The 233842-nt window shown below is 38.6% G+C and overlaps 4 protein-coding genes across 10 annotated transcripts; 3 read left to right on the top strand and 1 right to left on the bottom strand.

Annotated features, from left to right (window-relative positions):
• The first annotated feature begins 21754 nt into the window (after nucleotides 1-21754).
• Nucleotides 21755-138532, top strand: ANO3 (anoctamin 3). Of its 7 annotated transcripts, XM_030948781.1 has the most exons (28): nucleotides 39780-39827; nucleotides 41112-41215; nucleotides 62586-62798; nucleotides 63687-63758; nucleotides 71076-71212; nucleotides 83555-83707; nucleotides 85372-85472; nucleotides 89153-89197; nucleotides 94478-94609; nucleotides 95918-96024; nucleotides 97419-97474; nucleotides 100877-100998; nucleotides 102162-102296; nucleotides 106493-106589; nucleotides 107460-107520; nucleotides 117241-117323; nucleotides 118220-118360; nucleotides 118717-118881; nucleotides 119876-119912; nucleotides 121904-122015; nucleotides 123192-123249; nucleotides 124740-124837; nucleotides 126296-126441; nucleotides 126548-126700; nucleotides 127354-127501; nucleotides 128715-128795; nucleotides 129648-129753; nucleotides 130519-138531. In XM_030948781.1, exons 3-28 carry the CDS (start codon nucleotides 62588-62590, stop codon nucleotides 130699-130701), a joined length of 2940 nt encoding a protein of 979 aa, XP_030804641.1. In that variant the 5' UTR covers nucleotides 39780-39827; nucleotides 41112-41215; nucleotides 62586-62587; the 3' UTR covers nucleotides 130702-138531. The 7 variants fall into 7 exon arrangements, with proteins under 7 accessions (XP_030804635.1, XP_030804641.1, XP_030804640.1 ...); XM_030948775.1 differs by lacking the exons at nucleotides 39780-39827; nucleotides 41112-41215 and adding an exon at nucleotides 21755-21911; XM_030948780.1 differs by lacking the exons at nucleotides 39780-39827; nucleotides 41112-41215 and adding an exon at nucleotides 44905-45241.
• A 2285-nt stretch (nucleotides 138533-140817) lies between these two features.
• SLC5A12 (solute carrier family 5 member 12) lies at nucleotides 140818-155513 on the bottom strand. Its single transcript, XM_030949566.1, has 15 exons — nucleotides 155157-155513; nucleotides 153139-153204; nucleotides 151999-152050; nucleotides 150653-150720; nucleotides 149511-149665; nucleotides 148157-148297; nucleotides 146651-146780; nucleotides 146234-146322; nucleotides 145216-145328; nucleotides 144061-144128; nucleotides 143621-143707; nucleotides 142852-143030; nucleotides 142528-142631; nucleotides 142142-142263; nucleotides 140818-140976 (listed from the first exon to the last, which is right to left on the bottom strand). The coding sequence occupies exons 1-15, from the start codon at nucleotides 155511-155513 to the stop codon at nucleotides 140818-140820; spliced, it is 1890 nt and encodes a 629-aa protein (XP_030805426.1).
• A 45405-nt stretch (nucleotides 155514-200918) lies between these two features.
• On the top strand, nucleotides 200919-231697 carry BBOX1 (gamma-butyrobetaine hydroxylase 1). The gene is made up of 9 exons (XM_030949274.1): nucleotides 200919-201222; nucleotides 201350-201427; nucleotides 213531-213934; nucleotides 215590-215704; nucleotides 222263-222461; nucleotides 225852-225957; nucleotides 226850-227046; nucleotides 227752-227918; nucleotides 229043-231697. The coding sequence occupies exons 3-9, from the start codon at nucleotides 213713-213715 to the stop codon at nucleotides 229201-229203; spliced, it is 1167 nt and encodes a 388-aa protein (XP_030805134.1). The 5' UTR covers nucleotides 200919-201222; nucleotides 201350-201427; nucleotides 213531-213712; the 3' UTR covers nucleotides 229204-231697.
• On the top strand, nucleotides 204042-209013 carry FIBIN (fin bud initiation factor homolog). Its single transcript, XM_030949275.1, has one exon. The coding sequence runs from the start codon at nucleotides 204232-204234 to the stop codon at nucleotides 204856-204858; it is 627 nt and encodes a 208-aa protein (XP_030805135.1). The 5' UTR covers nucleotides 204042-204231; the 3' UTR covers nucleotides 204859-209013.
• Nucleotides 231698-233842: the final 2145 nt, after the last annotated feature.

The raw sequence follows: 233842 nt of genomic DNA, 5'->3' as shown, positions 1-233842 counted from the left end.
GATGATATGATCTACAAAGCCTGTCTGGGGATTGGTTTGTTTTCTCATTTTTGCTTAATACTGTGAGGCATTTTTGTTCTGTTTTATCTTGGGACTTTTTCATGAGTAGAAACATATATGAAATTATTTTTTTATTTGCATAAACATTTCATACATACTTCCCTCATAGTCTTAATACATGTGTATCCTTAAATGTATGAAAAATGTTTGGCTAAGTTTTAGTATTACTTCAGTTTCTTAACACAAAAGGAAAGTAAATTCAATTATCATGTTCTCAAAAAAGTATTCTTGTCTAGGTGTGTATAGTTAATAGAATTACACAGTGTGCTCTTTAATTAACATTAAGACAATATATAATGGGCGAAAAATGCTGCCTTGTAATGAAATCAAAGAACTTGATTTAAAATTCACGAGTTATATATCTGAATCTTTGCTAGATCAAGGACATGTTAAGTAGCTTCTCTCTGCCAAAGTTATGGCATGTCTGAAAGGTGCTGGCTTTCATAAATGGCCCTTTGGCTTGCCAGGTGCAAAGCACATGTGGGCTTTTCCAGGGTGTGGGAGGATTGGGTTGCCCTGCACAGCCAAGTGAGGGGAGATTTCTTTGTTTTCCATTTATTTCCATTGTTTTCAAACAATTGTTTCAGTTGTCTGAAACAATCTGGCTTTTTGGTAGTGGCTGGCCTGTGAAGGAGTGCTTGACTACTCCAGTGACGCATCTCTGTGAAAGGCACTGTCTGGAGTAAATGCAATTAAATACTATCTAGGAACCAGATCATGACATGTTTTCCATGACTTTGGTTTAATTTTATTTCTTACTTTGCTGCCATGTTGTTGTTGAGTATGATAAAAGGCATGCTCTGCTAGGCAACTAAATCCAATTGGAAATGTGAACTTTTAAAAATAATATACTAAGGACTTACTGGTAGAGCATAAACCAAGTTCAAACAATGTCTGGAACTACCATTAAAAGCCAGAAGGGATTGCGCTTTGAAAAACAAAGCCTTAGAAAAACCTTGGCAGTAAAGTAAAGTATAACTAATTATGTGTGTGCAGTACCACATAAATAAATGCTATGTACAGAAAAGTTATTACTTAGTTAAAGTTTTCCTTTCTATTCCCAGTTACAAAAGATAACTTGTGGATTACTTTTCTGCACTTAAAGTCCACCCAAAATTCCCTCAATAGTTTCTTAGGGGAATCAAAAGCAAAATCCATAAGACAAAAAAAACAACAGCAGCTCAACCAATCTAATATGAAAGCTTGACTCACAGCAGCTTGAGGCAGAGTTTGTAATCCAGTTTTCTGGATAAACAAGTTCTCCCTGTTGCTAGAGAAGGAAAGGTAGGGATGAGGGCCTCTCACAGATTTCAAATGTAGCTTGATTTGTAACATCACTGGTTGCCGTGCTCTGTGCTTTCAAGAGTCCCTTTAAAGGTTGGTGTTTTCTCAGATAATAAGTTATGGTATGTGTCAAAGTGGGTGGATTTTTGAGAAGTCGCTCAGCAGTGATAAACCTTTCCTAAAATTTTTCTCAAGTAATTGGAGGCAAAGGGAAAATGAAAGTTACTTGGATTGGCTTTCATCTCACCTAACTTCAGCCCTGATTGGCATGCTCAGGGTGCAGCAGTGCTCTTTGAGAAAGGCAGGTTATTCCAGAGGTGTGTGGATTTTCCAGGGTGTTCCACTGCTCTTCTGGGGGCATTGTGTGTGGGGTCTGCATCTTCACAGAGCCGTGTGTCCAACCTGCGCCTCTGCAGCCCAAGGCTCCTGTAGCAGCTGCTGTGTCTGAGAGAAGCTGTGTCTGGTATAGTCACTGTCGCAACTTCATTCTGAGCCTTACCTTTGGTATTCTTTCCTTACAATCCTGGATTGAATCCCACTTTGATTAAAAACAAGCAAAGAACTCTAAAGCTGCTGTGAAAATCAAGGAGGTTTATTGTTGTGATTTGTAAACTAATGCTCCAGCAGTCTACTGAGAACCAACTAATGCATGTTGTGCTTTTTGGTAAACAATGTTACTGGCCAATCAAAATTCAATTTCTATTTGTTTGGGTTCCAGTTCCTCCCAGATTTAAGTTGTCCCTGTCTGTCAGATTTCAGTTGTTGGTGTCTCATAGTGAATTTAAATCTCAGTCAGACGGAGAAAACTGAGAAGCAGTCTTAGAAGTTAGAAAGACAAATTTTTTTTATGTGGCTATGTATGTTTTGGGTAGGATAAAGTATCCTGAGTCCTTGGGGAGTTTCCAGTGTCACTTGAGCAGGACCAAAATGGGTCACAGAACAATGGTCAGTGTGGGTCGTGCATTTGGTCCCCTGTGGTATTTTTGGGGTCCCCTGTGGCAGGAAGGAAATGATGAATCTGACTCCATGTTCTTTGGAGTCTGATTTATTATTTTATGATATTATATTATATTAAAGAATGCTATACTAAACTATACTAAAGAATACAGAAAGGATACAGACAGAAGGCTTAACAAGATACTAATGAAAAACTCGTGACTCTCTCCTCAGAGTCTGACACAGCCAGACTGTGATTGGTCATTAAGTTAAAACAATTCACATGTTGGGTAAACAATCTCCAACCACATTCCAAAGCAGCAAAACACAGGAGAAGCAATCAGATAATTATTGTTTTCCTTTTTTTCTGAGGCTTCTCAGCTTCCCAGGAGAAGAAATCCTGGCAAAGTGATTTTTCCAGAAAATATGACAGTGACAGTCCCCAGCATCATTGCCTGCTGCAACAAAACAAACAAAAGCAAAAAATGATACTCCTAAAATTTTACTCTGTTAAATTAAACTCCCTGCAAATTGTCTGGAAGATGATTTTGGTGAAGAAACTTGTAGGAGACTTCTGGAGCCTGTGCAGTTGAGACAGTGGTGAGGTAGGGAGTTGAGGATATGCATAAATTTTTGGAGTGCAGGGTAATAATGATATTGCAGTATTGGAGATTGTGGTATGTGAAAAAAACAGGATCTTCTAAATTAAATCTGATTAGTGTACTTTAAAATATGTTCTTTCATGAGAGTGAAATATCCAGTATACAACCTTTGATTTTGTGTTCACTGTCACTAGGCCTGTGACTCACTCATGCTCCTAGCTTACCTAACTCTCTTTTCTCCTGCTTTCCAGAAGCTGTGCAAACACCTTTTTAAATACAGACGTGTTGCAACTAGTGGAATGTTTAGAAATTTCTGAGAAATTCTGGCTGAGAAGTTTCTAGCTGGACTGCAATACAAGAGATTTGTAAAAAAGTAATTTGGTACATGAAAATAACTAATGATGGAATCTTAATCAATGGGAGGCAGAAAACTCTCTTAGATAACTGAAGTCAGTCTGAACTCAAGATTTATGGGATTCCCATGCTTTTCAATCCAAAATTTTCTCACAACATCACAAAAAGCAAAGTTTAAATACCAAGAAATCTGAAAATACCAGGTCAAACATAAGTAATTAAAACCTAAGCAGAGTCCTAATCCAAGAATGTCTGCCCAGTAAAACATCCAGCCAGTGGATAGTGCAAGATCTGCCTACATGTCAGCAGAGAGGTGAAATAGCTATCTTTCCCCTGAAGTTGTTGAAGGAAAAAAATAAATCCTTGTACTATTGCTCCTATTGTAAAGAATATATTTTTCTTAGTGAAGGATAAGGAAAGAAATACAGATGTGGTGTATAAACAGTATATGCTCTTTATTGTGTACAAAGGTGAATACCATTTATTTTAGGTAGAAAAAAGAGAAATTGATAAAGAAAATTACATCAATCAGGGAAACTGACCTAAATTTTCAATTTCAAGGTGTTTGAACATTTCTTATAATTTCCAAAACTTGCAACTTATAGTAAACCCATTACAATACCTTGATCAGTTTCTTTTTACCCTCCACTTTTTTTGTTGTGATCATTTAATAATTTCAGCTTCAGTTTGCAGGAGTAGGTTTCTGTTTCTCGAGCGTTATTCATGTGTTGGTGTTATATCTTTCCTACGTCATTTTCCATACACATTTTCCTGGAAGAACATGAAGGGATCTGCTCTGAACTAATGTTCTTTGTTTTGTGACCCCCAAGAAGCAGTTCTGATGTATTTGAAGCTGACAATGGCAATTGTTTTTTGAACTGTATTTGCCAGGGCCATAGGGAAAATAATTAGTTTGATCTTTTTATTGAATCAGGAATTAAATCATTCCAGGTTTTTGTTATACTCTATGTCAACAAAGTTGTGGAAAGCTTGTGTTTCCTTTCGAAAGGATGGTTTAGACATCCTGTGCCATGGGATTCATGCCAGTTTCTGAATCGTAATTTAAATGCAATTTAAATTATATTTAAATTACAATTTAAATACAATTTAAATAATAAGTGTGCCAGGTGTGTGTTTAATGGGTAGGACTCACTGCCAGACCTGCACATTGGCAAAAGCAGTGACATGATTTCTCTGAGCTGGTGTGACACGAGCTCTTTACTAAAGCAAGGACCTGATAAAAGCCCAGAGCACTGCAGGGAGATCCTGCACCAGGTGGGTTTTGCTGCAGTCATTTCTTTCCCTGAGAGCTGTAAGAACTTTAAATGTACAGTGAAAAATCATGAGGCAATAATTGACCTGCAGCAGGGATCCCACAGACTGCCTACATCTCATAACTGAACCAACTCTGCTTAGTTTACATAACATTCAGTAATTCTACTTGCAGTATGTTTTTCCCTCACTAGATGTCTTAGTGATCTGTAAAATCCTGGACATGGTGTGATCCTTGGTAAACTCAGTCTTGGAAGTGAGCTGGAGGCGTGACATTACTGGCTTCTTCAATATTTTGGAAATCATAATTGGCAAACCTCCCGTTCCCCCACCCCTGCATTTGTGAACCTTCTCTGGATTTAGGTACCTAAAATGTACATTCCTTGTAATATATAATTGTACCCTATAGCACTAATTTTGCCTTTTGAGAAGGGATGGGCTTTTTTGGATCTGAAAACAATTCTGTCAAACAAAACAATCCTAGCATCAATTAAAGGTCTGTGATGTTTGTCCAGTTATTGACTCAGTAGAAAATAATGTTACTGTTCCCCTTAGACTTAGTTTCATACAATATGGAATTGTTCAACTTGATTTAAGTAATAAAAAGATTGTGATGCAAATAATTAAAAGAAAATATCACTTAATCAGTGCATTAGGCAAATGGCAAGGAGCTTGGCTCCAAAGACATTTTCAATCTATTCTGTTTAGATGAAAATTATGATAGCAATGAATGGGATTTTTCTTTTGTTTAGTTGAATTCTGGGCCCTGATATATCTCTAGGTTCTCTTATTGCTGGAAGCTCATTCTCCTCAAGTGCTCTGGAATGCAAATGTTTCATCTTTGGCACACCTCATATCTTCCAGGCCTTCCCTCCTGGAGTTCTTCTGAACCCCCTAATAATATTTTGTTTATCTCCTGTTTATCCCCTTACGGGTAGGCCTTGATAGCACAAGCAGGGTACAGGAAGGCAGGGGAATAAAAGGACTTTTCTCCTTTTGTCACAAGGCCAGTGTAAAGGAGGGGTGCAACAATTAATGTGCAGTCAGTTCTGAGGCATCAGCTGGTTTGGCATGGTCTTAACTGCACACACAGCCCGTGCTGCTGTGGGCTTCTGTCACTGTCATATTTTCTGAAAAATCCCTTGGCCCAGGATTTTCTCCTGGGAAGCTGAGAAGCCTCAGAGAAAAAGGAAAACAATAATTATCTGATTTGCTTCTCCTGTGTTTTGCTCACATGTGGAATGTGTTTGGAGATTGTTTACCAACAGGTGATTGTTTCATTTGTTTCATGTGAATCGTTTTCACTCTTTGGCCAATCAGTGCTAAGCTGTGTTGGGGCTCTGGAAAGAGTCACGAAGTTTTCATTATTACCTTTTTAGCTTTCTGTCTGTATCCTTTCTGTATTCTTTAGTATAGTTTTAATATAGCATTCTTTAATATATTCTAGTATCGTAAAATAATAAATTAGCCTTCTAAGAACACGGAGTCAGATTCACCATTCATTCCTTCATCTGGGAACCCCACAAATACAAGAGACTTCCTCTGGATTCCTATTTCAAGGAAGTGGTGTGCTTCCTGTAGATATTACCTATAAACTTTTGTGTTGGTGTATGTGCTTTAAAAAGCTTCTCCAAGTTTCTTCAGATTAAGGAGGCAACTTCTAAACACTGCAGAGAGTTCCTTTCACCAGTTGCTTAAATCTTAATCTGTATGTTTTCATCTGATAAAGCAGAAAAGAGCTTATATTTAATTACATTTTTAGAGGCTTGATTTTCACAAAATATTGCATAAAGTATTGTGGGAAGACTCAACTGCTGTGGAAAGCAAAAATATGACCTTACTCTTCTTTCTATTGCTGAATATTTGTGACTGGCGAAAATATTTACAAAAGAGCTGATCTGCACATCTAAAGAGGGTCCAATGGTAAAAGCAGCTGAGGAGAGCAGTTCAATGTCTGGCAAAGGATCTGGCTGTATTTTCCCTATGGATATATACGTGAAATACAGGAAATTATATTCCATGCGTTAAGTCTGTGTGGTGAAGATGAAATGTCAAATTCATTCTAAATTTTTGTGTGTCTCATTAGGCTGCAAACATTCAGACTCTGTTTGTTTTTGAGGTGGAACACAAGAGTGCAGGCATTAGCTGCTGTCCTGGGGAGGTTTTGTGTTCCCTGCCCCATGCCCAGGGATGGTTGATGTTGGGTTGAGCTGGGTCTGGGGCGGGAGGGAGCCCTGGGACTCTTCCACAGCCTCACTCTGGGGTGTCTGTCCTGCTGTGTGCTCTGGGCTTTTGGGGGATTTTTGCTTTGCTAGTGAGAGAAATAGCGGCTTGTCTTTACAAACAAGTTGTGGGTCTGCTGGTGGATAAAACTAGCACTGGGAGATAAAAGAAACAATGGGAAGGATTCCACTGATTGATGAATGGAAAAAGATATTTGCTTTTACAAATAAACTTTAGGTTGGCTGATAAATGAAATTGGACATTGAAAGATGAAAGAAACAACGGGGAAGAAAAGACCAAATTCAGTAAGAATTAAAAATTAAAAGGGAGGGTTATACATTAGAGGGAAATCTTTGGGATCAGGCTTATCAGGAAGTCTGAACCTCTTAAGTACCTCAGCCAATGGGGAGAGAAGGGAAATGTGGCCAGGAAATTGGGATAAAAGGAGGCTGCGTCCTCCAAAAATTTGAGAGATCCCAGGGAAATGCCCCATGGCCTCTCCCTTTATTCGAATAAAGCCAGAAAGGACTCCTCTGTCTCTTTTTTGGACATAAATCTCTGGTGTTTGTGGATTAATGTGATGGTGTTCACAGGGGGTCCCAGGACGAGGGAAGAGATGAGAATCTTGCCCCCATGTTTCAGAAGGCTGATTTATTATTTTATGATATATATTATATTAAAAGAAATTTATATACTAAAACTCTACTAAAAGAATAGAAGAAAGGATTTCATCAGAAGGCTTGAAAGGAAGGAATGGAATGATGATAAAATCTTGTGACTGACCAGAGAGTCTGAGCCAGCTGACTGTGATTGACCATTAATTAGGAACAACCAACATGGAGCAATCACAGATGCACCTGTTGCATTCCACAGCAGCAGATAATTATTGTTTTTCTTTTCCTCTGAGGCTTCTCAGCTTCTCAGGAGAAAAAATCCTAAAGAAAGGATTCTTCAGAAAATATCATGGCTACAGATTAATTTTTCTAACACTAGCTAGGGTTTGTTGTTAGCTTAGGCAAGGAGGGTGCGTTTTTTCCTTTGCCTGGCCTCGGAGGCTGGGATAGTGATCCTCGGGTGGCTTTTGTGCCGAACTGGACACTTTGGTTTTGGTCCGAGGGCACAGAGATCCGGCAGGACAGCCAGGGCTGCTCCAGAGCTGGCAAAGCCAGGCAGGAGCAAAGAATCCCAAATGCCCCTGTTCACCTGCTGCTGTTGAGCTGATTTATGGCGATGCTCTGTTCCCTGATCCCTGCTGAGTGCCCAGGATTGGCTGTTGTGGCTCAATGGGAGCTGGGGACCCGCCTGGGTTTGTTCAGGCTGCCCCTGCCCAGCCCGGCTGTGCCTGCCCTGCCTTCACTGGCCTCCACTTTGTGGTTTGGGCAAGGAGCTTCTGCTTCTTCCTTCCCCTGCTCTGGAGGCTTTTCACTAGCAAATCCTTTTGGTGTTTTTTTGGTTTTTTGTTTTTGTGTTTTTTTTTTTTAATTTGTTTAGGTTTTATTGGGTTGTTGGGTTTTTTTGGTTTTTTTTTTCTTCCCTGAACTGTTTCGGCTTGACCTTCCTTGCAGTGTCCGGGGAGCAACCCAAGAGCTTGGAAAGCAGGAAAGCAGAGTCAATTACAACACAAAAAAGAATAATTTTAATGTGGTTTTTATTTGTTTGGTTGGTTGTTGTTTGTTTGTGGGGTTTTTGTTTGTTTCTTCTTTTTAGTTAATCAGCAGTTCTCTTTTTTTGCCCTTTCACTCACTGGTATCCATTTCTGTCATTGGCAGAAGAAGAGACAGTTATTGAAACTCTTTCTCTTTAGATGAAACGTGTATTCCAGGACATTTTCTCCTGAAATTTGTCTCGGAACTGAGACAGCTGTTAAGAGGGGACCAACACCAGCAATTCCACAGGTTCCCATCTGTTTTGCCCAAGCTGCAACATGAATGTTTTGTTTTGGTTTCTTTTTCCCTTGAGACAGGGGCCAGCACCTTTTTTTTTCTCCCCACCATGTTGCCTCTTTCCCTGGAACTTTGGTTTTTTTCTTCTATTGTGTGTGTGTATGTGGGGGGTAAAGTCTGACAATTCAATATCTAGCATTTATTCAGCATTAATTCACTTATTCCAGAGTGTTTTTCTCCTAAACTTGTCTCTAAACCAAGACAATTGTTCATTCTGGTTTTAAGCTGTAAATCCCCATTTTGTCCTGGCTTGGCTTGGGTGGATGCCCCTCAGCCCTAAGAATTAAAACAATGCTCTGGAGTTGGTAACCTGACCTTTGGCAGGCACATCCAGGAGCAGAGGGCAGGAGGCTCTGGCACCATTCAGCATTTTAGGGATAACTAAACGTATGAACAGGGGATGCTCTGCGACATCCCCTGCTAACATCTGTGCACATCTGCATGCTGTGTATGTGGGCATAGATCTTGTGACCTCCTGCAAGAGGCCAATGGTAGCAAAGCTCTGGAAACCCAAGTTAATGGAAAAACATTTAAAAAATGTTCTTTGGGTTCTTGTTTACATGATGGAACAAGCAGGAAGAAACTACAAACAGGCAGCCCTTCATTCTGCTCCCCAGATTGTTGGGATACTGCCAGCCCACAGCATTTCTTGTGGCTTGCCTTTGTGCTTGTTTCACTCTGTTTTCTAGCTGTTGTCATGTAGTAGGCACAGAAATCCATGAAAAGAACTTGTTGCTAAAAAGATGAATGGTCAGAGTGAGAGGAAGGTGTGCTGCCTTTGACATCTGTGCTGGCAGCACGTTTTATAGCTGGTGTCTGTAGGAAGGCTTGAAGTGCAGGTACCTCAGCAAAAGAGAGATTCATGGTAAAGATTTTGGGAGTCTGCTCTGACATTTTGCCTTTTAGGGGAGCTGTACATCTGCATGGACTCCTGAGCTGCACGTTCCCCCTTCCTGAGAAGCTGATTTTTCCCACAGACTTTCTGCAAGGGCATACAGTGACAGAACCAGTGCAAATGGCTTTAAATGAAAGGTGGTGGATATAGCTTTGATATTTGGAAGAATTCTTTACTCAGAGGATTATGAGGCACTGGACCAGGCTGCCTGGAAAAGCTGTGGCTGCCCCTGGATCCCTGGAAGTGTCCAAGGGCAGGTTGGATGGGGCTCTAAGCAGCCTGGGATGGTGGAAGGTGTTCCTGGTCATGGCAGGGGGATTGCAACAAAACTCTTCCAATTCAAACCCTTTTGGGATTGTAATTAAGGCGCTACAGGCAGAAAAGGGCTCATTTCAGGTGATTTGGGAGCAGCCAGACAGTTCTACCAATGCACAGAAACCAGGCACAGCCAGGGCAGGGGAAAGTTGTGACAGGGGAGGACTAAGCTGCTGTTAAGTATGTAAGCCAGAATTATTCCAAGATAGTTTCTATAATCACAAAACTGTCTTCAAATGCAGTCAATAAAGCCAAATGTTAACACATTACCATGAATTTCTGATCTGGGGAGTGCTGTATCTTTTAGGAAAAAGTATAACTGTGACAATTTTCAGTGTTTCTTGATGAGGCTAAACCTGAGTGGTTTTTCTTTCCCTTAATCATCTTGTCCAGGATAGGACATTGCTAAACATGTATAAAGGTGTGTATATTTTGTTTGTTAATAGAGTCATTGTGTGACTGATCTGCATTTTTTTTTTTACTTCATAGGCTATAGCTGTCATCAGAATTATTATGAAGAGTAGCACTGTTGTTTGCTGCCCTCTAGCACTTGTTGAATGATCAGATGACTGGAGGAGAAATTTTCTGCATTGAGCTATTTCAGTGTCTGAAGCCAGACCAATTTTTGAGATAGGAAGCTCAAGCTGTTTTTAGAAAGAGGGCACAGTGTACAGAGGAGTTACAATATTTTGTTGAAATCAGAAATGACAGCATTTAAAATCTTGTGTAGGTAAAAATTCCTGGGTGTTATGGGTTAGAGGGTGCAGTGATGCTGGAAGGTTGACAGTCAGACTTGATCTTCAAGGACTTCTCCAACCTTGGTGATTCTAAAATTCACTGTTCTGAAGTAAGGCCCTTGAGCTCAAGCCCTGAATTAAGCCTGAGTGCTAAAAAACTGAGGCTAAGCAAAGCTCATGCATGTTGTTCTGTTTTGTACTTGCTCAGGATTCAAAAGGCAGCAAGTGATACAGCACAAGGGAACAAGATAATTTTTGAAGCTGAGGATGTTGAAATTGGCTCAATTTCCTCTTCCAGTTATACAAGTGTTGGTGAATAACTTGGTGCTTTGAAAGGGTGGGAGAGGAGGCAGATGAAGAGAGATTTTTTTGGAAGATCAGGATCATCCTTTGTGTCATAGGAGTGGGCAGATGTCAGAGCTGAAGGATTTCTGTCCTGATCATATTAAATTATTGGCCTTTTCATTACCATTTAATACTTTAGAAGAAAGACTTTGCAGCAACTGTACTTTTTCTGCCTGCAGAGTTACATTTCTGCAAAATGCCATTTTGCAGTGTTGTGATGAGAGCATTATGGATGCTGCCAACAGCAGAGAGAGCACAGGATGGTGAAACAGTGTATTGGTACAAGCCAAATTCACCTGGGGTCAGCCCTGTGCCTTGTTGTGTGAACCACTCTCAGCTCCCTGTGTTCATCTTCTCTCTTGTGGTTGTAACAAACAGAGAAGGAAAAAAAAAATCAGTGTTCTTGATGGATGATAATAAAAAACCCCGAACAGCATAAATAGAAATATCCCTGCTTACAGTTAGAAACATCCACTTTACTGACTTCCATGCAAAGGGAGTATCCCTTTATGTGGTTCTGTTTGTGGGGCCTGAAAGAAGTGATGATTCAGGTTTTTAATCTGCTCCTTTCCACCTCAGTGTGAGTGGTCTCTGCTGGTGCTCAGTGAGCTGGGCAGAGGGAGGGCTGGGCTCTGGCCAGCAGGGTTTCTGGCAGAAGGGGACCTGCAGGAAGTAGCACAGAGGAGTAGCATCCCTTGCCAAAATCAGCTGCTGTAGCAGTTCATCCTCTGGGCTTTCTGTCCTGTCTCCTGCAGGAGTTTCCTTTATTTTCATGTTTGACATTTTCTCTTCTCTGTGGTCTGGCTGCCGCATCTCACTTTGTTGTCAAAACTGGTTTTTTTTTCCAAAAAAATGCCAATTTCAGGTAAATATTTATCCAGTAGAGAATGGCAAATTGCACAGTTTTGGTATTTTTTACCTCTTGATTTGGCCACCTGTGCCAAATTTGGTAGCTTCTGCTGCAGGAGGCCTGTGAGGATGGGCATACCAGTGTGTCTGTACTCGTAGGAGGAGTGAGAGAGGAAACTACTGAGCATAGTTCTTGTAAGGCTCCTCTCTGTACTCCAATGAAACTCTTTAATTAAGTAAAGGTCTGTTCATGAAGAAAATCTGGTCTGGGCTGCTGCCAGCTGTAGAAGAACTTTCAGCTACAAGGGGATCAGGATTTTCCTCCCCTGTTTTTTCCTTTCCTGGTGTCACAGTTGCACAGCCTGTTAAAAATCCTTCCCAGGAAACATCTCTATTAATTCCTGGGAAAACCTGAATATACTTACTTTGGAGTGAAGGTGGCATGTCTGCAGTTTGATTTTGTGTCTTGTATCTCAGATATTTAGGCTGGATTGAGGGTAGCACTTACACTTTTGCACAGCATTGATGGTTTGCACCAAGTTTTAGCTCAGCTTATAGCAGCAACAGCTACTGAACATCCTGAGTGCCTGTACATGTAAATTGGATAATTATGCAGGGGGCTGTTACCCAGCAAAACTGCCAAAGCTTTGTTGCCTGAAGTTACAGTTTATTGACCTTCACAAAAATCTCTATTTCTTGTCAGTAAGGATACTGGTGGCAATAATGCCCTGCATATATGGATCTAAATGAAGGGCTCTGATATCTTTGTCAGCAGCAACATAATCTGTGTGTTTGGTTAGTAGTTATAGTAGTTATTTGTAGTCCTATTTGTAGGACTACAAGTGCTGAGTTTGTACAGGGATGATCAGAGTGTAACTGATTGACATTATTATTATTTTAGTTAAGGGCTGGATGCAGATCTGAGCAGGCTGGTAACACCTCTGTAAGAAACTTCTTGTTGAATTTGTGTTGCCAGTATATTTTAAATAAAAATTTGTGACCTGGTACTTTCAGGTTAGCCTGAGTAACTCCATGTTTAAAGAGGTTTAGAACAGAAAATCCACCCATGAACCTTCCTTTTTGAGGTGGAAACGTGGTAGGAGATAGAGGGAATGTCTGCAGCCATTGAAACCGCCTGCTTAATTCATTTTGATCGTATAAGTGAATGAAGTTCAACTGTGACCTTTTTTAAGCTTATTCCAAATGTAAAGGAGTTTCTGGCATCTGAAGCAAGTCCATGAAGTTTTAAAATCCTGGTCCTGTAAATGGAGATCTGAACTGCAAATGAAGGAGCAGTATGCAGCAGGTGAGATGTGACTATGAGCTGTTTAACTCCAAATACAGGAGCAGTATGCACCATGTAAAATGAGATTCTGAGCTGTTTGCTGCAGGCCATGTGCAGGTTCAGAGGGTCAGATGTGGCCACAGCCTCTCCTGTTGTTTTTGGGCTCTCATGTGTTGTGGTTGCTTGATCACATGGATTTTGGTTTCAGTTCTTTTTCCATGGCTTTGGCTTTTGAAAACAGACCCATTTCAAGAAAAATCCGACAAGTTGTAAAGTTCACAAAGGCTGAGGATAGTGATTGCTTTTAGTCTGGAGTAATTGAAAAGACTGGGATTGTTTAATGTAAATATAGTGTGTCCAAGTTATGGGTAATGGAAAGAGCAGAGCTTGGTGTTGGTGGTTGGGTAAAAGAGCCACAAAGAAAATAGAGGCATTTAGGGTCATAACAGCCCTTAGTAACTTCTTTGCTTAGACCAGCTGTTGCTAAACTACTCAGAATTTAGAGGCAAACAAAACCAAAAGTGGAGAAATGGTGCTCTTGTTTAAGTGAAGTCCAGGAATTAGTTGGATAAATAATGAAAGGAGTGGAAGAGGGATTCCTTTCTGCTAGAGGTGCTCACCCTTTGGATGCTAGCTGTGGCTCAAAATTTAAACTGGTGTTTTCCTTGTTTCTGTGGTTTTCACCGTAAGAAGTTTTTCCTATCATCTTTCCACTCAGTAAATGTAGGGACCATTTGTTTAAAGAGTGCCTGGGGATAGAGCAAAAATTTCAAGGACTTAATTTCAAAATGTACAAGGCTGTTAAACAATCAGATACTGATGGTGCTGAAAGGAGTGTGTCTCCTTTGTTTCACAGTACTGAAAATTTGCCTAGGGGCTCATAGATGGCCATCTTAATAATGTGCTAAGATTTTCAAAATCAGAAACTGCTCAATACTTGAGAAAATTTATTTATCTTGGACCCGTTCCTAAAAATGTTTTTGAAAACAGGACTAAATGCCAGAATGAAAGAAGTACATTTTGTGTAGCTGTGGATTGGTAGAAGCTCAGGCTGCTGATGTCAAAATACAAAAGGCAAGGGAGACCTGAGGCAATGTGTGCTGAAGTCACAGAGAATGGTGTTACATAATGCACATGGATGCAGAGAATGTGCAGTTGTTCAAGGAACTGTGGGTGTGGAGGCCTGAAACCCTGGTGGATGTGGCAGGATTTAATCAAACTTTTCAGACTCTGCAAATAAACTGCTCAACACCAGTTTGATGCTGCAGTCCCAACACTTGTGGCTGGTTTGGGTTTGGATCTCACAGGGATGCACCTCAAGGCCGATGGAAGACTGAAATACTCAGTGAGAAGGTACAAAATCAGACTTTGGGGAGGGGCCCTGTCTACTGTCTCCTGCATGTCCTTGTCTACTTGTTCCTCATGCAGTAGGAAAGGTGTGCTCCTCACTTTGTTTACTCTTTTGGTGCAACTGATTTTGTTTAATTATACATGAAAATACAAAGGGCTGAAATTTGGCCATCTTTTTTCATAAAACTTGTCTCTTTTGTCACGGTTACTCTAATTCAAACTAAAATTTGATTAAAGAATGCATTAATTTGGTGAGGTGGATTTATCATATTTGCAGGAGTTTGGATGTGTGACGATTGATGTTTACAATAAAAATAACATAAGTTTTTTAAGACATCGCACTTCTTTGGTATTTTTTCTGTGCACTAGTCTTAAAATTTCTAGAGTACAATTAAACATAATGCACTTCTGCTCCAGGGAAAAGCACAACAGAGGTAATGCAATACATCTCCTGTTACAGCTCTGGCTTCTCTCATTACAGTACAGATTGGAAAAAAGAGATTAAAACATTGATGTTCTGGTGGAATACAGGCACATTCTTACTTTTCTTTTTACCCAACTTGGATGTGTTCCTTTGCAATTCTCAGTTCTGTTCCTTGCTGGAACGTATCATCACCAGAGGGTGACATCACTACTGAGTTTGTGGAAGTCAGAAGCACTGACTTTACTTTCAGCACGTATTTCCCTGAGCACTTATTTCCCTGAGCTGTTCCCAGTGTGGAGTGGCCCAGAGGAGGAGCAGGCACTGAGCAGTGCTGCCAAAATGAGCCAAAATGGACCACAGGGACATGGCCAGTGTTTGGGTAGAGCTGATGAGCTTGACAGTGAAGCAAGAGATTACAACAGAAAACATCCTCTAGCCTTGCTTTCTAGGTCTGTCAACAGAAACCGGAATGTATTTTTCATTGGGTTTGGGGTTGTTGGGTTTTTTGTTTTGGTTTTCGTTGGTTTTTGGATGTATTTCTGCATAGGGTTGCCTCGCCCACCAAGGACCCATTAAAATGGGTTTCACTCTGCTCTGGGTCACCTTGTGACTGGAGTTTCGGAAGTTCAGGAGAAGCACAGAGGAAATATTTTGGTGTGTGCTTTGAGCACACCTCCTGCAGGGCTCTGCAGCCAGCCAGCCCTGGCGTGTGCAGGGCCAGGTACCTTGGGCAGAGCCAGATGAGCTGGGAAGGGACAGGAACCTTCTTGTTAGTGGCAGGAAACCTGCTATTATCAGTCAAAACCAAAATACAGGTGTCCAGAGAACAGGGACATAAAAGCAGCATCACACTCATTAAAAAGCATCCACCCTCTGCTTGTTTCTGCTTAAAAGTGTGGAAGTGTGAAGATCCTTTCTCTCGTTTTCTACAGTGTATTTTGCTAACTCGAGCAGATTCAAAATTTTTTTTCCTATCTTTTGCTATATTTCTTTACCTTCAGAAATTCCACCAAAAATCAAACACAAAAAGACCAAGGGAGAAGATAAATACCAGCTTTCTTCAATTTCTGGAAGAAGATGTGCCTATGTAATGAGTTTCCTTAAAGTGAAGGGAACTCTTATTTCCTTAGTATATATTGGTAGTGGATGGAGAAGAGGATTACAGGAGCTGTTTGTGGGTACAAGTGCCCAGAATATAAAAAAAATGAACAGAATAAAAGCAACTTAACTTAAATTCATAGAAATCACTGAGTTTTAGACTTCATTCTTAACTTGGATCCACTAAACTGAGAATTTGTCCCTTTTTAATTTGGTTGAGGCATGAGGTTGTTTTGCTGGAGTTTTTACTTTTGCCTCAGTAAGGCAGCGAAATTATTCAGGCTGGAATAAGCATTGTCCACAACTGCACAGCACCTGCTCTCACAGTGCAGCTCACTTACCTTAGGAAATGTGGAATTTGGATAATCAATAGATACTTGCAGTTCTGATTTCCTTCAAGACACTGGTTGTAGGTATTGCTATAGAGACAATGTTTGAAATATTTCAGTAGTGGGGATTTTAAAGATCAATTTTGCTGTAGATATTCAATCTCTGTCTAAAGATTTGGGGTCTTAAGTACATAAGGTAGGAGCTACTTGAAGATTTAATGTGAGATGTTCTGCAGTCAAAATCATCTTTTCATTTGTGTTCAGATAATAAGAGAAATATCTTTTTTCTTGGTGTAAAAGAGCTATTAATAGGGCTAAACAGAATTGACCAGATTATGACTTAAATCGCAGCTTCTGGTGTCTTGGCAATCCTGGGTTGACAGGGATCCAGCAGGCACCAGTGCACCTCAGAGCAACCTTCACCTGCCTCAGAAACAGGCAGTGTCAGTGTTTGGAATAACTCCTTTCATTTCTGTGATTGTGCTGCAGGGCTGCGCAGGTTGGGTAGCACCCAGGATTTGTCCCAGATTCCACTTGGCTGTCAGGGATCTCCTTCTGTGGCTCAGGCTTGGTTGGGGTCTGGCGTGGCAGGAGGTGCAGCAGTGCCCCTGCAGAGCCTGGTGCCCTCCCTGCCAGACCTGAGCAGTCCTGGCTGCTGGAAAAAAAAGTCATGGCAATGTCCCTGCTGTGTCATTCCTTTGTTTTGTGTGAACCATGGGCTGTGTCTGCTCACAATTCCACTGACAAAGTGAGTATAAATTCACTGAAATGGAATTGTTGCCAAGAAAGATTCAGCTAGCTGAGGCTCCTGCTATATGGACTTGGGGTCAAGAAAAAAGAAGTCCTTTGACATTCCAATTTTTATACTTTCTCTTTGTTCCATTCCACTGCTGAAACGCTGCTTTCACTTGGATGAAGGAGATTAAAATCCAAAAGGAACATTTCAGAAGGATGGAAAGCAAAACTGCTCTCCCCAGCCACTCTGTTCTGCTGCACACACACACTCTTCTCTCCAGATTTCAACTCCTTTTGTGGCGAGGAAAAATGTTTGTGCTGTTAAATGCTGCCAGGTCAGGAAAACTGTTTCCCTTGCTGCTCCCCCATGACTGTGCACCCTTGTTGGAGCATGGCTGGTGCTGGGATGGCAGCCAGCACTGAAGAATTCAGAGGGGCTCTGAGCTGCCTTTGTCTGGCTGCCCTCAATGTGCCACTGTTTGCCAGGATAACTGCCCACTCCATACTAACTGGGGGGATCATTATATAAAGCTCATGTCCAGTGTAAACAGGAAACAATATGCTTTATTTATCTTTGCTAGCCATCCAGTTCCCTTCTGTCAACCTGCTAGGAATGGCTGGTAATTGTTTGCTGGCAGAGAATATGGGGTGACAAGTTAACATAAGGGGCTTGGCATCAAAACCCAATCTCCCTTATTATTCCAGTGAAATCTCTGGTTTTAGGGCCTAATTGAAAGGCTGAGAGAAGTGGGTTTTTTTCAGCCTGTTTTAGGGAAGGCTCTGGGGTAACCTATTTGCAGCCTCCCAGTACCTGAGGGGAGCCTGCAGGAAAGGTGGGATGTTTTAAAGGGCATGAAGTGACAGAACAAGGGTGAGGGGCTTCCAGCTGAGAGAGAGTAGCTTTAGGTGAGATATATGGGAGGAATTCTTTACTCAGAGGGTGCTGAGACACTAGATCAGGTTACCCAGAGAATTTGAGGATGTCCCATCCATGGAAGTGTTGAAGGCCAGGTTTGGATGGAGCTCTGAGCAACCTGGTCTGGTGAAAGAATCCCTGTGCATGGCAGGGGTGTTGGAACTGGGTGATCTTTATGGCTCCCTTCCAACCTAGGCTATTCTAGGATTTTATGATTACTCCAAAGTAGATCATGTCCTATCTCTACAACTCTTCAGCTGTTTTTTCTCACTTGGAAACAAATAGTTCCAGAAGTTCATACTTTTAAAAGGCTTTTCTCAGTTCTTATAGTAGTTCTGCAATTCTGAAAAGGTAAAGTGTAATTTTTTTTTTTTTACACTCAGTAGTAATACAGCTCACTGTAAAAAAATCTTAGTGTTACTATTGCAAATTCTTGATTGTTTGGTTTAATAAACATTTTAAAACAGTTACTATTATGAGAAACAGTTATAGCTGAAAAGTGTCTCATACTTAGTGAAAAATCATAGTTTATTTTCTTCTCTTTTAACCTTTGAAGTTTAGGAGCAGTTTTCCTTTTCATTCTCATGTTGGCTGTCAGCATGAGGGAGACTGTTTCCTTCAGTGTCACTGTACTGGTGAGCACATTAACCTGTGACTCATAATAACAACTGACTCAACAGTTACTGTGTGCAAACTGCTTAAATAATGGTGAAAAATCAGACTGGCAAGTCAGAACAGTCTCAGTTTTTGTTTCCAAGCGGTGAATAGCACAGGACTGTGTGAGTTACCTGTGCAGTCTGACATTGCCCTGATGTGAGGGGATGCAGGGGGCACTGCCTGGTGCCTTTCCTGCTGCCCCACAAAACCTCCTGTGTTTCCAAACTCCAGGTGTCCATGCTGGAAGTGCAAGTGGTGCTTCAGGCGCTGAATGACAGCATCTCCCCCTGAGCAGCAGCAGAGCCTTGCACACCCTGGTTTAGGTTCTTGTCATGTGCACGAGTTCCCTAACACTCTTTATCCAGCTCTCCTACTCCAGCTTTTGTGCTGGGTGGAGCTGAGCCTGTGGCAGGAACATTCCCTGTGCAGCCCAAGGGGAGGATTTAATTTGCCTGCATTTCCTACTCAGGTTAATGGAAAAAGTATGTCAAAATTAGCTGCAAGAATAATTCCCGCCTTTCTGGTTTTCTCCCTTTGTTTTTCTTCTAGCCCTCTTCTCAGGGAACACAACATCAAATGAGTTTAAAGGTTTTCTGTGTTCAGTGGGCTGAAGTCTGTGCTCTGATAAATGATGTTGTGTTGTATTTGCTCTTTTGCCAATGTTCCTTAATTTTCTATAGTTTGCCAGTAAAATTTTGTGTAACTTTTTGAGAATATTTGGGTGATATTTTCTCCTTTGCACCCACCCAGAGCAAAACACCCTTGGTTTAGCCCTGGGTCTGAGTGACCTGGGTGTGACACAGTCAGGGACTGCTCTTGACTGATTTACATATTCAGAGTTTAAACAGCAGCATGATAATGGGAGAAAAAAATTCAATCACATTGACATTAATGTTACTGGAGAAACACAAACGCTTCAGACAAAGATTTGTACAGGAAGTGAAATTGCTTACATGTCCAGGAAAATTACAAGAATCCAGCAAAAGCTAAGATAAAGTTCTTGGGACACTGAATACTGAAGAAATTATCCAGCCTCTGGGCATTTGAGGCATTCTGCCTTTAGAGGATTAAGCTGCTTCTTTCTTTACTAGTTTTACTACACTGGACTCATTTATGTAGCACCTCCATGTAAAATACATGTTTTAAATTTTTATGAGCAGGGAAGTGCAATTTAAGCTATGGATTTTTTGAATAAAATTTTTTGAATAAACAGATAGGGCTGTTACCTCCTGTAAAATTTCTGAAAAATTTGGCAGCCAACAGTTTTATTTGGGCAACTTTCTTTTAAAGACCATGTAAGATTACTTCAGCCAGCATGAATGACACCAGTAGACTTTACATATTTAAGAGGGACTGGAATGGAGGGCTATTTTAAAAAAAAGATGCAATGTTTTTTGGCTGATATTTTTGCCTTTTCCCTTTCTTAGTGTAAGCCATGCTGGGTTTGCCTTCCAAAAACCACACTTGTTTTTCCTGTTATATAACCCTTTCTAAAGTTTTGTTTAGTGTTGTGACACTTGCATCAAGCTTTTCCTGCCCCTGATGTGCATTAATTGAGGGGAAATGAAAGCAAAACTGTCAGATATTTCTGGTCTCCTTGGAAAGCTTCCCCTCTGACTGATTTTTACAGTCCCATTTCCATGTTTTTATACTTATTAGTATTAGCCTTTTTACCTCAGTTGGGTTCCTAGCTGCAGTCATGTCCCATTATCTCATAGAAATTCCCTTAACCTAAATATTTAAAGAAGTATCCTACTGATAAATAGATCTATTTATTTCTTTTTAAATATAACTGGGTCCTGTTTGAAGATATGTTTCTACTGCAAGCACATGGAACCTGCACCTGCTCCCTGCTTGCATTGAGATTATTTAGGATAGCACCACCAGCAGCTCAGTTTAAAACCTGACTTAGGTTTAAACCTAACCTTGCAATGTTTTTGAAGTTGAGTTTAAGATTTTGGATTTGTCCTGCTTTTGCAAGACAAGGGAATGTTTTGTAAAAGCTGCATAGCTGCATAGATCTTTTGTTTTTCTTGGCATTATTTTCTTCTCTTCCTCACTGTGCAAAGAGAAAAGAAGAAAGGGATAGCAAACTGATGGCTGCCAACTGCACATCCCCTTTCCTGGAGCTCAGGGCTGGCAATGTTTCTCGTGTGGTCTGTTTTAATAACTGACTCAAGATTTGTGTCCTCTGCTATTCTGGAGGGGTTCAGGAGTTGGCAGTGTGCTTCCAGGTGCCCTGGAGCAGCTCCCTGCCCCTGCCTGCTGCTCTGCCAGCTCCCAGCTTCTCCAGGCGGGCGACTCTGGCTCTTCAGAGTGCTCAGACTCTGCTGGGACAGGTTAGAAAGTGATTGATCATTTTCATGCCTTGAGTTGTGTTGAGATTTAGTTGCATTTAAGGAAACAAAAGTAATAATTAAAAAGTTTGAAAGATTAAACCACTTTCCTTAATATTACTCTTACTTAATATTTGCTTAGAAAGACACGTTTTTATACTCAGGGTTCTAAAATAATAAGCAGAGAAAGCGTGATGCATTTCTTACTCATTTTCAAGGAATTACACAGCTTTTGGTAATTTATCCTCCTACACACATGCCATACAATGACTTGCGTGTTGACTTGTGGCACAAGGGACAAGGCACAGGTACCAGCATGGGCTGGGCTGGGATGCACTCACTCCCATTGGTGTTGGCCCCTCCCAGGAACAAAATCAGAGTTGGACTCTCAAAGTTAGGAAGTCCCCAACTTAGCAGGCATACAAATGTCTCTGCTTATCCTTGCTGTTTTTCTGGCAGCTATCCACAATGTGGTTCTCACTGCAAGGACAGAGGAACTTTTTAAAGTAGTAGTTTTCTATGTTAGAAATGAGCTGCAATGTTTATCAGATGCTCCAGAGCTGGAAGAAGAGCTTCATGGAAATAGAGTTTAGAATTTCTCTGTCATTGATTTAAAAAAAAAAAAAAACAACAAAAGAATAACCTGAACTTTCTGCACTGTTATAGTCTGGTTTTTTGTGCTTTTTTCTTTATGATAGGAAGTTATTTTTGGACTGCAAGTTTGGGCAAACTGAACTAAAACTCACTTCTCCTTTTATTCAGTTTTGGGTTTTTTTTTTTTTAATTTGATGTCTACTAAAGCTATCAAAATGTCAGCTGTTACAATTGAACTGGATAAGATTTTGTCAGATGAGACTGAGAGCAAAAGAGATTCCAAGCCAGATTTGAAGCAAGGAAAATCCAGTCAATCACGTGTTGATCATCATAATGGATTTCAGCTTCACTGCTCACATTCTGCACCAGCTGGTAAGGATGCATTTCTATGACTTATTTCCTCAAATCTGTGTCTATTTACTCATGTAACATGGCAATTAAACTTATAGTTGTAAGACCCAACAAAGAAAACTCAGGAATTGCTGCTGTCATGCAAGCATTATAGGAATTAATTTTTAGTTCAGATCAAGGGTGGAAACAAATGGTTGTTTAAAAAGAATCTGTGTCTCCTGAACTCTCTAGAACATGGCAGGGGTGGTCCAGGAGCCTGTAACCTTGGCATTACAAAAAGATGAGCTTTCCATAGGAGATGATACAGCTTTTGTGTAAGTTAGAGCAGCCTGAGCTGCTGCTCTGAGAGGAGACTTGGCCAAGTGTGTAGCTGTGCTCTCCAGTGCCCAGCACTCTGGCTCATTCACTGCTTTTTTCTGGGTTTTTTGTCATATGTAAAGAGGGAAATGCATTTTGCTTGTTTTTGTATTGGACAGGTGTTATGTACAGGTAGAATAGGTCCACAAAAATGTCAATTTTTGTGAGCATTGTGAAACCTAAATGTTTCCAAAAATTCATAGTCGTGAAAAATACAGACTGTAGCTGCCTTGGATAATCTAATATAACCAAGGGGAAACATCTGTAGTTAATTAATGGAATCTCAGTTAATCCCTACATGTCTTCTTAAGTATTGGATAGCTCTTCACATGGGAAACCCCTTCTGAGAGTGGCTACTCTGATTTCTCTTGGACTACATCTGCATTATGGCTTTCACAACTCCCAAAGAGTAATTTTATTTTCATAATGTTTTCACTTGCCCAGAAGAAAACACAGACTTGGCAAGTGGAGAATATCTGAATGTAATTGACACTCTATACCCTGTAATAGGACAACTGAAGTGCAGTGCAAGTCTGCACCTTTCAGACTGGCCGAAGTAGGTGAAGATTTGAATCAAATAAATCAAAATGATATTTTCAACTTTGCAACACATGTTTGGAACATTTTCTAGTTGTAAATTCAGTTCTTGCACATTAAAATGGTCAAATGGTTGGGATCTTTCCTTTGCAAGAAAAGCAGATGGCTTTTGCTTTCCGTAATAGAAATTTTCTAATTTCTCTTTCTCTAAAGCCTTCAGTAACTTTTGTAAAACAGAATTTTCATAGCCGATGCACTTGTGAAACTTTCTTTTCTATGACAGCGGGGTTTGTAAGGTCAGGAATTAGGTGTCTCTCTGCTCCTCTGGGATCCTACTACATAATTTTCAAAATACCTCTCCTGTCCCTACAAGTGTCACTAAAGAACTTGTGTGTGTGCTAGATGATTTGCTGAGCTATATTCCTTAAATGACAAAGTAACCTTCTTAGCCTGTCTTGTTGATAAAGAATTAAATGAACTTTCAATAGAAGCAACATACTTTTGCTCAGAATTCTGCACAAAGGAGGTAATAAAAAAAGACGCTTCCTTGTTTGATTCTTCCGTTCAGAAAAAAATATTTTCTTTTAAAAAGGATTTTGTCTTGTGAGTATTTGTTGGAAACACTGTTTAATATTCCTGAAGCAGAATAACAAACATCTAATCACAGTGCTAACAAACATCTCTGACAAATGTTTTGTCTGAGTATGGAGATTTTCTTGGATTATATTTTTGCATTGTGAGCAGAACCAAATGAATACTGATGCATTGTCCTAGTGTTTTGGGGCGTTATAAATGATCACTTAAAGGAAATGCCATCTCATTTTTTTGCTTTGTAAAGTTTTCCTTGATATATTTATTTTACCAGTCTTTAGGCAAGCCCTTTGTAGTTTCTAGTGTCGTGCTGTGTTGGTTGAAGTCTGCATGGAGAAGTGTAAACAAGTCCTATTCGCCTTCCACATGTCTTTTCCTAAAAGTTCCTAAAAGGAACTTCTGCTTGCTCAGCCATGGCTATTGATAAAATTAAGGAGATCTTGGTTATACTAAAATGATGGACCCTCTTTCTTTGAGTAGACTATTTACCAACAATGCTGTTTTTCAGGCAGAAAAAAATTCAAGCTATGGTAATTGACAGAAATTTTAATCTTAGAATTTAGGTTTAGGTTGGTGTGGTTTGTTTGTTTGGGTTTTTTTTTCAAATGGTAATATGAAAACCTCCAGGGAAATGGACATCCTACATCTGAGTGCTGCCCTGAGGTTTGGCTTCTCTGCCCCAGGGGACTGCACTTCCACAGCTGCAGCCTTGGGAATCTCTATATTTAGTGTCAATGGACTTTAGATTTTAAACTGGTTTTTTTAAAATAATTTTTCAAGGACTCACATAAAATTGTTCATATCACAGGAAGTGGTAGGAAGAGGTGTGTAAGCTATGAAAACATGAAGTACTCAGTGTTAACCTACAGAAAAGCAGTGACAGAGAACACCTCCTTGTTCTTCTGTTCAATTTGCTGTTCACAATATTGTTTCTTTTGAGAGGTTATAGTTTAAAATTTATTATGCCGTGCTTGTCATAAAATTCTTTTGGTATATAAAGCAGAGGATTCAATCTAGAGAGATTTCACTTAAGAAAAGCTTTCCATGTAGTACTGATGTGTTGCTACTTTTAAACATAAGACTTACAAAAAATGAACACTGACAAAATAAAGTGGTATCCTGAAATACACTCTGATGTTCAGGAAATGTTACTGTGACAGAAAAATATTAACCATATTTTTTTTCTTTTATTTTCAATTCTGATGCAAGTAACAATCCTGAGTCTTTTTTTTTATTGTGATCTGCATGTACATCAAAATAGACTGCAGATTAATAACAAAAGAAGAAAAAGAACTCAAGTACTGATAAGTTCTGAGTACAGAGTACAGAAATTTTTTTCCATGTAGAGCCTTATTGAAATGTTTAGGTGTTTTTCACTTGCAGAAAAATATTGAGACCTTGGTTCAAGGAATGAAATGCATAGCCAAGATCAGTTGGTGAATGCCCCAAGAACAGATCAGAGACTTCCATGGTGCTCAGATTACCTGGACTCTGGGGGAGAGCCTGAATGGAGCAGTGATACTTTAGACATGGCAGATAATGTGGGGTTGGTAGGGATTGACATCTTACAGATGTCGAGCAATCTTTAAAAAATCAAACCCATCTTGATTTTTGAGATACTTACTCTGCAAAGAAGAGTCTTTAATACAATATATAATATGAATGGAAGTGTCACAGCCACAGCACTTTGTCTGCAATGGAAAACAGGCTGTTCCTAATACAGAGATACAGAACCATTTCTCTGTTGTACCGGTGAGAGTAGAATTTTCTTCAAGGCCTGGTCTGTTTTCTCATCAGACTTCTCACAGCCAACAAAGCTTATCTGAATATTGCAGATGTAAATATTTGTGCAGATTTAAACCCTATTATCCCTGATTGCTTTTCCACTTCATCTCTTGTTAGTCTGGAAGAGACTGAAAACACTTGACCTAAATCTTCATTGGCCAAGTCAGAGTGCAGCACTTGAGCTGTCCTGAAATTAGAAATGCAGGAAACCACCCGGGTTTGACTCTGTGACTTTTACTAGAATGGTACAAGGCTAGAAGAACACCTACCTGGTTTTGCCTTTAATGTGGTTCTTTCACTGATGAGTTTTTTGAGGCATCTTCTATGGTGAATGCAAGTGAAGAGAAAGGGGGAGGAAAAGAATATTAGCTCATACAGGCATGGAGTAAAGATGTATCATGAGCTCCAGCTGGAAGGTCTATCACTCTTCCGCACTACGCTCTGAACTAGAATTTAATTAATAATACACAAAATGAGCCTATATCTAAAGAATAATTCAGAGGTAGCAGAGAGGCCTAACACACTGAGGCATTCACCTCTGCCCGAGGAGTCATGACTTCTGTCCTTACAGGGTGTGGATAAATAGAAACTAAACTGAACACAAAAATTTAACTTTTCCCAGAGGCATAACTTATCTTCTTCATTTACTTCATTTACATGCACTTCCTTCATTTCATTTCCTTCAAATGGGCTATTTACTTTCAATGGATAATGGGGCTTTTAGCAGACTCCAAGAAAAGACACTAATGACTTGTAATAGTGGATTTTGTTTCCCAAATTATCTCAGTAGAAATAGAAGTATGTCTATGTAAAGGATATGCTGACCTCACAGATCAAACTTGCCTTGATTTGAAATGTGAGGTCAATAGCTGCAAAACAGATGAGTTCAGGGTTAGTAACAACAGTGGAAAAATGGGACCCAGAGTGAAGTCTGAGCACTCTTCCTGTAGCACAGTGTGTCTTACACTTGCAAAGCCTGAATACAGCAGTGAAATACTTGTATCTTATCTGTGTGCTTAAGACCTTTTTACTTGAATAATGACCATAAATTGATAAGCAGGCCTCTAGTATGTTAGAAGATGCCAAATGACAGTGTAGATGGGGAGATCACTGAGGAATTTCAGGTTTCTTACAAGTTAAAGTCTTCAGTTATGTGTCCGTATGCAATTGTAACAACCTGTTTTAAAAAACCAAGTCTGAAGTCTGTGAGCATCATAAGTAGAATGGACTGATGGCCATGAATCAAGAACTTTGGTAAGTAAAGGATGCTCCTCTGGTGATGCAGAATACAGTCGTGTTTCATGTTTGAACACTGAATGAACTGTAAATGCTGATGACTGTGTCTAGACAATATGCAGTCAGGAAACAAATGTCACTTAGTACATTGTATATAAATTACTGCTTGCAGTGTTAGAGACCCCAAATATGGGTTCTTTCATTATTACACTACCAAAAATATATAGAAACTCTGGCAGACCTTAGAAACCCTTGTGATTTTTGTACCAGCATTGTAATATTATCTACATTAGTCTGATTTTAAAAACCAAAATAATAAGCAAAGAAAAAAAACCCCTATTTTTATTTTTCTTCCTGAAAACACAGGTTTAGTAAAATTTAGAAAGGAAATCATGGGAGAGAGAGAATTATATGGAATTATCTGTGCAGGAGCTGAATGTTATAAATAGAAAGTTCTGAGTGGTACTGGAAGACTCAAGTGTCTTTTTCCAAAAGTATATAGTGAGAAAGGATTTGGCTGCCTATTAACCTCAGTCCTAAAGCGTGATGTTTTGCTGGTAAAAGAAATTGGGAATGGTATCTTGAGGAATTATGCATCTATATATGCAAAAGTATTTGTAATCATTTAGATCTCTCTCATTTTGTGCTCCTGCCTTTGGGGCAGAAGAGAGAGGGCATGTTGGAGTCACTCAGATCCAAATACATCCACCTTTTGTGTCAGGACAGCTATGTCAAAACTATCTGGCTGTATAGTTTTTGGTATTGGGTAGCCTCAGGCTTCTGTTCTGAAGATTTGACTGTTTAGGATTATTATTTCTAAAATGCATATATTCTTTTGTTTATGAAAAGAAAATAGAGAGCACTTCAAAATAGCAACCTAAACATGATGTATCATAAATCTTTTAAGTAAGCAATAGCCCTCCTTGTTCTGCTGCTATACTTTTGTGTTTTAATGCAACAGGCTTTCTGTAAACTCAGATTGTAGTCAGATGCCAAAATTAATTTTTTTAATGTGTTGTTAACAAAAATGGTAGTAAATTGTTTACCAAATTTGATTTAAAAGTACTTAATGATGTATGTTGAAGATTAACTGTTTGTCCTACCTGAGTACTGAAATACACGCTATTTTCTACAGTGCCCTCTTGAACATCTTGAAAAAACTTTTTTCTGGGGCTTCCTTGTAGAAAATAAATTCTCTTGTTAGCAAAGTCTTCTTCTGGTAGGTACATTAACTGTTATTTTCCTTAATTTGTTTTTCTCCCATTCTTTTTCTGACCTAATAAGGAATTACAGGCCAGTGATAATCGGCATGGCACTGAGACCATGAGTAGGAGGTCAAAACTGATTTTTGCTTTCCCTACCTAGGCATTGAGAAAGAACTAAATATCAGAAATTCATGAAATCAGTAAATTAACTTGAGTCAGCCCACATTTAAGATTATTCTCATCTTATTTTTTTGGTACACCTTTACCTTTTATATTCTAAAGGTTTTCATTTTGACACTCAAAAAACATCCAAGGAAAACACCCTTGTAGAAGTATTAGTTTACTCAATCTTTACTTCACCAAAATCATTGTGCTGAACCTAAGTGAACTAATGAATTATTTAACTGAACCACCATCAAAATCTGATATTGCCATACTCTGTTCCTCCTGCCTGATTCTCTTTTGTCCAAGGTCTGCATGCTTTCCCTTCCAGGATCCCAGCTAGGGCAAGCTCTGTTAGTGTGGCTTTAAAGAGAAAAAAAATAATGAAAAGAGGTTCTTACCTTGTCAGTTTTGGCAAGGCAAAATGTCTTTTTTTTTAAACTCACTTTGACAGAATAAAGACTGGATTTAATAAAGCCAGTCTTTCAGAAAGGCAGTTCCTGGAGTGTATCAATCAAAGTGCAATTATATTGACCTGTGTGTTTCTTAGAAATGTCTGTCTTGAAAAATCCATTAACTCTGTTTTATGGGAGAAAACTCTGAAAGTTTTCTGTCATAAAATAAGGAACAATGGAAATAGAATATGAATTTACTAGGATGGTTGGGTTTCCTGCTCTTTGAGACTCTATAGAACACTTAGTATGAGTTGCCAATTGTTGCTGCTCACTTCAATTGACTAAAAGTTCCGTCAAAACTAGGCAGAAATTGGAGTAATTCAATACTCCAGTTAGGAATAATGGACTCTCTATGTTTATGCACTCTTTTTATTTCTCTTAATAAAAACCTAAGGAGAACATAAGTCTTCTCAATTCATAGGTAATCAAAATAAGCTGAATGAACTTTATTCCAAATGCTGGCATCTTATTCTCCTTGAGAGTGATTTGCCTTGTTCTCTGGCTAATTTAACTAAATGATGTAACAAATGCTCAGGGATTTCACCTTTTTTCTTCATTTCTGGAAGAATGCAGTTTGTACATAGTTTTCACACAGGATATGACTGGCTTCATCACCTACCTCAGGAAGGAAATTGTGAGGGCCATTCAAACAACTACAAATAGTTTTTCTTAATTTATTTATAGACATCTTGTCGTCCTCAAAATTCACAGAGTTCAATACAACACATTTTTGGCATGTTCTCTTTCTGTTAATAGTATTTGTTACCGTATAATTAAATGTGGTGCCTATTACTTTAATTTTTATAAAATTTTTTCTGCTGTTCTGATTTCCATATGCTTTCCTTCTGAACTCCTTTGCTGTGCTGGGAAAAGCAAAGCACAGATAATGGGGAGGTCTGGGAGGGAACCGTTATCTTCTTCTGTCCTTCATAACCCAAAGGAATTCATATACAGACTCAGGTCAAAATCACTTGTTTGATATCCTGTTGCAGCAACAATCAATATCCACTATTTCAGAGGAAAGGAGAACAGGAAAGCATCTTGGTCAGGTTTCCAGGTTTCTGTCTTCAAAGATATCCTACCACTTGTTCCAAATTAGCAGCAGTGAAGCACCGCAAGAGTTATGGCACTCAGCTTGGAGAAAATGCAGAGTTCAGTCACGTGAGGTAGATGCTCCCACACCACTGCCTTCACCTAGTTCCAGCCTGGGGTGAAGGGTGCAAAATGAGTCTGGGAGGAAAAAAAGGCTCTCTAGAACTGATCATCTTATGATTATCCCTGAAAACACTAATAACTAACCCTAGGAATTTGACTCATAATCTTGTTTTCCCATTTTGTCGCCAGTGTTGATCCCTTTCTTTCTGTATATCTCATTTTTTTCAAAGTTCAACGAGGTCTGTTGCTCTCATTTTTCTTCACAACAAGAAAATATTATGGTGTTCCTTTTGTTTTAGTTATTACAGAGCTCTAGAAACAATCCTCCTCTCTGCTCAAATTCTTAATTTTTTCCTGGCCTTTGCACAAAAGTAACTTGCCTCATCTGCCCATCAACATTTTTGGTTTCATCTCATTTGGGAATTTCACTTTTCATTACATGGTGGTTTGGTGTTTGTTTGTTTGTTTGTGGTTTTGTTTGTTTGTTTTTGTTTTATTTGTTGGGTTTTTTTAATCAGTTTTCTCATTCCTTTCCACTTTCAAAGTGATAATTACTTGTAAGTATAATATATTTTAAACATGAATCTTTGGTTTCTTCCTTAAAACCAGCAGTTTACCTTTCGGTTGCTTTCAGTACCTTAAGATCTATTTAATCACTTTTTTAGTACTCTGATTTATTTCTCATTTTGAGACTGCAACTTTTTCTTGTGGTGCCAAATGGATGAGTTTCCACAGAAACTATAAGGCTTTGTGTTGATTTGAGCTAGAAAACAATGGGACCTTAAGTTTTGACTTCCTTGTTTACTCTTCAGCCTTTCCCATTTGGCCCCTTTCATGGTGTTTCAAGGCTACCAATAAGCTCAATATTTGTTACTGTTTTCACATTTAAAAGAGGAAAAACATAATTGTGGAGGCACTGTATTCAGTTTGCAATCATCTGTCAACATTTGTCATTTTGCAATTCCTTTTAGACCATCTTGATATCCTAAAGGTTTAGTTCTTGTACTTCTTGCAGTACGTACTGATATATTACAAGATGCCTTTTCACTGCATGTTCTTTGGCATGATTTTGGGTACTAGAATCAGAGGCAGAGTAATTGGAAGTGTTTGGGAGGGTATACATGTGGTATTTTCAGGGTCCCCTGGACAAAGGGAGGAAAATGATTAATCTGACTCCATGTTCTTAGAAGGCTAATTTATTATTTTATGATATTATATAAAAGAATACTATGCTAAAACTATACTAATGAATGGAGAAAGAATACAGACAGAAGGCTGAAGGATAATAATGAAAAACTAGTGACTCTTTCCTCAGAATCTGACACAGCTGGACAGTAATTGGTCATTAAAACAATTCACATGAAACCACCACCTGTTGGATAAACCATCTCCAAATCACATTCCAAAGCAGCAAAACACAGGAGAAGCAAATGAGATAATATTGTTTTCCTTTTTCCTCTGAGCCTTCTCAGCTTCCCAGAAGAAGAATCCTGGGCAAGGGATTTTTCAGAAAATATGACAGTGACATATACAAACATTTACAAGGATTGCTTGTAAAATTTCTACTAATCAAAAAGTCAGATGTGACCAGTATTGAGACTGGAGTTTCCAGTATTTTCTTAACACAGAAATCGTAGTCTTACAGTTGCACTACCGATGAAGTCATAGAGGTGGTCTCTGTCTCAACTTTTGCTCCAAGTCTTACTTCTAAATAAAGCACACTTTTTAATATTTTCTTTTTCTTTTTGTTGTGATTTAACCTCTGCAGGCAACTAAGTACCATGAAGCCACCAGTGGGATGGGGGAGAAAATCCAGAGGATGAAAATGAGAAAATATGAGGGTTGGGATAAAGGCAATTCAATAGGCAAAGCAAAAGCAGTGAATGCAAGAAAAGCAAAAAAAGGAATTCATTCCCCACTTCCCATGGGCAGGTGGTCAGCCATCTCTTGGAAATTGGGGCAGCATCAAATGTAATCATCACTCCAAATGTTCCCCATTTCTTCTCCCCCCTGCTTTATATACTGAGAGTGACACCATGTGGTGTGGGATGTCTCTGGGTCATTTGGGGTGAGCAGCCCTCACTGTGTGCCTTCCCAGCTCCTTGTGTGCCCCCAGCCTACTCTGCTGGGGCAGAGGGAGCAGCAGAAAAGTCATTTACACTGTTTGAGCATTGCTCAGCAGTAATGAGAACATCTCCACATTATCAATCCTCTTTTCAGAGCAAATCCAAAACACAGCTCCACATTAAGCAACACACTTAGAAAACTGTAGTGAATTTACTCAGGAAGAATGCAGAATTTTGCCCTGGCTGAACTTGGCAGGTCCATGTGGAATTTTTAAGACAAAAGCTGGAGAGTGGTGGAAAAGCTACTGTCTGTTGATGGTGAGGAAACCCATCTCCAACACTGAAAACATGATCCAACAGTTTCTTTAAAGACATGATCCTGGCATGTGCATGTCACTGATGGACTCTGGAATCAATCTACTAGAAATAGATTAGCATTGTGTTACTTAGATAATGAAATATATCAGATATTTTTTTTGTTTGCTTTTTTAGGTGTTGGAATCCCTCTTTGATTTACTTTGCCAGAAATTACTGTGTTAACATGGTGGTCCGGAGAACTTTGTCTCTGTTCTTATCATGCAATCTTTCTGCAGAACATAAAATTGATTGTTAGGCATAGCTTCATGGCTAATTTATTTTTGTCTTGTGTATCCTCCTATCAATAACCTTTCTGACTCCCTTTCTACTTAACTACCATGATGGGGGATTTGTGCCTGGATGTGGGACTGTACAGATCAATAGATAAAATGTGCTTTGTTTTTTTTTGCATTTGTGTTCACAGAATCATTGAATCACTTCTTTGTATGAATGTTGTTAGAAACAAAAAGCTCAGCCTGTGCTTTCTTGAAATCTTTGGACAATGAGTTTCAAGTTTGGACTATGTGATATCCAAGCCAAGTAGAATCTAATAGAGGTGGTTTTATTGGGCTAAAAATATGAACAAGTGCTAGACTTAGCAAGGTAAGTTCAGGCCACAGTTCTGGTATTCCTTGACTAAATGGTAATTTAAGTCAGTGTTAAACTCAATGGTGGTTTATAAGGACATGGCAAAAGGCAATTCTTTGCTGGCTGAAATTTTTCTGGGATTGAGGAGTTTGTTTTCTAAAAGGAGAAAGATGTGCTTTATTAAGTAACTGATTTATTGCAATAATTGGTTTCCTGGTTCATGTAACTTGATTAAATAATCAATTGATAAAATGTTATCTTTTACCTTTTATGCTATCTTTTGTCTTTTGAATGTTGTCTTAGTGGCAAGAATGGTATTTTAAGGTGCCCAGTCATCAAGAGGACTCAGTTCTGTTTTTCAGAACAAGTTTCAATTTTGAAACTTGGCCTTTAGGTTACACTTAAGTGTACAGTTCTGGAACTTTTAATATTCCATTTGTTACATGAAAGCAAATTCCACTGTTCTTTTCTGTGTAACAGTCTTCCTATATAAAAGCTATAATTCCACAAACATCTTTGCAACTAAATTGAACTGCACACAAGTGTGTCTCATGAAGCATTAGGCAGGTATTTTCAAAATTTTAAAGGCATTTGAGAACTTCTGGTGGTGCATGATTGATTTTCTTGATTGAAAACTAAATTATCTTTGGAAATATTTTTGGTGTCAGAAAAGCATTTTTCATTATTTTTACTAACACAAACTTTTTTTTCCTGTCCAGTAAGGCACAAGGCAGTTAAAGCTTATTCTATTGCATTTAAGCTCTATGTCTTTAAGTTCTGTATTTGCTTCATATAGTGTGAATTAAGACGTATTTCTGCTTGCTGCCGTGTGGTTTTGGTGGCTTTTTTTTTTTTTGTTGGTTTTTTTTTTTGTTTTGTTTGTTTGTTTGTTTTTTAAATAGAGTTCAAGTTTTGAAAGAGGAATTAGGTTGAAGGCTGTTACTTTATTTATAGACTACCTTGAGATTGTTCTTTTGTCTTTCTCTCTTCTCTTGCTTTGGAAACATGCAAGTGGCATAAGGAAGGCTGGCTGAATGACACCCCAGCTACTGCTCTAGTCCTTATCCCAGGAGAGACCTTGAGCAGATGTCACCAACTATTTTCAGGTTTCTGGAGTCAATGGGGTAGTAGCCCAAAGGAACAAATAGTGGAACTAGTTGAAAAAGTGTCTTCCTCAAGTTCTTCCTGGCCCAGATGCCAGAATGGAACAAAGAATTGTTCTTGCTGGGGTGTAGCTTGACTTGGCTTGATAGATGTCGTATTTCAAAGAGCAGGCATGTCAACACTTGAGAAAATGCTGTCCCTACTTTTCAAATAAACAGAAACTCCTCTGTGTTTAGCTCTTGAAGGGAAGAATTGAATACAATTAACAGTTTATATAATATGTAAACCCCATGTTAGCCTTTCAAACCTGAGGTTACAAACTGTCTAGAAAATTAGTCAGAAAAATTACATGCTTTCTTTCGCAGCATGTAGAATGCACAGATAATTTTATAAGGGCACCATTTTCTTCTTGCCTGCTTGAAGCCCGAGCTTACAAACCAACTTTTGCTGTGGCTGCAAACACACAGGACCTTGCCTGTCCAAGCCACTGTCCCAGTGTCACTTGGTGCTCCAGCAGCACTGTGTCCCAAGGACAAAGTCCTCTGCTGGGCTGGAACTTCCCTTCTGAGGAGGTATGCTACCTCAGTGGCGTAAGAGTACTTGGGGTGAAAAGATGGCTTGCTACAAACAATGCCCAAATGTATTTAAACCCTTCATTGGATTTTAGATGAGACTTAACATACGTGTGTTATGCAGCAGGGAATGACTGGTGGTGGAATGGAAAGCATTAAAGAAATCTCCTGCCATCTGTTATTGTTGATAGTTTGCTGGCACGATGACTTGCAGATTCAAAGGCAACTTGTACATGTTGCCTTTGAAAAGATGAGTAAATATTTCTCTCTGCCATTATCATTAAAAGCTGTAAATATGTTTGGGAGGAAGAGTACAACCCAGATCAGTTGTGTGCAGAGAAAAAAAAAAAAAAAAAAAAAGCAAGTCAAGATCTACTACAAAATAACCTGTTGTTATCTCCTAACAATTACAGCTTTGACAGTTTTTTGCTGACAATACTTGGTGTGTAGTACTTGCTTAACACAATTTTACAAATGAGATCACAGGAACTTCAGTTTATATTATTACACTTTCAGCAAGTGCTGTTCTGAGTTAATAAAAATGTCTGTAGTGTCTCTGGCTAAACCAAACATAGCTGTTTACACCATGGAGCAAGGCGATGTAAGAGATGGGGTTTCATAGTCCATGGTGAAGATCTGCTTTTGATTGTGTGAGCCATTATGATGATTTTACTAATTAATCACAAATAAACAGGAAAATCGTCTGGTTCAGACAGAAAACATATTTCTGAATTCCAGCTTTATGACCTTGCTGGCCTTTTGTCTCAGTGTACAGGTGCGCTTGGGGCTGGCATGGGGTGATGCTGCTCCCATGGGTCCCAGGTCTCTGCTCTTGAACTAGCAAGTGGGCTTCAGTTCACCTCAAAGCAGCTGAAAGATTACTGCTGCAGCTCCTTCGAGCCAGAGAGGGGAAAAGCTTTGTTGTGGTTTGACACTGGCCAAACACCAGGCACCATGGAAGCCGCTCGCTCACCCAACCCTGCCACAGCTGGGCAGAGGAGAGAAAATTGAACTAAGGGTCCATGAGTTGAGATAAGGACCTGAAGAAAACACTCCAGGGGCAAAACAGGCTCCTCTTAGAGGTACAAAGTGAATTTATTACTAACAAAATCAGAGCAGGATAATGACAGAAACTTCTTATGTACCTCTCATTTATATATTTATATATGTATATATATATATAAGCTTCCCAACCTGTTTTCTTAAGTATTTAGCTTCTTTTTCATGCTTTTCAATATTTAATGTCCTATAGTTTTCACACGTTTTTTCTTACCCTTTGTAAACTACAGCCTGTGTATTTGGATCTTAATTCTTCAGCCTTACAAGATGTAACTAGCTTGCATGTCATGAGTGCATAATCAACTTTTTCTTGTAACTACAATTGACATTCATGTAGCTTAATTTTATTTTGCTCTCCAAACGTGTCTTTCTTTTGGTAGATACTTACAGGAAAAATGGCTTTGGAGAGATGCAAGGCAGGTTTTTGCCAAGATATTGCAGAAAACTTGAAAATTGGAAGTTAACTTCCTTTCTGATCTTCCAGCATCACATATGGTATCAATCCAGCCAAAATTTCTTCTGTGAGCAGACTTACCCAGATGAACCCCAGCCATACCAGTGGGCATCCTCTTGCCTGTTTGGCTGCTGGAACCTGGTCCTGTCAGAATGCTGACTCAACCCCTCAGCTGAGTGTAACTCACACAGAGCACAACTCCTCAGGAAAATTTCTTCATGCCTTTGGCATGTAAACATCAATGTTTTTGCTTTAGCAAAGCAGCTGGGCAGGTCCTGGCCATGAAATGAAGGATGTAGAAGCTGCCATAGCTGTCTGTGATAGTGGCAGTGCTATGTCTCATACAGAGTAGACTAAACCTCTCAAATTCCAGGTGTCTCCTGTCTACCAGATGTTTCTTTTCTTTCTCCTATAGAAGTTATTATGGGAACCACTGCTTTGTATAAATTATTAAATGTTTATCACAGCAACGATTTTCAGTCAGCTGGAATGACATGACATCAAATACCTTCCCTGTGGTCACATAAATATTCAATTGGTGTGAAATGAGCTTTGGGAGAGCAGAGATTTGAATTATTTCTTATACTTCCCAGAACCTTCACCAGGATACTTTGGTACTAGTAGATGCAGTTCCATTAACAACCAAGGAAAAGCGGAGGAAAACCTGGGACTGAATGCCCAGGTGTGTATAGGGTGCAGACAGATAAACCCAAGGCCAGGAAGGCTCAGAAAAGAAACATTTGAGGTTTTTTTTTAAATGTTAATATCCCTAATATCTTCTCTCTCCCTTACTCCTCTGATGGTTAAAATAGGGCCTTGTTGATTCCTAGAGGACAAAATTCATGGATGAAAACAGTATGCAGTTTTAAATTTGTTCTTTGCAATTACTTGTAACTGGATTATTTTCTAGTTTCAACAGCTTCTGTTAAAAAAAAAAAAAAGGAAAAAAGCTGGAGTAGCTCCTGCCAGCCACTGCCTTCTGCAAGCAATAGTCTGCTTCCTAGCAATTGTAAAATCTACATCCATATTATTGTTACATTACTTCTGTGGCATCTCTGTTGTTCTCTCTATCCAGGCCTGTAAGGGAAGCTACATCAATACTCTTCATGGGTACTTCAAGTCTCTTACCTCTTCTGAGAAAAAATCTATCTCTGTGCATAAGAGGCTCTAGGTTCCAGGCTGATAGCGCTCCACAAGCATAGAGTTAGTGTGAGCAATCCCCTGGGAAGGAGGAAGAACAGTACCTGTGAGCTGTTCTGTGAGCATTTATTTTTTTTTTATTTTTATCAGTCATCCTTGAGTATTCTTACAGTGAAAGAAATACCCCATGGCATAAATAACTCAGATAAATAATTAACTGATTTATCTGAAATAAACAGAAAGCTCTGCAGGCAGTTGCAGCATGCTTCCTTTTCCTGATGCCTCTCCCAAAATCTGCTTCTCAAAGCATCAACATCAAACTGACAAGTGCCTCATATTCAAACAGTTATTGCACAGAGATATCAGTGAGCATTTTCCTCCCATCATCCTTGAGCACTGTTTCACACATTTTATTTCTCCAGTAGTGACAGAATGACAGAAATAAAAGACAGAAAAAGGTTCAGCCATCCAAGGCCACATTCCTTGTTTACCTCAGGTTCTCACCTGCGGCTCTGTTCTGCAAACACAAGGTCCTTTTCGCAATATAAGTGCTTTCCCCATCACGTCTCCTTTCCTGCAGAACAGTTCCCCAGGTGAAGATGAACTAATATTGTTTACTGTAATTTTTAACATTTTAATATTGTAAATAATGTGTGTTATTGCCATTTTCCCTGCCAGACACCACCAGGGTCTGGGTACATAATGCTTGTAGTAATAGGGATTTTTGTCTTTTTTTGTATGTCTTTGTGTACATTCCTAACAGGAGAGTCAGTTTACAGCGTGTATGATGTGTGTTTTCTTTAGGGATATGGAGAAAAAAAAAGTGATGGCAGAGCTATATAACTTTTAAAGGAACAGTGAAAAACTTTAACTCTGTGCAATTGTCAAACTAGATTTGTTGTCTTAGGGTTAGTCAGCCTTCGCAACGTTGTCTTATATATTAGAACAGTCACGGCAACAGTTCTATTATCATTAAGCTGCAAGGATCCCATAGCTTCTAAGCTTCATACCTTCTTAATGCTTCTCGTGGAGCAGCTCCTCTGAGCAGTGGCTCCTCTGGACCCCTCCTGCAGCCATCTGACTCCTCTTTTTGCTACACCCTTTTATGGCGCTTGTTCTCATTAGTTACAGGTGTTCTTAGTCTCTAGTAATTGATCCCAGCTGCAACTCATGGAGGGGTAAGATTAATAGTTACTAAAGATTAAGATGGAGATAATATGTTACTTGAGCCTTTGTATAACCAATAGCTCTATATGAAATCTATAAATATGACATAATATTAATATATACTTCTGGAAAAGCTGCAACTCTGTGGTTAAAAGAAAAGGGGGAATTGTAGGGGGGCAGTAGAATGTAATCTTACTCCTCCATGAGTTGCAGCTGGGATCAATTACTAGAGACTAAGAACACCTGTAACTAATGAGAACAAGCGCCATAAAAGGGTGTAGCAAAAAGAGGAGTCAGATGGCTGCAGCAGGGATCCAGAGGAGTCACTGCTCAGAGGAGCTGCTCCACGAGAAGCATTAAGAAGGTATGAAGCTTAGAAGCTATGGGATCCTTGCAGCTTAATGATAATAGAACTGTTGCCGTGCACTGTTCTAATATATAGAAGCAACATTGCAACATTTTGCTCTGAATGTGAATATACTTTGTATGGTTTTATGAGTAATTTTTCTTTTTTCTTTTCTCCTTTTGCATTGAATTTTTCCATGAGCCATCAGCAAATAGGAAATGGATTTATATCCATTATAAATAATAAGAACTAAGAGGTTTTCTACACAGAACTAGCTTGAAGGTGATGACAGACGTGGCTGTTGAAACTGCACTAAGCAGCAATAGAGGGTTAATCTCTAAACCAAAGAGCTGACTACCCAGGAGACCAGATCTTCTTAGAGACAAGACAAGAAATTTTTCCTAAATCTAGGAAGAAATGCCTAAATGGCCATTTATTTTAAAAACTAAATTTAGACTATGCAGTTAAGGACTATGTCAACGTCTTGTTTCTAAAAGTATCTAGCACTGTAATTCTTGAAGCTCCTTGTACTAAGAACACGACACTCAAGAAACAATGGGCACATTTCTAGTATAGGTCTACACTGTTGCTGGGGTGCAATCCCAAAGCCCGGCTGGCCAAACAGCATGACCAGCAGTCGGTGGGGCAGCAGTCCAGGTGCAGGAGCTTTGGCTCGGTAGATGAGGCTGGCTTACACTGACTGCCGCCTAGGATGACCTCTCACGGCTGGTGGTGGAGAGGCTTCACCCCTGGACGAGGCTGAAGGAGTCCCAACTGGCCAACAAAGACAGGAGGCAATGGCAGATGTCTGCAGCAGAGTCTTGGATTTATTGAACCAAGGGGAAGGCAAACAGACAAATCCCCTGAGGGACGGGTGCACGGAGATTTTAAGGGACACAGAAAAGAGGGTGGCACCCTTCCTCAGACAAATCATAGTACAGAAGCAAATGAATGACATACAGAGTAAACTAGTAGAAACCAAGTTGGGGAGGGACCCAGGCTCCTAAACCTATCACTCCGTGCCCCAGAGAGAAGAGTCTGGAAAAATGGGACGGAGTATGGAGTGACGGACAGGGTGCCTGGGAGGAGACAACCAAATGGATACATAAAGATCCGCCTGGTAACAGGGAAGGGGTGAACTGGACGGGGGGAGAAACCATAGAAACAGGGGAGGGGACAAATGATTGGCATAAAACAGTGACTGTGAGGGTGGGAAGGGGAGCCCTGGGCAGAACCATTACAACTTAGGATGGGGGGAATGGAACAGACCACCTTGAATTAATACAAACCATCAAAATACAAAGAACAGGTAAACAAACGCACCACAACACACTGTGAAAACAAATTAGATAAGGGATAGTTTCATTACTGACAGTGATTTTTATTACTCTAGCTGATTATTTTCTTCCTTACTTGAAAAATGAGGCTGTGAATCAGAAATATATTGTAGCAGTTTGATAGCTAGTACTGCAGTTAGAGGAGAATAATCTTTCTTGCTGTTTGCTTCAGATGATAAAATGTGAAATATGAAAACTGAGATGTGTAATAGAAGAGAAAAATATCACAATGTAGAAGTTTTCCTACCTGAAAAATGTGGATAGGTACGTAAATTGGATGCTGCTATTAGAATTCAGTTGTTCCTCTACACCTTTTAATGTTTCTTGACATTAGTATTTTCTTTATAATCTTTTTGCATTATGATATAAGGGTTTTTAGCAATGGACAGTTCGCTCATGTTTTCTTCAATATAGGTGTGTTCCAAGGATTCCAGTGTATACTGGCACAAGAATGAGGAACTCTTTAGAATTCTAGTTTAGCGTTTGGCCCAAATATTTAACAACAAAATTGAGTTTCTTTGCTGAGGAAAATGAAATTTTACTAAAAATATGGACTGTAAAGTTCCTTTCTTTGGTTCTCTTTCATGTTAGCTTGATAAATTAATCTCATACTGCAAAAGTAACTCCATTCAGAGAGATGATCAGGATGCAAATATGAATGTATAAAAGCAAACGACATCTTTAAAGTAAGCATGCAATTGCAGTGAGCAACAGAATTGAATCCCAAACACTTTATATCAGTCAGAAAACACAGTCCCATGGATATAACAGAATTCTGTCTATACTAGGAGAAAATATCTCTTAAATTACCATAGAAATGAAATATTAAAATATGGAAATCAGTGACATTTCAAGACTTTGTGTCTTAGCAACACAAGGTAAAATCTTTATCAATATGTTATTCAGTTTTTTAATTAATCTGCTACATACTTTAGCAAATCTGCTTTCTAGACCTTCTCCATAGTGACTGACCGCTTCATGAGAGAGTCATTGTGTTACCCTCTACGGCAAAATTCTCACTGTTTTCAATAAGATCAAAAAATTTGGGAACAACATTACTGCAAATATTTGAACAAGATGATTTTTGCATTGCAGAACTTTTAGTACGGAACTGCTCTTCTTGAGAGGTGGACTCAACAATTCTGTAAACACTGATTTTTCATACTATTTAAATGTATTAGATAAAAATTGATAACAAAATGAGTAAATTTGGGTGATGCTGTAAATATTTAATGGTCTTATTCAGACATTTTACACTAAAGAATCACTCTGTCTCAAAACCTCTCTTGAAAATTTATAAGAAACTGTACTCCACAAGAATTTTAGAAATTAGTATGTTTGAGAAAGGACATTTAATATCATCTTGCTATTTTGTCCTTTGAAAAGCTGCATAAGCATACAGTCAACAAAATCCTTCACTGTAGATATGAAAAATTAACTTTACGATTTATTTTAATTACAATTTGAAATTGTGTGTCTACTTCCTGTTTTGAATCGATCTGGCTCCAACTCCCTTGGATTTTATTTTTATTACATCCTTTATTATAGCCCTTGCAGATCCAACCTCCTGTTCTGCAGCTTTACCATTGCCATCACCAGACTGGGTCAGACACAGCTTTGTCAAGGCATATTTTGAAGACCTTCAAGGACAGGTATTTCACCTCTTTTTGGGTTATATGCTCTGATAATGTATCACCAATGTGTAAAAACTCGTTACTACGGCTCAGTCTGAGCCTCCTATGCCATGATGTGTGGCTATTGTCACTAAGCAGATCATTTAGGACTACAAAGGGTTTATTACTGTAAACTTTGCAAGTGGTTTCCCAGTAGTGGTAGGCTCCTGGAACTCAGTTTCTATTTTTCATATTAAATTAGCCTAGTTTATTCAACTTCTCACAGTTTATTAACTGTAGACCCCTGACCTTCTTGAGTAGCATTTTATGGACCTTTTCCAATTTTCTATCACCTTTCCTGAAGTGGGCGTGAAGTGGGAAAGCTAGACACAAAATTGCAGGTACAGCTGCAGTCATGCCAAGTAAAGGGGATTAATACCAGTTTCATCTGCTGGCTCCATTTCTCCTTTATTTATTTATTTATCATTAAGTTTCTTTATTTATGATGCAAGTGCACAGCTGGCTGGTGTTCAAGGTAGTGCTTCCCATAACGTTCAGGTCCTTTCTGCTAGAGCTGCTGCTCAGCATGAATTGATGGATTTTTCAGGGAAGGATTTTGCACTTGCTGAATCTCATGAGTTTCTTTGGAAGTTCCATTTTCTTTCTGGGCAATACTTAACACTGGCTATAGTCAACTTTTGAGGTGGCTTAAGGAAATAATTGGCATAAGACATGACACAGGTGAATTAGACTTTAATTTAGGGTTCTATTTCATCTGACTTTCTGAAAAGCACTGTGGAAGTACAAAAATTAATTTAAAGCATGTCTTTCTCACAGCCTGTTCTAGTGGCAAAACAACTCAGTCCTCCTGTTCTTATAATTTCCAAGTTTTACAGATCTCAAATAATACAGATTTTCACAAGGCTAGATGTATTATGATAAAGCAAGACCAAAACTTAGTTTTTGTCAGAAGATATAAGGAAATATCTCATGAAAAATGATATTTATCATAGATAGAGAATTAATCTCACTGTCAAAACTAAAAACCTAAAACTTAGTTAAAAAATTCAATGTGATCAACCTTAAGCTTTTAAGTCATGATTTTGGTTTTGTTGACTTCAAGGAAGAAGATTTTAATCTAGTTCTGTTTGATCCTGATCTCTCCATCTTTCATTGGTTTTAGAAATTATTTATAAAAATTTACACAGACGTAAATGTGAGACATAGCATAATAGAACTAAATATTTCATTAGACAGGGCTTATGAGGGTAGATTTTTATTTCAATGGCCTTCAAAGCCCATGTACCCAATGCATACATACCCTAAGAATGCATTTCTTACATATCTTAGCCATCAATTCTTAATTGTTCTGTTATCTGGACTCTAAAAAGATCTTCAAACTCTCCTTACTGACCAAAGAACTATATTTCAAGATCCTCATATGATCATATTTTACAATTATTAAGTTTAGTTAGTTGACAGCATGAGGGATTTAATTTAAAAATTAAATTAATTACCTTTGTGGAGGTAGTTTTTCTTCTCTTTTGCAGACCTTAGCCTCAAATGTCTTATCTGTAGTTTCATGCATACATACCACCTACTGTTAGAAATAGAGCTTTATAATTATAATGTATATTATTTATAATTTTCTAGTCTCAGCATTCAATCCAGTACAGGGTTTCGGAGCACTGCCTTACCCTGGCTTTCTCTTCTCATCATTTTGTGTATTACGTCAGTGAAATAAATATATTTGAAATCCACTAATGTCACTGAAATCTACTAGTGTCACTGAAATCTGCTTGAATTCAGGAGTTATGTAAATTGTTGTGGAGGATTGTGGACCAGAAATTAGAAGGATGGCCCTGAGTACCAGGCAGCTGACAGCCTCTTTCCCAAGACTGAGTGTGATAATCTCTTTCCTCTGTAATTTTACTTGTGAGCCGCTCTCCTTCCCCTCTGCATTTTGTAATTGCTATCATCGGAGAGCCAGTAATGGCCCTCTTTTGTTTTGTGCTGCTAAGAGAAGGAGCACAATGTACACTGCTCTTCTACTTCATAGGCAACTCAAAAGGTGTCAGCCAAGGTTTCCCAAAGAATAGATCTGCCCTAGAACCTGACAAAGGTTTAGACCCTTACAGTGTAAGAACTACATTTGCTTGTTACAGATTGCATATGTTTATTAAGTTCATAGTTTTTATTGTACGCTGTTTTTTCTGGCTGACTTTCAGGGTATAGATTTGGTTTTAATCTCTATGAATCCACTCTGATGTCTACATTAAAGCTTGAAAGTAAACAACAAAGATTTTATTCTACCTCTTTTTTTAGCTTGCTTTTAGTTTGCCAGAACTTGTTGATCAGCAAGTCAGCTGGCTGACTTATTCTGCCATGCACCATTTATAGTGCTGTATCTCAGCAGGAAAAAGCTGTTCTGAGGAGCTTTTCTAAAATTGCAGGAGTGCAGAGGAATGCCTCATCTGTTACCTTCACTGTGCAGACTGCCACTGGAGACCAAAAAATGAGTAAGATGCATACTATAGCACTATAGCTTCTGCATCTTTACTTAAACTAACAACAAACCTTCTGCAAATGTCGCAAAGCAAACCAAAATGTAGTCAGCTATCTTGAGGAGGTAAGTTTATTTTTTCCCCTTATGGATGTGTCAGCTGCATGTTATGTAAGAGTAATATCTGTTGTACCCTAAAAAAAGTGCTGGGGAATACCTCACCAGTTAGGATGCAATTTTTATTTTGCCTGCCTTTCTACATGCATGGATGTATTGGTTTATATACGGTTGTTTAATATGTTTTCATAGTGGAAAAACATTCTCACACACACAAAAAAGTGTGTATCCATCTTGTTTGCTTAACTACACCGATATAGACAAAGTAGTACAATTTATAGTACAGACTGTAGTATGGGGTGGCATTTATGTAATTTTTTTAGCAGACTGTACATGACAAGCCCCAGTCAGCTATGGGGAAGTTCTGCCTTTACTGTCACAGGAAATCTGACAGGACACAAGTGGACCCACAGACTTTGAAGGAATACTGTGCTAGTTAGGCGATTGAATTAACTTCTGATGAGTAAATAATGTCTGTATCCCTAAATGGAGAAGAGGATATAGATACTCCTAGATGCAGGCTAGAATATTTGACTGAATTAATTTAGGAGGACCAAATCCTCCCGATTATTGTGGTAGAAAAAAAAATTTAAAAAGAAACCCAAAACATTCTACAGGAATTGAAGGATGCTATCATAAAACTTATTCAGAATCCAGAGAGAATAATGTGAGCAGAGACCAACAAGGAAAGAAATGAAACCCTTTTTAGTTTGAATCTTCTGTTTTCTAGAATGAGCTACTGGCACGCACTGTAGAGAAAGGGGAAATTATGATACAAATAGCACAGAAATGGGCCACGTCAGGCTTGAATTTGTAATTTAGTATCTTGTAAATAATTATCTGCAGTAAGGCTGAGACTCTTAAGTTTTATGAAATACATAGAAATAAAGACCTGTGATGCAACTTAGGGATGAGGTATGAGGACGGGGATGGAAGCGATGTAACACCGACTTAACTCACAACGCTGAGATTTAAACGCAGCCGTTACCGCGTAAAGGAGATGCAGTTTTTACTTCGCTGCCCTTCACCTCAATAGGAACACCTGATGTCTTCTTAAAAGGGAGACGAGGGCACGGCCGGGCAATAGGGATAACGGGGGCTGCGGCCAGCGCTCCCCCTCAGACGGGGGCGCGCAGCCTTTCCCACCGATTCCCGCTGGCACCATTCACGGCCCGGGCTGCGGGCGGAGGCCCAGCCCCGGCTCCGCTCCCGCCCCTCGCCCCTCGGGCCCGGCGTGACCGCCTCCCCCGCGGCCGCTACCGGCGCCATTCCCCGGGCCGTTCGTTCCCCCGGCCTCCGCTGCGCGGCGGGCCGCGCCAGGCCGAGCCGCGCCGCTGGGTGCCCGCCCCCCGCCGCCGCAGCCGGCGGGCTGGCAGCTGCGAGGCTGCGCTCCGCCAGTATGGTTCACCACTCGGGCTCCATCCAGTCCTTTCGGCAGCAGAAAGGTCAGTACGAGCCCCGCCGTGCGCACCCATCGGGAGGCCACTGCCCCTGCCCGCCCTGCGGGAGCGGCGGCGCAGGGAGGGCAACCTCAGGGGGGGCAGCCGCGGTGAGGGCAGCCTCGGGCGGTGGCAGCCTGAGGGATGTCAGCCTCAGGGGAGGGCAGCCTCGGGGGGGGCACGCCGGTCTGGCCGCGATGTCCGTGCGGGATCGCCCGCGGGTGCTGGAGCGTTCTGTGTGCGAGCCCGCACCGTGCCCGGGGTGCCGGCATGCGGCCGTGCCCCGGGGTGCCGGCATGCGGCCGTGCCCGCTCCTGCTCTGGAGGCGTACCGGTGCTCTCTGCTCTCGGATGCTTTGCTGGGCGTCAGTGCGGCTGCGGCGGAGGGGACGAGCCCGGAGCTGTCCGCGCCCCGGGACTGGGGGCCGAAGGGCCCGGCCCGGCCCCGCCCAAGTGTTTCTTCTCGAAGGGCGGTGCTGCTTTGGTTCTCTCTGTACAGGTGAGTCTAAAGATGCCTATATGCGTGGTACGGACAGGTCGTTCAGCCTCTAGAGTTCACTGCGATTGTTAGTAAGTTTGTTTTTAGGTTTTAGTCTTCGTGTCATCCTGTTACCCAAGTACAAAAGTAGAGGAAGAATATTAGCTGTAATTGTGAGCAGGGATCTGGTGTTGTAGGTGGAGATACAACTTAGGTTCACTCTATGTATTGTTTTTTTGTCTGGGATTTTAATTGCCAAACAGAAGCACTTTGCTGGTCAGCAAATATAAAGGTGAATTTCCAGTTGTGATTACCATCACCATAAAACCTGTATTGTGTTCATGTTAGAAAAAAAGGTAATTCTCTCAATGAACTTTTTAAATTTATTTCTTGATCATGGAACCAATATTTTTCTATACTTTTTCTGTCTAATTCTACTTCAGTGGATCAGATGAACCAAGATTTCTCGCACTTTGTTCTCTTTAAGTTATTGACAACCTTTTTTTTTGTTTTTATTCTTATAGTGCAGTATTGGTGTAAATTATGATAGGAAGTGGTATTCTTTATACACCAATCATGAGGTCACTTACTGGATTTTGCCTCATTCAAGTTCTTCTCTTTGACTGGTTAGTTAAAAATAAATAATTCAAAGTGCTTTTTCCATTCTGCTAATCCCATAATAAATTTACTTCCTTGCTGTAGAGGTTTTGCATTTAATGCCAGTCTTGTGTGCAGTAATGAGTGGTGCTGTCTCAGACTGTAAAAAGTCTAGTTTAGTCAGGCTCAAAGGTAATTAATTAGTATAAAAATGTATTTTTTCAACTGTCAAGTCTACATTTATAAAAGCATTAGAAGCCTTGAAGCCACAGTGTTAGTTAGTCCTTTTTCATAAGACAACATTTCTTACATTACAGCAATGATTAGCAAGCTCCAGAATCTTTGTCAAGGCTCTCCAGAAAAAATGCAGCTATTGTGTAATAATCTTTAAAAAAACCCAGAACTAACTTTCATTTGTCAGATTACGCCCTTTTCTGACCCAGAGATGGGGCAACTGAGAGGCATTTTAAAAATGTTTATTCCATTTTCAGTCTCTCATGAAAGGTGAGAGTACAGCTGTTATAATTGACACCATCACAATTAGAAGCCAACTATTTCTTAATTAAAAGACATTTTAAGTGTTTCTTGGCCTGTCAGCTTTAGCTACACCATGCCTTAATGCCAGTCGTCTAAAACTGCCCCTCGTGGGTCCCACTACAATGCATCTTTCATAGGTCTGTTTCTCCAAAGTATCTGGTCTTATTTGGCAAAATCTTATTTGGCAAGGCCATCCTTTGAAACTTGTTTTGTGTTCAATTTCTCTCTCAACAATGTCTGTCAACTTTAACTATATTCAGGTTATTTGACTTGTGATTTATGAAACTCTCTGTTTGCACAAGTCATAAGACTTTGTAGAAACTGAGTTTTGCCAGTTACTTTTTGAGAAGATTATTGTTCTCATCTCCTTGTTCCTGAGAAATCCTGATTGAGGTACCTTGCCAGTCATCAGGCTTTGGAGAAGAGATGATGCTTTTATGGAGCTGGGTAACCTGTACAACATTGACTAAGATGACTGTGGCTTTCCCAAAATACAGTGTGCTTTTTACAAAATGTACCTGAGCTCAGTCTACCTTTCTCAGCCTAAAGCTTTTAGGAATGGGGAAGGATAGCATGAAATCTTGAGCACAAGGCTGTAGCAAAATTAAGCAAACGTAAATGGTAATCAAGAATTCATCATCTTACCGTGAGGTATTGAGAAGAAGCTGAGCATCTGGTACTCTGAAGTTCATGGACACTGATCTCAGCAGCAAAAAATGTTGTATTTTTTCCTTTTAATTTAGTATTTTATATCAGTCTTTATTTAAAATTTAATAATTTGCTTACTGCAATTTCTAGCTTGTTCAACCTTGAACTTGTTGCTGAGATTTTGACTAAATGCGTTGTTTGTTTTTGAGATGCTCACTAAATTGTGCCCTAAATTCCCTTTCTTTACAGAATCAGTGGTAATCTTCATGAAATGGCCAAATGCCCATCACAGCTGTGCCTTGTATGCTTCACTTGCTTTAAGACCAAGCTTCATTTTTTGCGGGGAGGCATCGAAAGGACATTATTTTTATGTGGATTCTCAATCATGTAGGAGAAATACACATCAGCAAGTCTCATAGTTCCTGAAAACAAATAGAAATAACTTAAACTCTTCAGAAACAGAGCTTACCTATTGCTAGGTAACATAATATTCAAACTCAATCGCTAAAGAGGACTAACTTTTAAAATGGGAGACAGAATTGGGTAGAGAGAATTTTTTTCTTTTACTTACTCTGAGCACTTTGTTCTAGCTGAGAAGTTGTGGTTTCAGTACCAAAGCTGTTTTTACAAGGTTTGGAGGAATAAGAAGATTAAGTTCTCCAGTCTCGTGGGTATCTAGGAGCCTTCAACTGGAAGGAGAAAATAAAGAAGGAATGAAATTACGTCTTGAGGATTTGTTACCGTTTAGAATTTAGGTATTGTTTTTCTTTGATTTATCTTTCCCTTCTTGACAAAGTGAGGAGGTGTTCAGAGTAGGAGGCTGCTGTCATCTTTTTGTCTTGCTCTTTGTTCAAATTGTGTATGCAGAGTGAAGCCCTCAATTTCAAAACCTGCAGCAGAACTCAGTGTAGTGTTATAAAAAGACACAGAAAGAGTTGAAAAAAATAATCTCATTCTTCTTCACCCCCGCAATTCTTGTTCTTCTACTTGTATCCAAAGATAACGTCTGTGGAGAAGAGCAGTGTCCTAGAGGTAGACTAATCTGTGTCTCTGCACAGCAGTGTGTTAGATCTGTTTAGCCATCTGTATAGTATTTTCTGGCTATTTTTAACCTCTGCTTTGGCAGAAACTGGTTTTTCTGACATTATTTTCCTCAGTAATAATCTCAGATAAAAACCATATTAGTGAATATAGACCTATACTTCTTACTTTTTAAAAAGGTGATGCAACCTATGGCCTCTGAAGAATTATGTCAGAGGAAAGGGAAAGGAATTTTTATTATTTACTGGTTTTCTTCCCAATCATCCTTTACAAAAGAATAATTTTCTTCTTTAAAGATTAATGTACAGGTAATATATACTGTACATGACTGTATATACTTCTTTAACATACAGGTTTGTTTGAAACTAGTAAGTAATTTATAGTTATTCATAAAGGAGAAATCAGAAAATGTTCATAAGAGCAAAGATAATACCTACAGTAATTTGTAGTTTCATAATTCCAGGGAAGGATAGCTAGTTAGGAATCATAATCTTTTACATGCAGGACATAAAAAAATGCTGCAGCCTTAGGGTAGATTTTTGTGGATTCCATAATAGGTATGGGACAGGTACCAAGCGATTGCTTGTTTTATTAGGGGACTCTACTGAAAACTTGTGTTCTTCAGAAGGAAAGGCAACATGATTTGCGATGGGCTGTTGTAACAGATACTTGGTAGGTGGGTTTGAATAAACCTGTGTTTAAGGTGTAGGTCACGGCAATTGCTATGCTTAAAATTTTAGATGTCTAGGGCTTTTATCCCAATATACAGACCACACTTTCCTGCATACTTTGCTGGGTGCTCTTACTGAATAGTGTTGTTTTTTTAATACCTCTATCAAAGCTTTTTAATGAAGGAGTTCAATGCCGGGAAAAAGAAAAGGGGTTTTGTGCTTTAGAAAGAAGTTGCTTTCATCTTGATGTATGAGATTTACGAACATGAACTGCAGATTGAAATCTGGTGGCTTCTCATGTGTCTGGTCAAGGAGTTCAGTGTTTCCTGGTTCAATGAGGCTGGAAGATGTTCATCAATTTCAATACTCATTAAGTTTTTGAGAGCGCTGATTTAGCCTCTCAAGGGAGTTATCTTGGAATAACTTGAATTGAGACTTCTGAAGAAATCAGTGATCTTCATAGAAGATGTGTTTCTAGATGTATTCCAATTCTCATCTCTGCCAAATATTTTGTTTCATTTTATATTTTGCCACTTGAAGTTGTAGTGTGATTTAGAGGGATTGAGGATTGGCTTGAGAATCTCAAATAGCTCTGCCTTCACTGGGAAGCTTGTTGCTTCATTGCCTTTTTTGTTAAATTCACTTGGAGCTACTTTGAGAAGCACTGTTGTTGTGGAGTAAAGCTTTCCCTTATGGTTTCTTTACTCAGATTTTAGGCTCTTAGTGACCTGCATTCTTTGTATAACAGCACGTGAAACTGACTTTCATTTCTTGTGAATTTCAATGAGAATTTGTAAACATCACATTTTATATTGCTCCAGAGTTTTCAGTATTCAGGAACTTGGACTTGTGATAAAGAATCTCATGGAGACTTATCCAAGGATGCTTGGTGCTTCTACGGCATGAGAAAACCTAGTGAACTTAATAATCTGAAGAGACTGCTGAAATTACTAGAAGATGTAATTCTGTCACACAAAAATTTATGACAGACTGTGACCCTTTGCCACTGTTCTCCAGAGCAGAAAGGCCAAGTTTTCATGTCAGTGTGAATGAAAGCAATTTTTTGGCCTCAGCTCTTCAGTTTTCATTCCAAGGAGCACTAACACACTCAGAAAATTTCAGTGCCATACTCATCTTGACTCTGAAAGCTGAGAGCAATGCAGCTATTAGTACAATCCCTTAAAACAATATTATATTTAAACAGTGTTACTTAAAATGTTTTGTCAGGGCACAGAAGGGCAAGGTCCAATGTTTAATAAGACTATATTTGTTCTTACTTCTTTTACCTGATACAACTGCTCAGCCTAGATCCACTCCATCTTTTTCACTAAGACACCTTTGAAGGGCCCGTAATAGGTCTTTTATTTCAGATTATACTGTTGTGGGTTGTAACTTGAAAAAATACAGAGTTTTTGAAAACAATCACTAAATATGACATGTTAAAGCTTACATTATGCAGGTGTATGAGTGCTGTAGAAAAAAGTAACTTCTTATTTTTTTCACTGAATGGATATTTGAAATGAGAAACCTAAGGATATCAGAAAATTTTGGGATGTTGCATAACTCTCTCTAGCTAAAGATGCTGCTGCTGCTGTGGTTAGATGTCTGGGCATTAACTTCCTACATTCTGTTTTAAGTATAGCTTGAAATAGTTGTCTCTGGACAAACCTTGTACCTATTCCACAGCTTTTCAAAATTTCCTGAATAAGGACCTGTGAAAATAGGCGACCCTAACCACCACTGATTTTCTTTAGAACCCTCATCAGTTGTATTTAATTTGGTATACCACAAAGTTGCAAGTTTCTGATCTGCCTCCATATTTTGCTTTATTTATTGTGCTTTTTGTCATTTTTGAAATCTGCTAAATGAGTAGAAATGAAAAAGCCCTTTCAGTTTGTATTCTGTTGTAGTGGCATTTTGAATATATCAGTTTTGGTTTCAAAATCAGGACTAGTCAGCATAATTTATGATTAGAGGTATTTTGAAGTTCCTGTAACTATGAGAAATTGAAACACTGTCTTAGCTAGCAGTACCAAGAGCCTTGCATTACAGTTAATGCAGATGGCTAAGTAGAAACTGGGAAAGTAATAAAAAAAACCCCGAGCCATCCATATTTTAGACATAGCATGATAGCAGAAAGTGGATGTGCTAAATTCACAAGTTTGCTGAGCAACATGAAGATTACTTGTTTTCTGCTTTGGCCTGTCTAAACTGAAGAGAGTGTTTATGTTGTCTTGAGTCAAACAGGCAATGACATTTGCAGGAAGCATTGTATGTGTTATACATCTATATGTATATATATTACCCAGATTACAGATCTTTACCAGACTTGTTCTGGAGTTAGGTCAGTTCTGTATATTCTACAGCCTATGTTACAGTAGATTATTTATTAGAGACAGGTGAACTCAAAACATATTGCAGTGTATAGCAATATGTTTTAACAACAACTGAGCTACAGTAAATGCAAATTCATCACTGTTTTCTCAGAAAGAGAGTTTGTGTCTGCCTCAATTTGGGTTATCATCTGTCTCATGAGGGCTTTTAGCCAGTGCAGTTACTTAAGGAAGGAATTGTTCATTTTTCTGACTGTTGAGGTCACAGTTTAATTCATAGTGTATTTGAGTATTTAAGTGAGGTTTTGAAGAAACTGGTACATTAGGTTTTCCCTTTGGGTCATGTCTAATATTCATACATCAGGCAAATAGCCTTACTATTATGTAACTGTTTGCTCTGCTTAAAGGTAGGATCTTGTGAGTGGGAAAAAAGATACTGTGAAAGCCTGCTGAGTTAGAATCCATCAGTAACTCAGGAGAAGGAAGTGTGCTTTGAAGAGTATCTGCAGAAATCCCTTTTGAACAACAAATTGCCAGTGTTTATACAGTTTTCATTGATCATGTTAGTAAAAACATGGCACAAAGCCACTTGTGTTTTGTTGCACCTTGTCTGTTGCTCTTACTGGATTCCTGTGTGATACCCTGTCACACACATATTTTCTGAAAAATCCTTTCCACTAGCATCTTTTCTCCTGAGAAGCTGGGAAGCTTCAGCTTCTCCATGTTTTGCTACTTTGGAATGTGATTTGGAGAATTGTTTACCCAGCATGTGAAATTGTTTTTACTTGATGACCAATGACGGCCAGCTGTGTTGAGGCTGTGAGCAGTCACAAGATTTTATTATTAATTCTTTTCTAGCCTTCTGATGTATGCTTTCTCTTTCTTTAGTATAGTTTTAGTATATAATTTTCTTTTAATATAATATAATAAAATAATAAATCAGGCTTCTGAAACATGGAGTCAAGATTCTCATCCCTTCCCTTGTCAGGGTTGCCTGCAAGTTCCACAGCACCCTAGCACAAGAAGGATGCGCAAACAAAGGAATTCAGAGCTCCCTCCAATCTGCATTGAAAACTTTTTAAGTACATCACAGTTACACAAGCATTGTAGCTAGTCACGTATGCTCCAGAGAGCTCCTGCGGTGATGGCAAGCTCTGGAGTTAAAATATGTTTGAGATGTCATATTCTGTTCTCTGCCTGTCTGCTTCAGTAGAATTACTCTTGTTCAAAAATTTCTGTACTCCTTACTATTTGTTTAGTAGCTTTATCAATATTATGTCTTTATAATCCAGAAGGTCGCTAACTTATATAATCTTTGTATTCTCTTATCTTTCTGATGCATTAAACTAATGGAGTTAGTGCTTTTAATGAATTAGTTTTCCTGAAGCATTAGGGTTTTTTTTTTGGTTTTTTTTTGTATTTTTGTTTGTTTTGGTTTTGTTGTTGTTTGTTTTTTGGGGGTTTGTTTTTGGTGTGTTTTTTTTTGTTTTGTTTTGTTGTTGTTTTGTTTTTTTTGTTTTTTTGAGAAGTCCATTTTTCATTATGGGCTATTTTGTTGTCTGGTTTAAAGGACAGGTGTCTTCTAAGGAAGGTGAGAACCTCCCTTGGAATGGAAACCCTTCCCTCTAAACTATTATAACTTTGAAATTACAGGGTTTTCAGGCAAAGGTATGGGGAAGGGACTAACAGTTCTTTATTGTAAATTTATGTGTAACAAGAAAAACAACCCCAGCAGCAACACCAACCAGAACCACAGGCAAACACCTTTTAGGATATTACTTTGAATGAAATATAATGTGTTGGTAGAGACCAATCAAAATTTTCTATTCTTCTGTGGTGTTGGAAGGGAGCATCTACAACTTTTTATTACTTTATATTGTAGGAAATCTCAAAATAAACCTGACTTGTATTCAAGCTGAGGCATAAAAAAAAATATTTTTGAAATATGCATTCATAAATGCTTGTACTTTAATGGAAGGAGTTTCTTTAGAGAGAAGAGTGATTTTTTTTTTTTTTTTACATCATGGTGACAGTGATCTGTTTGTCAGTCTGACTGGGCTCTTTTCCCTCTTGGTTGCCACTTGTAGCTGTTCAGTTTTGGCATGTTGGTTCTGGAGTGTTATCTTAGGGGCCTACTAGTGCCATCATCCAGTTTATGTATAGTCTATTAGATGTTATTAATTTCATACCTGTGGCCATCACAGGTATTTGCTGTCAGTCTTTTCTGCCCAGGCAGAAGGAATTCAAATTTCTTGCAGCCTGGAATGGAAAGAAGGCAAAGCAAGGCACCAAGTAATGGATTAAACTCGGTTTTCAGTATTTTTTCCCTTTAACAAGGGAAAAAAATAGAGAAATGCTTTCAAAACAACTACCCCTTTAACTTTGAAAAGCATTTATACCAGTGCTAAGCTCTGACACTTTCAAATTTCCTTTTCAAATTTTTTGTTTAGGAGACTAATTATGTGAACCGTAATATTCAAAAAGAAATTATAACAGCTGAATTTAAATCAGAAGCTTTGTCCAGAACATTTCATAGATTTCTTTAAGAATATCCTCCAAGCATATACCTTCATGAAAAGTACATTTTGTTGGACTTTTAGTTTACTTCAGCCTCTTTTATCTTCATTAGGGTAATTTCCTCTTTTTCTTTTCTCTCTTCGTTTGTATTACACTGTTTTGCAGAGGTGAAGGGGTGGAGGGGAGAGGGGCACCACAATTTTGTTGCTACTATTGTCATTATTTTTTACTGATTGTTAGGTGATTATTGAGTACAGTTTCCACTAGTTATGTGTATTAATGTGGTTTTGGCTATGTGGTGTCTTTTCTATGCTGTTTTGCTTTTATCTGGAAAACTAATCCATGATGTCAGAGGTTTATGTCCAAAAAGGAGACAAGAGGAGTTCTGTAACTTTATTTGAATAAAGGGAGAGGCATCTATGTTGCTCTCCTTTCTCTCTGTAATTTCCTTTTTAAGGTGGTGGAGTTATATTCAGAGTGGCCTGGATGTGCAGATAAGTTGTTTCTTAGACTGTGCTGGTTAAGTGCTGCTTCGCCAGCTGCTCTTCCTATTCCATGCCCTCTGGCTTCTGAACCATCTTTGTAACCCTCCATGGCCCTGCCTTCGGTATGTTGAGTTGTCCTGTACAGAACTGATACTGAAAGGGGCTGGAAAATAAACTTTGGAAGCGTTATGAAGCAGGCATTCTTTATCAGTGCTGGACATGTTAGTAGGCTTGTCGCCTTCAATCCAGTGTGTGTGACAAGACTTCACCACTAGGTATTTATCCATCATAATTACGCACATTCATTACAATGTGCTTCCTACCTAATACATAAACATCATTTTCCTATAACTAATTTGCACGCATCTTTCTCCTACTGGAGATCCTTTTATGACCCTGGAGGGTCCTTTTAAGGTGGTTGTATTCACTGAATACTTTGATATTACAGGCAGCCTTTCCTTGAACTTTTTCTTTGGGCATGTGCTGTTGCTGCTTGTCACATAAGTTTCCCCAAATCTCCCTGTAGTTCTCCTTATCTTTTCTCCCCTGGTTCCAGCTATATTTATCATCCTGTGCACTTACCTTTGCGTCCTTTTATCTTTTTTGCACATAAGTTTTGAAGCTCTGTTCAGCAACTTCAGGGAGACTGAAAATTTATATTCTCCATGTTATTTACCAGGAGCACCCCAAAGCTGGATGTTGTTTGAGATGTGGCTGCAGGAGAGTCAACTAGAGAGGAGTCGTCTCTTCCCTTGACCTCCTAGCTTCACACTTGTCAAAGTAGCTCAACAAGGAATCAGCCTTTGTTTCTGCAAGGGCCTTGCTGCTGACACCACTGGGAGTCAACCTGTGGAGAAGTGCAGTGGCAGTTATTACAGCAAATAGTCAGTGCCACGAATTCCTAAATTAAATTGTTTGTTGGTTTCACAGCAAAGTGAGGAGGCAGTTGTTCAAAAGAAGTAGGCATGGCTTTGTCAGTTGGTATGAATGATGGATGGTTTTGCTGCTGGAGAGGTTTACAGTTTGTCCTGATAAGCAAAAGCTTGTAAAGTACTGAATAGGTAACAGGTCATCATCAAACTTTGGTCTCAAGGCTCCAAATACCAAATGCCTGCTGATTTGGAATTCTAGCTGTTATTAGAAGATCTTATAGGCACAGATGACTTAAAGAAGGGCAGATCACCAGCTGTAGATGAGCTGTGCTATTTTAATTTACTTTAAACCAAACACACTGAATTAATTTGCCCTAAAAAGCTGCCAGCAATAAAAGCACTGTATCAAGTCGTGTCCTACTGGTAGCAAAACAAAGATCCTTACTCTTCCTAAAGCAGCCTTTCAAAGGTTGGTCACTAGGCCCACACACTCTGCTTGGTGTTTAGATTGGGCTTTTTAGTCAGGTTTTACTGTTCTGAGTTGTGCTTCAGGAAACTATGAAAAAAATTAATAGGTATGTGAGTCTTCATGTTAAATGAAATGAGTTAATTGCAAATTACAATTTTTGGAGTCTCTTTAGTGCCAGCTCTTCTTAATATAATATTTACTTTTGTTTTTAATCCTTAAAAAATGAAAGTATTTACTTTTTCCCCCTTTTATGCATTAACATATATAGACATGGTTTTCAAATCCTGAAATGGAAGAAGTAATTTTAAAAAGGTCAATAATCACTTCCAGAAGAACTTTTTGTGGATTTAACTTAGACTCTGATTTTGTGTTGGATATGCTTCCTTTGTATTTAATTCCATAGAATTTTTTATAATGTTAATAATTTTATGGACAGTGCTCTAAGAAAGAAAGTGAGGCAAGTTTTGCAGTGCTAGAGAAAGTATCTTTTAATTGCTGCTTTAACTAGAAAAGTCAGATAAGCTTCTTAGCATGTAAGAACTATTTGCAAATCTGAAATGAAAGCTGCAAATTTCAAATGTAAATTAATAAGTTGGTATGAGTTTAATAACATCTGTTAAACACAATTCCCTGTCTTTTCTTTCAGATGATCTAATTGATTTAACTGAATTTTAGTTAATCAGGATCATCTTGGTATTTCATAACTCCTACTAAAATGTTTTAATATGCTTGATAGGTTCAGTAGGATGCTTCATTTGTAAAAGATGAGATCAATCTGAATGCATTTATGATGGGGGCGTGTGTTCAGCGAAGGGCATTGTCAGGAAAGACCTTTTGTCACTCCTAATTTCTTGGTGTATCTATCCTGCAGGATGTATTGTTCTGCAGCCTCTCATGAACCTGTTGCAAATTAAATCTTTTTCCACCAAAGGTCAGTTTGGTGGAAGGATGTTCCATGTCTTTATGAAAGGAGATGCAGTGTATATTTTAAAAAGTGACAAAATAATGGTTGAAATGCATTTGCATCTAGTTTTGAAACAGAGATAAGAATTACGTTCTATATGAGCAATTCCGTAACTTCATTAAGTTATAGAACATTAATGAAATGCATTATGCATACAAAAAAAAATCTTCCAGTAGTATTGAAATCTTAATCAGGTGTAAAGATGAACATAGAAGAGTTACATAGTTCTGTACATTTTGCTTAATTGTGTTTGTTGAAAGGATATAATTTTCTCTTTAAATAATAAGCTTTTAAAGAGCATGGGTAACTTTTTTTTCCAGGTATTTAACCTTTATAATTTTTAAGTACTTCAATAATAATCTCAACTTTCTCCCTGTAATTCAGGAAAAGTGTAAAATTACAGATTTTTAAAATAGCTCTGTACACCTCCACAGCATTGAGCTACCCATGTGGGCCTAATGTTCAAGTAGCTGAGTTGAGTTTGGTACAAAGGTTGCTTAAGGAGGTGAAAAAAAAGCTGTCTTTTTAACAAGCTTTCCATTGTATCCTGCTCCTTCCTCCAAGCAGCCTTTGTCACAGTGCAGTTTCCTGGTAGCTTTAAGTCACACGCTGACTCTCAGCAGTCACTTAAAGCTACCAGGAAACTGCACTGTAGTTCAAACACCAAAAAAAAAATGCTCAGCTCTTCAGGATTGAGAGCTCTAAGGATGTGCAGAGGAGTTCTCAGGTGAGCAATAGTTGTGCAGCCACAAACTGCCAAAATCAATGTGACTTTCATACCTGGCTGTGGGCAACAAAATCACATCTTGGTTTGTTTGTGGGAGCAAATAAATGTGTGAGAACAAAACCTGGCTGTCCCAGAGCAAACTGGCAGCTGGGATTCAGAAACATCCTCTGTTCTTCTGGGTATCCCAACTCATCAGTTCTTCTGGATCTCACATCATCATCCCCTGTGCCTCTTCCTCACCTTGTCTGTAAGATGTGAAGTCATCCCGATCTGTGTCTCACCCAAATGCGTATAGGAGAGAAATGGGTCATAGCTCTGCTTCTAGATCATGTTACTTTGGTTTGATCTTGGTACTGGTTGACTTTATGGGGCAAAGGGATCAATTTTAAAACTTCCATTTTAAAAAGCTTGGGAGTTACACTGGAGTTTCACAGTGAAAAGTAGACCTGTTAAATAAGGAAATTTCAAGATACTGGTCTTAGACTATTCTAAATCTTCACATGACGAAGCAAGCTCAGAATCCTAAGTTTTTATCTTGGTCCAGATGGAGCTACAGTCTATGGGATGGAACATAAACACAGTGTGTTTTGCAGTATTTGAAGGAATTGCTGTTCCTTGTTTTGTTCAAAGCCATTCCCACACAACAAAAGTAGTGTTCCTCATACTGAATAGAGGATACCAACATCTCTGGTTGAGAAAAACTGAAGTCTTACATGACTGAGACTCCTTAGGATAGCTTGTTTGTTCAGTAAACATTTTTAACGATCTGGTGTGCTGTGTTTTTCAGTAATGAGATGACTGTAAAAAATATAGACTTTTAAATTGGTGAAATTAATAATTAGGAGAAATAAATATTTTAAGGAGATACCTGATTGGTGTAGCTATTATTAATGCCAGAGGTTATGATCCCTTTCAGGCTTCAGATGCTTGAAACGCTATAGGCAGTGTTTTGAAAGTAGTAGTAAATTGCATGCACCTTTTCTGCAGAAGTTTTTCAAGACTTAAAAGTATAAGTGACAGGGAAAAGAATACCCTCCCCACCCCCCAAAAAATATCTTCTGGCACAAATTCAGTTTTTTATTCATTTTTACTGCAGCACTTTTCCCATGGAAATACTGTAAGCCTTAGCCAGGTCATTGTCCTGAGTACCTTTTTTCTACCTGCAATTCTCCACTGAAGTTTTGCTAGCGTCAGGTTTTCAGCTGAGTGTAATCAACCTTACTGGAATTGAATAATAGGACCAAGAGCTTGGCATTTGTTCTAAACCACAAGTAGGTCTGTCTCTGTAAATGAAATCTGGGGATAGGGTTGGAGGGGAGGGAGGAGGGTTAGGAGTGTTTTTTCGCATCTAACTGGGAATATATAGAGCAGTATCGGTTATGACTGAAAATGCCGTGACCAAAATGAGCAATTTCTGTTTCTGTCAGTAGATCAGTGCCTAAGCATTGTTCAGGGCAAGGCCTCAAGCAGCACAGCACACATGATGTGTACCTCATTAACTGGCCAAAAGGTGGTGTTAAGATTTGGCTTCTATAGAAGCTACTCCTTTTTGATGCTAATATTTATGCTGGATTAAATGGGGAATAGTTACTGGGCTGCTCTTTATGAGGTTAGCACTGATGCAGCCTTGCTTCCAGCATTGAGTTAACAATTAATAGGGACTAGCCAAACTTTCCTCATCTAAAATAAGGAGCAAATGAAAGACCAGTTTTTTTCTTAACAGTACCAAAATGATCATCTGAGTTTGTATTTCACAGAATGAGGCATAGCAAAATTTTTCTTTGTTTCTAGTGATCAAAACCTGAAGGCCTCTGAGAGGTTGCTTTTTTTACAGTCTTTCTAGATTGGCATAATATTGAGCATGCAAATAAATTTTGCATACTAACTTAAAAACCAGAAAAGCTTATCATATTCTAGCTCCATCTTTCCTGCCTGACCTATCAGAAAGCTCTGAGTAGTTCAGCTCTCTGCAGCTGTAGTATAGCTCTCTTTTCTGGCTTTGAGTCATGTAGAGATTTGCCTCTGTAACAGGAATCCCCAGCATTCCCTTGGAAAGAAGACTTTCCAAGGCAGAAGTGCTAAAACAAAAAAGGCAGCATCTAATTAAACCGTAAACATTATTTACCTTTTTTGCCAACATGAGGAATTTCTACACTGTGCTATAATTGTTTCCATGCTCATGCTAGCTGCCAGAGGAATATTATTTAGGAAATGAAGGAATAAATCAAACTGTTATAGGAAAACAAGTCTGTTGGGCTTTTTCTGCTAAGTATATAGATGTCTACTATTGGAGATGAAAAGATCCCTGACAAGCAAGGACTGTGTAACAAAGTTCTAGCTGGAAATATATAGTCTAGAAAACTACTCTATGGAAAAGAGAGGAAGAAATGAAAATAACTTCAGTAACTCAATTTAGTGATCCAATTCATGATGTCAGCCACATGCTATTCGTGCTGGGTAAGCATTTGCATGCAGCAGCAAGTGCCATCAAAACTAGCATATCACAGAACTGGACTCTGGCACATACTCAGCACAGTAGTAGAGTATGAATTAACTTTTCCAAATTTAAGGTGGTTCATACCAATAACATAAGAGCAAATCTGCTGTGAGACTACTTTGCTGTGATTCTTCAAGCAGAAGCAGCATGATACTAAGGAATGTTTGAAATGGCACAGGGGAATATAGAATAAGAGGGAGAAAAAGGGAGTAATTTTCTTTTGAATTGAGGCATTATGTCATAAAATAATTACATTCTGTTTTTTTATATGTATCGCTTAAATTTGGGTTAAAATTGAATGTCAGTATGCGTTATTTGCATTATCATAAATTTCTTTGGTAACAGTGATTTAACTTGCCGCATATACTGACTCCAGTGCAGATGAAAGAACCATTTCTCTTTGGCAGCTCTAATAATTATGCAGTGGGGTCCATAGTTACTGGCAGCCTATCCCTGCTTAAGAAATCGATCACTGAAACTATCCAGAACAATTACAAAGTATATGTCTTTATATATTATTCTATATTACCCATTGCTGTGTCTAACCACTGCAGATTTTTGTCTAATAAATATCCATTTAGGAAGAACTATAAAGGAGACTCCCTGGAAACCTTCCAGGTAGCACAACAGACAATGTGTGGCATTGCTCTGCTCTGAACAAGGCACTGTCAAGGCCCAGTGCCTGCTGCGTTCTCTGCTGGCACACAGCAGCCTGTTTATTAAGAAGCAGAGTTCTTTCTGCACATACTTATTTAAAGACCTATGGTATCTTCTGAGGAAACAGAAGTTTACCTGTCTATAAAGTAAATTGTTCTGTCGAGCAGAGAAACAGTACAGTGAAAGAGACTAGCTACACTACTGGACTTTGGTTTTCCTCAGTGTTGAATTAACTTCTGCAAGGATTGTGTGTGTCATTGCTCTGTATTGAATCAGGAGGTATGTAATAATGAGTTTTTCTTCCTTGTAAACTTAGGAAAGCTACTTAATTTCTGGGTCTCTCAGAAATGTTATGTTTGCCCAATTATCCCTTCATTAAAAAACCAAACAATATTTGAAATAGCAGAAATTTTAATTGAATAGTTTAGAAAATATATATTGACAATATAATTTGATTAAAATAAGGGATAATTTGGTTCAGATAATAGTGCATAAGCAAAAGATAACCGCGGGGTATGGAGTGCAGGGTTCTGGACCCCGGCCACCTCACGTACGAGCTTGCCAAGGGAAGATTCACCCCTTATAAGCCAGGTGTCAATATCATCTCCTCCCGTTTTTGGTTCATCACACTGCTTCCTCCGCCCTCATCACCACCTTCACCGCGCATGCTCCATCCCTCGTTTTGGTGGTCGTGCCAGTCTTTGGGGGTCATCGTGATAAAGGCCTCTCCTCTTCCTCTTTTGTCCTTTAATTCACCTTTGGGTTACGCATGCGCACCAAGCCAGTATAATGTAAGCCAAAACTAACGTTCTATTACATTTTAGAATCAAAGCAATAAATCTCTTATAATCAGCATTTTCCTGGGACCCAGTCAGATTTTCCCTTCTTTTTGTTAATTTTGGTAACTATCATCTCTTGCTTTTTCCTGCTTTGAACATCTGTAGGGAAGGAGGGCAATAGAGCCCCTCCTCTCCCTTTCCTTTTTGGTACTTCAACTTTTTTAAACTGTTTTATTATTTCCAAGTATTGATTACTCTATCCGTCTTAATAACTGTTTCAATTTTATAAGCATGAATCATACCTATTTACCACAGAAACAACTCTTAAGAGACAAATCATTGGTACAGCTGCTTTGTTCCAACTGACCCTGGAATGTTTGGGGTCTTTTTTGCTGCATTTGTTTGTTCTATGTCATAGACATATTTTCTGAAAAATCCCTTCCACTAGGATCTTTTCTCCTGAGAAGCTGGGAAGCTTCAGCTTCTCCATGTTTTGCTACTTTGGAATGTGATTTGGCGAATTGTTTATCCAGCATGTGAATTGTTTTTACTTGATGACCAATGACAGCCAGCTGTGTCGAGGCTGTGAGCAGTCACAAGATTTTATTATTAATTCTTTTCTAGCCTTCTGATGTATGCTTTCTCTTTCTTTAGTATAGTTTTAGTATATAATTTTCTTTTAATATAATAAAATAATAAATCAGGCTTCTGAAACATGGAGTCAAGATTCTCATCTCTTCCCTCATCCTGGGGACCCTCAAACACCACCACAGTTCCACAGTGTTTTTTCACAAGGGTTAACCAACAGGTCAAAGGATTAGGAACATTAGTTTATTTCCATAATGGTGAAGGGGAAATTTTTGTAGCTTTGAAAGGAAAATGTAAATAATTTACAGAATGGAATACTATTAGAATCTGTATTTTAGTTCATTACGTTGTTTTTTTTTAATAACTTCAAACCTTTTAGCACAGCATTTTTGTTGAGGAGTGGCTTAAGTGGATCCATAATTAGCCATCTTTCTTTGTCATGTCCCAAGATGCTAGAGCTTATTATGTTATTTTTCTTTTGGCTACTTAAGGTATGAATACAAGCAAGAGTGAGACAGTGAAAGAGCACCCATTAAAACCTTCTAGAAGATCTATGCCATGCCTTGCCCAGAGCCAAACACATCCTCAGAGCCTGAGCAAGCATTCATCATTTCTGCAGCCAAACCGTGTGCAGCCACAGCTCCAGCCCCAGCCTTTGAGTGCAGGGACATCAGCAGCTGCAGTGGATGTAGCGTCAGAACGAGGTAGGAGGTTTTTCTCTTTCAGGGGTTTGCTCCAGCTCTGATAAACTCTGATTTATTTAGATATCTGTGGTTTGTTGAAGAAACGTTTTTGCAGAAAACACCTACACATATTATATTAACAGGTTCTTAAGTGGATCTTTACAATGTTTGAAGTGAGTTTTAAACTAATTTTTATTTTTCTCAATGATGACATTATTTCCTTCTCACTGGTAATAAGACAAGAAAATCTTGCTCATTTATGCTGGAGAAAAGTATGGAGGTTTCTGTAGTCTGTCCTAGAGGAGAAAGAAAGAATAAATGTTAGGCAAAAAAAGTCTTTATATATTAACATGTAGGAAGAGATGCATTCATTCACGAACAGTAGAATCAGGGAAGAGTGGTATGGAAAGAATGAAAAGGAACCAAGAAAATCTCTCCAAATTTTAGCTCATGTGGGGTAAGGGACTACTTTTATTTTAGGATTTCTAATTTAACAGATACATGCCTTATCAGAGAAACTAGTGTAGTTGGAATCCCAGTCACTGTATGTCACCTGTTGCAAACTCTTGCCATCCTCTATTGCCAGATGTGTGTGAAGCTTTGTATAATAAATTAACTCATCTGGTAGTAGATTTTGATAAGTCTTTCCTTAATGTGGATAGACACTAGGCACTAATTATTGTTCTAGTGAGTTATTTTATTGTGTTAAACTTCTCTTAGTAATAGACAGAAAGTCTTCATTAAAGTGATCTTGCTCTTTTTTCTATTGATAGAAAGTGCTCTTCAAAATTTCAGTCCAAAATTTTTTATTTGAGTTACTGACAGCTTTGAAAAGTGTTTTTTACAGTAAAGAATTTTTTACTTAGGAAATACGTGTCAATGCTGATACAGATACTGCATTTATTTCAGCTAAAGTGATGGAGACTTTGGAAAGCAACTTGCTTAAGCTGTCTAATACAGAATATGGTGATCCATTTTTAGGTAAGTTGTTGTCTGAACTGAAATAATGACAGATTACTGATTCTTTGATTACTCTCGCAGTATTTATGTGTGGAAAGGCCATACTTACCCTGAATTTCCATGTTTTTGGAAGAGGAGACTAAGTGTGACTAAAGAAATGTGTCTGTCATAAATTTCCCGATACTGTCTCACCTTTTAGACTAAAAGTAGGGACTGAAGACAGAGAAGTGTCATATATTGAATGTATCCTTTTCCCATAACAATTCTTCATAAAACAGTAATTTTGAACAAATGTATTTGAAATTCCTTTAAAGTTGTTATTATTCACTTATTTTTCCTATATAGTCATGTCATTCACTATTCTTGTGGCTGTGGTTCTATTGTGGGACTTTTTTTAGATATTCTGTGTATTTGTTTTAGACGTTTACATACAAAAAGCATTACAATTTGGGAAGCAAAAAGAAAAGTAATAGAGAAAATAGCCATGTTTGTACTGCTTTGCTACCATTTTGATATTGTAATTAAGTCAGAGTAAGTGGGAAAAAAGTTATTCTTAGAATAATCTCATAACTGCAAATTGAATCTGTAAATACACACATGGGTAGTTATTTACAAGTTCCAGGATGAGGTAGTTGCCATCTATTTTACCCATACAGACACAAAGATACTTCTTTGCACCTTGCACAACAACTATGAAAGATATTTTTGCTCACAGTTGATGAAAATCAATCTAGAAATCATATCTTCATGCTGAATGGAAGATATCTGCTTTCAGAAAGCTAGGTCTGCTCACCTCTCGCATAATTTAACATTGACTCTTCTTGATGCCTAAAATATATGATAGATAAGAGGGCTTCTCAAGGTTTCCTGAGTAGGTACCTACTGGAAATAGTGAAATTGATACTTGTTCAAAACCAGATATTCCAAAATCATGGCACAGACCAGAAATTTGGCATGAAGATTATATAAGAAAATCAAGTCTTCATAAGGTTCCATTAAAACTGCTGCCCTTTCCTATTGTAATTGGTTGGCAAGCATGGATACTAGGAGACTTTACTGTTGTAATTTCCTTCTTTTTTTTAAAGCCCTGCTCTATTTTTAATATCCTGCTCTATTTTATTATGTATGTGAATTGCTTGCACATACACATGCTGATCTTGTTGTGTATTTATATATGTCAGCAGTAATTTTTTCTTGTAATAAATGATGCTGGTTTTCAGTCCCATTACTTAGTTTTAACCTGAAAAGATACATGGAGGGCTCAGCAACTCAGGAGAAGATAGATTGATTCTTTCAGTTCAAAATTGTGTTAAATTTTGGTTTGGATGCTTTTTCTCTTCTGGCTACAGCTATGCTCGTGGAAGAAAAAATATTTAAATAGTTGCCCTTTACTAACTTGATTAATAAATTTGCCCATGTTGAGTCAATCCCAAATTAGATAAGTGAAATCTGTTAAGATATTCACAGTTATGGAAGTTATAGAAATGTAACTGATTAGGTTAGTCTGCAAGAAAGAAAACAAGAAAATCAGGTTACAAGCAAGAAAGAAAACAGTATTTAAAACAGTACTGCCAGAGGTCAGTAATAAGAATTGCCTTATTTTTATACAGCATTATCTGTTAGGTTCATGAAGAGAAATAAGGGACAGTTAAAAGGTGCATGTAACAAAATGGCCCATATGCCTTCAAAATACAGTTTGTTGGTCCTTAAGTATTGTGTTTATGTGGGTAAGAATTTGTCTCTAACTCTAAAATTTTCAGTTTAATCCTGAGTCTGGATGTAGATGGGGAGGGGAAGTAAAAAATAAACCTGAAAAAGGAATATTGCAGCTTCAGCTTTGATCGCCAGATAGGTTAAAACAGTGCTTTTGTAGGTACTCCTGCAGTTTCATGGAGTTTGAAAAGAAGACTGTTTAATGGGTATCATCATCTTAGTGAGTGAATATTTTCAAACTGCTCTCCAGAGAACATGAAAGAAAGCGGAATTAAGTGAATGTGGTGAATTTTTAATTAGGTAGTGTTGTAGAAATGTAGGCCAAATGGCTTTCTCCTCTTCCTGAGTTGTTTGTAGACAAAATTATCTTGAGCGAAGGAGATTAACAGGCATCAAATAAAGGACCTAAGTGGAAAGCTTCACTTTTATTTCAGTTGGCTATAGCTGAGGCCATAAATCTGTCGGACAAGCTTAGTTAATGGTGTTAATGGATTTATGAAGTAAAAAGTCAATGTATTACAACTTTGTGAATTACACATAAATAAATGGGATAAATGGGATCAAGGACATTATGGATTTGTGTTATTTTTCCTCTACCAGTTTTAGGTGGTAAGTAGTGTTTTTAGTTTGAGGAAGTGGTACATTCAATCCAAATGATAAATGTTGAGCTTCTGTAACATATAACATGAACTTTGAGGTTTCAGGCATGATGGAATGCCCCTCTTTCTGACTCACTCAATCCCCTCCCACCTCTGGTGGGAGACACAGAAGGTGGAAATTACTGGGTTGAAATAAGAACAAAAGTAACACTCGGTAGCAAGTAAAACATCACAAACTAATTTATTCTTTTTTCAATTCTGTTTTTTTTCCCCTTAGATTAATTATGAGGATTTGTGCATAATAACTCATCTTTCTTAGCAGGACATGAAAGCTTTCCTAGATAATTAACAATTTTGCTGTGACAGATATCTTGTATTCTGAATGTATGCTGAATCCAATTACTACAGAGTTTATATATAAAAACCAATGTATTTATATGCTATGCTGCAATACAGTGAAGTGACAAATGAAGAGCTGAACCAAAACTAACAATCCAACAAAGAATCATAATAACTGCATGATAAAAACTACTTTTCAATGCTCAATTATTGACGTGTTTGTAAGTCAATTTTGTGATGTTATGATAAATTGAAATGGGCATATATATATATGCATAACCTGTGCAGTACATACGATGTTTATATAAAAAGAGGGACTGAAAGATCACAGAAGATATGATTCAAGGAAACCAGGTTCAGTTTCTGCTTCAACAGAAATGTAGTGTTTCCATTATGCCTTCTGGAATAACTTTATCCTAAGTTTGTGGTCAGTGCCTACATAAATGAGGGTGTCACATCTGTTCTGGTTGTGTAGTGAGGTGGCTGAAAAGCTGCGTGAGAACAGTTTGTCCTATACCCAGAGCTGTCCAGCTCCCATGTTGGAGCTGGTTCATGCCTGGAGAGCTGGCAGTGTGGATGAAGTTATGTAATCTGTTCAGTGCTTCTGGGGACATAATAAGGATTAGTCTTCGGACTTAATATGCAGTTCGAAATATTGATGTGCTTTAGGCATTTAATCTGCCTCTAGCAGTTTTATAAACCATTTCAACTCATCTAAAGAGGAATAATATATGACTGGCTCCCTTTTTAAAAAATTAGAAATATTCTGTGTAACAGTTACCACTGTCTGAAAGTTCATAAGAAATTGTACATTGAGAGAAGTCTTCATCTGTTATGTGTAGGCACAGGGTGTGTGGTGATTGGAAATGGGGCTGTGGCTGATCCCTGATTGGCTCCAGCTGTGCAGGACAGGTGAATGCTGTTGAAGGTGAGGAGCCATGGAGTGCCCAGGGGTGCTGGGCAATCACACAGGGAGCAGAGGGCACACAGGGGCAGTGCGTCAACAGAAGGGCATAAAAAGCTGGGCTGAAGAGCAATAAGCAGTAGATGCTTGAAGCTGTATTTGGTGTAGTAGCTCCAACGTTGTTCTGGTAGTTATGATGGCTTTTCATATCTAAATATACGTACACAGGTAGGTGAAAACCTTTCTATGTTATCTGTATAATATAGCGTTCCAGGTGCACAGCAAAATAAAATAAGACTTAAATCCATCACAATGTCATTTATCTAGGTGTCTAGTGATGTTCTTCTCCATGCTTTTCCTAGGATTTAAATTAGGACAAAAGGGGATTATTTACTTGACCAATAATCTCTTTCTTACTAAAGCTTTCCAAAGTCTATCCTTAAATGTGTAAAGGCTCAAAGGATTGAGTAGAGTTGTTGTGTCAAAGTTTATGAAACAGAAATTATTTAGGAATTTTTTTATTAAATTTTCTTTCCATAACTGTGCCAAATTTCAATTGAAAAACATTTGCTATCAGACACTACTGTGTATGTATAAAATATATCACTGGATTTCAGGATACAGAGAGATCAGAACAGCTGCTTTTTATCCCCTGTCGTAAAATTGAAATGCAGTTTTGACCCTTCAGAAAAGTATGATAGCAAGAAAGATAGCCAAGCAGTTAAGACCCAAAAAGAAAGATTCAAAATGTGGACTTAGGTATCTATTTCTGAACTAAATGCTTCTGCATTATTGTGTAAAGGATTACCAGAAATGAAATTGTCTTCAATGTTTTATCATGTAAGTGACGTTATAGGGCAAATCTTACTGTTATGCATTAAGTGTTGCCAAATTATATGTCAGGAAGCGTTGATTAGTTTTCATGATTGTTGGAGGTTAAGTTTCTTTCCTTTTGTTCCTTTTTACTTACAGAATTTTTTCCATAAGTTGCTAGGACACATTAGCAACTGAGTACTTAGAAAAACTAAAGAAGTGGCCAAGCTTCAGGAGAGAAGGGCATCTGGTTGCACTTGTCTTTTCCCACAGTCTCTTTCTGAGGGGGGAGATAGCGCAGGAGTTGGGCAGGTAAAGGATGGGGCTGGGGTGGCTGCTGGGTAGGGAATTGGCTGCTCCAGAGCCCAGCCCAGAGCTGCTTCTGCTGCCCTAGGGTGGGTGAGCCTCTGTGTGTGAGAACAGCCCCTGGTCTTTGAGATGTAAGACTTGATAAAAAGATGGATGCTTAAATCTTTCTGCTGTTAGTAGGTACTCTGGAAACTCACACAGAGAGGTCTTGTAAAGGGTCACGTGCGTTGTGCTTTTGTCGGTGAGACTCTTGTAGCTAAGCAGCTGTGTTGGGTCCTTTGGGCAGTGGAGCTGCAGGGCTGGCTTCTCTGAGGAGCTGCTGGAAGCTTCCCCTATGTCTGCTGGAGCCTATGGCAGCAGCTCCAAGGCAGACCACCTGCTTGGCAAGGCTGAGCTCATCAGTGCCTGTGGAAGTGCCTTTGGAGTAACAGATTTGAGAAGGGAGAAAAAAATACACAAGGGCAACTTCAGCTGGAACAGAGATTCTCTTGCAGCCTGTGATGAAGACCATGGTGAGGCAGGCTGTGCCCTCGCTGGAGCCTGTGGAGATCCATGGTGGAGCAGGGACCAGCAGCTTACAGCCTCAAGGGGCTTGTTCAAGTGCTAAATAATATTCCCCTTTTTACTGTATTAATAGCATTACATAGTGGGAGAGTACTTTTATGTATAAAATAAGTCATCAACTGCTGAAAGCAAGAATAGGAAGTATCTTTGAATTTTAGAAAATGGTTCTTTATAAATTTCTTTAATTTTAAGGGTTGTTTTGGGTTTTTGTTTTGCTAAAACAAATTTTGACTACATTTCAGGCAACATAGCAGATGTCTCTAGGTGAAAGATTTTTTTATAGAAGGGAGATGCTGCAATTTGAAATATGTGTCCTTGAAAGCATAAAAATGTTTAGCAGGTAAAGTGTGTTGAGCACAGAGGGAAAACTTATTCATAACTTCAAATTACTTAAATCTAAAAAGTTACAAAAGTTTTGCCAACATTTTCTGGTTTTTAGTACTAGGTGAACTCATAATGTCTAATTGTCTAAAGCTTCCCTCATTGAAATAGACTTTTTAATATAAGTATAGTCTTTCTTTCAGCTTAAATGACCTAGTTTAGGTTTCATAGGCCTGCCTCTTCATTTTACTAGCTCCTAAAACTAAGAGCTCAAACCTAGGCATTAGCCAAATATGCAGAGTTGCTAAGTACCGTTTCCTACTTTATGTACCTACCTGAAGCCTTCTTTTAACTACATTCATTTTTTGTTGAGCAGAGAGTAAGTTGTATATGAAGTTACATAATTGTTTAAAATAAATAAAACCCCTGAATTAGGCACATTGACAATTAAAATGAGCTGTTTTGTACATTAAGAAATCCCATCACAGATTTAGCATGGTTAATATCAGTGTTAGAAATTATCAAGGGTACATTTTGTATAATCATTTTGTAGTAACTAAATTGAGGAAAAAATAGTGCTCAGTAAATGTTCTGGTTTTTAATATTTTAATATGCAAAATGTTTAGGGTGCATGAGGTAATTGTGATTGTTTTTTTAATTTTTGTAGTACTTAGTGTAGAGATTTTAACTGAACAACTTAATGAAAAATACTTAAATGTTGCAGATGAACATTTATGAATTTAAAATCCATGAAATCCAAGATTGTGGTTCCCACAGCAACCACGACTTTTTTCTTGGCTTCTATTTAGGGTTTCGAATTACTGAGCTAAATGCTGTTCCTAGTCTACCTGACTTTTCACATGTTGATGTGAAAGCTGAGATGGGAACTTGACTCAGGATTTGTGGGTAAATTTTGTCTGAATGTGTTTCTTTTTCCGATTTGTCCAAGATAAAATTATGTGGCAGTGATTATTCCATCTTTTTAATCTTTAATATATTTTTTTCAAGAGTAGCCATTTTCCAACATTGATTAAAACTTTACAGTCCAACACTGCACAGGAATTGCCCTTCATTTTACTTCTGCTGGGTGTGTAGGACGAGAATTGTCATAATTCTTTGCTGAACAATATGGATGATCTCTGAGGGAGGTCCTCAGTTTCCTGCAGCTCTCTTATGGTACTCAACTAAGTTTTCATGAAAACGTCAGCTGAGCAATTAAAACCAAATCCAGTGAGAAAGCAAACATTTCCCCCATGAAGACCTCCTACCACCATCAGGTACACCTGCTAAAATGTGTTCTGAGGCACTTACTGCAATATCTGACTCTGCAAATTTTCAAATGGAATGTCTGGGTGTGTGTAGGGGAACTGGACATTTCAGTTGCTTGTTTAGATTTAAAACATGAGATGTTACTCTGGTCTGCAGGCTGTGCTGCGTGTTTGCTGAAACATCCTGAGCCTCAACAACTGTGAGTCAAGTAGTTGAATATTCATGTTACTTTGTTTTTTAGAACTACTGTAAAGGAGTAGTTAGCCTTTTTATTTGAAGGCTAATTAAAAAACCGTTTCTATTGACCTTCTACTAAAAATAGCAGTCACTTCTAATTTAAGATGAACATTGTAACATTTCAAGTATAAAGCTTTAACAGGAAAATAAGTGCGTTATTAAAATGTGTACGCATAAAATGAATATTCAACTGTGGTTGTAATAATGCTGTTTGTTTCTATCCATTATAATCTAAAATGAGCCCATTGTTTTCTTCTGATTTTCCTTCAGATGTAGGCAAGGACAAAGATACATACACAGATGATTCAGAACATGGGAATTATGATGCTCGTACAGATCAGTCATTGCTTATTCAAAATAAGCTCACCAGGCAGAAAACAGAACCTCGAACTAAATCTTCTTTAAAGGTAATGGACACAAAATTCTATTAAATTGTATCAACTGTCAGAATCTGCTTAAATATTTTTAAAATGCAATTTCTAAAGCAGCATATGTTGCAGCCTAAGTAAATAGGCGTCTCATTTAAGAAATTTAGGTGGCTCCCAAATTGTTGAAAATGATAAAACTTCTAAAATAATTTTAGTTAAAGGTTTTAAATAACTTTTAATTAATTGTTTTAATTAATCATAGGCAGTGTGTTGTTGCGGTGCACAACGCGACCGCTTTTCAGTTGCTGTTACATGTTTTTTAAGTTTGCATTTTAAGTTTAAAGTTTATTCTGTATTAAGTCAAATTGTGTTAAGATGGCACCTGCCTCAGGTTCCCTCCCCCGTTTCTCCCCCTCTGTGACATGTCAATCCTCTGGTTGCCTAGGGAACTCCCGCCATTTTGTATGTCAGTCTTTAGTCCCCTCCTCAGTTGCCATGGCTTCTTTGTAAGCCCCTCCCATGTTTCCCCGGTAACCTCCCTGTCCATCACTTTCTGCCCACACCCTGTACCTAGAATCTTCTACCGTGGGTGGAAGGTGATTGGAGCAGAAGTTGCTGTCCCTCCCCAACAAGCCTCCTATTTGTTAGTATGTTAAATCAATCACTCAGTGCGGTTTTGTTACTGGCCAGGAGGTGGGTCGCTCCTCCCTTCTGGAAGCCTTTATCACTCTGTGCAGTTTCCTCCCCCCTGGGGGCAGATCCCTGCAGCCATCACCTGAGTATGTACCCTTCCTCTCCCTCAATAAAACTCACCCTGCTGCAGAGACCTGCCTAGCCTTCTTTCCATGATTCGTGCAACCTCATTTAGCTGGAGCGCAAGCTTTGCCAGATCTTCGGGCACGGCCGAGGCCATCTCCCCCTCTGCCGGGGAGAGCTCGGTCCCAAGAAGCTGCTGGCGTGCTGTGGAGCTAGCCAGGCAATTCTTACGCACCCCGGCAGTGTGTTACGTCTTAAATCACTTTTAGTTAGCATTTAGCAAAATTGTCATGAGCTGCTATTATGGGAACACAACTGCATAAAATTACTGAAATTACTTTTGTTAAACTGAACTTGATCTGCTTCAATGAAGAAAGGCTGGGAGAAGAGAGATATATTGTTGAAATTGGATACAAAGTGTGCAAGATTTTTGGATCGCAAGGTCATTTTGCAGAAACCAGAACATAAAGAAGAGACTATGTGTGTTGCAGGAAAGAGATATTAAAAATATGGACTAATTAGGATATTCCAAGAGAGCTAAATAAGCAATTGAGGATAGAATATTAGTTAATGAAAGAGAATGATAAATTTAGAACTAATGAACACAAATTTCTTTGTTTGCTAAAAATGTATAAATAGGTTAAAAAGTTTTGTACAAATTCTTATTTGGAAGCTGGAATTTTGCCTTGCTTGCCAACGTTAAGAAGACAGTGTTAGAGGATTTTATTCATTCTGATGATTTTGGAAGGTGTTAGTAACAATATTATAGTTTCAGTGACAGAATCAATGAATGGAATTCTCTGTACTAAAATCAAGCAAAATTACATAAAATCAAAGAGTCTTATGTGTTTTATTGACTCATCTAAGTGGTAGTACCCTTCTTTCAATAAATTTATAGTGCACAGAATTTAGGATATAGGATTCTGAACATGGAGTGGAATTCATGTTGGCTGGGAGGCCTCAGAAATTCTGAGAGTGTAGAAGTATGTTCATGTAGCAATTGGTCAGTCAAGAGTGATCTAGATAGAGTATAAGATCCTTCTTCTAAGCAGTATCAAAATGATATCTAGACCTATTGAATGAGAGATAAAACTCACTTATGTATAGGTGAGTATAGGCGCATTGTCAGGAACCTTAACTCAAGCACTGGAAAAGCCATCTCATCTCACCAGATAAATCTGGCATGCTATCTTGCTTAGTAGTTGCGTAATTATACTATTCATCACAATGCATTTTCTCCAGCAGTTAATCAAATATAATGTCAGAGAATTATGATGGATTTTCTGTTCACAAAATGTATATTTTTTTAGTCATACTTTCAACTAGGAGACCCTTAATTCTCCTTTCCATTAAGCCTAACTGCTTGCATATATATAACAAATGACTTAACCTCAAGAAGTTCTGAATAATTTCTTCTTCATGCTGTGGAAATAGTGAATTCTGCAGCACAGGCTTTTTTTACTGTAGGCATCAGTAATCCTGTATTACAAATCTCTAGTAATGCTTGAATTACTGTAAGCTTCTCTGCTGCACTCACAGCATATGTGCTATCCTCTTCAGGAGACCATTCCAGAGTTGTTTCATGGATGGTACCTGTGGCACTTTGTGATTTTGGCATTGAATTCATTCTTGACGAGTCCTACAACATCTCTAATGCTTGTCACGCTCATCATCATTACTGCAGTATTCTGGAACGCAGGTAGATGTGTCCTCTGAGGCTTCATTTCATAGGATGCTTTTAGAAAGATCTTTTATAGTAGTAGCTACGTAATAATTTTTTAAAAGGCTTACAGGAAATTGTATTTACAGAATGGAAATCTGTGACATGAAAATGAAACTTCAGGGATGATATATTATATATATATATGTATGTCATATAGGTAACCTTTACTGGTTACATTTTAATCTAAACTGTTGCAATGAGAACTTCTTGTTTCTGAAGATTTTTTTGTCTGTTTCTGCAAAACTGGCTGAACAAAGACAAATAATAATGGATGTTCTTGTTTGATTTTGTTGATTAAACAGACAAAGCCTTTTATGTTAATTGTGGCTGAAAAGGCAGAAAAGCAATGTGGAGTCTGTAGAATTTAGATCCTGTTACTGAGCACTAAACAGTTTTAATAATAGGTAAGGCTGCTGCCAAAACAATCTAGTAACAGATGCTATACTGTCTGTCTAATAACAGGGATTTCACTGTGCTAAAGCAAAATACTTTTTTTCTATTTCCATGTGAAATAGAAAATAATCGCTAGTTGCATTTTTTCCAAGCCCTGCATTCAGGATAGTTATGAAGTTCATAGTCAACTAGTAAGCCAACTTTCTTTCAAAGTTTAAAGAGGAGTTTTATATTTGTATTAAGTTTAAACAAAAATACACTTTTTATGTTACAGTCTTTGTATGTACCAACCTACTGAGCAAATTGGTTCAGAGTTTAAAAACAGTCTTCTCACAGTGCCTCCGGCTTTTAACTGTGACAATTCCTTTTATCACAACAACTACTCTGGAAACTTCCTTCTGCATTTAGAAGGACTGTTTTTGCAAATGAGGTGTCTTGGTTTTTAACCCTAGCTGGGTTAAACCCAAAATTCAAAACCCAGCCCTGTACCAGTTACTGTGAAGTAAATGAACTCTATCCCAGCAAAAGCCACACCTGAAGCAACCAAGCAGGATTCTCCTTCCCTTTATCTTTGCCTGCTTCCACAGGAAAAAGACAAGGGGAATTTAGATTAGTCTTAGAAAGGAATTTAGTCTTAGAAAGGTTTTGCCTTTGGATTATTATAGAAGTCCTGGTGGCAATTAGTTTTAAAAGCTTTAGGGAAATTTCTTCCCCAAATTGTTACAAAACTAGCAAAAGAAGGCATCCAATTCTTTCTGAGACTGCTGAAAACAGAATACTACAGTACAGCTTTACAGTAAGTAAAGTACTCTCACATATTTGAAGTGTAAACTGATCTGTCACAATAAAAAGTCTTGCTCAGTCTGACCAGATAATGAGAATGTGAAACACTGCATTTACCCGGAGTACAAGGATAAAAACATATTCTTCTTCTCTTCTTTTTAATGTTTCTAATTTTTGCTTGTTTTAGAAGGGTTGTTGTATTCTTTAGAGATTATGGTGAAAATTGCAAAAAAATCTATTTGCAATTACTTCTTGGTGCCATTATCTTTCTCAGCAATAAGATGCCTGGATACTTCAGCAGTAGTGAACATGTCTTGCTGACATGATGAAAGACAATACACATTTTTTTTTCAGGAATTGTTTAGTTTTCAGCTTATATGCATGATACCTCCATAAATCTGATTCTTGCTGTTACATCTTAAAGCTTTGAAAAATCAGAGCATTTTCTTATAGCAACCAGATGCCAGTGTATTCGTCTACTGTTCTTGTTTGCATGATTATGATTTATAACTGATAGTTTTCTATAGTGTAGGTTGGTATATTTCAGAATCCACAGATTTCATACTGAAAAATTGTGAGTTGCTCAGACCCATGAAAAAGCTGTCATCATTATCCATCTCTGCCAACTTCTCATCACCAGCTGCTCTTGAAATTGCACAGAAAGTACCACTTTATGTGTATGGTTCTGCCAAGGGGTCTGACAAGGAAAAATGAGGCCAACAAGTGTCTGTTGAGCAAAAATGAGTAGTATCTGCTTTGCAAGGGAAATGTAGAAAATGTGAAGGTCCCTGGGTGGAAGGCTGGTACTTGAAATGCTCTAGTTTCCTTAGGAAGGGGAAGCAGGCTAAAACAGACTTTTATCTTGAGTGGAAGGCAACATTTTCCGAGAGAAGTGGCAAAATCAGTAGCAACCAATTCTTTACTTATTGCCATTGCATGTATAGTAGCAAGATAGGAATGTTTGAGAAATTGCTCTTCATTTCCTTTCATTCACTACATCACTGTTGCGCTCTTTGATCCTGTAAATATTTTATCTAGGTAATGCATTTTGCTGTCTGGGAAGTTAAAGAAATAATTTTTGGAACAAGATTTGCATTATTGTCACTGTGGATTCAGGAACTATGAAGAAATGCTACCTATACAATAGCCTAATTTACTGCCTTTTTCTGGTAGTCCAGAAATGCAGTCTAATAACACAGAAGTGAATAAAGCCTAAAAGCAATGATAACAGATAAAATCATTATCCCAGAATGGAAGGATGTGGTAAAGTGCAACAAAAGTTGACTTCATGCTTGTGCTTTTAGTGCTTGACTCTCATCTCCTGTGAGGTTTTATTAAAGAAAAAAAGCCAAAAAAAGCTCAGAAAATATTTCAGGAAATTTGGGGTAAGTAGCAAGTAATTTCAACTTAAAGACAAAAATGTTTGAAAAGAAACATGTAAAGAAAAATTTTCAGTGGTTATGTTAGTGTGCTTCTTGAGACATCCCTATTAGACCTCAAGAGCATATTAGAAGAGGTTAAATATAAAAAAGCCTCCTCTTGTCTCCAAACATCCTCCATTGCTGCTCCCTCATATGGTAATATTGAACAGACTTCCTGTAAAAATTTTGCATATCACCTAACCCACTCCTTTCCTGAAGTCAGATATGTTTTTCATAATGTATACAAATGTATTTTTCATGCTTCCTCTGTAAGTCTGAGTAGACTATAAATGGAAAAAAAATCCTCTGTGAAGAAGCTAAAGTAATTGCTAAATTATTAAATCCTAAAAGGTTAAACTGCAGTTTAATTAGCAAGGTCAGATATTTCTGGAAGTCTTTGTCTCCACAGAAAAAAGCTTTGTTCTGCCTGGCAGTGTAGTCTTACAGAAATGCAATAGCGTGGGTCATTATGGCAGCCTGTCATGTTGTCTTTGATGCCCAGGATAGTTTGGATGTCTTTGCATATGCAAATATGTCCCCAATTTTCTTTCCTAGGTTATTTGCACAAGAAGAACGCTAAAGCAATATACATTTAAAATCATCAATCTGTTTTTGAAATTAAGTAATTGAAAGGATGATTCTAGTAAATCTGTTTATAGTTTATCTGTTCCTACAAACACAAAATGATGAAGTCTAACTTAGATGTGTGCTTAGAAAATTTCACATAAAGCACACCTTAGATTATTCTTAATCAGAGTAGGTTTTTAGAATCTAAAAAATGGGCCTAGTGCTGTTTAAAAACACTTCACAGCTAATTCCAGGTAACTTAAGAAGTCTATAAACTTATTGAAGTCCCAGCTTTGATTTTTAAACATCCTGAAATAAAGCAAGCATTATTTAGGTATCCTACTTTTGTTCATGGGAATATCCACTGTAGTTAGCATCAGAGATATGTTTATTGCAAGAAAATACTTAAGGTGTAAGATGAAGCATAAGCTGTGGATATGAACGCTCACCACTTAAATGGTGACATCCTTTGGTGTGAGTATTACTGAAGATGTTAATGCCAAGATCATGGTAACAGTGTTTTGGAGTATTAGTAATCTAAACAAATGGGGTGGTTTTCCTCAATCAGCCAGTAATTTTTCAACCTGTTAGCATCTTATGAAGATGATCAATCAATCTAGATCATCAATAAATTATATTGAAAGAAAGTTTTCTTTTATTAGAGAGAGCCATTCTTCTCAGAGATAGAACAGAAAAGCTGTTCATGTAGATTTTTCATTTTAAGGTAGTTGCCATGCTGAAGAAGTTAACAGATCAGACTTGACTTCTGTTAAAATTCTAAGCCCTAGTTCTTCAAATTGTTTCCATGGCTGCCTTTTCTTACTTCATTATATAATAGCCCTGAATTAACCCATTATTATCTCAGAAAATTGTCTTAAAAGCATGAAGAGGTACAGAAAACTGCTTTTCCTTGACACACCTCTGGCAGCTAGTGTGGTTTTGCATTTTAAGTGTCTTTCTGCTCTTCTTACTCTGTTCCTAGCTGATTTTTCTTACAAGTGTAGAGATTCATAGTGTATATGCATGTATACGTATCTGTGTGTTTGACAGTGTATATATGTACATATATACACACAAATACACATAAATATATGTGTGTATATATATGTATATGACAATCCATACCGGGCTTTTTGGGCTCTAAGATGCCATATGAATGTATGAAACATAATTTTTTGTGGTTTTTACAAAAAACCAAATTTGTCCTGAATTCAGAACAAGAAATAGCAAGCAGTTCTCCCAAAATGAGCTGTGGACGTCCTTATCAGAGATCTTGTGGGTTTTTTGTGATTATATGGATTTGAGGGCTGCTGGACAATGTTATAGGAAGTTACTGAATACATAGAAATCCGAGCTGACACTGGCTGAACCCTGAGCAGGTGGTAGAGGGACTTAATTAATTACATTTCTTAGTTACATGCGCTCTCCTAGGCAGTGCCTTTAATATATAAACAACTTAGAGCCTTTCATAGTGGTTTGAATGTACTTGTATTTAGCTGTTGCACAGTTTAAGCTGCAAATATTTGAACAAGTGAATGGGAATTTTCTTAAAATCCATTGAAATGTAAACACCTATTTTGTCAGGCTTTAAGCCTTGCGGTTACGTTAGTTTTGGGGAGAGTTGTCAGTGGTGGGCTGAAGGTGAAACAAGTGGTTACAACATATATGTTGTACCTATGTGTGGTTCTCATTAACCTCTAAATTCACCTAGGTAGAGTGTATTATTCACTGTCTTAAACTTTTTACCTGTATAAGGTGGAAAACAAAGAAATATACTACTAAATTAGGATACAGTGACTATATGAATCTAAAATTTGCTCCTGTTTTGAGAAGGGTTTCAATTCCCCCTTTAGAAAGATTTGTTTCTGTGTATGGGGTGAAAAAATGATAAAAGTTTAATTTACAGGTCAGAACAGTAGTGAGACATAAATGAAGTTGAAATAGTTACAATTATTGTGAATTATGCTACTTAAATTAACTGGGGAGAGAAAGATCCAGTAAACCAGATGTTCCCACTTTGTAAAAAGGGCATTTCTAACTAATTAGAATCTGAAAAATAGTGTATTGAAAAATTCCTCCATGTTGGCTAAATCCAAGGAAGTTCTTTTTATACGTTTGAATGAAAATACAAGCTTTTTATTTTATAGCTTTGCTAAATATTTGCATTGTACTTCCACCTTTTTTTTTGATTGAGCCAAAACTCCTTTTTCTAGGCTAAATTGATCAATGTGTTTTGCCTTGTGTAAACTTCAGTTGAATGATAGTGGCAGTATTTTGAATTTTACGCTTCCAAACTTTCAAAGCAGCGTGTCATGTGATTTGTTATACTAACCACAAACTATGAAGCAACCAAAATTGTTGACACATAATAAAACTAAGAAACTGCAGCAGATCTATGGTATCAAAGCCTCTGATGCAAGCCCGTGTATTATGATTCTGCATAATGGACAAGCTTGAGTGAAGTGGTGCCTCAAAGTTGAAGTTCTTCTATTTAAAGACTTTGAAAGAACAAGGTTAAGTTAAATTGTTGCGTTTACTATCTGAACTATGTAGCAATACTCTGAAAGGAGCTTTCTTAAACAAATGAGTTTTCATATATGTTTAAGTGTAAGAAAGCTTGACAGATAGATACTGTTTCAGAAAATCTGGAGGAGTAAGGTGATGGAGAGGATGAGAGAATTTTGATTAGTCCTTTTATACACATTTTTCAGGTGAAACAGGAACTCTTAGGGAGTAAGGTCTTTGCACAAAATATTTCTTCTGATGCTTTTCTCCTTTTCTGATCCTCTTCTCTCTTGAAAAAGGTGAAAGAATGAATTAATGTATTGGTCTAAACCAGCAGATAAATAATAAATGACCTGTTTGAATAGCCACTGTACTAACAGCTGATTCCTTGTGCTAGGTATAGATAATATACCCTGACTTATATGTTTAATTGAAATTACTGCTCCCTGTTACCTTTTCATGTTATGGAGCTCCTTCAGATCAACTGAAAAAACTCAACTAAATCATCCATACAAATAGACCCTATAAATTCTTTTACTGGTACTTAATTACTTAAGTAATTATTATATTACTGCTAATATAGATGGTCAGCGTTGCTTGTGAATAGCACGAAAGTGAAACTAATGGTGCCAGTAGCATTGAAGCGAATCAGTCATGAAATCAGTGTAATATAGGCCAGGTTCACTGCATGACAGTGGTAAGTGGCTTCACTATTGCTCTTCTAAATCTGTGGGGGTTGTTCTCTGAAAGAGGTCTGGGATAAACTGGGATAGAAGATTTCTTTCTACTGTCTTCACTGATCATTATGTCTTTAACATTGACCCCGAATAATTCTGTTTGATGTTAATGAATACGAGGTCATATTTAATCTGAGAAACAAAGCATGTTTTTCTAAGACTGAAGAAAATCAGATGTTTCAGAAATGAGGAAAGAAGGACTAGAAATAATAATCCAAAGAAAGGCAGTAGAATTGTATTACAAAAGGTGGGTGTAATTTGCAGCATGCCTGTACAGAAATTGCATGAGCAAAAAGTGTTTTAGAGAAGTTCCAGATCTCCCCTTTGGGGGAGTTTTAGCCAGGCTTTTGGTATCTTATTGTGCCTGCTTCATGAACCATAAAAGCAGCCCTGGTCTGATTTTGTAAAATACTTATGCAGGAATCTTTCATTGTTCAATAGTAGATTCATTGTTCATGTCTTGAACCTGAAAAAGTTTGTGTTTTAAAAACTTGCAAAATTAAATTCGTGCTTTTGAACCTTCAGTCTACTACCTCACCCTCAAACCTCTGGGTCTTATAGATTTAGATCATTAAATCTATTACATTATTAAAAAAAAAAATAAAAGACAATGATTTTACTACCAGTCCCATTCAGAATTCTTAGAAGGGGTGACAGACCCTATATTCAGTGCACTAACAGTCTTGGTTGACACTCTTTACTACCTTAATTTGGACTTATTTATCTGAATATGAAGAAAGATATTGAGGTGATGGAGTGTGTTCTAAGAAGGATCCAGGCTGCAAGTCTTACATGGAGTGGTTGAGGCAGCTGGAGGTGTTAGTCTGGAGAAAAAGAAGCTCAGGCTGGGTGTTACTACTCTCTACAAGTACCTGAAAGGAGGTTTAGCCACATGGGGCTTAGCCTCTTCCAATAACAAGTGACAGGACAAGATAAAACATCCTCAAGTTAAATCAGGATGTGTTTAGATCTGCTGCTAGGGCAAATTTCTTCACTGGAAGGGTGGTCAAGCATTGGAACAGGCTGCACAGGGAAGTGGAATCACCATCCCTGGAGGTAACTAAAAGGTGTGTAATGTGACCCTTGCGGACAGGTGTAGTGCTGGGTTAATGGTTGGACTCAATGATCTTAGAGGTCTAGGATTCTAAATTGAATCTTAATGCACTTAAATAATGTTCTCAGGTGTAAGATGGTGTACTTTGGAAGGGTAGATGGTCTGAGACAGACTGTGGTTGTTTTTTATTTTGGGAGTTAAAAAAGCAAAGACAGAGAAAGAATCTTGTTAGAATGCTTTAGGTTTTGCAGACTGAGGAGTTCTCAGAAGCACTAAATGTGTAGAAAGCTGGCAGTGAGAGATGTGGGCATAAGAAAAGAATTTCACATAGAAACATGTGAGCTGGTATCCAGTATTTATAATGCTGATATCGTGCACGGATACATGGTTCTAGTTTTGAATAGAGAATATCCCTGTTGGGTATAACTGAGTATTGTAAATTGTATACCTAAATAATCCAAATAGGATTAATTTCTAAGACCAGCATCATCCCATTGTTCAGAAGATGCAGCAATCATAAACATTTGGACACATTTATGATGGGTGTCATGCATACTTCTTGAAACTAACATTCTTCTGGATGGTTCATGTTTAAATGAGTGCTGCATTCTCCAGAGGATGATTATGATAGTGTTAGTGTTCAGAAACACATAATCACAAGAATGATTATATGCAGGTGCTTTTATTGAAGAGCTTTGGGTGTCAGGAGTACAAACCCAATCTGACTCCGACATGGGTTTCGGGATGAACATGTTTTTATATACTGTCATTATATAACTTCCATGTTAATAATTAAACTTATATTTTTCTATTGTATACATAGATTTCATCCAAGCATGGGCTCCTTGTGACCCCCCTCAAACTTCTAACATAGGTTCTCATAATTCTTCTTACGATTAAACAATAATTATATTTAATTACTAAACAATCATCACATCTACAATTATATCATTTATCATATACTGCTTACGCAAGTGCAATTTCATATGATGTGGCAAACACAAAACGTAACATTTTCAGAATCTATTTTTAACATTTTTCCAGGGCCCCACTATCAATAGTTTCTCAGTTTACCTTTTCAGATTTTAAAATTTTCAGGACCAGGGGGTGCTGATCAGCAGCTGACTGAATATGTGTGCCCAGTTGGCCAGGAAGGCCAATGGCACCTGGCCTGTATCAGAAATAGAGCAGGGCTGTGATTGTCCCTCTGCTGTCTGCACGGGTGAGAGCACACATTGAGTATTTCATCCAGTTCTGGGCCCCTCATTGCAAGAGAGACATTGAAGTGCTGGAGTGTGTCCAGAGAAGGGCAGTGGAGCTGGTGAGGGGTCTAGAGAGATTAAGTCTTACGAGGCACTCCTTGCAAGAGGAGGTGGCGCACCTTGTAAGGTGGGGGGTACTGGAGTTGTTCAGTCAGAAGAGGAGCTTTGGAGGAGTCCTTCTCTCTAAAGCTACCTGAAATGAGATTGTAGCAAGATGGGGATCAGCCTCTTCTGCCAGTCAACAGGACAAGAGGAAATGGCCTCAAATTGCACCAGGAGACACTCAGATTGGACATCAGGAGCAATTTTTTCACTGCAAGGATGGTTAAGCATTGGAAGAGGCTGCCCTGGGAGGTGGTAGGGTCATTATCTGTGGAAGTGTTCAAGACATGACTGGATGAGGCACTTAGTTCTATGATTCAATTGTCACAAGGTGGTGTTTGATTGGACTCAATGATCTTGGAGGTCCATCCTAGCCTAATGATTCTATCATTCTGTACTCTGTCACCAGTTAGTTTGGTCTCTGTTCTGAAGCATGCAAACCACAGAATGCAAAAATAGCTCCTTAGCAGCAGTAGCATGTAAAGCAGGGTTTTCCATATCAAGATCGGGTAAGTCCTTGTGTTTGCAAGCATGGTGGGAAGGAACTAGTCAAGATTGAAACATGGCTAACATGGCATTGAAAAAGCACTTCAACTAGACTGTCCATGCAAACATTCCAATCAATAGCATTCTTTTTTAATTTTTTAGATTTATTTCTGTCTTGGAGAAAATACAGGTATGTTTGTTTTATAAAATTTGCACAGGTACAAAGCTGAGAAAATTGCTTTAATTGACTTCTTTATTTTTTTCTTTTTAATTCCCAATTGAAAGTAGGGATAAACAAAAGTTTATATCAATACACACCATTCAAGAATTTTAAGGTTTTTGCACAGCTGAAATAACTGGAATATGGGCTCTGCAAAGCTATTTTATTTTGTTTTGTTCTAATTAATTTGAAATCCTGAGCAACTAATGCATATCACTTTTTTGTTCTTCTGAATTTGTTGCATATTCATCATCCTTTAGATATGTGGCTGTTTCCATGGTTTAGGAAGTGCTGTGTTACATACAATTCACAATGGGGCTCTTCATCTTTATAGATGTCATATTTAGAGTATTTTTCTTTTATGTTTGCTAGAGTGATGCCATGGCATCATCAGGACTCTTCTTCAAAGATGGCAAAAAGCGCATTGACTACATCTTGGTCTACAAGAAATCAAGCCCACAGGTAGAAAAAAGAAGCACATTTGAGAAGAATTTGAGAGCAGAAGGGCTGATGTTAGAGCGGGAGGTGAGTCCTGTAGCTTATGTGACATAAAAAAAACCCCTTTATAATACTACCCTACTTTACTGAACTAATAAAAGATTACGGACAAAATTACAAGCCTTTCCAGTCAGGCTGTTCTCATAATCTGCTTAACTGTATTAAACTAATAAGAAGAGTAGTTTGATAGTGTGTGTTTAAAATTATTTGGAGATACGTGCTTGTACACAGAAGTGTAGTGCAGTACAGAGGGAAAAGTTTCAGCTTCTCATGCTTGCAGAACAGAAGCAGCTTCAGTAACCCATGTTGTTGCTTTAATATATAACCTCTGTCTTTCAGCAGAATGTTTGATATTAAATGTCTCACTGTTTCTCAAGGGGTTAAGGTTGTTGCTATTCTGGTTAATCTGTGGCAAGTAATAGTAGTATTAATAAAAAATGAAAGAAAATTGAGCCAGGGAAACATTGCCTTGGATTTTTGCTGTCTCATGAATGACCTGCAGAACAGGTATATATTTAGTCTATTCTGATGTAAGCTTCTATTCTTCATGTGTCTTTTGTCTTGATTTTTCATCTCAGTAGAATTGTAATACGTGTTCTGGGTTTAAGCAATGAGCTTGCAAGATGTAGCTCACAATATAGCATGTTGAATAATCATAAATAGCTAACCGGACTAAAATTTGGTTTTAAGACTTTTAAGAATTGTTACAGTATGGTAATAAAAATAGCTGATTTTGTTCCAGTTTAAATAAATAGAGCTTTTGTCAGTTCAGAATTACTGACATTCAGAAACAAATGGTTTTATAAGTTCTGAACTATTTTGTTTTCCACAAGCATTGTATTTTATCCACGTCTTTCAAGAAAGTAAAATATCTGAGGTAGTAGTATGGAGCTATGATAGGATTTATGGAACGGGTAGGTAAAATTGGAAACATTTTAAGTTTAACTGCATTTTCTTTTACCTTTACTTACCAAACCTTACCAAGTCAGACTTTTGGAGCCTTTAACCAGACTCAACTCAAATATCAAAATAAAATCTCAAGCAAATACATCTGGGAAAATAGGCTGGGGAACTGAAGTGTTCAAAGATAAGGTGAATATAGAAATCTGTAAGGCTGAAACTTTTTTTATGCATAAATAAATTAGTGATGAAAAACATTTATGTAGAGTACACATTGTAATTTGAACAAAAAACCATCCCAGTTCATACACATTTAAAAATTCCCAGCAGGTAACTCAATTACTGAACCACTCCCTTGAGTTACCATTTTGGCAACCTGGAGCCTTCTCTCATCTGATCTCATGTCTCTGGCACTGTCCACACTTCTCCTTTAATGGGAGACACAGAAGGCCTTCAATCTACTTATCTAAGGTGATTTTTTTGAGATTTAAAATTAATTCTGTGTAAAATTTATTCCATGTAAAAAGGTGCTGCATAAAGTCTTTACTTATGTTCATGACTACAGACCTTTCCCTACAGATTCCTTTTGTCCCACTTGTCTACACATACTACAGAGTTTGTAAGGGAGAAAGGTTACTGATTTTCCTTTGTCTTGAAGAGCACTTATTTTCAGAGTAGCATGCCCAATTTGGGTCTAGAATCAGAATTTGGCCTTGAAGAATGCTTCTAGAAGGGCGGTTGCTGTAGGTTTAAATTATTAATATGTATTTGCATATTACTGCTCTTTACAGCCAGCTGTTACCAACAGTGATATCATGTTTGTTAAAATTCACTGTCCGTGGGAGACATTGTGCAAATATGCAGAGAGAATGAACATCAGGATGCCTTTCAGGTATTGTGGAACCTATTTTAAGAAACCTATGATTTAGTGCTTAATATTGAAAGTTCATAACTTACTCAAGTCTAAAAGTGCAGTCTTTACTGCTCTGTAGCCAGGAGTGCTCATATTTATTTTAGTGATGTGATAGATTGAGAGGAGAAACAAATAATATGTCCTGTTCTTTTCTCATTGTTACACAATACTATGTGTTACTTGTTTTCAAACTTGCCTTCTACATCAAATTGAACATATGTCTTTTAGAAAACAGTAGTTCACCCATTGTTTTGGATGTTCTTGGCAGAGTTTCAGATATTCTCCATCTAAGCTTGAGTATCCTCCATGATTTTAGGGTTTTTCTGGAGTCTTACTGAAAGGCAGGTGAAATGACAGAAAGTGTCTTCCATGTCTCCAATATAGCACATATTGTCACAATTTGAGTAAACTGAGGTCCAGTAGCTTTCTTTAGGCAGAATAATGGCCTGAACTGACTTCCTTGTCTGAATGCAAAACAAGTTCTATCGTATTAGCAAATTAATATTTGTTATTAATTTGTGGGACGGGTTAATATTTTCTGCAACGACACCTAAGTCTTTAAAGAAGAAAATGTGCCTTTTCAAGTTGATTAATAATGTTCTTAGAGAGAGAGAGAAGAGCATATAGTGTGCATGAATTAAAGTGATAACTAGGTGCCAAAGTTGTGTGACCCATTGAAAATGCCCTTGCCAAGTGCTCAGTCTTTTATGCTATGGCGCTGTGGTCTCCTGCATTGGTCCTAAGACAGAAACAGTGATTATGAATCATCATTGCTCACATCTTGCTCCACATACCCAGTTCTGTGGTGAGTTTTCGCATCATCCCATTAAGCCTTCAAAGGCCTTTCCATAAAAAAATGCTTTCTGTAATAGTCATCTTCCATATGTTTAAAAACAGTATTATAATGCTATTTGAGTTTATCTAGTACAAAAAATACTTGCCAGTATATTAAATATAGAAGTGTTTATCTATGGGTATACGCACATAAATAATCAAAATTGCAATTAAAAATTATTTTTTCCTCCTTTTGATACATTACTTCACAAAATTGTGTTTTAGCAATGGTTTGAATTCTTCATCATTTTAGTTACTTCATAGATCTATAGTGCTCTCAGGACAAAAAAGGCTGGCTTTTGCAGTCCTGATTTATTTGGAAGGCATTCTAAGTCATGTTTGTTTGTTATATTATTAAATGCCATGTAAATGTATTCTCTTAGTGTTTCCCCAAAGTGTACTTATTGCAGGACTGTTGCTTTTGCTTCTTTTTACCCAATTCATTTCAGTAAACCAAAAGTAGATGAAATACTAAATTTTGCAATTTCATCTTTTTTGGTAGTTTTGCTCTACAATGAAATACATATATTTGGGAAGAATTTTTTCCACCTCTACCTCCACAATAGAACTGTGAGAAATAGTAAATTGGTCAGCATTTATGTTATCTTTAAAAAGATTTTACTAGGAATGCAAATAAAATTGCAGCCTAGAACTTGTGTGACTATTTCAGTATATTTCTTGAATTTCTGTACCTTTTAAAACAGAAAACACAATTCTGTTACAAACACAAGCTGGATGTAGCAGAATTCAGGAATGGTCTGCTCTGCTTTGCCAGCAGCCTTTCTAAAGTGTCCCCTACAGGAGATGAGCAGTTCATGATAGCTTCCTTCTGTCTTTATAGAAGGCTGTACTTTAGAAACTTGCTGAGACAGAGTTCAAGTCTTCATCTTTGTTCATATTTGCCCAGATGGCTTTTTCATGGGTGCAGAAATATAAACCTGCACTCCTGTAACAACATTCTGTGACCGCACATTTTACAATTTAATTACATATTCTGTTAAGAACAATTGTGTTTGAAGTGTTGAACTTGCTTTTTTTAATGAAATGTTTCCTACCTGGATGGTGTATATTGTTTTCCTGAGGTAACCATTCAATGCACAAAGGAACCTCAAATGCTACCTTTCTCCCACAATTAGTGATTACTCAGTGAACTAGAGCATCTTCCTCCCAAAAAGTTTTAGGTCATCCTTAGGTAGATTTAAGTAGGCCTAAGGGGAGAAGAGACTTGGACTCGATGATCTTTGTGCATCCCTTCTTACTTGAGATATTCTGTAATTCTAAAAAGCAAATTATTTCTCGTAGGCTTTATCTGTTTCATCAGTGATTTCTGACTGGTTCTAGTACAAAGTTAAAGATGACAGATAACCTTCCATGCAGTACTTCAATGCAGTATACCTGTTTGCTCTTGCAGAGTCTTGCAAAATTTTGACTTTTAGTTGTGGTCACTAAAATATACCATATGTCAATATCATATATGAATAACGCATGAAGAATTAAATTCAAACTTTTTTGTTTCATTTTGCTCAATCCAGGAATTTAAACAAAATCAACACAATCAAGAATTATTATCACACAGGTTACTTCTCTCTGTTTTTGAAAAGTAAAAATACTTTTGAGATTCACCCACACCCCAAAAATGTTTTAGCATGGTACCAAAATGTGTTGACAGATATGTAATATGTATCATATATGTAATATAGATGAAATCTCAGTGTTTCAATTGCAGAATGAAATTTTTCTAAAATTTCAATAGACAGTGTGTAGTAATCATTACTGTCTTATATATATGGCTGACTTTGCCATGCTGCTTTATTTGGAAGCATATGTACATGGTTTCAAACAGGGTTTGTGTATGCATCAAAGCTAGGTCATGACTGAGTTATGATTTTTTAACTTTCATGGGTATTTTTGTTAAGTATATGGTCTGTTAGTACAAATACAACTATTATCTGTTTCTAGAACTGAGGCAAAGCTTTAATTTTGTCTGCAAGTATCTTGCAAAGCATAATTATTATTGTTTGTATTAAATAAGTTATTTGTATCTGCAACAGCTGAACTCCATCTGGGCAAAACAGCTAAGGGTAAATAAGGGTTTTGTTAAAAAAAAGTCTGAAAACCCTTTAATGCCCTTCATTGCTTCATTTACAGTCCTGCCTAGCAGTGCTAAGTGTCAGGCTGCCAACAGTCTGCAGATTGGTGGATACATAATTTTTAGGTGGCCGCATATTTTCCAGGCAAGGAGTCTTTCACCCTCTTTTTAAGGTATTAATTTCAGTGGATCTTCAATGTAAGTAATGTAATTTAATAAATCTCACATACTGCCCAGATGTGCAGTTGCAGATCTTATTAACTCCCGAGGAATCTGCAATATCAAGGCTTTTTTGTGGTTGAAATGTGATGTGAAATTAAAGGAGGAGGCCAGAAAAAAAGCCTGAAACTAGGTGTGGGAAATATAACCATGTAGCAAATATGTCTCCATTTGGTTTCAAAATAACTGTTCTCAGCAGACTCTACTGGGAATTTCTGGTCTTGTTTCTCTCATTGGTGAAGGGTGGAGAGAAAAGAACTGTTAAGTGACTTATTGATCAGTTATTGTTATTGTCAGTAGCTACAAATATGTTATTTTAGAACAAACTTGAAAAAATGTGAAACTATGTTATTGTAATGACATATTCTATTTCACTTGCCTTTTTAAAGTGTTTTTTCATGTTTTTGTCTATGAAAATGCATGTTTTAAAATGTCTAGCATTCTTTTGTAACATATATGTCCCTTTAAACTGTCTCCTACTTGATTAATCTCAGCTGATTTTTTGCTGTTCTTTCAGGAAAAAATGTTATTACACTGACTGGAGGAGCAAAACCATGGGCAGGTTGGTGGGTGATGTGTAGCTTCTAATTTTGTCAGATAGTCACCCTGCTAAAGAAAACCCATTTGCAGTTGTAAATTTATCTGTGAAACTTGGAAAATTAGATTATTTTCCTGAAAACTCAAAATATGTCAGCTCAAAATGCTAAAATACTCATCTGCAACAAGGTGCAGTTCTTTAAAGCCTTGCCGGTTGTCATTTTAGAAATGTAAAAATGTTTATGCCAGGGAAACAAACAAAAAGGAGACCTTATCTTTTCAGTGAGGATTTAATACTGGATCTATTTTTGCCCTTATATCTGCTGACACCAAGGCATACCTCTTTAGCATGAAGGATGCTTTTGAGTGTGTGTCTCAGATTCTGGCAGTCAGCTACTTCCTTAGGTACGCAAACATGCTTTTTCTCCTGTATGTCCTCATGATCAGGAACAAATTAATGCCGCATGCTGAAGGCTACTTTGAATTTTTGTTTGCTAGCTGAGAGAGTAACTTGCAAAATTCACTTGTAGCTAGCTGCTGTTGCTTTTGGTGTTTTTGTCAACCAGAAGGAGGGTACAAGAGGCCGTAGGGGCAGGGGAAAGGAGCCTGGGAGTGCTAGGGTGTGAGAATGGGGGACACTGAGCTGTAGTTACTCCCCATTCCTTTAGTCAGACACAATGATGTCTTGTAAATCCTAATCCCCAGCAGAAAAGATACCTGGAAATATTTCATGTGAGGGAAGTCTCCTGAAAGAGTTCCCTGTCACAGGTTTTCTTGAGCTAGATCTTGAAATGAGATCACTTTTGATTTAGGTTCTCTTATTGTCGCTTTAGATGGTAAAGAGCTCTCATTTCTCTGGAGCAATTTAGGGAGTCTCATGATAACAGTTTCCAAGGCGATCACCTAACAACAGCAGAATGTTGAATGGTAAAGTGAGAAAACTTTAAACATATGAGCTGATAACATATGTTGAAGTAAACCAATTTAAGCATAGATTTACAACTGTGTTTTGTCCTCTTCCCAGTTCCCATGCTTGGTCCATTTTGGCATGCAATATGAAAAGTCTAAGTGAAATGCTTGCAATAAAAGGCAGAATCAACAAGCTTTACTTCAAAATTGTCTTGTTTCATCTATAATCCATCTGGTGGGTCCTGGATATTACATAAATTTTGTTTTCCTTATTTAGAAGGACAGACGTCTGAAAGATGCAACTGAAATTGCACAGTACCTGTGAATTGAGTAATAAGTAATTTCCATGCCAGATTGATTTTGTATTTGAGATAAATGCTTTTACTTGTGATTTACTTCGTGAGAATTTGGATATGAATATTTTATGCATATATTTTCTTTATAAAATTCACTTTATAAAATTCAGTGCATGGAGGAATTGTGTGGAACAAAAGAAATACAGAAAGAAGCTATATTTAAAGTTGAAAGCTAACTCTAAAATTGCTGACATACACATCACATGCATACTTTTACTTTTTTTTATTGTTTTACAATAACAACTGTCATTGTTACCTTGCATCTTGCAACTTTTCAAACTTTCCTGCTTCTCTGTAATTTATTTAACTCTTGTTAAAATTTCTAAGTTAAATAGAGTTTATATGAGCTACAGTGAAGAACTATATTAAAATTCTTGTATATCAAAATATTAAGTTTATAAAGTTTCTATGATTCAAGAATACAAAGTATTCTAGTATAATTCTAGTATATTAGACCTGCTGTGACATGTACACTTCTCTAACTTTATTGACATGGTTATATGATAGGTAGATATGTATCTATAAATGCTCTTTAAAAGGCCTGCAAAAGATTATTAGGTGCATTAATGAAAGGAAAAGAAAAATTTAATACTTAATTTCTTTTATGTGGTATCTATGTGGTCTCTCTATTTATTTACACACCTTTAAAAAGCCCTTAACATTGTATTTAATTCTATGAAGCTTGATTTCTGTCCATAGAATCACACTTACAAATCTATCATATTAATTATGAGCAATATTTGGAAAGCCTTGTTCTTTTCAAAGGAAAGAAATATACCTATAAATAGGGTAGGTATCAAAAATTGTCTGAACTCTCAGATTGAAGACTGAATAATCTAATAAAACTGTCTTGTAATTGCCACGTTGGACCTGCTGATTCCATGCTGGTAAAGGATGGCATCAAGGAAAAGAAAATGCAGATATAGTTGTCTTAGTATGCAGCTGCACTCTGCTCACTGAAATGTTAAAATCACTTAATATTTCTAAAGATAGAGAACTAAAAATGACTTTGTCCAGCACCTGACCCGCAGTTAGTTTGCTTTGCGAAAGGACTTAAAATCTTTGGGATTTCAGTCTGCACACTGAAGTGAAATTGTTGATATCATTCCAGTAAACAAAGGTGTGATAATTTTCTTTTTTTAGTGATGATTGTGTCTTTATGTTGAATCTGTCAACCCTGATGTGTTTCCCATTACATGGAAACACACCAAGCCCAGCTAACTTGGTGGCATGTAGCTGACACTTGTGGCCAGTCTCAAGAGACACAAACACCAAGCAAACTACTAGGTGATTGTTGCTGTCAAAGCTGCCTAACGTGGCTGCTGAAGCTGCTTAATTCTGGTATCTCATTCCATGAGTTTAATCAGAGAATGCTAAAATCATCTATATACTGTGTTCCTTTGCATTGCAGTCTATCGAGAAAACATAATCTGCAAGGATTTTTGGGTGAACTTGTTCTGTAAAAAAACTAACCAACCAAATAAATCAGAAGGGTAGAACTGAGAATGGGAGTTGAGCAAAACTGAAATTACAAGTGTCTTCATAAAAAATTAAGTTGTATAGCTAAGGATGAAATGCACGTGCATTTCAGAGTGCTGTCCCTTGGTCTGAGGTGTTCCTGTAGCACCAGCTGGAGTGGTTTCAGTGAAAGCATACCTGAAGCAGTATCCCATAACATTGCAGCACCATTCCACTGGGACATTTTTTATCTCCTTGCCTGAGCTACTGACTTCCCCAGAGCAGCTCTCTCTGCTTTTGCTGTAGCTAAATAGGCTACATTGAACAGATTAAGTCAGGAATCTGTTTAAACTGCTGCTTTAAACCTAGAAAGCCACTCTGAGTAAAAATGCTAATACTTAGTCCTATGATTTAGGCAAAAATTTGTATTTAAAGGCAAGCTCCATGGAAATTCAGCTTCTTCTTCAACAGTAAAATAGCATAAGAAAAATGTCTCTCTTGGATCATTTTTATATATTTCTCAGTTGCAATATCCTATGCTATCTAGTACTAAAGGCATTACATTTTTTTTCTCAGAAGAGAAACTGCAACTGCAATGGGGACACAAGGATTAATTTATTCCAATGCTGCTTTTCATGTTAAAAGAAGCAGTCATAAATTTTAAACAAGAGCTGTCTTTTTTAACATAATATTTATGAACTTTTTTCTAGATTTTTGTATGGGAGAAGTGATCAAGACTTTTCCCATAACCAATTTTAAAATACTTCCATAATGAAAAAATCTGAAACTAGATGCATTGTTTTTATCTTCTTCCTGATGCATCTGCATATTTTCCTCATTAAAAAAGAATTCTGGATTTTGACTAAAAAGTCAGCAAGTGTACAACAGAAAAAAGGGTTCAGGAGAGTAAAGGGGCAACTGCACTTATGTAAACTGAGCTAAGAAAGCTTCTGCTGGAACTAATAAAGATAATCAACTCACTAAGGTATTATTAAGGAGACACTTAAAGAATCCACCTGCCTGTGAACTGTGTCCTGTGTTCCAATTTCATGAACATACTCTGTTCTTTGGCTTATAGTGGTTGGTGTTGAAACAAGTGGTGTCCCTCAAGTGCAGTATCAGTTCTAACACAATGTGCACCAATGTCTTGCAATACATAGCAAGAAGAAAATTTTGAGAATTTTAAATATAACTGTAAAATCCTTCTCCCACATTTGGCTGAAATTTCTATCTGATACTGTGTGAAATAGGGGTTTTCTGGTTTTGCCAATATTGATAATAAGAAGTATATTTTCATAAGGATTACTTTGTTGCATGAGAGCAATTTTTACCACATCATCACTTATTAGTGTTTACTAGGAACATTATGAAAATAGGTGCATTCACATTATGAAGTATTATTAACATTATGAAATGTAACTTTTTATTATGGGCATGATGAAATGTGTAGCTGTGCTTCTGCTTAGCACAGGCAATGAAGTATTCACCTCGGAGAAAAAAAATTATTGCTTAGCTTTACACTTCTTGTGGATGTAAAATATATATGCTTTATATATCATGAATACATATTCATTGAGTAGAACCTGAATTCCACCGAAAAAATACTATTTGGGGAATGTTTTTCTCAAATTTAGCCTTTTTCTGAATTTCTGATGTGCTTATTGTGTCATGATATAGCACATTTATTTTGAGATCTACTTCTTAAATAACCATGTTGCATTGCAATTGAGTATGAAAAGGTATAGGTGAGCAAAGACAGAAAAATTAAAGTGAGCATTTGCTCACTTAAAAAATTACCCCCACTTGACTGGATTTACACATGTATGAACGATGTCCTGAGACATCATTAAGGCAACGTGCCAGTAGAGAAAAAAAACATTTATGTTGCCAGTATGTAATTTAATTGAAGATACAGCATTGATGTTTTGTTTGTGTTTTGTACTATCAATTTTTAGGAATTTGGAGGAAGCCATATTTAGGGGTTTTCTTGTCTAAATACTGTATAACCATTTTAGTGTAACATGTCCTTTATTTTATTTGATATTTAGGTATACTGTTTCATAAAGCAATATCAGCTCTTGGATTTTTAAGAAAATTTTGCAGGGGAAAACTTTTTTGCAATCAGAAGACCATAATCTGATCCTTAGCACTCTCAAATATACTTAAAAATTTTATTAATTTTAGTGTCCACATTGCCAGGCAAGAGTGTGGGGAGGAGTTTCACTTGCTTTGTTCAGTGCAGCTAGGTATGTTCTTGGCTAAAGCATGAGCATTTACAGTTCTGCCAGATGAACTATTTTGGAAAATTAATTTCTGCAGACTCAATACCACAGTCCCATTTTGAGCCATAATCCCACTAATTTTTAGGATGAGTTTTACTCAAGTAAAGTGTTCAAGATGGATTCCAAATAAATATTGTTCATTTTGCTTTTTGACTCTTTATTTTCTTTTGTTTGCTTAACATGGAAGTTTCCTGCTTTCATTTAATTTCATTTCTAGTACGATGTCAATAAATATGCAGTGCTGGTGATAGAAATGACAAGGAATTGAGAGCATGTCAATCTGACTTCTTCTTGTCTCAGTTTGCAGAGGAATATTAGAGAGCTGAAAAGCTGGTTGCCCAGAAATCCTATGAAGCTGGATAAGGAGGCCCTGCCTGATCTGGAGGAGACAGATTGCTACACAGCCCCCTTCAGCCACGCTCGCATCCACCAGTGAGTGCTGGGGTGGGCAGGCAGTGCCATGCACTGCAAGGGTTTCTGTTCCTCACTTCTGAGCAAAGGCCAGAGAGGGAGCTGCTGACAGATGGTCACTGGCAATACCAAGTATCATATTTGATTTTATTCTCTTCAAGTGAAAATCTGCTCTTTGTTGCTTGCTACTTGATGGTCACTCAGTAACATAATCTGAAATTTGATGGAAAGATGAATGTTGCTATTTTAGTTTAGAAGTTGTTTGGTTTTTTGTTCCTTTACATTGCAAAATGCAAATACTTGCTCAAGTTTTCTGTGCTTATTACTTTACATAGGCAAAAACCTGTTGAGATTTGAAACACCAGAAGCAAGCTAAGACCAGTGATGATTTTCTTTTTCTCTCTTACCAGATCTGCATTTAGAAAGATCTATTGCCTCTGAAAATACAAATATATATAAAATGAAACTATATGTTCAAATCAGCATGTGTTCAAATCAGCATGCTGACAATGCTGTATTTAAAATGTGACATAAGTTTTTTTCAGTACCTAAAAAGTTAGGTTTTAAAATTCAGTTTGTTAATTTTAAAGTTATTTTGTGATAACTATTTTAGGAGAGAAAAATTAATTTAAGGTAGAAATATGAATTAGGATAAACAGAATTTTTCCACTCAGTAAAGAACCTAAATGGTAGTGAACTGACTTTACCCCAGAAAAACAGAGTAATTGCATTATAGTCTCAATTTTTTTTCCCCAGTAATTTACCATACTGCACTGGATCAATCCCCTGGTTTTGGTGTTTTTTTCTCAATCAGCTCAGCTGATGTAATGAATTGTAGTAGCATCACTTTTGGCACAGCTGAGCAGGAAGAAGCCCCTGCATATCAGATGTCTCATGTCCAGAATGGAGCCATCTGGCCAAGACTGCTTTACTTGGCTCCATCCTGGGATCCTCTAAGGTAAATTGGTTGTGGAGTTGCTTCCCAAGTCTCCAGTGCGTGGATTTTTTTCTTTTTTCAATAGTAATTTTGGTGGTTCCACTGCACAGACAGCTGTCAATTCATAAGTAATTTGAATTTAAGCCCACCGCTGTTACTCAAGATCTTTATTTAATTAATTATATCCAGAACAGAAATTAACTAGATAGTAGGATATTTTTGGTTTAATCTCTGATAAGGATAACTTCATTGGACCTGCTGTAACGGTGTATAACCTTATGTCTGAGGAATGTAAACATCCACTAAATCATTGTAAAAAGAAAACACTTGAACAACTATGTTTCAGCATGTGTGCATTGTTATGAATATTAAGACATTCATTATTTTAATAGCTTTACGATAAACAACAAAGACAGCTTCTTCAGCAATTCCACAAGAAGTAGAATTGTGCATCATGTGCTACAGAGAACCAAGTATGAAGATGGAAAATCCAAAATGGGTGAGAATGCTGTATTTTTTACCTAACCCAAAGCTATAAAATTGTTAATCTTTTATTGCCTGGAAAAATACTATTTGAATAAACTCAATTTTTTTCCTATTCTTGAAATCTTTTCTTTCACACAGTAACAGAGTTGAAACAATGTCCCATCATTTTCTACCTAAATATCTCTGAAAATTTGCAATATTTTTCACTTAATTACTCATTCATTAAAATAAAATAGAGAGATTATTGTAACTTTACATTATTGAGAACCACGCTGAGGTTTACACCTACCTCAGAAAGCTGGCAGTGTTTTCAGGGACTGATTGTAGTATTTCAGCTACTGTCCATCAGTTTCAGTCCAGTAGAATCAATCTGTGCTGCACTTGATTTATTTGAGGTGTCTGTGTAGCTCAGAGACAGCTGATCTAAGATTGAATTTGCTTTATATCAGCACTCATAATAAAGCGTTAGTTTTAGAAGGTCTAACTACACATTTTCATTTTCAATGACCAGGGAATGTATGCATGATTTTCTATATTTTCTGCAGGACTTAAATTAAAATTTAATATGCAGAGGCTTGGATGACTCCAATTACAGAAAACTGTTGCTTGAGTTTCTGAGCAAAAGCAGTAGTAAGAAAACCAGGAAGAATAACTGTTCATATCTAGCACCTTTGAATTTGTTGGTGGGAAATTTCATTATAAGATTAGTGTTTAGTATAATTTGTATATGTGAAGAGGCAAATCTGTATTCCACCATACCTGTTTCTTGGGGAAACTTTTGGCTACAGATTTGCACTTAAAGGCTATTGAATCTTTTTGTTGTACCTGTTAATGGTTATTTTTTTCAAATTTTATAATGGGCTGTGCCTAGTACAACAAATCTGGTTTTAGGAAGACTCTAGGAACTGATCCAAAATGCGGTAGTCAGTCTGGCACAGAGCACTGCTCTGATTTGAAATTGTCAGCTGGCTTATATTTAAAAATACCAGGTTTTAGCTGGTAGCTAAATAGCTACCTGATAGCTTTTAACCCTGCAGGAGTTTCACTACCTCAGGGATTGTCTATCCATACCACTCTATCCGATCATCTGGTCACCCATAAAATGTGAATTATATGCTCTGATGAATACAGTGTGAATGGAACTATTTTCTCACAATCAATCTAGTACAAGCACTCAACCCTGAGAGAAGGTTTTCAGGCTTTGGTACTTTGGCAAGTTGCTCTCTAGTTTGACAGAGCCAGAAATCTGAAAGCATCAGCAGTACCTGCTGAAGTAGTTGGTGGGGTTATTGATTGTCATCTTCAGCAGCATTCTTATCATTTAATACTCAGTTACATTCTCCAAATGTGACTTGAAAAATGTGTATGAAAAATTTATCAGAACTAATGCTTTTTTGGTTTTTTTAGGTATTAATAGGTTATTAAATAATGGAACATATGAAGCAGCATTTCCACCACATGAGGTAACCTGGTTAATTTGATTCTTAGTTTCATATTTAGATTGAAGCTTCCTCTAGTGGTTTGGGATCTTACTTTAATTCTGTCCTGCAAACTTTTAATTTCATATTGTAATTTGTTGATGCTTCTTTTATTTATAGCTTTTACTTTGATATTGGCTTTTAAAATTTTCTGTATTTGGATAGTTTGGATATTATAATGACATCCTGGAACATTTTCTGGTTTGACTAGGATATTATAATTATTTTCTGATTTTTATGAACTGTACATTGCCTGTTGAGTTCTTAAGGAGAGTATCAGTTGTTCCAAATTGTTCCAATTAGTTTTATTAAATTATTTTTCTTGCCATCTACAAAAGGATTTGTTTTTCTAATAGCTTGGCCACTTAATCACAGTTAGGGAGACTGCTTAATTATTTCCTGTTTAGTATTTTCAGAATACTTCTGGATAATTTCTAATATGCACTGAGACTGACTGTTATTTAGAGATGGTTCTCAAAAAGACTATTCAGGCTGTTGAAGGAGCTGGATTTGGTTTTTATTGTTTTACTCGTGTTTCCCTGTTTAGTTAAGTGTCTGCAGATGTCCATTGGGGAAGTCTTCATAGTAAGAAAAAACAGGGGAGTTGTGGAATCCTCAGGATCTTTCCCCCTCAGGGAAATCCCCAGGGCTCTCTCCTGGAGAGACTTACCGTAGAGTCTCTCTACACCTGGGCGGAGGGAAAAGACTTCCCCATGGAGTCTTGCACAACATTGATCCATGCCAGTTCCTTTCCCCATTTGTCCCAACTTCCCCTGGTTTCTTCTTTCCCTGTTTCCTCACTGGCTGTGGTACCCCTGTGGCCACCCCCTTCTTCCCTTGGTACCACCCCCATAAAAGCCTTGTGCAGAGCACATGGTTGGTCTTTTGTCCCTGGTTCCCCTTCGGCGTGCTGAAATAAACCTCACTGGAACTGACCCTACAGAAGGCCCTCCTGCCTCTCTTGGCTGGGCCAGCTGTGGTGAGTGTGGGATGTGGACTTGGCTGCCTTGCCTGAATGCTCACCCAAGCAGCTTTTCCACAGGAGATGCTCTTTGGGAAATGAGATAGAAGTAGCAGCAACCACCATCTAAACCTCGTGCTGCTTCACTTGACAGTGCTTTTTCCAGTAGTTTAAAACTTTACTGAAGACTGGAAACCCACCAAATGAGCTAAAAACCTGTGTTTGACTTAGAGGGTTTTGAGAAAACCCTCTTATGTTGAAAAGAAGAAGCAAGCCACATATCTTCAGTCTCTGAAATGCTCTCAGGTGTCACAGACATATTTTCTGAAAAGTCTTTTCACTGGGATCTTTTCTCCTGAGAAGCAGGGAAGCTTCAGCTTCTCCATGTTTTGCTACTTTGGAATGTGATTTGGAGAATTGTTTACCCAGCATGTGAATTGTTTTTACTTGATGACTAATGACAGCCAGCTGTGTTGAGGCTGTGAGCAGTCACAAGATTTTATTATTAATTCTTTTCTAGCCTTCTGATGTATGCTTTCTCTTTCTTTAGTATAGTTTTAGTATATAATTTTCTTTTAATATAATATAATAAAATAATAAATCAGGCTTCTGAAACATGGAGTTAAGATTCTCATCTCTTCCCTTGTTGGGGTTTTCTGCAAATTCCACACTCAGGAACATGGTGGTTGCAGCTCTGAACTCTGGGTGTTTCAGCTGAATATTGTGACTTGGTTTAGTGTTTCAAAGACTTTACAAATGGCTGAGAGTAATTTTTTAATTATTAAATACTTTAGTTTTAATAATTAATTACTAGGAATTCAGGGAAGGAGTATTTTAGATAAATAATGTAGCATCATTGTTAATGCTTCAGCTGTGCTTTACTGACTTCAGGGAAAAGCTGGCTGTACTACCATAAAAGCCTGTGAAGCTTTCTCTGGCATCAAAGCCATACTGTCATATCCGTTTTACATGTTCCTTTGTTAGGGCATAAGCTACTGTTTCCACATCTCAGTTAAAATTTGTGAAATCATATTTTAAAGCCACTCTTACCTTAATTGCTCCTTGGATGATGCTAAGGACTAGTGGTGGAATACTCTATTTTTTTTTCTTGTCCACATGAACAAATAAGACTGAAAATTCACTCCCAGTGGGAATGCTGAGTTTAACTCTTTTATGGATAACAGTGCAGAAAGAATCAGGAAAAAAAAAAAGAAGACATCTAATTCTGGGTAATGCTTTGCAGTCATTTATCCAGCCTGCTGTGAGAATAAGTTGATGTGCTCTTCCTGGATGTTCCTAGATGCTGCTAAGGTCACACTAAATGTTGGAATCTTTGGTATGCTGCTCTGCTGACTGTAAGGAGAAGGGAGTAGACTTGGACTTTTTGCTATGTTTAGCTTTGGTTTTAACTCATTCTTAAGTCAGAGAATCAGCAGATTACAACAAGTTGATGTGTTCTTTGAACTTCGAGGAGTGCTCAAGATTTCAAATACCTGATAAAAATCTAAATGGCTTAGTTACTTGCATCTGCCAGGGTCAAGAATCTGTCTGATCGCTAACTGAGGTGGGCGCTGGAGAACTCTGCTCTCCTCACAAGAGAATTACTTGGCTCACTTGCAGTCAACAATTGATGAAATATTTTATTTTCCACTGCTGAGTGATGGAAGTTTTTTGGGGAAAAAGTTCAGCTAAGGGATATGTCCTGCCTCAGAATTGGAGCAAAATTACAAATGCCAGAGATTGTGCTCGAGATTATTCCAGCAAATGTGTGTGATACCTTTTGACTGCCAAGCATGAGGCTATTCTTTTAGTCTGTTAAGTGTTCTGTAAATGTCAGACATGGCCTGGAAGGACTCCTTTTGGATCAGACTGACTGTTTTGCTTTTAATGCCTTGAGAGTCCTATGTAGCTTCAAAATAATGCCAATTCTGTTTCCTTCATCTTAGAAAGTATGTACCACAGAAAGAATATATTTTTCTATACCTTCAACAAGAGTGAAAGAAAGTGATAGAAAATGTCTAGGAGAAGAGAGCTGACATACTAGAAAATTCCTAGAATTTTATAGAAGAAATAAAAATACACCACAAGCATTTCTTGAAAAATTTAAATAGGCAGAAGCATACAAGTAGGCATCTATTAGTAAAATAAAACCAGAGCTGAGTACTTACTTAAAGTGTTGTATTAATATGTTTCAGTCATTAATTATTAGAGAAACTGGCCATTTCAGGAGTGCATGTAACCCTGCCTCTTATGTCAGGCTTACCTTAGCTCCTGATGACAAGTTCCAGATATGCCCACAATAAGAGACCTATTTATTAAATATAAAGAACATTTCTATTAAAATTATAATCAAAAATACCTAAGAAATGTATACATTTTCCATAGTGCCTGGTAATGTACTTACATTTCTTTGTGGTTTTTTTCAGGGAAGCCACAAAAGCAGGCATCCCATCAAAACACATGGAGCACAGAACCACAGACACCTCTTGTATGAGCGCTGGGCACGATGGGGAATGTGGTACAAATACCAACCTCTTGATTTAATCAGGTATTAGTACTTTGAAGATTTTCTCTGGTACAAAAAGCCTGGCAACAGTGTGCTAACTATATTCATAAATTCCTTGTGCTTTCCTATAACATTTAGATATTCCCTATTATTGGGTAAGGCTGGAGTTCTTGAAGTTGCTTATTTTGGGTGGTCTTTTGGAGGTTAATTTCAAATGAGTCTGGTTAAAGAACATGTAGTTCCAACTGCTCAAGATTTTCAGTGTGAAACTTAAAAATACAAACCCATAATGTGGTCTGCTGATGAGACACACTTGCCCCTTTTGAGAGCACCTTTGAAAGCAGACTCTTATCCACATGGACAGTCAGAGTTACCAGATGCAGAGGACTTAAAATGCAATCCAATTTTACCTTTTCCATGTGCGTTTAAATAACTCTTATTTATGTGTCTTAGACTCAGTGTCATAGGTTACCAAACGTAAAATAGAGAAATACATATAATTTAAGTTAAATAATGATGATGTTTGGGTTTCACAGTTTCCTCCTCTGACATTGAATACCAGTAATTAATTTTCCTTGCTGTAAGTTTTTATTCCTGATCTGAGTCATAACTGGTTATTGGTGGAGCTAAGCATGTGCCATGGGACAACTTTGTGCTGTGTCATCCTTCATTGACTTTCTGATCACTGCTATTTCATGTGTTCTGGCAGTTGATACCCAAGTTTTGAAGAATTAAAGTTGAGTCTTCAGCTTGTGTTTTTAGAGCATTGTTTTCACTAATAGTAATTGGAAATATGTCATATTATCTATGTATGATTATCTATCATAAATGCTTTTTAAAATGGAATACTTAGGTCATACTAAGTTACTTTAGCCCTTTCCAGATTTTTTGTGTCAGTGTACATCCATCTCTCTGTCTGTCCTGCATTTAATAATGTTGCTACTAGTCCATCTACTTAGTCATTGCAAGAACATGACAATTACAGAGGCACTACAGTTATATCCTTGTTCTCATAAATCTGCAGTTAGTGTCAGTAAAATATTATGCTCGCCTGAAAAAAACCTGTTTGGTAAAGTGACAATTTTGCCAGAAACTTGTAATGATAGTTCCTTGTTAGAATTATTCTACTACTGTGACAGTAGAGATAGATAGAGGTCACCATAAAATTTAGTTTTAAACAATATATGTGTTTCCTTTTCATGTAGGCGATACTTTGGTGAAAAAATTGGACTGTATTTTGCCTGGCTGGGATGGTATACTGGAATGCTTATTCCTGCTGCCCTGGTTGGGCTCTTTGTTTTCCTCTATGGATTATTTACAATGGATTCCAGCCAAGTAAGGTAAAATTTTATTTAATAATATGTAACAGCCTATTGTTAATTAAGAAGAGTCTGGCACAACTTAGATTGCTGTGCTTTTAAATGTTTTGCCGATATGGTAATAATGTAAGAATAGCCTAAATAGAATATTGGGTCTTTGAGTCAAGTATTTACACTTTGTACATTTGTTTTGCATCAAGGCAAATGCGGCACATGTGTACTGCTGGCAGTGGCCATTCTTATCACTGCATTGCAGTGATTCCCACTAAGGAAAAACAGACCAGTCTGTAAGGACCAATGCTCATGTTGCAGATACCGCAGTAGTTGTTGATCTAATTAAGGCGAATGGGTGAAAAACTAGCCGTATTCCCTCATTACCTCCATCTTCATGTAACTTCCAGAGTGTAGTACAGTTACTAAACTTCAACTTTTGCCTATGTTTTTTTTTCTTCTCCATTAATAGTGGCAAACTTGGACTCTAACAAAGTTCTTATCGGTGTCAATGTAACTTGCAGCCAGGAGACTCAGCTTCAGGGAGATTGCAACCACATAAAATGAACCAAGTTTTCAAGTTTCCCACTTTTGTGATTTTGCTCTGGGAAGGGTTCTATGTCAATTTAGATGTTGTGATGAGGGTGCTCAAGTGCTGACTGTACTTCTGGGAACTCTCTGAGGATCCACTGTACTGCAAAGTATTCCATTAGCTGTTATCAGACAGTATCAGTGTCTGTTCGTACAATTGCAGCTGTTGCTCCAAGCAGTTTGGGTGCTTAGGCTCTATATATACTTGGAGTCCGATTTCGTAGAAAATGTTGTTTCTCTGGCTTTGAGGAAGACCATATTCAAGTTTTATCTAAGGAGTTTTCTTTAACTTCTATTTCACAGTGAGTTATTATATTCTACAGTGCTGTAATGAACACTTTTTTTAAGCTTGCTTTGTACAGCAAAATCCTGAGAAATGGTACTAGTTCAAGCCACGTTAAATACAGTTAAATGCAATAAACTTAACAGCCAGGAAATGATGCTATCTTTAAGATACTGTATTAGAATCGTTTTTCATCATAAGTGTCTTCAAAATGCAGTGGATCTAAAGTCTAGGATCAGCCTGTTCTTAGAGCACAGGGACCACAGTTGTTGAACTGTCAGTCTTGTATTTGTCACATGTACAATGGCACAGTTCCAACAAAGGGGGAACAAGGGGCCATAATCTACTATTATCAAGGTATAGCTTAGTATTTCTTCCGTGTGGAAGAGAAAGGTGTGTCATTGGCAACTCCCTGAGAGAAAGAACAAAATTTCTAATAATTTAATTCTTTCAAACTGTAAGCTATTATGTGCTTTTATATCATAGAATATCCTGGGTTTGAAGGGATTCACAAGGATCATTGAAGTTCAGCTCCTGGGGCTGCGTAGGACTGCCCCAACAATCCCAATCTCACCATGTGCCTGAGATCATTCTTTTTGACCTCTGTCAATCTTGGTATTGTGACCACTTTCCTGGGGAATCTGTTCCAGTTCCCAGCTGCCCTGTGATTGAAAAGCCTTTTTCTAACATCTAACCTACAGCTCCTCTGACGCAGCTTCATGCGTTCTCTCTGGTCCTGTCACTGGTCACCAGAAGGAGAGGAAGCTGTTAGATTCCAGCTGCCAGACTGCTGTGAGATTTCCCCTCAGTCTCCTATTTACCAGGCTGAACAAGCCAAGTGATTTCAGGTGCTCCTCATATGGCTTCCCCTTTAGGCCCTTCACCATCTTTGTGGCCCTCTTTTGGACACTCTCTTAAGAGCTTTATATCTTTGTTATATTGTGGCTCCCAAAACTGCACACCATATTCGAGGTGAGGCTGCACCAGCACAGAATAGAACAGGACAATCATCTCCTGTGTGTCATATGCTTCTCACAGGAAGACTTGCAGGTATGGCTCAATTTTAACAGAAAAATGCAGCTATCTTCCTTGCTGAAGGTTGCAGGGCGTTGTAAATGAGCACAGAGGTAGCCTAGCTTTTGAGGGTTTCTGTCCTTAGTTTTTTCCCATGGCTGCTGCTTAGTAGCTGCAGAGAAAACACAAAGCACATTTGAGTGTGTTCCTGTGGGGCTGGTTCTGTTGGGTCTCATCCTGAGGTACCTCAGTGTCATGCTGCGCTACACAGAGTGCCAGTGTACCCCAGGCCTCTGTGCTCTGTGTGAGAAACAAGAGACTCGAAGTTAGGTAAACCCTCATATAAGCCCTGTATGTCTACAAGGGAAAGTGAATATTCATATATTTATTGTAGCTATTGTAGCCAGTGTTAATTTCACAATGCTGTCAGAGGATGGATTATGGCAGAAGTCCTAAACATGTGCTCTGTGGCAGCCCCACATCTGTAATCTGGATGTGTTAATTCTGTGGAGAAGGTGCTGCCTGCCTTTGATTGTGTGAATTTGTGCAGTCCCTCTGGTCAGTCATGGCACAGCACTCTCCTGTCAGTGCATTGCTACAACTGTGTTAGTAAGAGCAGCTGTGAAATGTGTGACTCAAGCTGTTTATGCCTGGCATGATAAAATATATGTAGATGTTTTCTGCATCATCTTGTGTACTTAGGCAATTCTAAAAGCCACTGTTACCAGATATTGTTGTCATATCCTTGCCGTATTTTTTTTTACTTAGCCTGGAAGATGTAAGTAAGAATTAGAGAGAAATTTTGTACCTAGAGCAGACAGGAGTCATCCATTAGCAGGTAGATGGACTGCACACCTGTTCTTATTCTTGCTGTAGTCTGGGATTGAGAGATTATTTATCTGGTGTTTCTGCATTCTTTTAAAGAAAATTCTAGATAAGCATCTGTAAGAGTATTAAAATCTATCATTTGATTTTAAGCACTTCAGCTGCCACCATACACAAATGCAGTGTTCAACAGCAATCCGGAAGAAACAGAATTGCGTATGTTACCTTAAAAAATCTGAACACAGGAAACCCAATGGAAATTAGAAATTGAAACACAGTGTTAGGGCATTATGGCAATGTCAGAACTGGCATGTTGCCTCAGATTCAATATTTTCTGCTGAACACTGTTTTGTGTGAAACAGGTTTATAATGCCTGATATGAGGAATCCATGGCTGTTAGGAAGTGTTGATTGAAGTATGATAAATTCATTCAAAAGCCCCATTTTTTTATCTGTCCTGTGTACTACAAAATCTGAACTTAACAGATGATAAAATCAGTTTTGCAGAAGGATACTTTCCTCGGTGATGTGCCTTCACCTCTCAGGTGAAGGAAGCTGCCATCAGCCTACCTCTAGTGGCTGCAGAGGAAATGATCATTTTCTTTTTTTTTCCAGATAGCCAGCACAGTTTCAGTAGAGAAGTAATAAGCAAATACAGGAGTACGTACTGCCATAGAACGAAACATTGCTTACCATGCCATCCACAGGTTTTATGCAGCAGTTATTTAAAGATGATGCAGAATGATGTGACATCTAAGAATTAGTTTGTCTTGTTTATGACTTGTCCAAGTGCCTGCCTCTGCTCCATGCTCAGGGTCTGCTAGCAGTTGGCTCTATATATCTATATCTAAACATGATATAAATATATGCTGCATATGAGATATATATATGTATTTATCAGCCTATGTCAGGAGCCCATCTCAGCACAGGGCCATGAGTCTCTGCCCCCTGTGTATAAGAAGATTCTCTCTATAGTTCATCTCTCTGGCTGCCACGGGCAAGTTGGAAATGGAGAAGAAGGAAGGGTACCACCAAAAGGGAGCAAATATCCCCCTCTCATACTGACTTTTGCCTCTTGTCATGGTGTCTCTCTTCTTTGCTCAATTACATACAAATGATGTAATTTGATTGAGATCAGTGTAGATGTACGACTGTTGTTTCTCCTCTGAATGTTTGGTATCTTACAATAATTTAGAAAAATAGGCTGTAAATGCATTTGAAGGGTATTGAGCAATTTTTTGTTTCTCTGTTTGAGATATTTGGGAGAGAGCTTGCTAGGGTGAGAAGTGTAACATGATGCCCAGAAATATTGTATGCTGCTCTATGGCCCATAGTGTTCAGGTTCCTGATATGGGATTAGGCATTCCAGGCCAAATATTCACTTTTATTTTATTTGCCCAGGTTTGTGGTACACGCACTGTTGACAAACAGAGAATATAAATGGCATAAGTCAGAAAACCTTGTGAATGCTAGAACTGTTTTTATAACCTTTATTTTCCTCTCTCATACTAAAGCAAAGAGATCTGCGAGGCAAATGAAACCATTATGTGCCCTATGTGTGAACGCAACTGCACGCTACAAAAACTCAACGAAAGCTGCATATATGCCAAGGTAATTATTGTGTTATTGCAATCAAGATGATTGTGGTTGTAAAATGGCTGCCCTTCTTTCTGCCAAGCATCCTAAAAAGCATGTTGTTTACAGATGTTGTTTTCAGCCTTTGTAATACATCTTTCTAATAAGGGAGTGCTCTGAAGTTATCTGAGGTTTTTCTAAAATTCCTTTCTGTGAGCATTTTCTTATTAATAAATTCGTATTATTTTCATCAACTTATTAATTACTCTGTGAGGACTTCATAATTAAATGACTTTTTGTAAGGTTTTTCCTGCTTTCCTCTGTAACTATCTTGTTACTCTGTCTCTTTTGCTTACTTTTTATTTGAATTTTTGCTCCTAATTTGCTCTGTCAAACTAATGCAAAGATTTTATACAATTAAATATTTTGCTACAAGAAGCTATTCTTCAAACTTAAATAATCACGCCAGAAATTGCAAAATACCTAGGTAGAAGAACAAAATGGAATCAAGAGACAGTAAGTATGTAGACGGAGAAAAATGAAGAGGTTTTTTAGCTCATAAAAACCTTAAAATAGAAATGGTTGAGATTAAGTTTGACCTACCATATGACAAGAATTCTGGATGAAATGTTAGTCTGTCTGGACATAGACAAAACAGCTCAGGGTCTGTGAAACAAAATGACTGGTGATGCATGAAGTAGTAGTCTGGAACAGCAGATTTCAAATTATACTGGAAGTCAGAGTGTGACACTGACAAACCTTGGTAGAAGAAACATGCTAGTAGAACTACTTACGAGAAAGCTTAGCTTTTGGCTTCTGATGCCAGTTATGTACTCTGGGACTATTTGGGGCAAAAGATGAGGTGGCAGTATTATTTTTTCCTCATGTGCTTATTTTTCAATTCAGGTTACACATTTGTTTGATAATGGAGGGACTGTCTTCTTTGCAATTTTCATGGCAATTTGGGGTAAGTACATTTTTTCCTGTTTTTTTTTTTTTTTTTAATTTTTAGTTCACCTGACCCTTTTATATGATTACTTGACAAAGGAGATTATAGCTCTGGATAAAAGTTAAAGAAGGATTATGATTTTGCCACACAAACTAATTTATTTTCATTAACTTATATTTCTATGCTAGTAGTGGCTAACACCTTTTATGTAAATGTATGTATATAAACACCTAATGTAATGATTTTCTTTAGGGTCCTAAATGTCTTTAAGCCTGAATTTTATATTATTTAGGCCAAAGTCCTTTTAGAGGAAGACATGTGGGTTGTGTTACTGATTTTGAGCCAATATCAAAATCACATCTTGTAGAGGATTCTTACAGGATAAACAAGAATGGTTTTATGGGAGCTAATCAGAGGAAAGTATAGGAAAGGTTTGAGGTTAAATACTTAGTGCAGTTAAGGTATTTCCATTTCCATTCTCAGTCTGAATCTCTTGTTATGTTCCCACTGCCATCGCACACATTGTGTTGTGCAGCTCAAAGCCAAGCAGGGGCACATCCACAGAGGATACTGCTGAGCAGGAGTTACCAAAAACAGTCCTACCTCTCAGTGTAATAGTGCCATAAAAGACAGATTTAATGGGCCCAGCATTAAATCCTCAGTAGAATTACCTTTCACTGCAGCTAAGAGGATTTTGCTGCTGGGAAATAGGGAAGAACAACAGAACCAGAGATAATTGGTTCTACCAATGAACATGTTTGTCTGTGTAAACACTGAGAAAATGACACTAGTTCACATACACAGAGCTGTCTACATTCGAGCCAGAGTTTCACAGTTTTGAATGCAATGGTACACAACAGCTTTATTTATGTAATGTGCAGGTGTTAATGACTCTAACTTAAAGTAAGAACAAATGTCACAAATTTTGAGGCTGGCACGGTGAAAGCAAGTAACAACGTACAAACAACAGCAAGACATCACATAGTTACGTGTAGAACAGAAGCGCATCCCCATACATGCAAAAATTATGATTAGGTTGTTAAAAATCAGCATGCTATAACTAAAGGGCACCCTTCAATTAATTTCTTCATTCATACTTCTTCACTTACTGCTAATCTTGCTATTACTGTCTTCCAATTAATAATTATTACTTTGAAAAATTCCTAAAATACAGTGCATTTAATTATATAGTTAGCAGTGCAGACAACAGAGGTAGCTTCTTAGCATCTCTTCATCTCTAAGTTCTCCTTCGAGAGAGCTCTTTCCATTTTCCTCTGAGGCCAAGATTCAAGTGTGAGGAGGAATTTGCTTGTATGACACTGCTTTACCACAGGAAAGATGGTATTATATTGGCTAAGGAAGGTGAAAGCTGAGCATTACATATTTTTTCATTTCAAGCAGAGTGATATTCTCATGTAATATAGGTGAATCTGTCTCAGATTTTCAGTCTGCTACCAAACATGCTGCATACTATGTTAGAAATCAGGTCCTGGTATTGATGGGACATAATGCTGTTTTTATGACTGAACTCAAAAAAAAAGGCAAAATTGCATATATGGGCTGAAATCTTTTATATTTAAAATAAATACCTGTTTTGCTCATATTCAGTTTGACTGACATAGTTTTTCTCTGGGGTGTATGGGCATGTAATTTACTCACATATTGAATAAAACCTCATGGCATCATTCACAGACAGTGGGATAATTCCATTCCTTCAGTGTGATCCACAGTCTCCACACTAATTAAAGTGTTTTAACAGAGCATAATAACCAAAACATATCCCTCATGGGTAGTTTTCTCTGCACTTTTTGTTCATTCTGTGCCTCTACAATTATTTCTTTTACATATTGTTTCTTTCTATTTAGACACGTCTGGCAACTGCAAGCAGATAATTGCTTTATGTTGCCATAATTTTACTCTGTAGCTGAACTGGACCATACTTTTTGGGATACCTATATATGTATCAGAGATAATTCCTTTCCTCTCTTGTTAAGTATTTCTTCTATCTAATCTGTACTGACACATTTTAAATAATTTCTACAGATCTAGCCTGCAATTCAAACAACAGATCTGTTTGACAGAGGAATAGAAGCTTGTCATCTTTTTCCCATTGATACTGATAGTAAATCAGTGTAATCTAGTATAGGTTAGGTGTAGCTCATTTTACTCAGTAATTCCATTCTCCCCAGCAAACTTCAAGTAATCCAAGTAAACCTAATCAATCTTGGCATATTTATTCACTGAAGAAGGTACAGATGTAAATTTGGGAAAATAATGACCTGAGTAATTTTTCAGATAGAAATTATGTTAGGATGGAATAGATTAACTTCAAAGTAGTGAAGTTGAGGATGTTTTTTTGTATTGATACTAAAATATCATTGTAATCCTAGTCAAATTTTTCTGTTACATTGTTGACCAAAGTTACAGAGAGCAGACTCTTACTTGGGTGCTATTTTTCTGTGTTATTTCTAAGAAAGCAAGTATAATATCCTTCCAGGAAAAACAGAGGCTGATCATTTAATTACAAATTAGAGGAGTGATGCTCTGCTACTGAACCCTGCCTGATGTGTATTGGTGTGTCTTCTGATTTTCCCTTACTTTTCAAGACATTGTTTGCACAGTAATGGCTGTAAGGTAGCAATGGCCAGGTTGTTTTGGGAAAAATGAAAGGGGTGTAGATAACAGGCAAGAATATCATCTGAAGCAAGCATTGCAGTGAAGGGTGGGATGGTGTGATGTCAGCCATTGGAATGCCATCAGATGGGCACCCTGCATTGTCTTCCTCTGTCTTGTCTGCTGTGAGGCACCTCTGACTCTTATCATATGGTTCAAGAGAGTTGTCTTAGTGAAGAACTGAAGGAATAACATAATAATTTTTCTTATATATGGCTTGGAAGACTTGAATCACTATCTGTTGGGTTTATCACTATCTGCTGAATCACTACCTCATGGTTTAATTCAGCAGTCCCTCACATGTATCACATGTAAGTCCAGTTAACTGCTTTTTGACACAGGGGAGAAAAAGAGATGAGGGCCCTGATTCATTATTTCTGAAGATGACTCATATCCTTCTAGCAACACCCATTCAGCACTCCCATGGGTGGTCAGCTTTCAAAGCTGCTTCCTAATCTGATGTTCTGGCAGCTTTCAGCTCTTGCTTTTAAGCTGGAAAGGGCATATTGCCAAAATTTATATTGATTTTATTTTCTATGAGAAAAAAGGTGTGTTTGGCCTCTCAGTAATTGTTTAAATATTTAAAAATAAGATACAGATGTTTGGACTGTGATTACACTTCAATACACATTTTTACGTACTCATGGAGAAGACAAAAGCAGTCATCTTTTTAAACCTCTTAAAAATGTTTTTACTTCTGAAAACAGGTGTAGCTTCATCCCTAATTTTGTAACTGACATTGGCTGACTAAAGAGTCAAGTTTTTTTCAGTTAATCAGGGTTTGGGAGAGCTTTTGAGCTATAGTTTTAAACTTGCCCACAATTCTTTGAACTGGTTCACTGATACTAGATACGATTTTCCTGATATTTCAGAACTTAAAGAAATAACTTGTAAGGAGGAGATACAGAGTTAAGAGGCATATTGGTTAAGCTAAAATTTTTAAATAATAAATTATGTCAGTTGAAAGCTAGTTTGGCTGGAGTCAATGATATCCTAATAATTCAGTAAGATGAGGCAATTTAAGCAGCCCTGTGCAGAAATAAAAAACACTTATGCAAAACACTTGTACTGGTCCTTACCTGGGTCACTCCTTGTGTCAGCATAGGAGGTTTTCTGTGGGAAATAGGAATTTTCTGTGGGAAAATGACTCAGGCCTCTTTGTAGCACATATAAAATATCCAACCAGGCCAATTAATACAGATCCCAAAATGCCTCCTGCAGAGATGCCAGCTATTAATACTTCTTTGTTGTTTTTGTCTGTGAGAAAAAGAAACAAAGATGAAACAGTTGAATGGGAATAATAAATCTATAAAACCAGTGAGTGAGACTTTTCAGCAAGGGTCTGAAACACCTTGCAAGCTATAAGTAAACCACTCTTTCTGCAGAAACTTTCTGCCTTTGTAAATGAAAAACAGACATCTCCATCCTTGAAGTTTGGGGGAATAATGGGGATTTAGGAAAAATAAAAAAGCAGCTAAATGAGTTTTTAATAAAATAAAAAAGTTTCGGGTTTAATTACTGAATCCACAACTATTCTTTAATTAAAGAAAAAAACCAGTAACCATTCTTTGACTGCAATTATTTGTAAATGTTTAGGACAGCAGTTAAAATTGCAGCCTCTGAATTTCAGTTTCTATATGTGCAAAGTTAAAAATTCAGTAATGCTTCATGCACCTGTTCAATTAGCAGAATAAATGCATTTCTTCAAGATTTTCCCTCAAATTTCATAAAATTTTTCTTCAAGATACTCAGTTTTTCTTGGAAGTGAACGTGCTCTCCAACTCTCATTCCTTTTCAATTGCTGTTAGCTAAAAATCAGGTGCCTTGTAATTGTTAGCTATGTATTAACGATGATGGGAAACATGAAAGTCTGATGATCCTTCAGTTCTTAGTACAAACTGTACTTTCAGTCCTGTGTTAAAAGCTTGAAAGCTAATTAATGCAAAAAATTACTGTGCCTTCTGATCTTTTCTTTTCCTGAAGACTTGATTCAGAATAGCAGGATAGAAGTGTGCAATGACAATTTCATGTTCCATTGTTTTCCCACGCATACTTAACTTGGTAATTAAATGCACAATGAGTAATTCCTTTGGAACTGTTTTTAAGAAGTCATCTTTAGTGACAAAAATTTCTGAAGTTGATGTGCTGTATATTTTAAGTCTAATTTCTACACATCTGCTTTGGAGGTCCATTTCAGTGAAAACAGGCAATATCTGTCACTAAGTTCTCCCACTCTGGGAAGTGTTAAATAATTAATTAAAGTGTAAATAATTTGAAAAGTACATGCTTTATTTTGGGTGAGCTTTAATTTTAGTTTGTACTAGGTGACTTGTAAGTTCACATGTCTCATAAAACCTCCAGTTCAATTAAAACAGAAGGTTTTATTTCAGCGTTATAATTTTATTAAACCACTTGGATTTTAGTTAGATGCTTACCTTCATTGGCATCTTTTGCTGATGCAGTAGGATGGTTGCTGGAATTATGATTTAGCTTTGTTGTCTTCTGAATGGGGTTGAAATTTGGGATAGGACTGTCCTACTTCACCATGGGTAATGTGAGAATGACACTGACGGGGAATAACATGGTGGGTTTGACTGAAGAGTTATCACTGGGAACACTAAAGCCCCAGGGGTGGCATGGATGACTGTGGAATGACTCAGTGTCACTGTGGAAGGAGATGTAGCTCAGCACTTCTGGTCATTTCAGAAAAGTCACCTGTTGTTCTAAATGTTGCTAAAGACATTCTGTGGATATTTGTGGCTGAGTTATTCCATGTTTTTGACATATTTGAAGAGAAGGTGGTGCCATCAGAGGGCCTCAGGGTTCTGCTTTTTACCTCACTGATAATTTCTGTTCTTTTCACTACATTCTCTTTGACATTGGCAGCTACTGGTGGAGCATGACTTGTGGTAGAAGAACTTACTGTGGTAGTCATATGCAGAACAAATCTCTGTGAAGTTAGTTGCACTGGAGACTGATGGGTTTTTGTAATGGAACTATTTCCTTTACTTGTTTCTTTTACTTCTCCAGCCTCAGTATTGCTTCTTTTCCATTGCAGTCTTACAAGCAGAAAAATGAGAGTCATTCCACAGGAGGGTTGCATGGTGTTGAGTTCAAAGTTTATTTTACAGAGAACCAGCAAGAAATTAACTTTTTAAATAGTTTTATTTAACCAAACCAAGTTACTCAGTGAAGACCCAAATAAGTTGGTAAAATAAGTTAGTGTTATACAATAGAAATCTCACTGGTTTATCACATGTTGATGCTGGAAATGTTATGTCCCTAAGTGCTAATGACATAAGAATCACCTAAAATAATACTGATGATCAACAAAATTGATCTCATCTTGATCAATATCAATTGCAATATTGATCTCAGTGTGCTGATGGCGATGTTGTAGGATAGCTCATATGGCTGGAATGCAGCAAGTAAAATTACAACCATGGTATTCAGGTGAGGTCACATTAGCCTCTTTAGGGATCTCTTGGAAAAGTCCCATGGGAACTCGCCCTGCAGGGAAGAGGCGTCTAAGAAGGCTGGTTGATATTCAAGGAACACTTTCTCCAGGCTCAAGAATGATGAATCCCATTGAGAAAGGAATCAGGCAAAGCAGTCAAAAGACCTGTGTGAATAAATAAAGAATTCCTGTCAAGCATGAGCAGGAAATACACAGGAGATTGAAGCAGGGTCAGGTCACTTGGAACACATATAAAGGTGATCAGAGCAAGTAGAAATGAAACAAGGAAGGCCAAGGCCCATCTGGAATTGAATCTGGGCAAGGATTTAATTGTGAAGGACAACAAGAAAGGCTTATCCATAACAAAAGGAAAACTAAGGATCATGTGGCCCATTACTAAGTGGAGGGAGGCCCTTGTAGCTGAAGACACAGAAGAAGCAGAGCTACTGAGCATCTTCTTTGCATTGGTCTTCCCTGACATGACCAGCCCCAGGAATCTCTGTCCCAGCTGCCCAGGGTAAATGAAGGTCAGTTTCCTTGCTCAAGCATGATTGGGTGAGACAACACTTAGACAAACTTGACATCCACAAGTACATGGGCCTTGACGGGATGCATCCACAAGTGCTGAAAGAGTTGGCAAACACATAGCTAGGCTGTTCACAAACATCTTTGAAAGGTCTTGGTGATCAGGAGAGGTGCCCAAATGCTGAAAGGAAGCAAATGTCATCCCAATCTTCAAGTGAAGGAAGGAGGAGCCAGGAAACTACTTAACAATCAGCCTCACCTCAATCCCAGAGAACTGTAATCATTGGCACAGGGTCTGGCTGGAGGCCTGTCACTGCTGGTGTACCCCAAGGTTCAATACTGGTCCCAGTATTGTATAACTTACTCATCAATGACTTGGATCAAGGGGCAGATGCCCCCTCAGCATGCTTGCTGATGACATAAAGATGGGAGAAATGGCCCCAGAGTGCTGTGCATCCCTTCAGAGGGACCTCGAGAGGCTGGAGAGATGGACAGAGAAGAACTGTGTCAAATTCAACAAAGGCAAGTGCAGGATCCTGCACCTGGGGAGGAACAAGCCCATGCACCAGCACAAGCTGACCTGCTGGGCAGCAGCTCTGTGGAAAAGGAGCAGGAGGTCCTGGTGGATGACAAATTGTCCATGGGCCAGCAGTGTGCCCTGTGGGCAAGGAGGCCAGTGGGATCCTGGAGTGCATTAGGGAGAACAGTAGGTCGAGGGGGGTGATCTGCCCCTCTGCTCAGCCCTGGTGAGGCACATCTGGAGTGCCTGGTGAGGCACATCTGGAGCGCTGTATCCTGCTCAGTGCTCCTCGTGTCAAGAAAGACAAGGAGCTCCTGGAGTTGTTGAAAGGCTGAGGGAGCTGGGCCTGTTCAGCCTTGAGGAGAGATGACAGAGGGGATCTAATCAATATATCTGGGTATCTGAAGGGAGCATGTTAAGAGGATGGAGCCAGTATCTGCTCAGTGCCAAACAACAGGACAAGATGCAATGAGCAGAACCTAATGCAAATTTTCACCAGAATGTGAGGAAGAACTTCTCTCCTGCTTGCTCTGGAAGAGGTTGCTCAGAGAGGTTGTGGAGTCTCCCTCATTGGAGATATTCAAGAACTGCCTGGATGCAGTCATGTGCCATATGCTCTTGGATGACCCTCCTTGAGCAGGAAGGTTAGACTAGATGATCCACTCCCTTCCAGTCTTACCCATTTCACATTTAGTGATTCTGGAACAAAAGCTTCATTTCATAAGAAAATTCCACGGTTCTATAAATAGACCTCATACTCAGAAGGGAATAAATCAAAACCACGTTGATAATTCAAATCCACGTTGCTATGGAGTGAGGTCATGAAACATATATGGATGGTGTTCACAAGGCAATGTTTTCAGGGCAGACAGCAATTCTAAGAGCATGCTAAAGATTTATGCTGCCTCGTGAAGAATTAGAATTTTTACAATTAACCTGGAAAGTTGGTGGATAATGTTTTGTGGCCTTGAGCAGTCTTACAAGCAGAGTGAGTGTCATATGAACACTGCCAGGAGCAAATTGAAAACTAAATCAGTCCAGAGGTTATGAATGAGGCTGAATTTGTGTGCAAACTTCTTTTGCAGTACAAAACTGGAAACTGTGTATTAGGCATTAATTTTTCAAATGTTAAATTGAGAAGAATGAGAAAACCGCACCTTGAAGTCACACGATTGTAGTAGATCTGCTGTTCAGCATATGTTGTTCAGTGAGATTTTGGTGAGGGGTATTTTCTCTGTATATGAAACAGACTGGGATGATCCAGTTTTTAACTCCCACACATGAGCTCTCATATGACAGCACAGTAAATTCTATAATTAGTTATTCTTCAGCATCATTAATTATTTGGATGTCCATGTATGTGGGTATTTCACCACCTGAATGAAGGAGATTTATACCTGAAAAAAGTAACTTATTTCTTTTGTCTTCAAGCCTCTGCTACTTTCTTATGCTTTTTCCTATGCGTGATTTTTTTAGAGGGTTTGTGTTTTGTTGTTTTTCTTTTTTTTTTTTTTTTTTTTTTTTTTTGTTTGTTTTGTTTTGGGCAGGGGGCAGAGAGAATAAGGGCTGGTTTTCTGGTTTTATTAATTTGTTCATTTGGGTTTTTTTGTTGAGTGTGTATTATCCCCAGCTTAGCTTCTTTGTATGCAAGACTGGTAAGAGCACTGTGAAGAGTATATATTATATAAATTATACGTAATAATGTGGATATAGGTATAATATATATAATGCGATAACTAATTATGTATCAGATATGTATAGAAACCCAGAAATATATTAAACATGGTACAGAAATATAGATAAAGGTAGGAATATGTGATCATCCTGTTTATTTTGAGTTAGAAATCCTTCTTCTGAGCAGTTGGCTTTCAAGAAGGAAGCAAATTTTCTTACTTCCTATTTGAGTTCATTGGTTTTCAAGGAACAATTGGACAATTCTGTGTGTTGTCAGGAGTCACACCCTAAACAAGGTGTCTTATCCTCAGTGGCAGACTACAGTGTTTTGGAAATTTGGAGTTATTTATTAGGTGTAATTATCTTATCCAAACCCCTAAGTACATGGAAAATCTGATTATGATCTCACACCTAGATTAGAAATAATTGTTGCTAAAAAATTATTCTAGTAGCAAGACTCCTACAGTATAAAACTGGTATAGCTGGGAAAGAAGTGAGGTTCTTATTTGAACTGAATAAAAGGAGATAGTTCTTGGCTTTTTATTAATAGATATTATTGTGTATGTGTTTCCCTGTTTCTTCAAGAGAAGATTCTATGTGTTGAATAAAATGAAAAGCAAAATGATGAATTTAAAGGGATGGCAGTGTCTCATGTTGACAGGTACCTATTTTTGTACAGCTACTGCGGACAGCAAAATATGTTTCTTAGATAGACATTGTTAAGTACTGTTTTAAATTTAACAGGGATTATCCTGAAGCTACTTAGAGTTTTCAGATTCTATGAGGAAAACTGCCAGAAGCTGGCTAGTGATATGTTACATTGCTGATTTTCTTAAGATCTGCATGGCCCTTTTTCCCCCCATAGTTAAAGTACAGTTGTTTTCCACAGCAACAGTCTTTCTGGAGTTTTGGAAAAGACGGAGAGCTGTATTGACTTATGATTGGGACCTCATAGACTGGGAAGATGAAGAGGTAAGAAGAAACAGAAGTTTACGTGTAAACCATGCTATCAGCATGGGTAAAGTCTCAGTATCAATCCATATTGTGTGTCAGTCATCTGAGTTGGTCATTCAGATCATATTTGTATTTATAGCACTAGTTGCAGAATACAAAGGTATGCTTGCGGTTGTACAAGGATACTTTGCTTTTTGCAACTAACATTATAATTCCTAATATAATTGTACATTTATTAAGAGTATCCTTGGAAAAACTGAGTGCAAATACTTCCCATACAGAGGACAGTAGCTGCTTCTGATGTCAGCACAGATGCCTTTCAGTTCCATGGTTTCTTGTTCTGGAAATACTTGATCCTGCATAAAAATAGGACCAAGACAAGCAACAAGACAGAAACTAGATTTTGTATCCTTGGAGAGGCATAGCTTATCCTTGAACATTCTGCTATCAGCATCAGCAATAATAATTTTTTTTTATTCCATAAATTACTAGTCAGCATAGCTGTAGTTTACCTATATCAGTGATTTAATTGCAGTTTAAGTCAACAGACTTCACTTGTTTTACAGCTTTCTGTGGATAAGTAGATAGAAGCTGCTGGCTATTTTTAATAAATTCTCTTATAACACAAACAACACCACTATAACTGGCCCTAATTTATAGTTTTGTTCCCAATTTTCGCAGACAATCTAGTGTCTAAGCCGGCAGTATGACCCATGATTCTTTTTAACACCCTCACGTAGTGGGGAAGGCTCCTGTAGTTTCTGTTCTTTGGATTTTCAAAAGAGCAAATTACTTGGGTATTTGAGTTGCAGCATTATGAAAAATGATCCCTGTCAGTATAATGTTCTACATGTATGTCTGATTCTTGAGAGAAATAAATAGTACAACAAATGGAATCCACCCTGTCGTTCCAGGAAGAGCTGCGTCCCCAATTTGAAGCTAAATATTCCCAACTGGAAAGAGTAAATCCCATCACAGGAAAACCTGAACCTTTTCAGCCTTTCCCTGATAAGCTCAGTCGACTGATGGTGTCTGTCTCAGGAATATTCTTTATGGTGATGTTTAATAATATTAGAACTGTTGTATTGTAATTCACCTTACTCTGATGTAAATAGTAAGTCGGCATGAGTGCATTCATTAAGATTAGTGGATTTACGTAACATAGGCAAAACTGATTGTCTGTCCTACTGCTTGTTCAGGGATCTCTTTGTTTCCCATGATGCAATATAGTTATGTTGGAAAAGAACAGTAAAAAAAATGTTGTAACTCATCTTGGTTTTTGTTCTCTCAAATTCTGCTCTCCAAAACAAATATCAATCTTTAAAACATTTGTTGTATTACTTCAGTGGATATAATTTCAGATGTGATTCCTTTTGTTCTAATACCTCTGTTCATAAATACATACCTGTAGATTTCACTGGTCCTTACTGCAGTGTTTGCAGTTGTGGTGTATCGACTGGTAGCCATGGAGCAGTTTGCTTCTTTCAAGTGGTATTTCATCAAGAAGTATTGGCAGTTTGCAACATCTGGCACTGGAGTCTGTATCAATTTTATGATCATCATGTCACTCAATGTTGTAAGTCTTCTGTTCTTTTAAAAAAGCAGTTAATTTTAAAGAGTAATTTTTAAAAGCTTACTGAGTTACCCATGTATTAGATATATACACGTTTATGCTTTTTCATGTAGCAGTGTCTGAAGCTAGTATTGCAGTGGATTTTTCTCCTCTGATGCAATGTTTGTTAATGTTTTTCTCCAATTCCTCCTTAATTTGTCACTGCACATCCTCGCTTACGTCACCGAGTTACAAGGGTATAGATTGCTGCTTTTTACATTTGTATTTTTTTATATTACCTTTTGCAGTAGATCTCTAATTGGAGATGTAGTTCTAATTTGAACTACATTATTTTCTTGACTGAGAATTTGGTTTCTAGGTTGTTTTTGATTAATGACTTCTTACTAAAATGCTGATATGATATCAGTGTTGCACAGTCCTGGAATCACTGTGATATATGATTTTGGTGTTAAGTTTTTTCTGTCATGTAGCAGCACAGGTTTAATCATTTGCTCTTATAGCATTACATGGACAGAAACTCTATTATTTCAGCTGCATTATCATTTATCATCTTTCTGTTCCCATGCAAGCACAAACAGATAAAAAGGAGTAATAACCCAGCAAACATTGGCTTTTAGTTCTCTTAAGGAATTGTACTCGCTGCAATAAGAAATAATTCTTCCAATCAGAGTCCTCTAGTTATTTCTGTTATTATGTATGATCACTCCACATCATAAAATGTATATTCAAGTGAACAAGCAAAGCTATCCAAAATAACTTGCTATTTGTAGTACACTGAAGGAAATGTATTTCAGAGTTGGCAATTGCCTGGGGCTAAATGACATTTAAAACAAAGACTTCACATGGTCAATATATAGAGAGAAAAGTTTTCAGTACAAAGGAAAACTGTACTATGATACCTTGATGCTGTAGAGCAAGATGCTTCTGTTTTCAATGTGGATTTGTCATCACTACAGCCAGGATGTCCTGTACTTATACCGTTTCATTTCTTTTTTAGGTGTATGAAAAAGTTGCCTATCTCCTGACAGATTTAGGTATGTAGGTCTTTACTAATGGTGTGGTTCTTGCTGGCTGTGGCATATACCTTTATAGTATACTTCTTTATTTACCTTTAAAGAAGTGTTTTGAAAACTTGATCTGTGAAGTACATTTCTGGCATTTTCCAAAGAAAGTGAGAAATATCACAGAAAGAAAATACATTAGTATCTCAGTGAGGAAATAAAATAAAAGTAAGGAATTTGTTCTTATACTTCTACTTTTAATGTTTTGTGGTATACACTGAAAAATAGTTATCTTCTTTTGGAGTGAAAGTCAAAACTTATTCTTTCTTAGAATGCTAAAGGGTTTTTTCCATTATCCCCAAGTGCTTGGTTTGTTTTTTATTAATTTTTAATTTGATCTTTCAGATGGAAAAAAATGGGTTAAGATAAAATTAAGTTGTCCCAGATAAAAATGTTGAGTCATGAATTTTATAGTAGTGAATTCTGTAACATTAAAATTTTATACTGAAGCCTCTAGTCATGATTCAATCACAGACATAAAGCTTTCTAGCTTATAGAAAGCAAGAAAGCAAAGATAGAATTTAAGATCTCTGGCTGTGTCAGTGTGTTACTGTTTAGTGTTTCGTTTTACATGCTCACTTTTAGCCCATGTCAAAATATGCAAGTGATTTTGTCTTGGTTAAATGCCAACTGGCTGCTTAAATTCCACAGCTCCCTCTTTTGGTTAAAGTATTAAATGACGAGGTGCTCAGAGCTTTGTAACTGCTTCACCTAACAGGCAGTAGAACAGGCTAGAAAAATGCAGAATTTATGGCCAACTTACTTGAATTCTTCAAATATTTTAAAGTATTCTTTCATATCAAAATTATTTCTATTCCTTTTAAAGTATTTTGTATTGTTACTGGTCATAGAATGGGAAAGAAAATCATTGTTTAAGTGTTTAAGCAGTTTTTTCCCAAAATACATGAAAGAACTTTTTTCAAAAAAGATTTCTTGAATTAAATATAAAGAAGCATTAGGTGTTTCAGATAGGTAGCTCATTCTTCTTGCTAAGGTGTTTTACATCAGAAAAGCACACCCTTCTGGGAACAGCTGTCCTTATGTAAAGCTAGTAGTATCCTGTATATTTCTATCCAAATTTAGTCATCAGTAGACCAGAGTAGTTAAGCAGCACAAGTTTTAACTGACAAATCCAGGCAGTTTAGACCTACTACTCATATACTTTTACAACTTTTACTAATGTACTGTATTCCAAATTTGATATGTCCATCAAAGATGGATTTTGTAAAAAACTAATTTGTAAACATTACCACCAAATTCTAATTCAGACATAAATAATCTTAAGGAAAGATATCCAAAGGCAGTCCAGACCCACACAGAGCGCTTGTAGCCCTACTACACGTTCCTACATTTCTTTCCAAAAGAAGCCAAGAGAGACCCTCTGTCCCTTCCTCGCTGAATTAAAAACTGTTTGACACTCCTCAAGCTTTATGAAAGGGAACTCCTGAGGATGAAGTAAAGGTTTTACAGAAGTATTTAGAGGGTGAGAAGCTTGGATGAGAAATCAGCTAGCTTTTAGATGACTCTTTCACCTCTGCTTCCCTGGGCAGCTCTACTGATTCCAAGTGCTTTCAGGTTTTTTTGGGGGTTGGTTTGGTTTGGGTTTTGTTTGTTTTGGGTTTTTGTTGTTGTTTGGTTGGGTTTTGTGGGTTTTTTTTTGTGGTGAGTTTTTTTCTTTGAATGAAGATACCTTTAATCTTAAGATAAAAAATTAACACTGGTTTCCAAATTTTTTCATGGATGTGAAACAGGTATCTTCCCATAGTATTATCTGAACCAAGGGGTTCCTATCTTCTGTTTCCACATAAACAACGTAGTCTAAGTTGGGGCAATGAAAATAAATCAATGGCAACATGACTTAAAACCATCTCTTTGTTTTGTTAATATTGATTGATCTGTGAGCAAACGTATACATAACACAGTTTCATTTTTGTTTATATAATGTATATTGTGTCTTTCTGAAGAGCACCCTAGAACAGAATCTGAGTGGGAAAACAGCTTTGCCTTGAAAATGTTCCTCTTCCAGTTTGTCAACTTGAACAGCTCCATCTTCTACATTGCCTTTTTTCTTGGCAGGTAAGTTATGTTTGCCAATTGCACTTACAGAACTCAAAATCTTCAGTAATTTTATAGATTTGAAGAAAATACAGGGGCAGTTTGAACTGTAAGGTTTAGATATGAGTTGGTTTCTGAGCATAATTAAAACACTAAATATTTCTAAATGTTGGAAGGGTTGGACCATTGAAATATTTACTCATGAAACTAGAGAGTAAAAATTCTACTTTTTCATGGGAATGTACATTACTTTCCTATTAAATAAGAAGGCAGAACTTTAGAAAATGCAACCGCTTGCTAGATGTGGGTCTGTATTTACCCCTGTGTTAATAGGCTTCATTACTATTTTCTTGTTTATTCCCCTTGAGTTGCATTTCCAGTAATGCATTTCTGTAAATAGTAAATATTGTCTGGCAAAAATTATACAAGAGCAGGAGAAGCAGAAATTCTGGCTCTAATTTTTGTGTGTGTCTTTAGGTTAGAGCATGAGATACAGCACAGATCTAACCTTGCTTCATCTTCAGTTCAGTTTTGTAATGATCACACTTACCATTCCTGCAGAACCTACAGAACATTTCAGGGTATCTTCTATAAAGTTTTATAGTATAATTTCAGTTCAGGATTGTTTGGAAAAAAACTAACAAAAACAAACAAGCAAAGAAACAAAAAAAGGCTACGAAGGACTGTTGGTGAGAATCTGTTCGTTGCATTCAGTGGTGTATTCACCGTACAATACCAAAATTTCTGTGTGTATTGCTCTCTCCTGTATCTAACAGGACCAGACATGGGTTTTTTCTCTCTTTTATAACTTTCATCGAGGTCATCAAGAGCTGGGATTTGTTTTACAAATCAAGTGTACACTTCACGTGGGCAAGCAGATCCCTGTGCTGCAGTTAACTCCTATTAGTTGTAATGGCTTGCTTGTCTTCTTAGAAGTAGATTAGAGTTTGAATAGCTAACATGTGAAATCTCTGAAGCTAGGATTTTTATTCAGGACATAATAAAAATTTAGGATCACTTGCAAAATGATGGTCTTTGTTTGCATTCTGAAACTTCCATATCCTACAGACACCAGATTTAAGCCTGTGTGATTTATTCTGTTGATATTTCCTGAATTCAGTGGATGTTATGAAACAACTATTGATACACAGGGTGTTTCTGGAATGTCCACTTAGAAACAGAAATCTTATTTTCCAGATTTGCAGGCCGCCCAGGAAAGTACAACAAGCTTTTTAACAGATGGAGACTGGAAGAGGTAAACAATCCTGTTTTGTGTTCCTGTGATGTTTCCATGAGTAAAAAGGAAGTGGCTGAAGCCCAGTTTAAAGATTTTATTATTCCAAGTCCAGCAAATATTAAACTCTTATTTATAGCAAAGGATAGAATCCAGGAGATGGGTTTTTCCTTCTGTGTTCTCCAGTGTGCTGAGTGACTCTGCCCAAGGCACACGAGTTCTTTCTGTCTGTCTTAGGGAAAAGCCATCAGTAATAGTCCCTTACCTCACATGCTCTGTGACTCCTATGAGATTGGAATCTCCTGGTACTTGGAATTTTTGGATAGAGGACATAAATATAAAGCCATCAGCTTTTTAATCAACATGATTAATTTCTGTCAGCACAGAAAAAAAATTGATCTGTTGGAATGGGCCCAGAGGAGGGCCACAAAATGAATCAGAGGGCTGGAGCAGCTCTCCTATGAAGGTAGGCTGAATTGGAGCTACTCAGCTTGGAGCAGAGAAAGCTCCAAGGAGACATTATTACTGCCTTTCAGTACTTAAAGGTGCTTGAATGAAAGAAGGGGACAAACTTTTGGTAGGGCCTGTTGAGACAGGGCAAGGATTAATGATTTTAAAGAAAGAGAGGGTGGATTTAGACTAGATGTAAGGAAGAGATTTTTTAAATATTATTTTTAAAATTTATTATTATTATTATTAGGATGATGAAACAGTGTGACAGGTTATCTATAGAGGTGATGGATGTCTTCTCCCTGAAAACATTCAAAGTCAGGTTGGATGGGACTCCTCTAGTTGAAAATGGCCATACTTATGGCAGAAGTTTGGACTAGATCATCTTAAGGGATCCTTTCCAACCCAAAACAATCTATAATTTTGTACAGTTCTAAAAGAAGAAAATAATATTTTCAAAATTTAACAGGAATGTTAGAATTGCAACTCACCAGTGTGCTGAAGTGTCCTCTTTTCTCTGAAAATCAGATTTCTTCTACTGAAACTTGGTAGCCACAGAGTAAAATATTATAACTTTGTAGTCAATTAATTGAAAAATAGTTCTATAATTACTTAACATTTTAATATAGCAGTACATACGTATACACACATATATATGTATATATATACGCACAGATAGATAGATACAGATAACATACCAGTACCAGAAATTCTGCCAGTAAATCTTTCTTTAGACTTGGATTATTGCAAATGAAATATTGCTCCATTTTTTTTGAAATGATTAAGTACGTATTGGTCTAAGTGAAACAGTCTTTATCATTTATCATATATCTAGCACACATACTTTAAATTGGGCAATATGATCTAATAGCTAACAATGCGTCTAAAGATTGTTCAGCTGAAGTCTGTTAATATTTATTTTATTAACATTTATTTTAATATTTTGCAGGTGGAGATTAATGTTTTTCAACACACTTAATATTTTTAATTTAGACTCTGAACAAATAAAAAATTAATGAATTCTCTGATTTTAGCTGTTGATCTCTTCCACTTCATTTCAGTGTCATCCTAGTGGCTGCTTGATAGATCTGTGCTTACAAATGGGAGTTATTATGGTTTTAAAACAAATGTGGAACAACTTCATGGAACTAGGCTATCCGTAAGTTCAGACGTTAAAGTTCATTTTAAAAATAGTAAATCCGTGTTAGCATGATTCAGTGCTAGGGAGAAGTGTTTTTATATTTGGAGAATGCTTTCACACATTGCACCTCAGATATTGTCGCTTTATTCCCAAGGAAAGCATTGTCTTCCACTCTGAGATAAAGATTCTCAGGATATGTTAAGCATCTCCGTTGTTTATTAGGATTTCATTTTCCGTAATACAGAGATGTTCAGCCTCTGAAATGACTAATGAGCTAAGAGTCTTACACCTCACTTGAAACTGTAGGAATACGTTTCCTGTAAAATGTTGATCATCAAATATTGATCAAATTGAAGTCTCAACCTTGAGAATACGTTAGGAAGGATTTTGCTCACAACATGCAATTGCAATTGTTCTGCACATGAGGGACAGTGTACTGTATGTTGAGGAATTTTGAAATTGAGAAACCTACTTTAACTGCCAGGCTTCCTGTCTTCTCAGCCAAGCAGGATGTTAACTTTGTCTAAAATTTATTTTAGAACATGCTTATATTCTGTTACAGAAATAAATGTTTTGTTTTGACAAAACCATTGTTTGCAGCATAGGCAACAGTTTATCTTTCAAACAAACAAAACCTGCTCTTTCAGTAACAAGAGAGATTAGGAGCCAAACACTAAATTAGCTTGAGAGAAAAAAGAGCTGCTTTTTTATAAAAATACTTACAAGAAAGTTATTTCCCATCTTTAGTCTCTCTTCCATATTATCTAGAAACAAATAGTAGTCTTTAGTTGGTCCATGTGTCAGTACTAGATAATATTTTTCATTTAAATTACAGTGTAATTTATGAGCCTACTATCTCCTTAATATTTATGACTACTTTGTGAAAAGATTTTTGCACAGCTTTATGAAGAATAGTCTTAAATATTTCTGCATACAGCAACACCTTTTAAAATTCTTTTTCCTGCTTTAAGAAAAGAAATATTCTGTAGAACATCTAGATCTTTAGGTTTGTTCAAAAATATATGTATTTTAGTCTTCAGTGTGTTTTACTATGGTGTTCTTACTGGGTTCCACTGACCTGGTTTGTCTTTTACAGGATTGAAATAAAGCATTATTTATTTTTTAGTGCTCTTGCTATGCATGATTTTTTTTTTTACTTTTTTAAGTTTAGTCATTCAGGTAAATCCTACCAAATTAAAAAAGTCCATGCAAGCGTGTTCCATATTATGAAAAGCTTATTTATACAATGCCAAACATACTACATTAAAGACAATTAAAATATTAATGCAGAATTATGAGATCTTCTGTAAGTTCTTTGCATTGCATCTAAGAGGATATTGTAAAATTTTCCATAAAATATTTAAGTAATCATTCAGATGCTGTTCAAAACAGGGCTGCTTATTTCAGAACAGTACCAGAACATATTTCAAGTCTGTGAGCAGATACAGTCATTAATACTCTCTTTATCTAATAAAGTTTATTACAGAATTGGTGGTCACGACGCAAAATGAAGAGAAGAGGGCAAACAATGGAGAATAAAATTTCTCTACCTCAATGGGAAAAAGACTGGAATCTGCAACCTATGAATCTCCATGGTTTAATGGATGAATATTTAGAGATGGGTGAGCAAATCTAGGAGGTGTTGGTTTTCTTCAGAAGATAGAACTATGTTACACATTAAAAGATTTTTTGAATTTCCAGTTTCTAACCATGGAAATGCCTGTCTAGTTTTACAGTTTGGCTTTACCACCATCTTTGTGGCTGCCTTCCCCCTGGCACCTCTCCTGGCACTGCTCAACAACATCATAGAAATCAGGTTAGATGCATACAAATTTGTCACTCAGTGGCGAAGACCCATGCCTGCAAGAGCAACAGATATAGGTGAGAGAACCCAGTGGCTGCCATTGCCAGCTACCATCTCTTTGGGTTTTCCTCTTGAGAAGAGCTCCACCCTTGAAGTATTTCATGTGTCAGGATGATAACGTAACTAACAGATTTCAGTGACAGCTTTCCTTTTCAGCAACAAAAGGATAGTTAGTTGATTTGCAAAGAGGATCCCTCAAGTTTGTTTCCCATTTACAATAAGGAATTGTTATAATTTGAATATTGGAAACAGGCTAAAAGTATTTCAGGCTTCTGATTTGTGGAACTCTAGGTGTAAAATGAATTGAATTTAGAAATTATATAAAAGGACTGAATTAACTTTTAATTTAAAATTTAATTAAATAAGAAATCTCTTTCCAAAACCTCCTATTTGGCCTTCATAACAAAAAATTACCATTATGTCTTTGTTGCTTGGCTGTATCTTTTCAGCAGGGTGTGCACTGTTGTAGGATTTCATTTGGGTGGTACGGGTGGTGGCTGCAGTGTGGGGACATGGCTTCATCTGATTAGTTTTTCTGTCTCATAACTCATTCTTAACAAGAAAGGAAAATTGTATGACTATTAATGACTTTATTATCACTGGTATGACTTTATATGACAATATGACTATAAAAAACTGACTACTTTGTTGAAATTTCTCTTGTTTCTAGGTATTTGGTATGGAATTCTGGAAGGAATTGGAGTTCTGGCTGTCATCACCAATGCCTTTGTTATTGCCATTACTTCTGATTACATTCCACGTTTTGTCTATGCATACAAATATGGTCCCTGTGCAGATCAAGGGTACAGACAAGAGAAGTAATTAGGATATTCTTTATATATACATGTATTTTTGAGTGGAAGCACAATTTACTGCTGTATTTCTATGATAACTTACATCAGATACATTTCTTTACATTCTGTGCAAACCTTCCCAGATGAGAAGAGCGAGTAAGTCAGCTGTTCCAAAGAGTTGGCAAAGTAGCTCTTTATAGAAGTGGAAAATCATCTCTTCCCTCCTGAATGCAAACAAAAAAGTCTGTACACTGCATCAGTTCTCAGATCTTTTATAGATAAGCTTTTCCTCTTCTCTGCAGTAGGTCTATGCTGTCTTCTCCCAGTGCATTCCCAAATACACATATATGCTCCCAAAAATAGTGATTTACTCTTCCTGAGCTGTCACAGGAAAAGAGAGTTTAAGGCCAAAAATAGTGAGGTGGGATAGGATGAAAAGAGATAGTATCAGAAAAATGTTAGTGCTTGATGCACCCTACCCATTTAAGAGAGAACTATGTAATTCTATTTCTTCTTTTGTCAGTAAGTGGTTTGAGGTATTATAGCAAACCTGAAGATCCAGGATTATAAAAGAATTCCTCATGCATCTCTTCTTATGTCTTCTTTGACTTGCAAATATGCTTTAGTTAAGTTACAAGACAGATTTAAAGAAGATAGTATATCTTTCATGTCTCTGTGGTTTTCAAGCAACAGCAAAAATTCACTCCTACAGTCATAAATCAACATATTTATATAATTCTGTAATTAATAGTAATACATTTTTGCCTTTAATATAAGTGTTTGGTATATATACACTGTTCATGTTACTGTTGATGAAAACTCATAAAACCTGTTATTTTTTTGTATATGCTGCATTATTGGTGGCCAATTCTGCAAGGGTGTTAAATTATTCTGCTCTCTGCCTTTCTATCCATCTTTCAAAGATCAGTAATTTTAGAAAACAGTTAAAAGCATCATAGCAGCAATTTTTGGTTTATATCTCCCAGCAGGTAAGAAGCAAAACCATAAGAAGTGCTGAAAATAGACTTTTAAACAGTGCTATAGCTGAAACAGTTGTTAGTCTTCTTTTTCCAGTAAACTTTGCTTCTCTGCATGAATTTCAGAGTTGCCTTTGTCCTGATAAGTAAATAAAGTACTATGCTCACAGTATCTGATAGCAGAATATGTTTACGTACAGGATGTTTATTGTATAACCACTTTATGAAGAAAGCGCTGCCCATATGGCTTTTTCTTTCAGATGCTTAAAAGGATATGTCAACAGCAGTTTGTCAGTATTTGATTTGAGTGAACTTGGGATGGGATACTCAGGATACTGTCGGTACGTTTCTTTGCTCCCACTTACTGCAATACAGACATGGACATTAATGCAGACAGTAAATTAGCGGTGCTGAAATTGCTGGCATTTCCTTTTTGCCTTTGAAAGCATTGGAGTTCATGTTTGTTCAACATGGAGTCCTTGAGTACAAAGAGAGCAGTGTATCCTACCACACAGACATACTGGAAATTTGTGTTTGAAGTTTTTGTAGGACTCTTGCAAGCCATTATCTTTCATGTCTCTATGAATTATTTAATTTAAAAGTTTTACCAGCTGCCAAGAAGGGTAAAAATCCTCATTTCAATTTTGTTAAGCATTCTGAAGTCAATAAATTAAAATACACAACTAAAATTTTTGTTATCTCTCTAACTCAGATTGAGATTACAATTCTTGCAAACAATTATGCAAGATGAATATAAAAATACAGCATAAAAATGAAATAGGACATGAGCGCACTCCTGTTTTCTGAGTTAGGTTTGCAGTAAGCATTAGTTTAAATTAGAATCATATTTCATTTATGCAAACTTTGTCTGGAGACTCTCAAATGCTTATAAGCAAAGACAAGAACCAATTTAGAATCAACACACTTAACGCTTCAGCTTTGTAACAATAAAAGAAACTGTTTGCTCTGGATTTTTGGAAGGAAAAAGTACTGTCTCATAAACAGCTTTATTTAACAGCCTGTATTCTGGACAGCTCTCCTTTTCAGTTTAACTCCTCTTGAAGTCTGCTTTCACTTCAGTTTCTCTCCTTTTAGCCAGATCTGGGATGAACCAGAGAGCCCTTGACCATGTCAAAATTTTTATTACTCAAGAGAGCACAGAGTAACTCACTGAGTTTCTCTTTGCTCTGCAGGTACAGAGACTACAGAGCCCCTCCATGGAGTTCGACTCCGTATGAATTCACTTTGCAGTTTTGGCATGTCCTGGCAGCACGGCTGGCCTTCATCATAGTATTTGAGGTTAGTTGTGGAAGGGAGCAAGCCCTTTCTACCTTTTATAGGTCTGAGTTGATTCTTTATAGTTGTCCTATAAGTAAATTGTCATTTTAATCAATTGTTTGTTCATTACAGTCAAGACTGAGGAAAAAAATTTCTTCCTCAAACTGTTGACTATCAGCCACTTTAAACAGAATTGACAGAGCATACACTTGCTGTAGAATGCCTCTAAAATCATATTTCCTTAACAGTCATCTTATACATCATGTTGGTTCCCTGCCCAATCGTTCCTATTTTATTGAAAAAGAAGTGCAAGTTTTGCGTATATTAGGCACAATTATTACAAGATTGAATGTGTGTCAGGAAAATGATACATGATTCTAGGTTAATATGAAAGTTGAAACATGTATGCTAAGTTTGAAGTATGTATTGCATTCTCCCCAGGACTCTGATCACCTATTTCCATGATAAGCTCTGAACAGATTGCTTGTTGGTAGCATTGGCTTTTGTTGATCAAACTAGCATATCCTGTAGTCACATATTCAGTTAAGTCACTAACTCTACCTGTTGTTTTCCTTCTTAGAAACTTCAGCATTTTCCCATTTCTTTTAGATCACTCATTTACTCCCATAGGAGTGTTTTTATTAAAAAAAAAACAAAGGAGTTGCCTTTCAGTCACAAATTGAATCTCAGTTCCAGTTCTGCCACAGACTTTTAGGCTCTAAAGTGTAGTCCTACAGAGGAATACTTATTGATATGTTAAGCAATTATTTTTGTTTTTCTTTTCAGCACCTTGTTTTTGGAATAAAGTCTTTCATTGCCTACCTAATTCCAGACATACCCAAAGACTTGTGTGACAGAATGAGAAGAGAGAAATACTTAGTCCAGGAAATGATGTATGAGGCTGAACTGGAACATTTGCAAAGAGAAAGGAAAAAGAATGGGAAACAGTATCACCATGAATGGCCTTAGTCACTACCATGCTACAACAAAAACACTTCAGAACTGGAGAGCGAAGTTACAAAATGAAGTCAATCTGGCATCAGTGGGAGATTTGGTGGTGGTGTATTTATGTTCTTGCTAGGCAGTGCAGTTGCTTACTTTGGTGGGCATCGAGAAATGGATGTTTCCAGTGATGTCAATGAAAAGCCTTACCTGTAACTGGTCTGTGATGAAGTCCAGTGACAGTTGGCATTCAGAAATGTGCAGACAAAGAAAATATCTGGACTCTGTTTTAAAAAAAGGCAATGGGTTTTCATGCTGTTTATGGAGATACTATCAGCATGATGAAAACAGAAAATTACCTGTGAACCTATAGAGTAAGGGCATGACTAAAACCAACTTATGTGATATCCACTACTTCTACAGCTTCTGATTGCTCATCTCCATCTGTAATGCCTCTAAAGAAAAGAGCAGTTGTTGCCTTTGTGGCCATGACTTGATCTTTCAGGCTTACTGTTTTGTCAGGTTTGTCCTAGTCTCTTGTTGAGATTGTGGATGTGGTCCTACCCTAAAAAAGGGGTCTGTGGCTGCTAAATATTTACTATGCAGTTTAAGATTTGCACATTAGTGTCATTAATTTATACACCTAGTTGAAAACCAAAAAGTCCAAATTCAGAAAGAAAACAGCAGCACCGGGAGAAGGTAATTTTCTGTTTGAAAATTACACAGCTGTTCAGTTGTCCTTGCACTTTTGTGTGTGAAAGGCCATCTCAACACAGCATGAAAGAACGGTCATTTTCAGCTTCCAGCATGAAAGAACTGTCATTTTCATGCTAACTGTGTTACTGTTCCTCTTGATCTGCCTGGGCAATGATTCCATGACTTCACAGAGTGCTAACTTGAAATGCTCCCATGCAGTGCAAATGACTTTCTCTTCAAATTCGATTATATCTTTATAGTATGCAAGCTTCTGCCAGTATATATGAGACATACAGTATAGCATTGTGGCTTACTTGTTCAGGGAAGGAGAAGAAGAGCAATTTGTAACAAGGTTCTTCTTATTGTAATAGTAAATGTTGCGGTAATGTACACTTCTTTTATTGGCCTAAATATGTCATAACATTGGAGCTGGATACCGCTAAATATGTATACAGATTGTATATAAATGCATACACACATGGTATTTACTATTATTATTAGTAGTAGTAGTATGCCTTCTTACACTTGGGGTGGATTTTTTTTATAAAATCACTAAAAAAATAGATGTTCATTGAAGAATCAAATTTCAATTTTTACGTGCAAACAGCATACTGCAGTGTTGATTGTGGTTAATAGTCACATTTTGGTGATGAAATTGTCTGTTACTAGCATTTCATAATACAGGAAAAGCACTTAATGTTTAAACAAATTTAAGGGATACCTTGCAGGGAGGGGAATGGATATACAGAGTTACAGTTCTGTTTCTCTCGTACAGTTTTAAATAATGCTTTTCTGTATTGGATGAGAAAAATCTAAAAAACAAAGAGTCAGCAAAGCACAATAACTACAAAGTCTACAAATTTTGACGTTATTTTTAGGGATAAAGCTGCAGCAAAATCACTGCTGACAGATATGAAAAGACCTGAATTTTTGCTATTTACATTAATCCTGTGTAATTAAAAAGTGTGATTCGAGTATTCACTTGCATTTATTAGCACAATAATTTTATTTTATTTCACTGAAATTAATTTCAAGAGTCAAGAGCCCATCAAAGTAGGTAAATAGGATCTATTGTATCCAGAGAGCCTAACATCAGACTTTTAAGTTCTTCAGTTGTTTCACGACATTCATGAGCTTTCTTGATTAATTTCAGCTCTGTTACCAGACAAGGCACTTTTAGGAGTATGTATAGTACTGCATGAAAGGAGGAAAGAAATTTGAAGATCTGACCCAATCAGGTACATTAGCCATTCATTCTGTCATAAAGGGCAGATGGAACTCAGCTTGCCATACTTTGGAAAGGCTGTTTTGTTCCTTCATCTTCTGGGTTGTGCATTAAATTCCTCGGGAGTCATTATCAGAAAAAAATTACTGCACTCTCTTCAGTGCTAATACAGTCTCAAGGTTTGATTTAATTTATTGTCTCTGTGTCTCATTCTGTGGACAGTCAAGTGCTGTTTGACAGCAATAACCGTGTGTCACAGTTTTTATTTTTGTGCCACCTTGTGACAATATTTGAATGCTTCAGGAGGTCACAAATGAGCTCATTGTAATATTTTCTCTAAAAACAAAATGTCTTGGCTGGCCCAAGTAATAAAGATACAGGGTAAAATCAGGCAAAAATCAGAAATATTATTTTATACTTTCTTGGTTTTGCTATTGATATTGGCACGTGTCAGTACATGCCTAGGCAAATTCCAATTGGACTTCAAAAAACACATTAAACAATCTTCTTGTATTTGAGATTTACATTTATATATATTATGAATTTTTTTCAACACTGGGATATAAGAGCCTATGAAAGGCACGTATGTAGATCTGACATGGTGCATTTTATGCACTGGGAAAGGACATGAAGTTTGGAGAAACACTCTGTGTGTCCTCTCATTTTGGAGGACATCAACAGTGTGTAAAGGTCTTGCCACTGTCTAGCCATTTGCTTAAGCTGAGAAACCTTTTTGCTGGACTTTGCTCAGTATGCTGTTTTCATTGACTGCATGTTATTTTCCTAAAGAATAAGGCACACACTGTCCTCAGGAATAATGTATTTTTTGAATGGTGAATGATCTTTTAATATTTTAAATATTGTCTTTTCAAAAAATTGACTAGACTGTGCATGCAGGCTGCATTTGTGAAATTTGACAAAGCTTTAGAACCTCAGTTTGTGCAAAAATGCTTTAGATCATTGCAGATCTAATCTACGAAAAGTTTGCTCTATGCATGCGCCCTTAGAGAGACTGCATGAGCAACTAGGTTTTTTTATATATTAAGTATTTGTTCAAAATGTGTTAATTATTCTTAACCAAATTCTGCATCTTGATCCAGACAAAAGAAATTTCCATTTCAGGAATGGCACAAAGTCCAGATACATGAGATGCACCTCATTTCTTACAACTTTTTATTCTTAATTTATGCCTAATGTGTGAGATCTGAATTTTGATGAATAAAAAAAGGAAGATAAGAATTCTGTTTTATTGCCCATCCTAATGAGAGGTTCCCCATAGTTTGTCTCTACAAAGAGGGAGGCATTAAGAGTATTCACAACTGACTGCTAAGGCTTGCCTGAATGTTGAGCTCAGGCTCCCACAGCACGCTGATTGAGCATCCTCCTTAGAATATTTGGAAACAAGGCAAACCTCATGATGAGTTCAGTAAGGCCTTGGAAACTGTTACCCATGGCATTCTCCTGGAGAAGGTGGCAGCAGGTGCTCTCTTAGCTGGGTTAAAGCTGGATGGCCATGCCTAGAGGATGGCGGTGAGAGCTGTTTATCCAGCTGGCAGCTGGTCAGGAGTGTGGTTTCCCAGGGAACCACTTCTGTTGGGGCCAGTTCTATTTAATGTCCTTACCAATGATCTGGACAAGGGGATCAAGGGCATCCTCAGTGAGTTTTCAGCCAATCCTTAGTTGGGTGGGACTGTTGAAGGCTCTGCAGAGGGACCTGGACAGGCTGGATCCATGGGCCCAGGTCAGTGGAGTGCTCAGTGTGGCCGAATGCCAAGTCTTGTCCCTGGAACCACAAGAACCCATTGCAGTGCTGCAGGCTGGGGGCAGAGTGGCAAAGGAGCTGGGGGTGCTGGCCAAGAGCAGCCGAGCATGAGCCAGCTGTGCCCAGGTGGGCACAAAGGCCAATGGCATCCTGGCCTGTGTCAGAAACAGGGTGGCCAGCAGGAGCAGGGCACTGATTGTCCCTCTGCATCTGGCACTGGTGAGGCCATGCATTGAGACCTGTGTCCAGTGCTGGCCTCTCAGTTGCAGGCAGACACTGAGGTGCTAGAGCATGTCCAGAGAAGGGCAGTGAAGCTGGTGAGGCATCTGGAGAGATTAAGTCATAGGAAGGGTTAGTTGAAGGGGCTATAGTTGTTTAGTTAGATGAGGAGGCTCAGAGGAGTCTTACCACTCTTCACAACTACCTGGAAAGAGATTGTAGCAAGGTGAGAGTCAGCCTCTTCTACCAGGCAGCTAGGGACAAGACAAGGGAACATAACCTCAGGCTGCACACAGTGAGGTGCAGGTTGGATATCAAGAAGAATTTTTTAATTGAAGGCGTTGGAACAGGTTGTCCTGGGAGGGGGTGGGGTCATCATCCTTGGGTGTGTTCAAGAAATGACTGCACATGCCACTTAGTGTTGTGATTTATTTGTCATGGTAACACTTGGTCAAAGACTGGACCTGATAATTTTGGTGACGTTTTCCAGCATTAATGGTTCAGTTTTTTCCTAACTGTTTTCGTTCAAGAATTTGAGAAAATGGTGACAGGGCTAAAATTTCAATAGTGATTAAGTGAGCTTTTTTTTTTTTCATAGATGCTTCATGGAAGTACATATCTTCACTAGTATGAAATACATATCAACTGTGGCCTTTTCCAACAACAACTTGTCATAGATTGTGTTCTGAGGCACAGTTAGGCTCAATTGTGTCCTGTGGAAAGCACAAAAGGAAAGTGTCTAGACAAACTGGTACATATAGGTTAGTAGATAAATATCTTAATGGAAAAATTAATAAATTTCCAGAAGTTTCCTTCATAAAAAGTTCTACAGAAGGAAAAATACCTTGGGAAACATAGCTTCAGGGCAAGTATTAATATGGGGAAAGGCAAAAGTTTTGGTGATGTTTTATTCTTAATGTGCCATTAAGATGATCAGTCTAATCATATGTGTAATGCACATCCTTGCTGCGGGTTCCTCCACTGCAGAATCCAGAGAGAATTTCTGGAGCCATGGAGTCCATTGGAGTTACCTGCCAAGTCCTACATGGCACTGTGGGACTTAGCAACTTTTGCATTATGTAACAATTTGTTTGGAGGCAAATTAGCCTGTAAATGTCACCAATTTTCATTAAAACTATTATAAACTAGATTTTTATATATATACTGGGTAATAGCCTTATCAATAAAGCTCATTTTATACAAACAGCTACTTATGAATGCCATAAAGTTGATGGAAAATTTAAAAAACCCCATATTTTCTATTTAGTTTCTATTAAGAAAATGGACAGAGAAGAAAATAGTGGTGTCAGTAATCACTTACAATGCAGTAGTACTTCCAGAAGCATTATATTTTTTTGAATCCTCATAAAGTGCTGATGTTCCTTGTTTGGGGCAAAGTTTGAAACAAATGTAAGGGCAGCATTTTGTAATAATTATTTGATGTTAAGACTGATTTTAGAATTCAAATAGAATTCCACTTCTAGGCAGACCTGTTACTTGTTTCCAATGCATACTTTGTCTGACTGAGATGCAAACAATGACACTTTTTGGAAGTGTTTTAGTGAATTCTAACCTATATTCCTGTAGTAGAAAATCTAGTAGCTTCAAAAATTCCTGGAGTCTTTTCATACTCAACCTCACACTTGCAAAGCACACATTCTTCTGAGGTCAAATTCAGAGCCAGCATGTGGAGGGTGAGAATGAGCACCAGGCAGCAAAGGTCTCCTGTTCACCCCAGCAAGTTTTGATCCAGAATTGCAACAGGCTCTGAAAAATAAGGGTTTGAGGATGAAGCATGGGGACTGGCTCCTGATCTTTTCTTTTTTTTTCTCCTTTGGCTCATTCTTTACTTATCCTCAGTGTTTTTTATTGCACACTGCCTTCTGAGTGACGGTCCCGTTTCCAGAGCAATTCTGTAACAGCAGAGTTTTCTTTCAGGCTGTTTTTGGATGTCCCCAACTGAGATGCCAAAGCAGAAAGTGCACAAATAGCAGTCTGTTTGGTGCTTTTTGCAAATCAGTTTGCCTTGGTGGGATGAAGCAGTGTGAGGAAGTATGGGGCACCTCTCCCTGTGCTGTTACTGTCCTTTTAGTCACTTCCCCAAGCACCACAGTCTTTTCTCATTATGTCCGTTCCTACACATGCACATACATCCTAAATACCCTTCTTTGGGTATTTGGAAGCAAGGCAAACCTCATGATGAGTTCAGTAAATCCTTGGAAACTGTCACAGTCGTATAATTTTTAAATTTCTACACTGGATTCCTTTTGAAAATTGTTATCTGATATTGCCGTTGCAAACACATTTACTAGAAACTTGGATTGTCACAAGCTTGGTATAGCCATAATAGCACAATGTTACCACAACAGCACAAAGTTCTAATGGCACAACAAGGAACAGTAGGGAAATCACTGCACTACTCCATTGTATACAGGAACTTTTTAAATCCAGGACTGGGTTGTATTCTTGAAATGTTATGGTGTATTCCCTCGGCACTGCACTCACAATGATCTTGTGCGAGTTCTGCTGGCTCGTTCTGTCTTCTTGATACAAGCACTCTATTGCTGGCTGTTCTCTGGAGTTTGAATTCTTACTGACATGAGCTACTTACCTGTTCAAATGCAACAGGGTGAGAATTTAGGATTAAACTTAATGGAGTCTAAAGCTGGTGAGATTTTAACCACTGAGAACACGATGATTTCTCTGTTAATAATAATAAAAAAACCAGATTACATTTTCTGTTCTTGTTCTATTTAATAGACTTGGAGTTTCGTATTGAAAAATCTTCCAAACTGTTGGCTCTAATTTTTACCTAGAGTAGTATCACTGAAATTTCAGTTCTTTGAAATAATCTCATGTAAAATCTAACTGAATAAGATAGTTCAGTCACTTTTTTTACTCTGATCATCCTGGCTAACTTGCAATGTCATAATCATAGCAGATTTCTTAAAATGTTTATATATTTGAAAGTTATGTAATGTTTAAATACAACTTGATTTCTAAGTAAGCAGTAAGAACAAAATTTCAGCTATTTTTTCTACTCATAAATCTACACTTTGTAAGTAATATTTGAAAGAAATTTACAGTATCAGAGAGCATTTTTGAAGAAATCTACTTTTCTGTGCAAAAGCTGTAAGTTCCTCCAGCATGTCAGCTTTCAGTTTATTTTGTGTTTTAAGATTGCTTTTACAAGCAGCTATGTACCCCAGAAGTAAAAGAATTCACTGAGGAAAAAGTTGTAAATCTGATTAATTATTGTAAGACACTTTTGGCATAAATTTGTCTTTGGGGTGCTGTTTACTTTATCAGGGTTTACATCTACAAATGCAACTACTTGCTGTATCATGCACATTTGATTATTACTTTTTTTTCAGTAATAAACTTGGATAACTTTGAAAAAGGCTGTGAGCTTTATTATTCCAAATAGTCAAAGATAATTAAAAGTAATTGTATACTTGAAAAGTGAGTGCTCATGAGCATTCAAACCATAGTCATGTAAGAAAGTAATTTCAGGGTCATACTTGGCTTAGGCATTTATAACAATTAAATAATCAATTATTTTGGCCTCAAGGCACAGCTAGACTGAGTTTTCAAATTTTCAGTCATTTATGTTGTACTGCTTTTATTAGTGACTAACAATTTCTTAAATTTAATCTCTTCTAGGATTTACCTGTGCCTAGTTTCATAATCTCAGTTTTTCAACCAAAGTGGACAGGGTAGATCTGACCCTGGAAAGATCAATGGCTCAGGAAGTGGAGAGTAAATTTTTTAGTATTTCTTTAGGGATTGGTTAATTATAAGGTATTAAGTTAGGGTTTTAATATTTAATTTTTATAAATTTATTTATTTTAGTATTGGTTAAAAGTTATATGATATTAATTTTTGTAGTCCAAATATTAATATAAAATTTAAGATTTTTTTGTTTTGTAGGTTGAATTGGGAGTGTTTGGTATGAACTGTAGTTTTCTTGTGTGGTTGATGTTTGTGTGTTTGGTTTTTTGTTTGTGGAATTGTTGGTGTGAGTTTGAGTGTGATATGGTTTTATGTTTTTTGTAGGGATTTATTTGGTTTTTGTATTTGTGGAAATATAATTTTTATTTTAAGCTATTTGTGGAAATGGTGTTTTAATTTTTGTTTTAGGGTTTTTGATTCAAATTGGATGACTTTTTAAAATTTCATTTCTGTGTTATCTGAAAAGTGTTTTAAAATTGGAGGATTAGGTTTTGTAAATGAGTTATTAAAAAATTAAAGATATTTAAAGTTTTGTTTAATTTTATTTGAGGTGTTGTTTCAGTTATTTTTTGTGGTTGTTGCTTTAAAATGTGTTTTAGAGTGTGGTGTGGTTTTTTTAAATTTGTTTGAATTGTGGGGGATTCAGGAATTTTAAAAGTGTGGTGAATATTAAAATTTATTAAAAATGTGGTTAGTTTTTGAGTTGTGGGGTTATTGTTTGGTTTTGTGGGGGGGGGTATATTTAATGAAGGAAAAGTTTGTAGAAAGTGTTGGTATTTATGATTGGGTTTTTTTTGTGTGTAGAATTAAAAATTGTATTTGAAAAAGTATTAATAGATACATGAATATTTTTTAACTTCATAAAAGATTTGTATTTGGTAATATTTGTTTGTTACAGGTGTAAAGTTTATAATTTTTGAGGGTTAACAGTTTTTGTAGAAACAGGAAGTTATGTAAGTTGATAGTTAAGGTAAGTAGTCATAATGGTTTTTGTTTGGGTTTTTGGAAATGTGAAATATTTGTATAAGTGTTTGTGTATTTTGATGAAAAAAGTATGATTTAGTTTTGTTTCTTTGAAAATGTAAGGTGTGTGCCCATGAGATATAAATGGTCCAGTAGCGTTTCCTGGGTTTCCCTCTTCACCTTGCTGACAATCCCAAGTGTGGAAGCAGGAAGGGAAAGCATGCCACATGAGACAGCAAGCAGCTGCCTTACAGCCAGACTCAGCTGTAAGCTTTAATGAGATTATAAGAGCACTGTAAAATGGATTAACACAAATATTGAGGATTAACACAAATATTGACTTGCTTCTCAGTTTCTTGACAAACTGTTCCATGCAAGCAAGGGAGTGTCATTTACAGGCTGCTATTTCTGTTCTCTAATTAAAATCCTGGGACCACTTCCAGGGATAGAGCATGAACCCAGGCAGGGGCAGTAACTTCAAGGACCAGATTGACATACATCTGCATCATAAAGTCACTGCTAAAGCAAAAGCAACAGAGGGGCTCTTCAAAGAAATACAAGCTAAATGTGTCAGGTGGGTCTGTGAGTTCTCTTTGGTATTTTCATTTAGTCTGTTTCACTCAATTGTGAGTTTTGTTTTAAAACAAATATATTTGTTGAAAAACTATATCCAGAAGTTAGTCAAGGTGAGAGGTGATCTGTTGGCTTTTATTTTCAACCAGCAAGTTTTCAAATAAATGTGTTTCACTGGAATAGAGCACTGAATGTGCTCTGCTTCCAAGACAGTGTACCAGACAGATTATTTTGCCTAATTATGTGTCTTTTTTTTCAAAATTCAGCATGAATTATCAATTAGGAGGCATGATCATCATTAAATGTTGGTTTATTTTCTTTATTGCATAAAAGTGGATCCTTTTGAGGTGAAAACTAACACAGGTAAAGAACTACCCTGAATTCAAAGTAAAATTTGTTACTCTGTCCTACAGCTTTTACAATGAGGAGCTATAAAGAAAACTTGAATTCCCTAGAGGGAGCAAACATAGTTATCTTGGTGACTGAAAGACCAGTCTGGTCTGTACAGGGTTCCTGTGAGGAGACTCTTTGTGATACATGGGTGTAGGCTTAGCCTGACCTCTCTTCTTTCCCTCCATCAGAGGGCAGCTCACAGATTCACCTTAGTGAGATATCCCACAAACTTCTCCAAAGTCTTAATTTATCTCAAGTTCACCTTTGCACACTCCCTTCAATGATGAGTTGCTAAATAGAGCATGTGATGTAGATGTATTGCAGCTGTGTCTGAGTGGGAGCTTCCACAGCAAAATTCATGAAACATTTCTTCTGAAATAGCAGTGCTTCCAAAACCTGATTGTCCCATCATTTCCCAGGTCTGCCAAGAGATTGGTGAATAAAAATTTGGCCTTCATTGCTATAGAGAGCAGCTGCTCCCTCTTGGTCACCTACAAGCTGGTAAGTGCAAAAAAAGAAGTTATTAATTTCTGAAGCTGAAGAACTAAAGTTTGATTAAATGTCCCTTGTCCCTCAGCTTCTAGAGGCGAGATTCCTTGCTTATATTTGTATATGAATTTTCCTCAGAATTGTAACCACGGATCTGGTGGTTATTTTCTTTGTTGGTATTGTTCTTGAAGGTTTTATCTGTTCTGGTTTTATTTGCAGCAGCTTCAGGCAGTTTTTTCTCAAAGTCCATCTGAAAAAAGAAAGAAAATACCCTTGTAGTTGGAAGCCTGTATTCACTGCTTTTTTCCTTTGATTAAAGAAAAATTGTGGAGACAGTGCAAGAAGAAAAGAGGTGTTCATTCTGTATGCCTTTTTAATGAGCTACAAAGCCTTGGGACACCTGGAGAATAGCTGGCCCTGTTGCTGTGGAGGAGGAGGAGGAGGTGGGAAGGAGCAGCTCAGATGCTGGTGGGTGCAGCACTGCTTGATTGTTGCTCTCTGTTGCTGCTCTGGAGGGCAGAAGCCTCGGGGGCTGTGGTGATGGGGATGACAGCAGCAAGAGAGCTTCATGAGAATGTCAGTTCTAAAGTCCTTTTCTCTGAGTTTGGTGGAAGGCGATAGCTTGGTGAACTGTCTAGGGTGTAAGGTGCAGTTTTGTCCCAGCAGGGAGAGGGAGGTCAGACCCTGTTTTGATGCCTTAGGTTTTAGCTTTTATATCTTCTAGATTCTGTGCTGCTTTAGTGTTTAGTTCTGAGCTTCACATTAAGTGTTGGTAAGCTCTCTTCACAGAGCAGCTAGACAAAACAATTCCTTTTCTACCTTGGGACCAAGGACAAATGATCCGAATCTCAGGCCCAAGAGCACAAACAATGTGGGCTGAAGAGAGAAAAACAAGGATGGGACTGCAAGGATGGGCTAAAGCTGTAATTGGACAATTAACTCCAATATGCAAATGGAGCAGAACTTAAAGTGAGGGACCCTGTGAGCATTTTGGGACCATTTTGGTTCATCTTGGGTATAGACCTGGCTGGGTTATTGTGCTGCCCAAGGTGGATCCATTAAGGCCTTTTAATAAATCCCTACTTTATTTTTTAGCTCTGTCCAGCTTCTGTTCTAGGTCAGCTTCCCAAGGCATCAGTTCCATGAGCTCCTGGCTTTCCTGAGGGCTCTTTGTTTTTTAAGGGCCTGAGTCCCCATATTTGATGAAAATGGGAGCAATACTACTGACCAGGGTTTGGCTGATTTGATTTCTAGTCTGTGCTGCTTATGCAGCATCCCTTGAAGAAGTTCAAGAGCAGCTGTTGAAGGCTAGTTATTTCTCTGCTCAGCCCATGCCCTCACATGGGCACACACCCTCACGTGTTCCCATGGCTTCTGGGCCACAGCAGGGCTGAGCTGACAGGCTCAGCACTCACCTCCAGGCTGTCATGCTGCACACCACACCAGAGAAATCTTTTGAGTTTTTTGGACCAAAAGCAAAACAGGTCGCAGACTGGCTTAATTAACACTGGTGGGATGTCTTCTCCTTTAGTAGGTCCTGCAAAAAGAAAATAGTAATAAGTGAGTCTATGTATATGAGCCTTGGGAGCCTCAGACCACAGATCATGAGGTGGGGGAGCAGGATCAGAGCCCGCTGCCCTCTTCTCAGTCTGTGTCTCAAGTCACCTACTGGACTTTTTAAAAGCTTTTTTAACAGCTGAGTCAGCTTATACAGAGGTATATATGTGTGTATGGTTTATATGTGTGTGGTTTATATATGTGTGTATATATATATATGTCTATGTATGTTTAGAACACCAACCTGTTATAAAGCTTATCAACAGCCCTGTGATGGCACAGCCCACACAGCCAATGGCACTGAAGTACAGGTAGGACAGGGAGTACCAGGTGTCTGCCAGCAGAGGCCTGTGAAGAGGTGACAAAAGCAGCTAGTGATGAGCATCAGTTCCATTTAAGTTGTTGCCTGACTCTGCCAGCACAACGCAGCTCAAGCTGCAGCTGGTGTGACATCTGTTACCAGTCTGCACTCCCAGCCTGCCCTGTCAGTACTGCCAGCACCCCAGCTGCAGGCTGGGGGGCACACTTGGCAAAGCATAGGCTTAAGTGGTAACAATAGGAAAAATACCTCTCTGGAGCCAGCGTGGGAGCTGCTGTTAGCAGTGCCTTGGTACTGTTAGCCAGGGTGCAGTTGAGGGTAGACAGCTGCAGAGGGATGGACTTTGTTGGTGGTGCAGGGTAAATGAAAGAACCAGTACCAGCCCAAAAAGCCAAGCTGATCCCAGCTAAGAGGCCTCCGAGAGCACCCTTGGAAAGTATGGAAAGGTACTGTTAAAGATGGTATGTGCAAAGTGCTTTTCTGTGAATGTTAATAGCCAGGAGTAGGTAATGATGGGTTACAGTGTAAATAAATTCTGTTCTCTCTCAACTAAGCTATAAAACATGGTGTTTTAGTGCTCTCTGTAAAAGTTAAAGCAGAAGTGTGCTTAAAGCTGTGATACAGATTTTAGTTTTACCTCTGCTAACCTTGATGGGAATTCTGATGGGGCAATATGGAATGAGCTCATGTTGTGTTTTGAGTGAAAGAATGAAGGCAAAGCTTTTGAAATCACTCTGTGCATCTCAAAGGTGGTGCAAGTATTGAATAATTTTTTCTTCTTAATGAAACTCAGGAAAAAAATTAAGAAAGCCTTCATGTGAATCTAATCACCAGTTATTCCACAGCTGGGTAGACTTAAATTCAGCAGGATGAATTTAGGCAGGGAAAAGGCAAGTATAGATCTTAGATCCTCAGGCACTAAATCTGAAAAGCAGCTCAAGGACCTAAACAATTTTCAAAATTGAGTTTTAACCAAAAAACAACTTGATCTTTTAGATCAGGAATTTTGTTTACTTACCTTCCAGTTAGCACAGGGAAACACAATTCCCAGAGTAAATAATCCCAGCGTGGGCCCCCCACACATCCCATGGATGGAGAGGGAAGCCTGTGGGTGCAGAGAAGAAAGAGGAGTTCAGGGCAGCAGCTGAGGGGAAGCATGCCCAGTTTTGATTTTGATCTGTAATTTTCTCTGGGAAAATGGTGAGGGAGAAGGGATAGGTAGTAATTTCAGGGCACAGTTAAAGAGAGGATTGTGCTCAGTATTGTTTCCTAGCAGTGAGTCAGTAGTGAAGGAGTTAGGGGACTTTTTCCCCCCCTACTTATTCCTCTCAGCAAGATGTCTACAGAAATGATTTGGGTAATCTAGTAGCCATCAGAGCTGGCAGCATTATTTGCTCAGTTCATTACATTTTGTGTTCATCCCTATTCTATTAATTGCATTTCTGAAGCAAGAAGTACCTGCACGACTCCTCCCAGCAGCGATGCTGCTGCAGCCATGGAAGTGCACAGGACACCGTACAGTACACCTGGAAAAGGTAAGGTAGGGAAGCTCTCAGTGCTGTATAAGGTGGGGATGGCTTCCAGCTCAGTAGTGTCTGAGGTGACCAGCCAGCAGAGAGGAATTGGCACTTCTTATTGGGTGTTTAGAGTAGACCACTACACACCCAGCAGTGGCTTGTATGAAGTCTTGTTGGGTTTTTGGTGGATTGAGATTTCTTACAAAGTTGAACAATAGCAATGAAATTAATTTAGAAGTTATGCCTCATATAGAAATGTTTCTGTTGCCTTTAAGTATCACTTTTAAAATAATCTAATAAATGAGTTGAGAAATGATAAAACAGCATGGCTTTCTTCCCTTGACACCAATTTTAACTCTATGGTAGGTGAAGCTCTGTATGCAGCAGCCTTGAGTAAAGCCAGCCAAAACTTCTGTGCTAACACACCTTGGTTTCAGACATAAAAATTATCTTTCTAGGTCCAGAGTGAAAAAAACTAAGTAGTAAGTGGAAAAACAAGAAGGGAGAAGACTAGAAGCAGTTACAGAGATAGAAAATAGATGGGTTTGGCGCTTTCATTATATTTATGAATTTTAATAGAATTCTTATGGCATTATTATGGTATTCGTAAAAGGGTTATGATCTTACTGCAATAATTGTAACAAATATTCTAAAAATTAAAACAATGTTGGATGCTTGATATGTTGATGATGTTTTGTGGGGTTTTTTATTTTTTTGTTTTCATACTTTGTTCTCTGAAAAGCTGAATAACCTGCTTATGCAGTACTCTAAGTTTGAATATAAATTATCTACTGTATTACTCTAAATAAATACTTCTATAGAGTAATATGGTAATAACTTCATTGGCATTCTTTCTGTGTTATAAAGAGTGTTTCCAATACTTTCAGTAGACCAAACTTTTCCAAGGATTTTGAGTGGGGGTTGTTCATGATAGTCTCTATTTTTTCCTCTGTCATATGGTGCTGATGATGCTACCGAGGCCTCAGCTGATATTCATCTGGGGGGTTTATAAAGTGTTACATTCCGGTTTCTGAAGGAGTCTCTCTGTGCAGTGCCCTTTGCTGCTAAAGAAAGGGGTCTCATCTGGAGTACCCACACAAGCCTTTGCTGATCCACGTGCTCATCTTCTCAGAGATGTTTGGGAAACCTTTCTTGACCAAGTCTTCAAAGGTAACAGTTGCTAAAGCATTGATGCTGGCAGCTACCGTGCTGTAGAAAGGGAGAAGAATGGTAAGTAAATAGGAAGCAATATAATCTGGAATCAAGTTGTATTTATATAGAAATGCTTCCTCTTTTTCAGCACTAACGTTCCCCAAGAACTGTATGATTCATAGTATTTTTCATATGTGCTACTTTAACTGGGGAGGTTCCTGCTGCTTCTGCAATTGCTGGGGGCTCTGCTTTGTGCTGGCATGGAACAAGATAAAAAAACATCCTAACTGACCCTTCCTTTTACAAGTTTGCAAAGACCTTAAGTATAGACATGTTCCAGAATTAAAACCTTACTCCCTTACAAATTGAAGGATGTGCAGTCACCACTACTGCCACCCTGGTCCTTCATGAATGGCCCAACTCTTTTAGCTGGCTGAGTGAGCCTGTTTTTGCTGAATACAGTTCATATAGACTTACTGAAAATGTATATACCCCTGACTATGATATTGTGGCAGTTACCTTAAGTAAAGACTGTTTCACCATGAGCAGCTCCCAAGAGTATTTTGGGAAGTTAAACTCAGTTTTTCTAAATTTTCTTTGTATTGGTAACATTATTCTAAAATGTATTTGGGATAAAATGATACTGGAGATGTGGAGTTAGACTTTATCATAAACATAATCATAGAATAATTTAGGTTGGGCAAGTCCTCTAAGGTCACAGAGTCCAACTGTTCACCCAGCACAGTCAAGTCCACCACTAAACCAAGTCCCTAAGTGCCACATCCACATGTCTTTCAAATATCTCCAGGGATATAACATAATTCAACAAAGAACTACTGCTATTTCCTAGAATGATCTAAGAGAAACTGCTGGGCTTTTCTTAGGGTTTCATATTTTGACCTCATTCTAGATCCTCAAGAAATTATCATAAACAGCTAAAATGTCAATTCAGATTCACAAACCTTAGTGTTCCACTGAATGCACAGGCAACAAACAGTCCTGGGACTCCTGGCATCGAAGAAAAAATGTCCATAACAAAGTATGGCATGAGCTGGCATAGAAGGAGCACAAGAGCAACACAAGAAATTAAGGTAATGGAAGCCAAGTATTTTATGTTTATTAGCATGTTGCTAAATTCTGGTGTTGTCCCAAATAACATAGTTTCACATCTTGAGCAAAGGGAATGTCTTTTGGCAAAAATACTCAATGAATTAATACTGCAGGAGTGGCAGAATAGATATTATTGTAGCCCTGATCTGGCACCCACCTTAGTCCCTGAGTGCTGAAAGGACATAGAGCATTGCACAAAATAAACTGTTCTGATATGTGCTCTATCTGAGCCCAAAGCAGCTCCTAATTATTGTAATGGATATCTGTACCTGATCAGGAGCTGAAATGAAAGCAGCAGTCCAGGGGTCACAACTCTTGTAATGAGAGTACATCACCAATCCACAAAATACTGCACACACTAGGACTGTCCAAAGTCCCAATAAATTCAGGTAAAGTGCCCTAGAGCAAAAGAGGGAAACTGTTTAATGGAAGATAAATTAAAAAGTTGTTATGAGATACTTAGTCTGAACTTTTTTGGGAGATCTCTTAATCCCAATTGGTTATATAATTCAAACTGTCTGTAAAATTCCAAGCAAGATGAAAAATAAAAAAAAAAAAGGAAAAGTACACCATCCCTGTGCTATAGGGCAAGGATAAAGTTTCCAAGCAGCTCCATAGAGCTGGGAGAGTCAAGTAACCTCAGTGCAGAATGGGCTGCACTGAGGGCTGGGTCTGTAATGCCTGTCCCTTGTAAGAACAGATTTTTACCTGTTGGGAGATGCTGATGCTGCTCTCCCTTTAGAGCACACAGAATATTGTTTCCAGTGTTACCATCCAAAGTATCAGTCCTGGTGGCTTTTCACTGTTCCATGAATGGATGTGGGTCATAGCCTCTGCTGGGAAGGTTGTGTGGCTTTGGGTCAGCAATCCTGTAAGTTCTGAGAGCTGCCAGGATTTACAGAGCTCACATCGTGTTTGGACACACCTTGCACAAGATCTATTGCTAAGGCCAGTTCAGAGTGTGCTACCAGGAAACAAAGGTTAACCCAGCTTGTTACTGGTGATGTTCTCCCTGCTGTGACTTCTAAATGCTTTTCAGACACTGCATTTTTTACAGGATGAATTCATATAGACAGTCATGACCTTCAGAGAAATTAATGGCTTTACAGTCAGCAAAAAAGCTAACTGTTTGAAAAAGGAAAAAATTATCACCTTTATTCTTTAGCCACATGTGCAAGCAATTGGCCCTAGATGTGTGGAAAAAGTCTAATTGTTTAGTAAAATTTGTCTATCAATGAATATATTACTGCTGAAGTTGAAGCGGATAGCAAGCTGGAGACCTGTATATCTATATTGTGAAGATTCACATTGTTCTTCATTGATTCTGATTATTCTGACGCTGCGGAAATTTAAGAAATTATTAAGATTTACTTTTATTTAGGTAATACCTTGTACTGTAGTACTCCACTAAATCAATAACAACCTTTAATCCTGTATAACATAAACACAGTTCCAATAGATCCATTTTTACAATGAGGTAGTAGATAGCATGACTTCTGTGTTGCCATCTTTACCATACTCTCCTTATGAGGATTAGTTTGTCAGCCTGATCATAAATTGATAAGCTGCAAGAGATAGATTTCTCTTTTTCCTCTGCATATACTTAAGTCATTTTGAGCCAGAGGTAGTAAGACTGTCAGAGCAAAATTAGCTTATTACCGCCTAATGGCACCCCAATATTTATTTATCATATAAATATATGTTGTCAGTATAGCTGACAAACTTAGTGTAATTCTTGATTGATTGCAGGAATAGGTTAATGACAGGTAGCTTACAGTTTAGCATGCCTTTCTGATTTGCAGGAAATGCATCTCTGTATTGTGGACTGATTGACTCCATAGAGCCCTAGCCAGGTAAATGTTCCCCCAATAATTATTGTCCAGAAGGTATGTCGTCTCAAAGGATCAACATCAAAGCTAGAAGAAAGAAAGAAAGAAGCAATTAATTTTTTTTATTTAAACATATTTTTTTCAGCAAAAGGTAGGTGATATTTTCAGAACTATCTGGCATGTCCTACCACCTGAATCAAAAAATTCTGCATTGGTAATACGGTTTTCCAGAACAGACGGCATCCAATGTGTTCAGGTTTGGAAGTTTTTTTACTTTTATATTGGAACACATTGTTTTCAAGACAGGGTAAACAAATATCATTCAGACCTAGTCAGAGGATCACTTAATTCAGATTAGTCAAATGTATAAGGGTGCTCATGCTCAGACATCTGACCTGTGTCATATAGTAGCAGACCTACAAGCCATCCTGCATGGGACCCCATCTTCTGTAAGGAACAAGGTTGCTTACCAAACTCTAAAAAAATCGAGCAGAATTTTAGTAATATTTTTAATAATTATTAATAATTTTATTTTTAATTAATTATTTATAATTAATAATAATAACTTCCTTTATAAGAAATTGCTTCAGCTGCTGTGTTATCTAACAAAATTCTGCTACTCTGCAAATCTAACTTGTACAAGTATATTTTTCTGTCTCTAATGTGTAGTCTTTGCAGTTCTCCTTATCTCGGTTGGGACAGCAGATAACATTTGACCTTGCTGCTGGATTCTGACACTGACATGCCTTGATTAACCAACAAATGACCCAAACAGCCAAAGGAAGATCAGATTTCTATCCCAGTGCACTGGTACATTATTGCCTGCTGCTGTGGTGAGTGCAAGTAAAACAGTGTCTGTTTTATGAATAGAAAATGAAAGATATATACAATTTTCCACTGAGATTAGCTCAGTTGACTAGAACATGGTGCTAATGGCATCAAGGTTTCATGTTTGATCCCTTTATGGGCCATTTACTTAAGAGCTGGACTTGTTGATCTCTGTGGATCCCTTCCAACTCTATTCTCTGCAAAATTGGAAGGAATAATTGGGCTGCATTTGTAGTTACACATGGAAAAATGGCAAATCTCCCCTTCAGTTCAGCAGACCTTTGATTTCCTGAAAGAGTAAAGCTTTCCTAAAGGTCAAATGCACTGCCAGTAGCTGAAGAGATGAGGAATGGACTTCTCTGAGTCACCAGGGTTGTTTAATAGCAAGTCTGTGTATTTTTGGCTTACTGACGGTATGGTTTCTAAACATTAAATATACAGAGAGAAATGGTTTGCATCATTTGTTTCTTACTCAAATATGTTTAGCCGAGATCCTTCATGGGCATCTTCCCAGACTTTGGTCACTCCACCGTTCAGACTAGTGCCTCGAATCAGAACTGCCATGAAGCCAGCCACCATAACAACCATTTGAAATGCATCTGTCCAGACAACAGCTTTTAATCCTCCCTAGAACAAAGAGAAACTGTACACCCCCAATCGTCTTTCCTGTTGCTCAAGTACTGAAAAATGTAGCAAGTCTCCTTATTTTGACAGCTTCTGAGCTGTATGTGCAGCACCCAGCAAATCAGGGCTCCGTATTCTCCCACAAAGTGTGTATTTTTGCAGGTTGGAAAATTTCATAGCCTAAATAGTTTGTCCACAGGCACAGAAGAATATATTTGACTTTCAGTTAAAAGCTTTTTTACTGCCTCCTTTATATGCATTTGAAGAACATATGATGGTGTGGAACAAAAGCTTAGGGAGTTTTGGCCTGTTCCTACATCCCATAGGACTCCGTATATTCTCAGAGCCCACAATTAGCTCAACACAGAAAAATAGCTCCAGAAAATTTGCTATTCAGCTTCTTCCATAGCTTTCATATTTGATCAAATCAGTACTAGAGCTCATAATAAGTGTTTTCAACAGGAGTGGAGTGGTATATTGAAAAAAATCATTAGTGGCAATGAGAATGGCAATTAGTTTGGGTCCTGAGCCACAGGGCTCTGCTGCTTCACTGCAAATATCTATACAATATATCTGGTTTGGAATTTGGAGTCTCACATTGCTTCCACTCAAAAGTAAAGCTCTCTGACCTGTTGATTATCCTTCCTAGGTTTTAGTGCTTTGTTCTTGAGCAGAATTTTCATTGCAATGTTTTTCAGCTTATAATTTGTAAAAGATAAGAATCATCTTCTCAAAAGAAGACAGGGGAAGCTTATTGCCTCCTTATCTGGACTCTGTGTCAAGATGTCTGGTTTAAACATGGAGACATACAGCAGAGGATTAGAGAGGATTTTTTTCCACCAAATAGATTTCCTTATAACACAGAATGTGGAAGAAATTTATCTCTGTGTTGTCCACAGGAGCCATCCTTCTCTGATAGTGGTGTCATGTTTAAAGGATGGTCGAATTAACTGTCTGTGTTCCAAGTATTCAGTTATGTCTGTTACATACCAGAGTGCAGTAGAAAGTGCAGACAATTCCTGTTGCAGCTACAGAGCCCCAGAGATCAAATCCAGTGACTGTGAAACCAATGAAAATAAAATTATTGGTGAAATGGGTGTGAGACATCTGGAAGGTAGCAGAAGAGCTGTAATCTTTTAGTTTTAGAAAGATAGGAGCAATTGCTAATTTTAATCTTTTGTGTCTATTAGGAGCTTTGCTGGATTGTTCAAGTTTTGTAGAACTTCTGGGTACTGTTTTTCATTGTTGTTTTCTTTTGAATTGAAATTAACTAACTTTCAAGCAAAAGTAAGAATACTTGCATAAAGCAAAAATGTCATTCTGACGGGATAGAGCTTTATAAGCAATGCTTCACTTCTGTTCTTAGTCCAGAACTTTGTCTTGAGAAACCAAGTTCTTCAGAGATTCCCAAAAATCCTAAAATGAAAAAACCCCCAACCCCTAAGTAATTCCATTACCTGCATCTAAGAATGATTTAATGCTAAAATGAGCTTCATTAAAACAAATTTTTGTGTTCATTTTGCTTCGTAAAGTTTCTTTACACAAAATGCACAAATTTTGTTTTGGCTGATACTAAAATCTCACCCACCAGTCATAGTCTGTGAGTGCAAAAGCTATTTGTAAATGTTCTCTTATTAGCAAAGTTAGTGTGGTGCAATAATGAATGAGAACTTTCACATGGAATTCAGCTGCATGACAGAGGAAGAAAATTTGGCGCTGTGTGAGCGTTGGGATCAGTGTGAATGCAACTCAGATAATGAACAAAGAAAAGAGCCTCACAATCTCTTCCCAGTCAGTTTTGGTAAAATCAGGATTTCGGCCATGATGATTCCTTGTGCCCTATGACAGCAAAATCACAAATCCCACCTATGGTGATGGATGCTTTATGCCTAGTTTGCAGATATTAAGTGAAGAAGTCTGGGGGCAGACAGCAGAACAGAATTCATCTCTGGCTGCAGGGAAAAGAGCTATTTCCATGGAAACCTGAACACAAGAGACAGGAACGGGGGCAATCAAAGTACATAGTATGGTCTTGGATCATCAGCTTGTACTGTGGACTTTGTCAGGATGTTGGGAAATTGTTTGCTTCAGGTCTCTTCAGGCGGTACTGAGTGGGAAGGAGAGCAGAAGAGCAACCACGAGGCTCCTGCTAATGTTTGGGTATGAGAGGAACCTGGGGAGTCAGAAATGCGGAGCTACGAGGTGAAGGCAAAAACCTTCTTATAGCACCTTTGAGCAGAGTTGGGTTTTTATCTATTTTTGTTACTTCATTTACTCAAGCAATCCCTCTGGTGTGGTCATTTGGGGTAGCAGTGTAGTGCAGCATAAGAACTCACCTTGGTTGAGTGCCAGTGATGGAGCATAGACCACTATTCCTGTGTAAAGGATCTGAAGGAGAAAAATGATGTATCTGAATTCTCAGTGATAGAACTTGTATTTAAAGTAGGACTCTGAGCAAAATAGCAGAGGGTCTACAATACAAGCTGATCTAAAGGGTTTCTTTAGATCAGCTTGTATTGCACTATGGCTTTCTGTTTCAGCCCTTAAAAATTAAAATATTATGTTTAGTTCCTTTCTGAGGGGAGGACCATTGTCTGTCTTTATATTACCTGTTTCTCTACTGCTAAGACAAGTACATGACAAAATATCCTAATGAAATAGAAAAAGGATATCTCCAGAAAACACAAGTAGTGATACAGAAATAAAGTTGCATTGATCTTAGAAATTAAATTTTCATTTTTCCATTCAATCCGTTTCAAAGTGTCTGACTCAATACCTTTTAAGTGTAAGACCTGAGAGAAGTGATGGAGAAACAGATCATCAAAGTCACTAAGCATTCAGATCTATTGCCAAAGGTTTGGGAATAATTAAAATGGAATCAATGCAGAAAAAAATGTCTCCTAATCTCCCATTAAATCCTATATTTTCATTAAATACACAAATAATGTAACCTTTCAAGATGGTCACAGCAGTGACCATCATGGGACTGCATCTGCCCTACAAGGATACCTTGTACAGCAGTTTTCAAATAGGACACTTCACCTCAGTGTCATGAATGGGTAACTAAATGGGTAACTAAACATACCCAGTGAGGCTTGACCAGCTTCTCAAGAAAGACAGAATCCACTTATTTGGGAAGAGAGAGGCTTCCAGTGAACATAATGTGACCAAGAATGTGCTGTGAGAGTACAGCCCAACGTGTGTTAAAAGACACCTAAAGAGTGTTAAAGACAACTAAAGAGTGTTGAAGACAACCAAAATGGCATTCTTAATACTAAACAGGAAAGGTTAGGGCAGTTAACCAGTTAAAAATACAATCTTACTTTCTTTTTAGCATTCATAGTTCAAGTGAAAAAACTAAGAAGAAAGAGTACTCATTAAAACATCTCATTATAAAAAATGTGGTGTATGGCACTAGTCTGGGAAAATCAATGTTGAGCAAAATTAGCACAAAAAAAGAGTCAATGTTGTCTTACCGTCTGGAGGATGTAAATCAGTGTTGCAGCAAGACGGATCATCTTGTTAAATCTTAACTCCAAATACTAGGAAAAAGCGTAATCTCAGTAAAGTGCACATGTGGCATCTGTGACACAGCTGTTACCCTTCTGTTTGCCCCAAGTGACACCTTACTGTGCAAGTAAAGTTCCTGGCAGCTGGCCCTGCTGCCGTGAGCAGCTAATGAGGAGAGCAGGATTGTCATTAGACAGAAGGATAATTACATTTAAGAAATCAATCTCCTCATCTGTACCAGGTGAAGTTCTATATTGGTTTGCAGTAATCAATGCCTTCTTTGCTCCAGGAATAACTGGAAGATCCCAAGAACTACAAAGAAATTTTAACTTCAAATGAAGGTATATTCCAGCTCTACAGTAAGGAATCTTGAGCTCATCTCTAGCAGAAATAGCATCGACTCCAGTAGTGCCAAAAGTGGAAGTGAAGCAGATGGTGAAGCAGCAGCATGGAGTTTCCTGGTGCAGGAGCTGAGCTGATTTTCTCCCTTGTTCTGTCTCAGCCTAAAGCCAAATCTGCACATCACCAATATGGAGAGGCATGAAGGGGGATCTTATGTACTTCCAGGTTCATGGATGTGGAGAGGTGTTGCCACCTTCAAAAGAACTGCAGAGGTGAGTGGATCTCTAGACCCAAAAGCCCGGGTTTTAAGGCTGAATCACCACCTGGGGTCTCTGCAGAGTCTCTCTGCCCCATGGCAACCCCCATGCAGGGAAACTCTTCTTGGGCCACAGTCCCCTGTGCCTCCAAGCAGACACCAGGCATGGCCTGTACATGTTTTCTCTCTTTTACAAATCTCTAGGCTATGCACTTCCTACTGACAAAATATCTTTTTTTTTTTCATTTTCTCATGCTGATCTTGTGTTTCTTGCATAATAAACCCCAAAGTCTGCCATATAAATACATGGCTAATTTATGTAACTTGATCTATTTCTAAAAATAATTTGTGAAACCAACAGTCATCTTTCCAGCATGCTTGAAGGGTCTCTCCATCTACAATGACCCTTTTGCTGGTTCACGTGACAAAAACAATGAATTCTCTGACACTGGATCAAAACCAGCTAGAAAATGCAACTACTTGCAGCAGTGGTCGATTTTACTCTTCACTGACCTGAAAGTATTTCCAAATACCCAGGCAGATATGTTTGACCAAATTTCCTTCCTTGGGTTTGGGCTCAGTGAGCATGAGCAGCCTTTCTGTTCCCAGAAGGTTCCTTGTGAAGGAACCAAGCTTCATCATCCAATTCATGCCTAGTTGAAACTGCCCACAGAGAAGCAACCAAACTTGCAGGAGCTGACTGAAGTAAGAGGCCATCCCAAATGGTTAGTAGCTGTCCTGTGGATGTGCAGTTTATAAGGGCTGCTACTGAACTGTGTTATGAAGGAAAAAATGTGTTCCAGAGAAAATGCCAGGCAAAAAACTCTACAAAATTCAGAAGTCGTTAATTTCTTTTCCTAGTGAATGCTTGAATTCATTCTCCAGCCCTGACTTTCTTTTCTGCTTTCTTTTTTTTTTTTTTTAACAAGCCTGCCATCTTCTTTTTCTTCCCACCACAGCTACTTAGATATAGTAACTTGGTCAAAATTACCATATCTAGACTAAGTTGGAATTGGATAGTATTGAATGTTGTTCTTAAAGTCTGTCTCTCTAAACCAGAGCAAAATACTCAAAGACCAGAAGCATTTGGATACGCTTAAGTATTTTCCAGCTGTAACTTAATTTGGTGCTGTGTGTAAACCCTTATCCTGTCTGTGCTATACATGCGTAAAAGGAGCGCTGACGCTTAGATTGGGATTTCAGTTTATACAATATAAATAACTAGTTTAAATAATGCAAATTATTTCTAAAAATAATTACTTTATCAATATATTTGTTCTGTAAAACACTGCAGAAAGCTTTCTATCAAAGATTTTTCTCTGAAAAATATAAGCATGATAATCAGTTATGCTAGAATAGTGCCTTTATTTTATGATTTTTACTTACCTCATAAGTGCTTGTGATGCCAGATCTATAAAACACAGGTAGAAAAAGTTCAGAAGTAAAAATGATGACAAGTGTATATGAAAGAAAGAAGAGCACAAATGATGCTCCATAGCGATAAACTTCAGAGGGTGTCCCCAGGACTGTCACTGCTGACATGAAACTTGATGTAAGAGAAAAAGCTATGGGTCCACATGTCATCTGCCTACCACCCACCAAAAATTCCTTTGAATTTTTCTTTTTCCTCTCTTTAACTGCAAAAAATACTCCAATGCTGGCAGAGACTAAAAATAGTGCTGCAAAAATAATATAGTCCCAAGTCATGAATTTTTTGACTTCTGGAGCTACAAAGTTTGGCATTGCACCAATTGTATAATTCTCTGATGGAAGATTCTGATTTACTGTGTCTGCTGCTCTGACCAGATTGACTCTGTTGACAGCAAAGCTGAATCTTATCTGTAGCTCAGCAATGACAAAAAATAAACTGGAGGAGTGTTCAGCCAGAACACTTTTTCTAATCCAGTTCTGTTCTAAGGAGTTGAAAAAAAAAGGTCGCTAAGGAGGAATACACTTAGACCTAAGTACTGTGGGTGCTTCTGGCAGGCAAGCTGAACTAAGGGAGTTAGCTGTGAAATCTGTAGTACAGTCCCCTTTTATCTGTAATGTGTAAGTTTCGGGTTAAACATTAGCATGGCACATAGACATGATCCAACTCTTCTAACATCTCAGCATTTTTAAATAATGAAATGAGAGCAATAGAGAAAAAAATAAAGGGGAGAGAAAGGAAGGGAAGCTCAGTGTACAAACCTGTCATCTCACTAGTGAGTTCATTTTTCAGAGATGTACTTTCCTCATATGGTTAAAAACTGATCTTGAATGGCAGCAATAGACTTTGCAGCTGTCCTTTGAGATGCTGTGTGCTCCTGGGTAGAATCTCTGGAACTTACCGTGGCCATAAGAAACTAAAGCTTTTAATGGTTAAAACTAATTATGGTGCTCCCCTCCACCTGCTGTAGTTCAGCCTTGGTGGGTTTGGAAACCCAGTGGACCTCTAGATGTGTGGTTTATGCTGCACTGGCTGAGGGTGAGTTTCAGTTAGAAACTAATTTTTAATTGACTTCTACTAAAGACAATATAGCTTGAATGGGTTCATGTGAGAAATTACTTATTTTATTTATCCATATAAAACTTTGTGGACTTACAGGACTACAGAATCATAGAAAACGAGACTGAGCAGCATAATTTTGTAAATTCAATTATTAGGTTTTCCTTTTGTGTTTTTGTTTTAAATAATTGAACATTCATTTTATCCTCATTAATGCCATAACAATACATTTTCCAAAGAAGTAGGAAATTACTTGTCATCCTGAAGCATTAACTTTTACGGAGAGGTAGTGTATGCAGTCACAACCCTGAAGGAAGGGTGGAGAGTGTATTGTGAGGAAAATTTTAAAAAAGAAATGACGTAACCTGGGAGAGCTTTAAATAGAAGAAGTCCTTTTCTTCAGCCTTGTCTTAGTGAGGGATGGATCCCCACATCTCTTTCTTAAGTCATTGGTAAATAGAGGTGGTTTTGCTGTGTCAGTAGCAACTTAGTGTGTGTCCAGACCTGAAGTCTTGCCTGTTCCCATCCATTGCTCAGGAGAAGGACTTCTTCTGCCCATGTGTGCAGTAGAGATATTATAGTTGATTTTGGTGAGACTGAGTGTCAAGCGGGGAGTTGAAATGCCCGTTTTATTGCCAAATGTGAGCTGAAAAAGACAAACAAAAAACCCAAACCAAAGGTACTTCTTTAAAGGTACTGCTGCATACAGAGAAAACACTTTTAGTCCACATAAGTTAAAAATATGAAGTGCAGGTTTGGGACCTATGAACCCAAATGTGTGCAAGCCAGGATAGAGATGTAGCAGTTGCCACGGCACACCACTGTGTAACCTGTGGCCTGTGGGTGGTGAGATGGAGGGGCCAGAGGAGACACCAGTGAACCACGTTCCATGGTGTGGATCAGAGTCAGCACAGGTAACAAGCTGAGAGTTTTCACACAACTCTATCCCAGTATGCAACCATCACTAGTTAATATTTCTGTTTTGTACAGACCAAATGCCTTAGAGTGTTGCACTCTCAAAAAACAGCCAAGCGTTCCTCTGCTTTTGAGAGGGTGAGTTTTTTGCCACCGCCCCCCCCCCCCCTTTTTTGCTCTTTACTCCTTGTAAGTGTGGATATGGATACGAATATTTTCTGCATGTTTTATTTCATGCCTACAGGGTCTTATTAAAACATGTCTCTGGCAATGGTAAGAGCTGTGCCATTACAACATGGAGTTTCTGGGGTCAACCATCAACCCAGTCTGGCAGGAGGCTAATTTAGTGGTGTTTGCATGCAGCTTGTAGGGCCGACCAGGAAAATCATAAATTGATCTAGCCTGATCACAGGGACATCAAGTGAATTCACAAAAAGATGCAAAACCCTCAAACTTGAGGGTATTTCTTCTTAAATTTGAGCTGCTGAACATGTGTTATCTAAATAAGACCTCATCAGTCTTAAAATGTTGAGAGGGCAGAGAACTCAACATTGAGTTCTGCACTGGGGAAACTTGTTTCTAAAGCCTGGGATAAAAAATGAAAATATAAAGCAAATGAAAGAATAATCATCTGAGTCAGAAGGTTTCTCTCCTAGTCATGTTACCAAAGAAACTGTAAGTGGAAGATCCGTGTAATATCCATTCTAGGAAAATAAGTGTAGTGTAAAAATTCCTATTGGCATAAAAATAAGCCTGCAGAAATTTTTTTTAAATTACAAATGTTTTTTCCAGCAGAAAAGTGGGGATTTTTTGAATGACAGTCTTTTACACAAGAGAGAAAAAACTAATGGAATAATAAACCAAAAATCAAGCGAGAAATGTAAATATATGTATTTATCATGCCATAGTCCTCTGACACATTTTCAGCATCATGTCATGGGGTTGTTCAGAAAAATCATTTTGGCTAAATCTCACACAGAAAAAATAGTTTAACTTAGATATACAATTTCTGGAGAAAAAAATATTTTTAAATAGTAAGGAAACGCTTGTTATTCTGTCATGATGTTATTCTTTATGTGGAAATAATTGGTATTTTTATTTCCCTGAAATAATAAGATTAGTTTAAATTTATTTATGCAAACTCTTGTGAAACTAATTTTTAGCCAGGGTAACCCAAGGAAGAACCTTCATTTTTTGAAGGTTCAAAACCTCTTTCAATATTTGACCAAGAATCTGACAAGAAATTCCAAATTGAGTGTCTCACTTTTCCACTCCAGGCTCTATGCATCCGAGGTTCTATGTCAGGCCCCATTTCAAGATGTGAAAAAAGCATTTGAGGATAGCAAAGTTAAGGGTGGGACTAATGAGCTGCAGCCCGACTTGCTGCAGTCAGGCAGGAAAACTTGCAAGGAAGGCTCTTTTCCATGAGCTGCTGTCCCTTTTGCCCCTGTCTGTGGGGAACATAAGCCTTTTGAAGGGGAGAGGAGACACAGCTGGGTGAATGGATGTATATCATTGTGTCTTTCAGTTTGGTATCAGAGAAAAGACAAACTTTTATTCAGCATTCTGTTGGCTTGAGAGTTTAGCACTTGTGAGACACACCTGCCTTATCCTAAAGTGCATTTATAGATTTGTTTTTAATATTTATATTATTAAAATAATTTATCCTAAAATGCAGAAGAATTATGCTCTATGTGCACACTGTGCATATTTACAAACAGTTCCCTAGGAGGATGCTGAAGACACCTCTGCCTAATGCTCTCACCACCACAGCTATGTTGCCCACTCTTGTTGTCCTTTTTTCTTCTTTTTCTCCTTGCAACGAGAGCTTTCAGTTTGGAGTAAATGCCAGTTTGAGAGGATGGAAGTCATCCCTGTGTGAGGCCAGACTAGAATCATGTAGCCTGAAGCTCAGTGATCAGATCATGAACGCTTTTTCTGGCTTCAGCTGAGTTATTCTGCTAGGTATGTCTTGTGTAACAGATCCAGGACCTGACCCTTGATCCAAGACTGACTGGTCACTAGTACTGAGAAGAAGAAAAATGAGTTTTGAATTCCTAAATTACTTACATTTTTTTCATCTTCTGCACTTTTTTGATGCTGAAGTCCAGTACTTGAGTCTGAGATGTGTCCACTGTTATAAATGTGTCATTCTGTAACATAGTATCAAGTCACATGTAAATTTGGTATCCCTTTGTCGATATCCATTTGTTGGTGCTACTCTAAATGCGTAGATCTATACATAGAAAATACACTTGATTTAACTTACAAAATTAAGATCTCCTCACAGGTTGTATACTTTGCTTAGTATCCATGAACAGCAACAGCCTCTAAATATTATTACAAAAAATAAACATTACATGTATTTCTGTAAGGAAAGGATTTCTAACACCTAGGCCAGAAAGTTTCTCTGTTTAGTATATTGCTTTCCACTAGCAATCATTTAAAGTGCAACTGTCAGGTAAATAAATACCTGTGCAATACTGAAGGATTTTTTTTCCATCTAAAAATGCAGATAGTAGAATAAATTATGTGAATAATATATTTTGCTAAAAAAACCCAACTATTTTGCTGTATCCTAATACACGACTAAATTATTTTCTTATTTCTTTTCAATACTTTTCAATATCAAGCTGTGAAAAATTCATAGAAATGGGTACTGGAGGATTTAAGTCATATTTGATTGGATAGGGGAAAAAGAAGTGATAACTAGTTTGTTGAGAAAAAGTAAATTTCTGGAGCAAAACGAAATGCACTGAAAACTGTGTCTTCCAGAAATCCTGTTAAACTTAGGGGTTATTATCTTTCCTTGACAGTGGACTTTGGTTTTTCTTAAGAGGCTCTTCTTTAATGATTACTCTTTCCTCAGAAAGTTTGCTCATTTATCCATAAAAAGATGATTATAGTCCAGTAGTATGAGGAACTGGAGGTATTGCTTAGAGTTCCAAAATAGATCATTCTCTGGGGACACAGAGTCCTCCCTGTGGGATTTTTCTTCCCTGGAAGTGCCAGGTCACATCAGGGCACCCGCTGGTCTCTGTGGCCAGTGGTCAGGACCCATCCAGTCCTGCTTCCCTCTACTTTCATTGTAGGATGCAAAGTTTGTGGAGCTGCTTGCAAACACTATTCTTCACTTTGTGAGCATTTTTCAGGAGAAAAATGCATGGTTTACACTGAGAATTGGATTTTCTTCTACAAAGACAGCTAGAAAGTTGCATGTTCAGAAACAATCTGAAACACTGGATTTGCAATAGTCATATTATCAAGAAAAAAATCCAACCAGCTTAAAATCATATGTCAGTTATCATTTATCCCTCCACTACTGCAGTGGTGTCTTGTATTTGCAGGATTCCCCAGACAGAGGAAGGAATGATGAATCTGACTCCATGCTCTTAGAAAGCTAATATATTATTTTATGATATTATATTAAAGAATGCTATACTAAACTATACTAAAGAATACAGAAAGGATACTTTCAGAAGGCCCAAAAGATAATAATGAAAACTTGTGATTCCTTCCAGAGTCCTGATAGAGCTTAACCGTGATTGGTCACTAAGTTAAAACAATTCACATGAAACCAATGAAACAATCTTCAAACACATTTCAAAGCAGCAAAACACAGGAGAAGCAAATGAGATAATATTGTTTTCCTTTTTCTCTGAGGCTTCTCAGCTTCCCAGGAGAAGAATCCTGGGCAAGGGGATTTTTCCAGAAAATATTATGGTGGCAGTGGTGGAGGGTCTCTCTGTTGCTGCAGTTTCCCAAGGCCCCGAGCCATCCTCACATCTTCCCAGCTGCCTCTTCCCAGCAGTGGGAAGGAAAGTGGGATATAGGAAAGTAGTTTGCTGCTCATCGGCCCAGGAATTATCTTCCTCTGAAGCCTATAAACTTGCAGCAGTGGGCAGATATCAGTGCAGAGCAAGGATAAGACACATCACATGCTGACACTCCTGGCTGGGGAGTGCTCCAAAAGAGGATGGGACATTTCCCAGTCCCACCTTTTAGGGACTATTTGCCCCAGTATCTATGTGGAAAAGAGAGACAACCAAATGAATAATTTTCCAGAAATGGCACAGGTATGATGTAGAAAGATGTTTCTATCCAAATATCACCCAAAATCAATGATTGGCTATTGCAGTTGCATCACAAGCTGGATAGCCCAAGTGACAGAGCTCATAACACACCAGAGTGGGGTGAAGGTGTGGAAACAGCTGGTGCAGATCTGCTGGTGAAACACAAGAGGCTGGGAAGGCTGCTGTGCTCTTGGTGTGGACACCAAGGAGGTAAGGCTGTCCTTTGGTCATCTCTGGTTTTTTGCTGACTTTGCCAATGGAAGGCTCTGTGAGAGGGAGTATGCATGAGGCTAAGCATGGCAGAGAGGAGGGAAGGAGGCTGCCTGAGCGAAGGCAGGGCTAGGCTGCACTGGGGAAACTCACTGCAGTGGCCATCTGAGATCCTTACAGGGAAGAGTAGAATACTACTCTTTACTAATAACTAATGAATAAACATAACTTATTTCTGAGAAAACATGACTTACTTTTTGTTTGGCTTACAGCTTTGCAGACTAAGGCTGTTAAATTGGGTTTGTCTTTTTAGTTGCTGAACAAGCCAAGAGGTTGTAAAACTTGTGGCCTGACAGAAGGACCAGCTGTGCATTCCAGTGTACCTCAGCAAAAGAACGCAGTCAGGGACTGAACAAAATAGCAGCATTACAGTCCTGCTTTGTTTTAAAATGAGGAAAAGGCACAGCAAAAGTAAGGCACTTTATACATGAATTGAAAAGCACTTTGAGGAGAAAGTAGTAGCAACAGGTAAGGAAAGAGGGGAGTGAGATCTCACTGCAGGTGATTTAAGAATAAAGAAGCAGAACATACTTTAGAATGAAAAAGTAACGTGCACTTCACTATTCCTGTGCTGTTAAAAACTTCAGAAACCAAAGTAATCTGATCTGGTCTTCAGTTGTTAATAAGTTATAGACATTCCACCTTAACCCTGCAAAAGAAGCATTTGGGAACAGCCAGGCAGCAACCCTAGGGATAGACAGATAATGTGTACTTCACAGGATTGCAGCTGAGGGTCCGTGCAGAAGGTCTGTGCTGTTCATGAGTGGCTTTAATGAGCGTCCCTGGTTACAGCAGAGCTGAGGATCACAAACATCCCCTCACCTCTGTGATACCCTGCTAAGCATAAAGGAGAAACTCAGGCACTCCCTGAGAAATGACAATGTTTAACACTAAAGAGGCATGACATCTTCCCCTAGATAAGATGGTTCATGCACTCCAGTGTACTTGTGCTATAAAAAGTATGTTTTCCCACATCACAGAAAATTCAAATTAAAGGGACGCCTTCTTTAGTAGGACTTGGAGATTAATCATCTATAATCATTATTGGCTTATTTTGTCACATTCACTTTTCATTCTTAGTGTACTTCAGAAGGATCTCTTAATCCTGTTTTGCCTACATAATTTCAGTTTCCTTGTGTACTTACATGCTTATCTTTGTATAGATTAGAGTGCAATATTATTACACAGCTAAAAGTTTTTATGCATTTTTCTGTAGCTTCTCTTCAACTGTTTGTTATATAGCTTGTTATCATTAAATTCCCCCAATTATGATCTCTTCTTTTCTTTCCCCTAGCTTAAAATGAATAAAGTTAGTAAAAACTAAAGAGTTAGTCATAGTTAAAATAATCCATCAAAATAAGTGAATAAATAGGATTTTGCTTGCAACTGCACAATATATTTGGCTTGAAAGAATCAAGTGGAAGAGCTTCCGTTAGTCACGTTGGTTTTGTTTGGGATTTCACTTTTTTCCTTGTATAACAAAATACTTTGGGGTGGTTCTCTGTTTGAGCTGCAGGGAATTTAGTGTTATTTTTATGCAGTGTGAGTCATTAATCCATTTGGAAAATTGACTCTGAGTACACATGTTGAACTGTTTTGGAAAGCTGATCCCTGAAATCATACATGTAAAAGAAAAATATTATGATAGTAAAATGCTATCTAGGAATGGCAGTAATTAACACATCAAAATTAGGGGTATTGCAAATGAGCATCCAATCAGCAATAAATTCTAAACCAAGAATTTTGCTGTATGTGAGGGTCTATGGTGGAAAACTGCACTTTTGATGTAGTCTATGTTGTTGAGGAGAGATGAGGGTTTTGTCCTGACAGAACACATGAAGCTCTTTAAACACATCTCTCTAAGATGAAAAGCTTCTCCTTTATTTTATTGTATTGTATTGTTTTTTATTGTTTTTATTGTTTTTTATTGTTCTTTTCTTTTGAATGTAAATGTACATGTAAACAGGCCATCTCTCTATTTCATGTTTATTCAATGCTGCCTTGGTGGAATGAAAACTCAGAAGTGAAGCAAATCTTGCCTGTCCCCTGCAGGCTTTAGAATTGATCAATTATTTTGCTTCTATTTTAGATTACCTTTAAATCTAGCACAGGGCAACTGAAAAATCAGGGTAAATCACTTGCTGTTGATAATCAACATCAGAGTGAAAGAATTTTTGACATGAAAATGAAAAGAATTGTTTTTCAGGCTTTTGCAACTGATCTTGCTTTGCCTTCTTGTACGTAACACATCCAGTGCGGAGTAGTAGCTTGCTGAATTTTTGGATAATGTTTTTACTACTGTGTGGGGTTTCCCCCATTTGCATTAAATCTGAGGGGGCTTTGGCTAGGGGATTTTCTGCTTTGGCTTTTTGTTGGATGTTTTTGAATTAGCATATATATCTTTGGTGTTGTTTTGCCCTGTAACATCTGTGGAACATTAACTTTTGCTTTCTGGTTAGAGGAGAGAAGGGAAAACTGAAAGGCAGCAGTCTTTTTTTAGATTTAATTTTTGAGCAGGCTTTGTCTGCGGGTGAAGACTTGGAAATGGGACCTCTGATGGGATGCCTAGCTCCTGCCAGCTGGCTCCACAGCTCTGGGTTAGTAATTCAAGTTCTCATTTTCTTTTTCCATAGGAAAGAAAAATAAAAAAGATCAGATGCTGAACTGGAGCTGTTGGAAATGACATGGCTAATCAGCTTTTTAAGAGGTAGCCAAAGGTTGCTGCAGGGGGAAACTTTGGGATCCCCCTCACAAATGCAGAAATACTTGAGTTGCCTTTCCTCAGCTCCACCAATATAATTTGACATGCATTCGTAATTCTGACCTAAATGCTCTTTACAGGCTGTAATCTTTGATTTATAACTAGGACAAGTTGTAGGACACTTTGCTTTCAAAATGTTATCTAACCTGGTAATTTAATTATGCTAACACAAAGGACCCCTCTCTGGACTACTTCTCCTGACTACTGGCGTGTACATTAAATATTTGTGAATTCATTTTGCAATATGCATGACTAGGCACAGCTCCATGACACAGAAACAGCTGAGGGCTGACAAGTCTGGAGAAGAAATGAGATAGAAATAAACTGGAAACAGTAATAAAGAATTTGGAACACAACTGTATATAAGGCTTGGACTAATACTGTTTTGAAAACAAGTGGTTTGGAAGGAGTCAGTTTTTTCTCTGAGTGAAATTTGTAGTACAGGATTTGCTCTGCTTTTATATTGATGAAGGCCTAGGCAATGTGATTAAACATCTTGCTTACAAATGAGTAGTAATAAAAATCATAGGAAGACTAACACCCTTACACTTTACTTGTTTAGGAGTTGACTAATTTAGAAAAAAAGACATAAGGACTGTACATAATTTATTGAGTAAACGCCTCTATAATTGGGGTAAAACTCCTACACCAACACAATTTAGTTTGTGTTCAAGTGAATATTATTTCTGGGCTTTGTGTGGGTTTAGATGGTGTGAAAATAATAGCTAAATAGAGAATACTGAACTCAAAACCACATTGAGCTTTGATATTCTTTCCTCTGTTTTTTGGAATAATTCAAGGTAGGCATAAGTTGAACGGCAAATTTAGCAACTTCCCACATTGTTAAGGAGAATGAATCAGCATTAAGAAAATACCTCTTTGTTATTTTTTAAAGGTTCACAATCTACTTGACACATAGTATAATTTTACTGATGGATATTATATATTTACTTTTATGTTATATTTTATTTTTATGTTATTATATATTATCATATATTAAATTATACTATGTTTGTATTATATAAGACTTAGTATAATTATATTTATTTCCATGCCAGAAGTCCAATATAATTCTTGCCCTCCATGCTTTTAACTCCCTAATCTTGCTTATACAGGTGTGGCAACTATCTCAGTAGGACAGTTCTGCACAAAGAAAGCTGAAAAAGATGGGGCTTGGATTTTTTCCAAGAATGGAGTGAACAAAGCTGTCCTCATAGTAAATTATTATTAATAATTACTATAAAATATATAATAGTAATTAATATTTAAATATTAAAGTAAATCCTAAGATAATGTAAAGTAAAACATGCTTTTGATGCTTTAGTGAAAGATTTTATGTGCTTCTTGTTGTTCTGTATAAAGTTTCCTGGAAGAGGGCAGGTGCTGCCCCCACCTCTTCATGCACTCTGTTGGACAGAAATCAGAATATGCCAATGGATTGCTTTCATTCCAGGGAATCAGCTGTCTAGATTTACCTTGTAATGATGGGAAATGAAAGAAAAATTATTTCCAAAGACAACCTTAGATAATGTTCAGAGGAAATAAAAACCTGCGTATATTAATTTTCTATAGCATCACAGTTTGAAAAAACGCGGAACGTGTTATCCTCAAGATAACCCAAAAATTAGATCCTGCTGCCTAATCTCATAAACCTCTTTACATGAAATGTCACCCAATCTCATAAATTCCTCACAGTTGTAGTTCAAATGTGGTTTTAATTGAAATCCTGTGTAAGTCAGTAGGAAACATTTGGGAAACAATTGCTTTGTAATTGTGTGGAGCGGTGTGTAATTCTACTCAGTGCCACAATGCCTGTCCTGATACCTTGTTTTGATTTATAAACAACGGTATTTTAATTAATTACATGGTCTTCTCTATATAAGTAACTTAAATATTGAGAATTTCTGTCACTTTTTGCTGAATGAATAGCAAAAAAGCCCGTGGTGTTACCCACAAGAGCAAGTTGACAGTAGTGTCACCATGCTTTGAAGAAGATTTTGCTGAAATACATTCACACAAATGCATACTTTTCTCATGCTCAGTGTAGCACATCTGCTACATATTAATTCTTGGTATTTTTCATAGACTAATGTGGTATGTTCAATTTTTCAGTCGATGAAAACTCTTGTTATTAAATCTTGTATTAATGAAGAAAATCAAACCCTGGTGGAAGTCCTTGGGGCAAATGAAGAAGGTTCTGCATCTTACAACATTGCCTTTATTCTCCTACTCCTTCATCTCCTGCTTGTCCCCTCTCTTTCCTTGGCCTTTGTAAGAGCTGTAAATGCTGTGGGAAAGAGGAGTAGTGCTATTTCTCACAGAAGAAAGGCTTCACTCCTGGCTATAACTACACAGTCACATTCAAGTGCAATCTGAGGATCATAGCATGGTTTGGATTAGAAGGGATATCAAAGATCACCTGCCGTGGGCAGGGACACCTCCCGTGACAGGAGGTTTCTCACAGCCTCAGCCGCCTGGCCTTGGAGACTTCCAGGGACAGGGCACCCACAGCTTCTCTGGGCTAAAGTATTTCCATCTGAGAGCATGCATTTTTGTCAATATAAATACTCTGTGTGAAGCCATTTGTAAGGCAAAAAAGAAGGTGGATCAAGATAAGAGCAGGTATCTGAGAGGTACAATAAATACAAGGTAGGGTATGGTGAAAAATGGGCTGACCAGGTGCTTAAGGAGTTTAGATATTGCTGGGTCTTGACCTAGGTGGTTTTGTTTTTTAATTTTGGAAGGTTCCTAAGTTTTAGAGCAGTTTTTCTAAAAGATGAATGGATATGACCTACACTTTATGAAACTATTTTCTATACTTTTCACTGGGCTTATTTTACATCATTGCTGCTGCTTTGAAACTGGTATTACAGATGGTGTTGTCAGAGTCATCATAAATAAATAAAGGTGTGAAGTGTGTGTATGTGTGTCTAAGATGCCCTGCCAGGCAGGTTGCAGAATGGGAGGTGAGGGAGTGGAGGACAGAAGGAGAAAGTAGAGGTACTTTGTTACACTTTGCTGCAGGCAATGCCTATTATTAATGTAGTTGCCTATGAAATCTTCAGTGAAAGCTTTTGAAAAAAATGTTCATGTGTGGCTATGTGTCTTTATCAGGTACAGCAACATAAATCCATTTTTCTGTTCTTTTCTCTAGGAGCTCTTTGGACAGACAAAATAACCCAGCAGGAAATAAGACACCGTGCTGAAAAATTGTCTGCCTTCTACAGTTCTCCATCTGGAAAATAAATCAGGTAGAAAGAAAAACAGTAAATCAGGAACAGTGGGGACTTAAAAAATAAAGCTGATGTTAACTTAGTTAGAGGCGACTTCAGAATGAGAATGATTTATTTTTTTTTTTTAACTCCCATCACCACACTCCTCATCTGGAAAACAAAAAATCAAAAGAAATGGGAAAAAATACTGACACAGAGCTGGATGATCTTAGTGTGGGGATCATATCACCTGGTTTTTCAATTACATGGAACCTTTGAGTGTGTGTGTTGATGTAGAAATGAGTATTTTCCTTATGCTTAGAAGCAGAGATCACTTTTTCAGTACTCCAGCTACTTGTGTTACTATTCTCAATCTGCCTGAGTCTCGTGGATGGGAGCTGGAGTTTCCTTCTGCACACTGGGGCTTTGATCCTCCTGCTGTAGTAGATAAGCAAATCCCAATTAGATTGGTGGAGATTTTTTTGATGTCTTTTTGTGGGGGGAGATTTGGGTTTCTACTTGTTACAAGGGCTTCAAGAGGGGTTGAAGATCACACATCATAGGCAAGGATGACTAAAGAGATTATTTGATTATTTTATTTTCTTTATGTACAGATGTCAATTTCTTTTTAGTAGTAAACTTCAATTCTTGTTTGTTCAAAAGATGTTTGAACAGGCCCTCTTTACGGCTGTCACATTAACGAAGCCTGGGAGAAGCCTCTGTGTTCTTTTAGAGGAGGAGATGAAGCAAACTGCTCTGTTCTCTCAAGAGGGATTGGAAATGTCATCTGGGTCTCTGCAGTACAGATTTAATTGAAATTAGTTTTGCAGATTAGAAGCTGTTGTGGTTTGACACTGGCCAAACACCAGGCACCGTGGAAGCCACTCGCTCACCCACCTCTGCCACAGCTGGACAGAGGAGAGAAAATTGAACAAAGGGTCCATTAATTGAGATAAGGACCCGAAGAAAACACTCCAGGGGCAAAACAGGCTCCTCTTAGAGGTACAAAGTTAATTTATTACTAACAAAATCAGTGGGATAATAAGAAGTAAAATATGCCCTTCAAAACAATTTTTCCCAACCCCTCCCTCCTTCCCACCAACAGCACAGGGAGACGGGGAGTGAGGTTTTGGTCAGTTCATCACCCAGGGTTTTCTTCTCTTGGCTCAGGGAGAGAAGTTGTTTCCCTGTGAGAGCGTGGGGTCTCTCCCAGGAGAGACAGTTCTCCACAAACCTCACTGACATGGTTCCAGTCTCACCAGCAGCAGTTCTCCCAAAACTGCTGTGATGTGAATTCCCCACATGGGCACACAGCCCTCCCAAAACTACTGTGGTGTGGGTCACTGCTCCATGGGGTGCATTCCTCCAAGGACAGGCTGCTCCAGCCTGGCAGCAGGGCCCCTTCTCCAGTGGGTCTCCCACTGGATCACAACTTCCTCCAGTACCCACCTGCTCTGGTGTGGGCACCTCTGCCATGGGCTGGCGGTGGATCTCTGCATCCCCTGTGGATCCCCATGGGCTGTGGATCTCTGCATCTCCCCTGGATCTTTGCATCCCCATGGATCCCACGGGCTGGGGGTGGATCTCTGCATCCCCCCCTGGATCTTTGCATCCCCTCAAAACTTATTACCCACAACCAGGTTAAACAGGCTTGACTCAAATGTCTAAGTAAAGCTGCTTTAATAAAAATTTATGATCAGCTCAAGTTAACTGCATAACAACTATCTTATATTTTCCCCCTTTTATGCTTTTATTTCTCTCATTGTTGCACCTTATTTTTGTTCACTATATGCTTCAGGCTTCTGAAGGAAATTTTATTAGGATCTGATAAAACCTTAAAATTTGCTTTCATGTTCATTAAGTACATATTCCGCTCAGACTATTTGAATGAAGGAAAAGACAAGCTCAGTGATAGGGGCTGCCTGAAGGGGAACATGGGGCTAATATCCTCATAGTACTTTATTACATTTTGTTTTTGATTAGGAGTTATGATGTGGAATTCAGAGCACTTGAGAACCTTCTCAAGTTACACCACACCTCACTGATATTTTGAATTTTCATAGCTTTCACCTCAATGTGAAGGTTTAATTGTCTGCCCCACAGGGCTGCTGCCATATGCCTATGTCTCTTTAGTGGTTTGCAGAGAGTTTTGAAATCTGGAAAATTCATCTTTTATTTAAATGTATACTTTAGCATTCTGTTGTGACAATGAAAATAACATATTGTGTGTGTGTGCAGGGAATGTGGAATAAGGTTTCAAATCATGGTTCAGTCTTAGGGATTTGGCTACCTGAGGACTGTCTGAGCTTATTTTACTTTTCTATTAAAAATTTGATGGTGTTTTCTTTCAAAGAACTTAGCATGTTAAAAGGGTTTATTGATTTTTCAAAGAGGCAAGGTAATGTATGTACACAGGGGGCTAGGAGGGGCATCATAACAATGGGAACATGTGTGAAATGCAATCTTGTGCATCTGGACATTTTTTCAATATAGCTGCTCTAACTGTTGTTACAAAGTACCATGCAAGAAAACCCTGAAGGGATTGTCCAAAACTTTCTGGCATATCATTTAATGCAAAGATGTTTTCTTGGTAATGCTTTGGTAGACAGATTGCTCGCACCAAAGGATATTTGAGAGATTTCTTGAGGGAGTGAAATAACATGGAAGAAAAGTAAATGCCAGGAAAAATGAACTCTTCTTGAAATGCTATATGCTGGAGTGCTGTGTTCCAGTATGTAAACCTGAATTTTCACAGCCCACTGGAGCCAACTAGCCAGGCAGCTGAATAGGTGGTTTGTCTTTGGCTTGTGTGCAGCTCAAGCATCCAGCCTGCCCTGCTGGTTGCTGCCAAGTGGAACAGATTTTGCCTTGGGCTGTGCTTTGCTGTACTTGCACTCAGCAGCACGCTGGGATGGTGGGTGCAGTTTGTCACTGCAGGAATTCTCCCCACCAGCAGAGATTACCTGGGATTCTGATGGCAGTAAGCAACAATGAAACATCATTTTACTGTTAGCTGTTTCCTAATTTGTACATAAAAATGCTCATAAAGTCACTATTGAGAACATGTTTGCCCTGTAGGTTACTCTTACGAACATTTTCAGAAGGATTTAAGCAACTTATAAAGAATGTAAAATATTATATATAAACTCTACAGAGTAATCTCATTTTGAGTAATCCAGGCAGAAAGTGTCCTTTGTGGCTGCCTGTGAGGATGCTGCATGCAGAAATCAGCAGTGAGGGGGCCGACATGGCAAGAGTTACCTCCTGTCATAAAGTGCAAGGGTGCACATTAAGCACTTTTCCCCATTTTTCCACACCTGTATTGGAATGTCTTCACCTAAGGCAAATTGTTTCCACATACATCTACGTCAGGTTTATGCTGATTCAGACAGAGAAGTTTATTTGATAAATTTACAATATGTAGGGGAAAGGTAATACCTATAGTATCTGGAAAAAATTAAATGTTTTAAGAGATGTGAGTCTGGCGTTACCTTACTGTTTTCTTATTAAAAATGACCTAGCAGTTAAGTTAAAAACATCCATCTTGTTGTAAATATTTTAATTAATTGTATTTATTAGGAGCTGAAATTTACTTCAACCTTTCTTATTCTTTTACTTTTAACAGCTCTGTTCATAAATATGGTTAAAATTCCACAGATTGGATTTTTATTCCCCCCTCCCTGCTCCCACAAGGGTGGATTTCACTTCTTCCCTTTATGAGGAGTTTAGAACCAGATATTTTTCCCTTCTGGTTACCAAGGGATTAATAATATAAAACTTGGCAAGGAAATTGCTGTCTGTGAACCAGAGTGAACATTATTTGATGTAACCCAGATATAAAAGTTTCTTCCGCAAGCTGAAATTTTTGACGCATAAGGAACATAGGAATGGTTTAGTGGCCTGTGCAAATAAAGAGACAGCAACTTTAACTTGTAGGTATGAAGGAGAGAGTTTGCTCTGCTTTGAAAAGAACACTAAGGAAATTGGATTTAAAAATAGCTCCAGTCTGGGGGAAAGAAAAATCCACTTGAAAGAATATGAAATTTCAGGGTGGAGTTTTTTTGTTGGTTTTGGTTTGGTTCTTTTTGGTTGGTTGTTTTTGTTGTCTGGGTTGTTTTTTTTTTTCTGAAACCTTCCAAGTTTTTATTTATTCTGGACTGGTATGATTCAAATCTTCATGACTGCCAAGTCTTTTTAAATGAACATGAAGTTGGCAGATTGGGACTGTGCAGGCACTAAAAGCACAGCAGTAGCGGGCCATGATCTAGAAGGAGCTGCTGCATCCCTTGTTTATAAATACTTTTGAGAGAGGACCAGAGGGGGCAGCTCTCCCCATGCTTTATATCAAAAAGCTCTCAGTGTGAAGTGAGGTCAAAGCAGGAGTCTGAGCTTTGTCAGCTTGTGTTTCTCTGAAAATGCAGTCCTAAAGTGGAACCATTAGCTCCTTCAACACATGTTGTTCAAAAGAAACATGGTTCTGTAGCCACAAATGCTTCCTCAGGTGGGGTATGCAAGAGGATTGGCTACTATAATATTTTTAATCTGAACTTTGGCATTTTTCCCTGTATATACTACATCTTCCTTCTGGGGCTTTTTTTATTCACACACTTTCTTGTCTATACAGCAGTGAAGGACACGGTCAATTAAATTTGATACAAGCAGCTCTGTTATAGATATTGTTCATTTGTACAAGCCAGTATCTGCAAAATATCTCTATCTGTCCTCATAGTGGGGTGAAAATGGCTCAGATACTCAGCTTTGGATACGTACTGGCTTTTGATTTTTTTTTTGGGTGCATTTGTCAAGATTCTTATGGCACCGCTTCTGAAGCTTGTCCAGATCTCTCTGGACAGTCTCCTGTCCTTCAGGTGTGTCAGCCACACAGTGCTGGAGTGGTGGATATAAACTACTGTACCTTGCACTTGTGATCTCACCTCCAGAGTCTGGTGTTAAATTTGTGTGTATATATGTACAATTGCTAAAAAACCTGAGTTATGTAGACAGTGGTATGTTGCTGTAGGCAATTTTAGCCCTTTATAAAAAAACTCTATATCTGGAAATGTCTTGAGCAGGACATCAAGAGGAGATATTTTTTATTAGCCTCTCAAGGCTGTTTCTAGAACTTATTTGAAATATTAGCTTTTGGTGTTTTTTTTAAATTCAAGACATCAGTGTTGCTTTTGGAATTTTGCTAAACTTCCTCCAAATGCTATGTATAATTGCAAATGCAGCTAAGTGTTTTAACACATGCCCATGTCTATTTTTTTATACCATTTTAACCAGTGTTTCACTTGGGCCCCATATATTCTTATGCAATTACTGTACTTAAGCACCATGGAGTCATACATATTCTTGACCCATTTTCTCCTCACTGTCCCTCACCAAGGGAGTGTTCCCCACTTAAGACAACACTGAGCTGAATGCTAATTTTTACATCCACAACATGAAGGAGGAGCAAAGAAAACATTTCTAGCAGCATGGGGGCATCTCAGTATCAGAGGGAGTGCTCTTCTTTGTGCAACTAAACCTGCATCTGTCTTTGTGATGTGTTTAAAGTCTTCACACAAGGGTATACCTGAAAAGTTAGGCAGAAAGGCTTTGTTTGCCCATATGCAATTGAAGCCATTACATCTCATCTTTTGAGCAGAGTTCTTTCCTCCTGAACCATTTGCCTCTGTTGAATATCACTGTTTTCTTTTTGGGCACTTATGCTTGGTGCTTCATTTGTTCATTGTTATTATTTGCAAGAGCAGCCTCCTAAACACACATTTTATCATCATCATAATCAAAACAAATTATATACATTTCCACAACTTAAACCTGCTGCATTTAATGCTAATTTTTCATTCTTCCTTTGTTTAGGTTTTTGTTGGCATTTTGCATGCTCAGGCTTTTTTTGAAAGGGTAATGATAAACGTTCTGTGCCCCCAGGGGAAGGGCTGCCTGAAAGTTATTTGGCAATAGCTGTGGATATGTGGCTCCAATTTAATATCCCTCTTTTTCACCCTTCAGTTATATTTCTTTAAACATTACAGCAGAAATGCAAGGATTTGTAGTCAGCTTTGGTATGATAGTTGGCTGTTGCTGCCAAATTAATGTTGGTAGGCTTTGAAGCATGTCAGTGACTGTGGCTATAACACAAACCTGCAAGTTCTTCCATGACAGGAAGAAAGAAAGGCATGCTGGCGAAAAGTCTTGTGTTATTTTGAAATGGCATTTTTGTTTAGTTATTTTTAATGTAATAAACAAAGAAACTTTTCAGTAGTGTTAAAATTTTCAGCACCAACTATACTGAAATCAAGGGCAATGTCTTAGGCTATTCATGCAAATATCTGGGATCATGTTTTGCCAAGACTGAGGCTGTTTGTGTCATTAGAAAAAATACAATTGCATAACAGAAGGATAATAGTGCATATAAATTTGCTTATAAATTTGAAAATTGGTCCTTGTTCATAATTACAACCATTCCTCAGGCATAAAACTCCACTTGCTCCTTCATACTGAAATGGCTTTATAGGCTGAGGTTTTTGATACAGTGATGCAAAGTTTGTGAATAATAACTAAAATAAATAAAAATTCATTTCATTTTCCTTTGGTAAATTATGTTCTATTACTTTTTCATGAGGTCACGTGCATACAAAAGGTATTTTTAATGGAATGACAAATGTGGGGCTTCATCACATGTACCATGATAACTTTTCTCCAACTTGTATCAGACATTGAAGGTGATCAGAGCTTTACAGCTATGGGTGTATGTTGAACAAAAACTTGCTTTTTTGGTGAATTCTTGTATCATTTGAAAGATACCTAACTGGTGTCAGAGCAGATGTTCATTTGTTCACAAACATAAAAACTTGATTATTTTCTCCTAAACAAACAAAAACAAACAAACAAACAAAAAACCCTCAAAACCAAACCAAAAAACAAAACAAAAACAAAAAAAAAACCCAAAACAAAAAAAAGATGGTTAGGTCATTCCTACCCAAGCGTACAAATAATTATGACATGAAAGGAAGGACTCTGCAGATCAGTGGATGAATTCCTTTAGTGATTTTATGAGCTTTGAATTGGGTCCTGTGGTAATCAAAATGCAGCACATCTTTTGAGACACTCACTGTTGGATAAAAGAGTTGCAGACTCCAATTTAGTCTAAAACTTGGTTGGGATAATTTGATAATTTTTCAGATCTATATGTTGGGGTTTTTTCTAAAAGTCTGAGGTTTATATAAAATATGCTGTGTCTACATTAGCAAGTAATATGGGGCAACAGATGAGCAGACTGAGGTGGCCAGAGCAAAAGCCTCTAGACCTACATCATCACTAAAATGCAACCTAAAATGCAGTGGGTACAATCATGACAGAATCCTGTGGATCCCCTTTACAAACACATTAAAAAGTGTTTTATTTATTTATTTCAGAAACCCTTATATTGTCCCTTTTTTATTTGGTAGAGCACTCTTCACAAATAAAAGGTGCCAAGTAAATTTATATTCATGTTTTATTATTTACAAAGAAACTGAGAATCTTGAAGCTGGAACCAAATTTCTTTTAGGATGGAAGTTTCCAGTCTTGAGCCTTACATGAAACTGTCCTTATAACAAAAAGCATTGCTAATGAAAGAGGAAATGTCCCCAGAACATATATGTATCAATTTGCTCCCAGCCCCCTTTTACTTGGAACAAAGGCAACAGAAAAAGCAAACCAGGATTTTTTGAAGACTAACTGAAAACTTCTATTACTCTCCACTTCTTCATGCTTACTCTCACATTAACGTTTCTTCTTAAAATCTCTGATACTGATCCTTTTATGTAGATAATATTTGCCTCCCCACTAATAATTTTTTCCTTCTTTGCTTCAGTCTGTTAAAAATTACCACAAATTACATCTCCCTTCTTGCTAGGCTCCCTACATGTGCCAACTGCTGCTTTACCAATGTGTAAATTTAAACTTCTTATTTTCCTGACAGCTTAATATGACTGGATTCTGACCTCAAGACCTTCTGTACTTTTCCGGGTTTTGTCATTACCTTAAGTATAATATAAATACTCAAGCCAGCTCTTGACTTCCATTTTTTGGCATTGTAGCAGTTAGGTTTGGATATGTTTGCTTGGCATGCAGAAGAGTTTAAGATGCTGTTTTATGGCAGATTAGTTCCAAAGATTTGGCAAAATTGGGCATCATCACCTCCTCATATCAGTGTTGTACAGAGTGGTACTGTAGTCCCTGAAAACAGAGCATGCTCTATTTTTATTATTTTTAGTTTTACCATCCTTAGAGTCTTCTATGCTAGGGAAAGGACAGTCCTTTGTCTTCTTTTGAAGCCTTCACTTAAAAGCACTTTTTTCTCATGAAAGCCTCAGACAAGAGGAAGAATGTTCTCTGTAAAGTCCAGCAGTTGCCCAAGAAGCTGCCACCACACAGCAGTAATGGGAGTTATTAAAGTTCAGAACATCAGAAGTGAGTATTTCCAGTTGCAGAATATCACAGTCCTGGCTCATTGCCACCAGCCTGTGCTCAAGCTGTTTCCATTTTTGCTAACCAGCAGAAGAATAACAGGATGTTTATTCCTCTTTTTTTTTTTTTTTTTTTTTTTTTTAGCAAGTCCTGCCTATAGGGCTGCACTGGGGTTAAGTGCATCTTTTCACTTTTTATTCTATAGTTTGCAGGAAAGGGATCTGGTAATAAAAGATGGGAAGGAAGAAAAGACTGAGCAGTGCAGTGTTCACATGGATTAAAGGTTTACTTTGGCAAAGCTCACAAGCACAACATGTACTTGCATCACAGGTGTTTTCCCAAAACATCTCAGCTGCCTAGACAAGATGTCATGGCAGCAACTCGTGTGTGCTCTTTACTGCTGGAGCAGGGCAAACATTTTGCTTAACCACAAAACAGCTCATGAAAAAAAAACCAAAAAAACCCATGATGCTGTACTCTCAATTGTTCTCAATTACGTAAGTGATTCTTGGGGCCAGGGTTATTCAGGCTGTCAGAGTTCATTCTGTTACCAGAGAAAATGTAATTCTATAGCTCAAGGCAGAGGGAGGAGATCCACAGTGTGCTCTGAGCTTTGAGCAAATTGCTTTTCCCTTGCAGGATGGTGGCTGAGCTCCTGCCTCTCTTGTCTTTTTCAGATAGATCTGTTGGTAGCATGGCCTTCTGGGCAGGGGACTTTTTTTGGCATGCTCTTGGACAGCACTCATATGGTCTGGGTCTGGCTGACCCCTCCAATAGCAATCATAAATAGAAAGATTGGTAAACAATGTGTAAAAGTGACTACAGTGTGGTAACTGTTGTTGAGGTCTGTCATGCTCAAAATCCTTGAATGCAAATTTGTGTGGAAATTTGAATTATCCTGGGAATACTATCTATAATCCCTAAAATAATTATAAATGTACTGAAGTTGTGGAATGTAATGAAGTCTCTATATTTTAAGGGAAACCAGCACTTTTTTATTTGTTTCTTGTTCTGGAACCTGGAATCAGAGTCAAACACTCTTCTCTGGAGAGTTGAATGGAGCTATTTGTAGATACCTGACACATTAATGATTTTTTTCTGCGTCTATTCGAGGAATTACACCTATCAACAGTAGATGCTTCTGTGGGAAGAATGAGAGTTTTGTTTCTGCATGAGAGTTTCTTCTATGAGAGTTTTGTTCGATTAGTGTTGGTGAGCTGGTTTAGTGATGCTGGTACAGTTTATCAATTATTTGCAACTGGTAATCTAATGTAATCTAAAGCAGTCCTGCATGAGGAGTGAGATAGCTATTTTCTGTGAAATTTTCACTGCTTTCCTATTTTAATTAATAGGAGTTTCCTGACAAGTGAGAGATAGTTTGGGACACAACCTTTTATGAAACAATGCAGGAAGTAATGAAAATGGCTAATAACCAAGGCTGAGAGACAGAATAATTTTGTAGAAAGTCAATATTAATATTTTAAAGGGTTTGGAATATTTTCATGTGTTTTTATTATGTTATGATCCCCAAAGAGTATATTAGGCAATGGGAAATTAGTTACTATCGCCATCTTTACTCTTTAGGATATATTTGTGTACAACAAACTTACCCAAACCCTATAGAGAGCAACTTCAACCCACGCAGTCATAGGAATTTCGACAGGGAGTGGTGGGAAGTTGCTGGTATTTGATGAGAGGTTCAGCTTGCCCCACAGAGTTCCGTTCTTGTAGAATACATCTCTTCCAGCAGCTGTGTGTCTCATCCTGTACAAGGTCATAGAGACCTTCATCAGAGATGTACTCAGGGATCTCTCAGCACAGGGGAGCTGGGATGAATCTAGTTAAGTAACACCAGCAGATCTTGATCATGCTCTGTGGTTGCTGTAAAAAGTAAATGGAAGTTCGAGTTCTTTATTTTTATGGACTTAGAAATTTGTTTAAAGGCCTAATTAATTAGGCCTTTAAACTGCAAAGATATATGAAATTTTATTCTGTGAAGTTGCCCTACTACCTTCAGATTTTCTTCTACTAATTTTCTAATTAGTGTCATTAGAAAAGATGATAGAAGTGCACATACTCATATTATTAGAAACTTCAGCCCTTAATGAATAATGTATGGCAGCCCTGTAGTGGTGTAAAATTTCATGTTGTGATGTGTTCAGCACATTACAGATAACATATCATTTCAGTGTCAAGGGAAAACAGTGATTTGATATTAGTTTCAGCCCTTTAAATTCTGACTTGCAACTTAAAGAAGTGGAGTTTATATGTAAGAATAAATGAGAGACTGGAAATTCCTTCACTTTCATGTTGCAGTCATGTTTTGTATGTTTGTGGGGAACTAGAACTCCGTTCTGTAATTCCTTTATTTGAGCAACAATTCAACAACAGTGTTCAAAGTACTGTTTGTGCAAGATGAGATATGAAAGGTAGATTTAAAAAAAAAGTGATTTGTAGGGCTGACCAGACAGTACAACTTTGCCTTGAAATTGGAAGATAAAAAGAAATGAGGACACATAAGCACATTCCACTTTTAAGTGACGAAAGCTTCTGTGTCAGGAAACTGAATTCAGTTCTCCTGCAACATAATGGGGTGTCAGTCAGCCACCTAACTAATAGGAGGGCAAGTCAGCTGTGGGAGCTCTTCTCATAAGACATGAAGCAACTGAAGAGCTGGCAGTGGAAGGACTATGAGCAGCCATTGGCTTATCTGCTGCTGGGGAAATATCCTCTGTGCTTTGGCATCTTGCCCCCGAGGTTGCTGGCCAAATGTGAGATGATTTACCATTAGGGTGAGGCTGACTGCCAGATGGATAAGCCCCTACAAACTGAGCTCAGACTTTCTGACGTCTCCCACTTCTGCTTTCACATATCCAAGAGCTGTGGCTGGGACCTTGTCAGGGGATCCATTAATGGGAAAGGAACATGGAGAGTGTAACTGGTACTCAGGGAGAAGCGTGCAGAATGTCTACTTGGACTCCTGCACAGGATTGCAGCACGGGTCATGCAGTATCTGCAAGGCCTTCTGTACTCTTGGAGACTTGATCCCCAACAAATTGCTGTCTAATCTGCAAGAGTATTGAAGCCTTGAAGTATCATTAGAAGCCTGGAAGTATTGTATCGAAGTCTTGCCTATTCTACTCAATATAAGGAACAATTACTTATTAAGGAGTGTTAATACAATGTCGTGCATGCACATACATGTGTATAAACATGTACATGCATATGGAATTTGGGGGATTGCTTTAGGTTTCCCAAATGTTTGTTCATCTCAGCTTTCAAAGCAAGTAGAAGGTGAAAATAAAACCAATCTCCTTCCCTTTTAAAGAAAGTACTTTAGAATCACACATATAAAGACACCTTTTATTTTTAAAGCTATATCCTGTTTGAAATGAGCATGAAAACCACCCGCAAAATACTAATCTTCTCTTTCCAGGAGGAAGAATTGACACTCCTGGGATTTCAGCCTGTGATAAGGCTGTTATAAACCTGAGGCTTAAATTGCAAAGCCACTAGTATGCTTTGATCTGCTGTGAAGCTGTACCATCCTGATGGATGGCTAGTAGCTTGTAATGAGGCTTAATATGATACAACTTTTTCTAACATCAGGTGGTATCCCACCTACGTTATTGTATGGAATACAACAGAAGTACCCCAGTGGTTCTGGCTTTTGGTGTCCTCCTATCTTGAGAGAAAGGAGGGGCAGATTTGAGGAGGTGGCTGTTGAGAAGGAGTGGTTCTCCCCTCCCTTGGAAAGGGCTGGAGAGGGGACAGTCTTGTCCCTGAGGCCAGGGCTGACCTCACTTGTGTGACAGCTCTGAGGCTGTCACTGTTTTCTTACAGATGCTCCTGTCTCTTCTGGCACTGCTCTGTCCACTGAAGGACATCAGGTTGAGACCAGTATTAAAGCTTCATCCCTTTGCTTCTGGCTGATTGGGTCACTGGCACTCTCAGTGCAATTTAACCACTTTGGTGCTTGAGACTCAGTTTTATCTTGAGCTTCAAATTTTCACAGTTTGTGTGCAATTAACTTGTTTGAGAACAAGAATTGCCTAGTGAAACTAATTTTAATAGAAAGTACATTTGCAATGGGCATTGAGATTTCTGTGCATCCAGGCTCTGCGGCTGTTCCATTGGCATGAGTGATGAATCCTTTCTAAAGGCTAACACAAGTTCAAGGCTCTGTGGGCCACACACAAAAATATGATCTCACATTTTCTGAAGTAGAGTCTTTGTTCATTTTACTTTGGTGGTTGTATCTTACAAGTTTGTAGAATAACCAAAACTTCCTTATTTCTGGAAACTATTTTCAGGTTTGGAGGCAGGTCAAAAAAGGAAGGAATTCCATTTTCTATGACATCCAAAGATATCTGGAAGTCTGTGTTTATATGAATATCTGTTGTCTCTGTAAATGCAATTTTTATTTTTTCTGTCAAAAAACTGTTAAGTACAGAATGGTACCTTGGTAAGACCCCAGGGCGGACTTAACAGTAAAAGAGGATCTGTGGAAAAGAGAAATTTGCTACTAGTGCAGCCCTTGTGTTTAGCTGATGCTGCACCGAGAGGGAAGAAATCTCCTTCTGTCTCTGAGTTCAGCCTGTGGGACAAGCTGTGGGGCCACAGGGAGACTGCCTTCCTTTTGTGCCAAAGGAATATATTACCATTGAAACAAAGGAAAAGAAAGGGTCCTCTTGTTTCAAACTACCTTCACTGCCCCAGAGGAGGAAGGTTTTATGGCTTGCCAAGAGGGATAAACTTTCATCTAAATGGGGAAATTTCATGGATCTCTCTAGCAAGGGAGGAGTTGCTGGAGGGTGGGTGGCTGCAGCAGAGGAAGAGCTCTGTTCCTGCATGCCACACAGCAATACGGTGGGGTTTATCACTTGAAATAATCTATACTACAAGCATTTGTCTTGAGATTTCAAAAAGTGTCCACACTAATGCAACCACAGTGAACTAATGTGAGTTATGTTATTTTGAGCTGTGGCTGAATCTGACCCCAGACACAAGTGGGGTGTTTTGCTTCCAAGTAGGAAAGGCTAGGAATGACTAAGTACACAAGAGTTCTTGTGAGTTATATTTAAAAGCAAAGATTCTGCTTCTACATAGCAACTTACATGCCTTGTTTTGCAGACATATGGCTCATCCTTCATGTGTCATATCATGAAAAATATGGCTTGTAATTCTCCTGTGAAACAATATGTTTGTGACTATAAATACAAATTATATCATTTGTGGTTTTTAATAAAGTGGGGTTTTTTTGTGGTTTCTTTTTACAATTGTAAGCTATCAGAATATTTTCCATTTAGGGATGGCTGCAGGATGATATTTTGCATTAGATATATATATATGTATGTATAACTGTGTATGTGTACATGTACATATATATAAGTACATAGCATTCTCAGACATCAAGATGCAGGTGACTTTCTGAATCCCAAGAGCAGAATGTGTGTCTTAAAAAGCAGATCTGAGGAGGAGATAATTGGTACCTAGGCTTTGTAAGGCTGGAAAACTGCACCAGCAGTACAATAAGTTGGAAAAGAAATATCCATAAGGAACAAATTCTTTAAACCATGGCAGCAGCTCTGTAGCCTTTTTAGTGGCGTGAATTTTCCACATGCCACCCTGAAGCTCGAATAAGGATGGCTAATGAAACTAATCTTGTTTCCTGGAAAAGCCTGTTCCAGGACCACTCAATGCTGCTGATACTGGTGTCAGGATGATCAAGAAATAGGAAATAGCTGTTTGAGAGCTTAATGAAGTCTCACAGAAGGGCTGCTTTGGAGGCTGTCATGACCCACTGGAATGGGGCATGATGTTCGTTCTAGGTCCTCCTCATGCTGAACAGATATTATATGTCAAAGAACTCCGGTGCTCCTATTATATAGCTGCCTTAGATTCAGCAACCAGACCACTATTTAGACACATAAGGCATTGGTTATCAACCCCTTAAGTTTTAACACTTCTTAAAAGCAGTGGCTAATATACCCTTACTTTTTACATTACACTTTAATAAGCTCTCAAATCCCACAATTCAAAGTTGCTGGCTAAGAGGCGACACGACAGCGCTTCTCAGAGATGCTGGCATAAGCCACAACACTGCTTTTCAAAGGTACTGGAACAAACCCAACACACTTCCACAAGCTCCTCACTCTAGCAACAAACTTCAGGATGGAGTCTGGGGTAGGATATGATAGCTGTTCTTTCCAGAAGCAAAGCAAGGAAGGACAGAAATAAAGACAGAAGAGAGAGAAAGAGAACAAATACCACCAGTCCTTAGATACTACATTGGTCCTGCCACATGGATGGTCCAGAGCTGGGGAAAGAGTCAAAGAGAAAGGGAAGAAAAAGAGCACAAGGGGGCCTGATCCCACTTCCTTTTGCAGTTACCTTGGTGTATACCTCTGATGCAAAGTAGATTTTTCCTGCTGTTTTGTTTGGCAAACCTTTCTCCAGGATGCAAGTAGAGGGACAGTGGACTGAGCAGGAGTCCCAGGGTGAAGCAGGATGTTGATTCAGAACAGGTCTGCCCCCCTCCCTGGGACCCTCTTTTCCAATCACACCTTTCCTGTCCTAACAGAACATTTGAGACAAATCAAACACATGTTTGTGTCTGGTCCTTCACGGAGGCTGAAAGGATGGTAGAACACAGTGAGCAAAAAAGGGTTAATAGGGCTCAGAGCTCCTGAGCCTGTCAAAAGACAGCAGAAATCTCACAGGGAAGATATCTGCTGTATCTCAGCATCCTGAGCCACTCCAGAAACCCCAGAGGAGCTTCAGAGATTTGGCAAAAAGGATTGATAGAATGCAGCTAGGCACATTAGGATTGGAATGCAGTGCTTGGCTCTGGAGATGGGGAAAGGAGTCATAGTAAATATATATCTTCAGACACACATTGCCTCTCTCTCTCTCTTTGTCTAATGATTTAAGCAGTCACTACCCTGGAAGTGGAACATGATTTCACCATCATGTAAGTTGCCTTTCTCCTTTTCTTTTGGGTGAAACATCAAGTAGAAAGTGGTTCTACTGCTCTATTAACAGCAACTGTTGCAGCCCATGAAAATGAGCTTCAATGTGAGCTACTGATTCTGGTACTGTGGGAGTTACAGGAGGATCCTAAAAAGGTAGGCACCAACAGGACTTAAATCCTGTTTCCAAGGGTCACAACTCAGCCAATTAAATGCAATATGTCCCTCTGAATGAACTACTGAAAAACATGTTAAGACCAAGCTCTAAGGCTGATGTCCTTTTCAGCCATATTTTGGATAAAATTCTTTGTGTATTTTGGTCATCAAACATTCTCTCCACACTGTTTAAGTGGGCCCAATGTGAAATCAAAGCACACAAAATCTCAGGCTAAAGCAAATCCAGTAGTAGTAGTTCTGTTACTTTTTTAAAAGTCCATCAGTTTAATACATTTTCTTCAAAATGGGCAAAATCTACAGGTGAGATGACATTAGAGTTTAGACTTGCATTATCATTCATATTTTATTTTAAAATCAATTTTTAAAGAATCTTTAAATCTGTTTGTTTTGGGCGATACATTTAAAACGGTCTGTGCAGAATTGCCTGAAATAAATTGCCATCTCACATTCCATATATTCAGTTACAATTAAATTGTTTCAACAGCCATTACAAGAAATCAAAAGGAACCTAAGAAATTGAAAAGATTTCTTCTTCTAGCACTGAGAAATAGATTGACAAATAAGATTTCATTGCAAATTTAAAATACCAACAAAAGCATAAAACCAGAACAATAAAAAGAAAGACGATTTTGTTATACTTTCAGTGGATAGTTTTTAACAAATATGTGATTGGTTCCTGTTAGTTTGTAGTAAGAAGTGAACTGGTATTAGAATCATGGCTTGAGTGATGAAACAAGGACTGGAAAAATTCTTTGGCAGAGATCCATCTACACGGGAACTTGGCCTGCATGCAGAGAAAATACACTACAGATGTATAAATTACACGGGCTGGGATAGTGCTGGTCAAAACCATCCGTACTGGAGTCATGTGGGAAAGAAGGTCTAGACACCATAGATTACCTTGCTTCAACTAAAATCATGCAAACTAGAAATGAGCTAAAACCACATTTGCACAAATACACATAGAGAAGTTTCTAACCAGCTGTGTTAACTAGATGTTCAAGCAGAACAACCAAAGAAATTCAGCCAGTTGGATTCATTGGTAAAGCTTACATGCATTTTTAGTTATAGTTACATAGTTTTTCAAGCAATCAATTAATTAAGGACACCAGAGAGGCAAAATCAGTCCACATTTTATTACAGAAAGTAACTTGCAGCCAAGGGTTAATTGTGGCAGTCGTACATTTTCATTGCTGCAAACAAACTTTATCAAAAGAGAATCCAAATTCCTATTTATTAGCACACATGGCCAAATCAAAACAATGTAATTTTTTAAATAATTTTAACCAAGGACAGAGTTTTTTCCTCAGGAGAAAAAGTCAGAGTAGAAAAGGAGCAATGCAGGATTGTTCAGTCATTCTTGGGAAAGATAAGGAACTCTAGATAGAGCCACTATTATTTTTGGAAGGCGCGAGAAATTGGGGAACTGATATTGACATGGGTTTATGTAATATGTAATACCATATAATGCTATATTATATATAAATTCCTAATATATTACCACTATATTTCTGAGATTTGGATTTAACTTCTCTAGCTGTATCCCTTTTGGTGATTGTGGATAGTCTGGTCACTGCAGATAGTCAGGGCACAAGTGCTTTCTGGACCTGTGTGCTCAGTCCCAGGCAGAATACAGATTCCAAAGATCTAAAGATATTGCCTAGGAAAAAACTGCTCAGGTGATGACATGGACAAGAGAGTGAGCACTACTAAATCTTCTCAAAACTCCTGCAAGGTCTTTCTGTGGTCTGTGTTCACCCAGAAAAACACTTACCTGGGCAGTCAGAAGCTGTCTTGTGTTTGAATATTGTCAGAGAACTTTTTATGGACAGTGAGGCTGAAACAGCTTGGTCAGCTGCCAGTGTGCAACTGCTGTGGATGGGAGTTGTGCCAGCTTTAGCTGCATTACAAGATAGCTATTTAGGAAGTTTACAACTTGTCCAGGTCCCATCTGTGTGCCTCCTTCTAGGTCAAGCCATCTCCCCCTGCCCTCAGCATGCAGGCATGACAAAGAATACGTGTGGGACACTCAAGACATTCCTTCAGGGTCTCACCTCTTGCCACCAGTGGTGATGCTGCTCACTGCTGCTTCTCCTCTTCTCAAAGCCTCCCTTGTTACTTCCTTCTTTCCCAGGCAGCACTTTTTGCGTGTCAATTCAATTATTTCAACAGCCATTGTGTGCCCTCCCCATGTAAGCCCCACAAGCTGTCCTTACAAGCCCTTTCTGCTCTGGGACCTGGCACCCAGCAAGGGATTCACAGCCAACTATTCAGCTGCAGCATCTTCTAAATACATAAAACATCTTCTGTGATATCTTTGTAATCACGCTCCTCACACCTTTCAAAAGCTTTCCCCCAGTGCTGGCAGATGTCACTGAGCACACGGAATCTGTGGCTCTGGCTGTGCCTTGGATTAGGTGGAGGAAGCAGTTTTAACATGTCTTTCTTCACACAGTTTAAAGTTAGTAGTCACCTAACTTATTAGGTGTCACATAAGTAGATTTTGCAATAACTGAACTGCATCATCTTACAAGAGAGGGGGAGCGCATGATGCATATCAGTGATGTATATTTTGTCTTTATAGACAATTAATAAATTACAAGAAAATAAGGTGTTCTTTAGTTTATATCAGAAAACCATCAATGTACTTTAAAGTATTGAAGACATTTGTCAGTCTAACTAAGTGAGTCAATAAAGACCTACTCAAAACTGAATTATGCCTACCTTTGAAGAAAACAGTAATATGTGAGCTACATATTTTGGCTATTTCTAAAGGATGAGGTCTTCTTAGCAATCTTTTTTGTTCAAATTCACTATATTCACTGTTTAAATCGTGGCTATTATTTTGTTTTCTGGGAAGTTACTGTAACATTTTCATGAACTGTGTCATATAAATTCAAAGATCTTGTCATGTGAAAGAGGAGATTTTCTCAAACCCTTTGTGTTTGATTAGTCTGTCAGTGCCTTGGGTCAGCTGAGACCCTTGTGCACAACCAAATCTGTTAGAGTCCAGTTTTCGGGGCCCTTCACTAAAAGGTCTGGAGGGTTAGAGGGCAGTTCAGGGTCACATGGAGACAGAAGGACCTCCTCCCAAGGTCCCACACCTTTAATTGGTTTGTGGTGCCTCAGGGAAGATTCAGGGTAAGAGACATCCCCTCCCAGGCCTCCACAGTCAACTATGTTATCTACTGCTGGCAACTGGTAGCCCCCTTGAAGTACTCACACATAACAATTTATGGAACACTCCTTATTAATATAACAGAAAACTGTTAAGGTTAAGGTTTGAAGATTGAAGGTGATAGTATCTGGCTGAAAAAAAATCTATTCAAAGCAATATACTAACAAGCTCTAACCACTGAAAAACCTAGCCTGAGCTAAATGATCTGCACACAGACTGCAGTTCTTACCCCACAGACGTCTCTGTGGTGGAGGAGATATGTTCTGCCTGTCAGCTGATGCCAGAAGCATCAACTGAGTCTTCTCTATTGTCGTGGGTTTAAAGGAAGTAGGTTTTCTGAGGTTTTCTGGGATATGCTGTGGCCACCAATTAGGTGTTCAGATTTTAATTGGCACCTGATTTTGGCCACTGAGCTATTGGATACGCCTCTGAGAACACGGGTTAAAAGCGGAGCTTTCCCTTGGGACTTCCTCTTTGAGTTCCGGTCGCAACCTCCCCTGCCCGGCTTTGAGCTGGGCAGGGGAGGGGAAAAGCCATGTGACCTTGAGGTAGGCTGGGCCTTGGACAGAGAGGGGGTTGAAGGCCCCCTGGGATGGAAGGGTGGAGGAGCAAAGAGAGACATCAAGCAAACCCCCCCTCCCCAAGAGAGAGAGAGAGAGAGCAGAGAGAAGCACCGGGAGGGATTGGGCAGCCCCCCAGGAGATGGGAGAGAGGAAGCCGGTGCTCTTTGCTTGGGACTGTGCTGTGGCCTTGAAGAGTTGGTATCGTGTTAGCAGCACAGCCCGCCTGTGGTGGAGAAGGGTGGGGGGAAGTGTAGGAGAAGGAGTCTGGCCGCTGGTAGGAGCCTTTAACCCTTTTTGGACAATGAAAACCTTGCAGAGCATTGACTTTTTGTGGAGCTGAATGAGAAGAGGGATAAGAGATGAGATAAGAGGAAATGGGCCACGAGAGAGGTGGAGAAGAACCTTAGGTGGGAAGAGATGGAGTGGCTTTTTGCTGGACTTTTCTTGTATTGCCATGAACAGAACCTTTTTTTTCCTGTGACACAGAAACTGCATCTAGGGGGAAGGCAATGGCTTGGAGCCAAGAGAGTTCAGTGTTGGTGCCCCTCGGCCCCAGGGGGCGAACAAATTTGGGGGGGACAGTTGTCCCGAAAGTGAGAGACTGTGCTTTTTGGAACTGGTCAAAGCATCCTTAAAAGGGGAACCCTAGAAGCAGCTCTGGTCCATGCGCAGTGGTGAGAGCACTGGGCATGGAAGGAAGAGGTCACGACGGCAGATTGTACTCCGGCGGTGCCACAGGTGACACGGAAACGCACGAGGTTTCAACGGTGTTTCCAGGGGAAGCCTGTGGCACAAGGAAGACTCCTCTCCTCTTTATGAACTGGGGATTGATTGTCTGAAGGGTGGTGATAGACTGAGAGTTGGGAATTTGGGGGAGAGATGTATTGTATTGGGAGAATTTGGTGGGGGGAGGAGGAAATGGTTTTTTTGCAGGGCTTTCATTTTCCCTGTGTGTGTTTCTTTTTATATGTAGTTGTAGTGTAGTTAATAAAGTTTTCTTTACTTTATTCCTAAGCAGAAGCCTGTTTTGCTTATTCCGGGTCACATCTCACAGCAGACACCAGGGAAAGTGTATTTTCATGGGGGCATTGTGCCAGGGTCAAACCATGACATCTATCTTCTCCACTTTTTAAACTTTGATACTAATTTTTGAGTTTCCGTACAGCTTGAGTTACTGGTTGTTTATCATGTTCCATGCAGGGTGGTCATGCCTTGGAGGTAGGGAACAGCTGCATTGCATCTGAGGTAACCTTTGGGAATGGACATGGGTATCAGTGATCTCACCATGGCTGCTGGTTCAACAGCAAGAAATCTTTTTCCTCCCTTATTTGACACATGCTGTGTGGCTAATCAGGTACCAGGTATCACCTGGCATCCCCTTTTGCAAGAATTTTGGCAGAGCCTGAACTTGGTGTTTCCACTTCACTCCACCCTCCATTTAGGCCCCCTCAGCATGTACTGTATGTGGGACGTTGGGCCTGCTGACCACATTCCATCCTGGGAGTAGCCACAGCAATTTCTCCCTGGAATTTTAAATATTGTTACAACTATGTCTGTAACTTTCAACCCTGCTCCATCCTCCATTTTCATCCCCCCTCAGCAATGCTGACTGCAATTTTTGTAACTTTTTTTTATTTAATTTTACCCCTGCTCTGTACATTGCTTTGATGGTAACTAACAGCCATTACTGTAACATATTTAGGATTGTCAAATAGTCATTACTGGCATCAAAAGATGTCTTTGTAATCCACAACATCTTTATAATTACATTTTCTCTAACTTGTTAGATATTAGGAGGAAATTTTTTGCTGTGAGGATAGTGACCCACTGGAACAAGTTACCCAGAGAAGCTGTGGCTGCCACATCCCTGGAAGTGTTCAAGGCCAGGTTGGATGGGGCTCTGGTCTAGTGGAAGGTGTCGTGCCCGTGGCAGGGCAGTTGGAACTAGATGATCTTTATGGTCTCTTCCAAACCAAACCATTCTGTGGTTCTAAGATTTGTAGTGTTCCAAATGTTATTAGAACAGCATTAATCAAAGAATGAAATATAGTGTAGCAGTCTTATTGTAGAGATGCAAAAATACTTGAGAGTTGAGTGAATTCATCTGGCTGCTGTACTTGTTAGTTTAAGCTGACACTTCAATTTTTACATGTTTTAAGATAAAGGACTCTTCTTTTAGCCTCCACTGGTTGCACTAAGAAAATTAACAAAGGAAAAATGGCCTGATCAGAAATTGGAAATATCAGAAATTCATAAGCAGAATGTTCTAGCTATTTTATGGAATATCACAGTAGACCTAAACTAGGGATAAGAATGTTCCATTAATTCTGGGAACTGAGTAAAAACCAGTTTGCCTTTCAAAGGTGATCTATTAGTAAATTTAGACAGTTTCTTACTATGATTGAGGATTTAATAAAATATTATTTCCTGTGAAATTCTTCATAAAACATTTTGAGGTGTCATTCTTTGACAGCTTTATCCTGCAAAAGCAGGCATGCAGTCAGGTAATGGAAAGGATTACACACATCAGCCACCACAGCAGTCAAGGACTATCCTCAGGGGTCCAAAATTCCCTTCTTAAGGTGCGTGAGAAGCCAGGTTTCAAGCTTCCAGGAAATTATATTTTCCTCAAAGTCTACCTTGAGTGAAATCAAACTAAATTCAACTCTCTTTTTAGCCAAGTGGCTCTTTCAGACACTCCGTGGAGTACTCATTCTTAAACCTGCTGCTAATGAGTCATGTTTGTTTGTAGTGTCTGGACCTCACCTGGGAATAATTGCCATAGCATTGGGAAACTGCTCTTCTAGGGAGCCACAAATCCCTGTCTTGTGTTCAGTGAAAACTGTTGAAGATGAGGCACTCCAATGAAGCATTTCAGGTCCAATTTATTTTCTATATTTTTGTCTTATTCTGTTCCTGTGTTACATTTGTGTTTGAATTCTGAATCTAGTAAAGCACAATGTTATTCTTTACTTGAATTCCAGTTACATCACAGAATGGCTTGGGTTGGAAAGAACAATTATTGGTTGCAGCATATGAAAATGAGACTCACAAGCTGAGAGCAAAATGAACCAGTTTATTGCAGAGTTAAGGCAGTACTTACACACAGTGTGAGAATCTTTTGTTCAGTCCTTTGTACACAACTGGCTGCAGGCCTGTAATGAATCCATTGGCCTGACAGTTTGTTAGTTTCCTCAAGGTTTGCAGGGTTCGAAGAAAGAGGATGCCTTTCCTGCTCTCAGATAGTGTGTAATCTACTTTCTCTCGTGCTTCCCAGGAATTTTCAGGCTTCGCTGTTTCCTTTCACCCCCCCCCCCCTTTTTTTTTAAAGGAGTCATAGTAAGGCTAAAGTAACCATTACTTGTTTTTGTGTGCTTTTGACAGCTCTGATTATGTTAAAAAGGACAAGACAGAAGATTAAAAACAATATTATTGCTAGACAACTCAGTCCAATGAAAACCCAAACTTGTAAATTTATCCCAGAAAACAAATTTTTCAGATTTGGCCAAGAGAGATAATTTTTCGGATCTGTCAACACCATTTGTTCCTGCAGAGTTTGTAAAGTTCTGAGTTGATCTTTTAATTGAGTGTGAAGTGGCTGTATGTTTTGTTGTAAGACCTTATCAAAGGCCCCTTGGAGGTGGTTTTTAACAGTCCCCCAATTGTGTTCCGTGTCATTCCATGTGAGGGGAGTGACACATAAGGAATTATGGATATGTTCCCAATCACAGTGCAGGGACAGATGGAGTTTTTGGGCCTCAACTCTCTTGTCTACCCACATAAGAGCACATTCCAAGGCATCTAATCTGGCCATTATTTCTTTATCAATGTTTTCTTACCTTTGTAACTGCTTTGTGATATTAGTTAATTTGTCCCACACTATAAGCAATTTGAATGGAATGAGTTAAGGCAGTGACAGCCACAGAGGCTGTGGTTAATATTATTGCAGCAGAAACAATAGCAAAGATTAACCAACCCAGAAATTTGCAAACTCATTTGGATTTCGTCTTGGACTAGTCGAGCCAATTGCAAGAGACCATCCTGTCCTTCCCAAGACCAAGTCAGATTTACAGGTACCCAAATTTCAAATCCTCTTTTAGATGGAAGAAGGACAGAATAGTTACACATATCTCCATAGGTTATGCGTGAGTTGAAAACAAAAGAATCAGCAGATAAAAAAACCCCAAACCATTTTTATATTCTATCGAGAAATCATTAGCTAAAGCAAAAACATACGGGTGTGCAGTACAAGTCATTAGTAATTGTTCCTCTTGCAGTGTTGAAGTAGCAATTGTAGCATTGTTATCTGATTTTACTTGGTATATACTATTGCCATAACCGGGTAACAACATTTTCCACAACTGTTTGTGCACATGGGACTGATTATTACCTCAATAATATTGAATTAATGATCTGGCCATCCCACCACCACGCCAAACAATACTGTGGTTTGCCTTTTGGGACGGAGGAATGGTTGTATTGGTCCCACTGTCTTTCAAGATACCATGTGGTCCCAAATCAATTACCCTCCTGTACTATAAGAACTGCTGTTGTGGCTGCTGTCCTGTGCATGGTGTCCATTCCAAATGCCTTATATTGGAGATGGGTGTAAAATGACATTTGGGGAAATGAGGTGGAGGGCATCCACAGGTTAGTTGGAGGCAGACAGAATGGCTGGCAATGTAGTAGAGGTCAATTTTCTTGCGTTGTCTGAATGTGCATATATTAAATGCAATTGCACAGAAAAGTTAGCACAAGGTAAAAGTCAAGAGGCATTTGTTTGATTGCATATTAAGCAGATAGGTGGTAAATCAGTAACAAAAGTGTGTTAATCCTCTATGTATCTACAATATCCTGACCCAGGCGAGGAAGCCAAGTTCCTCCTGCCCATTCTATTCCATTTGTGCTTATGGGAGGCTCTAGATCCGACCAGGTCAGAGGCTGAAATAGAACAGCAGAGGTTAAATGATGTGGGCCCAGCAGATTGTCCCTTCTGCCATTTGATGGCAGCACAGCAGTAGAAAGACAAAGAGGTTCATTGTTGTCATCCTTGGCTGGGTTTGATGTATCTCACTGGAAGCCAGTACGGCCCTGAAGGTAAAGAAGCACACCCATAGCCTCTTCCCCAAGCTCACAGTGGAACTGGACCTTTCCAGTGATCACTGTGACATCCTTGTATGTCACTTCTGGGTGAATTCCTTCTGACAGCAGTCTGACCCAGAAGCCTTTTATGTGTAGTTAAATCATCTCTACTGTGTTGCCTCCGCTTGAGGCGTGGCGTCCTGGGTCAGGAACAGCACGGCGGCAAACACTCTTTGCCTGCTCGGGCCAATCACTCGCAATACCAATGTGGTCGACGGTAAAAGGCGTTTAATAACGGTAGAACAGGGTAATTTATAGCAAGGGTTAACGGCTTAACAGTAGAAGGGGAGGGGCTCCGTCTGCACGTAACATTGCGTTATCTCGCTGCTCTCCAATCTCCCACATATCCCCCCCCCTTTTATGACTAATTAAAAACACAAAAAATATAAAGACTATAAACACATGAAGGCTAACCAAGGTAAACTGGCAACTGGAAAAACAATGAACATTTCTATAACTCGTAACTATGTCTGACAAACAAAAAATGTTAACTTTTACAACCAACTTTTAACGAACAAGGTTAACTTATTTAAAATGTGAGGCCCAAAGTTCTTTCCAAGGGCATTGCAGCAGAAGGGTCTTCCAAGCTAGAACCCAGGGCGACTAGTCATGGAGGATAACTGGACCATGACTCAGAGGATCTTTGCAGGACTTCCTCATTAGTTCTCTGGCACAGTTTTGGAGAGGCTTCTCCCTGACGATGTTCTGGGATGAAAGTAAGGCAGCACAGTTGATGATTTAAAGCCATATGATTGCCTATCACTACAATACTGACCTATCATCCCAGAGTCTGCGATGGCTGATGAATTTTAGTAAGACAGAATTGGAGAACTCATGTCCGGATTCATGGTTCTCCAACTCCTTTTGAACTTTAAAATGCAGAAAACCTCTGGGATGATAGTCGATTGTTCCATTCAAGTAGAGTTAGAACTTGGCCAGAGTTCAAACTCTACTTGATGGACATCACTTACATTTTAGGCAATCAGGCCACTGTACACCTTGAACCATGATTGAAAATATTTTTTGTTGAGCCTCTCCCCCCAGTTCCTCTCTGTGCCAGCGTCTCCTTTAGTTCGGCCACAGGGTCTTTCGCTGAGCTGTGTGATGGTTTGTCGTGGCCTTCAGGAAACAAGGTGCTCAGGTTGTGGGGGTGTCTAAGGATTTGGTCCTGCAAAATAAACTTCACAAGTTTAATTAGTTTCGCCCTGAAGGTCCGGTTTAACTGATTTAACTGGGCACCATTTGATTTTGCCATCTTTCTTAACTGCTGCATACCCTCGCCCTGTGAGTATCAGCCTCCAACCCCGTTCCCATTCCCCCAGCTCATTTTTAATTGAGACCTGCGGGCCTTCCTCTATCACTTTGGTGGCCCAGTGCTTCTGGGCAGGGCTTTTTATTTCCTCTTCCCTAGGGAATTGGTTTAATGCCAGCAGGGCAGTCGCCTGGATACGCGCTTGGTCTTTTTGGGGAATGGAATTGGTAAAACCCTCTGTTTTCGCCAGTACCTCTAGCTTAGTTTTTAAAGTTTTGTTTGCCCGTTCAACAATGGCTTGTCCTGTGCTGTTATATGGGATGCCATGTAGTAAGGTGATGCTCCATTTTGAAACGAAGGCTTGAATTGATTTTGATGTAAAATTTGTGCCATTGTCAGTTTTAATTTGCCTTGGTATACCCAGCTATGCCATAGCCATTAATCAGTGCTGGATGGTTGCCTTGGAGTCAGTTTTTTGATGCTGTGTGGCTACAATTATCCCACTGTAGGTATCCACGGTTACTGCAAGCCATGCTCGAGGTTTCAGTAGCGGACATAATGTGAAATCTGTCTGCCATATCTCGGCGGCTTTGAGACCTCTGGGGTTGACGCCGCTGGACCACAGTGGTGATTTTTGGCAATAAGGACATGAGGCGACTACGTGCTTTGCATCAGAGGTCGAAATCCCACACCTTTTCGCAAGTGCTTTCGCCCCAATATGAAGGGATTCGTGGAGTTGCTGGGCATCTCTTAGGGTCCACAGCCCTCTCGCAGCGGCATCTGCCTTGTCATTACCGATCTGAAAGAATCCCTTGACCGGGTTGTGGCTGTTGACATGGATGATGGATACAGTGCCTTCTCGCAACCGAGTGCCTCCTCCAGCATCATTGCCACCGTGGACACTGACACACCGGGTCCAGCCATAGCTAGGCAGAGCCTGGCTACAAATATAGAGTCTGTTACGATGTTAAGGTGCTCATTAAGGAACAGACCACATGCCAGTGCCACGGCAGCTGCTTCAAGCTGCTGGACTGAAAGTGTGGGATCGGTTGTTTTGATGCAATGCCAGTGTTCTCCTGACTGCCATACCACCGCTGCGGTGGAGGTCAATGAAGATGCGTCTGTGAACACCGTGGGTCCTGCTTGCGGCCGGTCAATTACCTTTGGTGCGAGGTCGATGTCAACAATTGCAAGGAACTGCATCCAGGGGGCTTTGCTGCATAACGAATTTCTCCTCCAAATCCAGCAAGGGCTATGGCAAGGTGCTCTAATATTGTTGATGATTGTGAAGAAATCTGCTTGCGAAAGGGCAGATATATCCTGGCGGGTTCAATGCCCAAATGTCTCAGGGCGAGTTTCCTGCCTTTCATAATAAGGCTGCTGAGGCACTCAACTCCCAGGGAAAAGGCACGTGATGGTTTTCCCAACACAATCCATTGTATTGGCTGGGCTTTGTCAGGGGGTCCTTGGGCTAGTGCTCCTACTCCCCCTTTTTTGTAAAAGTGGACATACAAGTCGACCTCTCTCTCTCGCTTGTACATATCATCCTCTCTTCCCCCGCCAACCACGCCCACGTCCGAGTTCCCCCCGCTCTGGGGTTCCCCATCCTGCGGCGCGCAAGGCGGAGGCCTCGCCCAGCCACCATCTGGCCCTGAAGTAACGGCTTCCCCCCGCGCCTCTGGGCTAACGGCCGCCCGCCTCTGAACTAACGGCCGCGCTTCTCGCCTCCTCTAGCAGTTCGTCCCACAATGAATGCTTTGTTCCTGTAGCCTGCGCACCTGGGCTCGGGGGCCGTGAAGGGCGTCCCCACAGCGGCAGCTCTCCATACTCTGCCACCTCATGATTGGCTGCGGTCTGTCCGGCCGTCCCCTCACCCAGCTGGGGCCCCGCCTTCATGAAGTCCTGCGGGGCTTTCCATTTTTCCCGTTCTGGGCGAACCTTTTGTGGAGCCCGCACAACTTTTCCCCATGATCTAAGGCTTTGCCCCGAGCCCGAGGACATCACCTCCTCAGCTAAAGCCTGGGTGCACTTGTCCCACACGTCCGGACGGAGTAACTCCTCCGGCTGCCCAATTACCCCCATATGCAGGAGCCTCGATGCAACGAAGATAAATTCTCCCGCCTTGCAGTCCAACCCCCACTGCCTATGAACCCCTAATACGACCTTGGCGCGAGACTCCATTTCCCATGCGCCAGTCCGGGAGCGTCCTCCCCGCCGCAGACAGTCCCGCCGCTGCGGCCGCTGTTCACCCGTCCAGGCGAATCCCGAACCCGGTTGTCGTTCCCGGGTTTCGGCACCACTTGTTGCCTCCGCTTGAGGCGTGGCGTCCTGGGTCAGGAACAGCACGGCGGAAAACACTCTTTGCCTGCTCGGGCCAATCACTCGCAACACCAATGTGGTCGACGGTAAAAGGCGTTTAATAATGGTAGAACAGGGTAATTTATAGTAAGGGTTAACGGCTTAACGGTAGAAGGGGGGGGCTCTGCTCTCCAATCTCCCACACTACTGGAGAGATTAAAAAAATTTAAAACATAGGTTGCTTTGTTAGGCTGCTCTTGAGGGAGCATGCCTATCAGATCCACCCTCTTTTGTTTTTGTAGCATGTTTCTTCATGTGAAATATGTCCTTTAGACTATTGCTTGCCCTGTTGGGGAATGGGCAATACCTGTAATGTATTTGATACCCGAAGCATGGAAGAATTATTGTGTTTTAAGAGATGTATGGGGCCCATTGTCTGTTTTTATCTGCTGAAGGACACCCATTGTGCTGAAGGCATGGAGCCAATGTCAGGTGGCATCTCTTGATTTCTCACCCTTGTGTGCTGTTGCTACTGTGAATCCTGAAAAGGTATCAATAGAAAGATGGACATATTTATAAGTCCCAAAGCTCCATATGTGTTACATCTGTTTGCCAAATGTCATTAGGTTTCAACCCTTGTGGGTTTGTACCTAATATTTCTGGCAAAGAAGGAGTCTGCCGACATTGTGAGCAACTATTCAGTACATCCTGTGCTTGTGGCAAAGTTAAATTGAATTGTTTTGCCAGTGCTTGGACATTTTGATGGTAAAAATCATGAGAAAGTTTTCCCTGCCCTAACTTTTGTGGTATAGTGACCGTCATTGACATAAAAGTAACTCTCTGAAAAAGATCTGTTGCTTTCTGCAAATGCTGAGGACTTCTTAGACATAGAATCAATGTGGTCTTGCACTTAGGGAAATTTGGCCTTTCTGCCTGGGATGGTTTTGGCTAAGGATGCGTTCTTGCTGCTTTTTGTTTTTAAGAAACAAACAGGGTGTTATTTATTGCTGAGTGAAATGGCAAGCACTATTAATATTGCAGTGCTGACAAAGAAAGCTTTTTCCCAGTTTGCTGTTCTTTTTTTCTCGTTCTGTGGAAATTCCTGTTCTTTCCATAAACAGATACAAACAGACTAAACATTTCCTGCAAAATATGGCAGTGAGCACAAAGTAGCACTAGTAGGATTATCTTGCTGATAAAAAGACGTAATTTTTTGTATGTCTGCACTGTCAAAGCACAAAATTTCACTGAGACAAGAAGTTTTGTGTCAGGGTGTTTGTCTGGAGCCAATTTTGAGTTGTTCTGTATAAAGAGGAAAGATATTCAGGTGCAAACTGCTGAAGTAGAAGGTTTTTTTGACTCCTGTCTTCCCAGCTAGACCACATAATGCCATTTTTTTTTGCGCTGAGACTCGCAGCTTCAAACCTCTTTTGTGAATATGAGTGGCTGTGATGCTGACCTCCACTGCCCTGTCCAGAAAGCCAAAGCCCTGTAGGAGATGGGGATGTTCTTTGGTGGCCTGGAGGTTTACTCTGGGCTACTCGTGTGGAGAGGATGGGCTCTCCTGTCCTGCCTTCCAGATACTTCTTCTTTTTGAATACACCCTCTCAATTTTAATTGCAAACAGTTGTCACAGCATCGCTTTGATTTTGCTGAACCTTCTTAGGGCTCTGAATAGGGAGTTGTTTAAATGCCTCCAAAGCTGCTTACTGTGAAACAGAAGCATTCTGTTACTAAAGGGAATCTACTTTTCTGTGTGCTTCTGTGGGTTTGGGAGACCCTTTTGCATATTGACACTCAGGCATCACCTATCTAATCTTGTGTGAAACCCTTCCAGATTTGTCAAGGTACTACAGCACTGCTGCCTCAGACTTTTCAGCACCCAGAAAAGACACTGCCTAGGGAAAGCTTGCACAGCTGGCACAATCTCTGGGAGCATGAACCACAGTGCGATTAAAGAACCTGAACAAACTGATATGTGAGACCAAACATGACGTTCAGAGGCTGTGAGTGACACCCAGATGGGCTTTCTTATCCAAGGCAACCAAGCTGGAGGAGCTGTAATATTTCTTAAGCCTAAACTAGCCCCCAGACTTTAAAGCCAACCACAGGTCTTTGCTTCTTGACCATAAATGTGGAAGCAGGCCGCTCACATTCCTGCAGCTCTGAGAAGCATCCCATACACTGTGGTTCAGAGTCAGGGCAAACAACCATGCTGGGCCTCCAGGTTGAGATGCAGAGGCAAATTTCACCAGCATCCATTGAAGGATCTGCAAAGCCACAAGGAAATAACCTTGAATGCCAATTCTTAAGCCATGCCATTCCAAATAAAAGTCATAAATTGTAGTAGGAGGTAGAAATTCCATATTGACATTCCGCTCCAGCCTCAAGCATGGGAGAATAACACACTGTTCAGGCTGCTGAATGAGTGCTCTGTGTGCACTGGGTCATTAAAAACCTGTGGAATACTCAACCACAGCTGCATAAAAATAAATATACAGCTGACTGTAAAGTAATTCATTCACCTGTTTTTTCAAGTAGAATTTTATAAAAATGTTTGTTAAATGGAATGTTGTTTTTTTGTGGGTTTTGGTTTTTTTTTAACACAGAGATTTTGGTGTATTGGAATTGAAACCATATGTCTGGGTTTATGCTGCTCACATACAACGTCTGACTAGTTTTAAGTTTAATACACTGTTAAAAACAACTAAATAAAAATCTGAGTGAATGTGTTAGGATACAAAAAGAACATTTTTCAACTCCTAAAAAAATAGATCTGTGAATATGAGTGAATTTTACTATAGAAGCATGGGGTGGGGGTTATTCTTTTTACGCTACAATTGGAAAGATATGGCTGAGAGGAGATTAAACTAGTTAAATCATATTATTTTTTTACATTTTCCATCTCATCTTACTTTTATCTGCACAGAGGATACTATTACATATATTTGAGTTTTACCTCAGGCAGGAAGGCTAGTCCTCTGTGGAGACATGTTTAATAAAACTACATGCATTTAGTTGGCCTAAACAGGTAGGCTCCCCCTTTAAATTCATGATCAAAGACTTTAAAAGATTAGTGAGGAGAGGAAATTTGATGAATAATCAGTATAAACATGTCAGGATCTAGCTTTTATTCAGGAATTCATGCCTGATCTTAATACATAAGATTATGTATAAATCAGAAAATACTATCCTTACAAAGGTGGTAAGACTGGAAATTCTTTCATGTGCCAAAATTGTTGGGGAATTGACCTGAAGAACAGACCTGGTGAAATCCAGCTTTCAGAAAACTTATGTTTTCAAGATCCTGCCTCAAACGAATACATTAGATCACAGGTCTTCAAAACCTGAGAAACTGTGTAAATGGATTAATCCCATTGGAGATGACATCAGCATTTCCTCACCAGACTCTTCTAGATTTCTTCCAAGGCTTTTATTTAAATTCTTTGCCACCTCTGCCGGAGAAGGACATGTCAGATTGTAAACTTTCTCTACTTTGTGAGACAGGGAGAGATGGAAAAAGAACCTTTGGGGTTTTAAGATCTTGTTATTTTTTTACTAATTATTTTACTAATTATTTTTTCTGATTAAATTATTATTATTTTCTAAAATATTTTTTACTAATTATTTTACTCCTAACAGGTTAGATGGAAGGAGAAAGTATCTTTTATGAATAATTAGTGAACTATGTTTCTGTAACAACTGCAAAGTATGTGTTTCCACATGCATGTTTTCATGCTTACAGAGAACATTAAAAATAACACAGAAAGGATTGAAAATCAAACCATCATGTTAAAAGCATGATATGCTGTCTCTGTAACAAACCACATTTACAGTAATTGGAAAATTTCTCCATGTGCTGGCTAGCAATGATGTTTTTAAGTGTTTTCATTTCCAATGAGGAAGTGTTATTATTTCCACTTCAGGAACCTTGCCGAAGAGATGCTAGCAATATCCCTTTTGGGGTTCAGGGTTTTTCATCAACAGGCAGAAATTGCCCTACTAAAATACCAGTACATATTTATCCTGCTTCAACTCTCTTTTAACTTTTTCCCTTCTTAGGAAGCATCCAGATGCATCGCTTCGCTTTATAAAGGCAAACTGAGCATAGTCTCAGTTTTCTGCTTTAAGGAAATGATATTTCCATAAAGTAAACCAGCACCCACTACAGAGATGGGCTGTGGTAAAATCTTTTTCCATATTTTTTTTGCCAAGGCCAAGGTCATTTTGGTGTTGGCTAAAACTGAAGTAGGTTCAATATTAATTGCAAACTCTTCTGAGACAAAAAGCCTGACAGACCTTTTCCATTAGTTGTATTCACATTCAGCCTCATACCCAATCTTTATATAGCTACTTGTGTTTTATTAATTTGGTTTTCTGTAATGTTTATCCAAGACAGGCCAGTGCTAATGGACTCAGAGGATTCCGTGCCCAGATACAGATGTGGTTTCAGCCTGAAGCTTGGGAAGGAGAAAAGGGTTATCATAATCAGTTAGCTTAAATAAGCTAACATTAAAGTTGTTTTCTCTACGAATTTGTTTTTGAGATATCTGTTGGTCAGCTGTTCCAATTCTGAATTAAATATGCCTTTTTGAGAAATTCAAAATGTTTTCAAATTCTAATTTCAGCGAAACCCCAGACATTCTTCTAGTCCTGGAATACTCAGTATGGTTTGTTCTTCAGCATACTGATTCTGAATTTCTGCTGTATTGCAAAGTTATACTGAATGCGTTATAAAAGCTTCATTTCCCAAACCTTTTTTTCACTTTACAGAATTTCTGGTATGTTCTTATGGCAATTTTCCTACAAAAACTCCTGGCATTTTGTTCCTTCATGGACTGTTTCACACCTCCCCCTCACTTGATGCCATTTGAGCATTTAGCACTGCGCCCTCCAATTAGAAATTACATACACATACTTTTCAGTCTTGTTTTAAAACAAGTTTTTTTTATGTAAAGGCATAGTACTGTTCATAGTGGGAAAACAGAAGCCAGTAGTCAGAAAACATTTATACTCTGAAGCCTGTGGGGCCTTTAGGACCATATAACATATTTCTGTTCTCTAAATAAACAGCCATTTACAGCTGAAATATTCTAATGTTGCAAAGTTTACCATGATCTACAGCATGTGAGCCAAAAACCAAAGATGAAGCATAGCTTGCAGAAGAAAATGTATACAACTGAAATCACCTGGAATCAGTGCTGAGCTGTGCATTTGCCATCCGTTTATAGGCAATTTCTGGGCTGGAGGCTGATTTTGGTGCTGCGTAAGCAGGTTATGCAGAGTAAATTCTGCAGTTCTTTATGTAATTCTAAACTTTGTTTAAAATGTTCTTCAGTGGAAAAACAGTGGCTTTACCACAGCAGAGTATATAATGCCAAGTATTTGTAAGACAACAGTACCAGTATGCTGCTTTATTTTTTGCTTCCTGTACTTTTTCCTCATTTATACAGAAGGAACTTTTGCTTGAGCAGGCATGGAGGATAAAATAATGAAATCAAGCAGTCTTTTGACAATGCCAGGATTTAAAGGACAGCCTTCATGGGAGTGTGCCACAAGGAAGATCTGTTTCTTGGATGCATCCCAAAAGGTCCCCAGATATCTGATGTCATGCAGCAATCCCTATGGACTCTCAGCAGAAAATGCAACATTCAGCAGGAAAGTGGCTTGCTCATTTCCCTGGTTCTCTGCATCCCAGGTTTCTGGTATTCGTGATCAATTCCCTTCTGTCTTCCTTCAGTTTTATTGTCCTCTAAACTTCCAGCTATTGCCAGAAATTACTTTACAAAGTTCCACACAGACTGATTTTTATGTTTTTCCTTCAGCCTTTGCTGTGGTGTGCCTGCTACTGTTAACTGTGATGAAGATTTCAGAGCCTTCAACTCAAGTCTTGATAGAGAAAGGTAATTGTTACTTTCAGTGTATGTCTTTCAGAAAAAAAATAACCTGATTTTCACTTGTACCATTTCATAGTTTCGTGGACAGCTTAAGGGTATTCATATTAGATTATCTTGTTGCAGTCTTGAGACTTTTGTCCTTTAGGTGTGATTTTGGAATGGATAGTGGCTACTCATTCACAGTCTCATTCTGTCAGTGTTAGCCTTCATCTTTTCCACCATTTGATGATGTTAAAACTTAGAATTCTGTTGTTTTGTAATCCTGACCCGTAATGGTATTGCTTTGTATCACGCTGTTGTGTATCTTTCATCAAGTTCCAGTTTTTACCAAACCTATGCCCACTGAGTCACTAAGACTGCAGATCCCGAATTGCATACTTCCTTGAAAATAGACATTCCAAGTCTGCTTTCCATTGGGGTGAGACTATTTGGATATAAAATTTAAATTAAACCTGGATAATGTGTGCCCGATTGAAAGCAGCAGTGGCGGGCAGCAGCTGTAGCAGGGAACAGCATATACTCTTAGTCTCTAAATGTACAAAGACGACATATTTACTAAGGCTAGGAACAGCATATAGTCTCCAAATATATAAAGATGACATATTTACTAAGGCTAGGGTTTTTTTTAACTCTCTGTGGCACTGCTGAAAGCATAACCATGCTGACAAAGCCATAGCTGGGTGATTTACAGAGCAGTACTTCCATGAGGAGACATCAAAAGGGAAGTCCACTAGAACCCAAGTACCAGCCAAACCAGCTGACTGTCAGTTATACCAGCCTGGGCGGAAATGGATGGAGACAATGTACCATGATCAGCAAAGAACAGGAATGCAGACAAAATTTTAGGTGAAACAAGAGCACCCTGGGAATAGAAATTGTTTCAAGGAACCCCTGTTGACTAACAGAGACCAAGGACAAATACCAAACAGCCTCAGTTGAATAAGCTTTAAACATTTTATAGAAAGCTGAAGCACTTAGCCTAATCCAACCTATTTATGTGAGTGTTTTGTGAACTTAATTACAAATTTAAAATGTTTCCAAATGAGTGGAGTGCTTCTGTTACAATAGCTGGTCTAGCCGGGCTTCTCACCAGCTTGCCTAGACACTGAAAATATTTCTCATCTTGCGGTGCTTGTGATCTCAAAGGACTCCAGAACTTGCAGAGACTACCTTAAATCAATTCATTAAATGAAGGCTTCAGTTATTGCTCTTGCTGTCTCTGGTCAGTTTTTTGTTTGTTGTCTGACTGGTTGGTTTATTTTTTGCTTTTGTCTCTTGGTGTTAGTCTTATGACCATCTGAGCTTATGTGAAGTGCTGCAGTAGGCTCTGAAGTCAATACCCAGACACACTGATATCACAGGTTACCATGGAATATTTATTAAAGGCCACACGGAAGTGACAGCTTGCTCTCAGTAACTTTGTGTCTTACATTAAAGGGCCTGGCCTTGTAGTTAAATCCGTCGCTGAGCTCCCAGGAACCCACCAGACACATGGGAATAGGTGCCTTCCCTCAAGGAATGGTCAGCAGAGAAGAGCTGACGGTCAGCTTGTGGAGCTCAGTACACTTGAAATTGAGATGAGGAGCTGGTCTCTACAGCAGTAATTTTCTTCACATGTGCCCAGAGCCAGGATATCTTGTGATTACAGAAGAAGCTGATGTGAGGAAAGGGGGTCAGGACAGCGTTTGAATTATAGGTGTCTAAAATGATGGCAGCATAAGAAATTGTAGACCCAAAGGCCCCTGAGCCCCATAAGCCTTTAATCTACAATGCCCAGAATAATAGTGAAAAAAAGCTGGTCTGGCTTATTTTCCCAACCAAATTAACTGTAAGCACCATAGTTATTTACAACATGGAGAAAGTATCAAGATGATAGTTAAAGTACTTACTTACTTTATAGAGGCAACGTAAATATTGTTGCATGCAAATCTCCCACAGTCCTGACTGCAGGATTTGGTATAATCTTTGCTAGGTGATTTTTTTCCATGAAAGAGGAAAAATGATATGAAGGGAGTTGGTAACTTTACAGACCCTTTCTTTTTGTGATCCCACCTTGATTTAACAACTCAAAAATGGTAAAGACAGATTTCTAAAAGTTATGTGCATGGTTCAGCTGTGCCACAATTCTGCTACTAGATTTACCCAAAATATTATCTCATGAAAAAGAAACGCTTCTTACGAAGTCAGCCCCATAGGATGCACTGTTATGGGGTTTTCCTTCAACACATCAGACATCTTTTTAAGAGCAAATTTTGTGTTTCATTTTCCCATCTTACCCTATCAAGCTTTATTGTTTTACAGTTTAGACTTGATCCTGCATCTTTTTCCCATCCAAGTTTTTTATCAATGACCAACTATATGGCCTGAGCAACTTGGAGAAGTTCTTCTGTCCCAAGCCGTGCGTTTGAGGCGCTGCACAGATCAGGCTGTTAGCAAAACCGTAATTTCTAAGGGGAAGAAGAGCGGAGCTCAGGTTTAGGGGGGTTTCTGTTGAGAGGAGAGCGGTGTACGTGTCTCGCTCCCTGCGTGCCCGTGTGACAGCCCCGGAGGCGGTGCTCGCGGGCCCTGCGGCCGCTGCCTGGGGCGGGGGCGGCCCGGCCCAGCCCTGCCGTGCTCGGCGCGGGGCCGCTTCCCCCTCGGTGGGGCCGCGGCTCTTAAGGGCGGCGAGGCGGGACCGGCCCCAGAGCGCCGCCAGCCCTCCGGCCGGGCTGCCGTGCTCGGCTCGCATTGCAGCCGAGGCGAGGCCGGCAGCCGCGGGGCGGGGAGCCCCATGCGGCACGGGCAGCCCTAGGCTGCGCGCCGGCCGCAGCATGCCGCTCCCTCTGCGCCTGGCGTGGCTGCTGGGGCTCTGTAGCCTCTGCCGCGCGTACTTCGAGGGCCCGCTGTACCCCGAGATGTCCAACGGGAGCCTGCACCACTACTTCGTCCCCGATGGGGACTACGAGGAGAACGACGACCCCGAACGGTGCCAGCTGCTGTTCCGGGTGAGCGAGCAGCGGCGGTGCGGCGCGGCGGCGGCGGCGGGCGGCGGGCTCAGCCTGCGCGAGGAGCTGACGGTGCTGGGCCGGCAGGTGGAGGACGCGGGCCGGGTGCTGGAGGGCATCGGCAGGAGCATCTCCTACGACCTGGACGGGGAGGAGAGCTACGGCGCCTACCTGCGCCGCGAGTCCGCCCAGATCAGCGACGCCTACTCCAGCTCGGACCGCTCGCTGAGCGAGCTGGAGGGGAAATTCCGTCAGGGCCAGGAGCAGGGTGGCCGGGAGGAATCCCGCCTGGGCGACAGCTTCCTGGGGCTGCTGCTGCACGCCCGCGCCCTGCTCCGCGAGACCCGCCACGTCTCCAGCGGGCTGCGCGACAAGTACGACCTGCTGGCGCTGACGGTGCGCAGCCACGGCGCACGCCTCAGCCGCCTCAAGAACGACTATCTCCGCGCCTGAGCCCGCCGGCTGCTGGGGACACCGCCATCCCGACCGCCCGTCCCCCGCAAGGCACGGCCCTGGCGCCCGCCTGGAAGGAGCACCTCCTTGGACAAACCCTAGAATTATGAAGCTCGGAAAAGACCTCCGAGATTATCAAGTCCAACCTTTGACTGAATACCACCACGCCTACTAAACCATAAGTGCCACATTTGCTCGTTATCGAACGCTTCCAGGGATAGTAACCAAAAATACATTCTTCTTCATGAAAAAAACCTTATTTATTTTACCTTCCAAACAAATAGCACAATTGTATAAACCAGGAGGTTCGAGGTATGTTTAAGTTAATATCCGAGGTATGTTTAAGTTAATATCCCATATTCAAAAAGCTACCCTCTGTTATATCATTCACCTTTGGTTGCAAAGTGAAGTAAGCTTTCTCGTGTCTGATTCCCTGTTGTTTGTTTTTTGTATCACCTGCTCTGCTGTGGCTCACCTGCCCTAAGTGTAGATGAAGTGAGGTGCTGGCCAGCTCCTTCCAGACTCCTGTGTAGCAAATACTTAAATTGCTTTTGTTGTTAGTCCTTCAGGGTGACACCTCTGGCCCTCTGTTAACTTCCTTTCTAATGATATGTATTATATGCTCTTTAAATGTTGTTCCACTACATAAAGCTGTGATTTTCATTTGTGTTTGGAAGGATGGGAACTATTCTGGCAGGATTTGTACTTCCAGGCTTGCTTATCTGTGACTCTAAGCTATCATAACCCTAAGAAGCAGCCAAAAAGGCCTATGTCAGATCTTGAGAATGCTGGTAGAGATTTTTATAGCAAAAAGAATGAGCCCTAGCACTGGTTAGAGTTTTGGATCTCAGATTTGAGAGCCAGAAGCGTGTTTCTAAAGCAGACAAAAAGGTTTTGTCTGTACAAGCACGTTGACTTTTCTTGTTGGTGCCTTTGTACTTTTGCTAGCTAAGTTATTAATATAACTTCGTGGTCCTAGACAATAGTAAAAGTACCTGGTGGGAAGGAGGGTGGGGTTTTCAGACTCGTTACTGTTTAACTGACAATTTTGGGTAATGTGGCTATTAGGTTACAGATACTGCAGGCAGAATACCTGTTGGGATGAAAAGAGTTTATAGGTTGTTGTAATAAATATTTGAAAACAGTGTTAAAGTACATTTTTGTTATTAGTTTCTGAGACGCTCTTGATTCTAAAACATTCTATTGGAATGTGTCTTTTCAGCAAAACATTGAAAGTTTGTAGCCCCTGCCAAGTGAAATAACCAGCTTTTTAGTAAAAACAAATAAAAATTTTACAGACTCATGAGGTAATCAAGTTTCATTAAAAGCAACAATACAAAAGGCCTTGTGGGGCAGACTTCTTTGAGTTTTTTAGCACACATGGAAGAGAAGCTGATGTACTTCTGAGGTCTGTTCCTGTTAACTCTGCTCCCATTTAGTTATACTTCAGTCTGCAAACCATTCAGTGGGTAAGTTACTCAACAGTGCAGTGGCTCAACATAAGTCAGCTTGGACTAGAGTGCTGAAGACACCAGGAAAGTCTCATGAAGGTAGGTGCTTACAGAATCAGACAGCTCATTTTGCTGAAGGCAGTGAAATGTAGCCTACTGGCAAGATAGTTTACATGTCATTTTGCATTTTTAAGTCCTCAGTATCTTTAAAGATTTGCTGGGGAAAAAAAAAAAGGAAATGTTTTATTGGTTGACTCTGGTGGAACCACTCAATGTTATTTTTCTGCTCTCAAGTTAGAAACTATATGACAAGTTCTAGCTCTTAAAAATTAATTTATTTGTGATTATTTCCTTGCCACTAGAGACGGATGGCACAACAGAAGAGTGAGCCGAGTCACTGAGTCTTGTCTGCTCACTATCTTAGCAAAACATAATAGCATTTCTGGGCTGGACCAAGCTCCGGAAGTGCCTGAGACCAGTCTCCCCTGAAGATGTCATGCAGTTCCATTTGTGCCCAGAGGCTTCTTAAAGGAAGTTTAAGTCTGTGTTTTACCCACTTTGAGTCATTTGTTATAACATGAAGTAAATAAACATCAGTGTTTGTTATAATATCAAACTGTTTGTTACAACATCAGTAAATAAACAAAAATGGCATGGCAGTGCTATTTTTTAGGCATATGAGAACAATATTCAAATCCTAATAAAAAACAGTAGTAGCATAAAACACAGTTTCTTGAATATCCTTTAAGCAGCTTGACTATGCTGTTTGCAGTAGCAAATGTTTGGTCAAGCTGAAACTATTCCAATGTATGCAGCATACCAAAAGAGTAAATGTTTGCAGAATGCTTACTTTTCAAAGACGGAGATGTGTGGGTATTTACAGAATAACTCATTCCACCCAATGCCCTGTAAATTGTCATCTAATGAAACAAGACTGTGGGACTTTACAGTCCATGCTAATGTTTCATATCATATATGAAATCTTGACATTTTTTTATGTTTCAGTAAAATAGAAACATTTTTCTATTTTAAATATGGCAGAATTCTGATTTTGTTTCAGTAGCATTGATTTTGGAAGGCTTTAAATGGTCCTTTCTAGGAGAAAATGAAGATATCTGAATCTGGTCTATGTGTAAGTTCACATATTTAATACAAATGGTCAATCTTATGTGAACTTGATGAAGCCAATACAAAAATCTTATACAAAATTTAAATCTACTAGAGTTTGATTTACATAATTTTGGCTGACTTAAGCAAATGTATACATTAAATACATCATTTTTTTGAGTCAGAGCTGATACATTAAATGGTTTTTATTGAGCTGTCTGTAAGAACTGAGTGCTTAGTGATATTCAGCAGTTTAAAGTTTTAAATTCAATTTTTTTTCTTTAAAAACTATGAAAACTATATTGCAATACTCTTTGCAATCTTATAAATGTCTTGCTTTTGCTTTTTATCTGATAAAACTTATTTGTTTGGGAGGTATTAAGATCTCCTGGATCTGGATCTTCATACAGCCTATTTCAAATAGTAAAGGCCCTTTTTAACATTGAAAATTTGGTAATTACTTTTAAGCAGAGAGCTTTAAAAGGATGATTCTAGCAGCAGTAATCCCTATTATGTTCTTCTGTTATGTTAAAATATATTGGTACTAGATTCTTTTTCAGAATGCGGAAGTTCGAGCTAAAATTGAGGTGACGGGGCTTTTTTGTAGTTTTCTGATGATTTTCAAAACATGTATTATTTCTGAATTTATTAAAGAGTTGATGGTGCTGAAGAGCAAATGACTATTTTCTGAAAAAAAAAAAAGTGCTGCAGCTGGAACAGTCATAGAGAGCTCACTTAATACTTAAGTTTTTCATCAAGGGGAACAGGCTGCCCAGAGAAGGTGTGGATGCTCCGTCCTTGAAAGTTCTCAAGGCCAGGCTAGGTGGAGCTCTGAGCAGCCTGGTCTGGTGGAGGGTGTCTTTGTGCCTGTGGCAGATGGATTGGAATGAGATGATCTCTAAGGTCCCTTCCAACTCAAAGTGTTCTATGATCAAAGCAAGGCACCAAGGGGCTCACCTGCACTTCTCTCCAGGCAGCTCACTTTTGAAGGCAGTACTCTCATGGGGACATTCTCACAATCCACTGATACACACAGAACAGGAGAAGCTCAGAGCATGCACAAAACCTTTAACAAAAGCTCGAGAAAGATAAGTGTGCTTGCCTTATGGCAACTGAATGGGTGGGGATTCAGAGGGGAGTATGCAAACTGGATTTCAAAACTGTGATTGAAATCTTCAATCCTGGTAGGTTTGACCTACCCAGGACCATCATCACAAAGAGAAGTCAAGGGAAGCTTTCAAAATCTTGGTGAGCCTTTAAAAAACCTTATGTGTGCCAAGCTGGGGTGTATGAATTGTCGGAAGCTAAATTGTTGCTCCTATATGTTGTCATGTACTCAGATGCAGATTGGCAAGATGTAAACCTTGTAAGCAAAAAATTTGCCTGGCTTAGTCACTAGAAACAACCTTGTGAGCTACAGAGCTCTGGTCATAATCTTGTCTAGGAAATGTGTATTTTGTGGAGAAATTTTATTGGATGTGTCTATTACTGTTGGTGTGGCTGTTTGTTTAGATGGTCTTCATGTTGCTTTACCAGTTTCTTGCTCATGCTTCTTGAATATCAATTTTGTGACTATTAAAGAAATTTTCAGCTAACACTGAAGTGTTGTGAGTGAAGTGCATTTCACAGCCACTATTCCTGAAGTAAGCCTGTGGATTTAAAGTCTGTAATTTCTCTGTCTTTTAAAATGTATTTTTACTTGCAGTTCATTGGGGAAATTGTTTTTTTATTACCTTGATTTTTTTTGGTGAGCCATTAACAAAATATTGTTCAATTTGTGGGTCTGCATTTCATTCCTATAATATGTGAAACTGGCAAAAAAAACACCTGACTGTGCTACATGCTTCTTTAAAAAGCTGTTATTAGAACATATGTGTAAAAAAAAAGAGACTAAAACTGCCTGTTTTATTTTCTTCATTGAGTTGTCATCCTGCCTACAAGATCAATTTATCACTGGAAAAGGCAGAATTTAATGACTACGTCTGTAACAAGGAAAACATATGGTCTCCATAACCATTACATTTTTAATGATGTGTCTTGGACAGAGCCATTCCTCCTTGAAAACTACCTTACCTTGGGGAGGTACTGCTGGCAGTCTCCTGCATGCCATTAACATTCTTTCATAAGAAAAGACAATGCCAAGAGTATTGTGTTTTCTCAGATGACAACCTTACTTAGACTGCAGACACTCCTTGTAGGTGCTTAGAAACTATTTAGTAGTCATTGTTTGTGTCTAAACTCTCTTGGAGGGTCAGGGAGGAAAGTCATTGGGGAAGGTTGGCTTAGGGAAGAGATTCATTATCCAGTGAAGTGCATAATGTGAATATTGTGTAGAGCGTGATGACCAAAAAAGATATATACTTGCATCATATTTTCCATACATTTTCCACTCTGCAATTTTTTCCCTGTGACAGGGAAACCATAGAGAAGTTTTAGTGTTATAATAGAAATTTACTATTACTAATATTAATCATTTGGTATTATATATTTGGAATATAGTGTAAATACTATTATTTACCATAAAAATGTGGATATACTCCAAACTGCAAGATGGTTTTTTTTTTTCTGTCTACTTGTTATCTCTTCTCCAAAATACTATGACTATGATTCTTAGTTTTGTGTTAAGTCTTAATCCACGAAAATCAATTCAGTAGACTTATAGTTTTAATTTATCAGCTGGATTTATCTAAGACCTTTTAATGCCTTTTTTGGGGTAATGATTAAGAATTATTTCCTTTACACTTTCTGTGTGGACAGTTTTTTTGTTAATGAAGAGCAGTTAATTTTTCTTAATAGCAGGCTTTGTCCTTTCGTAATTAATATTATTTTGTTTCTAATTTAATGTAATTTTTCTGAGATTTGTATTAAAGTAATCCACGTTTTACTCAGGATTCAAACAGATGTACAACAAAATACAAGCTAATTCATAATTTATAAATGGATCTGCATATAAATTAGGATGCTACTAAATTTGTTACTTTAAATAATATTTCACATACTCTCTAATTTAAGAAGAATAACCCTAGAAAAAAAGACTGAATGAACAAGAGCCCATCTTCATCTAATCTACCAGATGTAAATTACATCTGGTATTTAAAAGCCCAGGTTCTTTTGTTCTTTCCACACACCACCACCACTCCCTGTCCCTCGCAGGAGGCTGAAGTGGTTTTCAGGCAGTGTCTCCGCTGCAGCGCTGTGCAGCCATGAATGAAGGTGGGTACATGGGGCTCTGTGCCTTCACGGGGCATATTTGCTGTTGGCTTATGAGGTAACAGCATCAGACAAGTGTTTTTCTGCAGACACTGTCACGTGGGCACAGAGTTTGTGGTGACCGGGAGTGGGGCTGTGGCTGATTCCCAGTGGCTCCAGCTGTGCCGGACGGGTGAACAGCGCTGACAGCAATGAGCCATGGAGTGCTCAGGTGTGCTGCCCAACCACACAGGGAGCAGAGGGCACACAGGTGCAATGCATGTAAGATGAAGAGTATAAAAGCCTGGATTAAAGAATAAGATGGGCAGACATCTGCAGCCTTCTGAAAAGGTACGGTGTGGCAGTGGGGGTTTGAAGATGTTTAGTCTCTCCCTGCCTATTGTGGGGCCAAGGAATCAGCCAGCAAAAGTGGTTGCTCTCCCCTGGAGAGCCAAGCCTTGTACGAGGCACACCTCAGTTAGGGTGAGGAACCTCTCCCACCCATGATCCTTTGCAGTTCTGTGTTAATTGTTGTACCCCATTGGTTTTTCCCTTGTCACTCTTCCAAGTTACATGTATCCCATTTGTTACTAGTTTCTCCCCACCTTTCCAGTTCCCTATATAAACCCCTGTTTTTCCCTGTGAATCTCGAGCTGCTGTCCTTGGCTCCCTTCACAGACGCCCTGCTCTAATAAAGGCTTCCACTCTGTGGAACCGGCCGCACAGTGCTGTAGTCTCTTTTTTCTCGGCACCGCTGCTGGGCTGAGAGTTGAGAATCAGTCTGCTGCTGGGATTGTGAAGACCCAAGGGTCCTGTGTAGCCTAGTTCTAAACTGCAGTTTAGTACTAGGCTACGCAGGATCCTTACATTCTGGTCATGTGTAGTCTAGTTCTAAACTGCAGCAAAGGAAAAACCATCTGATAACTCCAGCAGGTCTTTGTGAATCAAAATACTGAAGCCCAGGACATTTTTTTTGTGCACAAAGACAGCTGGCAAGACTTTGGTCCTGGTAGCATCAATATGTTGCCCTGTGAGCTTAAGAACAAAATGAGAAGATACTTAATAAATATGCAATGTTTGACATTGATAAAGTCATTAAAATATGTATGTAATGATTCAGGGGGAATCCCCTGAATTTTTCTGAATAAGCAAAAATATTAGACCAGAGCTTTTCTAATTCTAGGATCTGTACACCATCGTTCTGCAGTACAGTATGCAGCTGGCTTTAAATAAAAGAGTATATCCATAGAAAGTGATCTGGCTGTGAAAGGAGAGAGGAGCTCTCACAGAACCCTGTTGCTAAAGTCGCATTTACAAAGCTTTTTCCTTGCAGGGAGGTGGATTCCGTGTTTTCTATTCCATAGTATGTACAACAGGGGTTCTGGTGTATGTACTTTCATACTTTAGGTTTTTGAATATGGTTAGTAGTAACTCTGGCTTTTGATTTGTGGAATTGGTTTTGAGGTGTCTTTCTGTGAGAGACTGAAACGTTATGGCTAAGGGCTCAAACATTGTTATGAAGGAATTGTTACCCTTTATGGCAAAACTGCACAATGAATCTGTGACCACCAAAGCCCACCCCTTCCTGAATGTGCCTCCTGACTGGAACTTTGGACTGGGAGTTCAGCTGCCTAAGGGAACATGAGATAACAGTGACAGTATTGTCCAGTTACCTCTGGGTTAGGGAGAAGTAAACAAGGCTGGGGAAGAAGAAAGTATCCACAAGAAAGCCAGATCCAGCATCTGTCCTGAAAATGTGCTCTGGCTGTGTCCAGGGTGGGGGAACCCACAGACTCACCTGGGGGCCAGGTTTGCCCTTACCCCAACCAAGGGGAGAGGAGGTTTCAGGGCTGTTGCATCATCTCTGGTCAGAGGGCGTGGCAACGAAAGACAGCCAAGATGACAGATCAAATTGAAGGGATTTTTGAATAGATGTGTCTGACTATACCCTCTGTCAGCAACATATTGTGAAAAATGCGTATTTTATGATTGGCTTTTCACGAATATTAAAATGAATATTTTATGTGTTATGTTAGAAAGTTATGCTGTATTGATTTTCTTAAGTAGTGTGTTAAATATAGTTTTAGGTTATAACAAAATGTTATGATAGAAACTATGTTATGTAGGATACTTTCTTTAAAGAGAGGACTCGCACTGAGATAGCAGCCACAGGACACCTGAATCTTTCAGAGAAAGAGAATTTATTGCTCCATTGTCAGAATAAACGAACTTCTTCCTGCCTTGCTCAGCCCTGAAGATGCTGTTAGGATTAGGAGGAAAAAGTTGACACTGACCAGAGAGAATCCTTTGTTTGAATGGAATTTATGCATCATGGATGAGGTGTATGAATATGCAACAGATTATTGTTTTTAAGGGTTAATCCTCTGTTAATGTGGGTCTTTTTCAGGCTTATTTTGCCCAGAAAAAGGTATCCGGACGTCCGTAACTCTTTGTTTCTATTGTCTCGTATTGTCCCAATCCAAATTGTCCAAATTTTTATTACTCTAATTATATTGCTATTTTTATAATCATTTTATTGTTATTAAACTTTTAACATTTTAAAAATGGTTTTTTAAAACCACGTTTTTTAAAAAACTTTTTTTTTTAAAATCGCGTTTTTCACAGTATCATGAATGTTTCTGAAGTCTAGGTAGTTGGAAGGGAAGGGAGAATCATTGTAAAACTGTCCTTGTGCTATTCTTGCTTCTTCAGTACTAAGCTGCTCTTGGTGGTGCTTCAGGAGCTCCGTGACGGAGTTCCCTCTGATGTTTTTGCTATAGAACCCAAAAGGTAGAACCCAATATATAATATAATAATGCTTTTTATAACTCTGCCATATGCTTCTTCATCATCAGTTATAGAAAATACAGATATTTCTCACGCATTTAATCGCACTTACACTTTTTCCTCTCTTTATTCTTTAAGTAAATGGCTTGAAACTCTGAAAAACAAATGGCAAATGGTTTCAAGAGCTCCATGACGAACTTCCCTCTGACGTCTCCCTGTGACGTTTTGGCTACAGAGTCCAGAAGGCGGAGGAGGCGGCCCCGCGGCGCTGCGGAGCGGTGTCCCGGTGTCCCGGTGTCCCGGTGTCTCGGTGTCTCAGCATGAGCCCGGCCGTGCGGAGGGTGCGGGCTGTGGGCGGGGGCCGCTCCGTGTGCGTGCAGTGGGAGGACGGGAGCGAGAGCCGCTACCCGTGCGTGTGGCTGCGGGACAGCTGTCCGTGCCCGCTCTGCTTCCTGCCCTCCGCCGGGGCTCGCAGGCTGCGCCTCGAGGACCTGGATGTCGACATCGTGGCGAAGCAGGTTGCTCTGGCAGATAGCAAAAAGGTATTTGAAGCAAACCGTCATTCACCGTCTCGTGAAAGTTGTCTAACGATGCTTATTAATCTAAATTCGAGACAATTGCAAGCTGCACTCTAATGACAGTTTGCTTGTTTGCAAACCTTACCAGGTATTTGCAAAGCTTTCAGGAAGAATCGCATTTTGGGGAATTCAGATCTTTCCACCTTCATGTGAAACTTCACTGCATGGATGTTATGCAGAGGCCAAATAAACCCAAGCTTCAGCTTTTATCATATAATAATGCTTTTCAAAATTCTGCCATATGCTTCTTCATCACTAGTTGTTGAAAATACAGACATTTCTTGCACATTTAATCACACTTACAATTTTTCCTCTCTTTATTCTTTAAGTAAATGGCTTGAAAATATGAAAAACGAATGGTAAGACGGTGATGACTTTAATCTATAACAAAAATATCAGCTTTATTAGCAAACTTTCAATGCAAAATAACCTTCATCTTGAGTGAACACTCAAACCAAAGTTAATTCCAATAATCAGAATTGGACTAATGTCTGTATCCCTGTCTACTTATCTACATTAACATTTCTTCCTGCAAAATGGAAGGTTTTCAAGCAAGAGAGGATAGGAGCTGCCCTCCTTATGAATGTCAACGTTTCTTGATATATGAAATCCTAGTATATTATTTAGATTTTTTTATGTTTTATTTAAAACAGTTCGTGGCTCCTTTGGGAAACTAATTTTCTTGGTTTTATACTTAAAGATGTTTTAAACATATTGAATATGCAGCAGTCAGCCCTGGGTCAGATGGGGCAGCCTCGTTGCAGGGGCAGTTTGCAGAGGTTGACTCATGTGTGAGTATCTCAGCCACAGGATAAGGGTCTCTGGTGAGGAATTCTGGGCTCCTAAGCTTGTAGACAAAATTAATGCCATGTAACTTCATTATTTGATCAGGCAAATTAGGAATTGTCTGCTTCCACTTATATTCAGAAACTGATAAAAGCACAGCATTAATACTAAAATGATACTGATAATGTTTTACCATCATGTGAATGAGCAGAGTTGTGTGAATTGGGAAGTGATACCTATTCATCCACCTTGAAAATTCAGCTGGGGGTCTGTGCTGGACTGAACTCTTTCAGTTCATGACAAGCAAAGCCATATGCTTTCTATCCATGGTTTTTTTCAGGAATTGAAAAACCCAACGCTTTTTAAAAAATTTATTTGATAGAAGGAAGACTTCAAAAGTAGGAGATGGATTTCTCTCATAGCAAAAGGTCCTTGTCTGTCTTGTTCTTTTTCTTTTCTCATGACCTGTCAGTGTTTTGCGAGAAATTTTCGCTCTTCTGAGCTGGGGTGAAGTGCTCTCCCCAGTGATACGTGCCAGTTTTTACAATTCCCTTCTTTCTGTTAAGTGCAGCTCCCACTGTGGAAACAGTCCACACAAGCCAGCAAATTAGGTCATGGGTTGAAATGAAAATGAACATTTATAAAAGTGTCAGAATGTGAATGATGTTTCAGTTGGGTTTTCATTACTTGCTATCATGCTTCAGGGAAAGTTTAACTCTGACATTATTGATCTAAGTATTACAACTTCTGCTGTTTCTAAGGGATTTTGTTGTTCTAGATTATGTTTTTCAAATATTTTTTTCGTAAACTCACCTTTTCCTTTGTATCGACAGATCTCTATTACATGGCCTGATGAGCACACAAGTGAATATGAAGCTGAGTGGTTGAAAAAACGATGCTTTTCTGAAGAAGCCAGAGCTGTAATGCGAGCAGATTTATTTTTGCCAGGTAGGAATTAAATCCATGTCTGCTATGCTTGAAACAAATGCAAGGGGTTTGACACTGACAGTCCTGGTTGAGGTGCCTGTGTGAGGACCAGGTCTACCCAGCTGAAGCTGTGGCAACAGCCCTTGGTGCCTAGTGCCAGGCTATGCATGTGTGACAGGGACCCGTGGTTATCTTTTCCCTCTTCTACTTTCTATACCTGGGAGAAGTACAACTACTTGGGCTGCACTTACTTTCCTAAAAGCCTTCTCTTTCCAGAAAGTGTTAGTAGGTCTCATAAATGAGCCATGGACCACCAGTGGTCTGTGACTATGCAAGTGTGTGAGTGCTGTTTAAACTATTTAAATTTTTTCTAAATTTTTCTAAAAAGAAAGATTATTTGGAATTGCAAGGGAGTTACAACTGAAATATTTTTTCCCCTTTTTCATGGCCTTCTTGTTAAAAAGTAACTGTGTAGCCTGGCAGTGTGTAGTGCTGAAGTTCAGGTTGTGTTTGCTTTGCTTCCCGTGCATGTTTTAGTGGTAGACTGTCTTTTAATCACAAAGTATTTTGTACAGCTGTCTTTGTAACATTTACCCTGTACAAATCGCTTTCCCTTTAAAGTGGATAATTATAAACCCACGAGGTTTGGCATGATGCATTTCATCATTACTTTGACAGCATTTCAGACGAGCATGGAGGTGTGAAAGCTTGGAGGATGCCTGTGATTGCTCCTGACAGTGTTCCTGTGAGATCTGCTCTTGCAGAAAGCTGTGCATCTGTGTTCAGTGTTAAGACAGTATCTGTTAAAATAGGACACTACTGGTTTAAAAGATAAGAAATATCTCCACTCGTTTCAGTGGATGCTGTAATAAACTCTTCATGGTTCAGAATGGATCTATTTTCCCCTGGCAATATAAAAGTTTCTATCTACTTTTTTGGCAAAAATAAATGGTTGTGTTTACAACGGTTTATTTTGAAGAGTTTGGCATGCTTCCAGAGTGAATATGGTGAAGATACAGACCTCATTCAGGGAACCTAGACTTGATTTTTCAGATGGCAAGAACTTTTATTTGTGAAAATGAATATCTTATAAAAGCTAGCAGGATGTTTTGTAATCTTCAAAGGGATCAATGTAAATTTCTTTAATTAATACACAGGCAAAATAATCTAGATCTCAGGTTGTGTTCATTGGCAAAGGTATTAATTACTGAGATTTCAATATTTCAGATGTAATGCTACCTTTTTAACCTATTATGAAGTCTTAACTGGCTGTGATTTGCCTTCACGTGCATGCATTTGCACAGTGGTTACCTTTGGCGTCTAAATACAGTGCATGTTTTGGAAGCCAGTTCTCTGTTCTGCCACTGCTCTTCTCCATCGGAGCCATCCAGGCAAAAATATACACCAAAGATCTGTTTCATTCTTTGGGCAATGCTTTTTCAAATTCTGTTTCACATGGTTGGTCTGAAGAAATTGTGTATGAATGTTACACCAATTAACTGGCTTTTTTTTAGTGGTGTCATTCATCTTTTCCTCATGCCCTCAGACAATGATAATAATGAGCTCCCTGGCTCATTATGATTGCCACCTTCTTGCAGTTTTCCCCAGGTTTCAGGTGCAAAAAAAAGACTGCGAGTTTCCTTGCTGGCCATTGAAGATCTGTTTTTCATTGTATATTTTGGTAAGTTTAGAACACACTTCCTTGTGGTGATGCACACTGCAAATTACATGCCCTTAAGCAGCTAACCATAGCCCAGCTGTATAAGGTTACAGACAATGCTATGAAATGCCAGCCCAGCATGCTGCTTCAACAAAGAGAAATGCAAGCTTGCCAGACTGCTGTAGTTAAAGGTTAACCTTCATGGCTGACATTCACAGCTGTGGCTGGGTTTTTTTTTCTTTTGCAAGGGGTTATTTGCTTTTAGTGCTGCTTTTTTAAAAAATGTTTTTCCATCATAGTTTCTGATTCAAAAAACGTAAATGTCAGACATTGTGTCAAGCCCAAAAAGAAGAGTAGGTCAGATTTTCAGTGCATGATGAAGTGACTATAAATAGCTCTATGGCAGTATGTCAAGATTTCTCTTTTAAAACATTGCCAGATCCTATCCATGCAATATGCAAAATCAAAATCTGTTATTTGTGTATATCAAAGCTCATTTCAGCCCAGCTTACAAGATGCTCCCAAAAGAACAGCCAAGGAGATATATTCTACTTCTACAGCTGTGGTGTGTCAAAGATACCCTTTTTTCTTTCTGTTTACTGGAGTTCTACGCAGCAGATGTCACAGGAATGATTTACCATGTCTGTAATTCAGATGCTGGGGGTAGTAGAGGGTGCTTGTGAGAGACACTGAGTAAGCCAGTATCCAGTATCTAACTCCATTGTGTTTGCTGAGGCTCATTTTCCAACATGCTGGCATTCCAACAATAGGATGGGGCTGGGGGGTTTGGAAATTAGATAACATCACAATCATATTTTCCTGTTGGGTGAAAGAGAAGATTCTGCAGAGCTAATCTGTAGTGGTACCTAATATTTTTAACCTTAGGTTAGGTTAATGTTTAAACAGCAGTTTAAAGGTTTCAAATGATGATAATTCTTTAAAATGTGATAATATGATACTGAATGTTTACCTCCAGCTCCGTAAAAGTTTGAATCAGGGTGCTAGCAGTATCAATGCTGTTTTCAGTTTCTCTGCTAGATCTTGAAAGTTGATAATTTTAGAAGGATGAAGTTAAAAGTAGTTTTTTACTTTAAAAGTTTGGTCATTTGAATTTATCCTGCAGTAATAACTAATAAGGACTTAATGACGAGTTAGGCTGCCATATACATAACTTACAATAATGCAAAAATACACTTGGCTTTCAACAAACATGAAAATACATGCTGTAGGCAAAATAATTTTAGATGAAGTAATTTACTCTAGTGGTGTCTAGACTTTCTTTTATTACTCCAGCAGATCTGATCAGCATTGTCCCAAGTTGTGTAGTAAATGCTGGATACTTCCAAGTGTTGATGCATACACACCATCTGCAGGTACTGAACAAAGGGCATCTTCACATTTTATGCAAACTCTAATGTAGTTAGGACTAAGCTGGTATGATCAAGAAATGGGATTTTTTTTCCTTTCTTTTTCCCTCCAAATTATTGTTCTGAAATTATTGAAAGAGGCATTAATTCTTTCAAAAGAGTTCATTCTTCCCATTTTGAAAAGCACACAGATCTGGGGTTTTAGTAGTCATAATATAAATTATCCTTAAAGATACAAAATAATTCTGTAAGACTTGTTTTTATCCTGTATGAGTTGTTCAGTTACATTTGCAGAGGAACCTGGGCAGGATAGATGGGGTGAATCCAGCAAGGTGAGGTTCATCAAAACCAGTTGCCAGGTTGTTCACCACAACAACCCCTGCAGCACTACAGGCTGGGGACAGAGTGACAGGACAACAGCCAGGCAGAAAGGGACCTGGGGTTGCTGACTGGTGGCAGACTGAATGTGAGCCAGCAGTGTAGCCAGGTGGCCAAGGCCAATGGCTCCTGGCCTGGATTGTGAATAGTGCGGCCAGCAGGAGCAGGGAGGTCATTGCTCCCCTGTGTTCAACACTGGTTGGGCAGCACCTTGAGTGCTGTGTCCAGTTCTGGGCCCTCATTTCAGGAAGGACATTGAGATGTTGGAGCATGTCCAGAGAAGGGCAGCAAGGCTGTAGAGGGGCTTGGAACACAAGTCCTCTGCAGAGCAGCTCAGATGTGTAGCCTGGAGAGAAGGGGCTCAGGGGTGAGCTCATCACTCTCCACAGCTCCCTGAAAGGAGGCTGTGGCCCAGTGAGGGTTGGGCTCTGCTCCCAGACAACCAGTGACAGAACAAGAGCACACAGACTAAAGATGCGCCAGGAAGGTTCAGGCTGGACCTCAGGAACAATTTCTTCCCAGAAAGGGAGACTAGGCATTGGGACGGGTGGCCCAGGGGGGTGGTGGAGTCACTGTGCTGGAGATGTTTAAGAAAGGCTGGAGGTGGCACTCAGTGCCATGGTTTAGTTGACAAGGTGGTGCCAGGTCATGGGGTAGACTAGATGATCACAAAGGTCTTTACCAATCTAGCTGATTCTGTGATTTGCAAACAGAAAGATTTTTAATTTGGCAACTGCAGCTGTGCTGTGCAAGACCTAAGGCTGTCCAGACACTAATGACTCATTCCTATCTTTCTTACCACTTCAGCTTTCAGAGCATATGTTCTAATACTACTACTATAGTATAATGGAAACTGTATTTACTGCCTTAGCAGGGGGAAGAAATTGTTCTATGATGACATGATAAAACAATGAAGCGCTTGAGTGGGATCCACCAGGAAATACTGCCAAAGAGTACAATACCTGCGCAGTTCAGTGCAGCTCCTTGATAGATTTTCAGGCTGAAGAGATTTTGTGAATAAAAATGGGTAGAAAGTTCCTGTTGTTTGGTATGTGGAAGAATAACATGCCATGGGGAGGATACAGTTTTCTAAGACTTTCAGGCAGTCTTTTTAAAAAACACTTTTAAATGGAAGAATGTAACTCTCTGCATACCACAAGCTCTTTTTTCCATTCTCTGAGTTTTGCTTTCCTGTCCCTTTTCCAATTAATTATGGACCTGGTAATCTGTCAAATTGTAAATATTGAACAACATAGAGCATTTTCATCCAGAGCCAAAGGTGTAAATGCCGCTTCTTTTAGCACAGACCTATGACTTGTCTCTCACCTATTGCTGTTGTGCTCGCCTGACTACGATGCTCTCTGGGACCAGTCAGGAGAATTCCTTCACTGTTTTTCATATAAATATAAATTGTTTAAAAGCAGTTCATGTGTATATCATGTGTTTAAAAAGTTCATGTGTATATCAGACATAAGTGTCAGAAATTAGATCTCAGAACTATTGCAGCTACTAGAAGGATCAAAATTGGACTAGTGTATTTAAATTAAGCTCTAAGAGCTCTCTGAAAAAACCCCAAAATTACTAATATGTAAAGCATAAAGATTAAAAAGTCTGCTGGAGATCCTGTGCTAAAATTAATCATTTTCTTTGGGATATTTAGTATTGAATGGTGTGGTCACATTCATATTACCACTTGGAGCTATATGCAAGGTTTCAACCTCTGGTGTATTTACCATGGTGTCATTATGGAGTACACTGGCAAATGTGAATGGGGAAAGGCTGTTCTTGCAGTAGCTCAAAGGCCGACCTCTTGACTGCATCAGCATGTCACTGAAGGGCTGGAAACTTGGAGCCTTTCTTCTCTGAAATTTGAGGTAGGATTTATATGCATTTGTGTACCAGCTTGCACCTTTAAAAAGAGAGACAAATCTAAACCATTAAGGATGCTGGCTACACTTGTCACTGGAAGGGAATTTGTATAGAAAAGTGAAGGTTTGGGGAAAAGAGTTTATGGCCTTGTACGGCAGGATTGAACCGTATTTACTCTCTAGCTTTTTTGTTTTCTTGGTGTTTGGCAACTATTTTTGTTTGTTGTTGTTTTTAAAATGCAAAGTGGTGAAGCATTAAAGAAAAAAAGGTCTCCAGATTTAGTAGCTGTTTTAGGAGTATCAGTGTAGAGTTCAGTTTCCTTGACACTTTGCAATTTCCACCTTGTAGCAGTATTGTGGAGGTTAAATATCTCTTCAGTCAGCAGGCAATGTTATAGTATTATTCCCAAATACATTTCAGAGTCTGGCAAAGGCTAAATTCCTAGAAAAAATATTTCTGTTCAAGTTAAGTGATATGAGAAAGATTTTGAATTTAGCTTTTTCCTCCCTTTGGCTCCACAGCTCCACAGTTTGGATGTGAGGCCAGAGGACAGTCACCAGTCTGCAGGTCTGCTTGGGTGGAGGATGGAGGGTGGTGGTTCTACAGGGCAGCTGTAGGGATTGGCAGGTTTGCCATGCCAAAATCCGAGGCAGTCCCAGCGTTTGTTTGAACTATATGATGTCCTTCAGTCACCAGGTAAAATTACCCAGAGTTCTCAATTCTGAAAGCTCCTTGGAATTTGTAGTTTTTATTTGTCCTGTCCATTGAAGAGATGTTGGAATAAATAAAGATACAGGCATTTTATAAGTCATGCCACTTGCATAATTTTACAAATGTTTGTGGTCTCATTTCTAGTGTGGGATCTCTGTGATTGATGATTGGGCACGTTATCTCAAGATTAGCTAAAACACCAAGTAAGGTAGTTGTGATATAAACAAAACAATTATTCTAGATAAAATCTTTTCATGCTTTATAGTACATTCTTCTAAGAATAGCAGCTTCAGATTAAATATATAATAGCAAGGGAAAACAAATATGTCTTTACTGTAAGAATAAAAGCCCTGCTTCAATATTTAAGATAATGCTTGACTTAAACCAGTAATGTTTCAAGTTTTGCAAAAAACTAGAAGCAATGCTAACTTTACGCAAAACAAAAAAGGTAAGAATTAGCATCTTTGTCCTATTTACCCATTACTGTGCACTATCTTTGAACGTATGTGTATGTTTGTGCATAATAGCCAGTAAACTGAAGAGTTTTGATGCTAAAACAGCTAAGAACTTGTTTCTCTATTTCTTCCCTTTCAGAACATCAGTACTGGGGCTCAGACCTTCAACTTTCCAAAATACCTTTTGAAGAGATCATGTACAATGATGAAAGTGCATACAGGTGGTTGTGCACCCTAAAGAAAATGGGAATTGTTCTACTGACAGGAGCTGCTACAAGGCAGGGAGAATTGATTAGACTTGGCCAAAGGATTGGGTTCCTGCGTCTCACATTTTATGGGTGAGTTTGTTTTTTAAAATCTTTGTTTTGCCAGTGTTTTAATCACCTCTAATGTTCTTTGTCTAAGCTTGTTATATCTCTTTTGAGGATTTATATGTTAAAGCAAGGTGTATGGTTTTTTCTCTATATATTAGAAAATCTGGCATCAAGTTTATATACTGTAAAAGAGAATTGCTCTGCTATTACAGGTAGGGTATGTAGAGAAGAGCAGAATTAACACTAACTGCAGAGAGAAGGAAAAGTGCCTGAAAACAAATGTTGTTGAATATAGGGTAACAGTGAGACAGACTTACTTATCTATGCCATAAAACAAAACCCAAAATCCCTAATCCAGTCCCGTTCTGAACAGAGGAAGTTATCTGTTCTGAAACTTTTTCTTAGTCTGATTTTGAGTCATGGCTATAGGTAAGACTTAGATGATGGTATTGTGGCCCACATCACCAAGAAGATGGGCTGAGTACCCATTTTCCTACTTTCAACAGAGTATGCTCTGGAAAGCCATAGCAAATCCCAACAAGCAGAGTTCTGCTTGAAGGAGCACAAGCAGGCACTTGTAAATTATCCTTTTGATGCCAGGAACTGGCAAACTGAAGCTCTACCTCTGCAAGCACCTACTAAATGACTAGGCAAACCTTGGTGGCAACTCACATCTTGCTGAGCTGAATCAGTGACCTCCATCTAACTAAGAAAAAGTGTTTGTACCTAGTACTTACCATAATTTTCATCTTCAAAACAGAAGTTCAGTTCTTACTGGCATCCAGTTGCTGGCTTTTACAACTGTAATAAAATAATAACTTTGGGTTATTATTTCCCTGGTGTTTTACTGGGAGCCAAATACATGGCCTACAAAATATGAGAAATAAAAGGATAAACTTGGAGTTGGCAAACTTGCCAAATTAAACATTACCTCAACAGAACCCTGAATTTTAAACTGAAATGTAACAGCAATTAATACAATTCTAACACATGAAAGAAAAAAGCCTTTCTTCTTATCTAGATGTCTGCTTGGTGTGACCTTCCTAAAATGTCATTACTGTAAAAAGTGGAAACATTCTCTGTATCGGCCATATAAAAACACCAAGAGTTTCCACATTTTTAAATTAACCTTTTTCTTTCCATTATGGAGACCCAACTTCCTTAATGAAGTCTCCAGTCATACCACTATTTGTTTTTCCAACTTCTCACCTTGTAAGACCTTGTGTTCCTCCTCTGTTTGGAAGCCTTGTCCAGTGCTTGGTGTGGTGTGAAGGCTCCAGCACTGCAATGAAAACAGCCAATCCATCAGTGCATCTGGAGGTCCTCAGCAGCATGAGAAGAACACATGTCCCAAATCTCATATGTATAAGACAGACTTTTAATGAAGTGTAAGACCAAATGATTCAAATGTGGTTTCAGTTCCTAGTGCTGCACTTTGGCAGGACTAAGGAGGTAACAGACAGCCTGGTTTTCTACTGATGAAGACTGAACTCATGTTGCTGTCTAATGCAAAAAAAATTGCTACACCTGCTTGGTACCAATCTTCCTACTCCATCAAACAGCCTGAACAGTGGGCTTTGAAATGTGACCCTAATTATTAAACCACAAACCATTCCAACCCACTCTGCTCTCCTTAAGGTCCCAGAGTCCTCTGACATACTCTTACTACCTGTGCCCCCAAGATGGCCAAGCTGATGCTTCAGCTCAGTTGAGACTTAGACAAAGTGAGGTTGATTTTTCCATATTCAATGCTGAGCTCCCCATTAGCCTCTTTGACTTCAAATCAGTAACTTGGGCTTTCAGCAAAGCTCACTGTGTGGAAGGAAAGCTCCTGGGGAGCAGCTTCCCTTACAAATCCTGACAATACAAAAGCAATGACTGCTTTTACAAAAGCTTCTGATGATTCTATAAAATGTTATGACTCCAGCAATTTTATATATTTCATCTAAATAAGATGATGAAAATGTCTTAAATTGTTTTAGAACCATCAACTGACACCACAGCTTATCAAATTAAAGACAGAGCAAATCTAGCTGCCTTCAGCACTAATTACAGTAATTATAAAAAGGGGCTATTTTTTGGCTGTCAAACTGTGGAAGTGTGGTTGAAATTGTCATACTTGAGTACTGAGGTCATGTGATGATGAATATGTGCTGTTACTCAAGTAATGTACTGATGAATATGTGCCATACCAAATAATAAAAACTATTTCTCCTAGGCAGTTAAACACATTTGCAAATACTCAAGAGAGTTTTCCCTCTGGAAATCGCAGAAATCTAATTTTAGCATTTTGCATAATTTCTATACTAAATACCACTCCTTGAACAAAAGTATTTATATACTATATATAAATAATTTTATCTGCATGTTCTTTAGCCTATTTTCTTTTTAAACTGTTATTAAAAAGTAAAACTAGGCACACATCATCTGGAACATATTTTTGTCTATAGTATTCCACAAGGGAAAATGAGTTTCACAATTTCTTTTTGGTCACTTATGTGAGTGCAATTATATCATCTCTGTATGGTAAATTACACTTTTCCAGACAAACATCTGGATCTATAACATGCATCTGGTGAGGATTGTCTTCAATCATGTGAACTCTGTGTAAACAAAACCTGTAGTTCTGGGTCTCAAATTCTCCTGCATGGTGTGTCACTCAAAACACATTTTGTCTGTGCAACAACATGAGGCATTCATGTCATTGTCATATAGGTGTGACTTACTTTTTTCACTGCAGTTGTCAGAAAACTTTTTACTGAATTGTGCCAAATTCCAAGAGAGAAACTATGTAATAAAATAAACAGAGCTAGTTCTCAAAAAGGATGTCATAGAAAGGGAAGAAGTTTCAAAGTCTTTCATCAAGACATTTTTCTCCAGAAGCAAATTTTCAGCTTACAGGAAAGATCCCCCTATAAAGGATACTCTATATTTTCTAAGATTATGAAGCCTTAAAAATAACTTCTGGGGAAAATTACATGGCCTTTACAAGTTCTGCATTTCACTGATAATGTGCTCCATGTGGCAGAGGTAAAGTGAAAAGTTGATAAAAAGAAATGGGGCAGCTTCTACTCACTTGTTTCTGAAGCATCATTACTAGGATGATTTCTACTGGCAAAAGCCTCTTGGTTAGTGTCTTCAGCTGGCCTTTGCCACCACTGGAAAGCCATCCTTCTTCCAGGTACTGCCCTGATGCCAGATGTCCCTTGACACACTGAAGTTTTATCTAGGACTGCTGAAATAAGCCTCTGTTGGGTGGAGGGACACTGCTAAATCTTTATTTCCTTATAATGTTACAATATTTTCATGTGCAAAGATGAAGTGACTGTTGTGCTGGGATTTCATAGTTTCAAAGTGTACTGTCTGGCATGTGGGCTGGATGTTCTAACATCTCTTTTCCCTTTCATTATAAAGACCAACTTGGCAAGTGCAAGACAAAGCAGATGCTAACAATGTAGCATACACAACTGAGAGACTCTGTTTTCACACTGATTACCCTGTTCTGCAGCATCCACCTGGGGTAAGTTGAGTTTACTGACTTTTTCACTCCACAAAAGGGGAAAGGGGAGTGTTCTTGTAGTGTGAAAAATGGTTGGTGATCAGTCGCTCTGAATTTGTCTTAAAAGAGCAATGTAAAAATATCGGTATATTAATCTGCATATGCTGATCTATATACACATGGCATGCAATTTATACAGTATGATATAAATTCAGCATGTCTCCCATATATCCCATAATTTTTAAATTAAATTCACAAAGTATTGAAAATATTGCCATATGAGAAAATTTTTGGGTTCTTTATATGCTGTGAGTACTGTTCTCATTATTTCACAAAAGTTAGGTGTCTAAATGCTATAGTCAGGTTGTGACATTTTAGGACTCATCTCTTCAGCTCAGGAGGGGAACAGAGAAAGAATTAAGATTAAGATGGTATATTCTGTTTTCTGTGAATTGGTAAAAGATAAATACGTGTTTGCCCTTTCATAACAGACAAAAAATCAGGGCCCTTCTGTAAAATTGGACAACCACAGAAAAGATGTTTTCACCGGTTCCTGTCATATCAAAGTGTAATCCACACAACTCACATGATTTGGAGAACTGGAAAGTAGTAGGAAGAAAAAGAGGGACTCAAAGGAAAGAAGCAAGACCTCTTTGCCACTGACTCACAGGTTGCAAGCATTAGAAGATATCCCAATGGGATGGATTTATGAACACACTATTTTAATTTTCTGCCTTTGTGATACTGGTGGCAGAGTGTTGTGAAGCTGCAGTAAATGAACGCTCAGTCTGTCACTGGGAAAAAAAACCAAACAACTAGAATAAAAGAACCACAAATGTGAGAGAACTGATACTAATAAGCTGTTAAATATGCAACCCAATTATTTTTTTAAAGAGCTGTTAATTCCTTCCAGGTTCAATTTCTTCATTGTATAAAGCAAACAGCTGCAGGAGGTGAAAGTGAAGTTGTAGATGGATTTCATGTATCCAACAAGCTGAAGAAACAAAATCCTGAGGCATATCAGATCCTGTCCTCTACTGCTGTAGACTATGCTGATATTGGGGTGGATTACTGTGATTTTGCTGTGCACTGTAAACAAAGGATTATAGAGTGAGTAGTTTCAACAACACCTAAAAAGAAAATCCCTGTCATCTGGTGGATGATGTGTTGGTAGGAGAAGGTCTGCTCCTGCCACCTTGTGGGAAAACACTGGTTTAACTTGGTCTGTAGTTCTAGGTTTGGGTGGAGTTTTTTGGTTGACTGGTTGGGATCTTTAGTCTGTTTTTTTGGGAGATGTGTGACTTGTTCTGTGCATTGTGCCACTTACTTGGTTTTGCCACACACAAACAAGAAGTGGTGGTAATTAGAGTAACTCCTAGGCACAGGCACGGGTTAGCAAACAGCCAAATGCCAGCCAATATACACGTATATATGATGTCAAGGAGAGGTCATTATTTGAAACATTTAGATTAAGAATGATATACTATCAGGAGATGAAATGCAAATGTTCATACTCTTTTCTGATTTAAAAAAAGTTTATGATTTAATAAAAAAAGTTTACAAATAAAGAGTGTATAATATAGATCTTTGAGCAAATTAAGTGTCTACACTTTTTCCTGGTTATCCCTTTTCCTAGTTAGTCTTAATTAGCAAAATCCAATCCAATATCAATCTGAATTTTACTATAGAAACATACTGATATTCCAGCAGGAGAATTCAGTTATTGTTTAATCATCTCAAACTGTTTCAGTAACAACAGAAGACATTCCTTTTTCTTTTTTCCTTTCCTTTTTTTCCCTTTTCTTTGTTTTATAGCACAGACTCCAGAGGCCAAGCAATTCGGATCAATTATAATAATGCAACTAGAGACACAGTGTTTGATATACCAGCTGAAAAAGTGAGGCCATTTTATGCAGCTCTAAAGGAATTTAATGATTTATTGAACAGCACAGAACACAAGTTTACTTTCAAGATGAAACCAGGTCAGTAAGTTCCTCTCCTCACAACAGTTTTTCACATGTTTTCCTGACAGTCAAAATACTTGAACACTGCTAGCACTAGTACTGAGGGGAACTTCAAGTCTTCCAGTCATCTATTTTATTTTATACTGCTTTCTTGCATTCATCTCGTAGATTTCTTTTGCCATTGTAACACTATAAAGAAGAAAAAAGTGGCAGGGGGGAATAGTCTACCTATAGATTAGTCAAATGTATGTCTAAACTAAATACAAAACAGCATTTTATGCTACATGGCATATTGGAAATTGATGTATCAATAGCACCATAGATTGGCAGTCCTATGTGTGATGTCATGTGTGGCCTTAATCTCTGTTCTTTCATTCCTCAGCATTAAAATAAATATATGAATCTCTCAAGAGATATTACAAAAGTAAATACATCTTTGTGTCTGACTGCCTCATATACTATGGTACTTGTGTCTAAAATATCTGTGGGGAAATTAATCTCTCTCCATTGGAAACGCACAATAAAATAATGTGTAATATCACATTAATGGAAAAACAAAGTGCCTTACGTTACATTAGTGGCATCCATTTTGTTGATTAATGCAAATGGTGGTAGGGGGAATGAGGAGAAGATAAGAAAGACTGTGAGTTTATTTAATTCAAGATTTACCATAATGGTGACACACAAGGGAGAAAAATTAAATTGGTATTCTAGCATTAGTTATGCAATTTCCTAACTCTCAGAGTTTTGGCTTTGTTCTCATGAAATTCTCTTAACAGGGATAGCATGTATGTGTATAGTACAACTAGTACTAGACTGGTCAAATAAAATGTATCCTAGTGGTTTTCACACCTTTTATTTATTTCACCTCTATGGATTTGCATTCTCCTCAAGGCTTGATTTTCTCAGTATGGACTCCTCTACCGCCCTGCTTTTTAACTCCTCATTATACAAGAAATGAAAGAGGTGTCAAAAGGGAACTGGCCTCTCTGGTTGAGAAAGCTAAAATTACTGTGTAGTTGCTGTGTATCTCCAGCTGTTAGTATTGCTCACTAACTGTTGATATGAATCTACCTCTGTGTTTTTTTTAAGGAATCAACTCTAACATTCCAACTACTGACCTTTGTGCAATCTCTTTATAGGAGATGTACTGACATTTGATAACTGGCGTGTGCTCCACGGTCGCCAAGGCTACCCATCCTGTTCAGAAGTGACCCGTCACCTGGAAGGTGCCTATGCAGACTGGGATGTAGTCATGTCAAGGCTCCAGCTCCTTAGGAAAAGGGTCCTGAATAGGGATTGAGCTTTCTCCTGACTAGAATGAGCAAAACATAGATTATCTAACCTCAATCACAACAGCAATATTAAAAAATATTAGTCTTCTTTTCAGAAACTGACATCACTTTTGACAAGGGCTTGTCATAGAACCAAGGTAAGGCTTTGAACTGACAGAGGGTAGGTTTTGATTAGATATGAGGGAGACATTCTTTACAGTGAGGGTGCTGAGGTACTGCAGCAGGTTGCTCAGAGAAACTATGGCTGCCCAGTCCCTGGAAGTGTTCAAGGCCAGACTGGGTGGGGCTTGCAGCAACCTGGGATAGTGAAAGGTATCCTTGCTTATTGCAGAGGGGGTGGAACGAGATGGTCTTTAAGGTCCCTTTCAACCCACACCATTCTGTGAGTCTGTCATAAATATATTTTTGGTTTCTATAAGCTAAGAAACATTTTGTTCATATCATTATGTTCATATAAATTTTGTTCAAAATTTATCTGTGCCCTGGTCTTTGAATCTAGGAAATACGTTCCTATGTCTGTACGTTTATGTGCTTTTATAAAAGCAGTGTGCAAAGTGGCTTGAAAGATTATAATTTCACTGGACTGACTGCAGATCACAATGCCTTCCTTTGCCTCTACATATCTACCTGCCCTCCCAAGAAGGCTAGAAAGGTAAAAGGAAAATAATATCATTAACTAAATTTTGTTATGAACAGGCACCTTTCTTTATTTTCAGACATGCATTCTTTATTGCATAGATCATAACTAAAATTCACTATCAAAAAAAACCCCCAAAACACTGGCATGATGCTATTTTTAAATTCACACCTTTCTAGGTAGGACTCTGCTGTAATACATGATGTCGTTGAACAGAGGCTGTATTCTCTATATCCCACTGTACATGTTTTGATTATTACAGCCACAAATAATTTTTCCTACATGCCCAAGTCAATAAGCTCAGAAATTATAAACCTACCAAAGAATGCATCATATTAATGTTCCTGTGTGTTAGGAAGATAAATCACTCTCAGTGTAGAGGTCACAGACGGGATCAGAAAACCTATCAGAAATCCTAATGTAGAGGCCATGTACAGATCTAAGGTCTCTACAGCAGATTTTTGAGTAAAGTCAAAAGGAGGAACGCTGATTATGCTTGGTGGCTAGAAACTACAAAGCAGAAGTGGCTTTTGACTTTGCATGTGACAAAAATGTGGCAACTAAACCCAAATCCATTTTTGTTATACCCACCTCCAATAGGTCTTTAGGATGTTTTCCTCTACTCAGTATGATTTTTATTCAGAATCCAATCTAGAAATGACTGCAGCCAAAGTAGTGGAGTTCTTTCCCTATATTCAGATGCCAAATGGAAAAAGAAAGAATTTGTCCAAGAACATGTTCACCGAGTTTATTTTTCACCGTTCTTACAGCTGCAGAGTTAACAGGATGCCTCTCACCATGCTGTGAGCTGGACAAAATAGCCACTCTTCCACCCCCAAATCCTTCTGTTCAACTCTGTATTTTCAAACTGTCCCTTCCAAGTCAAATAAATCCTAGTCTCTTCCTGGAAGGGTAACACAATAGAACTACAACTACAGAATTAAATAACCGAAGAATTAAAATAAGGCCAGGTTGGATGGAGCTTTGAGCAACCTGATTTAGTGAACGGTTGTGGGGAGATAGAATGTAAGAAAATAAAGATAGTGCAAAAGGTAATCTCACCTCTGAGGATTGAAGCTGTACTAACTACTAAACATTAGGAACAAGCCTGTCCTTAACAGGCCACAGGTGTCCAATGAGGATGAGTGCTATAAAAGAGTGGGTTAGCTGCTTGAGAAGAGAGTTGGAGTTTGTTGGTTGTGCTGTGAAGAGAGCTGAAGTCAGTGCTGTGAGGAGCTGCCCATGAGAAACCACCAAGAAGATATGGAACTTTTGCAGTATGATGACAACAGACGGTGTCCCTGCCCATGGCAGGGGGACTGGAACTGGATGGCCTTTAAGGTCCCTTCCAACCCAGTCCACTCTATGATTCTGTGACCTAAAATCAGTTTGCAAACACTTCCATAGCTCCTGCTTATCATTTAAGAACAGATATCAGCTGAATAATCGGCTAAAACTCAATTAGGCCTTTTTGTCATAGGGCAGTTTGAATGTAGTCCTCTTTATTAAATAGTGAAATGTTATTGTCAAAGTTATGACCTCGTTAAATACTCCAACAAAATTTGGGTTTAGGGGTAATTAAATCTCTCAGTGCCTTCTTTAATAATTAATTCTGGAAATATGAGGAATTTTTTTTTTGTCTTTGCAATAAAAGAGGGAAAAGCTGAGGAAAGATTAATACCTACATTCATAATGCTCTGCAATAACTGCGTTATTTTCCATATAAAAATGGTGTGAATGTTGCAATTTATAACTGTTAAGACATCTTGTGCTTTATACTACTCATTAGTAGGGAAGAGATATTTTCCACTTGTATAGTATACTTTTCTGCACACTTTAATTCAAATTTCTTTTTATTAAAAGCTTCTGTGGAACTGACTGCTGGTTTGGGCTTGTATCTAATCTCACACATAACATCTTGCACACGGATATAAAGTCATTATTGTTAGTTACAAATATATGTAACTATTATTAGACCTGGATCCATTTACATTTGTCCTGTATACTTAACATACAGTTTAAATTTCACTAAACCCATTGCTTTGAGCAGAATGGAGTACAAAAATGGTAAAGACTGTTAATCAGTGGAAACATGAAGTCCTGCAGAAGAAAAAAAATAAAATTTCTGTAATGCCTCCATAAGCACAATATCCAGTTAAACTGGAAAAGGGTCAGACTACCCACACAAACTGAATGCAAATCAAAACTTATGCTTGTGCCTGAAAACCCTCTGCTCAAGTTCTAGAATCCAGCTACTATCTATATCAGAGATTTTAATTCTGAATTCCTTTGCCTAATAGTTTAGTCACACTGGAAAAAGAGAGAGTATTCCTGTAACTATCTGCAAAGTACATCTCCTGATGACTATTGATACCTGGTTAGGTATCAATAGAGGAAGCCCAAATGTGTTTTTTTAATCCCCTTCTTTTCCAAAAGCACACAGAAGATGACATTAAATTAAATAATAAAACCTAAAATTTGGTAATAAAACCTAAAAAGACTTGCTAAAAATAAAATTTTAAAATTCCATTATAACCTGAAAACTCATACATTCTAAACATGAACTTCCTCCAAAACAAATATTTCAAAACCCCAAAAATCTCAAATAAAACCTTTAAAATAACTACTATGATACCAAAATACAGTAAACAAATAAACACCTGACCTCAACTATCTAAAACCATCTATAATAACTCATCTTAAAAACACCGCAACAAATACCAATTACCACCTCAACAATACACCACCAGCAACAACAAACTGCTCAAAATACTGTAACTCCCATCCAAAAAACACTCCATAAACTAAAACACCAAAAGAAATCAATGAAACCTGTTATAAATGATCACATTGGTAGCCAAATTTATAAAAAATTTAACAAATATTTATTAGATCGATAACAAAAAATAGAATTTCGAAAGACCACCACAGCCAAGACAGCGTCAGCCCCAGGTGCAGGCACTGGGTGAACCAGGTGAACCAACTGACAAAGTGACAGCGTTTCTCCAGAGATTCACCCCGAATGCTTCAAGAAGCTAGTTTATATACAGTTTATTCTGCCTGAGGCAGGGATGACCAAACGTTTCTTTGTGTCTCTGCACATGTAGAACTGAATCCATACATGTGCAGGAAAAGACAAAGGTAGGTCCAGGGGTCCAGACGAATGTCTGAGCATCTAGGCAGAGTCTGTATTCATATGTAGCAGAGTGAGCCAGTTCTTGAGCACGGTAGATATAATCTTCTCAGGTGCAGGCTTGGTGAGTAGCTTAGACATTCCAGCAATCATGGTCCAGGAAGGTTTAGATGCAATCTTCCCAGGTGCAGATGCCAGGGAAGTCAGCAATCATGGCCCAGGAAGGTTTCATTAATACGTTAACAGACCCAATACTATCTTAACGTTGTCCAGGAACTGATTGAATAGAAATAAGACTCTGCTCCCAGACAGAGTGGTCAAAGACATAACTTTGGACTTTTACAATATTTTATACATATATAGCATGAATTATCTCTACCCTATACTACAAAACCCACTCAACCTTCAAGAACAGGACACTATATACCACCAAAAAAAGTTGAATAAAAACCACATATAAATGCCACTATTTTTTAAACAGCACTGCCAGTAATATATCTTTACCTTTTGTATGTATATATAAATGTATACATACAATTAAAATATATTAATTCGAGCAATCAGCCGACGATATAAGAAAATAAAACGCCCTAAAGTGATATTATAATAGTCTATCCTCTATCATCCTCACCCAAATCCTCTCTCAACTACACAAACAACAGAAAAAATCCATTTTTTACTTATTTTACCTAACGTCTCATGTACTAGCCAAAACGAAAAAATTGGCCAAAACTGTAATTTCTTCTTCTAAAATTATTCACCTTTACTCCGATACAAAAAAAACAAACCACCACCAAAATCCCCACGCTAAAAAGACCCTCGCCACACCCCCTCCGCAATTCCCTCCGCCCCTGCCACTGGACAAACACAGCAGTGG

This window comes from Camarhynchus parvulus, chromosome 5 (assembly GCF_901933205.1).
Source record: "Camarhynchus parvulus chromosome 5, STF_HiC, whole genome shotgun sequence".
Taxonomy (NCBI): Eukaryota; Metazoa; Chordata; class Aves; order Passeriformes; family Thraupidae; genus Camarhynchus; species Camarhynchus parvulus.
The sequence above is the reverse complement of the archived record's forward strand: the minus strand, read 5'-3'. Positions and strand labels throughout refer to the sequence as shown.

What these genes read in the sequence shown, in the direction of transcription:
- ANO3 (XM_030948775.1), top strand. Translation starts at nt 21,755, where the DNA reads ATGTCAGCTGTTACAATTGAACTGGATAAGATTTTGTCAGATGAGACT. An exon ending in TCATCATGTCACTCAATGTT is followed by an intron (nt 118,882 to 119,875) that starts GTAAGTCTTCTG and finishes TTTCTTTTTTAG; the next exon opens with GTGTATGAAAAAGTTGCCTA. An exon ending in GGATACTCAGGATACTGTCG is followed by an intron (nt 128,796 to 129,647) that starts GTACGTTTCTTT and finishes TTTGCTCTGCAG; the next exon opens with GTACAGAGACTACAGAGCCC.
- SLC5A12 (XM_030949566.1), bottom strand. Translation starts at nt 155,513, where the DNA reads ATGCCAAACTTTGTAGCTCCAGAAGTCAAAAAATTCATGACTTGGGAC. An exon ending in TCATTTCAGCTCCTGATCAG is followed by an intron (nt 146,323 to 146,650) that starts GTACAGATATCC and finishes CTTCTATGCCAG; the next exon opens with CTCATGCCATACTTTGTTAT. An exon ending in TGCAGCATGACAGCCTGGAG is followed by an intron (nt 140,977 to 142,141) that starts GTGAGTGCTGAG and finishes TTCTTTTTTCAG; the next exon opens with ATGGACTTTGAGAAAAAACT.
- FIBIN (XM_030949275.1), top strand. Translation starts at nt 204,232, where the DNA reads ATGCCGCTCCCTCTGCGCCTGGCGTGGCTGCTGGGGCTCTGTAGCCTC.
- BBOX1 (XM_030949274.1), top strand. Translation starts at nt 213,713, where the DNA reads ATGAGCCCGGCCGTGCGGAGGGTGCGGGCTGTGGGCGGGGGCCGCTCC. An exon ending in CTGCGTCTCACATTTTATGG is followed by an intron (nt 222,462 to 225,851) that starts GTGAGTTTGTTT and finishes TTCATTATAAAG; the next exon opens with ACCAACTTGGCAAGTGCAAG. An exon ending in TGTAAACAAAGGATTATAGA is followed by an intron (nt 227,047 to 227,751) that starts GTGAGTAGTTTC and finishes TTTGTTTTATAG; the next exon opens with CACAGACTCCAGAGGCCAAG.